This window comes from Martes martes, assembly GCF_963455335.1.
Source record: "Martes martes genome assembly, chromosome: 13".
Lineage (NCBI taxonomy): Eukaryota > Metazoa > Chordata > Mammalia > Carnivora > Mustelidae > Martes > Martes martes.
The window spans coordinates 714,271-1,002,628 of NC_137901.1; the positions used below are offsets into that span (position 1 = coordinate 714,271).

Below are 288,358 nucleotides of genomic sequence, written 5' to 3' on the forward strand. Positions count from 1 at the left end.
TCCTCTGCTGTCCCCAAACCAAAAATCAGCCTAAGACCGACCACAGGCGCCAGCTGGCACGGAGGCATTTCTTAGCTTCCAGCACCACCTTCTGGAATCTTCTGAAATTACACCCAGTGGCAGCACCAGGCGCCAGTTTCCTCTGTCTGGGGACAGGGGGATGTGGATTAGAGCCACATCTGACTCGCCGGCCTAGAGCACGTGGGAGCACAGGGCTCCCTTCCCAGATGGTGATGAACCTTGGCAGCAGCCACAGACGCTCCCTAAGGACACAAACGCGTGCCACGTGTCCTTCCCAATGGGTCACACCACACCCCCGCCTGGTGCTTGGTGGGGCAGGGACAGAGGGACCCAGAGACCTGAAGGCCAAATGCCTGAGTTCTGGGGCCTGGGACAGAGCAGACACCACTGGGAGATGGGGGCATCTGCCACCCTTGCGGGCGAGGCCGCAGGACGGAGCCCCTCGGCCCAGGGCGGGTGTGGGAGGAAAGGGGAGCTGCGCTGTCCTGCAGCTTCTCTGAGAGCCAAGAGTGACTCCAAGACAAAAGCTTTAGGGAGAGAAGCTGCAGGAAAGCCCCAGCACGTGGGGACCCGCCCGGAGGTGACCACAGCAGGAGGCCTCCCGGGACACAGGGCGACCAGGGACCTTTCCCATCAAAGGCCCCGGTCCTGGGATGGAGGGCGCTCCAGGCCCGACCCGCCGGCTTCCGTCTGCTCAGGCGTCTCCATGCTGGAACGGGGGCTGGCGCTGGCAGGAACAGAGCCTGACTGTTCCCCTGGTCAGGGTAGGGGAGGCAACACGGTGACCCTCAGGTCCTCACCCACAGTCTGGGGAGGGTAGCAAGCAGGTGTTTTGTGCACGTCAGATCCCAGTTAACTCCAAGAAGGAGCGTCCTGCTCTCCGAGGCCTTAAACTTTCTCCCGCCTCAGTTTCTCCACCCTCCCTCGCGGTCTGTCCAATGTTTCCAGAGGCATCAGGTGACCATTGCTGTCTTGGGATGTGGACAAGGCCAGCCCCCCTCCGAGGACTTGAGGGCCTCTTTAGAGAACTGGATGGAGGACAGGATGTGACAGCTGTGGTCTGCCTACGCCCGAGCAGCCCTAAACTCAGGGTCTCTTTCTCCCCACGAAGACCGGAGTAGGGCCAGTGCCCACCTGCTGGCCACCCAGGACAGAACCTGGCTGTCCTGGATGGAAGTCTGGGAGGGAGAGGGCAGGGCCCTGGTCGGCTCTGGGCCGTGCAGGTGACCTACCTGGTCACAGCTCCTGGCTGTGGGTGCATCTCAGGTGGGCATGTGCTGGGGTCGAGAGAGATGACCCGGTCCCTGGGTCAGGAGGCCATGAACTCTGGAGAACAAGGTGGGCCTTCAGCGGGTTTTCCAGGCTCTGAGCTGGAGGAATGTCGGGGAAGGGGCGGCGCCTGGTGGGGTCCAGCCCCTTGGACTGTGATTGCGGCGTCCAGGGGCGATGTGGTGACAGCGAGCGACGCAGGCGGAACTGCAGGTCTGGGGACCCAGATGACGGGGGAGCAGCCCCTGACCTGTGTCCCCGGATGGCAGAACCTTTCCGGGGCTTCACGGTGTTGTGGGGGGAGGGGGACAGAAGGGCCCACAGCCCGTCCCTTGCCGGGGTCCCCTGCCTGAGGTCCCCGAGCCTCTGCGGTCCCACCCTCGTACCCGCCCCGCCGTCCACGTGTCCCTCCTCCCACCTGTCCCCCCGCGCACGCGCCGCCCCGGCCCGCGTCCCGGTGCGTCCGGCGGGTCCCTCGGGGTCCCCTCGGGGTCGCAGGCTCGGCGCGCCCGCGCGTCCCTCCGTCCACCCCCGACGGCCGAGCGCCGCCTGCCGCCCGCGCCGGTCTCCGCCCCGCCGCCGCCCCCCGCCCGCGACGCAGCGCGCGCCACACCCGCCGGGGCCGCCGACCAGCGCTCGCGAGCCGGGCTGCGGGGCGGGCGCGGGGACCGTCGCCTCGAGGGCCGCTGGCGGGCCCCGCCGAGTCCGTCCTCAAGCGCGGTCGCGTGTCCTCCCGACGCTCCCCGGCTGCTCGTCTCTCGGGGTCGCCGACCACGTGTTGCCGCGGGCCTCGCGGCGCGTCTTACAACGACCGGCCCTTCGCTCGGGGACACGCTGCCCGCCGGCCGGGCCGCACCCGCGGGGCTTCGGCGCCAGGACCCCGCGTGCCGCCGTCCCTCCCGCCGCTGCGCGCGCATCCACCGTGCGGGGGGCGGGGCCTCGGGACGTGGGGGGGGGGAGGGCCACAGCGCCACCTGGCGGGCGGCGGGCTCGGGACGTGGCGGGGGGAGGGCCACAGCGCCACCTGGCGGGCGGCGGGCTCGGGACGTGGCGGGGGGAGGGCCACAGCGCCACCTGGCGGGCGGCGGGCTCGGGACGTGGCGGGGGGAGGGCCACAGCGCCACCCGGCGGGCGTCAGGTGCACAGGCCCGTGGGACGCGCGGAGGCCTCCGCGCGCACCGCACCGCACGCGGCCCGATGACCCTGCACGGGTTGCGCGGCCCGGGGACGGGGGGCGCGCGTCGTCCTGCGGAGGCCGAGCTGCGGGACCGCGGCCCCCGCCTCAGCGGACGGGGAGGACGTCCCGGCACGCTCCGGGGCAGCGCGGGCGCTGACGCGGGCCACGACGCCGTGTCCGACCAGCGACCCCGGGGTGCGCCCCGCGTGCCCGACCCGGCCGAGCCGGCTCACGGGGCTCACGGAGGGCGTGCGGCGCGCGAGCTCGCGGGCCCGTGTCACCTGCGCGGACGGGGACGGGACCCCCCGGGGCAGGGGGGCTCTGCGCGCCGCTCGGGCTGCGAGTCGGGGAAGCCCCGCGCCGGCGCCCCGGAGCGCGTTCCGGGGAGGGACCCGCGCCGCTTCCACGGAGACGCAGGTGGTTCGACAGGAACGTTCCATTGTGAGAAACAGACAGACAGACGGCGGCTGTGCGCCCCGCACGGCCTGTCCCCGCGCCCCCCGTCCCCCCCGCCCCCCGTCCCCCCCGCGCCCCGCAGGCCCCGCAGGCCCCGCGCCGGCCGCTAGGACGAGAGCTTGGAGTAGCGCGGCGGGGACAGCTTGCGCTTCAGGTGCTTGAGGACGTAGAGCGGCAGGCAGCTGACCACGGTGACGGCCGACACCTTCCACACGAAGGTCGCGGTGGTGATGAAGGCGACGTCTGCGGGAGACACGGGAGCGCGCGTGAGACGCGGCCTCGAGCCCCCCCGCGCCCGCATCCCCCCCGCGCCTCCCGCGGTCCCGCCCGCACCCGCCGACCAGGCGTGGCGGTTCGCCCCGCGGAGTAGAGACCCGGGAGTCCGACGCGGCGCAGGGACCCCGAGCGCCCGCACGGTCACGCAGCGCTGGGCCGCTCGCTCGGGGAGGCGACGCCACACCGGTGACCCGTGGGACCCGCCTGGCCAGCTGCGTGAGCGGGGAGGGCCGTCAGAGGGGAAGCCACCACCGGCCACTCCCGGCCCGAGGGCTCGGCTCACCCTCACGGAACAAAGCGCGGCGCCTGAATGCCGCGGGAAGACGCGCGTGCGGGAGCCGACCCCGGAGCTGGTTCGCCCACGGCAGCTGCCCCTCAGGCGCCCGGCGGGAGGGTCCCCTGGGGGAGTCACGGCTGTTACACACGCGGTGAGCCCAGGGCGCTCCTGCCCACAGCCGAGGGCTTAGGGTCTGGATTTCACCACCCTGGGAAACTCCCGCAGTGTGTCTCGGGGACTCAACCACTAAGGACACGGAGGCAGACACGCGGCAGGGAGGGCGCACGGCGCCCTTGGCGACACACAGAGGCCCGGGCACCGGCCCTCACCAGGCACGCTGTGCCCCGGGGGGAAAGCCCACGGGGGCCGCGTGCTTGGGCCACGAAGAGTCAGCAAGGAACAGAGGCGGCTGCTCACGTCCGCGGCGAGTCTCCAGCACCCTCCTGCGTCACCCCTGCCTGTGAGAGGCGGCCGCGCGGACCGGAGGAAAAAGTTTTGCTTTTACGGTGGGGCTGCGCTTACTTCTCTGCCATGTATAACGTTCCAGTTATGACAAAGGAGGAAACACACAGTTCCTGCAGTTGAAACTTGCCCAAACACGTGCATTTTGCGACCTGCAGTTCTGCCGTGAAGGAGACGCTTTCCTGGTACAGCTGCGGGGCGTTACCACCCGTGTTCGCCCACACGAGCTCACCGGGCACGTCGCGTGACCACGGGTCACAGAAGCGCAAGGCTCTTCTCTTTCCCTCCTGGTGAAGACGAACCGCCCCAGAGACCGCCGGTGCGTGTTCGGCTACTCGGTAACAGAAAACCCGTGTCGACTGTTGGACGGTTAAGGGTTAACGCTTTGGCCTTCAGACGGATTTTCCCGCAGCCCCAAACCAACTGTGACACAGAAGCATCTACCGCAGCAACACTCTGATGAGGCCACCGACCGGGGAGGGCCCCCAGCACCTGGAGTGGGCAAGTCAGAGCAGAACCCTCGCCCAGGGTGGGACCCGCTCCAAAGAGGCCGCTGAACGTGGAGAACTTCCCGAAGCCTCCCGGCCTCCTGCAGAGGAACCCAGGACGTCCTTGCCCAGTAGGACAGCCCACTCCGGAGGGCCGAGGGCACCGCTGCCGACACAGCCGCCTTCTGCTCAGCTTTCCTCCTTCGAGGACGCTTCCGCAAGCGGCGTTCAGTCTGTGTCCGCACCACGTCCTCTCCCCGCAGCCCCTCGGGCCCGCTGGAGGCTCTCTCCTGCTCTGCCGAGTACACTGCCCTCTGCCCCTGGGGTACCTCCCCCTGCCCCCGGATGCCTCCACCAGACGCACTCCTGTGCCTGAGACCCAGCCCCCAACGAGGCTGTGCCGCCGGCTTCTCCCTGGAGCTTCCCGGATTTTGTCTTCGCCCCTGAGGGCGTCCGGAGCCTCTGATGAAGCTGGGTCTTAGCGTGAGTCGGTCACTGTCCCCTGCGGGCGCTTTTCCCTGCAGACACGCAGACTTCAGATCTGCGTTTGTCCTGTGCACTCTCTTTCTGGGACCCCGCGGTGGCCAAAGGGCAGGCCTCCTGGAGGAACCTGGAATCTCCCTGGTTCTCACCCCTCCACCTGACCCTTTGCCTCTCTGGTCATCTCGTGGAGGGCCCTTGGCTTAATTTTCGACTCCTGCTACATATGTCTTTGCTAGCATGCTTCTCCCAGAGGGTTCCTCCCACCCTCTGGGCCCCGGCACGCAGCTCCTCCGTCTCGCTCGCCTGAGGTTTCACGTCTCCCTCCCCGGGTTTGTTGCTGTCTTCCCAGCTGTTGGCTCTCCGCGCACCGGGAGCCACGATGCAGCTGGGCGAGAACCTCTGTCGGGTGCGTCATTTCTTCAGCGGCCTCGGCCTGAGCACACGCCTGTCAGGCCCACCGACGAGCCTCGTGGCACAGCAGGCCGGGCAGGGGATGGGAGCTTAACACTCAGAGTGTGAATTTACAGGAAGTGCTTGTTTGTACGGACAGTGGTCTGATGAGCGACTGTCTGGAGCGGACCCGGGCTCCCGGGAGGCACGGACTTCAGCAAGTCGTGGAGGTTGGGACCTCTGCACTGGTCCCACAGGGTGACAAAGGCCCATGACTAAGCAGCCTCACACAGTGACAGCGAGCACTGTAGCTGTCACTACGGTCATTGACGGGACCACCAGGGGCACGGTGCTATTCTGACTTTTCTGAAAATCCTCTGGGAAATTTCACCTCAGATCAGGAAAGCACCCCAAGCCGTGTTTGTTTCATGCGGCGTGGACGTGGTGACCGTTTCCGCCCTACGGGGGCTTGGGCCAGCTCTGGGAGCCTTGGAGCACCTGGCGGTGACGACCAGTAGGACGAACGTTGCTGTCGGGCTCGTCTGACAATGTTCCTTCTCTTCTCAGTGCCCTAATCCTAAAAACCCTAAAAAGATTGTCTGTGCTCCCGTGGGCCACATGGATCAACGCTGGGACAGCGAATGGTGTGACTAACACACTCTGGCTGGAAAGGCTTGGGGCAGGGGCAGGGAGCAGCTGGCTGAGCGGAGCGCAGACCAGAGCCAGCGGGGATGCTGGGCCAGAGTGGGCTGCATGGGGCTTCTGTGCGCAGCGAGCTCCTCCCGCGGCCAGTGGGCCCCAGGTTTGAAGGAGCGTGGGCAGGTCACATGAGCTTGCAGATAAGGGCGAGTCTGGCCCACTTCCCCTCCACTCTGTACAAGAGGGTGACACGGACGAGCTTGGTGGCAACCACAGCCACAGTCTGAGTGTGGCCCGGCAGCCACGTGTCGGAACAGGTTCTGTGAAGCCCCTCTGTCAAGGTCACCGGACTGGTGATAGTGGAGCTGGGATGTGCACACAGTGCCCCTGCCACGGTGTGCATGATGCTTCTGACACACTGAAGGGCTGCTGGGGCGGAGGCCACCGGGTGCTGTCCCGTGGCCTCCGCGTCCAAAGGCCTCGACTCCGTCTGGGGAGCTTGTCAATTAGGAAAAGGACAAATAACAGCTCTTGTGGAAGGAATTTCTGGAAACAACCATCTTCAATACAAACTTTTGAAAAGCCAAGATGGTGACAATCTGAATTTTGTAAAAATTTTTTTGTAAAAAAAAAAAAAAGTTTTTTATCTTTCTGTAAAAACAAGCTTTTTGTCTAGCGAAGCCTTCCAATGTGGGTTTTATTGTGGTTTGCAATTTAAGACAGTGTATCAGGAAGTAACAAAAAGGGACGTGCCTGGGTGGCTCAGTGGGTTAAAGCCTCTGCCTTCGGCTCAGGTCATGATCTCAGGGTCATGGGATCGAGTCCCGAAATGGGCTCTCTGCTCAACAGGGACCCTGCTTCCTCCTCTCTCTCTGCCTGCCTCTCTGCCTACTGTGATCTCTCTGTCAAATAAATAAATAAAATCTTTAAAAAAAATAGCAAAAAAATGTATAAAAATGAGTAACAGACAAGAAGGATTCCCATGGCAACTTACCAAAATACTCGTTTAAGAAAGCGAGGGAGGCCACGTAGCAGCCCAGGCTGAGGACCTCGGCCACCACCATCAGCCAGTGCCACGTCCTGACGGTCAGGGCCACCATGAGCAGCTCGGTGAGGATGAGGGCCGTGAAGGAGATGGCCACCACGTGCACAAACTCTGACTCGAACAGGAGCAGAGCCCCGTACATGAGGATGCCGCCTGCAACACACAAGCACGGGGACCCGGGGCTGTCAGAGGGCGGGACCCGGCGTCGTGCCAGCCAGCTGCGCCAACAAGACAGACCGCGCGAGCCGACATGCATCACACTCGGAAATGCAGGATCACCATACCCCCCACTCTGTGTGGACTAACGATTTATTTAAACTCTGGATTATGAATAAAAGAAGATGTGACACCAAAGAGAGGCTTAGGAACTTTTTAGTACTTGGAGGAAAGACCAGGCCGTCTTCAATCAGCATAACTGTGTTTTCGATGTGACCTATCTAATCGGCTAATCCACCTTCAGCGACCTCCCGTTTATCTGGAACGCTCACCAGAGTGGCTACTGACTTCTGTTTACATAAGTGAGGTTTCTCACGGTCTGGACATCACTCCGTGAAAGGAGAGCACTTGGTGGGACATGACGTGGTACATGGTTGGTAAAATGTCTCCAGATTAACGTTTAATTAAAAACGTGCACCAGTAACCCACCTCCCGTTACCCTGCACCGTGAAGGGCCTGGCCGGCCGGCTGCTACACCACCGGTTCCCGGGGCAAACACTGCGGTGTTCGGCATCGACAAAACTCGAAGCCTCTGCACTTCAGCCGAGCGGGGAAAACGCCACCATCGGCAGGAGACAAGAAACCCTCCATCCGGCCCGTCTTACCTTGGTAAACACTGACCAACACCCAGACGAGGAAGGTCTTGAAGGACAAGGATCTTCCCTAGGGTAAACAGTGGAGTAGCTTAGTTAGCAGAGCGGGACAACACGCGCGACTCACAGGTTTCCAAACGGCTGGTTACGAGTACCTTCTAGAAGACCCCCAGGCCCCAAGCCCATGAACTGGCCCAAGACTTGCTTTCCCGCCTGTGCGCCACGTGCACCTGGCCCAGAGCAGCGGGGCCCCTGCTCACGATCTGCCGACCTTTGGGCCACAGCCACGAGCTCCCCGGCTCCCCAGAGCGCGATGCATGTCAGCGAATGCTGGAAGGCACCAGGGGCAGAGACTTTCTTTGTCGCAGGAACGACTCCCTCCACGTCCTTAGTCCTCGGGAACAAGCACTCCTCTGTTTACCCCGTAGCTTCTCCAGGTGAGAAAGGACGGTCTCTCTCAGCTGGGGCTGGAGTTTGCCAGCCCGCAGATCCCTTCTGGAGAAGATGCCATGTCAGTCAGTCCACGAGGGACACACAGTGGCTTTCAGGCGACAGCCTTCACTTTTACAACCGTGACGAGGCCGCTCGGGATGTGTCCGTGATGGAAGAACTCGGCCTGCGTTCCCTCCGCACCCGAGAGAGAGACGCGCCATCTGCCAGCCACACTGGCCTGCTAGTGCTCAGGGCTGGGCCACGGCAGTGCTTGTCAGGTGGGCCGGGGGCATGAAGGGCGCCGGACCCGTGTGGTCACACCCCTGCATTAACCCTCTCGTGCAGTGTAGCGTCTCCATCATATAGGGCAGACGCGGTCGCCATTTACACATGACGAAGTGCAAACGGTTCGAGGCTTCCCATGAGTCGGCGCTGTGGGTTAGCTGTGCTGGGCAGCGGACAGGTGACCCTCGACATGGGTTTGAACTGTGCGGGTCTGCTAATGTGCATTTTAAAAAAATATGGTATTTTAATATTTAATATTTTAATAAATATGGTACTGTAAATGTATGTTTTTCCTTGTAATTTTCTTAACTCTTTTTCCTCCAGCCTGCTTTATGGTAAGAACACAGTACAGAACGCGTGTAACGCAATCCGTGTTTCCTGGGGTGGGTGAGGCTTCCGGTCACCAAGAGGCCGCTAGTCCCTGGGTGTTTGGGGAGTCAAAAGTGATATGCAGATGTCTGTGCAGGGGGTGGGTGCCCCTCACCCCAGAGTGTTCAAGGGTCAGCAGCAAATGACCAGAGTCCGAAGCTCTGCCCGTGACCTGGGGCCTCAGAGGCACGTCAGAAAGCGCTGCCAAATGCCACCGAGGAGGGACAAGCCGTTATGCAACAGATGCTCCGGGGCGCCTGCCACAGGGACCCGCAGAGCATTCGCGATCTGAGCCACGCCCACCTAGACTTGAGTGACGACTTCTCAAAAGGGACACAGGCCACAAGGCAGGTGTGGCCACTCCACCACCTTCCTGGGAAATACTGGCTCAGACCTAACAGGTGTCCCTGAGAGTGGTGCTGGGTTTCAAAACGGCGGGAGGTTTCAGGGGCAACACATGTACATCTCCGTGCGTATGTGCCAAACGCATTTCTCTGCCTGGATACCAGCAGGTGTTTGGTCTTGGATAAAACTCATACAATTAGGTATGTGGCTAATTTTGTTTGAATATTTTAAAAGGGAATTTAATTTTCTGATATAAACATGAAAGGTTTCCTCTGCAGTTAGACTTGCTGACATCTCTTCACTATTTCAAGTGATATGACCATCAGTTTACGTAGCGAAAGGTACAGAAGGGGGCTCTTTGCTCTCCCGCATCAGGAACCGCAAACTTCCCCCACGGGGCCTGTGCAAGCCGGCACACCCCTGTGCACGCAGGCCAAAGCTCGGGACCCAAGCAGACCACAGGTTAACCAGGCAGAGCACTACAGAATGGGCACAAAAGCGGTCAATAAAATGACCGAGACGTGATGTGAACTGTGCACAGCCCACGAGCTCCTGGATGTGGTGCTTCTCAGGGCCCCAGACCTCAGCGTGCACAGACGCGGTGAGCGGCTCACTGTACTTGGTGGCACAGATATGCATGAACACTGGCCACTGACGGCAGACCCAGCCCCGCGTGCAGGGGCTCTCCTGGGCCCACACGCCTCTCCTCCTGTGTTAGCGGAGGAAGAACTGCCTGTCTCCGGCTGCTGGCAACTCCCCTGGCAGAAGCTCTGTCTGGAAACTGCGCAGACACCGCTCAGGGTCCGGCCGGCCTGGGTCTGAGTCCTGCTCGGGGCGCCCCAGGGCACACGCTAAGCCTCTGAGAGTGGTCTCGTCCTCCGTGAACGGAAGTGATAACAGCACATACTCGTGTGATAAAATGAAATAAGCAAAAAGTCAGAAACCTAGAGAACGTTCAGTACTTTAGGGTTAGATCTTAGCGATCCAAAAGTACGTTTCTATGACGTACCAACCGAACTGTAAAAATAAAATCAAGCCGATCTTGGGAAAGGTTAATCCCTCCGCGGGTCATGCGAACAACTCACTAATCTACCTTGGTCTGAGACACGCGGGGCACAAGCGGCCGCATGCGTCGGTACAGCCGCCTCCCGCGGCCGCTCCACCCCCGACGACCCCGACCCCAGGCCACTGCCCAACCGTCATCTGGGCCCAAAGCTCCGCCTTTCCCAGGGTGCCAGGCAAACGGAATCATATGAGCTTCCGAGTTGGGCGTTTTGTGTAGCAAAATGCATTTAAGATTCCCCCGTGTGGCTGGACACTGGGCCGTGTGGCTGCGGTGATCGGCAACCCTGGCCTAGCGGCCACGAACATTTCCTTACAGGATTCTGTGTGCGCACGAGTTTTCACGTCTCTTGGGTAAATGCTGGGTCATGTGCTCAGTGCATTTAACTTCACCAGAACTGCCGGACGGTGCCCCGGCTGGCCATGCCACACCGTGTGCCCGTCAGTGGGGAGCCGCCACGCGCGGGACCCTGCCTTCCCCTGGTTCCCACCCGCCGTCCCCGCCTGAGACACGGTGGTGAGCAGAGCGTCTCCGGGCGCTCACTGGCCACGTGCACGTCGTGATCCGCGCCGTGCCGCCCCTTCAGGGCTTTTCCCGGTTCGATCATGGGGTTGTTTTCTTCCTGAGTTGCGAGGTTCTTTGTACTTTCTGGATACAAGGCCTCTGTCGGGAGTGTGACCTGCCAGGACTTCCAGCGAGGATCTTGCCTCTTGACTTGCTCAGCAGTGCCACCCACAGACCAAAAGTCTTGGATTATGATAAAGCCCAGCCTAGCAACGTTCCCCTTTCTGAATCATGCGTCCGAGCCGTATCTAAATAGGCCTGCCCCAAGGTCACGCACGTGTTCTTCTGCATTTTATTCCACAAGGCGAACAGCCGTACATTTCCTGTCGGGTCTAGGACTCATTCTGAGTGTGCTTCCCCAAAACTGTGAGGGTGGCTGGAGGCTCCCTTCTGTGGGCAGCTCTGACGGCGTCTGCTCTCCCTTCACACTTGTCAAAGATCTGCTGTGACACCGGAGGCTCCTGCCCTGGGCTCTCTGTCGACCCCACTGGTCCAGGTGTCTGTCCTCTGCCGAGAATCCCTCGTCTTGGGTAGAGCGAGTCTTCCCAACTTGTTCCTCTTTTTAAAAACGGTCTTGGTAAAAAAAAATAAAATAAAAAAATAAAAAATAAAAAAAAATAAAAAAAATAAAAACGGTCTTGGTAATTCTAGTTCCCCTGCCTTTGCATGTAAACTTTGGAATCTGTCAGCTGTTGGGTACACGGAGTCTTTCGGTTACATTCTTTTGCACCTTTCAAAGTCCCTCTCGACAGTGTCCCACAGCACACACGTCCGGCACACGGTTCGTCAAACCGACTTTGCTTCTCTATTGCCACGGCTGTTCAAAACCATTTTTCAGACCTCAACTGTTCACTGCTGGCACACAGAATCAGAAAGAAGAGAGATTTTTTCCTTGAATCCTACCACCTTGCCAAACTTACTAGTCCAGAATTCTTGGGGCTTTTCCACAGAGATGATTATGTCATCTGCAAACAGGTCCTCCCCTAATTTCTGTCTTTTATTTCTTTTTCGTGCCTTATCACTGTTATTTCTAAAATTATATTAAGAATACAAATATACATTCCCAAGCTAAAACCATTTGAGAATATTCAACGGGAAGTAAAAAAACAGTGAAGTAACCCTAACAGTGTGTCGGATGGTGTCAAGGATTCGGATGACAGACTGCAGGACACCACCTGCTCGATTCTCCTCACAACCATCTCCGCGGCCACCCAAGCCCTCCGAAGTTAGGAGGTTACCTTCGTGAACATACAACGTGCTGCTCGCGGAACCACAGCTGTAAGTCTGAGATATTAGGACCAGGTGGGCCGGCTCAGGTGAGCGTGGGTGACCCTGGATCTCAGGATCGCATGGCCTTTCTCGAGGGGCCACGGACTGGGGTAAATAGAGTCATCCGTGGCGTTGGGAGAGGGGTGGGTACACAGGGTCCCTGTCTCACTGGCAACATCAGAAAATTGCGAGGGGCTACTCATCGTGAGTGACGTGTGAGCGTTCGAAGCAGAATCTGACCTTTAAAAGAGGAACAGCAGAAATGGTCCCAGACACGTCACTTTCTGCAAGGGTGAAGCGACAGGGCTTCAGGAAGGGGAGGGGAGGGCAACGCTGCTTCTCTGCCGGACGGCCCGCGGAGCCACTACTGAGCAGAGCGCGGACTCCAGGCTGGGCTCAGGCTCTCCCGAGAGAGCTGGGAGCAAACATCTGTATTCCGGATTGGCCAGGCCCGTTAGAGGATGTGAGTCAGATCTGTAAGCCTGGGCTCTGACTCACATCTCAGAATAAAAGGAAGGCTATCCAGTAAGCGTGAAAAGTGGGATCTTCTTTCAAAGCCTGGTACCTTCCCCTCTGTTCTGCTCGGGACACGTACGCTGAAGGTATGTCGGGAGTTTGCTGCGTGCGACCCCGGCCTTCTGTTCAGAACAGGCTGGACGCAGCCCTGCCTGCGGCCTGTTTCGTGCTGCTGCTTGTCATGTCATTCACCCTGAATTTACTTTTTCTTTCCAGACTGACTGTGGGCTTCCTGGGCCAGGAGTGACGTCTTGCTGGCACCTCCAGCAGCCGCAGACCCAGCACGTGCTACACGGACAGGCAGTCGGGCCTCCCGTGTCACCGCCAAGTGTTCAGAAGTAACGGAAAGCTTCTAAATCTCTCTCTGGCTTCAGTAAGAAAATATAACTAAATTGTATCGAGTTAGGTGGTTAAGTACTTTGGCGCCACTTCGTTTTCGAAGGATTTGAAGTGGATCAGATTTTGAACGAAGTGTTTACTCTAGAAACACAAGAGGGATGGATTTTGGATCTTGAAGAAAAGGCGCCTTTTCTTCAAGAAAGATCACGAGCAGCTGAACTCCTGTCCCAGGCACGGAGGAACGGCGTCTGGGCTTGAGTGCCCCGAGAGGCTCCCAACGGGTCGCCGCCACAAAGACGGGATCTCCCGCTCAGTCAGCGCTGAACACTCCTTCCTGACACACTCGTGCTTTCTGTGTCACCTCGTGGGGACGTCTGCGGATTCATGGCTACCTGGGACCCCGTGGAGATGTTCTCGCTCCCAGAGCAACGGAGGTGCCGATGGCCGGACTTCTGGCCGACAGGGACCGTCAGGCCTCCGACAGTGGGTGTTCACCTCACGTCCCACCGACAGGACTGCTCCGACATTGACCCTCTGGTGATGGCGCCCCGGTTGACCCGCAGTGACCGTGAGCAGCAGAGACACTGGCCACCTATGATTCTAGGGAACTCCTCTGGTTTTGTTTATACGTGAAGAGCTGGTTTCCACCTTACGTCTGTGAGGCAGCATTTACGTGAACATTTCTGGAGTTTATGGAAATAAGGAAACCCGTAATCTACCAGAATTATAATTTCTCATAAAAGCTTCCTATAGTTTTTAGATCTTTGATCCTGTTCTGTTTTACTGAATGATAATGTCTCACCATTTTAGGACATTAAACCACAGAGTTTTCCTTTTACTTGTAACATTCACAGTGTTATCATCAGGACACTAATGCTATATATATACACATTTGGAAATACGTCTTATATATACATTTCATTATGAAATAAAATACGGTGTTGTCGAACAAGGGCTGACATTTTATTTTACACTGCGTTGCTAAACTAGCTTTATTTCCGTCCTCACTGTAAAAGCTACGTGAGCACTTCATGTTTTCCGAGAATCTTTAAGTATCAATTCCATCCGGTTCTTGTAACACCATGAAGCCTGACGATCAATGTGGCTTGGGCAGGCACAGGACGCGGTTCTGAGTGGTGGGCGGTTCTGGTTCTTTCTCCCCACGGCTAGGGTTTTAAAGATCCGAGTCAGTAATTTCAGGTTAACATTTATGAACTCAGATTTGATTTGGGGTGAGTGGGTTTTGTTCTCAGTGCTGCTTCAGGAAAACTCCAAAGGCACCACGGCTCGTCCTCGGAGGGCTGGGGTGTCCCGTGGAGCTCGTCTTCCACGCTAGAGAAAGAGGGTTTCATAAGAAGTGTGGCCAGCCGGACGCTTCCTTCAGGAACGCCTGCATCTGGACGTAGCTCTGCGCCAGAGAAAGGGATCTTCAGCAGGTTCAGGGGGCACACGTTCCCCAACAGCATCCCTGTTACCTCAGCCCTGGGTCCCAGTGACAGACTCTCCACCTGTCCTCAGACGTGATTCTGAATGCACGGCGGAGGGAGGCTCGGGCAGGCACAGGACTCCCAACCGGCGACTGAGTTCAACGTGCTGGGACGCTGCCGCGGTGGACACAAGCCCGTTCTGCCCCAGGGGACGCCGCTGTCAGCAAGTGTCCCTCACGGGGCACTCGTCTGCCACAGGGCGAGCCAGTCACCATGGGTTCAAACACGGTTGAGCACCTTTAAACTTTCAGTTGTAGGACGACATCAGAGCTTTCCCGCAGACATTCGAGAAAACAATTGTTTCCCTTTTTAAAGCTGAACTCAAAAGGAACGCGCCAAAAATAACGACGTAAAAACCATCTGAAGGACAGACGTTACTTAAGACCTGTCTGGCAGCGGCTTCACGACGGGCGCTTCTCCTCCCAACACCAGCAGTGGGTCTGCTGGTCCCCGGCCCCACGCGGGTACCTTGGTGAGGTCCTTGTAGAGCTCCGGGTAGAGCATGGCCATCTCCGGCTCCACATCCTGGTCCAGCACCAGCGAGAACACCGGGAACATAGTGTAGAGAGTCGCGTACCTGGAACCGAGACAGGGCGGTCAGCGGGGAGCACGCGCGACCGAAACACCTCTGTCGTCAGAGGCCAAGTCCCGACACTCGGCCGCAAACTCAGATTCTATCCCAGTGCTCAGCGTGCGGTGTGGGGACTCCATCTGGGAGCCACACGCGCTCACAGGAACCCACTTTCTTAACGACACTTTCTATGTTGAGGTCACTGTGGACCCACAGGCGGGGCACAAGGAGAGCGAGCCCGGGGGCCCTTCCCCGGTTCACCCCTGCAGCCCAGTCTCACTGCTGCCACGCGAGGGACCCCCGACGCCCGCCCTCCTCCCGCTGCCTCCGTAAGTCCCCTGGCGCGGCTATGCGCGTGCCTTTCCAGCCAGCCCGGCTCCCAGGACGCTGACCCGGGCGCCGTGGCAGCCACGCTCACTCCTGCGGGCCGCTGGCCAGCACTCCCCGTCGGGCCGTGCCCCCCTCCGGCCGGCTCGCTCACTCAAGGGCATCGGGGTTATTCGTGGTGTTTGGTTCTCACGGAGCGCAGCTATGAACGCTCGCTGCACGGGTGTTTTCGAAAGTTTCCATTCATTTTAACAGGAGGGCCACCTGGGGTCATTAGCCCAAGGGTCTAATTGTGGAGGAACAGGGGCTGTGCCGCCCGGCCTGGCCGGGCGCGTGCAGGCCCCCCGCTTCTCTGCACCCACCCACCCGTCTCCCTGACGGCTACTGACGGGGACCATCTGTGCAGGCGCTCACAAGCCAACTACAAGCTCTGGGTCAAGCGTCTGCCCGAGCCGTCTGTCTGCAAACCGGACGGCTCTCTTCCTGCCGGAACTTGAGCGCCCGGATGTGCGGTGGCGTGCGTGTGCCCGTCGTTCCTGAAGGAAGAGCTCGGTGCAGGTGGTCATCTCGGTCCGCGCTGCTCCCTCCCACCTGGTCCTGGTGAGGACCCCGTGGTCCCTGGGGCCACTCCTCCCCCGCTCCCTGTCTTCTGAGTCTCTGGGTGACGTGTCTTGGTGTGGCTGTCTCTGCACTCACCCCTCTGGGAAGTTTTCAGCCGTTCTTTCTCCTCCAGCCCAGCACCCCCGTCCTCCCTCCGGAGCCCCAGGGACACGAGGCTGCGGCCCCCGAGGCTCTGCTGGTCTCTGGGCTCTCAGGGTGCTCCCGGGGCGCCGTCCCGCGTCCCGCCCTCAGTGGGCCTCCGCTCTGCTGTGGGCCGGGTCCGTGGCCTGTGCTGGGCTTGGCGGTCAGTTTCCATCCGGTTCTGCTCTCTATTTCCTACTTCCAGGCGGACGGGGTTCATCTTCCTCTCTGTTCTGACTGCTCCGCTGCTCGTTAAAGTACATCTCCACTGCGGCTTCGACTCCCGTGTCACACAACCCCAACACCTCTGGCATCTCGGGGCCGGCGTCCATTGCCTTCCTGACTCACTCGGAGCGCTTCCTGGTTCTCGGCGGAGCAAGTGACTGTCTGTTGAAACTTGACATTTGGGCGCCACGTAGAACACGGGGTCTCCTGGCGCTGCTCTGGTGGGAAGGGGGTGCTGTGTCCTCCCCCAGGTTGGGGACAAGTCTAGGTTCCTCCCTGTGTGACACCCAATGAGGCCACTTGTTATCGCTGGGTATGTGTGTGGGGTCTCGGCTCCGCACTTTGCAGGGAGGTGGGGGGTGCTGTGGCGTTGGCGGGGGCGGAGTGGCTGCCGTCTGAACGCGGTGTGTCAGGCAGGCCAGAGCACACGCGTGTTCTGCCTGACACCCGCGGGAGCTTGGCTGTGCTCAGGAAGGGCACCTACACCGTCTTTCCTGAAGCAGGACTGGATTTCTTCTAAATGACATGTGCACCTGTGACAAAGCTCTGCTGCCCGGAAGGTACCCAGGGGGAGACCCAGGTGGGGAGATCTGCGTGTGAGCAGCATGTCCTCGAACGGGCTTCTACGGTCACTGGTCCAGGTGGCGCTGCCCCGTCCAGGGCCGTGGGTCACGAAGGGCACACCGTGTCAGGGAGGGCATTTCGGCCTGCCTCCTATCGCTGCGTGCCCGCGGAGGCCACCGGGGGCCGAAATCCATGCGCTTCAGAGCGGTCGGCCCTGCATGAGGTTAAACGGGCTCAAGACCGGAACTTTCTCCAGATTTGTTTTTTTTCTTTTTTAAGGTTTTTTTTATTTATTTGACCGGGAAAGAGAGAGAGCACGACCAGGGGAACAGCAGCAGAGGGAGAAGCAGGCCCCCCGCCGAGCAGGGAGCCCGACGCGGGGCTCGATCCCAGGACCCCGGGACCATGACCTGAGCCGAAGGCAGTTGCTTCACTGACTGAGTCACCCAGGCGTCCGCTTTCTTCCAAATTTTTAACTTTGTCAATCTTCTCAGAGCTCCCACCCACTTAGAATGTGGAGGCTGAAAGCACCGGAGAGTCCGGCAGAGCCCGGCTGATGGGCACAAGGCAGGTGACCCCCTCCAGCACCCGTGGACGCAGCCAGTCCCACGAGCGCGGCCAGCCGTCACATGAGTGAGCCCCGCAGCCAGCTGAGGGCGGCCTGTCCCTGGGGATGATGCTGAGCACGTGCCGCGCTGGCAGATGACAGGCAAAGAAGGGGTTTGGTGCAACAAGGTGGGACAGGTTCTTGACCCGGCGTCTCGTGGAGTCGTCCACTTGCTGACCCGCACGGTGAGCCTCTCACAGGTGCTGTGACACACAGGGTTCCCTAGGACTCGGCCAAGGAGTACTTCCTGGAGGGGAGGCCACAGTGCGTGGCCGGACTGTGGCGGGAGCACCCACGCTGCCTCGCCCGCGTCAGCGGCCCCTCCGAGCCGACGCGATGGAGGAGGGTGGACGCCTGCAGCATGAGGGGGGCCGTCTGCGGCCCTGCAGGCTCCAGGGCCAGACGTTCCGTCTCAGGACGTGCCTCCCGTCTCGTCTTTCCTAAAAGCATCGCTTCCCTTCCCAGCCACATTTGACGGCTGTTTTCTAGGTGAGGACAAAACTGATTTTATCGTTTCCTGTTGAAGAAGTTTCACATAAAAACCTCTCTCCTCCACTCCCACCAAATTTGGCGTATTAACGCTTAAGAAAATTATGGCTGCCTCCGGTGACGGATGCGCAGAAAAACCCCGAATGAAGCCAACGCAGACCGGCGCTTCGAAAGCACTTGGGGCTCCTGCTGACGAGGGAAGGATCCCGTCAGGCCCGCGGCCGCAGCCTCACTGGCCCGGGCTCTGCCGTCTGAGGAGGCGTCACCACCGCCCCCAAGTTTTCCTCTGAGTGCTTCAAGTCCGTAGCTCTAAAACGTGGAGGGAAGTGGGGACGGTCACACGTCTCTCCGGCTGCCGGGGAAGCCGCGCGCCAGGCGGACTCCAGACGCAGCAAGGTCCTGAGTCACCCCACGCTCCCCGCAGGCCGTCCCCGGGAGGCGCACCACGAAGACCAAGGCAACGGGAAACGGTAGAGCGTGGCTGGAGCTACTGGCGTCCTCACGGTCTCCCCCGGTCGGTGCTAGAGCCACTGGAGAGTTGGCGGCTGCGCGGCACAGCGCCGGGCGCCCTGGACGCCAGAGCCACAGCCAGGATGGGAGCCCCCCCCCGCCCAGGCCCGGTCCATCGGGGCCTCAGGCCGAAATGCAGAGCTGGCGCTGTGGCCTGCAGGAAGGTGAGGGTCCGGCTCCCTGGGAGAGGGCCGCCCAGGTGAGGGTAAGAGCCCCCGGCCAAGGAGGCAGCCAGGGAGAAGGCGCAGCGCCCGGGGAAAGGGCAGGCCGTCACCTCAGCTGGCACGTGCAAGTGGTACAGTCAGGGCCGGCCCAGCAGAGCGTGGGGAGAGCAGCCCAGGCTCCCCGGTGGACGAAGCCTCAGGAGCGGCAGGAAGCATCTGCCATCGGCTCCGCCCTGCGACGCTGGCGACTTGCGGCCCCAACGTGTTTGGCAGAGCCTGACAGGCCCCGCCTAATGCGCCCAGTCTCTTTCAAATTATCAGGGGCCTTGGGGTTCGGGGAGCCGTCCGATGAGATGCGTTCAGGAAGTGTAGTACTTCGAATACCGCCTCGGGGCAGAAGAGCTCGTGTGCCTGTTCTCCGCAGCCCTGGAAGGCGGCTAAATGCTGCGGGAAGGCCGGCCTGTCTGAGGCCAGCCTCAGGAGTCCTCTCAGCGGCCCTGTGGCCTCCGGCACATTCCCAGGCTCCCTGGGCAACTCCTTCCTCGCCTGTGACATGGCAGTGTGGGGTGCCCGTTCCCCATGATGCCATGCGGAGGGGGTCAGTGCTCTGAACCATCAGGGAGTGCTGGGGTGACCTGCTGCTGCCTTCTGAGTTCGAACGCGTATGGGGAATGCATGGGCTGTGGGGGTGTTGGGTTCCGCGGAGCAGGTGCGGGGGCGTCGGGAGGCACCACGTGCACTTTACTGCCACAGTGGTTTTATGTCCTGGCGGAAGTCCAAGGGCTGAGGGGAAGAGCAGCTCTAAACTCATTCCTTGTTAGCGGAACAGCGGCGGCCACAACTGCACGCATGGGGCAATCTCCGACCTACCCTCCCCGACCGCCGAGTGGGGACCCTGAAGAAGAGAGCTCTTTACCACTGGGGAGACAGCCGGAGTGCGCTCGGGCATGTCGTGTCCTGTCCCGGCACCCCGTGCCTGCGCGTCTGCTATTGAGCGGTCACTGGTCACGACCCGGGCACACCCCCCGAGTCCCAGCCTCCCGGATCCCAGCCTGCAAAGGGGCCGCCACGGCACCTGGGCGTCCCCCAGGGACACAGACGTTCTCCAGACCAAGCAACAGCAGATGGCAAGGGGCCCAGCTCCTGACACGGCTTTTTACTCTCAACACTGACCAAGCGCGGTGACTCAGACACACTCTAGCAGGGGTTCGACGATGAGAAGTCCTCCCCGACCGAAGCTGGGCAGGGGTGTGCGGGCCGCCCCACTTACCCCACCATGAGGAATCCTTGGTACAGAGGCACGGACGCGAAGTAGAAGACAGAGGAGAACACGGCCTTTGGGAGAGGAGAGCACCGGTCAGGCCCACACTCGCCCGCGTGGCGGCCCCACCCACCCCGGCGCCGGGCCCCGCGCACCTGCATCGTGGAGATGATGAGGCCCCTGTGCATGACGAACTGGCCGAGCGCGGCCGAGCGCTTGTAGCTGCTGCGCCCGTGCACCATGAGCAGCCGGCCGATGTGCTTGAACTGCGTGATGGAGAAGTCCGCAGCCAGGGAGGCCTGTCTGCCCTCCTGGAACGAGCACAGCGCCTTCCTGAAGCCCGGCGCACGAGGAGCAGGCGCCCCCAGAGGCACCTGCAGGACTCAGCCTCCACCTGCTGAAGCTGGGCGCTGTCCCTACGACCTCGGAGGGGACGGGCTGACGGGGCGTGTCCGGCAGCCGCAGGCAGCTCTGCGGGACGGCAGGACCGCCTCGGCAGGACAGACCTGAGGCAGAGAGCTGAACGTGGCACCTGCCTCCAAGACTGCCTTGGGGTCCCGCAAACAGCCGCTGGCCACAGGGGGAGCACGAGGCAGGCAAGGGGAGAGCTGTCAAGGCTGCTACCGGACACTGCAGGGCACCAGGAGGCACAGTGGCCGAGGGGAAGAGACTGGAATCAGGCTCACTTCCACACAAGGCAGAGCCCAACCACAGCGCACAGCTGGGTGGGGACAGACGTGCGAACGTGAGTGAGACGCTGCCGGTGCCAGGACGGCAAGAGGGGTTTGCAGGAGGGTTGGCGACACCTGGGCTGAGCCTGGCAGGGAGGGGCCAGCAGAGCACTGGTCTCGGGCCTCCCTAAGAATAGCGAGGACGTGGGGACGTGGGGGGCTGGGCGTTGGTGGCCCCTGCTTCCTACCTGCACTTCCTAAGGGTCTGATGGGGCAGCTGATCGGCCTGTGACCCGAGTGTGTGGCTCGGGGCCAGCAGGAAGCACACGGACGACACGGTGACTGAAGGGCACACGTACCTTCCCTTCGATGCCAATGCCGCAGTCTGCCATCTGGATCATGCTCACGTCATTTCCTCCATCACCTGGGAGCACGGAAATGGGAATGACACAAACTCGGAGGCCCATCCCGGTCCCTTTTCCACCAGGAGAGACGGTCTCCGCACACCCGGCTCCACCCGCCACTCCACAACACACCGAGCTGCCGCGGCTCTCCAGACGCCCGTCTCTCTCGGCGCGCCCGCTGCCGGGCCGGGCACTCACCGATGGCGCACGTGCGTCTTCCCGCGTGCTGCTGCAGCAGCTTCACGATGTGGGCTTTCTGTGTGGGCGAGCAGCGGCAGCACACCACGGCCGGGCACTGGCAGGCCAGCTCCACGAGCTCGTGCTCGTAGAACTTGAGGCAGACCTGGGGGACAGAGCCTCGTGAGCACGGCTGCCCGCCATGGCCTGTGGGGCGCGGAGCAAACACGGGGGAGACACAACAGCCTCGTGCCAATGTGCGGGGTACATGCTGCCCGCGCCCTCCACCCCAGCTCTCAGCCACCCCACCTGGCCGGGGACCCAGAGCTCGCAGGGACACAGAGGCGGCACGGGTGAGGAGGGAGGAGAGGCCAGTGTGGCGGCCCCTCTGGAAGGAGTGGGGTGCCTGCACAGACAACTGTCCGTGTGGATGGGCAGCCTGTGGTGGTCAGGGTGCAGGTGGGGACCCCGCGTCTCACCCGGAGCGCCACTGCGGACCAGCGCAGCTCCGCACGGGGCTGGCGAGCGCCGCCTCGCCTGTGTGATTGAGGTGGGGGCCCCACCACGGAAAGCCTCCGCTTCGTCTGTCTCTTTTTGGGTGATCTCAGCCCCACCTCTGCTAACTGAGATCTTTTTCTCATCTTTAATATAAAATACTCCGTTTCCATCCTGAATCTTCAACTTCGTCAGCAAAATAAAACCCCCAAAGTTGCCTTAGACCGTGGGGCCCCCCTCTGTGTGGGACGTCCTGTCAGAGATCTGGGTCGAGACCTCCCGGCACCAGCCAGCACTGACAGCCGGCAGGGGACGGGGGCTGTGATCCTAGGACGGCCGGTGCGCCTGCGCCTGGTCTGCACTGACGCTGCCCCGGACCACACAGGGCCCCTCAGGGGCTGCAGCCACTCCTTCCCTGGGGCGAGGACCGCAAAGGGCCGCGCGCCCGGGCACTGGCGGCCACGTCCATCTCTCTTCTCTTGCTCTCTCGTGGCAGCAGCTTGCGGCCACCTGCCCAACCCCCTGGGACCTCACGGCCCCGTTCCTGCAGGATGTGCTCACACCAGCCGGATCTCCCTCACTGTGCCACGTTCCCTTTGCCCCGGCTTTCGTGCTCACGTTGTGACACCAACGGCCTGCACACACGTCCCGCTTGCCACCTGGGCCGTCCGCAGAGCCCAGCCGACGAGGGAGCGAGGGGAGCGCCAGGTCGTCTTCGAGACACAAAGCCACTGCTCCCAGCCAACCGCTTTGCCCTCACTTACAATTCAAGTCAATTCAGAAACTTCGTTCATAAGACAGGATAAACACAGCCCACACCCGCAAGCTCTGGTTTAGAGCCACATCCTCGGATCGATCACAAACAGCTCCTTCGGCGGGCAGACCTGTGGACGCCAGCGTGCGTCTTGGTCTCCCACCCTGCCGAGAACCCGGGTCACCCACGGTGGCCCGTGAAAGACACACGTGCGTGTGCGCAGCCGATGGAGGCCAATGCATCCCAGCCGACCTCCGGAGGGAGCAGAGCGCCCGGGAGCTGCAGCCAGACGCCCCGCGCCAAGGGCCGAGGAGAGGCTTCATGCACTTTGCTCCCTGAAACCCAGGATGGCGCACTCCGTCCCGACAGCAGGTACTTGGCAGATGAAGAAGCAGGGACAGAGCGTACTACTGAGATGATGGACAGAGGCATCGAAACCCAGACCCAGAAACAGAAGACCGTGCCTTTGGGGAGCAGGTGCCGGGGAGGGAGGGGCAGGCGGGAGGGCCCTCTACCATCAGGCTGCCTATGCTGACCGACTCTGATCTCTGGTGGGGACCAAAGCAGCAAGAAGGTTCAGTTAGAAACACACACTCATAAAAGATGGTGGACAGAACTCAAGTAGCGACTTTTGCTCCTTCCCAAATCACACTACAACAGCTGTGACGAGGGATTTTCCAAGAAGGCGCGAGGTCTAAGGGGGTCCGAGGGGAGGACGGAGGCACACGTCTGGGCGCTGGAAAGCAGAGGCACATGCGATGAATGGCTCCGCAGCTGGGAAAGCCTCTGAAGCCGACAGCGGCAAAGCAGGGGCTCCGGGTGACGCCCGGCAGCTCCAGCACCCACGCCCCGGGCAGAGGGTCCAGGAAGCATCTGCCCACGGCCAGGCCCACGGAGCCACCCCCAGTGAGGCCGCGGGTTGCTCCAGCTTCTGCCCCCGCAGAGACAGGCTCTGCCTCTCTGACAGGCTCTGCGGAGACCAGCCTCGCCTCCAGGGACACAGACGGACAGAAAGACAGACAGGTGCTTGGTCCGAGACCAGCCTCACCTCAAGGGAGTCTCCAGATATGACCAGAGCACAATCATGCTTCCGTCGAAAGGCGTTAAGCTCCAAGTGGGCCTCTCCCCGATTGGTTACCTCCACAAAAAGAAGAAAAGCACCCAAATTACAGTGTGGTCTAAATCAGAGGCACAAACAGCCCTTTTTTTATGACTCAATGAAATCTTTAGACACATTTAAAATGAAATAGTGCTTCACACAGGCAGTCCAGTCCTGTAACAAAAGTGTCTTTGGAATTTCTCCTACGGCACTGGGAGTAAATACCTGCTCACTTAACACCAACTGTTTTCCAATGTGTGACAGCTGCAGGCAGGACACTTACACTGGAAAGTGCTTAAAGCCCTACAGGTACTGGGACATAAAGGGACAGAGGTGGGCCATCAGGAGACAGGGCACAGGGGACCCAGGGGCTAACAGCACTGCCGTGAGGGAGACACCCAGCTGCCCGCGGGGTATTCCCCAGAGACATGGTGATGCTCGCTGGGGGGGAGTGTCTGGCACTTTCACGGGGGGCCGTGTGCTGGGAGCGGTGACCGTCAGCACAGGGACACAGTTCGTCAGACACTTCCGTGCACCCACCGCCGAGCCCAGGCCGGCCACGCAGCGGTGCCGAGCTCAGGCCCAGGCTTCGTGTGAACTGCCCCCTTCTGTCCCCACTGCGTGATGCACAATGTTCTTATGAAATGCTTCTGCCGTCTCTGCCACGGGTCTCTACTTTCTCTGTCACTTTAAGCAAACAAAGCATTCGAAGGATTAAAAAATCTAAAAGTAAAATCAAGTCATAATCTTGAAATATCGTTAGTTTTGGAATGAAAGCATTTCAGAAAGCACCATACTGGTTTCTGACACTCTTTCTGCGGAGACTTTTATGGGGCATAAAAGAAATGCTACATTGCAGGACAGCGGCGTGAGCTTCGTGTGGTCCGCGTGGTCCGAGTTAATCTCAGACGCCTCTTGAGGTAGGCAGGCTCTACTGTGGAAATTTCAATTTGTGCAGCTGTAACACTGAAACGTCGACAAACATTGATCTAAAGTCTTATCCGAGTCATTAATAATTTAATTGCGAAGAGTCATCTGCAGGGCCTAATCTGCCGTTCTGATGCTTTGAAATAAATGACATTTACATGTAAATTATATTGAAATCAGTTTCTGTAGGTGCGAGGGCCTCATTCAGAGCAGAGGGAGACGGACCGTGTCTGCTCACCACCATCAATCAAGACCTGGGAGACTGAAGCTCAGTCTGAATTACAAACATTAGTCGAAACTAATACAGTAAAAACAGAAACTTCAGACCACTTTTACTAATTTTCTTTGAGCTAATGAGACAACATTTCATTTGAAAATGACAGATTAAAAACACATTCCTACTAATGGCTATAACTAATACAAAAAGGTGATTTTTTATCAACACACTTTGTAAATGGAGCAGAAAGTGACAGCAGAACGTCTATTCTACAATAGGTACTTGGTTAATAAATAAATCCAATAGTACGACAGAATTCAGACCTTGTTTCACTCCTTCAAAATGTAGCTTTTTCATCCCAGGCAACATGGGCAGCTAAAAGAAACCTATTTGCAATGTTTTTATAAAATCAGTAAGAAAATTACAATATTACAATATTTCTCTTCTTTAGTAATTATCTGTACTCAATGTTTACAGGCGCCCTCTCACCAAACCAACGAGTTTTGATTGAGAGATAAAACAGTTAAAATTCCAAGTGCTTTAGACATATACTCACTGGTCTGAAAATGTGAATGTCTTGTGTTCTAGACACCAAGTGTGAGCTTTTGGCGATGCACGTTGCGGTCTCGAGCTTATCGCCCGTCAGCATCCATATCTAGGAGGCAAGATGGAGAACTCTTAGAAGTGTCCGTTCTCGAACACACTGCACACCCACGCTCGCGGCTCTACTGTTCACACCTGCCACACCACAGAAGCCACCCAGTGTCCACGCACGCACGGACGGACAAGGACATGGCGTGCGTGCAGTGGAACCGTGCCTGGCCTTGAGAAGGGGAATATCCCGGCACCCGCTAAGACATGGATGGGCCCGGAGGATGCTGAGCTCAGTGAAGGGCATCAGCCCACCCGGGCAAAGGCTGTGGGGCTGCAGCGGGCGGAGGGCTGTCGGGGAGTCGCACCACAGAGACAGAAGCCAGATGGTGGGCGCCAGGGCCAGGGGAGTGCAGGGGAGCTTGTGTTTCACGGGGACCGAGGTTCGGAGTTACACGTTCCGGAGAAAGGCGGTAGGGACGGCTGCACGGTGGTGGGAATTACTTTGTGGTGATGAGCTGTGCACTTAAAGATGCTTAAGATGATAAATGCTACGTTATGTACATTTTACCACTATCCAAGTCTCTGTTGACTTAGCGAAAACAAGTCGGAGCTAAGTGATGTCAGACAGAGCAGCTGAGATGTGGAGCCACATGAACGATGGGGGTTTAGGAACCTCAGCCTGAGGCTACTGAGACACCTGTATACACCCAAGGGCAAGGCTCCCAGAGCCCTGTGCACCACACCGGCGGCCCAGAAGACGCCACGTGGTCACAGGCTTACAGAGCGAGGGGCGCCCCAGAGATCCTTATTCCAACCTGGTAATTTTTCAGCTGGAAACTAAGGTTCAAAAAGGGGAAACAGTTAAGCAAAAAATTGTCTTTATGAAATACAACATGGGAAATACCACTATTTTTACTTTTAAAAAATGACATAAGCACGTATTACGTATATAAGCCAATCCCTGGACCACAAAGAGAACAAAAGCAGACATTTAAGGTGTGACAGGACGGTTCACACAAATATTTCATGTAACAGCAAAGCCTTACAGTGACCTCTCATCGACGCCTGACTTGCTCAGACGTTTAGTGTGTCATATACACACGTGCAGTTCTGCACACAGGAAACCTCAGGGCATACCGCTTTCCTGCTGAGGTATCATCTGCTTGTGGCTCTTCTCAGTGCTGGGAGACTTGTGCTTTCCCTCTGTTTCACACATCTATGTTCACCTTATTGAGCCTGGCTCAAAGGTTAGGACGCGACGTTCAGACAAAGTTGGGAGGGACCCCTGGGTGGCTCAGTGGGTTAAGCCTCTGCCTTCGGCTCGGGTCATGATCCCAGGGTCCTGGGATCGAGCCCTGAGTCGGGCTCTCTGCTCGGCGGGGAGCCTGCTTCCTCCTCTCTCTCTGCCTGCCTCTCTGCCTACTTGGGATCTCTGTCTGTCAAATAAATAAGTAAAATCTTAAAAAAAAAAAGACAAAGTTGGGAATAATTCACACGAGACAGTAAGAGCTGCTGCCCCTGGTGAAGCTGTGTGTGGCTCAGGCGTGGTCACCTACAGACCTGCCGCCTGGAATCACAAGCTCACCTTCCGTGCAGGGACGCGAGGGACCTCTCTTCAGATGGGGACGCAAAGGAAGAAGGGTGGGACCCCACACACTCGTGCAGGTTAGCAAACAACCAACAAAAACACGCACACCGTACACACCAGGGCGCTGGCTGCTCAAGCACACGGGGCGGGGGGGCAGAGGGACGCGGGGCGCACGAAACGTCACCATGAACGAGCAGCGGCCCCGGGCACGGCAGGCGGTCATATCCCTCCTCACCCGAACGCTGGCGGCGCAGCACAGTCCGGGGGACAGTGTCTCAAAGCCTAGGCGTGAACGGCTCTCTGGTGATTCCGAAGCCGGATGGGCCTCCTGACGGGCCCCTCCGCCCTGGACGGATGGGGCCCCCTCTCCCCGCCAGGCCCCCGCAGGGCACACTCGCTGCGTGTGTTCTGGCTGCGCCGCGGGCAGCTCCCCCTCCAACGCCGTCCTTCCTTCCTGTCTCACTAGTCTAGCCATTCGCTATTTTTTCCTCTCGAAAAAAGTCGAGCCGTGTTATTCCCCTTCTCCAACCCGAGGCCCCAGTCCTCAGGGCGACCTGGGAATACATTTTCTCTCCCGTTCTGTAAGTGAACCCTGGGCTCCGCCGGCACGCAGGTCGGACAGCAGTTCCCTGAAAGCGAAAACTTACACCACCACGTGCCTGGGGGCAGGGGGGCGCTGGCCGGCGCGCACGGTACCTTGATACCCGCGTTGCGCAGCATCTCCAGGGTGGGCCGCACGTCCGCCTGCAGCCGGTCCTCCACGCCCGTGAGGCACAGCAGCTCCATCTCCCGCTCCAGGCTCTCCACCGCCGCCGCCACCTTCAGAGCCCGGTCGTGGGGGCTCAGCTTGGCCTGGCTGTAGCGGCTCTGCGCAGAGACGGAGCGCGGGTCACGCCGCGGACGCGTCCCCGGGAGCCCGGCCGTGCGGGGGACACGCCCCTCCCCCAGCCCCCGGGGTGCGCGGCCACACCCGAGGGCCTGCCGGGCAACGCCCGAGGGCCGAGGGGCTGCGAGACCGGCTCACCTCGAAGTCCTGGTACTGCTCCTCCGTCAGCACCCGCTTGGCGACCACGAGGGTGCGAAGCCCTTCCCGGGCCATGTTCCCGCACTGGAAAAGGAGATGCAGGTCACACGCAGACCCCAGTTGCTGGCCGCGATGCGGACGGGCACTTACGGCCTCCGCCAAATCTGCTCTGTGGTTAGGGCCAGTCCCCTGCTAGGGAACCCTGCACGTCTCGTGTCCGTCACTGCGCCTGCGCACCTGGGCTACCCGGCCTCTCGGTGGCCTCCGCCCGCCAACCCCTGGTGGGGCTCACCTCGCAGGTGTGTCCTATGAGCCCAGCCGCACTGCGAGGACGGCTTTGCGACCCTCATCTCCGCGGGCGGGCTGTGGTCACCGGGTAGCCCTCAGACAAGCACGCTTCTTTCCCACATTAGACGAGACTGTTCCAAAACGGCATCACGAGCGAGGTCTACACCAGGCCGCCACAGCGGCACGGGGAGTGGGGAAGCTCGGTGCCGGGGCTTGAGAAGCAAGGTCTGGAAGTGGGAGAGCCCCACGTGGCAGTGCTGTGGGGGGAGGGGAGCCGCGGTCTCACGTGGGAGCGCAGTGGGGGGGGAGGTGGGAGAGGAGTGGTCTCACGTGGGAGTGCAGTGGGGGGAGGGCAAGACACCAAGGGTTCTGGGGCTTCGCGCTGGGGTCTGGAAAAGGGCCCACAGCGAGGCCACAGGCCCAGGCTTGCGCTATTGAACGAGACAGAAACGCACTCACAGGTGCGCAGAGAGGTATCAGCTCCAGGCACAGAGAATGCACCAAAGTAACATTATTTTCCATCCATTAGAGGAAACACTGGGCAGTTTAAGGTGATGACCGGGGGAGAACAGGCTGATTCTGGGCCACTGATGGGATCGGTGCCAAGCTGTTGGCAGACAACAGGTTGGTGCCCTGCCCTGCCCTCACAGAGGCTCGCCTGCGCCCCCCACGCGGGACGGGGCCCAGAGACGCTGACACGGCCTGCACGCGTGCGGGTGGGCACCGAGGAGCGACACCCGAGGCTGTGCACCCAGCGGCCCACGCAGCCGGCAGAGACCGAGGCGGTGGGTGCAGCAGGAGCGGATGCCGCCTCGTGGGAGCTGTGAGTCCCCCCGCCTACAGGGACTGCGCCGTCTCCCTTGGGCTGCACGGATGGGACGCTGCCCCGCAGCACAAAGCCTGCCGAGGCCCTCAAAACGGTGGCTTGGAAAGGTGTGAGCACCGCCTCTGTGGGCCGGGAGCACCCTGTGGGGCCGGCCGCTGTCTCACCCCGAGGATGAGCCCTGTCCTGGACCGGCGGGCAGAGGCCAGGGGTCCCGGGCTGGTCACCGGCCTCGACTCTGAGGTGAGCGAACACGGCAGCATCCCTGGCGCCACACCCCGAGGCCCCTGCAGGAAGAGCAGGGGGCAACGGAGAGAAAGCGGCCCGGGGAGGAGAGGCTGAGCGCGGCCGGCGGGGACGGGCGCACAGACGGGAAGTCCGATGACTAGGTGCCGCCCGAGCTGCGCCCAAGCTGTAGACGTCAACACCAGTGTTTCAGAACATGGTTTCCGCAAAAAAGAAAGTTTAAAAAACAATGTGAGCGCTGAGCTATACCATTCCCTGAAGCCATGGTGTCCACACATCCCGAACACTACCACCAACCAGCCACGGCTCGCCCAGGCCACTGCGGCTCCCGAGAGTCCCTTCCTCTCTTCCTGGTTGACTTAAATTTCAGACTCCGAGGAACAAGTTTAAATGGTGCAAAGCTCCCGAGTGCAGCACGGGAGCCCGCACAGGCGCCGGACGGAGAGCGCCACAGTGGTCGGCTCTGGGTGTGGGAGGCTCTCAGGGCCGCGGCGGAGGCTCCAGCCTGGCCCACGGCCCCGGGGCGCAGGTGTCCAGAGCACTTTCAGCCAACACCAAGGGGTTCCGACAACAGCCAGAGCCGCGGTCTCCCACTTGCACCTAAAGATACATGCGTGACACTGGCGTCAGGCACTCAGGCACACCGTCCGGCGCCAGCGAGCTGCTCTCCGTTAGTGGAAGGGAGGGGGGGCTACTAGGAAGCTCGCACGCAGCGCGGCCCCGCCGTGATGCCAGTGCCCGGCGCTGTTGCCAAGCCACAGGCAGAGTCATGGCCACGAGGGAGCCTAATATTTGCTGGAGTGCCCCACCTCCCACGCACTGAGAACGAGGCAGGAGTGGGAACCCCACATCCCCAGGGACGAGCACACACTCGTGGGCCAACAGTCCAGACGCGACTTCGCACACGCGCTCGTGCCCAGACGCCCTCCCCCACCGTTCCCGGGGGCAGAGGCTGGCGGTCCCACACGGCTGCGCTCCCGGTGGGGCGCTCGTGTCTAACCGAGCCCGTCTACCGCAGCTGCCCGTAGAACGTTAAAATTGGCGAAGCGAGGACAAACGATTCCGACTTTCCGAGATCCTCTCTGATCCATCTGGCTATGAGGTCTGAAGCACGCAGACCGCCGCAGCTCCCGCCTCCCAGCAGAGCGCGAGTCCCTGTGCCCGTCACACCTTCCCCGACCCCCAGTTCTGACCCGTGTCACACACCTGCACGTGGAGGAAGGAGGCCACGTACCTGACACTTGCCGTGGCCGGGACCTGGCCACCCCACGTCTGTGCACAGTGAGGGTTTCTACAAAACTGGCCCTCGCTGGGCCGGGCTGAGGAAAGTGTTGGTGGCACGCGTCTGACTTGTTCAGTATGTGGAGAACAGAAGCTCACGGCCAAGAATCCAACGTGCGGAGCCTGCCTGAGACAGAGGCACTCAGGGCACGCTTAGGCTCCCAAAACACGCTGCTGTTTTTGTGTTTGTGTTTGTTTTAAATAAGGTGAAGGTTTTCAGAAGATAATGGTTATTACAACAAAGACGTGGGTAGAGGATCAAGAGATTTATGTAAGGGAAGGAAATGTAACATTGGGAGAATGCATGCACAAAGGAGTTTTAATAAAGTTATCTTTGTGTAAAACAACCTGACATTATCTGTCTGTGGCAAGGCATTTATTGATGTGACCTCATAAAGCTAAATAAATTAAACAAGTATTTTATAATTAATTGTACATCATTATGACCGAAAGTAATTTTTATGGCATTTTACTAGGTCTTCAGGGAATTTAATTTATTCATGTGCCTGATTAAATCCAAGTGCCTGAAGGAGCTATTGATTCGTATCTCCAATACTGCCATGGACGCGGGGGTGCGGCTGCCACACTGACCGACCATGCCCGGGCCACGGCGGGGTGACCCGTGGACACCGACGCTGACACACACCCCGGATCAGTCTCCCTCTGAACTCAAGCTTTTCTGTTCACACAGAAACGTGGACAATAAAATAATCTCACGAGGCTGCACATGAATTCTCTCTCTCTAGAGAGAATCTGACGAAATGTAGGGCTGATCATGTATCTTCTTTTCTATTTTTAAAGTGAATCCTACATATAAATTAGAATGACATTAAAATCCTTATCAAAATCTTGCCAATAACATAGATTGCAAAATAAATATATTAAAATGTAACTCTGGCTGTATATGCAACATTACCTCAGAATTTTTAGTGAATGACTAGTCATGCTATGTTTTCATCAATACAGACAAGATAGTATCGATAAGGACCTACTTGCACACCGACACGCAGTTACACCACAACCCAGAAGCAGTAGCTGTTTATACAGAAAGTAGGCTGTTTACGATTAAACAGTACTCCCGTCTTTCTACTTTATGAAACGGAGAGGAACCGGAACCACTTAAAATAACACTGCGGAAAAGTGATACTGTCTGTGGTTTAAGAGGCGGTGTCCGGATTTCTGCCGGTTATGGTGGTGCACGCACTTGCTGCACGGCGGGAAGCAGTGTGCGGGGCGGGGGGGGGGGGCGCTACTTACCTCCTCCTCCAGCCAGTCGTTGTACTGCACGATGGAGGACATGGCCACGTCAGCCCCCTTCATGTAGAAGGTGATTTCCGCAGTGGACTCATCCTGGGACAGAAGGAAACACAGGCAGGTTTAGGCCACGCTGCTCCCGGGCAGTAACGGCCGCGTGCACAGGAACGCGCTAGGGAAAGCGGTTCTCCCTGAACCTATGCTATGCAGGGTGACGCCACCCCTAGATGTTCAGGCAAACAAGACCGAGAACATAAACCAGATCTCGAGGTCCTGTGCTGAGGCTGCAGCAACAGAGCCTGTCCATGGAGGTGACACCTCAGGCCGCGAGGGCAAGGTTAATTCTCTCAAACTTTCACTGCTGACTGAACGTGCTTTCCTTGGTTAGCCACCTCCTGAGATAGGTTTTGGTATCTGCTAAATTTAAGAAATGCATGTCAGCAACTTTATGGTCCTAAATCCTCCTCCAGCAAAGCTCCCCGGCACGCTGCTGCTGTCGGAAGCGCAACAGACGGCTTGAGCCGCTTTCCAGAACGAGCCGCGAACACCTCTTCCTTGCTCTGCCTTCGCCCTCTCCGGAGAGTCACCTCAACTCACTGCCGCCGGAGCCTCACTAGCTTCCCAGCACCAATTCCTAGATTTTATATCAAGAACAAGCAAGTGGCACAGACGGTCGAAAGAGCGGGGACGAGCCGCGCGCCGGCCCGCGGGAGCACGAGCAGCCAGGCTACCCGCACGATGACGCCCATGCGCTTGCTCTCCGACGTGAACGGGAACATCTGCAGGACGCGGAAGCTCAGGAGCCGGCCGCCGGGGCTCCGCAGCTGCACGGAGGCCAGGTCTCTGCTGACCAGGGTGAGGCCGACGCTCTCCGTCCACTGCACCAGGGCCACCTGGGGGAGACCGGGGACACGTGAGGCCGCATGAGCAGAAGGCGGTGCTCCCCCCGCCCCCCTGCCCAGCTCCTCCCGGGGCCCAGTGTGGGGCTCCCCGTGACACCAGGGTCTCTCCCTGGCCGAGCGCCGCACCCTTGGTGGAGATCTCAGTCCTTGCCTACGTGTCCAGCAGGTCCCCTAGGGCTGGAGAAAGCAAACGCTTCGGGAGCATCGTGGGGTCTGTCTGGTGAGCAGAACGTTACTGCTGAGCCCCAGTGTCCAGTGCCAAGTCACGTGAGGACAGGCCGCGAGGAGGCTCGGCTCTCTGGCTTCGGGGCGGGACCGCTCAAGTCAACCCCCACCCCGGCTCCCCATCTGTAGGGCAGTGGCAGCCAGGCCACCTCTCAGGACACCAGCACGCGAACGCTACCGGGACACTCAGTACGTCTGGGTCGAGGTTAGGGCTCTACCCTTCATCCTTTTCACAGATGCCACCTGAGATGTCCCTTGGGCAGACCAGGATCACTTTTAAAGTGGGGCTTTCTAGGTAGTTCCCGTGGCTGGAACTACTGGCAGGTTCTAGCACAACGGTCAAACTGAGGGTGACAAGATGCTTGCTGTTTTTAATGCTTCCAACTTGACCAGGGCCGTGCTGCGGAGGCTGGGGCGTCTGAAGCTAAGGTAGGAAAAACGGAAGCGAAACACTTTCGGGTCTGGGGACCGTGGGTGCTCTGGAACACAGCCGAGGGCCTTACTCTGCACCATTCTGGGCCCTGCCGGCAAAAACGACCTCGGGACGGCAGAAACGGCCACGCTGCGCGGGGCTGGCTATGAAGGGATTTCCAGCAGACCACTCGGGCTCCTTTACTGGGATGCCTTTATTTCCCCAATCGTGAGCATCTTGTAAAGGAACCAAACAGACACGTACGACTGCGGGTCTAGGATCATAAAGACATATTTATACAGCTTACAACTTCGTTTTATTTTATAAATAAATAACTCAACACATCAGAATTCACCTGGCAGAAACTTCTCACCTAAAAAGTTTGCATAGGGAGTTAACCCACAGTAAGGGGAATAGAATAATTCCAGAAAAGCAGAACTGAGTAACTATCCTGGATTTTTGGTCACTTCAGAGTCAAAGTCAGAAATGCAGTCCTATAAAAAAGGCATAAAGGGATCAAAGCCCCTTTTTCCCGCTGGCTCCTCCCCTCAAGGCCAGTCCCGTCCCCAAAGGGCAGACCGACGGTGGCCCGTCGTGGACGAGCTGCCCGATGGTGCCGCAGTCCTCCAGAGCCGGGTGCGTAAGGGGAGGCCTCCTACCGGACTTGTCCAGCCCCGTGGCCCACGCTTGGCCTCCCGCCCGTCGCGGGGCACCAGTCTGCCTGCCGAGGCAAGACCAGCTATGTGCAGCGTGCAAACTCCTGCTCCCCATTTTCCCTTTGTAGATGTTTCGTTTCAATTAGTAAAATCATACTATCAGCTGACTTATAAATTCACGACAGCAGATGTCATATACCACATTACAACTAGTGAGCTCGAATGGCGTGGAATGCTCATCCTGCTGGGAGCAACACCGTGCAACCAGCTGGGGTGTCTCAGAGACTGCCGTCTGCATGCCCTGGGCCAGCCCCGCCCACGAGGGCATCTGCACAGACACCCCGGGTCAGGGTCATCCCCATCTCCAGCCACTCCCCCAAGCTGTGACTCCTGCCTCCACCACCTGGGAAGGCTTTGCGGATGGTCTGAGGTGCCACATCCCGGCTCCCTCCCACTCTGCCCCTCACGCGCCTGAGCTTTCCGCTGCGGTACTCACTACAACCCACACACACGCCCAGGGGTCTGCTTACATGTCACCTTCCACACCGGAACCCGCTGAGGTTCTAGAACCTTCATGCCTGAGGCCCCCGAGGTCTACTGGGCTCACTGCAGTGTTTTCGGAGGCAGCACAAAACATTTCTTCGAGAAGAGAGAACTCCTAATCTCTCCCCTGGAATGGCTTCAGAATGGAGGCTGACAGGTCCCTAAACCAGGCGTGGGGGCGCAGATGGCACTGTCCTGAGCACCTGTGCCCGGCGGCACTGTCCTGGTGCCCAGCGTCGTCGGGTCTGAGCAGCGTCTCTCTCCCCCTCAAGTTACCAGTCCACCTGCCGGCCAGTTCTTCCTCCACGAAACGCTGACAGACGCACGAAGCCTCACCGTTCCTGCCGTTTGATACGGCCGACACCTCTTCTCGGCAGTGCGGTCCGGATCTCTTGCCAATGTTTAAGATGCCGGGGGGGGGGGGGTCTCTCGTTGCCCGGTTCTGAGAAGTCCTCACGTCTTATGGTTCCCACCCGGTGGCCAGGTATGTATTTCACAAACATTCTATAGCTCTGTGGCTTGCCCTCGTCTTAATGGTGTCTTCTGAAGAATGTGATTTTTACCAAGTCCAATGCAACGACTTCTTCTTTTACAAACTCCGCTGTGTGTGTCCCATGAAATCACTGACTCAAGCCTACAGATTTTTTCTTTTTTTTTTTAAGATTTTAGACAGAGATCACAAGTAGGCAGAGAGGCAGGCAAGAGAGAGGAGGAAGCAGGCTTCCCACTGAGCAGAGAGTCTGATGCGGGGCTCGATCCCAGGACCCTGAGATCATGACCTGAGCCGAAGGCAGAGGCTCTAACCCACTGAGCCACCCAGGTGCCCCCAGATTTTTTTCTTCTAGAAATTTTATACTTTCAGGTTTTCTATACATCTGTGACCAATCTGAGTTAATTTTAAAAAACAACTATTTATTTGAGAGAGACAGCATGAGGGGGAAGGAGAGGAGGAAGCAGCCTTCCCGCTGAGAAGGGAGCCTGACACGGGAATCAATCCCAGGACCCCGGGATCACGGCTGGAACCGAAGGCAGACGCTCAAGTGACTGGGCCCCCCAGGCGTCTCTTGAGTTAAGTTTTGTACATGGGGAGAGGTACCGGTTGAGGGTTTGTGTACGACGGTCCCGTCGCTCTGGCATCGCCCCCGCTGCACTGCACCCCCTGGGCATCGTCGCAGAAGTCAGCTGGCACCTTCCAGTTGTGAGCACGACTCGCCTCACGCACAGGCCCTCTTCGACTCTCCGTCACGGGCTTGGTGCCGACGGCAGACCCATTCTGCGTGTGTTGGTTCACGCTATCCTTAAGTACTTTATGCGCTTTGGTGTGTAAGGGCCTACTTGAGCAGAGGGAGCCATTTCGTTGCAGTGAACTTAGACTGACCCCGCCCCTCCCAGAGGAACTTCCTTGCAAAGCCCAGATACGAGGACGGGTCGGCCAGGTGAAGATGTCCCATCAGTGGGGCGCGCACACATCTACTAGGGTAAGTTGAAATTCAATTGGCTGCCCGTGTGTCACCGAGCAGTTTTGTGTGTGTGTGGCAGACCTAGCATGACTGTGCAGTTTTCTCTGTGTATTGCAATCTCATGGGCCACCGGTGGAGAGCCCGGCTAAAGGGCCTCTATAAAGGTTAGTTTGCGAGGGGAGTAGGGGGAGTGGTGGGAGCAGTAGGAGGAGTTAGTCAGGGAGAGCCGTTAGGAGAGCCGTCCTGGGGTAGTCCTCGGAGCGTCGTCATGGTCGGCGGGAGCGTCGTGGTTGTCGTCCTGTTCGTCAGTCGTTGGCAGTGGCGCCGCGATGAACGGCCTCACCGCCAACAGCCTCACCGCCGCCAGTGGCCCCGCCACCCCGAGCCGGGGCCCCGACGCCAGCGGCCTCGTTGGGGCGGCCTTGCCAGAGCAGCCTCATTCCGGGGAGTGGCCCTGTCCGGGGAGCGGCCTCGTCCAGAGCGGCCTCGTTCAGAGCGTCCTCACCGGAGCAGCCTCCTTCCGGGGAATGGCCTCATCTGGGGAGTGGCCTCGTCCAGAGCGGCCTTGTCTGGAGTGGCCTTGTCGGGGTCGTCATCATCGTCTCTTCGTAAGAGACGGCCCCTACCAGTCAGTTTGATTCTTGATGCTTGGCGTGAAATAAAGCTTTGCTTGACCTTCGCTTTGTATCAGTCTCGCTCCTTTGATCACGGACCCTAACATGGTGCACTGTACATGGTACACTGAAACATCTCAATTTGCTCCCTGTTAGTGTATAAACATATACCTAATTTTTGTACATGTATGATGTGCAATCTTGGTAAATCTACTTCTTAAACATTACCACTCTTTTTAGTAGCACCTTTGGGATTTTCTACGGGGATAATCATATCCTTCACCAAAAAAAAAAGACAGTTTTCTTCCTCTCTGCCTTGTATCTCCCTTTTTCTGTGTTAGTGCCCGGCTAGTTCTGCGTGGGAAGAGAGGGCACCCCGGCCTGCTCCAAACATGAGAAGCAACTTACCACTGTTTCCTAGGGCGCACCGTGTTAGCGGCAGGGTTTCTCACAGACATCCTTGTTAGACTGCACACATGCTTTTACCCCGAGTTTACAGAGAGATTTTATCAGGAACAGACGCTGGATTTTTGCCAAGTGCTTTTTCCCCCAAAGCTCCTGGAATGATCACATGGATTTTCCCCTGTGGTCCATGGATCCATTCCACCGACTGACAGACGACTGTCGAACCAACCTTGCATTCCTGGGGTAAGCTTCATCTGATCAGGAAGTGTTATCCTTCTCGGATCCTGGTGGGCTTTATCCGGCCTCCCTCTGGGGGATTTCTGCGCCTACACTCACAACCAGTATAAATAACACTAAGTGACTGGTTTGTGCCTCTCTCATGATGCCTTTGTCTGATGCTGGCGTCAGTTTAACACCAGACAAGTGTTTCCTTCCCTACTGTATTTTGGAAGAGTTTATATAGAATTGGTATTATTTCCCTTAAATGTTTGGTTGAACACCTGGGCCTGGATGTGGGAAGGTGTGCAACTGCCAATCCTAGTTCTTGATGACATATGAGGCCTGAGACCACTTTGGGTATTGTGCTGACTGTGAGAGAGCGGGGGTAAATCCCCAGTGTGTGCACAACATCCAGCCCTGCTCTCCTGCGAGCGGTAATGGAGGCCTGACAGGAGTGAGGGGTTCCAAGGCTCAAGACCATGGACTCCTGGCACAGTGCTCTTCAAAGCAGGTTCTCCCATGCTGGTAAAACGCAGATCTGTAGAGTAGTTAATGCAAACATGTGTACCTGCTTAACTTATTAAACAATGTACACTGCAACTTTCACAGTTAGTGAAGTTAACTGTTTTCAAAACAGACCAATCAGGAATAATATAAGGAACGGGTAAAGGATGTTTAATCTTGCAGAGGTCGTTTCAGTAGGTTTCAAAGGAATCTAGACCCTGGAGGGTTTAAAACTCCGCAGATGTTTGCAAAGGGGGGCCAGGACTCACAATTACCTACAGTCGATGAGGACACCTCTCTCAGAAGCTGGTAAGAGACTGAGTGTAGGTAAAGCACTGGTAACAGTACTTTGAAGCACAGCTTTAAAATTAGCTGTTTTTTCCTCCCACATGACACAGTTCTACTTAAGTTCATGATTAAATATTTTCATTGCTGTTGCTATATGAATGGGGCATTGTCTTCAGTATAGCAGGTTGTGGCAGATTATTAGAAAAACATGGGTCTGTGTGTTTTTACTGGGGTCTCCCGGATGACGCTTCTTCGGTTGCCGAGATACACAGTCACGTCGTGCTGACCTGCTGATCTTACTTCCTTGTAGCAACTATCATGACTGTTTCCTGACATACTGTCTGGATAGAATGTCCAGGACAGTGTGAAATGGCACTGGTGTCAGCAGACATCTTGCTTTAGTCTTCACTTGGGAACAATCTAGAGTTTATCTGGTGTGATGGTGAGTACTGACTTACGACTGGTATCATGAATTCTGCTAAGGATGGACTTCTCTATTTTGCATTGACTATTACTGGATGTGGAGAGGGGCCTCCTTAGTTTGTTTTGATCAGGAATGGGTACTGAATCGTAAATTAAATACCTTTTTGGAGGCACTCACTAATGGAAGTGAGACTATCCCCTGATATCCGACTCCTCTGGAGCCGTGCTAATGTCTTTCCCAGCACCGCTCTTTTATTCCTGGGAAAAATGCTACCTGGCCATGGTCTTCCAACACACTGTAGGTCTGTGGGACAACAGGATTTCTGTGTCTACGTTCATAAGATCAACTGTAAGTCTCTTTCTTACTGTGTGTATGTTTATGTTATCTTGATCAGATTTTAGAATTTAGGATTAAGTTGGGTTCATGAACTGATTTAGAAACCTTTGGAATATTGTCCTTGATCCAGAAAAGTTTTGTGTTGGATTAATTTTGCACTTAGTTTGTACTCACTGGTTTGTATTATTTATACTAGTTACTATTTTTGCTAATGATTTCTGAATTTATTGTTTTCTCAATCATTACCATTTGATCTCCTTTTCTTTCTCCTACTTTCCTCTGGTTTTACTTTATCCTTTTGAATTTTTAGTTGCTACGAGCTCACTTGTTCTGTCTCTTCTTACCGGTGGGCACAGTCTCTGGTCTGTCTGCTAAGTGCTCCCCGGGTACGTCCTCTGAGGGGAATGCAGCTTCGTCTGCCACCCAGGCCACAGTGCCGGCTGTGCCTGGAGGCTGGAGTGTGAGCACAGTTGTTCAGTGTTTGCAGGACACTGCTTTGGATCTCTGGCCTCTCCTGACCAGGGCTTCTCTTTGGTTGTATTCTCTGTACTAAAAGGACACACATACAAAGCTGCTGAGGGCTGGGGAGACATGGTCAGGTCTTTGACTCAGAATTTACGTCAGGAACAGGAACTCATGGCCGCCTGCCTTCCCCGTCAGCGAGGCCCTCTCGGTCGGGTAGAAGGCCAGAGGTGCCCCTCTTCTTGGTCCCGGGGATGCGGTCCATGATGGCGCAGGCCATCCAGCACCCTGGTCCTGTATCCATGGCCCACAGAACACGAAACTGTCCCGGCACTCAGGTATGGGCTCTTTAGTAAGGAAGTTTCCAGTGCTACTGCTTGACTTGATCTGTTTCGATGGTTTTGTCAGTACTGACAATGTGGGGAAAGTGGTTTAACAAACCCTCCCCGTGTGCTGCCGTGTTCCTCCAGAAGCTGCTGCTTCTAACAGGACACAATCCTGCGAGATCTGTGATAACTCCAAACTTAAAGGGTTAATATATTTCAAATGACGACTTCCGTGACTACTGAGCTTTTAGAAATTTCTAATACTGTAACTACTGACAATACCACAGAGGTAAAATTAATTAAAATGTGAATACAAAAAGTACATTTAGGAGGGAGGCTGGGCTACGTCTCATCCACAAGCTACTCAGGGACACACAGTCTTCGTCATGCTCACAATTCTCCCTGCTAAGGAACCGGTGTCCCCAGGGGTCCTTCCACAGGACAGAAAACACGAGGGAAGATCTTAACGTTCGTCTTTCTCTACGATTTCATTATCCAGAAACTTCTGTGCTTTACTGAAAAGCTTGGGAGAACTTTCTTTCATCATATTAGCAATCAAACACACACACCCGCCAGCTACACTCCAGGGATGCCTTTCTTCCCGCGCACGCGATCGACCGTAACCTGACCATGGACTTAGCGTACCTTCGTGCGGTATCACCACACTGCTCTGACCCGCCAGTGCTACGAACACGAACGCAGTCCGATCACCCGGAAAAGCTGCCAACCGGCAGTCACGGCCGGTCGCGAACGTGGTGCACTGCTCCTGGGAGGGGCCGGCCCCCACACGCGAACGTGGTGCACTGCTCCTGGGAGGGGCCGGCCCCCACACGCGCCGACACAACGCCGGTCAGCCCCACGACGCTGGGCACGCACACACGCAGATGCGCAACTGGTGTACACCGCGTGCGTGAGAGCCCGCTTCGGTGAGTCCAGAAGCCAAAGCGCATTGAGCGTGAGCTACTCTTCCAGGTCTAAATAACTCACTTGGGGTCTGGCGGCAACGTTAGCTCATTCTTGCAAGTAAGTGTCCAGCTGGGGAGTGGCGACTGCGCCTGACAGTACCATGGGACACAGAAGGTCCGCCGCACCGCGGGGAAGTGCACTGCCACAAACAGCCGGTTGTCAGAAGGAAGCAGGCGTTACACATCTTGGCCAATCAGTCTTTCTGGGCCCAAAGAAGCCAGAGGTCTTCAGGTTTGTGTCACCACGTGCCCTGATCACTGGAGTCGGCGACGGCGAGCACCAAAGCTCCGCCTCCGGAGCGCGCGTCCACTCTGATGGCTCACGACATTCGGGGGCTTGCACAGGACACACACAGCTGAAGGGGGACGGGTCGTAATTGCACCCAGGAATCTCCAGGGAACGTCTAATGTTTACTAAGCTGCAGTGTGCTGTGCTGTGGCTGGAAGAGACAAAGCGACAGGCAAGCGAGAGCCTCTACTCTCTCAAGAGAAAGTGAAACGATCACTCATCATAAGAAACAGGGCCAGGGCGTCAGCGGGCTCCACTGGGCTCCAGTGGGGAACGCGAGATGAGTCGCTGACGCGCGAACGTTACCACCACTGGCTGCTCCTTAAAGGATCACCGGTGTCCCACGATGACAAGTCCCGGCCAGTTTAACGACCGTACCTCGCAGACCTCTCAGAGCCTTTAAGGGTTGACCATCAACTCCCCAGAATTTCCTTATGCGTATGAACATCCGTTTGTGCACATCTGCAGGTAAGGCAAGAGACCCTTCCTGTCTTCAGGGAGGCCACCTGCGTGGTGAAGAGCGGCCGCCGCGCGAGCGGGGCTCAAGCGAGAACGTTCTCCTTCAGTCACGCTCTCGCTAAAGCCGAAAGGACACGAGAGCCATAAACGCGCAGGGACGATGTGAGCAGGGCGGGATGCAGGATGCACAAAACCAGGGACGTCTCCGAAATGATAATGTTGCTTATTAACCACACGTGTTGTGAGAGGTCAAAGCTGAGGTCAAACAGAAAACATCAATTGAGCCGTTTCCCGGAATAAAGCTCCAGGGTACAATATTCTAAGCACTTTGTTCAATAAAAAACGCTTTTAAAACGGGGCTTTGGTGATTGGGAAGCATCGCCATCATCCGTCAACCTAACTGCGGCAAAGTTCAATAAGCTAAATAATGAACCATTTAGATGATTTTCCTCGGGCCTGAGGGATTTGCAAACATTGCATCGACAGAGCTCTTAAAAAATTATGACGGACTCTATTTTCTTCATTTTCAGATTTAAAATACATGTTAGGGATGGTTTTAAGGTTATTTAAATGGGCTGCTACTTTCAATCATTGTCCAATCTCCAAAGTAGAAAGAAATTTTAAACAAGGAAAAAATTCAATGCTAAGACGGGCAGTTTCTACCTGAGCCCAGTAACCTTGGAATCGATGAGATCCCGCTCTATTGTGAATACCTAACTTAAGACTTAAAAAGTGTTATGAGTTATATAAATACCTAAAGATGAAAAATCCCATGTATTTTCAATAAAACTCGTATTTACTTTCGGCAGGTAATAAGGTAAATATGTAAATAGTATTTTTACAATTTCCAGTAAGATTTTTCTTGAGAAACACCTGTGGTCTCAGTTTCCCATCTTTCAGACTGGGAAATAGTTTTCAATGTACAGTCGTATGCGATTTCGGAGAACTTCTAGACTGTTCCATCGCGCAATGTGTTCAACCCCTTCTTCATGTGGAACGGAGCGCGGCCCACGTCCATAGAGGGCTGTGGCCAGGGCCCACGCCGGCTCGCGAAGACGGCAGTTTAGAGATCAGCCGGCTTAGCTCTTCCTCGTAGCAGTTTCGCCCACACTTCCTATTACCAGATAAAAAGATGTGCCGCACACACGCTTCCAAAAGCCGTGCGGACTTTGGGCACAACAGGTGTCTCCGAGTTTATGGGTCAACACGACCTCCAGCGTGCACCCGTGGCGCTAACAACGTCCCGTCCGCCGGCCAGCGGACTCCAGATCAAGCGTGCCGAGGAGAGCTGGAGAGATGGCGGGGCTGGGCCTCCGCACGCGCCCCGCGCCCTCGTCCCTGGGACGAGCCGGGTGATGTGAGCCCGCGACAGGAGCTCACCACCACAAGGTCATCAGGCACCGGAAGGGGGGAGAGACCTTTTACTACGAGACACCACCTGGCTATGGACTCCAGGGCTCTACGTCCTGCCGGAGCGTCAAGGCCTGATATTCCCAGGAATCTGGGTTCTAGGTAATTACCGTGAGGAGCTCCCTCCTTTCTGCCCACGGCAGCACCGTCCCAGCACCTCCCTGCAGCCTGGGCCTCGGGGGACTGGCTGAGACCTGCACACCCGCGGTGGGAGGGGCCCACACACCTGCAGGGGGAGGTGCAGCATGGCTGAGACCCGCACACCCGTGCGGGGCAGCTGCAGGAGGACGAGAGAAACCACGAGGGATCCCCATGTGAGCAAGCATCGAGGGGAGGCCGGGAGCCAGCGCGACTGATCTCAGCTTTCCATGTTTAAAGAAAAACTGCACTTTCATCTTCTTGGCTGTTTTTTACCACCTCTACGCTCTTACATGAGTAGTGACATGGCCTAATTTCTCTAAAGTAACTTGTTTTGGTTACGGTGAGATGATTTCCTGACTAAATAATCAAGTGCCTATGTACATCTTCAAAAATAAATTTGGTTTTCAAATAACAGAGGGTGCACAGAGCTTCGTCAAATGCTGTGAGTCTGCTGGCGCATTTCGGTTGCTTGTCATCATGAGGTCAGAACAAGGTAAGCGGGTCACACGTCTCTGTCTCCACTGCGTGGCCTGCAGTGGGGGCCCTGCGGAGGGACCGCACCCCCCAGCACGCCCCCAGAGCTCCCCCTGTTCTGCCGGTGCTCGCCGCACACCCTGGCAGGCGCCCCGTGGTTCTCATCTATGGGTGCCACTTGGTGCATTTCCAGAAGGGAGAAGCACTGTTCCCACACCAGGCCCAGCAAGCGGTGCTTCTGGAACCAAGCATTAGGTACAGAAAACGGCAGATACACAAGACAGACAAGAAAATAGAACTGTCAGTCCCCCTGCTGTGCGGACAGGATGAGAGGTGCCAGCGTGTCCCCCGTGGCTCCCAGAAGACCGCAGACACAGACTGAGGGCGCCTCTGGGAACGAAACCTGTCACGATCGTCACAAGGAGCTTTCAAGGAGCAGGGAGGTCCTGCACGACAGGTGTGCCTGGCCGCAGGGAAGCGGGACATGAGCCCTGGCAACCCACAGCCGTGACACGCGTCTACACAGTCCTCCCGGCCCTGAGGCCTGAGCAGGCTCCAGCTACTACTCACAGGACGCCTCTCCTAACACTGGAAACTCACAGGTTTACCTTCTGAGCTCTTACTCAGTATCACCCAGCACGGCAGTGATGCTCCTGCCAGCGCCCCAGACTCTGCAGTGCATGCGACACCCCAGCCCCTCAGCGCTCCTGGCTTCACGCCGCGGTTGCCAGCAGCGGTGCGAGGCCCCAGCCCTCGGGCCTCCCGCACGTGGACATCCCAGGGGAAAGTGGCACCTGGGTCCCTTGCCGTGATGTCATGAGAGCGGAGCGACCTTGCCCTTCTGAAGTAGTCCTGTTGACGAGAACCACCGGGCTCCTCTCTTTAATAAAACGCTAATCTGTGACTGAGGGCACTCTTGGGGATTATGGGATCCAATTCCACGAGGAGTTAAAGAAGCTTGTTTGCTTCTGTTGCTTCCACGGCTGTCGGTCTGATTAGAGAATCAGCTCAGTAACCTTGACTACGAGCGAATGCGCGAGAAAACCGTATTTAAAATACACTGCCTGAACAGAAGCCGGACAAATTAACAATGGCTTTTATCAAAAATCAAAAAATGGGGGCGCCTGGGCAGCTCAGGCGGTTAAGCATTTGCCTTCAGCTCGGGTTATGATCCCAAGGGCCTGGAATCAAGTCCCTGCTCAGCGGAGAGCCTGTTTCTCCCTCCCTTTCTGCCTCTCCCCCTGCTTGTGTGCGTACGCTCTCTGAAAAAAATAAATAAAATCTTCAAAAAAATTAAAAAAATATAAATAAGAGTAAAAAAACATAAGATCAGAAATGACTAACCTGCCACATTTAAGATTTTACTGTTTTTGTCTTCTGTAGATATTTGAAATGATTTATGTCCCAATTCTCTCTCTCTCTCTTTTTTAAAAGATTTTATTTATTTGACAGAGAGCACAAGTAGGCAGAGAGGCAGGCGGGGGGCGGGGGGGGAAGCAGGCTCCCCGCGGAGCCGAGAGCCCGATGCGGGGCTCGATCCCAGGACCCCGAGACCATGACCCGAGCCAAAGGCAGAGGCTTAACCCACCGAGCCACCCAGGTGCCCCCCAACTCTCTTTTGAAATAAATATGCTGTAGCTAAATTCTGGCAAAAACCCCAAACAAACCAACCCGTAAATTTAACATGCGAGCGTCACGATTCACGTGGAGCTAAGAAGATGGGGTGGTGAGGGACAGCGCGGGCTCCAGCAGCTTCATTAAGATCTGACTTGGTCAGAAATCCGTTCATGAAACCGCTCAAGCTCTGATTTTTCTCCTCTGCTTCCCAGTAACTCACTCTCGGACCTTCTGGGATACGCGGACACAGCAGGCCCAAATGCACGGATCCCAAAGAGCCGCTGAGGCCTTCTGGGCTGGAGCTCAGGCACCATCCGAAGCGGTAACAAAGCTCCCCTCACACCCCCCCTCCCAGAAGGAAATCTCGTGCCTCGGTCGCAGTTTGGTTTCTGAGATTCTCTGAAAGGCCCCGACTGACCTCGTCAGGGCTGGCGGCCTGGTAGGTGCGGTTCCCGTCGCTGAAGTCCTGGTCCGCCTCTGCGTCCTCGGCCTCCGTGGGCGCGCCGGCTCGAGGCTCGTACACGGGGGTCACATTGTGGCACAGAGCGATGGCCTTCACGGCTTCGTGGACTCGGCTGCTGACACTTTTCCTCACCTTGGGAGCGGCAGATTGGGCTTTTCTGGGTGGCGTCGCGCTGCCGGTGTGTCCGCCGGCCGGAGGCTGCGTCTGAGGAAATACGGGACGCACAGAAGGGACAACACGGCTGCTACTGGGCTTACGAGCACGTGTGATTTTTACGAGCGCGTCCACGAGGCGGGAGACGGGCAGCTCTCCCGGCACTGCTGCTCACACCCGTGGCCTTGTCGCGCTAGCGCTGCCCCGCCGCCTGCTCATGGACGCCTGCCGGGCGTCCCCTCCCCGAACCGGCCGCTGCAGTCCTGACAGTCGCAGTGCTCTCCTCTACCCCCGCTGAGCCCTCGAGGAGCCCTGCCTGTCCTCCCGGGAAGGACGCGCCAGAGCCGCACACTCCCCCCGCCTCCGGGCTGCGCTGAAGTGGACGCAGCTGAGGGCAGGAAAGCACCTGGAGCGTCCCTGCAGCGAGGGAGTCCCGCCGGGGCGGCCTCCGAGTCAGAGCCCAGCTCTGGGCAGAACCGTGAGCGCCGCATGCCGGGGCGAGCCGGACCCCACAGCCGGTCTCAACATCCCGCACTGCCCGCGTCTGTCCGGCCGCCACCCCCGCGCCCCAGAGGGCCAGACGCTCCTCGGCTCCCTTGTTCCCGAGCAGGCAAGGTTCTCGCTTCTGGACGGGGCGTGCGGGGCCCCCGAGCCGTGACTGGCGGCGGCCGGGTGACAGCGCTGTCTCACGGTGGCTCTGACGGAGGGCCCGTCGCCGCGGTCCCCGGCCGGCACGGCCGCCTGTGCTCGCCTCCCCTTACGGCGGCGCGCGGCGTGGCTGGCGCCACAGAGGGCTTCGGTCAGGGTTACCGGCGGCTGTGTGACTTAATTTCGCACACGTGCCGTTACAGAGACGCCCTCCATCCCCAAACGCCTCCGGTGTGCACATAGAATCAGATTTGGGAGATCTGTGTTACACTGCAGAGGACCTGGTAGACGATTATCTTAATAAAAGGACAGAATCCCAGGAATAAAATCAATCTTCCAAAAAGTACTATCTAACCAGCCAACCATAAATAGTTTAGGAAAAAAAGATTTTTAAAACACCTCCTCCATGGAAACAAGGATCAACTATTTGCTGTTTTTATACAGTGACTCATCCTTTCCGCTTTTAATTTTTCTAGTAAAATAGCTTATTGGGAACTATTAAAATATTCATGGTAATGTAAATTTATTTCTGTAAAAACAGATTTTACCTGGGACTGTTTCGACCTAGACCTAGATTACCAGAAGAAGGGAAGTCTTAGTCCTTCTCCTTTTGAGATTTTCCTTCTGTTGACAAACGCTCTAGGTCACAGAGTACTCTGTGCCGGACTGAGTGACATCCGACCTAAGAAAGGGCTTGGTTTTAAGTGTGCGTGTGCACGTACGTGTGCCTGTGTACGCGAGCGTCACGTACGATAAACACATCCATTAGATATTTTTCATTTGACAGCGTCTTGGAAAGTAAAGTATAGGCCGTTCTGGGAAACATTCCAGAAGAGAAGGTCCGCACGAGCTGAGCGCGAGGCAGACTACACTGAATGTGGTCAGAGCAGAAACTGCTCAGGGGGGCGCCTGGGTGGCTCAGTGGGTTAAAGCCTCCGCCTTCGGCTCAGGTCATGATCCCAGGGTCCTGGGATCGAGCCCCGCATCGGGCTCTCCGCTCCGTGGAGAGCTTGCTTCCTCCTCTCTCTCTGCCTGCCTCTCTGCCTACTTGTGATCTGTCAAATAAATAAATAAAATCTTTAAAAAAAAAAAAAAAAAAGAAACTGCTCAGGGCATGTGTGGCTCAGCCCCGGCTATGAAAGTCAAGTCAGAAGGACGACGGTGAATATGCAGCGCTATGGCCTCAGTGGGCACCGCCGCCAGACGCCCACGGGAGCCTGTCCCCAGGGGGCGGGCAAGCTGCGCGTCCGTGCCTGATCTACGCTAGCCTGTTACGACCGGGGTGACCAAGCCCCACAACAGGCCAGCAGAGAGGCAGAGAAGCAGCCTGGGAAAGTGACAGCTGGCCCTCGATTCAAACCACAGCCTTGTGCACGAGCACCTCAGAGGCCCTGGGGTTGCGAGGTTTGGTTACATAATTGGTGAATTCAGGTGAGTGCAACGCGGACGCTCCCTGGGAATAGGCTACGGGACCTGCGTGGCCTCAGGTGAACTCTGCCGAATGGCCTGCATCTGCCGGCCCCGCGTCCCGTCACCGGGGGCACACACGGTGCCGTGGGCCCCATGTCAGGACTGTCCCGGGCCACAGATGCACTTGCAGAGCACACGGCCGACAAAGCCTCCAGCGAACACTGTGGCTGCGAGGCCGTGTATCTCCCGCAGCCTCAGAGAGCTGCCGACGTACTTGCAGATGAAACAGTGGACATTTGCGTTTCACTTCACCATGATAACGGAGAAGCAGAAGGGCTACGGGGGCATCAGGGCCGCTGTGCACAGACAGCTGCTGAGGCAGAATGACAGGGACACTACGGCTCACGACACTGTGTGTCTACTTCCGTTTATCGAAGAGGCAAAAAAATATGAGAAAGTCTTACTAGTTCTGAAGAAACACAGAGGGACTGGTAAGAAACACCTGTGATGCGGTATTCTACTTAACAGTCTTAAAAATACTTCCTGTACCCAGTGATTTTTCCCACTATTTCACTAAGAAAATTATTTAATATGAATAAATGGTTTAAGGTCATTATACTTTTTCTATTATTTTACAGTATAGAAATACTTACTTAAAATTGGTCCAAAAACTGTCTCCCGATTCATAAATAAGAACTGAGTGTTTTAGGACAAAGACGTTGGCCGATTTCCAGATTAGCGCATGCAACAAGCTCAGGCCGGCTCGCCGAGCCTGGCACCCCTGCAGGCGGCCCCCGGGGCGCGCCAACGGGCTCACCTGTGAGTATGGGTTCCTGAGGTGGCTTTGGATCTCGTCCATCGTGTCCGCTCCGTAAGACACGGTCCCCAAGTGCAGCCGCTTAAACACCATCTCGTTCTGGGTGAGGGTTCCTGCGGCAAAGACCAGGCCACAGAGGAAGGTCATCAGCGGGACCAGGACTCCCCGTGGTGTACACGGACACGCACGGGCCGACGCTCTCAGACCCGAGCGCCCCTCGGCAGTGGGAACGCTCTGCTCTGTAATTCCGGCCGCTAGGAATGTCCTTCCCTGTGGAGGACAAGCATCCCGCCCAGATCCCTCCGGACAAGCGGGCGATCCCGTGGAGGGCCCTGGCTCCCCGAGGGGAGGGCGGCTCTGCCTTTCACTTCAGATGTGCTGTTCGCTGCGAGTATCACTTGTGCCTGTTCTGAGACAGGCGTGAAACTGGGAAACAGAGTCACCATCTTTGTCATTACAGTCTAGGACACTGCCTGAGAAAGACATCAATTAGTCCCAAATTAGTACGTCTACCAGTTTTTAAAAAACCCAATTTTGAAAAATTACTTTCATTGGACAAAAATGGAAGCATCGAACCCTTAGCCCGTGTGCATCACGTGCAGCCACGGGAAGGTCAGAGAGCAGGAGGGCACTTCCTCGTTCCCTGGGCTCCCACGGCGGGGCTGCCCGGTGGGGGGCTCCCTCCTGGGGACGGCCGGGCCGCGGGGGCCAGGCACACGGCGCGTGAGCACGGGGAAGGCCTCCACGCCCGCGTGTGTGGAAGGCGGGACGGGGAGGAGCACGCACAGGTCCACTTTATGAGGGGTCCTGGGTCGGCCAAACACAGTGAAGCAGCACCACGAAGGGCAGGGAGAGGCTGACGTTATTTCAAAACCGGTGAATTATCATTAAAAGTGACGCACAGACTCACGATGTCACACACCTTCATGACCCCGAAAGCCGCAAACACTGTGATGTGTATCACTTGACGCGACAACACACGAGGAACTTTGTTTACCGCGTCCTCGAGGAGTAAAGCCCGTGGGGGCCGCCGTGAACACCTGCGCGTCTGCGGGTCGGGGGCGGGAATGAAACGTGCGCTCGGCCGGTGACCCGGGGCTCTGCCGGACTCACCTCACAGCGGACAGAAGGGCCGCCGGACTGACCCAGTCCCCACGTGGGCAGGGACCGGCACGTGCGCAGCCGGTCGGCAGCTGAGCCTTCCACCCGGCCACGAGACGCCCGTAAATATCAACGAGCTTTTGTTTTCCTCGGTGCACACGGCGCGGGAGACCTCGTGCGAAGTGTCGTCACATCTACGGCGACTCCACACACATTAGTGTCCAGAACAGAACAGCGCACCGGCCTCGGAGCCCTGCCACGACGCCGGGGCTACTCCGGCAGGACGGGAACCCGTCTTTCATGATGCTGCTCCGGAGACTCTAACCTTCTCACAAGAACGGGCACGGTACACACGCCAGGTCTCATGAATCTCAGAGAGCAGCCCTTCTCAGGGATGCTTCTCAGTTTTATAAATTTTGTTTTTTGCAGAATTCTATTTAGCCCTTTTAGTACCTCAATTAAATGGCCCCTAAGTTTCCTGAAATCAAAACTATGTAAGAAGTATAATTTCAAAGGGTTTTCTGGTTATGTCATCCTCATGAAGTAAAGCAGAATTAATTAAAATACTAGGTTATATTAAAGAATGTAATTAAAAATAATTCAACCGGGGCCCCTGGGTGGCTCAGTGGGTTAAGCCTCTGCCATCGGCTCAGGTCATGGTCTCAGGGTCCTGGGATTGAGCACTGCATCAGGCTCTCTGCTCGGTGGGGAGCCTGCTTCTCCCTCTCTCTCTCTCTCTGCCTGCTGGTGATCTCTGTCTGTCAAATAATAAATAAAATCTTTAAAAAAATAATTCAACCTCCAAATAAAGTAAGGAAGATCTAGAAATTATTTACATCAAAGATTTGAAATAAACATGGTAGTTCTGATATCATCAAAAGATACTATATGTTAATTCCTGTTAGAACAAGCACCAAGCTCACCTGTTAAGTGTGCCCAAATGAACAGTTCCCTGAAAAATCATTTAACATATTATTATGATAAAAAAAAATTTACTTCTCAGATTCACATAATTAAAGAACTTCCTGTAGACACTTTTTCCTCTGACACACACCAAACCTGCAGCTTCTAATTTACGGTGGGCTGTGGTAATGGGGCAGTTTATAAATATCACTACAATTAATAACAATACTTCTTTCAACCTTTCTATTACCAATAATTTTACACCTGTGTCAAAAATAAGAATACTACAGCTGCACAGTTCCCACCAAGAATAAACTATTATCTCCTCCGTGTAAAGCACGGAATGCGAGTGACAGAGGACCCCAAGGAAAGGGCCCCCGCCCCACTCGCCAGCTCCCACTGCGGGACGGTGGGCACAGCACCGGGTGTGCGCCCAGCTCGCGTCACGGTGTCACGGCGCTGCTGCCGTGCCTGGATGGATGCCTCGCGCATTTCTCTTCTGGGAAACCGAGGATGACCGACGCGCACTGTCCGTTTCAGGTGCACACGGCAGCGGTCTGCTATTGGTAGGTTACAGCGCGCTCCCCGGGACAAGTGCCTGCCGCGTGCCGCCCACGCGTCACTGCAGTATGACCGGCCACACTCCCCACGCTGGGCTTGGCACCCCAGGACTCACTTCCTTTATAACCGGAGGTTCGCAGCTCTGCATCCCGTTGCGTCTCGCCTTCCCCGACCCTCCCCCCGGCAAGCACCGACTCGTTCTCTGTCTGCATATGTATTTCCCGTGTTTGGTGGTCATTTAGATTCCACGACTTTTTCTCGGACTCATTTCACCAAGCATCATGCCCTCCGGGTCCTTCCTTGTCACCAACGGCAAGATTCCGTCTTGCCGGCCGAGCAGCGCGTGTCTATCAGCTCTCCCGCACGCTCTCCTCCCCGGATGCCGGCTGGCGTTGCTTCCACATCTTGGCGACTGTAGACGCAGCTGCTGTGAACGCAGGGGTGGCGCGGACCTTCGTGCCCGAGTGTTCGTTTTCTTCGGATAAACACCCAGAAGTGCAAGTGCTGGGTCACGGGGTGACTCCACTTCTAGCGTCTCGAGGACCCTCCGCGCTGCTCCCCACAGCGACAGCACCCGTCTGTGCTCCCACCTGCGGTGCACGAGGCTGCCCCTTTCTCTGCGCCCTCGCCAACACCTGCCGCTCCCGTGCTGGTGAACAAGCCACTGGGACCAGTGTGAGGAGACGCGCCACGCCACCGTAGTTCGATTTGCATTTCTCTCAGGATCAACGACGCCGAGCATCTTTTCACGCGTTTGTAGGTGATCTAACAGGTCTTGTTTGGAAAAATGTCTTTTCAGATCCTCCGCCGATTTTTAAATTGGGGACGTTTTAATTGTTTGATACTAAGTTGTGTAAGTCCTTCCCATGCTTTTGGATGTTAACCCCTCACAGGACGGATGGTTTGAAAGCATCGTCTCCCATCCGATAGGCCGCTTCTTCGTTTTGTTGGTGGGTTCCCCTGCTGCGCAGAGGCGTTTTGGTCTCATGAAATCCCATCTGTTTGGTTTAGCTTTTCTGCCCCTCCCAGGGGAGACAGATCCAAATAGACGTTGCTAAGGCCAATATCAAAGAGTTTTCGTCTTGAACTTCTACGGTTTCTGTCTTCAGTTCCCTGTTCATCTTGTGTGGTGTGAGACAAAGGTCCATTCATTCCTCTGCACGCAGCTGTCCTATGCTCCCAGCACCAAGTACTGAGGAGACGGTCTACTCTTGCCCCCTGTCCTACATGAGCTGCCCATTTATGTGCGAGGTTTTCTCCTGGGCTCTCGATTCTGTCCCGCTGGTCTGTGGGCTTGCTGTGCTGGGGCCATAGTTAGGGTTCTCTGGCTTTGCAGACCTTCTAGGGTCCAAGGCATCACCCTTCCCAGAGCCTGTAGCACCCAGCTCTGCCCACTCTTCCTCCGGAAGCGTTGTTCTACCCCGTGGACGCACAGGCTCAGCCTCCCCTTCTGCCCCGTGGCCCGCCCGCCTCCTGACCAGCAGTACCTGTCCCTGCAGGAGTGCCACCCGATGGCCTGACGGGCATGGCCGCCCCCCTGCTGTGAAACACCCGAGCAAGGCTGGCAGGGGCGTCCACAGGTGCACAGTCAGAGGTGGGTGACGGGGGCTGCCCCACACGCCGCCCCCCATCATCCTCCCTACCCTTTCTTCACTTCCTGTCTCCCACCAACCTTTAGACGTCCCCAAGCCAGCCGCACAAGTGTGACACGGGGCTTTCCTGCTGCTGCGTGGACCCTGGGGACCTCACGGCTCGTCCTGACTTGTAAGCCTTGAGAATGGCTTTGACCTCCTGACTGGAGCCACCTTCCCAGAATAAGGAGCCTTCGTTCTCCTCCCTCCCTCCAACACCGTCAGCAACTCCCACCATCGACATGAAGCGTCGCGTCCGCGGATGGCAAGGAGGTCTCCTCCCCACCCTCGCGGGCGCCCTCCTGCCATGTCAGCCGCACGGCTCCTGCGGCCACGTGGCCTGAGACACACTGTCAACTCTCACATTCCCAGCCTTTCTAATAAACTTGGAATTCATTCACGCATGTGACAAAAAGCTCCTTCAAAGGCATCACTATGTGTTGGGTTTTTGAGGCCGATGGGCCCGGGTGCAAGGCCTGTCACCCGCGACGAGGAACCTCCTGCCGCACGAGTTGGTGAACGTGGGTGCAACCACGCGGCTGGTGCAGATACGGCAAAGAACACACACGATCGTGCACCAAGCGCCGGAGGCACAAAGAGGAACAAGAGTCCCTTTCCTCAGGAGCCACTTATACTGCTGGTGGGAATGCAAGTCGGTGCAGCCACTTTGGAGAACAGTGTGGAGATTCCTCAAGAAATTAGAAACAGAGCTTCCCTACGACCCTGCCATTGCACTACTGAATGTTTACCCCAAAGATCCAGATGCAGTGAAAAGAAGGGCCATCTGTATCCCACTGTTCATAGCAGCAATGGCCACGGTCGCCAAACTGTGGAAAGAACCAAGATGCCCTTCAACGGACGAATGGATTAAGGAAGATGTGGTCCATATACACTATGGAGTATGATGCCTCCATCAGAAAGGATGAAAACCCAACTTTTGTATCAACATGGACGGGACTGGAGGAGATGATGCTGAGTGAAATAAGTCAAGCAGAGAGAGTCAAGTATCATATGGTTTCACTGACTTGTGGAGCATAAGGAATAACATGGAGGAGATCGGGTGAAGGAGAGAAGTGAGTTGGGGGAAATCGGAGGGGGAGATGAACCATGAGAGACTGTGGACTCTGAGAAACCATCTGAGGGTTTTGGAGGGGACGGGGGTGGGGGGTTGGGAGAGCCTGGTGGTGGGTATTAAGGAGGGCACGTACTGCATGGAGCACTGGGTGTGGTGCATAAACAATGAATTCTGGGGGCGCCTGGTGGCTCACTGGGTTAAAGCCTCTGCCTTCGGCTCAGGTCATGATCCCAGGGTCCTGGGATCGAGCCCCGCATCGGGCTCTCTGCTCAGCGGGAGCCTGCTTCCCCTTCTCTCTCTGCCTGCCTCTCTGCCTACTTGTGATCTCTCTGTCAAATAAATAAATAAAAATCCTTAAAAAAAAAACCCAAAAAACAATGAATTCTGTAACACTGAAAAAATAAAGTAAAGTTATAAAAAGAAATCCCAATGCCCAAGTCACAGCCCCTCATCCCCTGAACCAGAGTGCCGGGGAGAACGCCCCGGCTCTGCAACACTGGTTCCAAGCAATGTGCGGAGGGCGGGGAAGGGAAGGACCAGCTTCGGAGCATTAACGGGAACGTAAACCCGCTGTGACTGGACCAGGGCCAAGATGCCACACAGACCGAGCTCACTGAGGGCTGCTTGACCTCGCTCCTTCCAAACGCATTTCCACGATCACGTCAACCGTGCCGTGTGTATGAGAACCACGTTTCCTTCACGCGTGGTGTCTGTACCGCTTTCCCACTCCCCACTCGTCACAGAAAAAGGAAACACACGATTGCTGCTGCTCCGAAGAAGGCAACACAACACCGCGGTCCAACAAGCAAGTCCACGTGACGCAACGTGCGAGAAAGCCGTCCCGAGCCACGGCCAGCCTGTCCGGGCGAAGACGTGGGTGCGCCGAACTCACAAAACCCAGACAGCATGCGGACGGGGGCGAACGCACGCTTGCCATGAAGCCACCCAGTCGGCGCGACGTAGGAATGTAAAAGGGCGTCGGAGCAAACTCTGACGAGGAGACCCACGTCCCTCAGCTGCACCAGTGTTGCATGCAGCGGACCACCGAGCCCCCGAGGGAACCTGCTGGGTCACCTTCCCGACGACAAACGAACAAGCATGTGCGCCGGGCACTCCTCTGTGCTTCACGCACACGCAGACCCTGTCAGGCCGTCGACCTCCGCTGCCCAACTGCGAGACTGGAGGTAACTCTAAGGTTCATGGGCTCCCATACGGCATCAAGTACAGCCCCGAGTGATGGTGTCATTTCACCAAAATACGCCTCGGCACCTGATTCAGCTGCTGGATGTGGCTGCCCGCGTGCCTCTGGGCTCTGCACACACTCCGTGCCCTGGCAGGGCCGCCTCTTCCCGTGCTGGCGGTCAGGGCCCACGCCCACGAACCCAGCACGGCCGGAGGGTGGCGTCAGGCCCGTGGGAGAGGGCTCACTTCGGCGAGGGCTGCTCCCGCACTCCTGGGGACCAACACTGGCGTCCCCAAATGCAATACTCCATGCGGACGGCAAGTATTTTCCAAAACCAAAGGCACATCGGGACCACTGCTCCGTTCACAACCTCTAGACACCGAATCCGGGGCTGTGGGCTGACGGCTGCTCTGACGCGCTGCTTCGGCTCCTTGTCCTCCGTCAGCCTGGTGACGGCGTCTGGAGTTCTGAGATGAAAACTCCACCTCCGCCATTCGTTTGCTTCCTGCTGCTGTCGGAGAACTCGCCACAGTGGCGAGTTCCACGGGAGGCCACAGAGCTACCGCAGACACACGCAGGCACACGCTAACACGGTAAATATACTGCCGCATTTAAAAATTTGGTTGAAAATAATTGAAAGTAACTTAAATCCAGACCCTAACTACTCTTTCAGGTTATGCTTACATTTATCTACTTTTTATTATTTGGAGTTTTGTTTATAAAGCTTTATACTGAGGTAGATACCTCAAAGTTCTTCATTCTGGTGCTTAATGGAGCCAAAGAGAATGAAACAGAAAACACACTTAGAGGGGCTTCTGAAAACTCAGCAGTTTAAAAAAAATGATCATTTTAGGTCCTACATTTAGGTCTGTGATCCATCTGGAGCCAGTTTTCATGTGTGGCGTGAGGTAGGGTCCCCCTTCGTTCTTCTGCACGTGGACATCCTGCTCTCACTGCGTCCGTTGAAGAGGCTGGTCCTCCCCCAGTGAGTACAGTGGCCCCTTGCAGGAAACCAGTCGGCTGTGCTCGGCTTTAGTTCCTCCCAGCACACCGTCTTGGCGCCCTTGTTGGGTGCCTTGTCTGAGGGTACAGATATGGACCGACGTCTGGACTCTGAAGGCCACCCCCTCGATCTCGAGGTCTGTCCTCACACCAGCACCATCCTGTCTTGATTCCTGCGGCCTGGCCACAGGTTGTGGGATGAGGAACTACGGGGTCCTCCCATTTGGTCCTTTCCCAGGATTATTTACTCCACTCTGGGGCCCTTCTGCGTTTCCACAGGAATTTTAGGATCAGGGAAGAAGGCTGCTGGGATGTGGTGAGGGAGTGTGTAGAGTCTCACGGCCATCTTAACATTATTAATACTGACTTGATTTTTTGGTGCCGTCGTAAACGGAATTATGTTTACAACTCTACTTTTGGATAGTCTGTTACTAGCGTTTAGGAAATACAACTCATTTTGGTATACTCATCTTGCATCTTAAACCTTTCTAAATTCACTTATTGATTCCAACCCATCTCTAGAGGACTCCTCAGGATGTTCCGTATAAAGACCGTGTCGCACACAACTCGATTTACTCCCCTTTAGTGCGGACGCCTCCTCTTCTTCTTGCCTACCCACCCTGGCTGGAACCTTGCTCACAGCAGCGCGTTCCTCACAGAGAAAAGGCAGAAACCACATCAATGTTCTTCAACGGAGAGACGGATAAATGAAACGTGGTCTATCCGCACATGGGAGTATCACCCACAGTAGAAGGCAGCGAAGTACTGAGACCCGTGACGATGCAGGCGAACCCAGAAGTGTCCGCTGAGTGAACGAAGCCAGACACAGAAGGCCACACGGCATGTGCTTCCTCTCATGGGAGAAGTTAGCACAGGAGAACCTACGGAGGCACGAGGTTGACCAGGGCCCAGCAAGGGCAGGGAAGCAAGGCGGCCGCTGCTGTGCACCAGGTGGCTTTGGGAGGGAGCTCCGACCGCACGGACGGCGCTGCGGCGGCTGTGCCCAACGCTGGCACCTGCCCAGGTGGCCTGCCGTCCGCGTCAAGCGCTGTGCCTGGTACCATCGTCCTAGTTGCTGAACATCACGTTTTAAGGAGGTTGTAACAGACATGTTCGAACAAATGACGACTATTTCATCAAATAAACAGTGAAATTTCCAGCTCTCTTCTTGCGCACTTGCATCTGGCCGGGTTAAAGATACTGAAGCACCCGTGGGGACACGCCTTTACGCAGGGGCGCGTATCACATCTTAAGACACCAGGATGATTCCTGGGAGCATCTTCTAAGTTTCAACGGTGTCCCTATTTCAGCAGACCCTACAGAACGCTGAGCAGGAAAGTCAGGGCCAGTTTGAGACTCTCCACGCCGCTTGTACAGCTGGGACGTCTAAGGTTAAACCAGTTACTGAAAGAGTCAGTAATGCAAAATTATTTTTCAAGCCTTAAACAATTTTCATGATTTCAAGCAGTTGACAGGTTATACAATTTTTGTCATCTTAATGCAACAACCGTTAGTATGTCCCAAGTCGGAAGCTTCGTGAAGGGGATGGGCTGACGCGGGCAGGCAGACGCCACCAGAAGGCTTCCTAGCGACCTGGCCACTCGAACGCGCCAGGGACAGACAGGAAAGGTCTTTGGACAAGAGGCGTGTTTGTGATTCCTGCAGAAAGAAAATGCCGCGGCTCCTTAACAAAGCAGCGTGCTCTGGAGCACAGTGAGCAAAGCAGGCAGAGAGGAGCTCAGTCTCCGACGAGAAACTCCCGCAGGTGCCCCTCTCAGGGCGGCGACGGAAGAGCCACAGGCAGCCAGAGGCAGTGGCGCTGGAGATGCGGCGGCCACGCTTTCCGATGCACCATTCCCGGCAGGCGGCCCGGCAGCCGCCCCTGCACTGTAGGAGCCTGGGCGCAGAGGCTGCCGGGACGCGAAGGGAACTCCACCTGCGGCTGACCGCAGACTCCCGTGCGGGTTCCAGGTGGGGACCTTCCCCAGGTGAGGGTCACGTGGGACCAACGGTGCCCCGAACACAAAGCCACTGGGGCTTTACAGGGAAGGAATGAGGAACGGAAACACAACTTCTAGCACGCCGCGGAGCGTGCTAGGAGCCTCCCGAGTGTGTGCCGTCACGCAGTTTGGAGTCCCGTGTTCCACGTGCTGTAAATGAGGCTTTCTCAGAAGGCGGCGATTCCCAGTACGACGGGCGTCTGTTCGACCACTGCCTGCGTCAAGTGTCTCCGCCGGTGTGAACGGCCCAGCACACGCTAAGCGCGTGCCCCGGTCAAGCGCCGCACCAACCCGACCCTGCGAGCGTGTCCGCACCCAAGGCCCCGCCGCCGTGCTCAGGCAGGAGTGGCTGCGCCCACCCCACGCACAAGACCCCAGAGCCCGCCGCAGCTCGCCCCGGGAGAGATGCGCCGCCGTGGACACAGCACATCCCGGTGCAGAGGGGGCGGCCTCAGAGGCCGTCGTGACGCGGGAGCAAATGGCCCGGCAGAGCCCGGGAACGGGCAGGACAGTCAGTGTGCGCCCTGAACACCCTGCTGCTTCGGGGTGTGGTCTGGCGCGCTCTGTTCTGCGGGAGCGTAAACGTCCCCGACAAAGGAATGCGCGGCTCCCGTTACAGGCTGCGGAGTTCAGTTTTAAAATTCATGAGTTCCCCGCAGCACGGCTCTCCAAGCACGTCGTTGTCACGGGCAGCCCATGCGAGCAGCAGGCTCCCCCGCCGACCCGGGACGGACGGTCTGTCCCCGCACGCCGCCGCGGCGCGTCCACGGTCCTGGTCGCCGTCCACCGCTCCGGGCCCCCGCAGCTAACAGATGTCCGCTCTTGTCGGGGGAACGACTCACGCGCTGCTGGTCACACACGTGTCACTACCACGACGTCATTAATTTCAGGTCTTCCCGGAAACCTGCACCCAACAAACCCGATCACACCACACTGCTCTCTTGCGCACGAAAAGGGAACTCCACGCCGGCACGGACACGTCATCTTCTCTTCTGCTGCGGCAAACGCGAGGCAGCGTGACGGACGCTTCCCGCCAGAGAGCGCACTGGCGGGGCACAGCCCGGTCACCATCCCGCCGAGGGCCGCCTCACGGTTCTCCCCACCCGACGGCTCACTCCTAACTGCTTCAGCAGGCGGTGTCCGCCGCCGGTCTTCTGCCCCGAGTTCTCTCCCGTCCTCCCCACCCCCCACCCCCGGGCACACCCTCCGCGATGTGGAGCCCACCACGGAGACGGCCGAACCCTGACCAACCGTGGAGGGGACCCTGGGGGACAGCAGAGGACCCGGATTCTTCACGTGACAAAAATAAGGAACAAAGGCGAGCACAGTTAGCACAGTTCCTGGGATACGACGCTTCCCAGTGCGCCCCGGATCCGTGGCTGCACCGGGCCCCTCCCGGTGGAGGGCAGGTGAGCGCGAGCGTGGCCATCACGGCCTACTGTGCAGCACCGGCCACGCGGGCCTCCTAGGACCACCCATGGCCGCTCGGGGGTTTGGGGGTTTGCCCGAGGCCACACGCTGTTCCGAGGTGGGGGCTCAGCCCAGGCATGCTGGCGGCCTCCACCTGACTGTGCGAGAAGCTGGTTCTCAGAGAGTCGTTGGCACTGAGTCCTCCTATGTGCTTGCAGTGACGTGACAACTACACAACTCGTCCTTGACATCCTTCACCTGCGACTCGGTCGCTGTGGCCTTTACAAGCTGCCCTGGCAACACCCCTCCAGAACTCTCCTCGGGAGGCGGCAGCTGACCCGAAGACGGTGCCCGCCGCCGCACAGCCCCAGGCCGAGGACACACAGGGCTGCCATGGCGTGGGGCGCACCGGGCGCGCTTGGGAAGCGTCGTTTACCTTGTGATTTTACTGAGAAAGGTTCCGGAAAAGTTCTAGACCAAAAATTTTTAAAAATACTAAAAACATTGAAGACTCCACGTGGCTCCAACACTAGAAGCGGTGACAGGAGGTCCCTCCAACGACCTCTGGCACAAAAAGGCCTTTTGGAAAATGAAATGCGTAAGATTTTCTCTCACTCATGTATCTTATATTAATTTTCTGTAATTCTTTTCAAATCTCAGAAACCCAGATTATTTTTGCCTTGTCAGAACAGCAGAGTGAGACATGGGGAAAATGGGCTTTACTTTATGCCTCTGGGTAAAACCACTCACCCTCAGCCCGGATGGAACTCAGAATTCAGAGAAACGCGGAGGAGTTAGAAAATGATCCCATCACCACTGAAAGTGCAAAATGCAAAGTCAGCATTCTCAGGAGAAATAACGTCACGCGTCCTCCCTCCCTCACCGGCATCGCACACCGAGAGACACGGGGACAGGAGACAGACCTCCTGTCCTCATGGGCACTGTGCACTCGGTGATGAACAGCTCCTGTTCGTAAACTGACGTGAGAGCAGGCGTCACACGGGCGTGTTACGTGCAGACTTCGGTGGCCGTCTGGCGGCCGTCTGGTGCAGACAGGACGGCCGGCGGTGCCTGCTTGCAGACAAGCGCGCCGCGCAGCCCGGACGGGGGCAGGAAGGCAGCCCAGGCCTCCGAGGCGAGACGGCCCCAGACACTTTGGCTCCACATCAAACTGTGCGTCGTCACGGACCATTCCACGACTGACGTGTGGGACTGATAATCGCGTTTCTGATGTTGCGTTCAGTCGGGTCGCACTGTCTGAGACGATGCCGTGAACGTCCGTGTGTTGGCCTCCCGCTCGGATGCGCACGTGTCTCCTTGGGGACGGGAGCCGGGGAGGGGGTCCCCGTGGGCGGCGGCTGCCGAGGCTCGTCTGCCGGCGCGGAGCAGTGGCCGCCGGGGAACACGGCCAACGACGGGGCCGACAAGGTCGTGCGCCTCAGACAGGCCGGACCTGTCCACGCGGGGTGCCGCACGGAGATGCCATCCCGTCACTCAGCGAAGCCGCAGGTCCTCAAACTGGAAGACGCGTGTTCACACAGCCTCACACACGTTCCGCGTGCACTTACGTCCGACGACTACACATTTCGCTGCGATTCTAAGCGGCCTCTTTGGACGCAAGTGCCCGCACTGCTGCCGCTGGGTGGAAACGCGGTTTAATCCTGCCCCTGACTTCAGAGGCGTGACCGAGCCCCTGTAACCCGGGCCTCTCCTCAGGGCTCCTCTGGGCTTCGGAGCGAACGCGCACACTCGCGCGGTCCCGGGCGCGGCGGGCTTGCTCGTGCCGCGCGCGCTCCAGGCGCGCCCCCGCTCCTCGTCGCCGGCTGCTGGCACCCACGGTCCGGGCTGCCGAGCGCGGGGCCAGCGCGGCTGGGCTCCCGCGGCCGGTGGGCAGCCCGGCGGCCTCCAGTGCCGCCCTCCCCAGACCCGCGAGAGCTGTGAGTGCCCCGATTCTCCAGGACTCTCTTCTCTGGGGTCACCTGAGGAACTGTCTGGAGTTTGGGTTTGCTTCGCTCCGGCTTCTCCACAGAACAATCCCACCTGTCCCCAGAAATAACCCGCCTCTGTGGAGGCACTTCTGCTTGTCGTCCGCGCTGTCAGACGGTTTCTCTCCAAATCTTTTCCTGTCGGCTCAGTGAGGCTGGGAAAGGAGAGGCCTGAAGGCATTTTCACAGTCTGCCTTCCTGGTCCGAGCCCCCCGCTAATTTCAGACTGCTCCCGGCTCACAAGCATCACCTCACCACCTCGTGGGGACACGGACAGTCCCCAACGTGCCACAGTGACCAACCCCGACCACAACCAAGTGCCGCTGGGGTGCCCGGCTGGCTCAGTGGAGCGCGTGACACCTGGTCTCGGGGTTGTGGGTCCAAACCCCACATCGGCAATCGAGATTACTTCAATGAAAATTTAAAAACTCACTTTAAATTAAAACACAAAACAAAACAAAACAAAACGCTACCAGAAACTGGATACTGACTAAACTGTAGTACATCACTTCATCGTGACGGCAGGCTCTGGGCAAACCCGTATCTTCGTGCGGGGCCCGTGCTCGGTCCCTCCGGTGGCTTACGTCCTCTCTCACGCTTCTGTCAGGTCCGATCATCCTCACCCGCGTGCTTCCCTCCCCTCACGTCTATGCCCACGTCTCACACGCGCTCGTGCCACCGGGAGTGGGGCCTCTGCCCTTCGGGCTGCTCGACACACAGGGAGCTGCCCTGTTGCTCTGACCCGGGACCTGCCGCTTGGCCGGCTCTGACTTTCGGCAGGTGATTCCCTTGGTTCGCTCTTCGTCTGCGAATACGCGCCCCTTCTCTCGGGCGCAGAGCTTGTCGCGAATTCTTGTCGTGCTGCAACGGCCAGAGTGAGACGCGTGAAGCGAGTGTCGTCGGATCCCTGTTTCCTGACTGTGGTGACACTTTTCTAGCACTTCATTAAAAATAATGTTGAACTGCACGGAGACCTATCTCCTCCCGTCACACAAACTCTCACCACGCATCACCAGGAAGTGTTCTTCAAGGCGCATCGGCTCACCTGAGAGGGAGCACACGTGAGAAAGGGACAAGCAGAGCTAGACCCTTGCTGAGCGGACACGGGGCTCGACCTCACGACCCTGCGATCACGACCTGAGCTGAAATCAAGCATCGACACTCAACGGACTGAGCCACCCCGGTGCCCAAGAATCACCAGGCATTTAAGCCGTAGATGAAGAAATCAGGGAGGCTCTAGCCTGTTGCTAGGACGTTCACTGGTTCGGTTTACGTTTTATTCAGAATGTTACGGATTGACAAGGATTCACTGATGAAACAAATGAAAAATGAAATAAGGACAAACAAAATTTGGGGCATGGACCTGACGGTGGGGAGCCAGTGAGGCTCTCGAAGCGAGCGTTACTGTGCAACACCAAACGCACACACGTCTCGCTCCACCCCTGCACCGGCTCAGAGGCCTCGTCCTGTAACACACAGGCAAGCGGCGTTTGCTCTCAGGAGCCGCAGCTAATCCAACAAGGAGGCGGCAGCAGAGAATTAAAATGTACACGTGCGTCGTTTACAGCTGTAAGAACCGAACATCTTGCTAATTGTGATGATACCGCGCTTATCCAACGGTGAAGGTTAGTTGTGTGCCAGTGTCAGCAGAGTCAGGAGAACCGTAATCTGAATGACTTCACTGTGTCGCGCCACACGCGCGTACACGCACACACACACGCACGCACGCACGTGTCCCGGGGTGGCCTGCACTGGATGCTGGCGAGTGCACACAAAGGCAGCGCGAGGCAGCCGCAGTACCTGTTTTATCCGTGAGCAAGTACACCAGGCGCCCCAGCTCCTCGGGGATGGTGCTGGTCCGCACGACCGTGCCAGGGATGCTCTCGTCCTTCATGATCATCCAGCCGTACGCGGCTTTGCCCATGTCCAAGTTCACACGCAAACTGTCGAAGAAAACCCATCAGAGTCGTTAGTGGGGCCCAAATCCACGCGACACGTTTGTGCTCAAGCTTTCCCTACACACGTTGTTATCTTTAGCCTCATGTGAACTAAGTAGGAAATACTAGATTTCAGACTTTAAAATAAATGGATTTGTTGACACTTAAGCCAACAAACCTTCTAGGCCCCACACCATGTTTGTAAGCGATGGTATGCAGGCACCTCCCGGTCCCCCAGTGGAGCACGCGGAGGCAAACGCCGGAGGAGAAGGGGGCTGTGCGGAAGTGCCCCCGTTCACACAGGACAGATGGTGCGTGCGTGAGGGCATCAGGTGGCGTCCCACTCGGAACAGGTACTTGGAATGCATCCTGACCTTCCTCTGCTCATTTCATGAGAACAGGCCACGTCCCTGCAACGATGACATGCTGGGAAGAGGACTGGGCCCCTCAGAACGCCAGGCTTCCGAGACAGGGCAGGGACCTCCCTGAGGCCCCAGTCGGTGGCGTGGCCCGAGCAGGGTTGCACTGGGGCAGAGTGGCAGGGGGTGGGATCAGAGTCGGCGGAGGCAGAGCGTGGTGCAGAGCCCGGTTTCACCACTGGAGCGACACACGACACTGTACAAGGGGCTCCTCTGCGGCCCCCGCGGCACTGGCTGCCTGCCCTGCTCCCACCTTCGTACGTAAGAGCTCCAGCTTGCCTCTCGCTCACAGTCAGACCTAAGGCCATGCAGACATGCTTCCAATTCTAGAAAAAAGGTCTGTGGCGGATTCGATTTTCTCAAGAGGACAGCAGATGTGCTCTGTGGGTCACCTGCCCGACGGGGGGGAGCTGCTGACGGTCAACCGTTTTGACCGAAATGGCAATTCGTATGGGTCTGCCCACTAGGAAACGCGCCCTGGAGAGGTTACGTGGATGACTCCGAGTCAGCGGGGAGAGTCGAGTCTGCAGGCAAGTCCGAGGAAGTCAACTAGTCAGAGTGAGCTCCCACCTTAGAAACCCTCAGAGCTCTGCTGCTAGAAAGAAGAGTTCTAACCGGCAAGTACACGGACCTTGTAAACCAGCACCTCGCCGCGTCTTGGCTCCTTACTGTCCCGCTCCAGCCGGCCGCCACGCCATCAGGGAGGACAGACGCTGCGGGACGGCACCGCGCGCCAACACAGCGGCTGCTCGGCCTGGCCCCAGGACGGCTGGGCCACCGGGCGCAGTGGAGCGGGCTGGCTGCGAAGCCTGGGGCGAGCACGAGCACGGGGCACCCGGCTTGTGTGTGTGCAACCGCGGCACGGCACGCTCTCTCTGTGGGGCTGCAGCGAGGCACCCGGAGCGGCCGCGCGCTGAGAAGCCGGAGGCGTGTGGGTCTGCGGGAGGGAAAACAGCATCTCCCTAGACTCGTCCGTGACTCGGGCACCGGTGGCCAGGCAGACCCCCCGAAGCAGGGCAGGGAAGGGAGAGGCTCCATGGGCAGGCGCGGAGGCAGGCGGGCTGGGGGGTGCAGGGCGGGCTGGCGCTCCCTGTGGGGCCGGCGCGGTTGGCTCTGCAGGCTCGGAGGCCAACGCTGAGGAGGAACAGGACTCTTTCCTGTGGACTCTGGCCACGTTATTTCGGAAAACGTCGGCCCGCCTCTGCTACCCCAGGCACAAGGACGCCCCGGTCGGGGGCGCGCAGGACGTCTTCCCGAGGTCGCGGGGTGCCGCTGGGCCTGGGGTGGACTGGACGTCCAAGGAGCGCCGCCGGGCTCTCCCGAGGGCCTCTCTCTCCAACAGCGCGGGCACAGCTCAGGAAACCGCTGCTTCTGTCACCCAGCTGCGAGAACTTGTTTCACGAACTACTGGGTCACCAATAAACGCCAGTGGAGTATGTTCGGCGGACGGCACCTACCCTCAAGGCTGGTGAACAAGAGAATGCGGATAACCTTCAAGGAAAAACACAGTACAGGCGAGCTCTGTTTTTATAGCGAAAACGATCAAGGAAAACGTGTCTTGGACTGAGACTAATGCCACACGGGAAGCAGAAGCCTAGGTTTACACGCGTCCTGTATTTCGGTCAAGTGTTCGTACAACTTGCTTTTCAATGTTAAGAATCTCTAGAAGCTCAAACGTCAAGCAGTAAACTGACAGAGTCATTATAATTATCACCACTTTCGAGTAATGCTCTTACAGAATTTTAAAACTTAGACTTCTGGTCGACGAGTAAAGTACTTCACGGTAACATGACTTACGAACAAAACAACATCAGGCCTGCCATTTCGAGAATTACAGACGTGGTTTATACGGTAATGGAAACCGGTTATCTTCAGCTCACTTTGTTGCTAACCGACCAGCGACGGTTTTGTTACCAAGAGATCCATCCCGAATCAAGTGGAAAAGCTGTCTGCCATTTCAGACCGTCAAGTGCACAAGAAGGCGATCGCGACCCGCACTGTCCCACGAGGAAACCAAACCGGAGCCCCCGGACCCTGCGGACGGTCCAGAGAGTCGAGAAGGCGTGCCACAGCCGAGCGCGAGGCTGGCCGGGCAGCAGGCGCCTCACACGGGCTCGCTCCTGACCGAACAGTCCTGCCAGGCCTCCCCTCGCTGCAGGGAGATGTGTGGGGGAGGGGGGGAACCGGACGAACGTGAGGCTGTGATGGGGCAGGACCCCCATCGGGCCGTGTGCCGCCTGCCGCACGTTGACTGTCCCATAGGGGCTGCGGGGGGTGGCGCTTGGGCCCTGGCCGGGCCAGGCCCAGGCCTGCGGCACTCCTCGGGGACACGGCCACCCGAAAGGGCCTGCGCACACTCTGCCTGCCTGATGCTTGTGCTTGGGTCTTAATATGAGCAAAAGTCATTTTAATGAGAAGTTCTACAAAAGTAATCGAAACTTTTTCCGGTAAACCATCATCTATGGGAAATGGCACAGATGCCGTTTTATCTGAATTTCCCCCAGAGTTTTCCTTCTGTGACATCCTGAACCTCTCTTGTGGGGTGCAGAGCCTGACGTGGGGCCTGAACCTATGGCCCCGTGATCAAGACCCCAGCTGAGACAGCGAGTTGGACGCCCACTGAGTAAGCCATCCGGGCGCCCGTCCACCTCTTTCTGACACTCTGTGGATGGCAAGGGATGGCACCCAGGTCCTTGCCGGCTGAACTCCCAACGCTGTGCATGCAGAGGGCGACCATCTCTCTGCGAGGAGCTCGGACCTCCGCCCCGGGCTTCACACCGTGGTCTACAGACGACCTTCCCTCAGACTCGGCACAAACCCCTCTAAAGGAGTGTACGATGGTGGGTAACATTCCCACCTCCCCCTCTTCCGGTGCCAAACCAAATCCAACAAACACGTGTGCTATTCCTTGAGGAGGAGGAGACTCCGCATCGCAGCGGTGGATGGCGGCACCGCCCCTCACCTGAGCCGGGACCGCAGAGACACTCCAAGTTCGCTTCCCTCCCATTTCCTGTATCTCAGTAGCCGGCTCCCGACTCCCCAGTTCTCCGATCCCCCTTTCTAGGCTCCCTTGGGAAGCAGCATGGCTAACTGCATTTTAGAGGGTAAGGGTAGGTATGAGTTACACTGATCCTTCAACTCCAAAGTTACTAGTTCTATGATCTTGGACAAATGGCACAGTGGATCCCTCTGAGCCTCAGTCACGGCACCTGTAAAGTGCCAACGACTGGCAAGGTCACCGCGGGGACTGGCACTAGTGCGTAAGGGCAGGTTCCTGAATCATGTCACCGGAGCGGTTGATCCCTGGTCTCAACAGTCAGAGAAGGTTTTACACAAGAGATGGGCCCTGAGCTAAAACGGAGTGGACAGGGGTGCACCACTCGGGGAAGGCAGGTCATCAGCGAGGCCCCAGAGCTCAGCCAGTACAGACGGTCCGTCAGTGGAAGGCAGGGACATACACACCAAATACACCGAGAGTCCGTGGGAACTGCGACCCCCAGTGCACACAAAGACACACAGAACGGACAGCCCTGGGTCCTAAGAAACAGAAAATCTGCTACAGTATGAGCATAGTTGAAACCGGTATATGCAAAATTCTAGGTCACGTTATTAAGTCTCTGAATGGGCATGGGAGACCAGAGATCTGAAATAAAGTAGAAGTGAAGTTCCAGACCAACCGAAGCCAAGAAATCGCAGTGCAACACGGAGCCTCAGCCGCTGGGCAGGGGCCAGCGGGATGTCACGGGGCACGCCAGGGCCTGGGGCTCCCCAGAGGGCTCTGAGAACATGTCCTTGCTCCGAGCCGCACTCAGGGAGACCAGGGCACACCCAGAACGGTCCTCAGGGAAACCCACCTTCTCGCCTTCCATTCGGGGTGATGTCAGCCCAACCCCTCAGCATCCCCCCAATCAAGTATGAACCACAGGGTATCGGGGTGTGGCAACAAGGAAACTCAGGACCTCCCCCGTCAGACTTGTTTAGGCGTTTCCCTGCGGGGGTGGGGGGGGTGAACACGTGAAATACTGCACACGCGGGAGCGAGAGGACCGTGCGTGCGTGTGCGTGCATGTGCACTGACAGGCAAAACATTCCGTGTGTCAACAGTATAAAAACATTTGTGCGGCAGTGAGGTCACATATTTTCTGTGAATGCGTGAGAGGGATAAATACTCCTAGTAAAGGACCAGCCCTCCTCTGGTTTACAAGTAAGTACTAATCATATGCAATTTGCTATACCTTAAAATTGAACATCTCCAGTAGCCTAAGAATAAAGGAACGGCAAAGACACGTAAGATGCCAAATCAAGCACATAGTAGTTGTGTCAAAATATTAATAAGAAAGTGAACTGGGCAAAAACAGACCAGATGAAAAGGCTGAAGGCAGAAAATCAGATGCTTTTCAAGGCTAGAAAAGCTCAGCTCAGCTCTCCCCCCAGAGGGGACAGTGACCGCGACCACAGTGCAAGTGGGGCAGAGGAGAGGAGGGCTGGAAGGAGGCGTCCCCCAGTGCCCTCACAACAGTGCCCCTGCAGACCCACCCCCCACTCCGAGGACGGGCCAGGGCGCTGGGCCTCACGGATCCAGGCTACGCACCGTGAGGCAGTGCTGGGTGCTGGGAGCATCAGGCACTCTCAGGGGTTCTGAACTGGTTCACATAGAGTGTGTGATTACAGAGCATGAGCCCGAGGCCTCCAACACCGTCCGTGGGAGCCGGTGAGGAAGACGTGGCCGAAAAGACACGTAAGCAGAGTGGGCGGCGGGGGGACGACCGCGGAGGGCCCTGGCCTTCCTGCTGGAGCCACACCCAACGGGTTGCTGGGCTCATTTGCTTTGCACCTGTTTGACACATGAGCAAATTCCCCCTTTAACTTATGCGTCGGTTAAGAACTGCATCTGTAGATCCTTCATGAACAAGTACTACAGTCTGAGTGAAAGGTAAATGACATCAACATATCTGCAAACACGGAAGAGCTGCTCATTCTTATGCGGAAAGACGACACAAACTGCAACAAGATGAATGAAACGAGGGCCAGAAGGACAAGGGCCTGAAGAGGGACTCCGGCTGCTGGGGCCGTGGGTGCAACTCTACCCCCCGAGGGAACAGAAGAGACCGCCCGAGGCCACAGCAAGCATGAGGCGTCCTCAAGGCAAGAAGGCCAGCTCGCAGCCCCGGGCTCTAGAGCCCGAAGCCTCCACCTCCGGCACACACCAGCTCTCACGGGAAACGGTGAGGACAGTGTTCGGCTTTCTTGTAGCTTCTGACTCTGAAGTCGTTTTTAGACGCACAGAAGTAGCAAAACCAGGGGGGTTCCTGGGTGCTCCCCCAGTGGCGACACCTTTGGCCTGAGACACTCTCTCCCGGCAGAGCTGATGTTACGGCACGATTACGTCACACGCCTCGGCCACATTTTACACATACTCTTCTGCTTTCTGTGTTCCAAGGACAGGTTCGTGTCACGCCCTGTCACCATCACATTCAGACAGTTCCAAGAGGCTTGCACGCTCCTCAGGTTAACCCCCAACGGCAGCAGCTGCCCAAACCCCGAACCCTGGCAACCGCTGAATTGTCCATCATTATAATTTTCTAAGTTCAAGAATGTCCTATAAATGCCCAAGTTGTTCTATGTATCAAAACTTTATTCCTTTCTATTACCAGATAGTATTTATCGTACAGACAGACCACAGTTTATCTACATCATGTTATTTTAACGTCACCTACCGCACCCCCCCCCCAAGTTTGCCATTGCTATAGTTGTACACTGTTGTTAAAAGAAAGTCTGCTGCATTCTCAAGAATAAAGTTTATCACATTTGGGACCTGAAAATTTTACCTACCCTTGGAGAGTCCTGCTAACAAAGCTAATTAGAAAGTTTCATCCCAATCTATCTTTCTTTATGCAAAGCTGCAAGAAAGTTCTGTGATCTTGGGTAATGGCAGGTTATCCTATCTGAACTAATGCTCCCACTGAAAACAACAAGAAATACTGTATAAAATATTTTTCATATTTCTTAAAAGAAAGAACTGACTGGATAGTGAGGAATTTCCGGGTTGAACCTTCACCGGGTTCCACAAAGGTGAAGAAGTGCCAGTCAGCAGGCTCACTTTTCTCTCAACAGGCTGCGCGGAGGGGCAAGAGCAAAGACCGGACCATCAGCAGGTGGAGGCCCAACACGAGGCCCTTCTCGCCACGGGAGGCAGGGCTGTGAGGGGCTACGCCGTCACCCTGAGGGGGAAGCTGGAAAGCAAAGTACCTGCGTGCGCAGCTGGCAGCAGGCTCACGTGTTTCAGTGACTGTGACTCTCCGGTCTGGAGGAAGATGTTCTGAGGCACGTGGTACCATTACATTGCAGAGGCAAGTGTACGGTTTCCAGAAAAACAAAGCTCTCGTCTTTGACCTCACATTACTCCTATAATTAGCTTTTCAAATATAATTACCAAAGAAAATTCCCACAAATAAACCGAAAACAAAACAACAACAAACAGCACAGTGCTCAGGGAAACAGTGTACTCGTGTGACAGCCAGAGGGAAAAACAAGAGAAAAGGACTGACAAAAGCAGCAGATCCCACGCGAGACTGACACAGACTGTAAAACAAGGAAACATACAGAAAACTAGAAAGATATTTGCAAGGAACAGGCAAACACAAAGATGAATAAATCAATGTGATAAAGATAGCAAACAGAATTTCCTGGACCAAAAAGTATCAGTAACAGAAATTAAGAACTCCACTGGTTTGACAGCGGCCTAGACACGGCGGAAGATGAGATCAGCAACTTGGAAGGCGGGTCGCCGGAGAAGATACAGAGTGGGGGATGAGGACAGAAGGCGGAGAATAGGGAAGAAAAGGAGAAACAGAGTGGGTTAGGACGCCGAACAAATCTCACACTCATGTCCTCAAAAGAGAGGGGACAGAGCAGTATATAAGGAGACAACAACCCTGTTTTCTGGGATAGGAAAGGAGTGATTCACAGACTTGAGCAATGCACCAAATCCTAAGCATTATACGAAAAGCAGCTTCTATCCCCACACAGTGCGTCTGAGCAAAGAGCCCCAACAAGGAGTAGGTCGGAAAGCCACTGCAGGGTGGAGGGCACCAAGGAGCAGAGGCCCACAGATGCCTGCCGGTGGAGGCTGCAGCCAGAAGGCAACATGGGGCATGTGGGTGGAATGGTTTCACGAAGGAAAGCCTAACAGAAGTCTAGAGCGTCCCCAACAAAGCCAGAGTAAACAAAACAATACATTTCTGACAGAAGGAAAGTCACTCTTCATGAAAGGCCTGAGGTGTAAGAAGAAATGAAGAAATACACGATACACTGAAATGCACAGGGAATGTGCGAAACAACAGGATCTTTGGGACTTCAGAACGACTCGGATTAAAGGACATGACAAAAATGGCACAAGGTCAGAGGGGTGCAAGGAGGTAAACATTATCCTGAGACAATGTGTCAGGAACTGACTCCCTGTGGGTCTGAGAGAGAATAATGCTCTCAGGTCACAGGCTAACTACAGGAAGAACAAATACAGCTTAAAACCTTCCAAACTAGTGGAGAGAAAGTGGAATTATAAAAAATTGTAAGTAAAATGGTGAGACAGGAGGAAAATACAGAATAGGTAAGTCGTACTAAAAAAAACAAAATAAGATGGTAGATTTAAACCAGAAATACAACAGAATCACAATTAACTGCATAGGCAGCGTTTGTCAGAGTAGGTAAAAATTAAACGTAAGAGACACGCATACACACACACAGTGGGAAAGTGCAAAATGGAGCAAGACAAGCCAAGCACATTACACCCAGCAGGCATGCTACATGAGCATAACACAAAGTAGAATTTAACGCAAAAAGCTTTCCCAGAGGGGCGCCTGGGTGGCTCAGTGGGTTAAGGGTCCGACTCTTTCAGCTCTGGTCTCGTCAGAGGGTTATGGGGTCAAGTCCCACATCAGGCTCCGTGCTCAGGTGGAATCTGCTTGAGGATTCTCTCCCTCTGCCCCTCCCCCATTCTCTCTCTTCAATAACTCTTTAAGTAAAAAAGCTTTAGCAGAGATAAACTCACTTGATGATGAGAAAATGCTTAACTCAGCAAAAATACATAACAGTTTAAATCTGTATACATCTGATACCAAAGCCACAAAATATATAATTCCGGCAACAGAACTCCAGGGAGAACAGATTCCCAACACCAATGAGAGATTTCCACACGACACTTAGCAAGTGTGAGAGAAGGGAGAAAAGCTAGGTAGGGTGCAGAGAAACTAAAACACAAGATTAACAATCTCGGCCTAACAGATGTGCCCACATTCCAGCAATCTAGCACCCAGGTTAAGTCAACGAGACGTCCAGCCCTACAACGCATCTCAGCTAAGTCCATGCATCTGAAATGAAGGTATATTCTTTGAAACGACATAAAAAACCAAGTATGAACACCGATAATTAAAAAATGCAAATACACTTGCAATAACCACCGGTCAAAGAAGAAATCACAGTGGAAGCTAAAAGATATTCTGTACCTGACAGTAACAAAAACACCACTACAGAAACGTCTGGAATGTAGCCAAAGCAGTATTTCCGTGCGAATTTATAGCCTCAATGACATATATTCAGAATGGGGAAAAAAGGCTGAAAATTCTAGTAAGAGTTGGGCAAGGTTTCTATGGAGAAATTTTGTTAAACTTCAAGATACTGCAAGAGACCTGAAAAATTAAGAGAGATATTTTGGGGTGCCAGGGTGGCTCAGTTGGTTGAGCAGATGACTCATGATTTTGGCTCAGGTCATGACCTCAGGGTCATGGGATTGAGCCCTGTGTTGGGCTCCACGCTGAGCAGGGAGTCTGCTTAAGTATTCTCTCCCTCTGCACCACCCCCTCTTGCTCCCTCCCTCTCTCCCTCTAAAATAAATAAATCTTTTAAAAAAGATTTTATTTATTTATTTGACAGACAGAGATCACAAGTAGGCAGAGAGGCAGGTGGTGGGGGGGCGGGGAAGCAGGTTCCCCGCTGAGCAGGCAGCCCGATGTGGGACTCGATCCCAGGACCCTGGGATCATGACTCAAGCCAAAGGCAGAGACTCTAACCCACTGAGCCATCCAGGCGCCCGTAAAATAAATAAATCTTAAAAAAAAAAGGTGAGACATGCTAGATTCATGGCCTGGAAAATCTAATATTAAATGCAAACGGCCAGCGAGAACAAGGGCACTCCTGAAGAACACGACGAGGAAAGGCCCTGTTCTAGAAACCACTAACTCAGGACAAAGGGGTGAGAGTTCCAGCAGTTTGTTCTTTGCTCAGGAATAGACAACCCCCCAAGGGAACAGCACAGGAGACCCAAAGCAGCCTGTGCATGTCTGAGTCCTAGTGTACAACAGAGGAGCTCTAGGTCATTAGGGAACAGTCCTTCCGACATGGGATGCTGAGACAACTGGTGTGGAAAACAGTGATGCCTGAAGATCCTGCTTCATACTATTAAAAAAACCCATCACTTCCAGCGGTCAAGGACAACCCTGCTATGCTTTTAGAAGCTAATGCAGGAGGATAGCTCCATTGTCCGGAGAGTAGCTCCGAATGGCTTCCTAAACAACATATGGACAGTGACAACCAAGAGCAAAAAAGACTTAAAATCTGACTATGCAAGATTAATACTTTCTTATAACTGCACCAATTGTAAAAGTTCAAGCTACAGGTTGAGAAAGACTATCTATACAATGTGGGCCTGAGAAGAACACCCGTATCCTATGAACACCTACAAACTGCCCGGTAGGGCAGACTCCTCCAGGTCAGGAGAGCTGGGGACAGTCTTCTGTGACTGGCTGCTCCGTGCTCTGGGCCTGCACACCTGCGGCCGCTGGAATCTTCCTTTTCCCTGGTGGGCAGTACCAGCCTGCAGCTGGGCAGCTCTGTGAGCCCACCTCCTGCCTGTCGGATCTGGGGAGTCCGATGGGCTTCCCTCACTGTATCCTGTCTCTGTTCCTTCCAGCCCGAGCTGGCGGTGCTTCTGCTGAAACAGACTCTCAAAACCTCTGTGCGTCTCCTGTGCATGGCATGGGGATCCACACCCCCTGACAAAAGGCTCCACACAGATTTCCCTCGGATAACCCCATCCACTCCAGGCTCTGGCCGAGACGGGTGAGTCCATGAGTCACAACCGTAACCTCTTCAACAAAAAGCTGTCCAGGCACACCCTTGGCCCTCTTTCCTGTGCACGCTTTCCAAACCGTGCATTTTCGAGTGCGCGTATCTTTTGCAATCTGGACAGGCTGCAAATTTCTGCCGCCGCTGACTGGTTTCCTAGGTTGGAAACACTCTTTCCCCAGGCACTCCCCAAGCTGCTAAATGGAGAAGGAAGCCCTACTGCGAGAGTTAGCTTCTAGGTTCTGAAGCAAATTCTATACCCACATCATCTGACATTCTCAACACTCCGTTCTTACCGCGCAGTGCTCCGAGCACTGGGTACTCAGTCCTTCCGGCAGCTAAGTGGCAGAAGGGGGCCCCCACCAACTGCACGACTTTACACAAGATGGGCCCACGTGTTTCTCAGAAGGGACAGAGTCCTCACCGTCAGCACCTTTCTAGCACCATCACCCACGCATGGCCCATGAGGGTAGAAGGCCCCCGACCCGGCACCGACGGGACAGTTTTCTGAAGCTTCAGCTAGAACGTGACACCGCCCCTGAAAGCGTGTGGGGAGAAGAGCTGCGGGGCCGACACGCAGCTGCAAGCGCCTGGCCTGAGGGGCTCTGACTGGGCCCTGAGCAACTGTGATGGGGCGGGTTTTGTCATGAGTGACACAAACAATGCAGGGAACATGTATCCATTTCCATTACAAGACTTAAACCCTGTAATATTTTCCTTAAAAGACAAAGTAAAATATCAGGTGACTCAAAACTATTTTGTCAAGAAAAATTTCTAAGAGACAGCCTCAGTTTGTTAAATTTGAAAAGCCTTTTTATCAACCAATGAAACCAACCAACCAACCAGAAACAGACTCACCGACAGAGAACAAATGGGTGGTTACCACAGGAAAGGGGGCGGGGGACGGGTGAGCCAGGTGAAGGGGATTAACCAGTACAAGCCTCCAGTTAAAAAATAAGGGAGTCACGGGATGAAATGTAGAGCACCGGGAGCCTAGTCGGTAATAGTAATAGTGACCGTACGGTCACCAACTTACTGCAGGGAGCGTTGGGTAAGGTACACAGCTGTCCAATTGCTACACTGGACACCGGAAACTAATGTAACACTGTGTATCAACTGTATTTCCATTAAAAACACGGGTTAGGTCACTGGAAGAAAAAGCATTTAACCTTCCAAAATTGTGCACTTTGCAAAAAAGGAAATTTTTTAAATCTATCCTTTATTAAACTGAAAAGCATATTTACCAAATACTAGAATGTATTGTTAATCATATTTTAAGGAAACTTTGCAAAAAGAAAACAAACTTGGTTGAACTGCATGTAAACATGAATTCTGTACATCAGCATGCAATGCTTTTCCCATTCTACAGTTTTCATTTCTTCTGCTGAATTTGTCTGCTTGTGTCCTCAAACTGTGGAAACGATGCAAGGTCTCATGCTGAAGCAGGCGTGAGACATTCTGGAGCTAGACAGAGGTGGAGGTACAATTCTGTCTAGTAAGTCTCTCCACACTTGACTGAACACGTAAATAAAAAACTGTTGACTGGAAAACCAGAACAAGACAGATCTGCAGAAACAGTATGTTCCTCATTTTGTAAACAAACTTTTAAGAAGTCTGTACAGGCTAAATAAAAAAAGGTCTATGTGTAAATATTGGCATAGTTACATATACATAAATATGCACATTAATATTTATAAGTCTGTATATGTACACATTTCTGAAAAGCCTTATAGTCTTTACCAACAGTAAAATTGCAGAAAATACATATTTCTTTCCCTTGTTATTAGGTATTATCTAATTTTTTACTACAAATATATGTATACAACTGAAATACAAAAAAAAATGAAAATCAGTATCGGCTTAAAATTGCTTATAATGGGGGCATCTGTGTGGCTCAGTGGGTTAAGCCTCTGCCTTCATCTTGGGTCATGATCTCAGGGTCCTGGGATCAAGCCCCACGCCAGGAGCTCTGCTCAGCAGGGAGCCTGCTTCCTCCTCTCTCTCTGCCTGTCTCTCTGCCTACTTGTGATCTCTCTCTCTCTGTCAAATTATAGAAGAAAAAAAATCTTTAAAAATGCTTATAATGTATTATATCTCATAACCATAATTCATTTTTCTTGTTAATTTGATAAAAGGGAAAGTGTCAAGTCTTTTATACTGTCATGCTGAAGAAATTGGAGAGTCCATAGGAATAAAATATTTCATTGAAAAATACAAATAAAATTTCAGTGGTTTTCAATGGTTTCCAACAGTTAAATACAGAAGTGCCCTAGAGAAAAGGAACAGCGCCCCACTAGGCCTTTTGCACTGTATGACAGTCTCGAAAGGCACAACATAAAAACATGTTAAAATGGGCAAAAGCAACAGAAATGAAGAGAAACAAGATTAATGAAAGCAAAAAACCCCAAACTAAACCAAACCAAAACAAATTACTAAGAAAATACGTGTTTGCTCTGTGGCTATGGGAGTAGCAGACTTTCGCTGGCACTTGAAGGAGGAGGGCAGAAGAGTGTGCTAACAAGTTAACACGTGTGGCGCCAGTCACTATGGACACAGCCAGGCAAGGAGGGGCTCCCACGGGCAGTGGGGTCCACATGGGACAGTGTGGTTCCTGTTAGGCAGTGGTGTTCACACTGGGCAGGGAAGTTGGTTTACACCGGGCAGTGGGCTTGGTTCACACCGGGCAGGGGGCTTGGTTCACACCGGGCAGCGGGGTTGGGTTACACCGGGCAGCGGGGTTGGGTCACACCGGGCAGGGAGTTGGTTCACATGGGCAGCGGGGTTGGTTCACACCGGGCGAGGGGGCTGGTTCACACCAGGCAGGGGGGTTCGGTTCATGCCGGGCAGGGGGGTTGGTTCGGGCAGGGAGGGTTGGTTCACAGCAGGAAGGGGGGTTGGTTCACATTAGGTAGGGGGGCTGGTTCACACCAGGTAGGGGAGTGGTTCACACCAGGCAAGGGGGTAGTTCACACCGGGCGGGGGGGTTGGATCACACTGGGCGGGAGGGTTGGTTCACATTGGGCAGGGGGTTGGTTCACACTGGGCAGGGGGCTGTGTCACACCGGGCAGGGGCGCTCCCACTGGGCAGGAGGGTTGGTTGACACCACACAGGGGGCCCCCTGAGCTCACACCTTCCAGCACTAAGTGCTGCTGGTGCCTAGTGGGCTGTGTGTGGGGTGCTAGGCACGTGGCCCACTTTCCTGTGGGGAACTGCAGACAGAGTCCTTGCAGGCCCAGATTCGAGTCGGGAGGCTCCGCGGGGGAGCTGTGACACTCATTCAACACAGGAATGACATCAAGGTCCTTGATCTAGGGAGCAACAAAGTCAAGCCAAATCAGTAGACAAAATCTGCAGAAATGGGTGGTTGCGTGGGTGCTGAGGGTAAGGGAAGGAAGGCTTCCATGCTACTTCTGGGACACAGGCCCATGGGTGTACCACGTCTGCAGTGAACTCTGTGTTGTATTTACTGTAAAAGAGCGGGAGCACGAGCGACGCAGACTTATCACATTTGCAAACTGACTTTCCTTTGGGGCCATACTTTCCACATCCTTGCACTGAGAACGTGGTGCGTGTCGTGCACCAGGCCGGCCCTGCCGGGGTGGCAGGAAACCGAGCAGAGGCACTCTGTGCCAGGTTCCACGCACGCATCTGGCCTACAACTGCATCCATGTCCCCGCAGGACGCCAGGCGACATGCTCGGTGCAGGTCGGGTTGTGGCGGGGGGGACTGTGACTAGGCCTTCGGGCCGATACCGACCAGGACAGTCTCAGCCGAAAGGGTCAGTTCTGGGATGACTCATCAATAGCTCTAGTCTGCCCATTTCCACTTACCCAGTGAGTTTCTGGGGACAAAGATGTGTCACCAGAGCCCCCTGCTGGCACTCACTACGTGTCAATGGGATGACGATGACGCTGCACGACAGCTCGGCAGATTGTGTGCACACTCGCAGCTGCTCAGAACAGGGCAGGACCTCCGGAGCGGGTCCCTTCAGAAAGGGTGAGGGGAGCCCTCGGGCACGCCGTGCTCTGTTCTCAGCCCTGAGCCCGACGAGGCCCCTGTCCTCACGGAGCGGGTGAGCACAGAACCGCAGACAAGCAAGAGCAAAGAGCAGTGACCCGTGGGGACGGCAGCAGAATTAAAACAGGCTGATGGGACACCACATGGCCGGCCGGGGCCTCCCTGAGCACAGGGGCAGCCCTCCCCGGCCGAGAAGGGCCAAGCCCAGCGTGTGGTGTGGCGGTGGAGGGGGGACGCCGGGCTGGCGAGGCGGGCCGGCCACGGGCTGCACGCCGGGTGCTGTCATGGGCAGGGCGCCCGGGGACACGCTACAGCTCCGCTTCGGCGATGTCCGTAAGTGAGAACATCGCCTTCAGACAAACTTGTGGAGGAAGCTGGTCTGTAAAGACGCCTTCTCTTCAGACCGTTTCCAGCCCTGGGAGGAGAGCCCTAGCCTGTCTGCCTCTGTTCTGCGTCGCAGAAGACGCTGCATCCCGCTTCCCGCCTCCCACAGGGTTTATCGGGCTCTAACTGCCCACTCACGCCGAAGTCTCCAGCCGTACACATGAAGCATCTTCGAAAAGGTATTTGTGGAAATATTTTAGAGTGGACTCACATCTATCTGTACTGCAAATGTTAGCAGTTAAACTCAATGGACACCTAACATTAATCATTCATGTCCCGATGTCACGTAGGACGGGTTATCCTTCTGAGAAATCGTTTGTGGTAAAGACCGCCTTGCTCCTACGTTATCTCACTCGACAGACGCACCGGCCGGCTTCTGCCACCTGCCGTAGTGACACGTGTGGATCCAGTGGTCCGATCGTACTGGAAACAAAGTCTATCAGTGGTAAACAAAACCGTTCATGGTTTATCCAGAAACACCTCCCAATTCTTGAATATATTACCAAAACACTCACACAAGGAAAAAGCATCAGATGTCTAGATTACGCTAACAAAATGGATTTTGCCCCCCACGGTGTCTTCTACGGAAGCGCGCCTCATCGCCGTCACCGGCGCCCTCGGCTGCTCCCTCCGCGGCTGAGCGGGGTCTTCCTGCTCGCCGACAAAATAAATCCCAGTAAGTCATACTCAGCGAAACCGGCTCTTTGTTTTACCTTAATTCTTACACGTACCTGATGGGAATGATGTAGGAGAAGAGGAGGAGGAACCGAAACAGGTTGCGGTACCACGGGCCCACAAATCCTTGTAAGGTTACCATGACGACGGAGAGAGCGACTAGAGCCCCAAACAGTGCTTTGGTCAGCTGGTTGAGTTCAAGGTCCAGCAACCCAACCTGAAAGGGACACACAGAATTAGGGCATAACCATAACGTCCGCAGTGTTACAAACTGGGATACATGACAGTAACGAACGACATCCTCAAACTTCTCTGGTGCTGACCTTATCTACAACGAAACACACATTGGCATTAACTCTACTCTTCTCCGGAAAAGCTTCTTAGAGATTTAAGCAGAATTTCTGAAAGGGAGTCACGATCCACAGGGCATTTCCAGAAAGGATGTACTGAGACAACTGGGTATCCAACCAAAACACACCCAGATCCTTTCTGAAGATGAAAATGCCATGACAACAGACGGGCAGACTGGGACCGCGGGTGAGGGCGGCGCGAAGGGCGCCAGACTCGCTCAGTCTGCGGAGAGGGACGCGTCTGTCCCTCTGCATGTGCTTCGCGCTGACATCAAGTGCATCCCGTGTAACGGTTTTATGTTCAGACGGAGGCTCCCAGGAACAGGACAGTGTCCGTCATCCTCATCCGCCAGGAGCGTCTCTGAAAAAAACCTTCTCTGAATTAAGCAGAAAAGCAACAGACCAGGTATCAGCTTGAGTGAATGCCTTTTGAGTGTGCAGACATCCTACTCTTCAGGTTCTCCCAGTGAGGTCCACAACCCCAAATTCGTTCTGTGGACCGCGTCTTAGCTGAGCAGAATGTGAGGGGAAGCTACGTCCACGGGAATGAACTCCTTTTGGGGCGCATTCTGTGCAGGATCTGGGAAACGGTAAGTAGTGTTCATTCCTCAAGCCACAAGTGCACAACTCTGATCTCGAGCTCCGGCGGTCTGTGCACCGTCCCCCCGGCCGAGGCGCCTGGTTGGAGGACCACACTGTGTTCGAGCAGGTGGGCGGACGCAGGGTCTCGGGCTTTGCAAAAAAGGCTTCAGAACCACACAGGGGGAGAGCTGGGGTCACACAGCAAGGACACTTCCTCAGGAATCAAAATGTAAGCTCATCTGAATGCCGGCTCTGCCACCTGACAGTGCGACCGGGGCAAACCGCACACCTGTGTTCTCATCTGTAAAATGGGGTTGGAGACACACCCTGTAACAAGACTTAGGGGGTGAAGACAAGGCACAGCCCCGGGCACACGGGAAGCCCACACGCGTGTGTTCCTGTTCTCGTTCTCTGAGTTAGAAACACTGCGATCCGAGTCCGCACTTCCCACGTCTGTGGCCTTGGCTCTACCCTGGCTACTCTTGCTCTCCTCACCCCCGAGCTGGGGCTCCCCACCGGCTCACCAGGTGGGCTCCTGGTGATTGCCCACCCGGCCTCCTCCTCACACAGGGGATCCTGACAGGTGACCGAGTCTCCTAGCTCCGTCCGCTCGCCACCGTCTCAGATCCTCCCCAATCTCACACAAACCGCGAAAGACCGTCATTTAAAAAGAAAGCGACTGCCCTAACTTTGATAAAATAAATGATACTATAATTCTCAAACTAAAACATTTGAGGATTACTGAGCTAATTAATTAGCAAATTGGTTTATTTTTTCATACTTCTGAAGATCCCTAATTTGGGCCAAAACAAAGTTAAGCTCTCCCCACGTCTCAGTCTTCAGTCTGCGTCTGGTTGGGATTAGCACCTGCCACAGACCTGCATGAGAACATTCGAATCTGCGTCAGAAAAACACCGAACGTGGTCAGGAAGTCCAGGCGAGCGTAGCTACGACGAAGTCCACTCATTAAATCAACAGAAAGGTCTGCTGAGCTTTCTGCCAGCAGAAATGGGCCCGCAGAGCTTCTAGCTGCAAGAAACAGCTAGTCCAGTAGGAAAAGTCAGACGAACACCAGTGACCGAATCACAGGACACACAGCCTTGCCTGTCCAGCTGCTGCCGGACGCCACTCTGTGGCCTTGAAGAACAGCCTAGAAACACAGGAACCGCAGAAGTAACCCGACGCCTGCCCAGAGCGTTGGGTTCAGCCTGCCCACCCACCAGGACAGTGCAGGGTCTGCGTCCGGGTCGACCCTCGGGAATCCCGCCGTAGGCCTTGGCTCCGCCTCCACCCCACAGGCCCCGCCCCCTCCCGTGCCCCGTCCCCACCCTGGGAAGAAAGTGCCAGGTCCGTGGACTGTGGTGCGGTCCAAGCTGAGGCTGTGTCCGGGACCCATGCTCAAGTCTGCACATGGCTGCAGGTGCCCTCCGCCCTGCACAAGCGGTCACCTCTGGGCCAGGGGTCACCTCGCGGCCCTCCACCTGCAGCGCTCGCCCCCTCCCCAGAGGGCAGGCAGGCTGCACAGGAGCCCTTGTGGGCTTCTGGAAACTTCCAGCAGGCCCGCCCGGTAAGGGCTGCTCTTCCCTTGAGAACCGGGCTGCAGAAGGGCCCGCACGGATTTAACAACTGCATTTAAAGAGCCGCCCAACGAGGACAAATACCTTGCAATTTCCGCTACTTCAACTCCTACATAGTTTATGCTTGAATTATTGAGAAAAATAGGTTTTTGGATTAGAATGAAGAAAAATTAAGCTGCGGAAGTAGAGCATGTTTCAAAGCCCAGACCCTTCTGCTGTGACAAAGGAGGCCTGAGTGTCAGGCCTCGCGGAGGGTCAGATGAAGTCATTACTCATTCAGTCAGGGAAAAAAGACTCAATTACCTCAACCCAAAGATGCTATCAATGAATGCAAAGTGCATATTTTACTCTATTCATCCAAATCCCATTAAAAAGTGAAAGGAATGATTTAATCTAGCCTTGCAGAGTTGGTCTTTTTTCTGTAATAAAATAAAGAATCACTGTCTTGCAAAACGCATAACCGCTGCCTCACACTCTCCCTGCACCCCAGCAGTGAAAGGCTGTAAAAGCTGCGGCAAAAAACAGAAACGGACACAAAGTTTCCTTTGGAAAAATGCCACATACGGGACCGACAGGAAAAGCAGCCCACGGCACGCTGCTACGCAGACAACGCCAAGGGTTCCCACCTTCCTGCCCCACCGAGACGCTTGGGCTCACGCGCCTGACTCGCGAGCAGCTCAGCCCTGAGGCCCGCCCGGCACGGTCCTCTCCCAAGCCCTCAGACCCAAAGGGAAGCTTCGTCACTTTGAACTGAGTAGAATACAACTCTGCAGTCTCTCAGGTGCTGCTGGTTGAAGGACGGTTCTTCTTCCTGGAAAATCACTGCAACCCAGCTACTGTATACAGCACGATCTAAATTCCCTTTTTTTCTTTTGTCAATTCTAACAAAGTCCACTTTTAGTTAATAGTTAATATTTTCATACTCATTTCTCTAAAACACACTTACAAAATTTCTTCAACTCGCTTAAAATGCAATCTGGACTCTTAAAAATAGTCGTCAGTATAAAAACTAGTTAACTTACACACACTTACAGGTTTTGTAAAGAAGGCGGCTGCTTCACTTTTGATGTGATTCTCTTCCTTCTTTAAAAGAATTTCTTGAAACACCTGAGTGGGCCAAATACCTTTGCTAGGATTGTAAAACCTTTCCACCCATAAAATATATTATTAATCACTTGAAGTAATTATGACTGCATAAGAAAAGGTAAATTAAGTACACTAGCAAGCAATTTTCAACATTTATTGTAATTTCCTATATTAGTAAAGCAAATTTTCTTCTACTTGTCATAATATTTGTTTTATTTGAAACAACCGTGATAACAAAATTAAATACGCTACTGGAAATTTTAATCTCCAAGGGAAAATTTGTGCATAATGTCTAAGACACCACAATGGTTCTGCAAAGGGGCTGTTCTAGGATAATGAACACAATAATTGCCTGTATAATCTAAAATGCTACTAATGGCAACGATCACAAATCCATTTAGCTCCTCTTTAATTTATGTACCAAGTTTTAAATAGCTAATGGTTCTCAGTAAAATAATGGTTTATACCAACAATAAAGGGTAAATACGGTATTCTCCTGCTTAATCAAGAAAAGATCAGTCAGGTTTTTGTAAATGGACGAATGAGAGCCCGCCTTATCTCCGAGACACAGCGCCATCCCATCCATCTCCCAGTTAAACCCCTATCGTGCCACCAAGTCCACCCCAAACTGGAACAAAGGTCTCGTGCTACACAAACTTAGTGAGACAAAAGCACAATGGGCCCTGGCACCCGCAAAAAGTGCTGACCATATGGTATTACCCCGGATTAGCACAAAGTGAACATCAAAATGCTCTCCCCATTCTTTTAGAACTCACATTTAGCTTACCTGTTACACCGAGGTATTTTAGAGTAGCAGAACGGTCAGACGGGAAATGTTAAAAAGCCAATTCAAACTCTTGCAAAAAGCTAACTAGTATTTTATTTTGTCCGATATTAACCCTGTACACGGGTCACATTCTGAAACACAGAAAAGCCTCCAATCTCAAAGTCTAACAGCTGATTTACCCAAGACGGCCCGACGCAGGCGGAAGTACAGCGACACACATGAGAGACCACTTAGGGGAAAAATAATGTTGGCGCTGTTTATCGTTCAGCAGCCGAACGCCTCCTGGACCAGCCCACTGGCTCCTTATCGTTCAGAATTCGGATCCTGGCTAGAAAACTGAGACGGGGTGACACTTTAACCAAACTGAAATTCTTATTATAAAAAGCACAATCCTTTTAAACATCTTTGAAACAAATCAGCCCTATATTTCCCACTTTCTGTAGACTTTCAAGAAATAAGAAAAAAACAGGTCATCTTCAGACCTTCATTTGTATTTACGTATCTCAAATAACTGAAACGCATATACTAACTCGAACTCCTAAATCTTACAGCAGTAACTTTTCCCATTTTGGAGTTTAAATTAAAAGTATTAGTTTCTACAAAGTGCTATATGGCCACCCACTTCTTCCCTCCAGTCTGCTTCTTTGCTCATCTTTGGACGTGAACTACTAAGCCTTGAGTGTCTGCTGCACACACAGGCCGGCTGCACACGCACGTGCAGATAGGCCAGCCACACGTGCACACAGGCCAGCCGCACATGCACACAGGCCGGCTGCACACGCATGCGCAGACAGGCTGGCCACACGTGCACAAAGGCCGGCTGCACACGCACATGCACACAGGCCGGCTACATAAGCACATGCAGACAGGCCGGCCACACGTGCACACAGGCCAGCCGCACACGCACACAGGCTGGCTTCACACGCACGCGCAGACAGGCCGGCCACATGTGCACACAGGCCGGCTGCACACGCATGCGCAGACAGGCCGGCCACACGTGCACACAGGCCGGCTGCACACGCACATGCACACAGGCCGGCTGCATACGCACGTGCAGACAGGCCGGCCACACGTGCACACAGGCCAGCCGCACACGCACACAGGCCGGCTGCACACGCACGCGCAGACAGGCCGGCCACACGTGCACAAAGGCCGGCTGCACACGCACACAGGCCGGCTGCACACGCACGCGCAGACAGGCCGGCCACACGTGCACACAGGCCGGCCGCACACCGCAGACGTGTCTGAGCTATTACTGCTCATCGCCTCAGTGATCTGCAAAATAAGCCGCGTCTCTCCGAGCCATTTTAGTCTATTGGCTCAGTAATCTGTGCTTTTAAAAGCTCCCTAAGTAAGGACCAGTACAACAATTCTTAATGTTACAATATGTCGGGGCGCCTGGGTGGCTCAGTGGGTTGAAGCCTCTGCCTTCGGCTCAGGTCATGATCCCAGGGTCCTGGGATCGAGCCCCACATCGGGCTCTCTGCTCAGCAGGGAGCCTGCTTCCTCCTCTCTCTCTGCCTACTTGTGATCTCTGTCTGTCAAATAAATAAATAAAATCTTAAAAAAAAATGTTACAATATGTCACCTTAATTTTTAAAAATCGAAATGTATATTTACACAATACACATTTTAAAGTTTGTTGTTGGAGAATATCTCATATCCTACATCTCTGTCTGCCCACAAATTCTGCCCGACTCCTCTATACTCAGCCACTAAGGTTTCTGCCCGTGCTTCCTACCCAGTTATTACGTAAGGTGGTTTTCCGTGAATGTTGAACAATTAAAGAGAAAATGGGGTTATTATTTTTTACATGAACAAAAAAGTGCTTGTGGGTGGATGAGCTATTCAGCAAGAAGTGAAGCCACTTTGCACATCGATAGGAGGAACTTGGAGCGTGGACAGGATTCAAGGCGCACCCTCAGTGCGCCGGGCTTGTGCAAGCCGGGGATGGTGTAGGTACACTGTCAGACCACATGTCAGCTGGCCGACAGTCAACGTGTCCGTCAAAGTGAAATGGTCCTAAAATCTGCAGACACGCCCCTGCTACGTCTGAAGGGGCCTGAGCGCCCAGTGAAGCTGTTTGGTCCAACTGCTGGCCCTGCGGATCACGGGAGAAACGTCAATACTGGCTTTTGCGTTTCCGATACGACACATGTCCTCTCAACAGGGTACTTTTTACAGCTGACAAAAATGCCAGAAAACTGCAGACTGTCTATGAACATCTGTATACACACATGCGTGCACCTCGGATTTGTTTTGTAACATGTGGGCTTGCTGTGCGCTCCTGAAGGACACTGCGGCCGCGCTGCCGACTGTCTGACAGCGCCGCCTGTCACATGAGAACCTTCACTAAAGTATAACCAGTATATCAGAAATCATCAAATTTAAAGCAATACAGTGGCTTAAAGGTAAGTGTTAAATTTAATTTTTAACATTACAAAGTATTTCATATACTCCTGTAGGCAACTTGGGACACATCAACGACATATTTAAAACAAAAGTGAGTCTGTACAAACAAGCAAAACAGCCCGGGAACGGTCTGGATGTTGCATGTGTACTCGATGCACGAGCTATATTAACGTCCAGCACTGAGTATTAAGAAAACCTCAATTTACTAATGTACAGTGCTCTTAATCTTATTTCACAACAGTCCAAGTCATTTATTTGAAAATCAGGGACATAAGACTAACATGCACAGGCCAGGGCTTCCCGGAATATACCCCATGTGTGCTGCCATCACGTTTCGTGTTACTATCTGCTGCTGTTTTTACACTAAGACTCCCAGCTGGGAGAGACCCCAAAAGCAAAGGGATGACATGTTGCCGTGGAGCCGGCAGAGGGCGCTCGTGTTTGATGCTTTTTTTCCTGAATCCTGAAAGCCTGCTTTTTGCGTGCCGAACTTCGATCTCTCGTTCAACCAATTCAGCTTACGAAAGGCATGTTATGCACATAGATTTTTTTTTTTTTTTTTGCCAAAAAGGATTACCCTAAACATCTATTTTTGCCATGCAGAATTCAAGACAGAATTGACAGAATTACAGGAGGGGAATTTCCTGAACGGAAATGCACTGTCCCGGGAGGAGATCAGGCATCCGGAATGCGTCCAGAATGCTGCGGTAATCGGCACAGGACCGCGGCACCACGGCTTCTGAGGATTTGCATCTGTTACACAAACTCAGTTGATAAAACGGCAACAACAGCTTACAGTGATGGGTTCAAGACCCTGCACATAGTTCCCTTAGTTCTGGGCTAACAGTGTAGGAAGCTATCCATGTGAAATGGTTTTGCCAAGACCACTCACCAATTTAATGACTTCTCTAGCCTAAGCTATCCACTGACACCGGAAACCTTAACATTCAACATCATTCACGGGGCTGGAATTCCAGGTCACGCATTTGGATTTCAGTGTCATTGAATGAGCAGCTGATTTTGGTAATTATATACTTAACAGATATCCTACAAATAGCATTAACTTACTCTCAAATCCTTACTATCTACAAACACAATTCCCAAGAGTTTGGGGTCTAGCAATGTTGTCATTGTGTTTAAAAGACAAAGCCTAGAGGGATGTGGGAGGAGGGACAGAACCCAGGTCACAGGTACAAGTGGCACCTCGCGCCCAGGGGCTTGGCCCACGGTAACACCGGACACTCTTGGGATTTCTTTGTTCCCTAGCAACGCGAAAATCAGATTTTTCTAATAATAACTCTAAATGGTACTGATACTTTTACAGAAAGGCTTTTATTAGGTGTCTCAAGAGCCGAAGGGGAAACCGTGCTTCCCGCAGCGGGGGTTGGGGGGCCGCGCCGGCCTGTCCCGCCACCTCTCGCCACCGGCCTGCACGGGCGAGGCCGGACCGGCCAGCACAGTCTTCTTCCGGGAGACCCGTGCGTGTGTGCGTTTTACTTCCTCCTCAGTGTGTCCAGTCCCGTTTTAAATACCTTGCGTGTGTGTTTCAGAAACACCCTGAAACACACCCTTGATTGCCCAGATCGTGCTCGTACACCAGGGCCGGCTGGGAAGCCGTGCCACGCCGCTGAGGACGCGGTCACACCCGCTCGAACAGCTGCGCCCCCCCGAATGCATGTTAAGGAAATCACCCCCACCCCCAGCAGTCAGGACCGCCAGGGCGGCTGCGTCCTCCAACTGCCGAGCACCATGACCGCTTCCCCTCCGGAAACCCTCTGAACGCTTCGTGAGGACCTAGAAAATCATCCTGTGACCCCGTCCTGATACCCAGGAGCTGAGGGGTTGGAGGACGTACTCTGGCGAGCAGCCGGAACTGCTGGGCTACAGGGGACAGGAAAAGGCTGGGGGGGCGGGTACGGGCCGCAGCGAGGACAGGCGTCCACGGGATGCACGGGCCGAAGGCGGGCGCGGCCGGAGCAGCCGCCGGCCCTGGGACCTGCCTGGCACGGTGCCACGAGAGCTGCTTTTTGTTCCTTTTTTAAAAGCAACTGTATACAACGGGGTGGGGGGTACGGCCTTTCCACCTGGTTGTCTTCCCCTTATGAACTGTTGGTTAAGGAAATGGTTCAAGTTTTACTAGTAAATGAGGTCATTAATTTTCAATGAAACCATAATTTGCAACCCGAGATCCTCTCTCGTAAGAGGTCACGATCCAGAGGAGCCTGTAGCTGCTCGGTGATTAGCCTCAAAACGCTCCGTCTAAACGCCTGCTCCCGTCACCGGCAAACACACGCAGGGGTGGTTTGTGCGGGGAGTTCTCCGCCTTCGTCAACAGTTTCCACAGAAGTGCTGGACCCCAGAGAGCTTTCATCAGGGACTGGAGTCCGACCTGAGCGCAGCCTGTGGAGCCACCAGGTCGAGTCCCACACCCCGGCGTGGGGGGAGGACGGTGAGCGGGAAAAGGACGCGGGGCCGCCCTAGCGGGGCGTCTCCCTTAGCAGGGCTCCGCGCGTGAGCCCCTGCCAGCAGCCCCGCGGGGACCCGCGGGGACCCGCGCGACACGGCCGGCCGCCACGTCACACGAAGGCTGCAATGGCGTCTGTCTCCCCTCCACGTTTCGTAGATGACTGTAAATATGCAGGAATTTATGGACCATTTAAGGTCTCTGCCCCAATCTCCAAACATCCGGCACCTATCGTTACATAAACCACTCAACAGTGCTTTTAAATCAAGAGTCGTTAACTGGCTTGACAAGACCTACGACGGAGATATTTACTGGACTGCAAGCCAGGAGCTCGGTTCACAGAGCTAGTGAAGCGCCCTGGCAATGAGACGCACGACCCGATCGTACCCCTGTCAAGCACAGCGGAGACCCGCAACACACCTGAGACCAGGGTCTCAACCGTCGCGGGATGACACTGTCGTGAACTCGGGGACTCGTTCTGCCCCTGCTCTGTGCACCCCCGTGGTCAGCATCAGCAGCAAATGACCCCCTTGTATGGCCAACGAAGAATGAGAGAGAGAGAGAGAGAGAGAGACACCGACGGAGAGTGGCCGGTCGGTCTAACATCTGACTTTGTCAGTCCGCAGTTATGATTTACATTCTGGTTTTGCGAGAAAAAAGGGAATTTAGCAGATTTGCTAAAAATTTTAAATGACAAACTGGAAGTAGCTGAAGAAACTTTCCATCTCCTTTACCTCCTTTATTATGAAAACCGCGTAAGAGCTTCATCAGTGGTATCTTGGCAAAATGTAACACTATTTTAAACATCTAAAATTTTTGCGTTACTTTAGGTCTTCAAAGACATTTTATGAACCATTTCATACTTAATGGCTTGTAAGCAATCCCAGGAGTTAGGAATTGTGTGAAAAGTTGCCCAGATTGACAGATAAAGTGAAAAGGTCTGTATTAATTTCCAAATAAAGAAATGCATGGCGCGCTATCTCACGATGATTACACTCTAAAGTACCAATTAGAACGCGTCAGAAACCAGAGCAAGTTGACACTCTACAATAAAGCAAATAATTTCCAGTTGGAGGGGCAGAAAATGTTAATATGCAATGTTCAAGACTACAAGAATCTTTGTAAAAGGAAGTAGCTAATAAGGTTTAATGATGCATGTCAGGAAGCCACAGTATGTAGGGAAACACAGCTGGCTTCATTTTGTAAACTATCTGATATACACATCTTTCTAGTTCACGATTATCAGCTGTGCCAGTGCCACGGGGGACAGTTTAGCCTTCAAATCAGGGCATTCTTCTTGTTCTCTAAATTACAAGTAAAATACATTAATATAATATGGTGCTAGAGGCGAGTGCCCTCACTAAAGTTTACCCGCTCACAGAAGAGGAGTTAGCGAAGTCTTCCGTGAAATGTCGTGGAACCATCTTACCAGCCTGAACAGGCGACGAAGTGCTAGAACCCTTCAAACAAATCATAAAACAGACACAATGCCGGGATTTCGTCGATTAATTACCTTCCTCAAACGCTCACCATCATTCATACCTTGTGCACGAAAACACAGACGAACCCGCACATGTACTGAGAAGCGCCACAGCCCGCGGCTGTGCTCCCCTTCCAGGGGTGCACGTGTGTGTGCGGGGAGGACCCCACTCCGAAAGGCCACATGCGTCCTGCTCACACACACTCAGCTCTGGGGGACGGCAACGTGCAGGTGACAGCAATTAGCAGCAGATGACAGCAGCACTCTGAATGTGTTCCAGATGGCAGCCAGGGTCACTGAAGCCAGCAAGCCTTCCACGAGGAAACCCCGTGTTAGGCAACTATCAAACGTCAACGCTCTTAGACACAAATTAATTATTCAGCCCCCAGAAGACAACTGCTCGGTCACAACGCTAATATCAAAATGCTGTTAAAGCACTCGGAGCCACTTATTTTAAATGTAATTACACATATTAGCTGCTAAAAACAAGCATGCCACGTAATGACGAAAAGGTTGCCCTAAACTAAGAGAGCTAAAATTCTAGTAATTAGTGAATTGTCTTATGGCAGAATGTACTCACCAGGTTCTCCGTCTGGATGAGGGTTGTTTATGGCAGAAGCTGGGAACGGCCACGGCCAAGGGGGTCTGCAGGAGAGCCCCCCGGACCTCAGCGGCCCACGGAAAAGACACGTGACACAGCCGGAAGAGGGTAAGGGGCTCCTCAGCGGTCTGAGAAGAGTCTCAGAATCCCGGAGGTGGTCTACCAGGCCTTGGTGCTCAAAAATAAAGTCTTACGACGGAGCAGCCAGGCCGGACGTGAGGAGACAAGTGGCAGTAGGATTTCCGAGTGGCTGTGCCATCTCGACTGGGGGACGGAGCCACCGTGAGCTGGTTTAACACTGGAGTTTGTCTCGCCATGTTCTACGTGAAAAAAAGATGCAGGCAAAAATGCTCCAGGCAAACAAAACATAAATGCATACGTAACTGGTTTACTTTAATGAGAGTAATTCCACACTAATCGTTAACATAAAATAGTTTCATTTCCAGTCTGATTAATTTCTGACTTCCATGACCTCGCCATTTCCCACCCAACCTGGCTGCACCGGGTGCAGCTGCGTGACTCCTGCTGTGGATCTTCGTCGCTCCATCACAGGTCAGCACACCTGGCCGACCTCCCAGGCGCTTCGGTCTCCTCCTCCGGTCTGGCTTCCTGGGCCAGACATGGCCCAACTGTGGATGCTTCCTGGGCCCACTCATGTGCACTACAAGTGACCTCATCTTCATCCCCTCTGGTTACGCTTCCCACTGACGACACACACTTCTAGCAGTGTGTCCATAAAATAAAGCCTGGTCAAATCTTGATTATCAATACTTTTCTTTACCGTTTTTATTTAAATGTGGTAAAACTTGCTGACATGGCACCACCTACTTTGGGGAAAGTATAGACTAAAGAAAATGAGGAACCAAAACCACCACCAAGGAAGTAAGAGTCAACAAAGCGAGTCTTTTAACCAGCAGCGAAGTAACCGAAGGACAAATACTACACCCACCCCGTGCCTGCCGGTCCTACCTCAAGTTTTCCCTCCCACGCCCTAGTGGGTCCTACCGAGCTCCAAGCAGGGACGGGTGGGGTGTGTGGAGCCCCAAGGGTCGGGCAGGAAGGTGTCCCCCAAGAGCCAGGGTGGGGGCACGTGGAAATGCAGGCCCGAAGGATCCTCAGAGACGCACTCCACACCCCCGTGTCCTTCAGCATCTCTCAGAGCTGTGACACTTAACTGCTGATTAACCGTCCTCACGAAACGATGCTCTCAAGAAAACAGTAAGGTGAGACGCATATTCCTCCTAAAGGATAATCATCTAACTTACACGAGAGCATTCAGGCCCCAGAAGAAGCTGCCGTGAGATGCTGAAGTGTGGTTTGGGCATCAGATCTCTCTTAAACAATGACCCACCGCAGGTAAGCTAATTTTTCTTCAATTTCCTTTCAAAATAAGTATGACAAGATGGTAGGAAATGGCACCATAATGACTAGAATTTAAACGAATTAATTCTTCCCAGACTATTTTAAGTACCTATAATACCCGGCAGCACACCCCATCTTCCCATCCGCCTGTCACCGCGACAATAGGCCCCAGGCGGGCTTCGGCGCACGCGCCTTCCCAGAGCTCAGGGGCTCGTGCTTCATCCTGGGCCCCGCTCCCCGAGAACGGTCCGTGTGCACGGGGGTGCGTGCACAGTCTGCGAGAAGGGCTGTGATGTCACGTGGCCTGAGTGCAAATTCACCGTCTTTGTTTCCTCTCCAGATGCGCAACCGGTAACTGGCTGCGGGCAGCGGTGACGCGGGGAGCACCGGCAGGCACGCGGGCACAGTGCTGCCTCTCAAGCAGGCCGGCTCCGCACAACCAGGTGGCTGGCCCCACGTGCCTCCCAGCGTGGCCGTCAGAAGCTCTTCCCAGGAGAGGTACGTCTGGGCCCGCCGGGGTCTCTGGCGGAAAGGCACCCTGTCCCCTCAGGGCCCTCTGCACGGACGAGTTGGGCTGCCTGCCCGGGACCCCTTCCTGGAACCTCTGTAGCCTGGCCCGCAGCTGGTACGTGGGACTTGCTCACTGAAGTCAACCGCCCTCATTCCTGTTCTTGCTAACGTCACGACAAAGCATTTACTTCTCCTCTGATCCACTTGTTTCAGATCCAAGCAAAAACGCTGTCACGGAAAAGCCAGCTTGGGTGCTGCAGACCTTTCCCCCTCTTGAAATCCAATCATCAGGACAGCGTCCTCCACCAGGTCCTGTGGGCCGCTGGCCCCTCACCCTCTGGTCACACACGTCACCGTCTGAACAGCAGAGGGACAGGAAGGCAGGCGAACCGCAGAGCCCGTCCGCCAAGCTCGTGCGGAGGCAGGGGCAGAAGAGCGGCTCAGGCCCGGCCAAGACGGTCGGGGCCGCTGTGCCCACGCTACTAAGGAACTCGTACCGGCCCGGCCTAGTCTGTGAGTCCGCGGGGCCGCAGGAAGGCCTGGACTTGGCCCAGCATCCTCAGGGCGGCCGCCCCACCCTCCGTCCACACGTGGCCGTGTGTTGAGTCCGAGTAAAACTGGCGGCACCGACCTGTCCGGGTCCTCCTGCACGCTGGGCTCGCACGGCAGCGGCGCAAACGGACAGAAAACTGCCCAGGGTTTCTGTGCGCCTCTGAGCCACACATCAGGGACCCACCATCTCCCTGCCTCACAGACATAGGAAGTGGCTTCCCCAAGGCCCCAAGGTGGCCCCAGCACAGTCTTGGGCTACAAGTCACCAGGCTTCTCATTAAAAAACTATCAGCCAAACATCGAAACAAAATGTTTTTGAGGGGTGGGGCAGAAGAAGAGAGAGGATGTTAAACATGCCAGTGTGGAGCCTGACCCAGGGCTCCGTCCCACAACCCCGAGATCATGACCTGAGCCAAAATCAAGAGGCAGTCGCTTATCTGACTGAGTCCCCCAGGCGCCCCAAGACAGAGTAAATTTTTGAAACAACAATGCTCAACATGGGACTGGGACCTGTAATTAAAATGCAACGTATGCATTTAGTATTTTTAATGGGAAACCGATTTGGGAATAAAAGCCTTCACTGCAACTACGTACGCATGGTTTTTACAATGTGCAGTCAGCCGCTGTGCGGCACGCCGTACGTTCTGGACGTAGCGTTCGATGACTCATCGTCACGTGGAACACCCAGTGCTCCTCGCAACACGTACCCTCCTCAGTGCAGCTGTACCCTTACGCGGCAGTAAGGAGAAAGTGACATTTTAAGAAGATAACAACTGAAACAGCATCAACAAACTCTAACTACCTAAAACAAACAAAAAAAATCGAACAAAAGGTGTATGGAACTCTACAGAGAAAACTCATAAAACATTATTGAGAAAATTAATTCATACCTGAAGAAACAAAGAGGGATACACAATATTCACCCAAGCTCTGTGGACAGTGAATGCAGCCCCAATCCCACTCCCCACAGCAACGGGAGGTGACCGCCCGGAAACCGGAACCGAGCATGCGTCCGCTGCATGCGCACGTGGGACCAAAGCCGCGTTGCCGCGAAGGCAGGATGGACCTTCAGCGTGCTTGGGCCGCGGACGTCCACATGGGGAAAAACTGGAAACCGTCGCATCTTCACAGGAAACATGAAACCTCGTTCCAGACTTACAGAAATATGAGGAAGGTAACACAGAAACTTCTGGAAGAGAGTATCTTCATGACCTACGGCACAGAAAGATTTCTTAAACCACAAAAAGAAAAAATAATTGGATCATGTCACAATTAAGAATTGGTATTTATCAAGACACCACAAAGAGCACGAGGAGGCAGAGAGCGTGGGAGGAAGTCGTGCCCTGACAGGCCGCACGCTCACAGCGGCAATGTGTACAGGGAACTGCTACGAGAGAGAGAGAGGAGGACGACCCGCCCACGGGAAAGACAGTTAAGGACGCCCACACGTAATTCTCAAACTGCGACGCCTGGGCAGACGATAAACCCACAAAGGAAGCTCAACCTCGCCAGTCGTCAGGGAAATGGAAACAGGGGCGCCGTGGGGCACCAACACACACCACCAGAACGCTGAAACTGGGGAAAATGGACAATGCAGGTGTGCACGAGGTCCCAGAGGAACTTGAACTCCCACCACCGGGAGGAATGAAAATGGGTGCGCTCGCCGTGGAAGACTAGAATCTCATGAGATGAGTGTAGTCGCGCCTTGGGCCCAGCAACCGCACTCCTCAGGCAGCCGCCCAAGAGAAGCGTATCTGTGCGCACCCGGACACACGCACACCAGCGTCGTAACGGCCGGCACCTGGCGGGAAACCAAAGGTCCCCCAAACGCAGAAGGCCGCGTCACACGATTAGGGTTTATGCGCGTCGTGGACTCGGGCACAGAGGCGGCTGCGAGCACAGCACTGGGGCCCGCTTCACACGTGAGCAGGTCGGCGCCACCGAAGCCAGACCTAGAAGAGTGTCTCTCCTGCAGCCGCCATTCTGCGTGAGCGTCAAAATCCAACAAAAATATGTCGGTTAGATAGGGGAGGACAGTGGCCATTTGCGGGGAGGACAGGGCAGGGGACGGAGGCTTCAGGAGTGCGGGTCAAGTTCCACTTCCTGCCCAAGTAATGGACTAGGAGTGCGCGTTCACTTCGTGAGGACGGGCTGGCGGACTACTGGGCACGCGCTAACAGAAATTAAAACAGAAAATCAAGACACTAAAACAGAAATTAAGTATCATTCCTTTTGTCAAACAAAACTCAGGTACTGAGGAAAACCTTCATGCTGAAGCCGACACTGCCCCAGCGTGAGACGAAGGGCTGGTACCAGACACGTGGACGGAGACTCCTCCAGAGGAAAAGGAAATAGGTGTGAACTGGATCGAGCGCCTTGAAGGAGACGAAGGAAAGAGCGTTTCCGAAAACCGCAGAAGCGGAGTTTGCATCTCGTGAAGCAACACGCACAGCCGTCCACGGCGCCCCACACGCCCACAGGAGTCCACCTGGCCCAGCCGAGGGAGGCCCCCACCCGCAACTCCAACCCAGCAGGGCCAGGACAGAGCCCGCACGCCGGCTGCAAGGGCGCTGCTGCAGAGGTGTGGCGGCGCACGGTGCACACGCAAAGGCACGCGCACACGCACACAGCCCTTCCCGCTGGTAGAGCTGGTCTTCTGGGAGGGGGACCGGGACGGAGGCAGAGGACAGAGGGCTTGCACACTCTAAATGTCGAAACCGTGTGACCGGGTTAAACACAGAGCTATCTCCTCCCTGCCGGGCTCTGGAAGAGTCCAGCCGACCCACCAGCGGGGCTGCCTCTCCCCTCAGGCTGGTCAGAACATTCCGGGAGCTTGCTGTCTGCCACCCGCCTCGGCCGGGAGTGAGCTGCTGCCCCGGGCGCAGCCTGCCCTGGCGGACCATGGTCTGCACCTTCTCCAGGCCGGTGCCCTCACTCTCTCGGCTCCATCAGGGTTCCCTCCTCCGTCAGCTTGCAGTCTCAACGGGGCACACATGCCTGTAGACTTTGTGGCATCGGCCTGGCTTCTTGTTTGAGCTTTGGGATCTGTGGTTTGGTGTCTGTCACCGAGGCCAGCTCCAGCCACGCATCTGCTCTGTCTTCTCTGGCTGCTGTCCCCATAACAGGCACCTCACACCTTCTGAGACTGCCCCTCGCTTCCCGGAGGCTCTGCTCAAGGCTTCGGTTCCCTCTGTCGTTCTTTATTCTTTCCCTTCTCATCTGCGAAGTTTCCTCCGCCGTGGCTCACGCCCGTGGGGCGCAGCCCAGTGAGCAGCTCGTGGCCCTTCTGCGTTTGCAGCGACCCTTCTGGTCCCAGAGCACGTCCCCCACCCCAGCAGTCACATCTGCTCTGCCACATCAGCTTTTCTGACCAGAGCCGGGAACATGCTGACCACGCGGCCGTCGCACCCCACCACTCCCTCGGGGACCAGCGCCCTCCGCCAGTCCGGGTCTCAAGTCAGCTGTTTCTTCACACTGTCTCCCCAGCTGTCAGCACGTCTCACGTCTGTTCAAAGCAGGGCCTGACGCACTGGGCAACATGAACGGACGGGGGGCCTCCTGTGCAGGAGCTCGAGGTGCCTGAGGGGGCACAAGGCCAGACAGGCTTTTCACGGTCTACAGTCAGACTCTGCTACGGCGGGCACACTCCTGCCCTGCAGAGTGGGTGGGGATCTGCAGGTCAAAGCCCCCGCAAGGGAGCACCCAGGACAGCAGCACCCAGGTCCCAGCCTCAGACAGCCCCCGCTCACCCTCCAGAATCCATCAGCAGGACTCAATCTGTCCAGTGCATGGCTCCAGCTCAGGACAGCTCCGCCTGTCTCTCACGTTCTGGGTGACAGTCGTCGATTCTGTAGGCTCGCCTCCTTTCTGCTGTAGGACCGAGCGCTGACTTCCAAGGCTGACACTGGATGGGGCCCACTGCGCTTCCCCCTTCTGGCTAGATGCAGTGATGGGGCTGAGGTCGCACAAGCCAGGAGAAACCCAAGTCCCCAGTCACCCCAAGGAGACCACTCCGCAGGCAGGAAGGACGCTCAGAGCTGTTCTCCAAGCCACTGTGACGTCCGGGCCCGTTTGTTATGGCACATTAGCCTGCCTGGACTCCCAGCTCATACGTCCCTGACAGCAGAACCCAACATCCCTCTCTCTGCTTCTGGAAGCATCTTTGCTGGAGAAAGTCACAAAGCAATTCAAGATCATCCTTCTAGAAATGGCATCTCCAGCCTCTACTAGGGACTAAGCAATATGGGTCAGTCTCTACTTGCTTTGCAATGGCTTGCTCTCCCAGCCTTCTCTACTCCAAATTTCCAAGGTTTTTCTGAAGGCCAGAGGGCTCTCCCCTGACTTTACTCTGACAAGCACGTTTCCTACTTCATCCAGAGCACGGAGCCAAGTGGTGTTTCATGACCAACCATCTCTGAACCAACCTGTACTGACCAGGGCTCCTGCTCTCCTTCTCCTGTCCCATGAAATGGGATGTCCCTCATCCATTTCAAGGACACCCTCCTCTCTGCCGAAGACCCTCCTGTGTCCTTTGGGATTTTCTTCTACTGATTTTGTCTCTCTGAAATCTCCCGTCTCTTCCTTGCTATGAGCATGGCCGAGAACCACAGCCACATTATGTCCTGGAAAAATGCCCAGCCTGACGATACTTATCACCTCATCCCCCTCCCTCCCTGCTCATCCTGGAGGTCACTGGAGCCCAGCAAAGTCAGAGCCATGTGGATGCTCTAGCCTGTCACACTTGACATTGGTGATCACTCCCTCTGGCTTCAAACTCTTCTCTCTGTGATTCAACTCATACCTTTGCTCCTTTTTTTGTGGGTTCTATTCCTCCGACCACACTAATTCTTGGAGGACCACAGGTGTCATCCTTGGCCAAAGCCTACTCAGTTTCCATGAGAACAGTATCTACACCCACAATCCCAGCTAACAGTCAACTCTCTACCCAAACCAGGAGGGACAGCATCCTACTTAGCCACACCTAGAATTCTCTCCTGCAAGTATCAAAAGTCCTCAAATTGCCAACATCTGGGAAGTTTAGAGCAGTGGGTATCATCTGTATAGAACGTAGGCTGAGATGTGCAAAGCTTAATTTTATTTTCCTAAGATAAATCCTGAATATTCAATCTAACAGAATACAATCTGGTCACATCCTAAGATCATAATTAGTGTTTCAGATTTAAATCAAACTGCATTCTGGCCTTTGCCACTCTGTCTCCCCACCCCTACATCTAAGATCCAGGATGGGGGAAAGGGGGCCTAGTGGCACCTGAGGGTGGGGAAGCCCATGCCCCGGCCCGCTACGTGCACGGCAGGGGCTCCGGGGGCTGAAGTCCCAGGGTCGCTGGTCAGCACCACCGAAGTCATTTGCGTGCTCTTCCCCCCCCGTCGGCCCCCTCCTGGCGGCACGGGAGCTTCTGAGACCGGCCGGCCCAACTCCGAAGCCGCAGCACCCGAGGGAAGGGCTCACCTGGGCAGTACCTGCGTGGGGCCGTGGCAGCTCCTGGTCCCACAGCTGGGCTACCGGGGGTCTGCTCCACGACGCAGGACCTCCACACCCGCGTCTCCCCCTGCTGCTCCTCCCACTCCTCTCCTGCGGCTCAGGGCAGGCTGCGGCGGGGGTCTGCAGAGGGACGGTCTGGCTGCGCCGGCCGCTCGCCCACAGGCTCCACCTTGGCTTCTGCAGGACGTGGCTTCCTGAATCTCAAGGGCACACAGCTCTTTCAAGTCGAGTCTCAGGTTTAAGACCATCACATTTGTTTTAATTAAAAATTCAAGAGCTCAGCATGAAGCTACATATTTTTTCTTTCCATTAACATTTTAGAAATTCCTCGTTTCCTCGCACCTCTGACCGCATTCTGAGCATTTATGAGGTGTCAGGCCACGGACTGTAAACAGAATACACGGGAGCATCCCCTCAATGTCGTGCTGTAGAGACAACACTGAGCTGTCTGAAACGGTCTCTCCAGACCTCGTGTGCAGTCCGTCTTGCGTTTTGAACCAGTCCTCCACCGCGGTCAGAGCGATCCACCACGTACACCTCCCTGCACTTAGCCCACTTTCCTCTGGCCCTGGGACGTGGGTCAAGCACTCCACGGTGGCATGGGAGGCCCCATGGGACCGAGGCCTTGGCTGTTTCTTCAGGGTCTGCTCTTGCCGCCCCCTTCCATAACCACACACGACAGGAGGGACGAATCACCTCCGGTCCGGGACCTACGCACCCGGCGTCTCTGCTCGCCCCATCCAGGCCACACACCTCCCTCCCAGCCCCAGGTACGTTAAGGTCAGTTTCCAGTGCTTCCAGGCACTAGAGAGCTAGTGAGGCTCTAAAGGACAAGTCCACTTGAAAATGGTCTGTTAATGCGCCTCCCACTGAGCAGATGACGAGCTCCTCCAGGGACAGATGTTTATGTCCCCAAGGTTTTCCTGTGCCTTAAAAAGCACCTGCACAAAACCAGTGTCCACGGATGGATGAAGGAGCAAGTTACCAGACTCCCAGGTAATTCTGAGGAGAGCAGTGAGGCACTAAACAGAAAACACAGAATTTATACTCAGTTTCTCAGTATGAAACGTATACGGTGAATTGCTATCGAAAGGCTGTAAAGGGGGCGCCTGGGTGGCTCGGCTGGTTAAGTGTCCGACTCCTGATTTCAGCTCAGGTCCTGATCGTAGGGCCGAGAGACGGAGCTCCTCGCCGGGCTCTGCGCTGAGCGTGCCGCCCACACGGACTCTCCTTCGCTCTCTGCCCCGACCCCACAAGAAGGGAAAAAAGCTTATAAACAGAAACAACTTCATGTTAATTAATAACAGCAGCAAATAACTCGACCTGTGTCCAACAAACAAGCTAACCGAGAAGTTCAGATCGGACGACAAACAGCCGCGGGCTGGACACGTGGAAGAGGTTCCCGCCGCCCTAGGGTAACAGAAGGCCAGATGAACACCTACCACTTTACTCTGAAAAGCAGCGCCGCAGCATTAACAAAATAAAGGACTGAACATTTTTGTACTTGTTGAACAACTTACATTGATTTCAAGGGGAAATGATTAAATCGCTCGTTTGTCCTTAAAGCTCATGCATGAACGGTCTCTCCTAAGCAGAGTGGAGCTCACTCCCAGGGCCAGGCCCGGCGCGCCCTCTTCTCCGCAGTGTGCTATTTCAGCACTAAACCAGAATCAGAACGCACAAGCTGCAACCCAGCATGTTACACATCCTTCAAAGTGACTTAAAATGTGTAGTAAATGGAACTGTGCAATCACATGGATACTTTAAAATGTCCAAGAGCCCATTTATTTATTTACTGGGGTGGGTTAACTAGCAATCACAAATGTCTTTAGAAGAGTTAATGATTCTTTTTTTAATTTTATTTATTTATTTGACAGAGATATCACAAGTAGGCAGGGAGGCAGGCAGAGACAGAAGGGGGAAGCAGGCTCGCCACTGAGCAGAGAACTGATGTGGGGCTCGATCCCAGGACTCTGGGATCATGACCTGAGCTGGAGGCAGAGGCTTTAACCCACTGAGCCACCGAGGCACCCCAAGAGTTAATGATTCTTGAGGCAGAAAGCCAAGGCTCGACAACAGATCTCGAAGAATGATGACTAATTAAAGAATGTGAGGAAACTTCTCCGTCTGATTTTCTTCCAGAATCCAGCGTACAATCCATAGTCACCCGACCTGACTGCTAAGAAGGCACAGGGAGCACAGTCCCCCGCGACCGAGCCGCTGCAATGCCACCCGCGTTTATCTGAAGTACGGAACGAATGCATCATCTCAGCCCGAAATTAAAACTTGGAAGCAGTCGTTTTTCTTTATATTGTTTGGAATTAAAAACATATTAAATTGGTCCATTATGAAAATCCTGTTTTCTATGTTGTGTGTTTCAGACCATGTCTGTGTCTTAAGGCTATGAAACAATTTTTGTAATTGTAATAAAAAAACAAATTATTGACTTTAACTTAAGAAGACTGTTGCTTGAATGACTAAATATTCAACCAAAACAAAATAAATCCTTCTCTAAATCGTATCCTACACAAGCCACTCATTTCCGCAGGTTAACGCCCTTGATGCAGTCGGGTCACATCTGTCTCCTTTCTTCCCGTGCGTACGTCTGTCTGTGGTAGCAGGAGGGGGTCCAGCTCGCCGCTCGGCCAACCACTGGCTCTCCGGAGCGCGGCGTGGGCCGGCAGCCTTCCCGCAAGGATGGGGAGTGGGTACTCCTTGTCTCGTGAGCATCGGTACCAACGGCAGAGTCCGCAGGCCTCCTGCTCTGCGGCTGGAAGACACCCGTCTGAGTTCCAGGCCTCGCTTCCTGACTCTGTTCGTGACCTCTGAAGTCACTTAATTTGGAATATTTTTTAAAAAATCCTTACTGTCAGCACAGCAACTCAGAGCTAGAACAAGTCACTACTTCCTGAGCTGTGCTCTCTGTAAAATGCAGGGAGAGAGACAGAAGATGAATGTATCCATAATGACCTCCCTCTTTTGGTTAGAATCTCTTTCAGGACAGTGTTTATTCCGAATCCCAAGCAGTTGTAGATGCGAAAAGCCGTTCCCACTAAATCCGCTCTGCTTGTGGAGGAAGGAGCAGACGGAGAGAGGGGAGGACGCGGGCTCCACCAGTCTCTTTGCCCGGCGTCCCACAGACAGCCATGCGGGGAGCCCGAGTCCACACGGAGAATCGGGCCTCGGCACCTGTGTCTGCCCAGAGCTCTCCAGAGGGGACGCTCCCCAGCAGGAACACGGGTCACACTCTGGCAGAGCGGCCTGTGACCACAGATGTGAGACCGATAAAACACCCTGCTCACCAGAGAAACATCGTATTTAACACTCAAACATACTGAGCAGTTTCAGATCTCGCTTCCTCGTAAATCAATTAAAGACAAACGCTATTCTACACTCACCTAAAGGCTCTTTCAGGGCGAGGCTTTAAGTATTTAAGACGTCTTTCACCGGCTCTCTCAACAACCGACTACTTTTCAATCGGCATTTACTGAATGCTTCGTGCATCCGTCTTGACTCGCTGTAAGCTCCGGCTGAGGTCTACGAAGCGATCAACGGCGGTCAGAGCCTCACCGAAGTGAAACAGAAACAGAACTGGAGGATGAGTGCCCGAACGCGTCCCTGTCCCTTCTCGACACAGTGCGCACGCCGGTGGCCGGGACGGGGCCCGCAGCGAGCCCCTCGAGCAAGGACACAGGCAAGCATGGCCGCGCCCAGATGCGGGAGCCCGACAGGAGCAGAGGTGCAGCCGGCAAGTGCGGGGCCGATCAGAGAAGTAAACGTGCCAAGGGCAACAGTAACCATGTTTCTCACCGCAGAGGAGGAGAACGAGGCCAGCAAGTGTGTCGGAACTCACAGTGTTCAATCTAAGTAAATAAAATTAGGCTTAACGGTGTGCGTCTGAGCACACATGCGTCCATCTGTCTGTCTTTTGTCATGCTTCCATCTGTCTCCTTACTCCGTCCAATGCGTGGGCCTGGATACAGCACGTCTCAACAGCAGTGAGCACACCCAGGTCCCCTCTGACTTCCAAATACCATTCTCTGATCCCAGGGCTGGTCCCAGGGCAGGGGCAAAGAAAGCACAACATGAATCTGGAACATCTTTTTGTAGCAGAAAGAAAAAACAGTACTTTTACTTATTTATTTATTTTCATTTTTAAAATTTAAGTTTGATTCAGTTACTATATACTGTATTATTAGCTTCAGGAGTAGAGGTGACTCATCAGTCGCCTACAACACCCAGTGCTCCTTCCATCACGTGCCCTTAATGCCCGCCCCTAGTCACCCCAGTCACCCTCAGTTTGTTCTCTATAGTTAAGAGTTGCTTATGATTTGTGTGGTTTTGTCTTGTTTTATTTTTTCTTCCCTTCCCCTAGGATTGTTTTATTTCTAAATTCCACAGAATGAAATCCTATGATAACTGTCTTTCTCTAATTGACTTATTTTGCTTAGCATAATTCCCTCTTGGTTCCATCTACATCATTGCAAATGGCAAGATTTCATTTTTGATGAAAAATTGTAGTATTTTGTGTAGAAAAATGTGTAGTATTCCACTGTACATCTACACACCGCATCTTCTTTACCTGTTCATTTGTCGATGGACATCTGGGCTCCTTCCATAGCTCGGCTCTTGTGGACAGTGCAGGAGAGCTCCGCTTTCTCCACATCCTCGCCAACATCTATCATTTCCTGACTGGTTAATTTTAGCCATTCTGACTGGTGTGAGGTGGGATCTCCTTGTGGTTTTGATTTGTATTTCCCTGATGCCGCGTGATGTACAACATTTTTCCATGTGTCTGTTGGCCATCTGGATGTCTGCTTTGCAGAAATGTCTGTTCACATCTTCTGCCCATTTCTTGACTGGATTCTTTTGTTTTGGGGTGTTGCGTTTGACAAGTTCCTTACAGATCTTGGATACAGACCCGTTATCCGGTAAGATATCTGCAAACATCTTCTCCCATTCCGGAGGCTGCATTTTAGTTTTGCTGACTTTGCTGTGCAGAAGCTTTTTATCTTAACGAACTCCCAATAGTTCACTTCTGCCTCTGTTTCCCTTGCCTTGGGAGACGTGTGTAGCAAGAAGCTGCTGCAGACAAGGTCAGAGGTCGCTGCCTGTGTTCTCTTCTAAGACTGTGATGGACTCCTGTCTCACATCTAGGTCTTTCATCCATTTTGAGTCTATTTTTGTGTGCGGTGTAAGAGAACGGTCCAGTTTCGTTCTTTTTTTTTCTTTTTAAAGATTTTATTTATTTATTTGACAGACAGAGATCACAAGTAGGCAGAGAAGCAGGCAAAGAGGGGTGGGGGAAGCAGGCTGCCCGCTGAGCAGAGAGCCCGATGCGGAGCTCGATCCCAGGACCCTGGGATCATGACCCGAGCCGAAGGCAGAGGCTTTAACCTACTGAGCCACCCAGGCGCCCCCCAGTTTCATTCTTGTGCATGTGGCTGCCCAATTTTCCCAATATCTCTAAACGATGGCTTTATAACAATGGGGCACAGACACGGGGCTGAACGCGCTCCCACAGGCCACAGGGACAATATGAGCATCAATCACGGACGTAACAGGCGGACGGTAACGCCAGGAGCAAACCGAACAGCACAGTCACACGAAGACAGTGCAGCAAGTGCTGAGTGTTGTATCTGGAGACAACAAGTGCTGCACAAATGCGCCCCCCACCCTGTACCCCCTAGTCCCTCACCCCCCGCGTACTGCCAGACACTCTACCACCCAAGACAGCATCTCCAGTCTCCAGTGTTTAACACAGGGGGGCCCCGTCCCCCCCCGAGACACCACGTAACTTTCAGGCCAATCGTCCCGATGCCCTTCTTTGCGGCCGAGGAAGCTGTGCCGCGCTGATCGTGTCTGAGCAGCCCGGGCTGCAGGAAGAGAACAAGGCGCAGCTTCTGCCTCTGGGGAGTTGAAGATGTGTCAAAGAGGCAGACACGTACACAGCAGTTACCCACGTTCACGCCTTTGTTCAACCAGCTGGCTAAGCGTGTGCACCAGGCAGGGCCCCCGAAATACAGGTGTGACCAATCGCTGTGGCCACGAAGGTTCCCTGAGGCAGCGGACAGGCGAGTCACACGGGAACTCGTTCCGTCTCTCCTTGGAGCTCAGGGCTCATGCCGGGAGCTCTGAGGCTGCCCGAGAAGGCTAAGCGAGCGGGGCCACTGAAGCCTGGCGAACACAGAAGCGAAGGGGAGCCTCTGGGCTAGGCAGCGAGCAGGTGGGGGGCAGGGGGCTCGGAGCCCTCAAGAAAGGCCAGAGGCCAGGGCCTCCTGGCTACAGCAGAGGTGCCGGTGTTTGCCCTGCAAGAAACAGGGGCCCCTGGGATGGCTTTGGGCAGGAAACTAAGCTCAACCGATCTGCACTCTGGAAGCACGCGTGCATCTGGGTGTGATGCTGAGCGCAAACAGGACAGCAGCTATCTGAGCTGTGTGGGTGAGGTGGCAGCAGCGCCTCCCAACAGGAGGTGGGGGGAGAGGGCTGGCCAGCTGCGTGGGAGCAGGGGGCGGGGAGGCCGGGGGGCACGGGGGCAAGGGAAGAGGACGACGAGAGCCTAGCGCTCCAGCCACCAGCACACTGGGGTGCCAGCCGCTCCCACGGCGTGCACACTCACACACAGACATCTTCAACTCAGCTGAATTTTTATGACTCATCTCCTGCTAGGGGACCCACAATGGAAACAGCGACTGGCAGCTTAGACAATAACTATTTTCAAAATTCTACCCACACTGCTGTGTATCTGTATAAAATAAATCTTTTTTATTTATTTATTTTTTTTTTTTTGAGAGAGAGAGTGGGAGGGGCAGAGGGAGAAGCAGACTCTTCGCCGAGCAGGGACACTGATGCGGGGCTTGATCCCAGCACCCTGGGATCATGACCTGAGCCGAAAGCAGACGCTTAACCGACTGAGCCACCCAGATGCCCCTTTTTAATTTTTAATTTTATTTTTTATTTATTTTTAAAAAATGGATCATTTAAAATCTCTAAATTATCAGGGTGGAAATTTTTACAAATTCTGCACGCCAAACAATTCCTCTTCTCTACCTGTTTTTGAAAGTAAAAATTTTATGAACTGCATGTGCTTCAAAAACTAAGATTCATAATCAGAAAGTAGTATAATAGTTCTGTCTGTTAATAATGTCTTGGTTGCTTAAAAACTGAGAAGTGTTAATGGGGCAAAAAAGCCAGTTAATGCAGGTGCCCAGGGTGACAGGAAGCCTCTCTGTAGCACCTTCGGCATCTTGCTGTCACTGTCGGTCTGTCATTGACCGGCACGCCCTCCTGTGCCAGGAATAAGAACACGGGACACTGGTCTTGCGAAGAGCCCTCACGCTCAAACCAGCCGACCGACAGCCCCCGCCGGCCCGCTGCACTGACGAGCCGAGCGTCAGTTATGAAGCGGCATCAGTCACTAGGGTGGGAGCGCTGACAACACATGAAACACCCAGCACCCCAAAGGCCCTGTGCGTCCTGGTCACCCCGCACCCCAAGGCCTCGCCCCCACCCCCTGCCTGGGGCAGCACTCCTCCCATGACGTCACCCCCTCCCAGCACTTAAAAACATCAAACGGTTAGGTATTTCAACTAATACTCACTAAAGCTTTGCCGCTAGAAGACTCTGTTCTCTGGAGGACGGGACTAATCTTTACAGAGGTTATCTGGGCCTCACCTGAAACTTTTCCTCCTGCCTCTTGAAAATACTATTTAGAAATACGCTGGCATGCTGACTTCAAGTTAAGAAAAAGGAATGCCTGATGTGTAACTTACCCTGCAGAACTGTGTGTGTCCTGTGCTCAAAAATGTCATTCTGACTCAAGGCCTCAAGAAAGTTACGGTTTTGACGGTCTTACACAGCTCAAAAAACAAGCCTTTCGGAGCTGCTTACTGTGGGTGACGGCCCCTCAGCAAGAAATCCCAGGCAGTCAACAGTTCCTCACAGTGGGAGAGCTCACACACACACACATAAGATATATTTTAAAGTTTTACAAAAGGTAATTATTAGCTGACACTGTTAATTACATAGGAGAAAAGAAAGCCATTTAATTTCATGTTAAATTTATCATACACATGTTTTAGTTAATGCAGTTTTAAAAAAGAAACTTTGGTACAGTTGCTACTCTAATGTTGACAAATCAAACTTAAAAACGGTAGCATTCAGAATATGTTTTCAGATGTATGAGAAAACAATTAAGTTGAAACCAGATGTTTTAAGATTTGCTTCTGAGGAATATTTTTTAAAAAAACTGTCACTTAGAAAAAATAACTGTGGAAGGGAACAAAATGATCAGCTCCTTAAGAAAACCATCTAATCATTCAGCACACGTGGTGGGTGATACGCCCGAGGCCTGACACTGCCATGGTGGCCAGCATGGGGCCGGCTCTCCACACCCCAGCCATAGCCCCTAGGAAAGCACCGCACACTGCCTGCCAAGTGCTGGCTAGTCGATGTCCCCCCGCCCCGCCCTAGTCCTGGACCAGCTTCTCTCTCTAAGGAGGAAGAGACACGGGGGAGGCGGGGGTGACCAGGCTGCACAGCAGACCCTCCCAAGACACAGTAAGGAGACCAGTGACCTTCCCTTCTAGCTGCCCCGGCTTGCAATTTTCTCCCAGGAAAGTCTGCTTCTGAACCCATACCATACACACAACCTATTTCCAATCCACAATGGCCACGGGAGGCCCCTGTGTGCATAGTCCCACCACGGGTCTGTACCACTCAGACCCATCACCACCCTCCTAGGAAGAAGATACCAACTCTGGGAATCTCGAAAGAACAGAAAAATCTCACTATCCCCCTCTCCTGTCCCCACTCACACCATCATCACCCACACTCCACCTTCCTCCAATGCCCGGCCGGGTTTTAAAACTGGTCTCGCTCCTTACTCTCGTCCTACTAGATATTCCAGATCCTGTCCCTCATCCGTCCAGAAGGGCTTCCACCAAAAAAGGCTTCGGGATAATCTGGTGATGGGAAGTACTCAGTGCTGTGAGCTCACACGAAGTCAGATGCAGACATCACGGTCAGCAAGGCATCCCACACTCTTCCACAAATTTCTAACAGTTCTCATGGCCTCAGAGTAAAGAAACAAGGATTTCAAAAAAACAAAGACAATTATGAAAATATTTATTTGCTCCTTGAATAAATTATACTTTTCATTTTTAGAAGATTTATTTACTGACTTAGAGAGAAAGGGCACGAGGGAGGGAGCGGGGGGAGGGGAGAGAGAATCCCAAGCAGATTCCCCGCTGACTTGGGGCTCGATCCCAGGATCCTGAGATCACAAGCTGAGCCGAAATCGAGAGTCGGACACTGAACCAGCTGAGCCATCCAGGGGCCCCTGCACTGGTCTGCTAAGACTGTGATTATAAAGAACTTAACGTGGCCTCGATCTCACCAAGTAAGCAACAAGTAATTCACAAGCCCTCCTCACCAGAACTTTATGTAGCACTAAGTGCTTTAATATACAAAGTAATTATTTTAAAAAATAAATATCCTCATGCTCCTGTTTAGAACACTTGCTTTATAATCAAATTCATATTTAAAAGGAACTTAGGGACTAAATCCAGGTTTTCTGGTGTAGCTATCCGCTGCACACTCTGATAGAGCATTACGTCCCAGGTGTTATCGTGAGGGCTGCTTTCTAACCACTTAGCATTTTGCCTCTTTATTGCTTTCCTGAAATCATAAGTCTACTTACATTCACACTGCTGGTGAAGACACAACTTTCAATTGTGAACGGCTGTAATGCGGAAGGGCACGGTCACAGCAGTGCAGCCAAGGTAGGCGTGTGCTTGCCATAACCCCGAGAGCCGCCCCGGGTCCCGCCGGCACGCCGCCGCCCCACTACGCTACTGGGCGCTTGTTCCTCTCGTTGAGCTTTTCTCGATGAGGCTTTCAAACACTGTGATTTGTTACTATTACTAACAGTCATCCCAACCCGGCATTCCCGCAGCCTCGCTGCCTATGGAGATGGACCGCGCTGCTGTACCCCACAGCACAGGCACTTGCACGGGGTACACGGTCACATTTCTAAACACATATTTAAACCCAAAGATATCTTATTTCTCAACAAGGCAACTATTAGAAAAATTAAAAATTGCACACAACCACAAGAAAAAAGAGAACTAAGTTATTCTTCCGTAACATCTTAATAAAAGTCAACGCAACTTTTAAAATATTAATAATTTGTCCTTTTTAAAATAAGAAATCTGTTCTCCCACACAGCCTGGATAGTTCACCCCGCAAAACACAGCAGAGCTGATTCTATTTTGTTCTGTTATCTGAAAATGCCTTTACAACAATTCAGAGGACAAGAAGTAGCTCTAATTCACATAATGGCACATATCACCTGTCTGTCAGTGAGACGTTTGAAAGCATCTTTTTATTAGAAACACAAATCAATATGCCCAAGGGATTACAATAACTGCTTGAAGGCGTCTGTATTACCATTTCATCCTTGATGCTCTCGCTCTGAGCAACTTATTATTATGAATGGCATGAAAATGGCAGCCTGTCACAATTGATTTTTCTTAACCTCCTGTAAGAATTTTTCCCTCTTAAATGTAATCAAGTATCATCTTATTAAATATATCTCAAGCTAGGTTTTATAAAACAGTCCATTACTCAAGCTGTATTCCTTATAATTTAAACTTTCACCAAATATTATTATAAAAGTAACTGCTTAGTAATAAGAACTTTTGGTTTGTTCGAAGTTTAAGATAGAAATTTCAGACTGGGTAGACCCCGTGTCCCTGCCTCGTGCCTGTCGGGACGCTGGAGGCGCGCATTCTCGTCCTGAAAAAGAGCCTCGGGAACCGGTCTGCGTCTCAGACTCTCCTCCGCTGAACTACATCGTGGAATTCGGGATTAACCCCATGACAGGAAAAAACGTGGGACATCTCAGAGAGTATTCTGATAAAGCCTTGCAAATAAGCTTAAAGCTGTACGTTCTGATTCTACAAAATGATCACCTTAGATTCCAAGGCCCGCTCTGGAAGCCGGAGTTCGCGTGGGGGCATCACTGGCCGGTCAGCGACCCCGGCTGCAGTGGAGTCCAGCTGCCTGTGAAGGCTCTTCCGTCTCAGCCCGTCGTGGCCATGACGGAGGCGGCGGCTCTCAGTTATCAGTATGTGTCCCAGCCCTCTGTTTCCGACTCAGGAGGTCAGCCCCTGCGCAGGCGGTGGTGACGCGGATGCCGCCAGCCCCAGGCTACTCAGCGGGGCCACGAGACGAGGCTGTGCGGACAGAGAGCGTTGCAGAGGGAGACGGGTGGCAAAGGCAGCGGCTACAGAGACTGCCTCCATCTGTTTAAAATGCTGGTGACAAGTGGGGGCGTCTGTGGCCGCAGAAGATGAGACGCGCCATCATACTTTTCGCCTCACTTTTCCTTTTAATGTTTACTTTCTGACAAGCAGGAATAGAAGAACAAAACAGACAAAATGAAGACAAAAGGAGAAATGCCCAAATTAAGGCTTGGGAAATGAGGTGGGCAGAATGACAAGTTTAAAAACAGGTTTCACGAAGCAACCAGCACAACTGCTTAAATGGCGCGCGTCCCTTTACTCAGCCCCGGGAGGGTGTCTGAAGGGTGCAGGTGCCGGTGAACACCTCCGGCCTCCAGGGGAAGTCACACATCCCCCAACCCGCAGGGACGGCTGGAGTTTTCCCAGGCGGGAGACAGGGGCCCCACGGGCGGGCCGTGACGTCCAGCAGCGCCACCTGTGACCACCTGCAGGCGGCTGTGGCCGTGACCGCGGGAAGGTCCCGCGGCCCACCTGCCCCACCACCTGTCACTCTGGCACAACCACTTCTCTGTCCACGTCTCTGCTTCCGCTCTGGGGCTCCTGAACATCGGCCGGAGAAAGCCCCACGCCCCCGACGGGCTCTGCTACGAACCGAAGAATCCGGCAGCAGTTGGGGCCTTCACACAGCTCGAGAACTGAGGAGGTGAACTCTTGGGCAAACCCGCTCCGGCTCCCGCCCGCCGCACTGTGCGGCCCTGTCCCGGAGTGACGGTCGTCATTCGCTTCTCCCCCGCTGCTCAGCGCTGCTCCTCCCGGAGTGCTCCCGTCCCGGAGGCTCGCAGACGTGGCACAGATGAGCACGACCCTCCTCCCCACGCTCCAGGGAAGGCGGGCCACGGACGCGCTACGGAGCGAGAGACGCCGGCTGGCGGGCGGAGGACTGTCCGCACGCGTCCGGAGCCACGGGGCCGCGCGCTGCTGCACGCGGCAGCTCTTCGGCGCTGACAACGGAATCTTCTCTCCAGGGATCCGAAGTGGCCGCGGGATGCCCCTAAGACTCATCCTTCCACAGACGACAGCTTCTCCTTTATAAACTAAGGCCTTTCTTGCTTTATGGAAAGCATGAAATTTTATCATTTTCTCATCAGGAACAAACAATACCAGTTAGACCCTCTTGCCTGCAGCCCCGCGGCTGCCCTGGCGCGCTGCGCTCCCTCCCGAGCCGCGTGGGCCTCCCCCTTGGCCCCGGTCGTCACAGAGCTCCCCCACCTGCTTCTGCGTCTGACCCCCCACAACAATTACAGACAATGATGCCCCTGTCGCTCAATCCACGCGTCTCTCTTCATTCCTCTCCCCAGCGACCTCCGCAGCACCGGCGCGCTGCGGGCCTCCACCCGGGCTACGAGCGCCTTCCCGCCTCCGCCTCCGCCGCTTCGGCCCCGCTGCCCGCACTGGGGAGGGCTCTACGACGCTCCTCTTTTGTTTTGGCTCTTACTGTACATAAAAGCCCTGGGAACTCTCATCGGTGACCACGACGGGGTACCAGTGGCCCTAAGTCATTAAATAATCCCCTCGCCCTCCTTCCGCACTGGGGCTCAGCCTGCACCTTTCCGAGTCCCTCAGCTTCCGTGAGGCCATTCCTTGCTCTGGCCAAGGAAAGGTGGCCTGAGCCATTCGGTATGTAACCCGCCCGCCTGCGTCTTCGTACCCAGAGGTCCTGGAAGCACGTGTCCAGCAGGGCTCCCTGAGGGACCATGATGCGCAGCACACCCGCCGACCCGTCAGACACGTACGGAGGAGAAAAGCAGTCTCTGTCGTAGTAAAGCCACTGCGGTTTTTAGGGCAATTTGTACCACAGCATGACTTAAAAGAGGACTCGTTCACAAATACAGATTTCCAGTCCCGATTCCTCGGCTGTCGTGAACTCCACAGCGACACGTCCCCCCAGCACCGTGTCCGTCGCTGCCCTACACACACCACAGAACAGAGTCTGAGGAACGGTGAGCTTCCCTAAAGAAGGCAAACTCGGGGAAATGATCTGCTTTCCCTCTGCAATGCCTCCTTTTTGTGTCCAGTGGTCTTCTCTGAAGTCCAAAGGTTCGCTGGTTTGGTCACCTACTGCAGGACACGGAGATGTCGTCCTCACGCGATGTCTGACGGCGGGAACCGCCTTCTGTCCTCTTGTCCCTCTTTCGGGATTCGAACGTCACATAATCTTCTCACTCAACATACACCAGTACTTCCCTAGACACACTACACCTGTGGCTTTTTGGCCACTGTAGCACGCTTATAATGTTTCCCGAATTTTTTTCTTACGAATCTGGCACTTGATACTTGGGAAGATTTAATAAGGTATGCAGACTTAGAGATTTTATTCTTCTCCTGGAAGCATTCCTGAATTTAAAGAAGTGGCTCTCCCTGTCCCACAGCGCTTCCGCAGAGAAGCCAGCCCCCCCCGCGACAAGCACAGCCCCCTGCGCCACAACGTCCCCGGCTCCAGAACCAGACGCCGCCGTTCCCTCCAGGCGCAGTGGTGCAGATTCACAAAGTCACAGACCAAGTACTTCACGCAGCAACTGCCATGCGTCACGCTCTGCCTGGGCCTCAGCTGTCACTGTCACAAGGAGTCCCACCTGGCAGGGGAAGTCTGACGGCAGCATCAGGATGCGGGGCGGGGTGCCCGCACGGCTAGACGCACGCTGAGTGTTTCGGGGCACTCACTCTCAAGGCACACTTCGTGGTACAGGAAGACAGTAATGCTGGGTAACAGGTGCCGAGCAGTAAGACGCAGAAGCCAGCCATTTGCCCAGCGTCACAGAGCTGGGTGGCAGCACTGCCCAGACTCTGGCCACGCAGCAAAGCCCCAGGCCGGAGTTCTTCACCACCGGTACACACTGCGGAAAGGTCGCCCAGCTGTGTCCACGCCCCCAAGGGGAAGAGCACGGTAGCCAAAACCCAAAGCGTGTACGCATCGGGGAGGTGCGGACACAGACGATGGGAGGGGGCAGAAAGGAAGCTGTCCTGAAGCGTAAGGCGGGAGGAGATAGGAGCTGTGTTCCACGACAGGGTAACTTTGAAGATTTTAAAATTTAATATTTAAATTTACCCTCCCGGTCATCCTAAAAGTAAAATGACTAGGAATGATTAAGAAACAAAACATACCCTACGACCTGTATGTGCATCAGTAGAACATTCTAGTTTTGCTTAGAAAAGAAAAAAAATCGCTGTACTTTACAGAACACATACCAACAAATATGCATGTAACTCTGTCAATAATTTGTTTAATAATTTATTTTTAAATACATCTAACTCTACTGGAAAGTAATAACCTGCAGCACATTCGGTCTCCTCGGACGAGCCCAGGCATCGTTTTCCCTTTTATCACAGGCAGAACTTATACTGAAGAAACGGTCTTTCACTTGAGTAAACGTGTCACACACAGACATCTGGAGTCCAAGGAACACCTCTTCATCAGCCCCGCTGGGAGGAGCCGCACGCCCTGGCGGGGGTAAGGACGCCCTCCAGACAGGACGCGCCCCAGAGCGCCTCTGCGGCGCTACAAATGTGCAGGCACTCAAAGGGTCAGGGCCACTTTCCCGATGCCGGGAGGGCTAACTGGTTTTTGAAACAGTATTTAGCTGGAAAAAATGGAATGCATCTTGTCTTTAAAAATATCTTTTCAAAGATTTACTTCATTTCTTCCGCTCGGCAATGAAACCTCCTACAAAAGACAACTTTTTCTATTAGTTACTCACGAAGCAAGGCCTGAATGCGCGCAAGTGCTTTTTCTCTTCTACTTAGATGCAGCTCAGATTACATTTCAAATAAAGAGTAAAATGCACAGTTAAAAAGACTTCTCATAAAGTGGACATCAGCACACTCTGTGACTTGACCGTACAAAATGTATTAACCAAGTAACAGCAACAGAGAATTCAAACTGACTATGTAACTTGCATACACATGCTGCCTGCATAAACAAAGATTTCAGGAGTGTAACAGAAATATGATCAATTTAGGAATTTAATCAAGCAGTCTTTAAAACGAAAATCTGTTTTCAACATGCTTATGAAATGAAAATAACTTAAATGAAACAAGTTCAACAATGTCACACCATCAAATACTGCTAAATATTAATATAGATTCTTTTTTTTAAACGAGCCATCAACATAAAAAAAGAGTAAAAATTGTAAAATAAGTAAACTGAAAAGAAGAGACCACAACTAACTATCAAATTGTGGGCAAATGGTATATCCAACAAAGAAACTTAAGAGACATAGAAACTTTGATTGACCAAGAAAAGATACTTCTGGAAGTTCTTCAGTATGAGCACGCTATCACATTAAATACAGAGAATTCAGACCCGAGACCACCAGCAGTTTTCAAAGTCTGGTTTAGATTATGAACAGGCTCTTCAGAACTGCACGTACTTTCTTACTGAAAGGGAAAATCGGTCATTAAAGCAGCTGCCCCTTCATCTAGCCTACCTTATTTTTTGGATTGGATGTGTTCATTACACTCCGAGTCTCTTTTCCAGTATAAATGACAACACCTATTACAGTACCTGCGAAAACACGAGAGCGGTGCTTACAGAGATGCCTCAAAGGGTGAGCACAGAGAGAACACTTCCTCATCAACTGTCTTGATGGAGAATATTATTCACTACTCACTTTTACATAAATTTATCTCATAGCACATTTAATTTAGCTCGCTCAGGAAAGTAATAACTTTCAAAATAAACTCAGGAACTCAAATGATTTCTTCAGCTGTACAAATTTCCCTATGTACAACGTCAGGAAATGGACTGACAATCTTCTCACCGCCCGGAGAAAGGCTGGCACCGCTCGCTGGTCCTCGCGTGCAGCCCCGCAGTAAGTGCAGGGACGCTGCGTCCTCAAGTCCTCAGACGCACGCCGGGACCTTCAGAGCAACCCTGCCCCTGCGGAGCCACCGTCCCCGAGCGACACAGTCCAGCACTGCCGGGTCTGCGAGCCTCTGCTGACATTTCAGCTCGTATACGATTAAAATAATGAGGGACAGTTACATCAATAATATCTGATGCTGAATTTAGATGTTACGAGCCTTTCTAACTCCTGTCTCCTAAAGTCTGGTTTTGTAAGTGTGTATGTGTCTCAGACTTCAGGTAAAAGGTGAAAACACCTGCAACAACCCTTGGGTTATGAAGGCTCAGAGGCACTCACCTCTGTGATGTCAAATTAGCAACCACAGAAGTCTGTTCTAAACTGTAGCTATGCATAATGTATACTCCTAGTTTCCATAAATTCTGATGAGAAATGATTAAAGATGATCATGTCCATAAACTCCCAAAGACCAACACCACTGCAGAATTCACTGTAACAGTTCTCCAAAAACTCTCTGATGACACATTAGTGCAATGTGTGCAATTCAGTGCGTCCTGAATCAGGACCCATGGAATGAAGGCAATCCTAGCGATCTCTTGCATTTATATGAACAGATAGCTGCAAATTATATGCATTAGATAATGAACAGTTTCACCCGTGGAATGTTCAGGAAGACAGGGAGGTGCTAGAGGGCTGCTCAGCGGTCACCCTGCAGAGGTGACACATGTTTCTTTCAAAATAAGCATCTCCTTTCTTCTCCCCTTGTTCATCGTGTGCGGCTGGCAGAGCTGTGAGGTTGAACTTCCTGAGCCTCTTGGGAGCAGAGCAGCCCCTCCAGCCTGGAAGGTGGCCCAAACTGCGCGGACGCTACCCTTCTAGAGCACTGTCCAAACAAACCCGCAGACGGTGGGTCCGCCCCGGGTGTTCAGGAAGGCACGGACCATGCAGTGACCTCACCCTGGAGAGGACCCCCACGACAAACATAGCAGCAGTTCTCGTGCCGCTGAAACAATACGGAAGCTCTGACTGCGTCACAGTTTTCTTCCTATTTTACCAATTACACTTAACTTAAACAGAATATACAAGTGTCTCGTGTTAAATAAGCTTACTAATGTCAAAAAAGTACAAAAAAAGAACAAGATAAACTACAAAATTATTTTTAATGTTAGCAGAACAAAGAGTCTCAGAAAAGACTTAAAACGTGATCAGGCTAGAAAACACTGTCCTAAAATCCAGACAAACTATTAGCAGCGTTGATTCTAGGTTGGCATTACAGTTGGAAGTACCCAACATGCAATGTGAGACTTGACCAGACCAACAACACGTCGTGCGCTCAGACATTCGCAGATACGGCCATCCGTCCCGCACGCCGAGTACAGCCCCGGGAAGCGCATCTAACCGAGTTCCTCCTGTCGTTTTCCTCGTATGACCCACTGACGTCCGGTAAAGGCGCCCATCTGTATTGTGGGATCATCCCATTCTCACTACAAAGGGGTACTCGGTGTACTCAGAACAGTGCGTTTCGTTCGGAGTCCGTCACGTTTCTCGAGCACTAGGCCGGCCGGCCAGTGCGGAGCGCCCGCCTTACTCTCCGTTTGTTCTGACTCAGGGACGAGCACGGGCGGCAAGGCTGGGCAAGGCTGGGCACCCCGTCTGGAAGGCGAACAGACGGCCGAGGGCTTCCCTGTCCGCTTTCGAAACGAGACCTGAGAGCGAACAACCGAGCACATTCGTCCGGAAGTCGGACAGAGCCAACGCGCCAGAGACAGACCGACCGACCTGAGAGCTCTCCACCAACCGAAGTATTTCCTGACTGTCACGCACGCACCCGCCGGCTCCTGGGCAGAAACAGCAAGTGCTCTCCTTGGGCCCGACCCGACGAAGCCCCAGGCTCGGCTGGAACGCGAGCGCACCACGGCCCCGCAAACACTGTGGACTCGCCTCAGCACAGTGACTCAGAGAGACTGCGCCGGGGACCCAGACGGACACTGCGACCTGCACCAGCTCTGGGCTCTGCCCGCCGCGCCCTGCACCCTCTTCGGGCGGGGCTGCCCGCCCCTGCGCTTCCCACCGCGCCTGCGCCACCTGCCGCCGAGCGCTCAGGGTCGGGCCCCTCGGGGGCTGCGGTGGGACACAGGCTCTCCTGCTTTCCCACGGCCCGTCCAGCGCCCCCTCTGCAGCGGGAGCCTCACAAACCAGGCACACTACAGCAACGGGGGGGTTTCAAAGTTTCTGAGCCGTCACGAGGACTAGTCTCACGAAACGCCAAACATCAGCGAGGAGACGAGACAACAACACGAGAACCAAGAAGAACGTGTCTCCCCCAGTGTTTTCAACATTAAATTATTTCATCCAACGGCCTTATGGAAGCGTCCAAGTGTTCACTCCCATCTTCCTTCTTTATCACAAGCAGCACCAGCCCTGGACCCGTCTACGCACAGGCCCTCACTCTAGAGGGGTCAGCCCGGACCCTCGTCGGCACACGCGCCCAGCAGCCTTGCTGTGGGGGATCCACCGCCGTCGGCACACGCGCCCCCGCTCTAGAGGGGGTCACTGCCGTGGGCACCCGCGCCCAGCAGCCCTGCTCCAGAGGAACAACTCTGCTTCCCGGCTCTTGGCAGTTTAAGATCACAACGCTCTCCTGCCACTGACCCTGCTCTCGGAAGAGTGGCGCTCACACACCAACAAGGGGACGAAGATGGAGGCACCACAAGCAGCTGTGTCTGTCCCTCTTCGGGGACCCCTGGTGCCTGGTCCTCTGTAGTGCTAACATGAGCCCTCGTTCCCACGCACTCAGAACCCCAGGACGAGGGAGGAAGGCCCAAGTTCACTTTACCTAGGAGGCAACCTGAATTCAGTGGACACATATCATTTAAAAAATAAGATTTTAAAAAATTCTGGTCTTTCTTTCTCAACTCTCAAATCACGTATAAAGAAGATATGAGCCCTTAAGTAACTCCTAGAAACCCAAGGTCTTTCAAACATTGCTTGGGCATAGCACTTTGATAATATGCAGAATCTAGCAACTGCTCACACTATTAAGGTTTTTAAATAAAGGTAGGTATGTGTTAAAATATTTAAAATTAATGAAAACAGCTTGCATTTTTAAAATGTCCAAACACAAATTAAAATTAGAAGTGTCTTATTTAAATTTTTTTGAACGGATGGTTTTGGAGCAGTAGAAATCCGTTCTTGGAACACAGGCCCAGTGGGCTAATTGAATTCTACGCACGAGGGAGTCAGAAACAGTCGTCAGCGTGGCGAGCATATGTGACACCTAGATTCGTGTCTGCTCTGCCCATGTATGCAACTAGGAGCTACCACGCGTCAAGGTCACCCCGAGAGTGGAGGACAGGAGAGGAGTGGGGCGTACGGGGAATTATCAGGGGCAATCACGGAAGCCTTCTGCTCGGGGGCTTCTGTCTCTGCGAGGAGAGAGGCCACAGATCGATAGCACTGGGGATCCGTAGCAACATTCTAATACACAGGGAGCCAAAAGATCACAAATAAAACATTTTTGAAAAAGCATCTTCATTATGATGGAAACAAAATAGAATACAGCTGTAGACACGGAAAATGTGAAATCTGTGACCAAGTATCAGCTTATTTACAGTATGTTTTAAATATTTTCCTATAAACTATGAAATACTAAAGGCTGAAGGGTGACAGCCATTGAGGACGGCCCCCTGGATGAAATCCTGATCCTGCGACAGCCTGGCCGTGTGGCTGTGTGAAAACGGGGCCGGCACAGGGAGGCTACCGGCGGCAGCACCACGCGGGCCTGTGACACAGCTGTCAGCGAGGTCAGCACAGGACAGCAGCAAGGAGGAAGCACCCGAAGAGACTCTGAGACTTCTCCTGGCAGCAGTGCCCTGTCCACAGTGACCCCTCAGGCATGGCGAGTGTCTCTTTCCTGGGGTCTACACAGCGCGAGACCTGGCCTGCTCCCTCTGACTCTCTCCTTGGTGTGCTCTCCTTACTTTTCTTTCTCTTTCGTTTGAGAAATTTTAAAAATCATCAGTACAAAAACCACGAAATGCCTCAATTTCTATTAGAATTGTCCTATTTGCCATCAAGCTTTTTCTTAAACATAGAAAACATTAGTATAAAACTAGGTTCCCTCACATCCTCTAGTCCCTAAGAGGTACACACGCAGACCCCTACAGGGGTCTGGTTTACACGCTGCTGTGCACACAGGCCCACGGCCCCTGTGCGCCCAGCACTGCCCTGCCCTGCCCTTCCGGGGCCCGAGGCCCTGGCACCAGCCTCCCCCGCCTACAGCGGCAAGGCCCTCAACACAGCTGCCGGTGAGCTCCCAAATCCTCCCTGAGCCTCTCCACCCCCTCCGTGGAGCACCTGCTTGCTCCTCCCGTGAGCTCTGGCCGGGTAAGGATTTTGGCTTCTTTGCTTTGGCGGCACCTGGGATTCCCCGTGGCGCTCAGCAGAGGGTAAAGCACTGGCCTCCCTTCATGAAGCCGTCCCTCCGCTGAGCACCCAGGCCTGGGCATTCGCCAGCACCTAGCCTGCGGAGGGATCAGAAGAGCAACCGAGCTCCGAGACAGGAAGGCTGTGGGTGTTGGGCCACAGACTGAGAAGACAGACAGCCCTACCCTGAACGTCCCCCAGCCTTCCAACCCCCACCAGCACCCCCCAGGCTCCCCGCGGCTAAGATTCTCCCCTGGTTACCGGTACTAAGTCAACCACTTTCTGAAAAGCTGACCATCATTTAGATTTCAATATCTCCCAGAGAATCTACTTCCCAAAATGTGTCTTTAGGTCACCATCCCTGTTCAGACACTAGAAATACTCCAACATCCGCCAGTGTCATTTGGAAGAAAATTAAGAAGCTTTACTCTGGTCTCCAAAGGCCCAACATGAAATACCTCCCAAAGCCCCCATCTCATCGGATACTTCTCTCCCCGACAGACAAACCCAGCTCAGTGACCTCTTCCAAACACTCCTGGGTGACCGAGGAGTGGGAAGATCCCCCAAGGACCACCATTCCCCCCCACAACTGCACTGCGCCACCTCCGAGTGAGGGGCCTGAGAAATCCGCCAGAAATCAGAACCCGGAGGAAGCCCCCGAGCTGCCCTGGGTGTTGCTCCTGGTCACACAGCCCATAGCCCACAGCCCCACACAGCCCACAGCCACACACCACACACAGCCCACAGCCCACAGCCCACAGCCCACAGCCCACAGCCCACAGCCACACACAGCCCACAGCCCACAGCCCACAGCCCATAGCCCGAGCTCGCCCAGGACTCAGCCCTCAGGGTAAGGGCCCTGGTAACGCAGGGCGGGATTTTCAGACACCATGCGCACGGGCTCTCCACCGCACAGAGCACCCAGATGTGAGAGCTGGCGCTAGTGAGAGAACGCGTCTCGTACCTGATGCGACAATGGTGCTCGCCCACAGTGTGTTCTCTATGCTGAGACTCTCATGGACGGGTGGGTCACAGTCTTCCTGTTCACAGGGAGAGAAGGGGAAAATGGCAAGTTAGCAACTTTTTTCACTTCGGGTACGTGAGGTGATAGAACAAGTGTACGAGCTGCATTCAGCGGGTGAGCAGGGAAGCTGCACTGCGGAATAAAGGTGAAAAACAAGGGAATTTAGACTGAGGATCCTGGGAAGAGGGCATTGCAGGGAGCACCAGGAATCTCTCCCCACCCGGGCAACGACCACACGGGCAGACTGTCTGATAGGACTCTTTGGGGACCGTGGGGTCTGCCGACGCCTGCAACTGTCCAGGGGAAGTCGTCAGTTTGGGTCTCTCCTAGCTCTTGGCACGGTCGCAGCCACCCAGCCACGCCGCAGGCAGCTGTGCACGTATTTCTGGAACAGCCTGCAGACGCCAGGTGGGCAAGGACCCGTCCTCCCAGTAGCAGGGTCTACGCTCTGATCACTGACGGCGGCTTCCCATCACACAGGTGCCGACGCCGAGCCTGGCGGCCGTCGCTGTCACCCCTCCAGCTCCAGCTCTAGTGACGCCAAGGGCATTGAAAGGGCAAGGGCCCCCTTGGCCCCCTTTTGGGAGCCACACATTAGGACATTCAGAAACAGCTGCATAGGTGGGAATTAGGAAGGGACTGTGCGTGCCCAAGGAAAGGCTCAGACAAGACCCGAGGAGACATTAAATGTACACCTCAGACTGATAACCCGGCACAAAGACAGCCTATAATAATAAAAAAATCAACCAATCAATATAATGACTAAAACCCCAGCCAACCCTGAAAAAGAGAGAGAACTGACTTCCAGAGTCACCACATTATTATACTAAAAGAGAAAAAAAAAGTGTTCAATAATAATGAAGCATTAAGAAAAAACACCCCAAAAATATTAGAGGAAAATTATAAATCAACAGAAATCACCCCTGAAAAAGACCTGATGTCAGATACACTAGACAAAGACATTCAAAGGAAAGTATTAAGGATGTTTAAAGGAATGAAGATGTGGAGAATGTCAAGAAAACAATATGTGAACAAAACATAAACATGAATAAGGAGATAGAAAACCTAAACAGAAACCAGAAGAAAGTCAAGAGCTGAAAATTATGATAACTGAAGTGAAAATTTCCCTAAAGAGATTCAAGACAGATCTAACCGTGCAGAAGAATCAGCAAACCTGAGCAGAGCAAGGAGACGACCGAGTCTGAGAAACAGAATGGAAACAGGTGGAGGAAAATTAACAGGGTCTGAGGGAGCACAAGACGGCAGGGCACTAACCAATGTATGTATTGTGGGAGTCACAGAAAGGGAAGCCAGAGTGAAAAGGGCAGAGAGATGTGAAGAAGTAATGGATGAAAACACCCCAAATCTGATGAAAGACACACATGTAAACAGTGAAGAAGCTCAACCAAATCCAAGAAGATGGGCTCAGAGACCCACAGAGAAGACACGTAATACAAGTTTTAAAAGACAAAGACAAGGGCGCCTGGGTGTTCAGTGGGTTAAGCCTCTCCCTTTGGCTCAGGTCACGATCCCAGGGTCCTGGGATCGAGCCCCACATCGGGCTCTCTGCTTGGCAGGGAGCCTGCTTCCTCCTCTCTCTCTGCCTGTCTCTCTGTCTACTGTGATCTCTGTCAAAAAAAAAAAAAAAAATATATATATATATATATATATATATATATATATATAAAAAGACAAAAACAAGGGTGCTGGGGTGGCTCAGTCAGTCAGGCGTCTGGACTCTTGTTTCAGTTCAGGTCATGATCTCAGGGTTGTAAGACTGACCCCTGCGCTGGGCCCCACACTCAGTGCGGGGTCTGCCTGATAATCTCTTATTCTCCCTCCACCCCTCCCCATCATGTGCTCTCTAAAATAAATAAATCTTTTAAAAAAATAAAAGACAAAACACAAAAAGAGACTCTTGAAAGCAGTAGGAAAGCAGCAAACCATCCCATACGAGGGACCCCCAATAAGGTTATACGCAAATGTTTCATTAGTAATACTGGCGGCCAGCAGGCCGTGTGCTGATATATTCAAAACTCTCAAAAACAAACAAACAAACACCCATGTCAGCCAAGAAATTCTATAGCCAGCAGAACTGTCCTTCCAAACTCAGGGTAAAATCAGGACATCCCCAGACAGACAAAAGCTAAGAGGGTATGTGACCTCTAGACCTTTCCTCCGAGAACTGCTCAAGGCAGTCCTGCAGGTGAAAGAGGACACAGTGACTCAAAACCACGCGGGGAACAAAGACCTCAAGGACCGTCAGTACACACACAACTATAAAGCAAGTCCACTGGAACAGCAGTTCGTGACCACACTTTTTGTTCTCTCCATGACGTAAAAGATGAATACAAAAACCCTAGTCTTGTTGTAATTTTGGTAGCTCCAAATCTTGTTTTCTACATTATTTAGGAGGCTGGTGTATTTAAAAGAACTATTCGTTTACATTTTTAGGCACAGAATGTATGAAGATGTAACTGTGTGACATCAGCAAACAAAAGGGGTGGGACAGAGGTGTAAAGGAGCAGAGCCTTTGTATGTTACTAATCTTAAGTTGGTATAAATTCACATTAGAGTGTTATATCTTTAGAATGTTAAAGTAAGTCCCATGGTAACCACAAAGAAAACAACTAAAGAATATAACAAAAGGAAATGAGAAATTTAAACATTTCTCTACAAAAACCAACAAAAACACAATAGAAGATGCTAATGTAGGAAATGAGGGACCAAAAAACCCCCCAAAAAACAAAAAATTAAAAGGCACATAGAAAAGACAGAACAATGACAGAAGTTAAGTCCCTTCTTTTCAGTAGTTACTTAAATATCAATGGATTAAGCTCAACAATCAAAAGACAAAGACTGACACAATGGACGAAAACACATGATCCAACTGCATACTGTCTACATGCTGAGACCCTCTGTAGACCCAAACACACAGAGAGCTTGCAAGTCCATGAGAATCGTAAGCAAAAGTGAGCAGGTGTGACTACACTAATATCAGACAAATGAAATGTTAAACCAAAAAAGGTTACAAAAGACATTATATATTAATTAAATGTTCAGTAAGGCAGGAAGACGTGATTATAAACAAATGTGTACCTAATGAAAATCTATAAAAATATATGAAGCAAAAACTGACAGAATTTAAGGGAGAAATAGCTCAATAGTAATAGAGAGAGACCTTAACATTCCACTCACAACTACGGTAGAACAACCAGACGTAAGTAAGTAAATAGAAAACTAAGCAAAATGAGCCAACTAGATTTAACAGATATACAGAACATTCCACCCAAAAACAGATAGACATTCTTCTCAAGTGCACATGGGACATTTCCCATGACAGACCTTATGTTACAAATAAAACCCCAACAGATCATCATACAAAACATCTACTCCAACCACAATGAGATAAAGTTAGAAATCATTAACAGAGAATTCTCAAAATTGTGGAAATTCAACAACACTTTAAAACAACCAATGGATTATGAAGACATCACAAAGGAAATTAAAAGATGCTTAGAGACAAATGATAATGAAAGCACAACTTACAAAAACTTGTGAGGTGCAACATAAGTGGTGCTAAGGGGGAAATTTATAGCTATAAATGCTTAGATTAAAAGAGTAAGGATGGGCGCTAGAGCGGCTCAGTCATTAGAAGGCTGCCTTCGGCTCAGGTCATGACCCAGGGTCCTGGGAGCGAGCCCTGCATCGGGCTCCCTGCTCAGCGGGGAGCCTGCTTCCCCCTCTGCCCCTCCTCCTGCTTGTGTTCCCTCTCTCACTGTGTCTCTCTCTGTCAAATAAATAAATAAAATCTTAAAAAAAAAAAAAAAAAAAGAGGAAACCGATGACCGAACTTTACAACTATGGAACTAGAACAAGGAGAATAAACTAAAGCTAAAGCTGAAGGAAGGAAAAAATAAAGACTAGAGCAAAGACAAATGAAATAAAGAACAGAAAAACAATTTTAAAAGTGAATGAAATCAAAAGTTCATTCTTTGAAAACATCAATAAAATTGGTAAACCTTTAGCTAGTTGGACTAAGGAAAAAAAATAAAAGACTCAAATTACTAAATTCAGAAACCGAAGTGGGAAAATTATTACAGTTAACAGAAATAAAAAGGATTAAAAGAGCATACATTAGTACCCATGCAGCAAAAAATTGGATGAATGGATGAATTGCTAGAAACACAAAACCTACTAAGGCTATTCATGAAGAAACAGAAAATCTGAATAGATCTGTGTATTTAGTTAAGAGATTGAAATCAATATTAAAAATCTGACAAGAGAAAAGCCCTGGATCCAATGACTTCACTGGTGAAATCTACCAAAAATGTAAAGAAAGACTAACGTCAGTCCTTCTAAAACTATTCCAAAAAATTGAAAAGAGAAGGGACATCTCCTAACTCACTCTATAAACCCAGCACAACCCTGATACCAAAGCCAGACAAAGACATGACAAGAGAAATAAAGGTCAACATCCCTTCTGATCACTGGTGCAAAACTCTTATAATACTAGCAAACCCAATTCAGCAAAATATGAAAAGGATTACACACTATGACCAAGCAGAATGCAAGGTTAGTTCAACATGTAAGCCATCAATGTCATACATTACATTAACAGGATGAAGAAAAAAACCCCACGTGACCATTTCAACTGCTGCAGAAAAAGCAAATATTCAATATGCTTTTGTGATTAAAAATTAATAAATGAAGCATTCAACGAACTAGGAGAAGAAGGGAACCACACCAGTGTAATAAAAGTCAAACAGGAAAGGCCACCGGGAACAGCATACCAGATGGCGAAAGACTGAAAGCATTTCATTTTGGGTCAGGACACAGTACTGGAAGTTCCAGCTAGAGCAACTATGCAAGAAAAAGAAGTAAAAGCCATGTTACTGGGAAGGAGTAAGTAAAATCGCTTGTTTGCAGGTTATCGTCTTGTATGCAGGAAACACTAAAGATTCCACAGACCTCCCACACACAGTAGAACTGCTTGGCCTACGAATGAATGCAGCAAAGCGGCAGGAAACGCAGTCAATGCACAAAAACCAGCTGTGTTTCAGCGGCGCCCGAGCGGCGTAGTTAAGAGTCAGCAGTTGAGTGTCCAGCTCTTGGTTTCAGCTCAGGTCATGACCTCAGGGTGGTGGGAACGAGCCCAGTGTCTGGCCCTGGGCTCAGTGTGGAGTCTGCTTGAGACTCTCCCTCTCCCTGTGCACCCTCCACTAAAATAAATAAATAAATCTTAAAAAAAAAAATCAGTTGCATTTCTGTACACTACCAATGACGATCTGAAAAGGAAATTATAAGAACAATTCCATGTAGCTTCAAAAATAATAAAATATTTAAGAATTAACTTGAAAGACTTGTACAATAAAAACTGCAAAACTGCCTAAAGTAAAGATACAAATAAATGGAAACACATCCCATGTTCATGGATTGGAAGACTTAATGTTGTTAAAATGTCAAGACTGCGCAGAGTGATCTACAGATTCAATGCAATCCGTTATCAAAATCCCAATGACATTTTCTACAGAAACAGAAAAACCTCCTAAAATTCATATGGGATCCCAAGGAATCCAAACATCCAAAACAACCCTGGAGGGTGAGAAGGACAAAACTGGAAGAATCGTACTTCCTCATGTTAAAACTTACTATAAATCTACAGGAAGCAGAACGGCGTGGTGCTGGGATAAAGACAAAGGTAACAGACCGGCGGACCAAAACAAAAAGCCCAGAAACAAACACTTGCACGTACGGTGAAATATTTTTGATGAGGGTGCCAAGACCTTACAGTAGGGAAAAGAGTCTTTCAACAAATGATGCTGGGAAAACTGGATATCCACATGCGAAACGATGAAGTGAGCCTTCCCTAATAACACACATAAAAGTAACTCAAGGGGCGCCTGGGGGGCTCAGCTGGTTAACTGACTGCCTTCGGCTCGGGTCATGAGTCCTGGGATCGAGTCCCGCATCTGGCCCCCTGCTCGGCAGGAAGTCTGCTTCTCCCTCTGAACCTCCCCCTCCTCATTGTCACTCTCTCTTTCTCTCAAAATAAGTAAATAAAATAAATAAATAACTCAAAATGAATCGAAGACCTAAATGTAAGACTTAAAACAACAAAACCCTTAGAAGAAAACATAGGACAAAGCTTCATGACATCAGATTTGGCAGTGATTTCTTGTATATGTTGGATACGATTCCAAAGGCAGAGTAGCAAGAGAAAGAACAAACAAACTGAACTTCCTGAAAATTTTAAATTGTGTGCATCAAAAGACACTATCCAGAGTAAAAAGACAACCCAGAGAATGGGAGAAAATGTCTACAAATCGTGACCTGACAACGGATTAACATTCAGAACATGAAGAGAACCCCTGAAAGTCACCACCACCACAAAAAACGTTCAAAAATGGGAAAAAGACTTGGAACAGACATTTCTCCAAAGAAATACAAATGGCCAAAAAAGACATGAAAAGATACTCAGTATCACTCATCGTCGGGGAGCTGCACGTGAGAACCACGAGGCCCCGCCGCACACTCAGGAAGACGGCAACGGTCGGGAACACAGGGCACGGAGCACGCGGGGAAATGGGGCCCCTGCGCGTTGTTGGTGGGAACGTAAAATGGTGCAGCCGCTGTGGAAAACGGTAGGGCGGGTCCTCACGACACTGAAAACGGAGTCACAATTTGATCCGTAAATTCTACTTCTGGGTACAGACCCCCCAAACGGAAAGGGGTCTCGAACAGATAGCTGCACAGCTGTGTTCGCAGCAGAATGATTCCCGACAGCTACCGCATGGAGGTGACCCGGGGTCCACGGACGGATGACTGGAGGGCAGCGGTGGCCTCGGCATCTCATGGAGTCTTAGTGACCCACGACGGGTGCGGCAGCACAGCGGCCCCCGAGGACACGGTGCCGAGGAAAACGAGCCGGTCCCCATCAGACAAACACCGCGTGATTCTAGTTACGTGAGGTACTCAGCCGAAACGATCGCAGAGATGGGAAGGAGAATGGTGCTTGCCAAGGTCTACAAGGAGCAGGTAAGGGGGACTGAGTTTCAGTTTTATGAGATGAAAACAGTATGGAGCTGGATGGGGGGATTCCTGCACAACATAATGTAATGTATTTACTGCCACTGCACTATACATTTAAAAATGTTTAAGATGGTAAATTTAATGTTATGTGTATTTTACCATAACAAAATGAAAAAAATTATAAAGCATACGGCAATACTTTAAAAAATGAAATTATGAGTGGAAAGAATGCCTTTAATCAATTCATTTTTAAGATATTTACCTTTAATATAAATAAAATAATTTTAAATGTGCATTAAACCACTCTATGTTCTAGTTTTTTCAGGTAGCAAACTAAAATTATGTCTTTCAATATGTAACTTAATAACACCACAGCACTCCCAGAAAAGTATGAAATATTATCACAGTTAAATTATAAATTAACCCATCAACCTCTATCTAGTGGCTATCACAGAATATCCTCTCCTCACCTTTTGCTAAGGACAAGGGTTTTGCGTTAATACATAATAACACATTATTATGTATTGCATTGCGTTGTTATGTATTACATTATGTAATTATATTGTGTTACATTATAATACATATGTATTACATTATGTATTACATTATGTTAATATGTTAATACATATCTATCTCTACAAAGGCAACACTTGTATTTAATTTTTCTTTAAAATTATTATTACACTAGATATTTTTCATCCAAAAAAAAGCTCACGGAGAAGCTGTAGGTTACGAACTACTGTGTACAGATCTCAGGCACGGCCACACGTCGCTATCACAACAGCAGTAACCGCACACTCTGGCTTCCTCTTTACAGCTTAATGTGTGCATTTAAACATTAAAATACATCAAATCTGGGAACCTTCCGCCTTGAAGTCATGTTCTATGCAGCATTCTTGACATTTTGGTTATGGAGTGTTTCTAGAGTAAGAGCTCCACAAGCCCAGAGCCCTGCTCCTGGAGCAGGACAGATCTCAGGCGTCGTGGCGCACTGGCCGCGCGTCTGTCACGCACCAAACACTCCGCTGTCCTGAGTGGCGTGCGTCTCTCTCCTATGATGACCTCCCCACAGAAAGTTGTATTTTAAGATCAAAGAGAAATAAAAGTATCTTGAGAAAGAGGAAAGAAACCCCCCAATTTTTTTTAAAGATTTTATTTATTTATTTGACAGACAGAGATCACAAGTAGGCAGAGAGGCAGGCAGAGAGAGAAGGGAGGAAGCAGGCTCCCTGCCAAGCAGAGAGCCCGATGTGGGACTCGATCCCAGGACGCTGGGATCATGACCTGAGCCGAAGGCAGCGGCTTTAACCCACTGAGCCACCCAGGCGCCCCCCAAAAATTTTTTTTAAAGGTTTTATTTATTTATTTGAGAGAGAGACAGCGAGAGAGAGCATGAGCGAGGAGAAGGTCAGAGGGGGAAGCAGACTCCCCGTGGAGCCGGGAGCCCGATGCGGGACTCGATCCCAGGCCTCCGGGATCATGACCTGAGCTGAAGGCAGTCGCTTAACCCACTGAGCCAGCCAGGTGCCTTTATCAAACCATTTTGAAATGATATAAATTCTGGCCATTTTTGCTAATTACTTGGAAAACACTTGCTAGATATTTTGTTCTCTGACTTATCTGTGAGGCACAACATCTAAACCAATCCTAACAAGTTTCCAAAATATTTCCACTGGTATTGCAAATACTGATCAGGTGAAACGCTGTAATTTACACGGAATTCAAAGAAAGGGCTTGGCACACAGCTGCCTAGTGCACAGGAGAGAGCAGGAGCAGCCGCTGCTCAGCCTCGTGATTCCAAGCACTGGACGGCCAGCAGGTACCCGCCAGGGCCACAACCCAGCTGCGCACGAGGCCGTCAGAGCACCCTGGAAAGAAGCTGTCACTCAACAGATGAGACGGGCTTCGTCCATCTGGAGACCGCGACGCCATTCAGTGTTCAAAACTCAGGTGGGTGCTGTTTCTTAGAAGTCAACTCATTTTAAGAATAGAGAAAGGTATTTAATGTAACTTGCCTCAGGTAGATCCCGTGGGAAGAGGGGAGCTCACCGTACTCCTTCCAACATGTACTCGACACCTAGCAGAGCCCACAGCCTACCTTAGAAACTGGCGCCACGAGGAGAGCTGAGACTGCCTCTCGCTGCAGTCGTCCCTGGCCTAGTGCCAGAGCCCAAGAGGGACACACCCGGTGACACGCAGCGCGCCACCAGCACGCACGTGGGCGGGCAGAAGTGCAACGGTTTCAAAGAACGGAAAAGAAAAGGAGGTCCTCCACGTGCGGCTCCTCAGCTGGGTCTGACAGTCCGGCAGCGCCACAGGCGGCCTTCGACGAGAGGGGTCTGTGGACGGATGGCGCCCACGCGTACAGCCGAAGCTCTGCTGCCGGACACACACTCGCGCTTTCTTGTTCATCCTGCAGCCCCCCAGGTGACTGCGTCCACTACAGCCTGTCCAGTAAAGTATGTTATACGCCGTGCTGCACGGAGCTGGAAGCACCTACTGATAATTACACAATGGCACCGATATACAAAATACAAAGGAAAAATATTTATTTAGTTAATAAAAAAAAAAAAGGTTCACGCTATCCCCATGAAAATGTGTTTCCGGGAAACAGTGTGAAGGGAAGAGTGAAAACAGTAACATCCGTGCTTCCATCAGGAGGGTAAGACTATCACTAGCCACGCTATTTTACACAGCTTCACTCCAGCGGTGATCACACCCTTGTGAATTGTAAAGCACCCCGGCGTCAGATCAAGGGCCCGCACAGCGGCTGACGCGCCATCGTCCGTCTTCAGCGCACGGAAGGTAGCTCCAGCACCGCGCCCCGGGGACTCCAGGACCGCTCCCTGATTTGTCCACGGGAAAATGCCAGGCCAGAGAGCTGTCATTTGGTTCCTTTCTTTATAAAGAAAAGCAAAGAGGTAACAATTGCCTGAGGAATAAATAATCCAAGAAAACAGAGTTTTCCCTTTGACTTTTATGATTTTATAGAACAAAGCATCAACCTTCAAGAGAGAACAATGTGGCCTCTATGCATCAACTGTTTTGTACTTGTTTATTTATACCTGAACGGAAAAGTCTAACTTCTGATCCACGGAGCGATGGTCTTAGAATCCAACTCTGACCGACACCACTGGACAGAGGACAAGCCGTGCAGACTCACTCCTACTTCCCAGACACAGTCCACATGGCTTATCTTCCAGGTGTCTGTTGATCTAGGAGTTAGAGCCACAACCCAGCAAATGGAGTATATAATTTGGATAAAAACCTGCCCGTTGCTGACTCACGTGCTTTATTATTTAAAGTATGAAACAAATACAACGATTCTCTACCATGAACTCTGACTTATTTTCATGTACTGTGGCGATGTCCACGCTCTTCTCCCTGCCCCAGACTGTGAGCTATGTGACTATGTGACTATGTGACTGCGGTGCCGACCCAGACCTTCTGAGCGCCTAGCACAGGGCAGGCACCCGTGACTGCCGAGTAACTGACTAAGTCAGAGTAGAAACACAAGTAGAAACGCCCCTTATCTTTGCCTCCGCAGGAAGCCGGCCGTCGGCCGCACTCGAAGCCTCTGACGCAGCCCTTCAGGCCAGCCTAGACACAGTGGCCCATCAAGTGACCACAAAAGTGCAAATGAGTATGATCTTACGAGTTTGAAACTCTTCCGAGGGGTCCCTACATACAGACATTTCAACATGATTAAAGCATGCATATCCTTTAGTGTAACATTTTCCCACAAAAATAAAGCATTAAAAAATACACGTGGGGCAGCTGGGTGGCGCAGTCCAGTAGGCATCTGACTCCTAACTTTGGCTCAGGTCATGATCTCAGGGCCATGAGAGTGAGCCCGCGTCTTGCTCTGCATTCAGCGGGGAGTCTCCTTGAGATTCTTTCCGTCCCCTTCTGCTTCCCCCCCACCACCCCCTCTCTCATTCTCTAAAATAAATAAATAAAATAAATAAAATCTTTTAAAGTACATAAATACACACATATTATAAGGCTTTCTAAACTGCAAATAAAAGGTTCAATACAATTTCATTTCAGAAATTTAAGTTGGCTCTCCCATTACTCTTCTACCACTATTTAATCCTGTCAACCCATTTTGTCTATTTCTGGCACAATTATGTGTTGAAAGAACACAGGATGCAGTTTCCTTTCAATTCTGTAATAACAATGATGGACTTTAAACATTATACTTTTTCTAATATCAAGAAAATTATTGTAAAAGATAGCTCTTTACCAATCTCAGATAGTACAGAATAAAGACTGGGCAGACAGGAAATAAATTATCTCTAAGTAACTTTGTCTCTGGGTTTCCTTCTCCTTAATGTGACACAGTCTGCACAGATGACATCTGCTTCGGGGAGGGAGAAAGCAAAACCATGTGAAGCTCTTTTCTCAACAGTGCACCCCTCTTAGCACACAAGAGAGCTATGTTTTTTAGAAAGGGAGTATTTTGATCGGAGAAGACCTGAAACAATAATGAATGAGCTATGGTCTGCAGAAGAAATGACAGCAAAAAGCGCCTATGAAGAACATTAAACAGGAAGGCGATGTTAAAGGCCTAGGAACGTGGCTAATATTTCAAAGCTGGCGAGTTTTCAACTCTAAACTTCAGGGAGAACTGCCGGGTCCTGAGTAATAAGCAAATCAATTCTATCAATAATAATAATAATAATAATATGAGTCATTTGTCTTACCCGGAACGTCGTACAGTGAGCAGCCGAGGTGACGCTGACATTATGAGGTGAGCAGAAGCAGACGTTATTCACAACGTGCGTAATTAGACTCTGCCCAGGCAACAAAGTACATAATACGTGTACCGGCACAGGACAACTGAATTAATCTACTCTGATTCTTACTGAATTACTTAGGCTGATATACAACGTGTATTCTCTCTCTCTCGTAGCTCATACTCTAGAAGAGGAACATACGCAGATGTCACTTCTTCATTTATTTTTGTTTCTTTAAAGATTTTATTTATTTATTTGACAGACAGAGATCACAAGTAGGTAGAGAGGCAGGCAGAGAGAGGGGGAAGCAGGCTCCCTGCTGAGCAGAGAGCCCGACTCGGGGCTCGACCCCAGGACCCTGAGATCATGACCCGAGCCGAAGGCAGAGGCTTCACCTGCGGAGCCCCCAGGCCCCTGGCGTCACTCCTCCAGATGCTCACTCGACATCCCGTAGCTGAACTGATGAATCCCACTTTCTAGTAACTTAGCATGGTTTTTCCTTTCCTTCGGGTTTGAAAGACGTACACAAAAATAAAGCTTTTTCTCCGTAAGCAATCCAGAGCTCACTATGAACATATTTAAAAGGAGTGAAATAAAATCCTGTTAGGAAGAGCAAACAGAGGCCACACGAGGCCGGGCGGCGGGCCTGCACCCATCAAGAATGCACAGTAATTCACACGAGGCAAACGTAACCGCCGCAAACTCCAGAGCCTCGACCGGGTCCAAACCCTGAGACGAACTCCCGGACCCTCTCGCGGCTCTGGAGCCGACTGTGCCGCGGCGCTGCTCGGCCTCCCTTACGACACCAGAGCGCGCCGTCTTCCCTCTCTCCCATGTGTGCGGCGTGCAGGAGCTCCGGGCGGCCGAGCTACCCCCACACCTGGCCACGCGGTCTGGGGAGGCAGTGGGGACGGGAGCATATGCAGGCGACTGCCTTCACCCCAAGCAAACCAGAGGTCTAGAGGACTCTTGTACGTACCCCAGTATTACAGTCTCTCTTCTAAGCTGGAAACCCTGAAATGGCTGCTTCTTCCGACAAGACCTTCAGGACGGAGCCGGGCTACCCTTCCCCCGCACTTGCACGCTCGCTCACACACAGTCGCACGCACTCGGCCACACACACAAGTCTCGCATCGTCCCGTGCTCGGTCACGCACTGTGTGAACTGGGCTTTGCAGCCTGGCTGTGTTCAGCCACACTCCTGCTCCCTCGCACTGACTCAGTGGGACGCCACACACACACGCAGACGTTTCCAACTCTTAGCAGGTGATAAGCAAGAGAAACCTGCGAAACAGAACGGAAGAAAGAAAGTACTATTCTAAAACACTAATAGTGGCTAAGTTAGTAACTTTTTTTTTTTTAAGACTTTATCCATTTATTTGACAGAGAAACAAGAGAGGGCACAAGCAGGCAGAGCAGGCAGAGAGAGAGGGAGACGCAGGCTCCCTGCTGAGCAGGGAGCCCGAGGCGGGGCTCGATCCCAGGACCCTGGGATCATGACTGGAGCAGAAGGCAGATGCTTCACTGACTGAGCCACCCAGGCACCCCCTAAGTTAATAACTCCTGACTAATCTTACTAAGGAAGCCCTTTGGTAAGGCTTTTTCTCAAATATACTAAATGGTCTTTAATTAGAAGATGCTCTTTTTCATAAATATTTTTACACAAACACACAGACCCTGGGTTTTCTCCAGAACTCATTATACACTGCCTCATCTCCCTCATGGAAACCGAATCCATGAGCACCTTGAACGTACTGTAACTGAAGCACCCGTAACAATAAAGTCACAAAGCAGTGACTGACGACCACCTCCTCTACAGGCACCTCGTTTCACTGCCCCATAAGGTGCTCACGATCCGGCACTAGCAAGCGCTCTCTCAAACGATGACAACTGCTCGCTAATCCCGGCCCGTGAGCAAGAGGGAAATGGAGCAGACAACCCGACAGGAATCTGCAGGACCTAAAAGCAAACTACAGTCGCACACTAAAACGCTTTAAGCATCATAAAGCATTTGTAACATCAGTATACGCCGTTACAGTCAAGTTACTGACCGGGGAGTCATCGGGGAGAAGGGATGTCAAGCTGTAGCGGAACACGACCACCGTGCCAAGAACGGCACGAAGCACGTGCGTGTACGTGAGCAGACGCGCAGCCGCCCGGGCAGCCCAGATCAGGAGACGACACGGCCGGGACAGTGTACTCACTACCACCCCGACTCACACCGGACTTGCGTGGGTACTTCCCCTTATTGACTCCTAAGACTTTCAGGGAGACGGACCGTTTCCGGAGCATACTGAACGAAAACACGGTACCGAGTGTGCCCCACAGAGACCGAGGGTGGGAAACATTCTCTAGGCTTTCCCTTTTCAGTTCAAAGCTTCTGTTCTCATTTATTCAAATTTAAGGCTTATTGTTTTTAACTTATGCACACAATGAATATATTTGTATTTAACAAAAGATTTAACTTACCCTAGTAAATGTGCCTTCAAAACTATGAATATCCAGTTGTGGCTTCTGAGCATAAACGTAAGCACTGATTGAAAAAAGGTCCTGGAATAGAGAACATCAGAATTAATTACATGATAAGTGGACAAAACTACTTGGAAATTTTTTAGTCACCAGCTAGTATCTCTCGTGTAGTATTTACCGAAAGCGACGGTTGGTCATCCTGCATCTTGTGCGCCAGCACTATGTTCACTGTGTGCACTACGTTCACTATGTTAGGATGGAAGGTAACTAAGGAAAACGATGTGAAGCTCGACAGGTGTGGCAATGTCCCCTGGCTCTGACAGACTGCTGCGGGACGACAGGTGTGTGCCAAGCTCTCGGGAGATGCTCCAAAATGCCACACTGCCTGGGGCTGCCCCAGAGTCCAAGTTTAAAGGTGGGGGTACACCTCATGGAGTTTTGTCATACTGTGTATGACAGGAGTATTTGGAAGTTACATGGATACCCAAGAACTCAGTGGGATTTAAGTCATCCTCACAATTCTACTTAAGTTCTATAAAGCAATTTAGCAAATTCCTAAATTTATCTGCGTGTTTTTTCTTCTAACCACAGCGACTGTATATGCTATAAACAATCAACTTCCTTAAAGCCATGAACATACTGCATTTCTCCCATGCCTGAACCACATCCCCACGATCTAGTTTATGAAATTGTATGGGACGGCTTTAACCATTCACACTTCACAGCAACTTTCCCAGAACTAGCTTTGAAGTAGAAAAAAAGTGGTTTAGGTCACCCCATTCACAGGCAACAGATAAACGCTTAAATAGTAAGTCCCCAGAGATGACATTTAAACACCTTATTTTAAGACAATTTATAAAAGTACATCTGCTGATTTAGAAATTTTAGGTTTTTTTAACATTGTAATTTTACTTTTTCAGTGTTCTAGAATTCACTGTTTATGCACCACACGCAGTGCTCCACGCAATCCGTGCCCTCCTTAATACCCACCACCAGGCTCTCCCAACCCTCCACCCCCCTCCCCTCCAAAACCCTCAGTTTGCTTCTCAGAGTCCACAGTCTCTCATGGTTCGTCTCCCCCTCCGATTTCCCCCAACTCACTTCACCTCTCCATCTCCCCACGTCCTCCGTGTTATTCCTTACGCTCCACAAGTAAGTGAGACCATATGATAACTGACTCTCTCTGCTTGACTTATTTCACTCAACATGAAAATGTGTTGATAACAAATTTTAATTCTTTAATGGTGCATGATTATTTTTACCAGGAGATCACAAAGAATTTATAATACTCAAAAGTTCCTCATCTGTGTGGCCTTTAACGGCACCAACACCCACACGGGATTCTGACTGCGCTGCCCGCCGGGCAGCCCATGGGTGAGTGACTTCCCATTTCTTCTGGGTGGTGATCCCACACGCCTGATGCGACCAGCGTGTAACCAACATTAGGAGACTCCAAAGCACACAGGTAGAAAGCCCGTCTGAGTTCACACAGGGAGGCGGCTGGAGAGTGTCCGACTAAACCTGACACAGTCTAAATATGTTCCCGTGTTTTCCAAACTGATGCATGTGGACATGAATGATGCTCTAAGCGGGTGAGTCACATCCATGAACGGAGATTACTCATACCGGAGCCTTGCAGAGTAAACTATCAGAGGTCTTCAGTTCTTGATATTTCAGTTGTTTTCTAAAAAATATATGCTTAATTGGCTCTCAGAAAGCTGGGCAAGTAGAGCGTTATACAGAAGTTTAAGAAATCTGTCCTTACAAAGGCCTGAAATTTAAACAAGACCCACACCAACAAGGAGTAAAGAACTGCAGCCGGTCCCCACCATGTTCCTCGCCGGGGCCACGGCCGCCCCTCCCCCACACCCCGCGCTCCTCGCCGGTCCCCATGGCCGGCCTCCCCCACCAGGAGCCCTACGCCGCAGGGCCCTAGCCTCTGCGCTGCCCGCATTTCCAGTTTCTCTGATGGAAGATGAGGACTCCCTTCCATTTCCCTGGTAATCTACGCGGTAACAACAGGCATCCGAAATACGCCTGAAAACAACTGCAGATGCTCTACTGGAAAGGGAAAAGAGACTTCTCTAAGATAAGGAAAATTCTGTCATACAAATGCAGGTTGGACGCGACAATCTAGTGACTACTGAGAAAAACTAGTGGAGAAGGAGAAACCTAGCCACTCAGACATGAACTTGTCAGATGCAAGCTCACTGCACAGCAAGGTAACAGCTGTGGACGGCAGGCCAAGCTGGTGTCGGAACAGAGTGGGCTTCCCAGCGTGTCACGAGAGACAGGCGCCCCCCTCCCCCCATCTCCACCGTGCCCACAGGCCCTCCTTGGAGCAGGGCTGATGCCGCGCCTGCAGCTCGGCGCTCACCGCACGGCCTGGAAGGCACAGCACTTGGAACCCTGGACTCACGGGCCCCCAGTGCGTGCGCTGCACTCTAAGCTGGGCCCGACGCGGCCGGCCAGGGCTGTTGCAATCATGGCACGATTAGCGCCAAGCTGATGCAGGAACAGGTTCACAAACGGAGCTGGGACCGGCAACAGGTGCAAGAATTCAGACCCCCTGGAGAGACATTAAGCATTAAAACAACTGGTTGCTGGCTGGGTCCCCTGGGTTACCCAAGCCGCCCACAATCAAGGGCCCACGCTCTGCCGGGCGCTATGAAATCAAGATGCTCTGGGTACCAACACGAGAGCCCTGTCCAACGCTGCAACAGGAAGGAGGCCCGCGCCATCCTGGTGACCCCGCCGCAGCCCCATCTGTCTCGGGAGCGCCTGGCTGTCATTAACCTGCGGCTGGCAGTCCCGATCGGCTGCCATCTGGGACAGCGGACCACATTCCTGAACCTCACCTGCCCCGTGTGTGCGCCTTACGGTGAGGCAGAGTGATTCCTAGGTGCTGCTGCTCCAGAAGGTAAATCATCTCCTCCGGGCCACTCCCCAGAGAAATGATGGGGACAGAGCGGAGGTGGGCACATGAAGCTGTTTTGAAACGGGTCAAAGATTCAGATCTCCCCCTGACCAATTCCTAAACATGATGGTCTTTGGCATTAACTTGTATAAAAACGTTTTCCTGTACGGGAGCCTGGCTGACTTAGTCTCTTAATTGTCTGGCTCTTGACTTCAGCTCCGGTCACGCTCTCGGGGTCATGAGATCAAGCCCTGCACTCAGCTCCGTGACATTCTCTCTTTCCTTCTCCGTCTGCCCCTCTCCCCCCAGTCCACGCACACATTATCCTTCTCTAAAGAAAAAAAATAATTTCCTATAAAAAATGCTGCGTGCTTCTTTTTTAAGGAAGACTTATCTGAGAGAGAGACAAAGAGAGTGAGAGAGAACGAGCAGGGGAAGGCAGGCAGAGAGAGAAGCCCAAGCAGATGCCCCCGTCAAGCGTGAAGCCCAGCGAGGGGCTCGATCTCATGACCCTGCAGTCCCCCGACCCCTCAATCTCTTGACCTGAGCCGGAACCAAGTGTCAGACACGCAACTGACTGAGCCATCCAGGCATCCTAAATGCTTTGTGCTTCTTGGATAAAACCCTTTGAGCTGAAAGTCTGGGCAGACGACGTGAGGACTCCTGGGGGCACAACACTGGGGAGGAGCAGAGGAAGGAGGTCACCTCTGCTTCTCACAACTGCTGGCAGGCTCTCCAGTCTAGCAGAAAACCCTCCTGCTGCCAGTGATCGGCATTTGAGACTCAAAAGGGCACATCCGGCAGCTTGGACGGCTCACTTGGACTTGTGGTGAACGGCTGATAGTGCTGTTTTCACGGCCAGGGTCTCTACAGGCCATGCCTGGCAGCAGGCGTGCAGACTGGTCTCACCGGCTGAGTGAGGTCCCAGAACAGCAAAGCCGCTAGCACTTCTCCTCTAAAGACACTTGGGCAAAGCAGTGGGCTGTGCAGACGTAGGAGCACGGACTTGAGAAAGGCCTGCTCACAAGCAAGGCTGGCCCTTGGGTGGGGTCTAGAGATGTGGATGTCAGGAGCATTCCCACCATTCCCAGATAAGAAAGACCGCCGGTGCCTGACCGATTTACTCAAGCAGAGTGCTTTACACTGAACACCTGCTTCCTTCTGGGAGTCTGGCATCTTCGAGTGCACCGGACACAGGAATGCCCCCGTGGCCTCTCCTGCCCTTCCGCAGTAGGAACCATCTCGCTTGTGTTCTTGTAACGGCTGCCGGGGGTATGCAGTGTGTCCTGTGGGAGTCCACCAGGATGGGCTCCAGAGCCGTGCCCCCTGCTTCCTCCAGAACCACCCCAGGGCCTTCACTGGGCTATCTGTGTCCCGCATCCCGTCGCTGGAGTAAACCATGGTCATGAGGAGAACTATGTGCTAAGTCCTGGTCGGGGGAGTCCTCCTAGGGAATCATTAAAACTGGGGGTGGTCTTAAAGGTCCCCCAAAACAGAGACTTTATCATTTTTATAGTCCTCATTTTCAGCTTTTGTTATTTGTTTCGTTTGGGTTTTGCCTCAGAACGAATGTTTTAGCATGGCTACCACCTTTAGAAAATCCCAGACTTGAAGGCATGAAGAAGACCCAGAGGCCCAAGATGGGAGTAACCACAGCAGCTAAAGAGCAGCAGGGGAGGTAGAGACCTGAGGCGGGAGAGTGCCTCAGAGGAGCCCGGGACTCTGATCCTCTCACCCCGACCCCACACGACCCACGTGCAGGGCGGGTTTCCAGCACCGCAGCTGATGGACGTGAACAAGGACCCCAACTGCACGGAAGACAGAGCTTGGACTTCAACTTCAGCCCAGTGAACTGCCAAGGAGAACAAAACCAAACACAGAACAGTATTCTTCAGAAGAACATAAGCCTATCCAGAGTGTCTACAATGTATCATTAGAAATGTTGAGGACACCCTCCAAACTTCCAGACACACGAAGACATAAGAACACAAGATCCAGATTCAGGAAAAAATTCAATCAGGAAAGACTAAATCTGAGATGACCAGATATCAGAATTAAGAGATGAGAATTTCAAAGCAATTTTAATATCTCAAAGAATTAAAGGAAAAATTCTCCTAAAGAATATATAATGGAAAACCACAGCGCAGAAAAATAAAAATATATTTAAGGAAAAAGAACCAAATGGAAATTATAGAATTAAAAAATACAGTATTTGAAATAAATTTATTTTTATTTAACTTATTTATTTTATTTATTTAAACTTAACAGCAGATTGGAGATAACAGGACAGAGTCAGTGAACTTGAAGAAAGACCAAGAGCTAATGAGTCTGAAGGCACAAAGAGAAAAAGATTTAGGAAAGGATACAGCTGCACGCCACTGACAGGGTATCAAGAGATCTAACGTGCTTACAATTGGGTTGCTGGAAGGAGTGGAGAGAGAATGGGGAAGGAAAACTATTTGAAAAAATAATGACTAAAAATATGCAAAATATGCTGATAGCCCAGACAGATGCAAGAAGCCCTGAAAATCCCTGGACAGGTGAATACAATTTAAAAGAAAGAAAGAAAGCCTAAAGTCCCACTGCTAAAAAACCAAAGAGAAATTCCAAACATACCCAGAGAAAAATATATATTACACACAGGGGACAATGATCGAAACAACACTGATTTCTCATTAGAAATTAACGGAACCAGGAGACAGTGAAACAAAATATTTAGAGTGCTTTGGGGGGGCGGGGAATCTGTCTTTCAAGAATTCAATTTTCAGCAAAAATACCCTTCACAAAAACAGCAGAAATAAAGATATTTTGAGATAAATAAGAACAAGAATTCACTATTAGCAGACATACACCACAAGAAATGTTAACATAAACTCTTGAGGCCAAAGGGAAATATTATCCAGTACAAATTCAGTCTTTAGAAGGGAATGGTGAGGCACAAAAATAATACATAGCAAAAGAAAAACAAAAATGCCGTTTTTCCACCCAATTTTTCCTTAAAATACAGACAAAACATCGGAATGGGTCATACACAGATACGCTGCACGTAAAACGCCCGCGAGCGCACAGAAGCGAAGGCGAAGGCAGGACGGGCGGGCGCAGCAAACGGACCCGTCCCGCAACAAGGTTCTTACGTTCTCCGGCAAGCGACACAATTCTAACTTTCCACAACACACTTTCAGTTAAGCACGTATTAGGGTCTCTGGCAACTGCCAAAGAAGCGCAGAGACGTCTGGCTGAGAAGCCAACAGATGAAGCAAACAGTCCGTCCGTCTTCCAGACCCGTTGCACGCTGTTATTTCGGCAACTGCGTCTTCTACGAGCTTGCCTTTCCGCGTGATCTTTCTTCATAGCTTCTGTTTGGACTGTAATATCCCCTCAGATTTCGTAAAATATATTAGAGATTTGTGTTTCCTCTCTTCTACTCCTGGACACCCCAATTCACCCAGCCTTGTCTGATCTCCTCTGCTCGTGGGAGCCTGGAACGGCGGGCTGTAGGTCATGCTCAATCACTTAAATAGTCCTTGCCAGAAAACAAGCAACGGTCTAAAAACGATACAGCTTCCTTCATTTCTAGAAAACAACTCTTTTGCCGTTTACACTGCATTTATTTCCTACTTTACTGTAGCCGAGTGCGGAGCACACAAATCTTCAAGTGGCTTAGACTCACGAACGTGGTGGCTGTACCAACCCCAGAGGGAGCCTTCTGCTCTGCGGGCAGCAAATCCTCCAGGAGAGCTAACTGCGAAGTCTGCGTGCGCACCACCCGGGAGGAAGTACCTGACGAAATCAAAGAAAGTCACCAGAAAACTAACGGAAGAGATGGTGTGGCACAGACACTTCCTACCGTCCTTCCCAACTCCTGCTAAAGACAGGACTCCCAGGCCTTCGATGGGCATCCGGCCCCCGCCCAACAACGCAGCCCTCAGCATCCTCTCCAGCCAGCTCCGGCCGTGTGGGGCGGAAGACGACGAGAAGTGCTATGGCAGGAGGGGAGCAGTCACGGGGGACACAGGGGAGAGTCACCTAACAATGATGCCACAGCTGCCCTCTCAGCCTTAGACCACCCAACTCTGGGCTGTCGAGTGAGGGGGAAAAAACTTCTCTCCTAATTTGTGGTGCATGGGTTCAGGAAACAGAAACCACTCCGGATCTCAGGAATGGAAAGGGATTTAACATATGGAGTGAGGTCCTTCCAAAATTACAGGAAGGGATTAGACTCATGACAGAACCTCCAAAAATGACTCTCAGAACATAACCAAAACGGTCCTCCATGGGAAATGCCTTTGAACAACTGAGTTCAAGACACATCCACTGAGTCTGACTCCAGGGCGCACAGACCACTGACCCCACGGCACCTGCCACTTCTGCCCATGACAGGGAGGGTGGGCCCTGCCAGCAGACAGCGTCAACAGGGCAGGAGACCTCGTCCCCATTCCTGCCCTAGACATTCTTCGGAGTCTGTTTGACGTGGGAACGCTCATTCACACACCTTCTTCAGGGCCTGGAAAACACAGACTGATGAATTTTCAACTTTCTAGAGAACAGAGACGCTGTACTGGATAGAGCGTGGACATAGCAGCTTGCCACCACGGGTCTGCTACTGCCGTTGAGAGAGTATACGTGAACTAATAAAAAGTTATTTTCAAGTTAATTAAGTCAGGCTGGTTTGCACAAGGAAAAGCACATTGTGTAATGACTGTGGGCTTCGGGAAAACCGCAAGAATGTTTAATAAGCAGCCAAGCGACCCCTGGGATGAGGCAGGTCTGAGAACCCTGCGTCGCTGGAATGTTACCCCACTGGAGTATTTTTAAACAAATGAAGCTCTCGCGTGACAGACTACCTTTCGATACACGGACATAAAGAACAACTCTGGCAACAACCCTCATTTCTACATGCACATGAACATTCAGAGGAATGCGTTTCATCTAGTGTATTAGACATCAAATGACTGAGTAATGGCACAATAATGAGAATGTCATTCGAAGCTTTTCACGATAATTTAAAAATCATTCTGAAGTTTTCAATAATGTAGGAAAGCCTCTGCTATTAGGTCAAGGGCAACATTTGTTCGCATTACTTAAAGGTCATTAAAATACATCCTTAATCATAACATGTGGTTCATTACAAATAAAATTGCCTTTCGTTCAATAAAACTAATTAAATGTAAATGGTATTGTTTACTGCTATATGGATCTTTTGAAATAAATCAGCAAGTCATGATTTATTGTGACCTCATTGTTGTTAATAAATTTGCCTGATCACAAAAGCCAGAGGCACATTTCCCGAATATCTATGGGCGCCCGCAAAGCCTTCTAGCCGCCTGCGCAGCACTGACAAGCCCAGCCCGCCGCCACGGCTCGCGGCACAGTCACTGTCAAGTAGCTTGCTCCAGTTTAACTGGTCACATCATCAGACCAGGGACTACAACGAAATCGGAGAGAGCATTCTTGGTGGTATCCTTGGTTCTTTAGGAAAAGCGTGAAGGTCCGCAGGCTGACTCCTCAGCATCACGATGCTCGGTTGATGATGCGCACACCAGGAAGGACACCGAATGTCCCCAAACCACTGCCTCCGAGACAGAGAAGTCTGCATGAGTGACAGGGGACGAGTAAACTCTTCGATGAAAAACCAAACTGCCATGCCTGAATCCATAAAGAAATCAGAGCTCTTTTTCCTACGAAATCTATACATATGTGCCAAAGTATATGAAGCTACAAATTTAATTTAATGAACCAGAAATTCACTTAAACTTCCTTTTTTTCTAGAATATACTGCTTATTGGTTTTATGTTCATACCAAAACCGAAAATGTGGTTTCACATACTAGCTCCTTTACCTAAATGGTAACTCACACGATCAAAGTACACCAATCATAACATTCAAAAATTAGCATTACGTGAAGTATATACTGTACCTTTGTAACTGTTTTTGAAGTTGATACACATCCGTCACTAATAAAGATGAAGAAAAGATCCTTATAATATTGAACATAATAAAATGTCACTTCCTGTGGACCACAGCGAAGAGGACACCCGACGGTCCAGACGGTACGGTGGGATACTAACTACGCTTCTAAGACGTAACTTACCACAGGAAGCTGCGCAGCTTTCAAGTGCACAACTGGGTGCACCTGCACACCTGCACCTGAGGACAGCGGCCCGCTGCGGGACACAGCCACCCGCTCCCCTGCAGGGCGCCCGGCCCTGGCCTCCACTGCAGGACGGACGGGCGTTCCGAGTTCTGCATGACCGTCGTGACCTCGGGGGCGCTGACTCGTCCGTGAGCTTGGGCTTTTCTTTCAGACACATTCGTTCACGCTCCCTTCCGCACTCATGCAAACTAAAGCTGCTACAAATGATCGCCTAGCGCCAGCCTTCCCACCTGTCCCGCCTGTGACTCGGGACTCCTTGCCAAGGAGACTCAGACAGAAAGACTCGGGCTGGGGCCCCCAACTGTGCACGAGAGCAAAGAGAAACCCTCCCCAGCCCGTGATGACTCACCGGACACCTCTCAACCCTAGAGGGTTCCCTGAGGATGATGCTTCCTGAGCCGGAAGAAGAAGAGCAGGACACAAGGGAGACGCACGCAACTGTGAAATAGCAGGACCGACCCCTGGGTCGGCTCAAACCCCGCCAGGAAGCCAAGAGGCAGGAACGTGTCACGATGAGCGCGAACCCCTCCTCACAGACGTATGAGAACCGCAGGCCGGACGTCCTCAGTGGCGCGGTGACAGCACAGCCTGACTTTGCCCCGAGAAGAAAGAGCAAAGCGGACAGAAAGCATGGGCGGTCCGAGTGCATCTTGGGAAGAGTGGGAAAAGGAGGGGCCGGAGGGCGCACGCGCGGGCTCCGCCACTGTCAGGCCCGTGTCACGTGACGGGAGACAGGAGGAGCCACTCGCCACACACCTGGGTAGGAAACGTGAGTTCTGGCCAGGCAGAGTGCAACCAGAGAGCCCAACCTTGAACCGACCTCAGAGATGACACAGCATGGGGGACAGGTCAAGCCCAACCAGCCAGTTACAGGTACCTTTGAACAACCAAGAATTTCCAAGGTTGTGCCAGAAAGATCAAGCCCTTGTACTGGGGTTACACCAGCATCACAATAAAGGGGGCTCCAGGCCCTCCCCAGTAAAGTTTAAGCACAAATCAAGTTTATTCACAAGCTGCTAAACTAAGAAAATCAATGGTTTTGAAAAAAGAGAAAAATACAAACACGTAGAATATTGAGCATTCCATAAAAAAATTACCATCCGTGCAAAGAAGCAGGAAATTGTGACCTGTAACAGGAGAATGATTAAAAACTTAAAAACTGGGCGCCAGGGGGCACAGTCAGTTAAGCATCCGATTCTTGGTTTCAGCTCAGGCCGTGATCTCAGGGTCTTAAGACTGAGTTGCATGTGGGGCTCTGCGCTCAGTGGGGGTCTGCTTGCTTCCTCTCCTTCTGCCGACCCACACCCCGCCCACACGCGCATACTCACTCTCTCTCAAATAAATAAATCTTGAAACAAAAACAAAAACTAGAAACATACCAAGAAATAACAGAGACAGTGGAATTAACAGATGAAGAATAAGTATTATAAAATGCTGGAAGACTTAATGTTTAAATGAACACTGAAAAAAAATATTTAATTTAATTAAAAAAAAGATTTAAATGAAAGTATGAACACATCAGGAAGGAAAGGAAGGTAGCTAAACAGTAACGAAAATGAGAGAACTACACAGAGCTCCCAGATATTAAAAATATAGTATTTAGAATAAAAAATTTGCTGAATGGTCTTAATAGAAGACTAGATACTTCAGAAGACAAAATCAGTGAATTCAAAAACAGAGCAAACAGAAAGGACCAAATCAAGTCACAGAAAGTGAAGAGCAAGGGAGCTCCACGACCAGCGGAAGCGACGCGCGGCATCACACACCTATTGCTGATGTCCCAGACGGAGGGCTTCAGCAGAAAGGCACGAAAAATAAAGGCTAGAAGTTTCTGAAGTGGAGAAGAAAAAAACAAGAAACTCCAGATCAGAAAAGTCCAACAAACCTTAAGCAAGACAAATCAAGACACATACACCAATTCCTGAGGAAGTCATCACACACACACACAAATCTTAAAAATGCCTAGGGAAAGAGACAGATATAGAGGAGACAACACACAGTGTAAGGCAAAGAAAGCAAGGGCCGCTCTGAGACGGCGACAGACAAGGAAAACTGCCAGAAAAAACTTTAAAAACCTCTTCCAAAAATGAAGGTGAAATTAAGACCTTTTTCAAGCAAAAACTTTCACAGTTAATCTAGCAGACTTCTTTTACAAGACATATTGAAAGAAGTTCTTTGATTTAAAGGAAAAATTAACTGAAAGTTAGATCCACATTCAGGAAAGAAGACTCCGAAACTGTGTAATGTGTAATGTAAATGGATAGAAGTGGAAAAGAGGGTTTTTATTTTTTTTAATACCTTCTTAACATGCTTGACAACTCTTTTCTGTAAGATGTATTTATTTATTTTTAGTCGGGGAAGGGCAAAGGGAGAGGAAGACAGAATGTCAAGCAGACTCCCCACTGAGCAGAGAGTCCAACTCGGGGCTCGCTCGCTCTCACGACCCTGAGATCATGACCGGAGCTGAAATCAAGAGTCAGATGCTTAACCGACTGCACCACCCCAGTGCCCCACATGTTTGACTACTTTAAAGAAAAAAATATATATATTCTACAGTGTGGCTTACAACATGTATAAGTAAAATATATGATACAATGACACAACTGAGGAGGAGGACGTAGAAGTCTAACTGTGCAAGTTTCTTATATTATATACAAAATGGTATAATACCCTTTGGAGAAAGGTAACAGTAAGTTAGTAACACATACTGGAAAACGCAGAACAACCACTCCAAAACAGAACCAACGGTTAGAGCCAATAATAGTAATTAAAAATCTAAAATAATACCTAAAGATGGAAAAAAGGAACAAAGAGATAAGTAGAAAATAAGCAGCAAGATAACTGCCTTTAACTCAACCATTATTAATAATCATGGTAGATGTACTCATTAAAAATGCAACAATCGTCAGAGTAAGTGGAAAACAGTATCTACTTGTTATGCTAACAGGAAACCCACTTCACACATAAAGAAACTGACACAGTAAACATACAAGCACGGAAAAAGGCCGTGCAAACACCAATCAAAAGAAAGCTGGAGTCACTATATTACCATAAAGTAGAGGTCACAACCAAGAACACCCCACAAATACTGAGCAAAGTTCGGCTCATCAACAGGGTAGGAGAATTCTGAGTGTGCATGGACTGAAGACGGGTGCTCCGACGTACACAGGACGACTGACAGAACCCAGGGGAGAAAGAGTGTATCTTCCAACTCTCCCTTCATTAATTAAGAGAACAGATGGTAGAAAGCAACTAAAAATATACAACACTTAAACAGCATTTTCCACCAACTCGACCTAACGAACACTCAGAGGCTACCCACAGAACAGCCGAACACGCTCTGGAAACAGGCCAGAGCCTCCTCAACTGCGGCTTTGTTAAAAGAAGATGTGAGCTGCCTTAGGAGGTTCTCGGTGTTGTGACAGATGGTTGACAGTGCCGGAATCTGGTCAGTACTGTTCTCGCTAATGCCACCTCTTGCCTGTTCCCCAGGAACAAAGGGGCACTGGGTGAAGACCACGCAAGGTGCCTGACAGTGTCCGCTTCCTTCTCTCTCGGTCACAAGACACAGTAACATTCTCCCTCCTCCTCATCGAAGAGGGTTCTCTATTGTCCCAAGAACAGCAGAGCAGACGTGCCAGTTTTCAAAAGGAGGCTAATTTCGTCTCGTTCCACAGTCTGCCAAAACTAATGGAAACCAGCCTGCAACCGAGTCAAGTCGGTTAGCAAAAACACGCGCTTGTGGACTCATTTAATCCTGCCAAAAATTCTCAATCTTAAAGATTACTCAATTGCAAGGTTTAAAAGTAAAAACCAGGAGGGAAAGGAAAGCAAGAGAAAAGAAAAGAGGACCAAAGCGTCAGGCCAACAGGAACACTGCAAACCACACCTAGAACAGGTCACGTGCCAAGACACCACAGAAATTATTCTGCCGTAATTTTCAATGACCCTTTGTTAGCAGTAAAAGAAGCATTTTTAAAAATCAGTGCATTCAAGTCAGCTGCCTGGGAACGAGCTCCACCAACGAGACGATGTTGAAATTCCGAGCGTGCTCACCCCTAGGGCCGGCAGCCTCTGCGTGCAGCTCACCGCCACCTTCGGCTTCCAGTCGGTCTCACCGTCTAGCTGATCAGTTCGAATAAAGCACGAACCTTGGAAGGAGACAAGAAGATTCCAGAGTTACAGGTGCCTGAAGCCCACAAGTGTGCGGCATAGGGGACGACAGCAACATGTCCAGAAATCTGCAGAAACAAAAATCCTCAAAAGTCTTTATATATTTGATTCACAAACAAGTGTGCTGAGAAGATACAGGTCACTAACTAGTCACTTACCTGATATGCGGTGTCCTTGCCTCCGGACGCTTAACATTAATAAGTGCTTTATTTTAGAAAAACTACTTTGATCATTTCTAACTTTAATTCATGTTTTAGTAATAAAATAATAATACACAAAAATAGCCACGAGTGCACCATAACTCTGCTGATAAATCATCTGATGCGCCACCATAAAATGTGTGTTCAGTAAGAAAAGCCCAGCGAAAGTGCCAAAACACAGGTAAGATCTACTGTCATATGAACCTATCAAATTCTAAACATGAATAAATATGAAGCACCGAAACTCCACTCACCCTTTGACCACACTATCACACCATTTCTCAGAACCTATCCTAAGACAGAACAGCCAAGACGCGAAGTGACACACATACAAGATGATCCTGTACCATTATTTGTCGGAACAAAAGGCTGAGAGCAGATCGTGTGAGAATCAATGAAGAAAAGGGGAGCACGAGGAGCCACACAAGAAAGACAGGATGGAGGACAGAGCACAGACAGGAGACAGGGAGCGAGACAGGGAGGGAGAGAGGAGGGAGGGGAATAAAGGAAAGGGTGGGAGAGAGAGAAAGGGAAATGAGAAACGCCTTAATTTTTATAGTTAACGATCTGCAGGGTGTACATCGGTAAGTGAGGGAAGCAAAATGCCGTGCCGGGAGGACCACCGTCTGCTGAAGAGCCAGGCCAGGCACAGGGGGTGGGGGGGAATGCGTGGATGTGGCCACGGGGATGACCTCTGCAGAGGGACTGCTCCCTCTGAAATCACACATGCTTTACGTACTTGAAAGAGCCAATTACATCAAACTTCTAAAAAGCAATTGCTAAAAACAAGCATATAAAACAAAGTATTAGTTTCATCACCAAATGAATTCAAGGACCTTAATAAAATTGTCACAGAAAGCCCCACAAGCATCTGTACGTCTTGGTGACGCAGGACAAGTACCCCATAAACGACTGCGAGACCCGAGAGTATCTTGCGTGTCCCACCCGACACCACCCCCCCAGCCTAACACTGCTCTCACTTGCACTCCTTCCTCTGGTCTGGAGTTATCCCCCAAATGTACATGCTCAAGACACCACAGCTGAGCCTTGTCCACTCTGGGTACACATTCATGTCACTTTTCACCGGCAGGCCCCTCCTGGCCTCCCTGGTCTGCCTGTCATTGACTGCACACTCACGATCCAGGCCAACCGTCTCCCCTTCCCCTTACGGGACCCGTAACCCTGGCTCCTGCATCCAGAGCCCAGTTCATACTCCAAAGACCCGCAGCACTGCTGCCCAGCTGCCGCCCGGAGGCACCATGTCCAGGCTCTGCTCTGCCTGGATACCAGCAGCCTTTGTGCTCAGGGCCCACATCCGTGACCGCAGTGCCGGCTAAAGGAAGTGGGAGAGTCCGTCCTCCCTTTTCAGCGTTTAGCGAGAATAAAACGTCAGGAGAGGCCTCTGTTCTTTGGATTTGGTCTGGTCGCCTGCTGAAAGTTCCTGTAAGAAAGCACTGATTCCTTTTGTGATTTATCCACATTTCAAGACAACGAGTTGCCCTCTGCCATCCTTAGGAGAAAACCAATTAGGGCTGTGTGCGCGCGTGCATGCTCACATGTGCGTGTGTGTGTGTGTGTGTGCACGCGCGCCACGTGAGCTGCATGAGTGAGAAGCTTCACCGCAATGCCACTACTGTCACTACCGAGTCTCAAGCTGACCCACTGTCGGGGGTGGGGATCTGACTTCCACAGTGACCACATTATAAAGGTTAAAACATCCAGTGTTCACCAGAAATCAGTACGCACACAGAGAAACAGGGCAGTGTCACCATATACTTATAAATGGGAAAAAAAGGGGCGCCCGGGTGCTCAGCTGGTTAAGCATCTGCCTTCACTAAGGTCCCGATCGATCCCAAGGTCTTGGGATCAAGTCCCACACTGGGCTCCCTGCTCAGCAAGGAGTCTGCTGCTTCTCCCTCTCTCTCTACCCCTCACCCCTGCTTATGACCTCTCTCATACACACACCCTCTCTCAAATAAATAAAATCTTTAAATAAATAAAATAAAGAACAAAAAATATAAACAGACGCTGTCTCTGGAGAATACGTGATGTCGGATCTCCCAGACAGAGACTAGTCTAAAAGATGCTCAGAAGCTGAAGAAAGATGTAAGGAAAGTCAAGAAAACAAATTATGAGCAAAATGGAATCAATAGAGAAAAAACAGAAAAAAGAAGAAATCCAAGAACGGACCAGTATAGTAATCGCAATGAACACCTCCCTGGGGGAAGCCACGGGCAGAAGGAAGAACCAGCAAACCCGAAGACAGGACAGAAACGGTCCAGCCTGAGGGCGAGGGAGCAAAGGCACAGAAAGGCCGCGGCTGAGACAGAAGGGCCGCGGGCCTCCCCCCCTGTGCCGGCACGCGCCGTGGGAGCCCCCGCGGGCCTGGAGCCGAGGGCGCGGAGAGACCGCCTGGAGAAGCGCTGACCGCAAACATCCCAGCCGTGGTGAGAGATGTGCCCGTCAGCATCTAAGGAGCCCAGAAAAAAGTCAGAGGAAGTCAGAGAGACCCACTCGGAGACGCGCCACACCCAGACTTTCAAGCAGCAAGAGACAAGAGCGTCCTCGCGTCCAAGGGAGGACGCCCAGTAAGATTATCTGCAGACTTTTCTTCAGAAACTTCGGTTTCCGCGAAGGTGCACCAATACCGTCAGAGCTGTTAGAAGAAAAACCGGTCAGCAGAGAACCCTCTCTCCAGCAAAACCGTGCTGCAAAGTGACAGAGAAACCAAGACGTGGCCAGACAGACAAAGAGGTGGCCGTCGGGGGCCCACTGGGCCTCTCCTACAGGAGCTACTCCCGGGAGTCTGACGGACGCAAGGGAAGGACAGGAGACAGTCCTGGGAAGCCTCGCACGGAGGAAGGTCTCAGGGAAGGCTAACACGTGGCCGGTTCCAACAGCCAGTGTCACCGCGGCAAACGTCTGTCCCGGCAATTTTGATTTCCTACGTGATTTAAGAGACAAAGAGACTGCAAGAAAAACATTGCTCTAAAAGCTGGAATTACTGGAACTTTGGTTGGAACTCTACACCTTGTCTTCTACGTAATTTAAAAGGCTAATGCACGTAAGATGATTATCAGCGTGTGTTCTTTGGACACGTAATGGATAAACACGTGACTCTGTGCTATACGCCACGGAGGGGCTGAAAGGAGTGGAAAGGAGCAGAGTTCGCCTGTTACCGAACTTAAGAGGACACAAATTCAAATTCAAAGTAGAGAGCTCCAACGTAGGATGCTGACCCTAGACCCCACGGTAACCACAGAGAAAAACAGCTACAGAGTAGACACAAAAGGAAATGAGAGAGAAATTTAAACATTTCACTACAAAATATTACTGAGACAGAAAACAGTACAGGAAATGAGGATGAAAAAGAGCTCGGAGGCACACGGCAAACAAGCTCACAGCGGGAGAAGTTCTTTCTGATCCTCACTTGCACATGTACACGCACTCAACTCTCCAGTCAAAACCAGAGACGGCAGAGTAAGTGACAACACATGACTCGACCGTGCGCTGCCCAATCCCTTCAGATCCAAGACACAAAGAGGTGGAAAGCGGAGCGATGGCGACTCCATGGGAAGCAGTAGGACATACCCCCTGGGAAGCAGCAGGGCAAGTCATCAAAACACTAGACACAGAATGACCCGGTGAGGCAGCAGTTCCACTTCTGGGTACAAACCCGCTAAGAACTGAAAGCAGGATCTCAAAAAGATACGTGTGCTCCCGCACCCCAGATGCTCCCGACAGCGTGACTCACGACAGCCGAACATGAGAGAAACACGGTGCCCGTCGATGGATGAATGGATTAAAAAACCCAGCTGTGCCCATCTGCAGATGCGGTATCGTGGAGCCTCCAGAGGAGAGAAATCATGCGATATGCTACCGCACGGAGGAAGCTTGAGGACACTACGCCGAGGGAAGCGAGCCCGTCACGAAAAGAAAAACACTGTAGGATTCCATTTAGGTGAGGCTCGTAGAGGCGTCATAGTCAGAAAGACAGACAGTAGAAGGATGGTTGCCACTGGCTGAGAGGAGAGAATGAGGAGTTGTTTTTAATGGTATAGAGTTTCTGCTCTACAAGATGAAAACAGTTACCAGGATAGATAATGGGGTAGCTGCATAATGATGTGAGTGTATTTAATAAAATACCTCTAAACTGTTTGTTTATTTAGAATTTTATTTATCTATTTGACAGAGAGAGACACAGTGTGAGAGGGCACACAAGCAGGGGGAGTGGGAGAGGGAGAAGCAGGCTTCCCGCAGAGCAGGGAGTGCGACACAGGACTCGATCCCAGGACCCCAGGATCATGACCCAAGCCTAAGGCAGTTGCCCAACGACTGAGGCACCCAGGTGCCCCTAAACTGTATATTTAAATATGGTTAAGATGGGGCGCCTGGGTGGCCAGTCGGTTAAGCATCTACCTTCAGCTGAGGTCATGATCTCAGGGTCTGGGGATCAAGCCCCTCGTGGGGCTCCCTGCTCAGCAGGGGGTCTGCTTCTCCCTTTGCCCCCTCCCAGCTCGTGCTTGCATTCACACATTCTCTCTTGCAAAAGTAAATAAAAAGTCTTTTAAAAAAAATGGTTAAGATGGTGCAATACTATGACTTATGAGAAATAGGTATTTGGTCATTCGGATGAGTCAGATAACCGAATCCACATTTCTCCTAAGTATGTGGTCTTCATCCACAGTTCCTGGCTCCCCAAACCCTCCAAACTTCCCAAGTGCTGAGAGTGATAAAGGTGACTTTTGTTAATGAAGGTGACTTTTGGAACCCCCTCACTCAAGGGCGGGGCTGCTACCAGGAGGTCCAACCATAGGATCAGAGGGTTGGAACTTTCCGCCCCACGCCTGACCTCTGGGGAGGGGAAGGGGCCTGGACGTTCAGTCAGCCAATGGCCAATGATTTAATCCGTCGTGGCCATGCAAAGAAGCCTCCATAAAACCCAATAGGACTGGGTTCGGAAGCTTCCGGGCTGGAGAACTCCCGGAGACTGGGACGAGCGGCTGTCAGGAGAGGGTGTGAAAACGCCACACCGCCCCCCACCCCCCGCCCCGGGACCTGTCCCCGGGCGCCTCTCTGTCTGGCTGCTGACTCCCACCCTTCAACCTGCAGGTCACCGTGAGCCCTTCCCTGCGTTCTGTGAGCCGCGGCAGCAGATTCAGGAGGAGGTCACTGGAACGGCCAGTCTGCAGCCGGTCAGTCAGAAGCACAAGTCCCAGCCGGGGACTGCCAAAGAGCGTCTGAATTCGGGGGCAGAAGGCCGTCTTAGAGGACTGAGTCCTTAACCTGTGGGATCGGATGCTGTGTCCAAGGTAGACACTGTCAGGACTGAGTTGAATTCTCAGACACCCTGCTGGTATCCCGAGGACTGCTTAGCCTTGAACGTGTGGGAATCTCTCTCTCTACCCCACGCAGGAACTGCGTCCCGGAACCCTAAAAGAAGTAACGAATTTTATACTATGTGTATTTTAACATAGTAACAAAAAAGATACATTTAAAAATTAAAACCATTTGCCAGCCTTGAAAACAGAAAGACTGACCCGTAGAGCTGTGGTAACAAAGGCCGCGTGGCTCTGGGGCCGGAGTGCGCACATCACTGGGGCAGAACCGAGCCGGGGACCGAGCCCCCATTAACGCAGTCAGCCGCAACGGGGCAAAAGTCGTCCGTTCAGGAAACGGTGCTGCAAGAACTCAACACGCACACCCGACACCTGCATTCAGACCAGACCAGACCTTGCGTCCTTCTCGAATATGGACTCAAAGTGCGCCTCAATGTCAAATACCATCTGTAAGTGTCCCGGCCGAGGACACGGGAGAAAACCCAGGTGGACCTACTATAGTGTGGTGACCGCTGTTCGGATACGACACCAAAGGTATGATCCAAGAGAGAAATACGCGATGCGCTGGCCTCCGCTGAAACTCCAAACTCCTGTCCTGCAAAAGACAGCGCGGAGAGGGGAGAAGGTGAGCCTCAGAGCCGTGGGAGCGCACTCACGGCACAGTGGCCGGCGGCTGCGGTTCCGCACGCACGAGCTCTCACGTCTCAAGAGTAAGAAACAACCTGACCGAAAAATGGGCCAAAGACCGGAACAAAGACGACACAGGGATGGCAAATCAGCCCATGAAAAGGGGCTCCTCACGTGGCGCCGTCGGGGAAACTAGACGCCACCGCACCCCGACGAGAAGGGCCGCGTCGGAGCAGTGACAGGCCTGGGGCTGACGGGGACGCGGGCAGGGGCGCGGGACTCGCCGTCGCCACGGGTTGGGGGGCACACGGGGCCACCGCTGCGGGAGGCGGCCTGGCAGGGTCCCTCCAAGCCGAGCACAGGCGGGCTGCGTGATACAGACCGCGCGCCTGGCCTCTACCCAAAGGAGCGCGAACTTGAGTCAACCCGGAGACCCGCACGCGGTCCCCGGCCGCTGTCCGCACTGCCTAACCCCGGAGTGGCCAGGACGACCGCCCACAGGCGTGTGGATAACCCGCGGCGCAGCCAGACGGCAGAGGACTGCTCGGCGCCGGAGGGAAACGAGCTGCCAGACCACGAACGACCCGGAGAAACACCTGCCGTGGCCGCGCACGGGAAGCCGAGCCGACTCAGCATGCGGGAAGGCACAGCTGCGGCGAACACGCGACGGGCCGTGTGCGCTGAGGGATGAGCCGAGAGCAGGACTTCACGCAATCATCCTGAAGGCAAACACTCTGCAAGACACCGCGATGGCCGACGCGCGTCTGTCTACGTTCGTCCAAGCCCAGGAGCGCACCCTGCCCGGAGGCAGCCCCCGGGAGCCGTGGACGCCGGCACCAGTGGTGCGCCGCGCCGGGCCTCTCAACGGGACCAAACACGCCACGCCGCGAGGGCCGGCCGGGGGACGGGGCAAGCAAGACGCGTGAGCACGGGTGCAGGTGGAAAATCGCTGGACCTCCCTCTCACCTTTTTGAAAACCCGTAAGTGCTCTGAAAAGTCTGAAAATATATTTTACAAATGCATTCGGATTAATGCAGAAATATATCAATCAAAATATTATCAAGTTGATTCTTTAATGGGTCCATTATAAATGTATTTTTTCTTCCTTATGATTTTTTAATCACATGTTCTTCTCTCCAGCCTACTTTGTCATGAGAACACAGCATGTAACACACAGAGCGTCTAAGATGTGGAAACGAGCTCTATGGTATCAGCAAGCGTCCCGCCACCAGCAGGCTGTTCAGCAGTTAAGTTCTGGCGGAGTCCGAACGCACACGTGCATTTCCAACTGCACGGGGAGCGGGGTGGGGGCAAGCAGCCCTGGCCCCGGGCTGTTCAAGGGCCAAAGGCACAAACGTGGGACCCCTGCAAGGAAGAGAGGAAGGCAGCAGGTGACGGGTCTGCGCTACAGAAACCCACATTTCAGCTGGCAGCATAGCTGCGGGGACGGAGACTCCCCTGACCGGTGCCGTTCTCATACTCCTACCTCAGGGCTCCCTGCCGCTGCCCATCAGTCAGCCCGATCCGTCAACTTCCCGGACACGCTACGACCGGTAGATGCGGCGCGGCGGCCACGCGGCTCTGGAGAACAGCTGGCCGCATGCACGGTCGCTGGCCAGCGCTCACGCTATGACAGTTACCCGCCGACTGCACTTCCTCTCCACTCCAGCAGCTAACTTCATCAATAATTTATCTCATGGCCCTTCCCCTTTTATCCAGAAGACAGCAAAATAGAAACGTTAAGTAAAAGGTTTTTACGATATTTTAAACTAGTTACTTATTAATATTGATGGCATAACTTTCAGTGTTCTGGGTGAAATGGGTTTTAACTCTAAAGGAAGATACAACAATCGTAAGGTTACTGGTAGAGTGAAAGTGGTAAACAGCCTTACAGAAGAGCCTATGGTGGCTCACAGGCTGTAGTCACCCAGTAGAGAGAAGTAAAGACTCCTAATGTGGAGGCTTCTAAGTTGCTTACATGCGGAAGACATCACTGGATGATGCTGGTTGAGTTTTCCGATATTTAATAGAACCTGTTAAAAATCACTTATCCGGAGCGCCTGGGTGGCTCATTGGGTTAAAGCTTCTGCCTTCGGCTCAGGTCATGATCCCAGGGTCCTGGGATCGAGCCCCGCATCGGGCTCTCTGCTCAGCGGGGAGCCTGCTTCCCTTCCTCTCTCTCTTCCTGCCTCTCTGTCTACTTGTGATCTCTGTCAAATAAATGAATAAAATCTTAAAAAAAAAAAAAAATCACTTATCCAAGGGCACCTGGGTGACTCTTTTTCCTTAAAGATTTTACTTATATATTTGAGAGACAGAGAGAGAGAATGAGAGGGGAGGGGTCAGAGGGAGAAGCAGATGCCCTGCCGAGCAGGGAGCTCGATGTGGGACTTGATTCAGGGACTCCAGGATCATCACCTGAGCCGAAGGCACTTGCATCACCAACGGAGCCACCCAGGCGCCCCAACCATCTGACTCTTGTTTCAGCTTGGGTCATGATCTCAGGGTGAGGACACTAAGCCCAACATCAGGCTCCGTGCTTGGCACGGAGTCTGTTTAGGATCCTCTCTCCGTATCTCCCCTTCTCGCGTTTTCTCTCACTCCAAAAAAGAAAAAAATCACTTACCCATATATAAAGTAGTTGAAATAATATAAACAATAATTATCGAACAGTTAAATTGTTAAAATATTTTAAAATGGTTAAAATAAACTATTAGATATTAAATAAACTATTAAGATATGTATAATTAAAACAACAAAAATAGGGGCACCTGGGTGGCTCAGTGGGTTAAGGCCTCTGCCTTCAGCTCGGGTCGTGATCCCAGGGTCCTGGGATCAAGTCCCACATCGGTCGGGCTCTCTGCTCAGCAGCGAGCCTGCTTGCCTTCCTCTCTCTCTGCCTGCCTCTCTGCCTACCTGTGATCTTTGTCTGTCAAATTAAATAAAAAATCTTTAAAAAAAAATAATAAAGCTGGGTAGCGGTGGAGGCTATAAATACTGAGATACTCTGGAGAGTTACGGACACCCTCCAAACTGGAAACACAGACTGGATGCCAATCCCGCAGCGAGCGCGGCAGTGCCGACTTGCTCCGTAACTCCCAGGGCACGGCGGGGCTCCCCCGACATGGGTCTACACGCAGCTGCTCTTCCGTGCACGCTCAAACCCACACAACACCCACTGCACCGAGAACACTCTTCCCGGGACCCATGGTCCTACGGACCGCAGTTTAAGTGTTCCATCTCATAATCAGAGACGGAAATGAACAAAATCAGCAGTAAAGCAAGTTTTAGGAGACACACGTAGTCCAGGGCTGACAAGCACCCAGACTCACAATTCTAGAACAGAACCCACACTCAATCGTTTGGGGCCACCCAATGTCCTATTCTAGAAACGAGACGGAGCGGTTTCTGTGAAAGTCAGAGGGACAGGGGTTCAGATGGAAACGGAAAGCAGCTACGATCTACAGTTAAGGGAAAGACCCGCAGCACCCAGGATAGTCTCTTTAAGGAAGCAGTGTACTACCTCTGTGAGCGTAACTGTCTTTTCTGCCATGACTGGGATCCCTCTGAACCTTAGGGGCCAAAGGACCACAATTACAGAGACCACCGGGTGGTGGGGAGGAGGAGGGATGTGCCAGGGAGAGGAACTCAGGGATGTGGAATTTAATACAAGTACACTTCTTCGGGGCCTGGCTCATTTAGAAAATACCTTCCAAAGATCGTTATGGGGAGAAAATAAGAAGTGAATAGTATCTATTTTCTTGATTAGAAACTGCTCCACATCCACCCCTCAAAAATATATATGGAGACATATGTGCATAATAAAAAGTCATTCTCTCTGAACAAGGAGGCTACTAATATTTACTGAGCATCTACTAAGGCCCAGTCCTGGCCTATATATATATATATATATATATATATATATATATATATATATTTGAGGTCCTGTTAGACAGTCGGTAGGGAAACATGACCCCATTTCTTTTTTTTTTAAGATTTTTTTTTATTTATTGGGGAGAGAGAGAGAGAGCATGAGAGGACAGAGGTCAGTGGGAGAAGCAGACTTCCTGCCGAACAGGGAGCCTGATGTGGGACTCGATCCCAGGACTCCAGGATCACGACCTGAGCTAAGGGCAGTCACTTAACCAACTGAGCCATCCAGGCGCCCTCTTGACCCCATTTTAAGCTTAGAGGTGCACTGGCCCAAGGTCTCACTGGGATGGGCAGGACGAATGGCCCAACGCCACCAGGTGGCCCATCTGACCTCACACCCCTCTGCTGTACAAGCATATGAGATTCACAACAGCCGATTAGTGAACACTCTGAACTCTGTCCTCGAACATCAAAAACGGTATCTGAGTGCTGGCTGCTGTTCAGACACGTGTTTGTTTCTCAGTGACTCAGCTGACCTAATTCTGTGACGCCCACTTACCCTGTAGCATGTACCCCCACGTCCCTGACTGGGTTTGTATTCCTGGCTTTCTAGGGACTGCTCCTGGTCCCACCAACTTCCTGCTGGTCAAAAGCGGTGTCTGAGCTCACGAAGTCCGACTTCCGCCTTCTCTGCTGGACACGTGTGGTTCGGAGGCCATTCTCCCCAGCTGAGAAGTTCGTTCGTGATTCTGCCCCTAATTCAGTCAGGCATGGGCCAGCGACTTGCAGGTTGTCTCTGTCCACTCCTGGGACCACAGCCAGGTGCTGGCACAAGGGCGATCTTTTAGACCAACAGGGAGGCATGTGATTCTACTTTTACGCTCAGCTTCGCAGGAACTACTGCTGGAGTGAGCAGCACATCCAGAGCCTGTGCTCGGGGCCCCTGGGACAAGCAGGGCTTCGGCTCTGCTGACGGATGTGTGTCCTGGAGAACCTTCTCAGGACCACCCCACTCTACTCCCGAGCAGAGCAGACCAGCACGCAGTGCGGAATACGGTCCCGTGCGACTCCTCCTGGCTGACTCTTCCCTGGTTCCAGCGGTGAGGTTTCTTGCTGGGCTGCCGTGTCCTTTCTTGGTGTACATTGCGGACCCTCCCTTTGCATGACTGGCCATCAAGCTCTCCACTGTTTCCACCACCACCCTTACCCGTGAGCGTCAGCAAGGTCTGCGGAAGTCTGGGAAAGATCTGGGCCAAGGCACGGGAGAATGGAATGGGACGGCAGCCAGCTTCATCTGGAGTGGCACCTTGCTTGCTTGTCCGTGGGCGCCGGGGTGAGGGGAGGGGTTGTGGTAGCCCCTCCAGGCATCTGTCCGGCAAGCTAGCTGGTGGGGGAAACGAGCTGGGGCTCCATTACTCCCAGCTTGTCAAAACCGGGCAAAGCTCCTGCTCTGAGTGGGAGCTGGTGAGCAGAAGGGAGGCCCGGTCCCCCGGGGCCTGGGGAAATGAGCGGCGAGCGGACACCCCTTGCAGGGTGACGCCCCGGCCTCAGTCTGGCAGTAGCAGGGAGATGGGGCCAGCCCCTGACTTCTTGGCTGCGCTGGCTCGCGTAGAAGCTTCTTCCCCGTGGAGTCAAGTGCCACAGAATCCATCTGTTCCCACCCAGAAGATCCCTGAAGAATGTTAAAACAATTACTCTCAAAAGAAAGTAACTGAACACTTAGGGATTCTCTTCATTGACAACAAGAAAGTCCTCTAGTGTTTTTCAACCAGGAGAGATCTTGCACCCCGGAGGGCACTTGGAAGCTTGTGGGGACACAGTTTTCAAACCTGGGCAGGGAAGGGGCTGCTGCTGGTATCTAGTGGCCCGAGGCAGCAGTGCTCAGCCCCCAGCGCCTCAGACAGACCGCCCCGTGAAGAAAGACGGGCCCCCAGCGTCAGCAGGCTCCAGGAGAGGCTCCTGTTCCGGGGCACGGCAGGAAGAGCCAGTCTTGGGCTGGACACTAGCCCTGACCTCACTAGGCAATGCTCCCTGTCCGGTTGCCTCACTGCGCTCAAGTTGTCATCTGCACGGCGCGGGGAGGGGGACCGGACTGACCGGAGAGTCATGTTGTAAAATAGAGAGGAAAATCCACTGCAGCCAGCCACGAGCGCCGTGCGCCAGGAACTCACTGAGCTACTTCTTTCTCAAGTCTGGGGAACTAGTGAAGGTAGACGTGTCAGGATGCACCTTCCCAGAGCCCAGTCCAGGACTCCCCTCACCCAATGTCCTAACACTAAAACGGGTCTGTGCCAGTCTACATCCGTGCTAGCCGCATTCTCCCCGCAACCCTCTGGAGGAACGGTTTTCCTACACGCACCACGAGCCTTTTCTTGCTCTCCTACTACTTTTTCCACCAGCCAATGCACTTCCAACTCATCACGGTTCAGGTTCTGAAACGTGTCCCTGAGAGCCCTGCACCAAGGATGCCTCCAACCCTGGCAGCTGCGCTGTGCCGTGGGCACTGGTGCCGCCAGCGCGATTCTAGGCGCCTCCCAGAGCCCCGCGAGACCACTCTGAGTCATCTACCGTATGGAGGGAAGACGTACTCAGGAGACCTCTGTCTGATTCCAGACAGAGGTCTCTGAGAGACATCTCTCAATACGTAAATACACTCTGTTGTACGTTACTTGTCGGAAGACCTACCATAAGGAGATTATTTTACACACTGCTTTCACTAACAAGGAGTACAAGAAAACTTGCAGTGGATGTTATTTTACAGTCGAACAGTTTTTCAAAGTTGATTTTACTCCTCTTAAATGCCTGCATGTTTATGTATGTGCGTGTGTGGGCCTGTGCGTGTTCTGATACAGAAGCAACCACACAGGGACCGGATTCTAGATTCTGTCTGACACGTACTTTGAGACGTCAGCGCCAGCAGCTCTGCTCTAGTCCTGCTTTCTAACACAGAAACCAGGAAGACGGGAGAACCTCTGGAGTCTCTTACACTGCAAACATCCCACGTTTCTCAGTGAAAGCAATGCCGGGTTCTGGAAGCTCACTCAGCACTGGAAGCAACACAGCTGTCTTTAAAGAGGACACGCTTCGCTCTGCTGTTTTAAAAATGCACGGGCGACTTACCCTAGAGCACAGCTAGCACCGCTAACCTTGCAGTAACTGATCAGATTTAGAAAGAGCATGAACTGTGGCAAGAGCAGAAGTGCGGCCAAAGTACCGACCTGCTGACGTCTAACGGCACACGCCAGCCACACTGGAGGCCAGCGAAGGCTCGGCGAAACTGAATTATTAAATCGTCTGCTTATATCCCGTTACAGACTTCTTATGAATACTTGATTTTATTTTGTATAATTGACAAGAGCTGACAGGAAAGGACAGGTTTAATGACAATCAAATTAAGATCCACTAGGCCACGTGCCACACAGGAGAGCTGCGTCAAGTGGTGCTGAAGTGACGGATGGGACACGGCGTGGTTGAGCGCCGGAGCCTGTCACACGCCGTGACGAGCTCTCCTGTAGTATTAGCAGACCGTCCGCAACAGCGCACGAGTCCAATAGCTCTGGGAGAGACGGGGACAGTACAGGCCCAGCAAAAGAAAAATAGACATTGACTTTGCATATGTAATACCGGATCGTTCGCCATTAAACTTGATTCCTAAATCATTTATATGACTTAATGACCCTGCATGAAATTTTTAAGCTGCTGGGAAGACGAATAGCACCAGAGAGAGAATGCGGATGAGTACAGTGTCATTTACCTACCCCTGCCCCACTAACAGGTGACAGCTGAGCCATTGTACTATGTCCCAAACACTTCAACTATAATGTCATCACTTAGGAGGCAAGTGAAAAAGATATTGGCATTTATAAGTGATTGATGAAAATCAGTTCTAAAGCATTAATTTCTCTTAATACCACTAAAAGGACTGTGTGCATTCAGGAGATATTTGATCGGAATTAAGGAACCGATGAAGCAACTGATTAACTGGAACCAAAGCCCCCGTCCCCGGATCCGTCGACTTCATCCGCACTCTGGACAATCGGATGCTGACCCCGCAGAAGGCCCTGTGTTCACACACAGCCAATGTGGCGCCACAGAGCCTCTCCGAGCTGCAAATGTCCAAGCTCGGACACACCACAGAGATTTAAGACTCTTATACTGGCTAGAGTTTGAAGATTTTTATTTATCTTTTATTTTTATTTTTTGAAGATTTTATTTATTTCTTTGGCCAAGAGAGGGAACACAAGCAGGGGGAGCAGGAGAGGGAGAAGCAGGCTCCCTGCGGAGCAGAGAGCCCAATGTGGGGCTCAATCCCAGGACCCAGGGATCATGACCTGAGCTGAAGGCAGAGGCTTAAGGACAGAGCCACACAGGTGTCCCAAGATTTTTATTTTAACAGACAATGCGCTATCAGATTCTTCTGAACTGAAACTGAAAAGTAATAAAATAATATCAATAGTGTCAGTTGATATACAAAAAATTCTAAATATGTGTACTTTTGAAAAAGAGACAATTAAAAATTTTAAAATAATCACTTAAGGTTGCAGAAACAGAATTTCCAAAGCTAAGAATTCCCAATTTAAAGCAATACTATGACACACATTTTATCCAGCTGGGAAGTTATTTGGTAAATTTTAGAAAAAGAGGGAAAACAGCATGAAATAGCAATCTGACATTTTAGTATCTGTGTATCTACAATCAGTGATGACTTGAACAATTTAAATTTGATAGAAAAAAATAATAAAACTGAGAAATGTAACAGAACTGTAAGCTCAGGGGCACCTGGGTGGCTCAGTCAGTTAAGTGTCTGCCTTCGGCTCAGGTCATGACCCCACAGTCCTGGGATCGAGTCCCGAGTCAGGCTCCCTGCTTGGTAGGAAGCCTGCTTTTCCCTCTCCCTCTGCTGCTCCCCCTGCTTGTGTGCTCTGTCAAATAAATAAAATCTTAAAAACAAACAAACAAACAAGAAACTGTAAGCTTGAACAGACTACAGTAAGGTCCTAAGTCAGATCCAATAATATGCATACATGCCGCTATATACACTTTTTTGGGGAACAGTAATTCTTAATATTCTCAAAGGGAGGGGCGCCTGGGTGGCTCAGTCAGTTAAGCATCTGCCTTGGCTCAGGTATGGTCCCAAGGTCCTGGCATCAAGTCCGCCATCAGGATCCTTGCTCAGCGGGGAGCCTGCTTCTCCCTCTCCATTATCCCCACCCCGGCTTGTGCTCTCTCTCTGTCAAATAAATTAAAATCTTTTCAAAGAATTTAAAAAAAAGATTCTCGAAGAGATCTAGGACCTCCAAAATATTAAGTATCGTTACACTACAAACACGTCCCTATAACATGAAAGCCAAGGGAAAACTAGAGGGAAAGAAAATGTTTTTTTAAAATGTCATCAGTTTAGATATAATGTTATTTATCCAAAGCTAATATAATACAGAGTATCTCATTTGCCTAATGCTCTAATATTCTATCTCTGTGCTGCTGCTGTAAGTTACTCAGAGGCTGAGAACTAAAACTGCTGTTAGTCACATGACCTTCAACAAGGCCTTTGTAAGTTGTTCAGCCCTCAGACTCCTCTAGAAAATGGAGAATTCTCATCTTCCAGTTTTAAAGTGCTGGATTTCCTTCATCTTTTGTCTTCTAATAAAACCTTATTTCCTTTAAGTTAATTATCTGAAAACCATTTCCGTATTTAGGATAATATTCTTTTTTTTTTTTTTTAAGATTTTATTTATTTATTTGACAGACAGAGATCACAAGTAGGTGGAGAGGCAGGCAGACGGGGAGGGGAAGCAGGCTCCCTGCTGAGCAGAGAGCCTGATGCGGGCCTTGATCCCAGGACCCTGAGATCATGAGCTGAGCTGAAGGCAGAGGCTTTAACCCACTGAGCCACCCAGGTGCCCCTAGGATAATATTCTTAATCTCATATATATTTCTACCAGTCATTAAAAGGGCAAGTAGGGGGCACGTGGGTGGCTCAGTGCGTTAAAGCCTCTGCCTTCAGCTCAGGTCATGGTCCCGGGGTCCTGGGATCGAGCCCCGCATTGGGCTTTCTGCTCAGCGGGGAGCCTGCTTCCCCCCCCCCGCCCCCGCCTCTCTACTTGTGATCTCTCTGTCAAATAAATAAATAAAATCTTCAAAAAAAAAAAAAAACCTTGTGGAAATACTAGAAAAGTTGGTAGGTATTGTAAAATTATGGGGCGCCTGGGTGGCTCATTGGGTTAAGCCACTGCCTTCGGCTCAGGTCATGATCTCAGGGTCCTGGGATCGAGTCCTGCATCGGGCTCTCTGCTCAGCGGGGAGCCTGCTTCCCTCTCTCTCTCTGCCTGCCTCTCTGCCTACTTGTGATCTCTCTCTGTCAAATAAATAAATAAAATTTTTAAAAAAAGGGCAAGTAATACAAAAGCATATCGCAAACACAAACATGTTGGCTGTTCATTCTACTGAATTCCTGTAGAAACAAAGACAAACATCATCAATGAGTGGGTGATGTAAACAGAGACGGAAATGTAAAACTCTCTGAAAATCCATTTCTCCATAACTATAAGAGAGAGAACATCAGTAAAAATAATCAAAAGCAACTTTTTCAGAACTCTGGAGAATAATCAAACACTTTCAACAATCCCAGATGCATTTATTCGAGAAACACGGCTAAACCGAGCTGAGCGTGAGCCACGCAGTGCTCTGACTTCTCCTGCTCCCAAATCCTCTTCTCCCTACTCCTCAGTTCCACAGCAGCTAAGAAAACGGATATTCCAGCAACCACTGATTGGGACAATCAGGCCTGGAGTTTCCCAAATCCAGGCGCAGAGAACCGTAATCACCTGACCAAGTACGGCTTTGCCTGAATTTGACCTGACCCAGAGCCCGTTTATTTTAACAGTGTTTTCTTTGGACTGTTTGTCAAAAAACAATCAGTGGTAATTGTTTATCACCACAGCTACCTCAGCTGGTGGTAAAACTGTGGTGAACAAAAAAGTTAAAAGAAAACCTGGAAAATGAGAAGACTTGAAGGAGACTCGGAAAAATTCTAACACATTCCTGGGAGTCGGAAAGCCGCCTGCCCCTGCAGAGCTGCACACATGCCCAGGAAAACCTGAAAGGCCTTAATCTCTCCTGCCTGGGCGGCCGTGAAGCGCTACACAAGCAAGAAATGAAAGCAAGAGCTGGAGCTGCGCCGCCGGCCGCAGCACCGCCGGACGGGAACACGAGCCACCCCGGAGACCTGCCGCTGGGACGGGAACACGAGCCACCCCCGGAGACCCGCGCTCCCGGTTTGGGACTCAAATGCTCCTCTCCGAGTCAGCTGCAAGGGAAGAGGAGGGAGCTCTGTCCCACAGTCAGTCAAGAACCCGTGCGGGAAAGCGCGGTCTTCGACAGTCGGCTTCGAAGATCACCCTCGTCCCGGACGCGGCGCCAGCGCCGGGAAGGAAAGAGTCCACGGCTGCGAGAGAGGTGCCGACCGGGCCGGAGGCGGTCAGCTGGCCTCTCCTGGCCAGACCTCAGGGCACAGCCCCCCTCCCTGGACAGGAAAGGGAGTCCACTGTGTTTCTGAGAAGAAAGCGAAACGGACTGAAGAGGAGCTCTCCAGTCCACTCCGGAGACGGACAAAACTGCCCACTGAGGAACACGCCACCGAGCAGGTGGACCAGGTGGACTTGACTATTCGGGGTAGCTGGACTCTTCCTCTCCTGCTAATGCAGCCTCGTCTGACCATGTAAATAACCGTTAACTACAGCTGATGAAAAAACATTTTCTTTCTCAGGATGACCCTTTCTAAAAATGCTGTTTACACGTGGAGAAAAACTAAATTAACAGCTCTAGTGCCCGGACGGCTCAGCCGGAAGAGCAACTCCTCATCTCAGAGTCATGAGTTCGAGCCCCATACTGGGTGTAGAGATTATTTAAAAATGAAAATTAATTAATTAATTAACAACTTTAAACTTTGACTTTGTCCTTTCTAGAGTTTTCACTGTACTATAGGTAATAATACATATGCTGAATTTCCAATAAAAAATAACATGCTGAGCTTTCCATAAAAATATTATCCATTTATTCAACAGAGTCAGAAACACAAGACAAAAGGAACTCGGGCATTGCCTGATAAACCTCTCCATTATTTTAGACATTAAGAAAATGTGTGACCATGTGTCTACGTCATATAATTAAGAATTGGCCAAAGCAGACTAGATTTTGGATTTCCTGATTTCTAACACACAGCTCTTCTCCTAGATATGAGACTTCTGTCTCATTTCCCCTTTCCAAACCTTCTTCTTACTGGGGAGAGCCCAGGTCATATAAATATCATTTACCCCGTGAAGCCCACTTCAAGTCACCTACACACACTGTCTGTGTGACTTACACCATCTGTATAGTCAGAGCATTACTGTCAGTGGCTGTATATCCACACATAAGTTGACCATGACCTCTCTGAAGGGAACAACTCAGTCTCGCTCCCTCTGTGTCCCAACGGACAGACAAGTTGCGGCTGCCACACAGTAATAGTAAATAAACTTTCACTGAATTAATAAAACGGCAAATACAGAATAGCAATCAAATTTCAAACAACATCATCATTTAATCACTTAGATAGCAATATAGCTTTCAATAAAAGCACTCATTTGATTTAAAGGTTGTGATAGGATTATATTTTTTAAAACAAACATATACGGTAAAGATCATATTAAATATCATAGTTAAATGTGATTTAGAATTAATTCAATGTATTATCATTCAAAGAAAACTTTTTATAACAATAAATTTAACTTTTACCTTTCAAAGCAAAAATTAAACTAAAATACTAAATGACCAGCAACTGAAATACAAATAAAAATACCTGCTTTTTCTGATGTCCTAAGAAATACCATGTCCGACGGAATTCTTTGATTCTGCAGAAAGTAATATAAAACACTAATTACCTATATGCAAATTCATAAAGTAATACCATTCCATTACAAAGTAGAAATAGCTAGTAAAAACTAAAAAAAAAGTTTTAATTAAAATTTATACTGAAGCAATTAACAATAATTTGTATAATCTGTAAAATTAATTTAAATTAATTTTTTAGTTGGACTTTTTTATGATTCTTTCCCCTATTAACAAACCGTGAAAACAGCATTTGTGATGACTTAAAAACTGCTCCATTTCTGAAAAATGTTAAATATTGGCTTGTCTGTGGCCTCTCTGTTAACTAAACTCATACATACAATATAGCAGGTTTTGCCCTATAAAAAATTATGTCCTCCCTAGTAGAGTAAATAACCCTGGAAAGTGAGAATAGGATTCTTCCAAAGCCTAACACAAAACAGAACACATCATAAATAAAACACTTACTGAATGTTGACTAAATGAATAAATGTACAACTGAGCAAACAAACCAAAAAAACCCTACAAATCTGTGAGACAGTCTCTCGTAAGGCAGAAAAGGACAAAACCTCAAAGGTACTTATAGCATATAAACTTATATAAGTATTCGCTATTCATACATTTAACCATTACTAATGATTTTGTCAACTGGAAAAGCTGTATCAAACTAAAGAAAAAATATACAGTAAGAACACTTCACACAATTTCATAAAGTATGCGTACAGTTTTAAGACCTCAGTAAAGATTTACCCACACACGATAAAGAAATGGATTACTTGTCAGTAAGCAAGTAATACAAACATACGTCATTAAAGGTAAAAACGAGATGTTGTGGAATAAAGCTACCTCTTTCTAACATGAATGAAGAAGGGTCAATTATTAAGATCTAAAGAACTCTTTGGTCAAAAAAGAAATCCCAGGGGTGCCTGGGTGGCTCAGTGGGTTAAGCCTCTGCCTTCAGCTCAGGTCATGATCTCAGGGTCCTGGGATTGAGCCCACATTGGGCTCTCTGCTCAGCAGGGAGCCTGCTTCCCCCTTTCTCTCTGCCTCTCTGCCTACTTGCGATCTCTGTCTGCCAAATAAATAAATAAAATCTTAAAAAAAAAAAAAAAGAAATTCCAATGGAAATTAGAAAATGCTTTTAACGAATGATAACAAAAACTCAATTTCATGCAGCGAAGTGTGTGAAACCATTCTGCCAAAGCCAAAGGAAAATGTTGAGGAAAATGTATATAGTTAAATGCATACAATATATAAAGGAAGCAAAAACACAAGGTAAATATCCACTTGAAAGCAGAGGGGAAAAGCCAATGAACCCCAAAGAAAGTACAAGGATGTAAGCAGATGTAAAAAAAAATTGGGGCGCCTGGGTGGCTCAGTTGGTTAAGCCACTGCCTTCAGCTCTGGTTATGATCCTGGAGTCCCAGCATCGAGTCCTGCATCAGGCTCCCTGCTCGACAGGCAGTCTGCTTCTCCCTCTGACCCTCCCCCTTCTCATACTCTCTCTTTCTCTCTCTCTCAAATAAATAAATAAAATCTTAAAAAAAAAATTAATGACCCCGAAAACAAGTACATAAACACAAGTAATAAACAGCAATAAAGTATTTTTAGATACGCTCGTTCCAGCAATAAGAAAACTGAGATTAGACTATAACTAATAAAAGGAAGTCGAGTTCTCTAAACGAAAACCAACAAACATTACTGAAAGACGTTACGTAAAACCAAAACACACGGAACACATCATTTTCCAAAATCAGAATGCAAAGATGTCACATGCCTATCAATTGATCTGTATTTTTAACACAAACCCAATCAAAATCTTAACATGTATTTTGGGAGGAACTGACTAGGTATTCCTAATATTTAGAGGGAAATGTAAGGGCCAAGCATAAACCAGACAGATGTGAGAAACACGGAAGGTTGAGTCTATAATGTAACAAAACCGAAATGTTAAACCAGAGCAATTAAGACAAGATGGTACTCTACTAAAATAGGTAATTATACCAATGTGAACACAGAGACTCCAGAAGGGAGGCCATACAAAAATGGACACCAGATTAATGAGGAAGGGTGCTAGTGCAGAGCAATGAGGAAATTGCGGTCTTTGCAATAAACAGTACCAAGAAACTCGGATATCTACATGAGATGACAGGAGGCAATCAATACTATCAATCAAACATGAGAATCGGGGCACCGGGGTGGCTCAGGGGTTAAGCCTCTGCCTTCAGCTCAGGTCATGATTCCAGGGTCCTGGGATCGAGCCCCGAGTCGGGCTCTCTGCTCAGTAGGAAGCCTGCTTCCTCCTCTCTCTCTCTGCCTGCCTCTCTGCCTACTTGTGATCTCTGTCTGTCAAATAAATAAATAAAATCTTTAAAAAAAAAAACCAAACATGAGAATCTGTTCCAAAGAAATTCTGCTTCTAAATGTCAAAGTCAAAACTAAAAGCCCTAAAAGATACTATAGAATATTTTCATCACTTTTTGGTAGGGAAGGATTTCTTCCCCACCAAACCTAACAAGACTCCTCCCTCTCCACAAACAAAAACTTAAAAAACAAAACAAAAATCCCCAACTAACCATAAATGAAAAGACTAATAAGGTAGACTTCATCAAAATTAACAATCTCTCTTCAACATAGCACACCAGGGAGGAAAAACTACTCGTAACATTTAACTAATAGGAAATTCCCGGGCAGAGTACATAAAGGCCGATAGACTGTTTTTTGTTTTTTGTTTTTTTTTTAAGATTTTATTTATTTGAAAGAGAGAGAATGAGAGTGAGTGAGCATGAGGGGGGAAGGTCAGAGGGAGCAGAAGCAGACCCCTTGCTGAGCAGAGAGCCCGATGTGGGACTCAACCCTGTGACTCCAGGATCATGACTTGAACTGAAGGCGGTCGCCCAACCAACGAAGCCACCCAAGTGCCCTCTGTTGCTTATTCTTAACAGTAATTTTATTTGTAAGTAGTTTATTCCTTCTAATGCTATTGTAATAGAATTTTTTTTCTTAATTTCACTTTCAGACCATTACTCTTTATTCCCTTCCCGTTTCATCCTGTGGAGCACTCCTCTAGTTTGTCTAAACTAGGTACCTCCAATCACTGGGTGCTTTTTATTTTCCCCCCAGACAGCGAGCCACACCGCGGCAGACACCTGTGCTTCCTTAACATGATACACCCCGGGGTGGTGTGCAACTGCCTCTCGGTTCCCACCATTCAGGATATCTGGCTGGTGTCTGACACAGGGCTAGTACGAGTAGCGCAGGCAATTAGCACTCCCATTCAGGCTTTTGTGTAAACTTGTATTAATATTTTTTGTGATAAAAGATCCAAGAGTTCCACTGCTGGGTCATACAGTAACTGCATTTTTAATTTTTCAGGAGACGATCTAATGATCTTCCAGAGTAAGTGTCACCGTTGATGCTCCCACTAGAAACACATGAGCGACCCACCTCCCTCACATCAGTGCCAGCACGTGGCACTGTCACCAGTCTTCACTGAGGCCCCTCTGCTCCTCGTGCACCGGCCGTCACGCTTCAGTCTGCGTTCACGGAGCACTAATGGCACGGAACATCTTCTCATGTGTTTATTCTCCGTCTGTGATCTTCTTTGGAGAAATGTCTCTTATATCTTCCGTTCATTTTCTTCTTTTTTTTTTTTTTAAGATTTTATTTATTATTTATTTGACAGAGAGAGATCCCAGTAGACAGAGGCAGGGAGAGGCAGAGAGAGAGAGAGAGAGGGAAGCAGGCTCCCTGCCGAGCAGAGAGCCTGATGCGGGACTTGATCCCAGGACTCTGAGATCATGACCTGAGCCGAAGGCAGCGGCTTAACCCACTGAGCCACCCAGGCGCCCTCTTCCATTCATTTTCTAATTTGATTTTTCCTCACTGTTGTGTTTGTACATATTCCAGATATAAAAATCTTTGTCCACTATATGGTTTACAGCCCGTGTTCTCATCGTATCTTTCATAAGCACAAATCTTTTTTCTTTTAATGAGATGCAATTATCAGGTTTTTTTCTTTTGCGCATTGTGCTTTTGGTGCTTAAGAACTATTTTCCTGCCCTAGATTCTGATTATTTTCTCCTACATTTTTTTCTAAGTTTTAAACTTTCACAATCTTCACTTAAATCCATGACCTATTTTTTTCTTAAATTTTGTTAGTTAACATATAGTGCAATGCTGGCTTCAGGAGCAGAATTCGGCTATTCATCACTTACACTCAACACACAGTGCTCATCACAAGTGCCTCCTTAATGCCCAGCCCCCACCTAGCCCATCCCCCACCCACCTCCCTCCATGGACCTTTAGTTTGTTCTTTATTGTTAAGAGTCACTTATGGTGGGCGCCCAGGTGGCTCAGTCAGTAAAGTGTCTGCCTTTGGCTCAGGTCACAATCCCAGGGTCCTAGGACTGAGCCCTACCTCGGGCTCCTTGCTCAGCAGGGAGTCTGCTTCTCCCTCTCCCTCTGTCCTCCTCGTGCTCACTCCTAATAAATAAACAAATAAAATCTTTAAAAAAAAAAGTCACTTATGGCCTGTTTCCCTGTCTCCTTTCCCTCCTTCCCCCGTTCCCATATAGTCATCTGTTTCTTCAACGCCACATGAGATCACCTGGTGTTTTTTTGTCCGAGAGCCTAGATGTCCGTGGTCTGGTGAATAACCACACAGGGTGTGTTTGTGTGTTTGTGTGCGCGCGCACACAGAGGAATGTTACTCAGCCATCAAGAAGAATGAAATCTTGCCATCTGCAACAACGTGGATGGAGCCAGAGGGTATCGTGCCATGTGCAATAAGTCAGAGAAAAACTCCATCATCCATTCTGATTTAACATCTATACAAAGCGTACATTTAAATTGGGTTCACGTTCTTAACCCATGGATGTCCGCTAGCTCCAGGCTCATTTGCTGAAAAGCGAGCCTTTCTCCATTTTAACTGCTTTTGCACTTTGTCAAAAATCACTTGAGCATCTGGGTGGTGTCTATTTCTGGGTTCTCCGCAATGTTCCACTGATTTCTGTTTCTACCCCTCTTACACACTGTGTTGATAAACATAGCAAGGTAGTGTGCCTTAACATCAGGAAGTGATCCTTCTCACTTCTCTCTCCTTGTCAAGGCTGTTTTAACCATTTTAGCTTTGACAAATTAGTTTTAGAATAAGCTTATTTTGTCTAAAAAAATGAAAACAAAAAACAAAACCTCGCTGAGATTTTAATGTTAATTGTAGTAAACCTATATTCAGTTTTAGGAAAACTGGAATTTTCCAATCCAAGACCAGAGTGTCTTCGATTACTTTCATGAACCCACTGTTATCTTCAGCACACCTAAGATTTGGTTTTCATAGTAGTGACTGCAGGAGGACTTCATTTCTAATTTCCGTTTCCACATGCTGGAAACGGGATTGGTATCTAAGTGGTGTCTTACAATTTGCCCCTTCGCTGAACCTACTCCTTACCGTTAGTTCCAGGGTTTTCATCGGTTCCTTGGGGTTGTCTATACACACAATCATGTTGTCTGCAAATGGGGACACTTTTATTTCTTCCTTTCCAATCCGAATTCCTTTAATTTCCTTTACTTGCCTTATTCTATGTAGCTGGTAATGTTAGCTAAGTACGAGTGGTAACAGCAGACACAACAGGCATCCCTGACTGACTCCCAATCTGAAAGGAGAGGCATTCAGAATCTCACCATTTAGTATGATGTTGGCTGTGTTTTTACAGATGCCTTTTAAATGTAATTAAGGTAACTACCACCTACTCCAAACGGTGGAGAATTTTTATTGAGAATGGGTGTCGGATGTAGTCACACGTGGACACGATCACATAATTTTCTTTTAACCTGTCCGGAGTGGGTTACACGGGGCGACGTCAGCTGGACTGGCCTTAAGCATCTGGAATAAGCTCCACTTCATGACGCAGGATTTCCTCTGTGAATTGCTGATATCAACCAGCCATTATTTTCTTAAAGAATTTTCGTGTCTGTATTCACAAGGGGTATTTGTTTTCTCTTGTGCTTTCTCTTGTGCTGGTATGAGGATGGCGACGGGACTCCTAACACAAGCTGCACAGCGTTCCCTCCTCCACTATTTCCTGGAAACTGCTGTATAAAAATGATGCTAAGTCTTCTTTAAAAGTCTCAAAAGAATTCTTCAATAAAAACATCTGGACCTAGATATTTCCTTCTTGGAGACTTTAAATTGCGAATTCCATTTCCTTACTGTTTGTAGACCCATTCCTATGATGCGTTTCATTCTGACCGAGTGTGGATGGTTTGTGGTGTGGGAAGGATGGATCCGCCTCGTCGAAGCTGGCGTGTCGCCTGGAGGGAAGCTACTGCGGGCGTTGACTGGGGGCATCACTCTGCAGTGACCCTTTCAATGGCTCCGGACCAGCAGTAACGTCCCCTCTGTCATTCCTGAGGTGGGTGGTTGCTTTTGCTCTCACTGGTTTACTATCTCGTCTTCCTATTTTCAGTTATCGTTGATCTCCCGGGATATTTATTTCCTTCCTTCTGCGCGCATTGGTTTAGTTCTGGTCGTCTTCCAGTTTCCTGAGCTAGGAAGTCAGACTACTAACTTGAGATCTTTACTTCTTGGGAATGCTGGCACTAACTACTACGGAACTCCCTGTCCGCACTGCTGTACGTGTATCCCTTGTACTCTAGTTTCATTTCCATGCAGTTCTATTTTGTCTTCTAGATACTTATTCCATAACTAGAGTATACTGCTTGCTTTTCACATATTTTAGAGTTCTCCTGTTGTTGTGCTGTTATTAATTTCTAGTTTGACTCAACTGTGATGAAACAACCCAGTGTAAAATTCAAATTGTTTTCAAATTTTTGAGGTTTGTTTTATGGCTACGCTTTATCTTGGTGCATGTTCTATGGACACTTGAAATAAATGTGTGCTCTCCCCTGTTTGGGAGGGTGGTCTGTACACGTCGGTCAGCTCTTGCTGGCTGATTCAGGGCGGATCTTCTGTGCCGCTGTTGATTTCCTGCCCAGCACTTCTACCCAATGCTCAGAGACGGGGTGAAGTTTTCATTTGTTGTTGTGGATTTGTCTATTTCTTTCGTTCAGCTCCAAGACTTTTTGATTTCGTGAATTTTGTGATTCCATTACCCGGTGAGTGCAAATTTACGGTTATTTTGTCTTCCTGATGTGTAACCCTAATTATCATTATGAGATGTGCCTCTTTCTCTCTAGTCATTTTCTTTACTCTGAGCCCTGTGTCTCTGGATATTAATACAGGTCCTCCTACTTCTGATCAATTCTTTGTGGTGTAACTTTTCCATCCTGTTACTTTCTTTCATCCTACCTGTGTCACTGGATTTAAATTGCCTAGGAAGGGCTGGGTCTCGCTTCCTTATCCGCTCTGCCCACCTCAGGGTTGGTACATCTAGACTGTTCATCGTGAAAGTCATTAGAGTCTACATGACACATCAGAGTCTAGGTCTGCATTTTATTATTTGTTTTCTGTTGGTTGCCTGTGGTATTCATTCTTCCGTTTCACACTTCCTGCTTTCTTGCAAGTCACCTGAACCCTTTCCAGGACTCCATCTTAGTACCTCAGACTGTATTTCTCTGCATTTTTTGTAGTGTTTGTTCTGGGTATTAAAATATACGTGGTAATACTTACTCATTAAATGGCTTAAAATATTTATTAAATTGGGGCGCCTGGGTGGCTCAGTGGGTTAAAGCCTCTGCCTTCAGCTCAGGTCATGATCCCAGGGTCCTGGGATCGAGCCCCGCATCGGGCTCTCTGCTTAGCAGGGAGCCTGCTTCCTCCTCTCTCTGCCTGCCTCTCTGCCTACTTGTGATCTCTGTCTGTCAAATAAATAAATAAAAATCTTTAAAAATATATATATATATATTTATTAAATTGCATTACCTCAAAAAAACAGGATAAAGAAAATGTCTTTCGAATTCAGCTGTTAAAAAAGATTTTCAGGCTGAGAAATGATGGAGGACTCTCCCGCGTCACATACGATCCTGCTCTGCACGTGTCCGCGGGATCCTCCTCAGACACCGGACTTCAGAGCCGATGTCAGGACCCAGACAATCGGTGACCTGGGCAACCTTCAACTTCTTAGTCTCCTGTTCCAAACAGTCACCCTACTTGACACATTCCTCAAGTAATAATATTTAAGTTGACATGTTTGTTTAAAATTTTAGGTATGTTTTCGGAGGGTTCTCTGTTAAGCCAGGAAACAATCTTCGGTTTTCCTTCCTCACCCTGTGCGTGCGATCTAATCTTGACCCTGCGCGGTTCTACTCTACCATGTTCCAAGTGCACGTCAAAGAGCTGCTTCTCCATGGGAGAGCGTGAGGGTGGACAACGAGGAGTTTAAACCCAGATCCATCTAACATGAAGCCCACATTCCGCTCTCTCCCACTGTCCCAGGCCGCTGCCTCCTGTGAGCTGTACGGCACCTCAACACCCACAATACCGGTCTGAATTTGGTCAGCACATTGTAAATGCCCCCACAGTGGCGATCAGTACACTAATTTCAATTTCACAGTCAGATACAGAATTAGAAGGGCTACTCTCCAACATAAGGTCCGCCATGGAAATATCCAAACATTAATTTCTGAGGAGGAGTATGGTCAAGCAACAGAGAAACTGCTTTTCTGGTTAGTGTTAAGTGTTTCCAGGATCCTTAGTTAAAACGGAAAAGGCCAAAGCCATTTGCTACTGTATCTCTGCTCTTTCATTATGATGGTTATGTCAGTCAGTAACTCGTTTCACTACAAAACCCACAAAATTGGTTCAACAAATATTAATCCACTACTAAAAATATATCACTTTATATAATAATTACTAGATATTATATCTCAGATTCCTAAATATTTATGTTTCTTAGGTAACCAAAATATGTGGAAAATTTTTATATGAAAATGAGTGTAAAACTGGAAATATAAAAAAACTAAAGCAGGGACACCTGGGTGGCTCAGTTGGTTAAGCGGCTTCGGCTCAGGTCGTGATTTCAGGGTCCTGGGATCAAGTCCCACATCGGGCTCCTTGCTCGGCAGGAAGCCTGCTTCTACCTCTGCCTCTGCCTGCCTCTCTGTCTGCCTGTGCTCGCTCTCTTACGATCTCTCTCTCTCTGACAAATAAATAAATAAAATCTTTCCAAAAAACAAACAAACAAAAACTAAAGCAGGTACAGGGGCCGCCCCTATCTTTTAGTGTCCAACAACATTCCCTAAAGGTTAGTGAAAATATTTCAGAAGTCCTTCCTCTAGCTCTGCTACCAAATCTGTCAGCGTCAGTGCCGGGCAGGGACTGCACACACGCTCGTACACGGCACTGATCCCGTGTGGGAGGCCTATTCACACTGCGCTACCCAAGGAGCACAGAAGCGACAGACAGACACACAGCTACACCACGTTCAAGTAAAACATTTATGTGGCAGTCTGCAAGGGCCCATGGGACTCAGCGACCTCTCACAGGTGGACAGCACACCTGCGAGGCCAGAGGGAAGCGCAAGGGAATGCCCAGACATGGGTCTAGAAGTCTTTCTTTCACATCCATCTATAGGACTGGAGAGAGGAGCTCTTAAAACATGGCCAAGAAGGGCTCCTGTGTGACTCAGTAAAGATGGGAGGACTGAAGGGCACAGCACTCTGTCAACCCGGGCAGCAAAGGGAAGGAGAGGGTACGTAAGCAGGAGAGCAAAGGAAATGAGACGGAAGAGTGAGAAGGCCAAACAGCACTCCCTGATCCACAACAAGAGACTCTGTCCAGTCTTCAAACCCCACCATCAACACCAGAACGCCTCTTCCAAGGGAAGTAAGAGGAGATGGGTGTCACCGCTGACACCAGGTCCCGGCCCGCGAGTCCATGCTGCCGGCACTCCCACCTTCTCCTGGCGGGCCACTGGGACCTGCCGTGGGGAGTGCCCCTGCCCCCCTACCGTGGACGGGAATGAGGGACGCCTCCAGCTAAAAGCTCGTGGAACTGAGGCCCTGAACCTGCCGACAGCCCGAGTGAGCTGGAGGTGAGGGCCACCGGCCGACCACAGCCCTGAGAGGGAGCCGCAGCGAGGACCCACACCAATCTACGGCCCGATTCCTGATCAGAGAAGCTGGGAGGCGCTACCCAGTGGGGTCTGACTCCACGCGGCTCGGTGGTCTCTCTGGTCAACACGACCGTCCAGAAACACTCAGAGATGGACACGTGAGGGCACTCCCGAGCATATACAATCACCGCGGAACAGACACCGCCTGAAAAGCTAACCACGGATCAAAAGCTCCTAACTTAGTGTCCACATCACCGAAGGCTGTAACATGAGCTGCAAATCATTATGTTCAATTTTGTCCCATTTTATAAAATCACACACACATACCCAAAACATTCTCAGCATACAGATTACTGTAGCAACACAAAGCCCACTTCAGTCTTGAGGAGAAAGACCCTGTACCAAATATCTCCACGGGGCAGCTCAGGCTGGCTACCTGGCTTGTGTCCGAGATGGCACCGAGGGCTCAAACTATTCTTCTAAGAGGACTATTACAACTCCTCAAACAAGAGTTGTTTTTTTTTTTTTTTAAGTTGTTCTAGAGCCTTAAAAACAGAAAAAAAGGAAAAAAGAGAAAGAAAAACCAGAGGCTGTCCATCATGCCATTTCCCAGGGTGGTCAGTGCGTGCAGAAGCTCTCCCACCACAGCAGGCAGCCCACCCAGGCACCCCCCAGGGCACCCAGTAACATCCAAGTCGGACACTGAGGGGTTTTCTTTTTGGCCTTTTCCTACAATGACCTAATAAGCTTTTTCTAATAGTCTCTTACTTCCACGGACCTTTCCTTCTTGAAGTTTCTACATCCCAAGAATAATACCCAATTACTATGTATAGCGTATCTGTGCAATAAAGAGATAAAGGTCTTAGGAAATGAAACATATTCTAATATTCTAAATAGGTTCTAGCTAATTATAATTCTTTAGTCAAATGAAATTATTCTGAAAATGCAATATTACGCAGTTAACACATCTTATTTTAGATAAAATACAATTTCACCTGCACACACTGAGATGTACTAAAGTAAAACAGACTACAGAAAAATCTAGATTTTTCTTCATATTATATCTTATACAAAGAAGTTAAGATTTAAAATAACTGTCTCAAACAATTTCCTTTGGATTCAAAGTTACTGCAATCAAGCTAAATGTTAATCACTGACATAGACAGGTCTAAAATATATTAAAAATGCATCAACCTTTTCCACTATGATGAGGTCTCCAACTTGTATGTCTGAACTCTTAACTTGCACTTTACCTTAAAAAAAAAAGAAGAAGTATAATCAACTCGAGGAAGCAGTAACACACCAGAGTTAAAGTTTCAATTGACGTTTAAGTGACACTTAAATAACTTTCGGGGATGGTGGGGGGAACACCAGGAATTGATCTGTACTTAAACTTTCAAAATAAATTTATTTCACATACACACAGTCACTAAAAATTAACCCCCCTTAGTCAGCTCCCAAATACAAACAGTAAACTGAACCCCAGTAAAAGACATGGGGTCTGGGGGAGGGCTCCAACCAGAAGGTTCTTCCAAATCTGCCATTCTTTCAGGTGTGGTCCAGCAATGACGATCAGAAACGGCACTTAAAGACGATGTAATGAGTGAATAACATGAAGACGTAAAACCCTTGCATTAACGCTGTGAACGGCACCGACTGACACATAACTGACAGAAGTAAAGGACATGACACACAAGTCACCGCGTGCTGGCAGCTTTGCAGATGGCTCATACTGGTAACTGATGCGGGCAGGGCCGAAAGCTTCATGGAGAAGTGACTCTCCCACACGAAACAGTGGTAAATTCTTAGATTATCTACATAGTACCTATATATCTATATATTATCTATAATATCTAGTACAATAATCATCTATAAAACTAAACAGATAAACGCTATATAACGTTAACAGCATACAGGTGGATGAACTGTGATACACGTAATTTGAGACCCCATCCTACATAAGTAACAAAACTTACTTAAGTTCTCTCTCTCCCTGGGACTCCGGGCCCTGCCCCGTCCCCACAAATCTCCCTTTTAGAACTGGCAACAGCCTTGTGGATCTCTTTTTACCTTTTTGTGGCTCTTTTAACATGGGAAAAGACTATGTCTTTACATTCAATTTACTCTGAAAGCTAACAGAACAAAAGGTTAAGTTCACATCACATTATCAGTGAGCAAAGCTACTCACTGATCTCACACTCGCTGAGTATTACTCTGCAGATTCCTGTCTTATCACTTAATTTTATTTTCTCTCCTGCTACCCAATCCACTTTTCCTTCCTTCTGCTTTTCTGTACTCTCTGTAATGGACCCATTCAAAAAGGAGAGGCAGAGACTTACTTACAATGACATGTTTCAGGAAGACAGGTGACGGTAAAACACAGTGCAGAAAGGTCTCATGCTAAGAATATGAACAAAACAGGAGAAGGCTACCGCGTTAAATCAGTATGGCAATCTGCCTCATACGCCTGCTCAAAGTACACATTTCTAAATTGTGAAGAATTGGTCAAACTGCTTAATGGCTCTTGGTTCTCTAACAATTTGAATTCATCTGTGTGGGGGACTCCTTGTACTTCCTTTACAGCCGTGGTCACACGAACTCACCGACTTCTCTTCCTTCACGAGCAGTCCGGGCATTAGACAGAGAAGCTGTAGGAACACTAGCTGCTTCCCGGGCATCTTCCCCACCTCCCGCCCCCAGTGACAGCCCAGCACCATGACCCTCTGCCCAATGTGAACAGCTCATACCCACATGAACGGACTGATTACTGGCCACCCTTTGTGAACTGAGCTGACAGCTGACCTTAGTAACATAACTACTATCAGAGCTGGGGGACTGGTTCGCGCCCCCTGCCCCCAGCTCCTTAGGCCTATTTCTACAGCCAAGAGTTATTTATTTATTTGTTTGTTTATTTATTTTTTAAATTCTTTAAATTAACATATAATGTATTATTAGCCCCAGGGGTACAGGCCTGTGAATCGCCAGGTTTACACACTTCACAGCACTCACCACAGCACATGGTGCAACCACCAGAAAACAGCATGGACGTTCCTCAAAAAGTTGAAAATAGGGCTACCTTACGACCCAGGCATTCACACTACTGGGTATTTACCCAAAAGATACAAACGTAGGGATCCGAAGGGGCACGTGCACCCGAATGTTTATAGCAGCAATGTCCACAAGAGCCAAACTATGGAAAGAGCCTAGATGTCCATCGACAGATGAATGGATAAAGCAGATGTGGTCTATATACACAATGGAATACTATGCAGCCATCAAAAGAAATGAAATCTTGCCATTTTTGACGACGTGGATGGAACCAGAGGGTATTATGCTGAGTGAAATCAGTCAGTCGGAGAAAGACAACCATCATATGATCTCCCTGATATGAAGAAGTTGAGATGCAACGTGGGGGGTCTGGGGGGTAGGAAAGGAATAAATGAAACAAGATGGGATCGGGAGGGAGACAAACCATAAGAGTCTCTTATCTCACAAAACAAACTGAGGGTTGCTGGGGTGAGGGGGGTCAGGAGAGGGTGGTTGGGTTATGGACATTGGGGGACTGTTAACGAAAGAAAATCCCTAGATTTTACACGTCAGAGCACAAAGAAAAGACAGAACTGCCACCTGCTATCACAACCCAAAAGAGCCATCAACAACGCAGTGTTTTTGAAATGGGCGTTTAAAACTTAGTAATTTCAGAGCTATACTTGAAAGAAGCAAGTTCTAAATACAGTAACAATGTATAGGCCAGTACTTAGACCTAAGGACAGTTGTTCTTAAAAACACTGTATTCGATTTATCTCGAGTATAAGCTCTGGCCTTTCCTTTCTGATGAAATGGTTAACAGTGAATGTTACCAAGTAAGGTTACGAGCCATCTTCCCCTCTCTCCCAACTACTGCCATGAAACCTTTCCCTTAAGCCCTCCTCCCGGCAACAGTGTTCCTGCCTCCTACGTGCAGCAGCTTTCGTGTGTCTCACAGAAGCAAAGCATCCCTCCGGCTTGTGGCATGAACCAAGTTTCACGTGCTCCTTTGAAAGATCACGAACTAACTCAAAAGGACTACTTATTCTTACTCCAAAGCTTCTTAAACATAGACCTGCCCACCAATCCCAGTGCTACTCATTTTTTACCTGAATAAAGATAATATTCTACAAACTGGCCTCCATTACTATCAACTCCCTAATTCAATATGGACTGCAAACGAATTGGCTGGCCAAACTAAGGAGTAGGTTTATCTCCATCCAAAAAATCTCCATTATTTGACAATTACTTAGAAGATAATTCAGATTTATATCAGTATACACACGTTTCTCACGACTCATCTCAAATTAATTTTCTGGGTTTCAAACGGTCTACATGTGCTTTCAGTATGGTGTCCTACAACTCTCTGGGGCCCAAGCTCTCTGCACTTGCTGTTTCTTTTGACTGGGAGCCCTCCCTTCACCGTTCTCCTTAGTTCCAAGCAAACAGAGCCTCCCAAAGCCTTCAGGGCCCCACATGAGCACCAGCGGTATGCACGGGCACCTCTCTACAATGAGCTTATCTGTGACGAACAAACACCACTGCAGCTACTAAGCCCAGACCCTGTGACAGCTTCAAAGCATAACTGAAACATACTCTATGACATTTAGTTTGTTTTTCGCAAATGCATCAAACAAACTGACCCCATTTCAAACAAGAGATGCTTATGACCAACCTATTCTTACTCAGCTGAACGGGTCCAATGTCATCATGGACTAACGGGAAAGCAGCTAGATAAGCCACCCTGAACTAGGCACAGACAATGGATGACAACGTATTAACTACTTCTTTTCCAACAAAACACACACAGGTAATGAGTGGGAAATAAGTACGCAGCTTTTTTTTTTTTTTAAGATTTTATTTATTTATTTGACAGACAAAAATCACAACTAGGCAGAGCAGCAGGCTGAGAGGAGGAAGTGGGCTCTCTCCTGAGCAGAGAGCCTGATGCGGAGCTCAATCCCAGGACCCCGGGATTATGATCCAAGCCGAAGGCAGAGGATTTAACCCACTGAGCCACCCAGGCACCCCAATTAAGCAGCTTTTTAAAAAAGGAACTGATCACATGTAAGTGCACCCTAGGAGGCCACCAGCAGATGACATATGCAGTTTCCCGAGCGGACCGCTGCACACACCAGCAGGCTGCTCGGCTGGTCTCTGCTGTTCGGGTGGGACCAGCAAGCCCGGCTGTCGGGTAGAAGCCTAATTTAATGTGGATTATGAAGCAAAGTGGGTAGCTGGGAAATGCAATTAATACACTTATTTACATATATAGGTAAACCATATTTTAAAAGAGACCCATGCTCTGAAAAGAAATACTACTGAGAGAAATTTTAAGACTTAAATAAAGGGAAAGATCTACCTCATTCATGGGTCAGAAGGTTTAGTATTAGTAAGATGTTAATTCTATAGGTTCAATGCAATCCCAATCAAAATCCCAAGCAGACACTTCTACAGAAAATGACAAGCTAATTGTAAAAGTCGTATCAAAATACACAGGACCTAGACCAGACCCTGAAAATGAGAAACAAGTTGAAAGGAAAACACTACCTGATTTTGAGAATTATTATAAAGAAACAGTAATTAAAAAAGAATGGTATTAGCATAAAGAGAGAAACAGGTAAGTGGAGCAGAAAAGTCCAGAACTAAACCAACACATAGAAGACCACTGATTTTCTTCTAAAAGATTTTATTTAATTATTTGAGAGACAGAGAGAGAGCACAAGCAGGGGGAGCCGCAGAGGGAGAGGGAGAAGCAGGGAACCCGATGCGGGACTCGATCCCAGGACCCTGAGATCATGACCTGAGTTGAAGGAAGATGCTTAACTGACTGAGCCACCCAGGAGCCCAAAAGACAACTGATTTTTGACAAACTGTAACGTAACGCCATGTGAAAAAGATCGCTCTTCCGGAACATGGTGCCAGACGCATCTGGATATCCACCTGCCAAAGAAGTACTTACATGCACACCTGGTACTGGTACAAAACTTCACTCAAAATGGATATACACGCAAACCCTCAAACCAAAGAACTTCTAGAAGAAGAAACATAGGAGAAACATAGCAGAAAATCTCTGGGAACACAAACTGGGCCAAGAGCTCTTCGGTGGGAAAGCCAGAGCACAATCCCAAAGGAAAACACTGACCAATGAGACCTCATCCGCTGGAACATCAGAGGGGCTGGGAACTCGCCACGGTGCGGGACCAAGGAACCAGCGGCGGACCCAGAGCTGCAGTCAGGTGCAGGAGGCAAAGACGGAAGGGCGCCCTGCACGGGGGAAGCGGCCCCAGGCCGCGGCCGGAAAACCACCGGCAGGTGACGTGTCTGCCGAGGAAGAACGCGCTCTGCGGTAGAGGCCGAAGGCCCTGGAGGAACCCGAGGGCCAGAGACACGGCGGAAAAGGCAAGGGTACGGATACAAACAGACGGAGAATCGGGACCACGACGGGCAGCTGTGCAGCCCGACGCTGTCCCCGGGAAGGGACGGAAACGAAGACAGGCCTGAGAGACGCGTCCTGGAGCACCCAGGCCACGACTCCGCTCAGGCTGGGAAGCCCGTTCTGACTTCTGCGGAAGGCGGGCGGGGGATGGAGGCACACGCTCTCCCTGCCCCGACAAAGGCCGGGCACAGAAGTGGGAACGAAGCGGGCAAGGCCCTGCGGGCAGCAACCCTGCCCCGCAGGGAGCCGTCGGAGCGTGGAGAGGGAGGTCGGAGGGAGGTCGGAGGGGGGTCGGAGGGAGGTCAGAGGGAGGTCGGAGGTCAGAGGTCGGTCGGAGGGGGGTCGGAGGGAGGATGGAGGGAGGTCGGAGGGGGGTCGGAGGGAGGATGGAGGGAGGTCGGAGGGGGGTAGGAGAGAGGATGGAGGGAGGTCGGAGGGGGGTCGGAGGGAGGATGGAGGGAGGTCGGACGGGGGTCGGAGGGAGGATGGAGGGAGGTCGGAGGGGGGTAGGAGAGAGGATGGAGGGAGGTCGGAGGGGGGTCGGAGGGAGGATGGAGGGAGGTCGGACGGGGGTCGGAGGGAGGATGGAGGGAGGTCGGAGGGGGGTCGGAGGGGGGTCGGAGGGAGGTCGGAGGGAGGATGGAGGGAGGTCGGAGGGAGGTCGGAGGGAGGATGGAGGGAGGTCGGAGGGGGGTCGGAGGGGGGTCGGAGGGAGGTCGGAGGGAGGATGGAGGAAGGTCGGAGGGAGGATGGAGGGAGGTCGGAGGAAGGTCGGAGGGAGGATGGAGGGAGGTCGGAGGAAGGTCGGAGGGAGGATGGAGGGAGGTCGGAGGGGGGTTGGAGGGGGGTCGGAGGGAGGATGGAGGGAGGTCGGAGGGGGGTCGGAGAGAGGATGGAGGGAGGTCGGAGGGAGGATGGAGGGAGGTCAGAGGGAGGTCGGAGGTCGGAGGTCGGTCGGAGGGGGGTCGGAGAGAGGATGGAGGGAGGTCGGAGGGGGGTCGGAGGGAGGATGGAGGGAGGTCGGAGGGGGGTCGGAGGGAGGATGGAGGGAGGTCGGAGGGGGATCGGAGGGAGGTCGGAGGGGGGTCGGAGGGAGGATGGAGGGAGGTCGGAGGGGGGTCGGAGAGAGGATGGAGGGAGGTCAGAGGGGGGTCGGAGGGAGGATGGAGGGAGGTCGGAGGGGGGTCGGAGGGAGGATGGAGGGGGATCGGAGGGAGGTCGGAGGGGGGTCGGAGGGAGGTCGGAGGGGGGTCGGAGGGAGGATGGAGGGAGGTCGGACGGGGGTCGGAGGGGGGTCGGAGGGAGGATGGAGGGAGGTCGGAGGGAGGTCGGAGGGAGGATGGAGGGAGGTCGGAGGGAGGATGGAGGGAGGTCGGAGGGGGGTCGGAGGGAGGATGGAGGGAGGTCGGAGGGGGGTCGGAGGGAGGATGGAGGGAGGTCGGAGGGGGGTCGGAGGGAGGATGGAGGGAGGTCGGAGAGGGGTCGGAGGGAGGATGGAGGGAGGTCGGAGGGGGGTCGGAGGGGGGTCGGAGGGGGGTCGGAGGGAGGATGGAGGGAGGTCGGAGGGAGGATGGAGGGAGGTCGGAGGGGGGTCGGAGGGAGGATGGAGGGAGGTCGAGGGGGGTCGGAGGGAGGATGGAGGGAGGTCGGAGGGGGGTCGGAGGGAGGATGGAGGGAGGTCGGAGGGGGGTCGGAGGGAGGATGGAGGGAGGTCGGAGGGAGGATGGAGGGAGGTCGGAGGGGGGTCGGAGGGGGGTCGGAGGGAGGTCGGAGGGAGGATGGAGGGAGGTCGGAGGGAGGATGGAGGGAGGTCGGAGGGGGGTCGGAGGGAGGATGGAGGGAGGTCGGAGGGGGGTCGGAGAGAGGATGGAGGGAGGTCGGAGGGAGGATGGAGGGAGGTCGGAGGGGGGTCGGAGGGAGGATGGAGGGAGGTCGGAGGGGGGTCGGAGAGAGGATGGAGGGAGGTCAGAGGGGGGTCGGAGGGGGGTCGGAGGGAGGATGGAGGGAGGTCGGAGGGAGGATGGAGGGAGGTCGGAGGGGGGTCGGAGGGAGGATGGAGGGAGGTCGGAGGGAGGTCGGAGGGGGATCGGAGGGAGGTCGGAGGGGGGTCGGAGGGAGGATGGAGGGAGGTCGGAGGGGGGTCGGAGAGAGGATGGAGGGAGGTCAGAGGGGGGTCGGAGGGAGGATGGAGGGAGGTCGGAGGGAGGTCGGAGGGGGATCGGAGGGAGGTCGGAGGGGGATCGGAGGGAGGTCGGAGCGAGGTCGGAGGGGGATCAGAGGGGGGTCGGAGGCCGGTCGGAGCAAGGTCGGAGGCAGCGGGGCGCGGACCGTCGTCACCGCGGCCTGGGAAACAAGGGGCCGCTGCAGTTTCGGGGTGAGGCTCGCAGGGCGGCTCGCGGGAGGTCACGCACGTTGACTCTTACACGTTCACCAGCGGCCGCCGGAGCGGTCTGGGGAGCGTCTCCGGCGGTCAAACAGGTAGGACGCCCGCGTCGGACGCGGGTCTTGGATGTGATTCCGCCGGCGGAGCAGAGGCCGAGGCCGCTTCGGAAGGGGCGAGGCACCAGCAAACGCCGCGGAGGACAAGACCAGGTTGGATCCCCGAAAAGCGCAGCGACGTTGAACAGAAAAGATCACAAAAATGGGTCCGACAAGGCAAGACCGTCTGTCACAGGATAAAACCCTCAGGGAAACAGGCCGAACCGGCTCGGTCCGAACATCGCGCAGACCGCGGAGGAGCGGCGGCCCCGCAAGGGTGCGCGGGGGCGCGCGGGGGCGGGCGGGGGCGGGCGGGGGCAGGCGGGGCGCGGGGGGCAGGCGGGGCGCGGGGGGCAGGCGGGGCGCGGGGGCGCCGCCCCTCACCCCGCAGCCGACTGACGAGACCGGGCTTCAGACCTCCCCGCCGGACCCGGACGCCCGCGCTCCTGCTCACCCACCGGCCGAGCTCCCGCCGCGCGCCCCCGCGCCCGTGACTGGCGAGAAGCCAGCGAGTAGCGGCGGCCGGAGGGGCGCCCGTCGCGGGGTCACGGGGGCGGCCCGCGCAGGCTCCCGCACACTGGCCGTCGCCGCCCCCCGCGAGGACGCCGCGCTCCACCCCCCCGCACGCGGCCCGTCCCCAGACGATTTTATTTATTTTATAAGATTTTATTTTATTTGGCAGAGAGTGAGACAAGGAGAGAGGGAACACAAGCAGGGGGAGTGGGAGAGGGAGAAGCAGGCTTCCCTCTGAGCAGGGAGCCTGACGTGGGGCTCAACCCCAGGACCCTGGGATCCTGACCTGAGCCGAAGGCAGACGCTTAACATCTGGGCCACCCAGGTACCCCCAGAAAATATTCTTCACAAGAAAACAAATTTCAAAGTAAAGTCAATGAGCATTTACATGCATTTTTTTATATCCCAGATTTTACTTATCCGTCATTTGCCTCAGAATAACCAGCCACAAAGCAAAGCACCACAGCCGAGAGAACACTGGTTTGACATGGGAGCAGCCTGGGTTTCAATATAAGCTCTACCAGAACCGCAGCGGCTCAGGGCAAGTCACATGGCGTGAGCTTCAGGTCCCGCATCTGTAAGGTGGTGGAAACACCAACCTACCTTGAATGGTGGTCATGCAAACGAGCAAGTTACCTGACCCTCACAAGGAAGTCAGAGGAAAGCAGGATCATCACCACCATCTACACGGAAAATGTCCTTTCGAAGATCTACCAGTGATGGCCAATCTTGTCTAGACAGGCCAATCTGCATTCATATAGGAAATAAACCCACTGACAATTATTTTTAAAGTATTCTGATTTGTAGTGTCACAGAAGTGTAAAAGACATATTAGTATGCCTTCTTCAACATTTTTTACTATTTTTAGGTGACAATGACAAACATAAAATTAGCCACTCTAATTTTATTTAAAGTGACTAATACAGCAGCATTGAATTCATTCACAATGTTGTGCAACCCACTCTATCAAGTTCTAAAACATTTTCCATCACCACAGAAGGACACATCAGACCCACTAAGCAGCTGCCCCCACCACTGCCTCCACGTGCCCAGGCCGTGGCAAGCACAGCCGGCTTTCCAGCTCCATTCATCCACCTGTTCTGAAACTTTGTGTAAATGACATCACACCGTCCATGAGCCTTTGTGTCTGACTTCTTTCACAGTGTGCAGTATTTCCAAGGTTCGCCTATGTTTAGCAGTATTCATTAATTTTTACGGTTGGCTAACATTCCAGTGTTCAAAAACACCACGATTTGTTTGCCATTCACCCCCTGGTGGACATGCGGCGATTATAAATAGTGCTGCGTGAATGTGGGTGGGTGCACACCTGCCTGAATCCCTATTTTTGATCCTGAAGGCATTTGGGAATGTCTCAATTCCTCTTTCGTTTGTGAATGATAGGTTTAGGGACATCCAATTCTTGGTGCACTGTTTTTGTCTTTTCCCACCTTAATAATGCCACCCCACATCCTTCTGATGTCCAGGGTTTCTGACTCAAGAGCCCTCCCTTGTGCATGACAAGCTGCTTCTCTCTTGCTGCTTCTGGAATACTCTCCTAGTCCTTGGGCTTCGACAGTTTGATTGTCACGTGTCTCGGTGCAGGTTTCCTCGCATTTATCTTTCTAGGGAGTCCGTGATTTTCCTGAACGTGTAGAGTCAGGTCTTTCCTCGGGTTTGGGGAGTTAATGGCCACTGGTCCCTACAACATTCTCCCCACCCTTTCTCCCTTCCTCGCCTTTCAAGATGCCCACTGTGTGCACATTAGTGCACTTGCACGACCCACAAGTCCCTCAGGGCCAGCGTATTTTCCCTCATTCTTCCACCTGCTTCTAAGATTGGATAATGCCACTTGAGATGATCTAGTTATCATGAAATTACCTAGATTCAAGGTCACTGATCCCTTCTGCCTGCTCAACTCTGCTACTGAAACGCTCCAGTGAGTTTTTCATATAATTTATTATACTTTTCAGCACCGAATTTTTGCTTTTTGCTTCCTTTTTATAATTTCTATACCTTTATGATATTCCGTACGTTAATACATCGTTTTTCCTGATTCTTTCAGCATTTTCCATTGTTTCCTTTAGGTCCTTGGACATATTTAAGGCAACTAATCTAGACTTTGATAAGCCCAGGATCTGGGCTTCCGTGGGGACAGTTTCTGTTCATTTCCTCTGTGACTGGGCCACATGGTTTCTCTGCATGTTCTGTAATTTCTTATGGAAACCCATACTTTCACTATTGTAATCTGGTAACTCTGAAATCAGTCATTTCCCCCTCTTCTGGGTGTGTTTTGTTGTTCTGTATACTCTATAGCCATGCAAGCACTGTGACTCTTCTAGACTCGCTTTGTCAAGCGAGTATTCTTTGTCATGTGTGGTCTGAGAAGTCTTTCAGCCAGCACTTTGGAAAGGACTTCCTTGCATGAGGAGGAGACAAGACTAAGAAAGAAAGGGAGGCATTGTGGGGAGGAAGAAGGAAAGAGCAAGGGAGTGAGAAATGAAGGACAGAGGCGAGAGGAGAAAGTGGGACGGGCCTCCCCCCGTCGCCGCAGACTGCCTCTGTGCCGGGGCCTCCGACCCAGAGCCGGGCAGCCCACACCTCAGCCTGAGGTCTCACCTCTGCTTGCACGGAGCCTAGAGACCGGCCAGATGCAAAACACTTTACTGGGGTCTTTTCTGAGTGTGATCCAGCACTGGCATTGGATGGGGCTTTCAAAACTCCCCAGCAATCACAGGCAATTTTACAGGCCCTAATTGTCCAAAGAAATCCCCTCTCCACCTTCTTCCGCTTGGCATCCGACACTCTATCCTGTGTGCTGACTATCATCGCTGGCCCCAAGCCCCTGCTGCCTTTCCTTAGCCTGACAGAGGCTTGAGAAATGCCTACTGGTTTTTGGTTCCTCTGCCCTGAGTGACATTCAAGTTAGATGAAAGGAAGACAAGCGTCCCGAGTCAGTCCTTCATGTGTCCCTGACAGGCGGGATAGCACAATTCTCCACGAGAAGCTCTGCTGTGGTCCCTTCAGAGCCCAGGTCCAGAGTCCCCAGTCAAGAATGTGGGCTGGTCCTGACTTCTCCACATGTCTGTGGGAGAAAGGAACCCCTCCTCTGCCACTTTTGCAGACATCACCAGGCCACTTAGCTCTGAACGATACAATTACCCCACAAAAACACATCTCTACACAGCCCAAATATCACAATTAAAAACAATGTAAAAAATAAGCCAGCAACTATACTATATTCTAAAAAAGACAGACCAAGATTACACCTAATTTACCCGGCCATTCTGGGGACTGTTTTTTCCAAACTCAAGCTTACCTCTTTTCTACAACATACCAACCCTCTACCATGCCACTACTTTCAGCAAAGCTTCTTCATAATTACTCATTCAATTAACCCACAAAAGAACAGCCTTCTTAGTAAACGGTGCTCGGACAACTAGACACTCACGGGCAAGGGAAGGCGGACCATGGCACACCACACACGAAACATGCAGTGAAAGTGGGCCACACATCTGAGTGTCAAAGCGAAAACTATGAAATCCCCGGAAGAAAATACAGAAGTAAATCCTTGTGATCTTGGGTTGGCAAACTGTTTCTTACCTACAATGCCAACAGCACAAGCAACGAAAGGAAACACAGACGAGTCAAACAGCAGCAGCATGAAAACTTCTGTACCTGAGACGACATCGAGAGCAAGAAAACCCACACACAGAATGAGACAAAATATTTCCAAACCATACACTGACAAGAGACTGAAATCCAGATTACATAAAGAAACTCGTAACTCAGTAATTAAAAAATAACCCAGTTAGAACAGTAAGCAGAGAATCAGAACGAACATCTCTCCAGAAGAGACACACAAACACCGAACCAGCACACGGAACGAAGCTCCACACCACCAGCTCGGGGACGCGCACACCAAACCACAGTGAGCTACCACTGCGCACCCACCGGGAGGCCACGACAGAGCAGACGGCCAGTAACGGTGCCGGTGCCGCCGAGGACACTAGAAGCCGGAAGCGCCGCGCGCTGCCGGCGAGCGCAGAACGGTGTAGCCGGTCAGGACGACAGCCCGGCAGCTTATCAAACACACGGTCACCATGCAAGCCAGCCATTTCACTTCTGGGTGTGTTTACAAAAGAAACAACACGATGCGCACAGAAAACAGTCGCATACAGACAGTCGCCGCAGCATGACTGACAAGGGCCTCGAGGGGAAACAATCAAAGGTCCACCTGCAGATGAAGGGGCGGACGCAACACGGAACACCGGAGTGGAACACCGTTGGCAACAAACAGAAACAAAGCCTGAGAGGTGCCACCACAGCAACGAGCCTTGAACACAGGACGCCAAGCGAGAGAAGCCCGTGACAAAAGCCCACGTACTGCATGATTCCACGTCTGTGACCTGCTCCTAAGAGGCAAATCCATGGAGACAGAAAGCAGACGGGTTGGAGGGGGAGGGTTGCCTAGGGCTGGATCAGGGTCAGAAGGGGCAGGAACGGAATGACGGCTAATATATTCAGCGTTTCTTTCCAGAATGTTAAAGATGTTCAAAAATTAGACAGTGGTAATAGTTTTATAACTCTGTGAACCTACCAAAACCCACTGAACTGTATACTTCAAATGGATAAACTTTATGTTATATGAAATATATCCCAGTAAGCTATAGAAAAATTTTTTGGAGAACTATTTCAAATAAATAAATTCAGTGTACAAATGTCCACATGCAAACAGAAGATACAAACTCCACTCTAAACCTCATTTCTTTAAACAGGCTTCAAAGTTATTGTGAACACTTGTCAAGCTTTTGGTGCCCTCCTTCATTGTCCTTCACTGACGCGATGACTGCCATTGTGTCACTTTCTGATCGTAATGTCTACCTACAATGGCTTCTCCCACTCTCTTCCTAATACATCGCTCTTTTCCACTGGGACTGAGAGACCAAAGAAACAAGCTCTTTAAAAACACAGAATCGGGGCGCCTGGGTGGCTCAGTGGGTTAAGCCTCTGCCTTCGGCTCAGGTCGTGATCTCAGGGTCCTGGGATCGAGCCCCGCATCGGGCTCTCTGCTCAGCGGGGAGCCTGCTTCCCCCTCTCTCTCTGCCTGCCTCTCTGCCTACTTGTGATCTCTGTCCGTCAAATAAACAAATAAAATCTTTAAAAAAAAAAACCAAAAACAAAACACAGAATCAGGCAAGGGTTAAAGCCCTGAATGAAGGTAAGGAGAAATGGGCACAAAGCCGTCACCACTCTGGACCACGGCATTTTCTGCAGGCGCTCCGAGTCCCTTCACTCTAGGCCGCAGTACCAGATGTCTGGCGACCTTCATGACTGTGTTTAAAATATAATCTGCAAACAGATTTCAGGCAAGGTGATACTGGGCTTCATAGAAAATGTGCATACACCAGCTGGGTTTCACATGTGTCTAAGTACCTTGAAGTCTCAGGCATTATATTATTTAAAAAATTAATTAGATACCATACGTAACCACATGGTGCTATTTTCAGTCAGAGAATTAAGACTTTTTTTTCATTTATGTTAACTCTAAAATGATTACAGTTAGCAAATAATAAAATAGATCAAAAGACTCTTGCTAACCTCTTATTGTAAGTTTGCTGTACAGCTGTGAATTTACTTCTTTGTCTCGCTGGAAGCGCCGAAATTCATCAATTGCTTCCCTCATGATAGTAACGGCCAAAACAAATCCCTACAAAACAAAATAAAATACGGCATTTGAGAAAACTGGCTTTAACCAAAAAGTCGGGGGAATATTCTTTCACGGAGCAGGTCCACTTTACCCCCCGCAATTCATGTTACTTCTAAAACATACACGAAAACAAAGAAAAAAGACAAAAAGTAATAATGAAAAACTGTAAGAGAAATATAATACATCATAGTAAAAGATTAACAATTCTCCCTATCCCCCCCAAATTTTTAAAATTCATGTCATAACATGTCCTTTAATCTAAACATCAGAAAATACTTAGTAAACCAAAGAAAAAGAAATTAACAATCTTAAAGACAAACAAACAAACAAACAGGAATTAACATTTGGAACGCTTGAGCCTTTAAACATGTAATTACCAAAGGCTGACATAAAGTCTCGAAACTTCTGCCCGTGAACCTCTTTCGGTGGAGAAAGCATGAAGGACTGTGGTGCAATGCCAGCGCCACAGCTTCGTCCCCCCTTGCAGGAGCACGGGCACCGCCACCGGGCTTGTCGTGCCCCATTTTGTAAGCTAAAACCTCAACAGACCAACTTGAAGCTACATTAAATGCAACTGTGATGTGCTTTGTGACCTGTTGTGAACTCTGTTACACCCCGACACGTCTTTTTTAGAGGTTACACGTGTGCTTTCCGACACGTGGCCTGACTCTTCTCTGGCCACAGGCTCTTGAGAAGGCTGTGCGTTACTGACGCGCACTCCCAGGCTGCTCTCTGAATGACACAACACTGGACAACCACCCTGCGAGGACAAGAGTCTGTCACTCCAGGGCTGTGTGTCACCAACAGGCCACACCAGGTGAGCCCTCGCGTTTACTGAAAGGCCGTTCCCCCTGCTATGCTCAGAGCTGAGTCCTCACCACCTTCTCACTGTAGAAATTCCCATCACTCCAACGACAGAGGAACCCCACAACTGACACTGGTCACCCCCATCCCCTCCAGGCCGCAACGCCTGGCAACCACTAGTCCAGCTTTCTGTCTCTATGGATCTGCCTCTTCTGGGTGATGTGGCCCATGTAGCACTTTGGGGAACTGCCAAACCACCTTCCAACGTGGTTATACCCCTTAACGTGAGCTTACTGACCACACACATCTTTATGTGTAACTGTGCGTTCAGATCCCACACCCACTGGTTAACTGTGTCGTTTGCCTTCCACTGTGAAGCTGTAAGAGCTCTGTGTGTTATTCTGGAAACAAGTAATATCTCATTAGACAATGGGATTAGCAAATGTGAGATTACAAATATTTTCCCCCACTCTAGCTTATCATTTTACTTTCCTCCTGGTATCCTCTGATGCCCGAAAGTTTTTAATTTAATTTAATTTAATTTAACATAATTAATTTATTTACGTTTTTCTTTAGTCACTTGGGCTTTTGCTGTCCAAGATCACAAAAATCTGCCTCTGTGTTTTCTTCCAGGAGCCGTACAGTTCTAGCTCTTCCACTGAGGTCTGTGGTCCACTGGGACTGGTTTTCTGGGTATGACCTGAGCAAGGGCACAACTTTATTCCAACTTCAGTCTTTCACATCTGGCTGTTCAGTGGCCCCAGCATCATTTGCTGAGTGCACTGAACAGTCCACTGGACGGCCTCTTAGCACCTCACCATCTGCCAGTTTAGGAAGGTTATTTCTGGATTCTGTGCTGTATTCCTTGGTCCTTTCATCGATCCTTCTGCCAGTCCCACACCTTCTTGATTACCGCGGCTTTGAAACGTGGAAGCAGGAGTCCTCTGATGCGGATCTTCTCTTCTGGGTTGCCTGGCTACTCTGGGTCTCTTGCATTTCCATATGAATTTTAGAATCAGCGTGTCAATTTCTGCCAAAAAGCCAAGACGAATATTGACAGAGACTGTACTGAATCTGCAGATCGATGTGGAGAGCGCTGCCGCTGTAACAATCGTGTCTTTCAACCCCTGAACATGGGATGACTTTTATTTATTTAGATCTTCGTTTTTTTTTTAATGTGTTATTAGTTTCCAACATGCAACCCTGAATTTTTAGCTAAATCTATTCCTTTTTTTTTCTTTCTGATGCTATTATAAATGGAACTGCTGTCCTAATTTCATTTTCAGATGATCACTGCTGGTATATAGAAGTACACAGGTTTTTGTGTATCTATCGTGTACCCTACGACTTTACCATCTCATTTATTAGTTCCAGCATTTCTGTGTACACGGACACCCCAGATTTCCCGACATACGAGACTGTGCCGCTGTGAACACACCCAGATTTCCTTCTTTCCTTTGTATCTAAATGTCGTTTAGTTCAGGTAAGACAAGGAAAAAAATAGGAAAATCCAAAGTAGGAGACACCAAAATACTTTTTAAACAAATTTAGTGTTATCAAACGCCTTAAAACTTACACACACTTTAACCAAACAGTTTCACTTCTGGAAACTTATCCTAAAAAAACAAAACAAACAAAAACAAAAACACAAGGATCCTACCAGCATCAAATATAAAAATCTGGAAATAGTCTGAATGTCTACAAGTAGGAAATTCATGGTGTACTCTTTGTTGAAATACTGTTTTTCCTTAATTCAAAGATGTGGTTAGTGTCAGGTGGGAAGACACCACCACTTTAAAAACATAAACTCTAAGTCACGACACGGTTCCAGTAACATGAAAAGTGTGCATCCACCAAACCAAGAAATACAGTTCTACACAGCCATTCTCACGCAGGAGAATGTCTACTGTTACAGACCGTGTTCACAGTGTATGCGTGATTTCTTCCGATTCTATTGGTGACGGCCCCGCCCCGAGAGAGAGGAGACGTTCCTCACAGACTGGAACGGCACTGTTAACGCAGTGGCTCTGCATCCGGCAGACGCAGCATCAACACCTGGAATGTTCTCTGTGCTACCAACTTGCTCGAGCCCTGCCTGAAACGTGTACTTTCACCCCAGACCGGTACATGTTGCCTACACGCTCCAGGTCACCCTAACTTTCGCCCTGGAAACCTAGGGCTTGACGACAGCACAAGTAAATTCTCCGTTCATTAAGCAATTACAAACCACAGAACGTAGTCGTTCCTAGGGCTTCCAAGAACTCAGCAAGTGAAAGTAAGCTCTTGTTTTTAAAGCAGTAACATTAGAGAAGATCACCAAAGAGGGGCAGGTCCCTGCTCCTGAAAGAGGAGTCAAGCGCACGTCAAGGAAACAGAGCCCTCGTCACAGGACTGCGCACGCTGCTCTAGGCCACGGCTCGAATCGGAGGTTCACCTGAAGGCACGGCCGATGTGCAGGACCAGCAGCGACCAAGAGGTGTCGCTCCCACACCACCACGGGCGTCTCCGGCACACCTATCCCCTGAAAGGCCCCAAGCCAGGCTCCAGCACAAAGCAGAGGCAGAGAAAGGCGTAGATGATGGGAAAGGCGCAGCCGACGCCAGCCCACCGTTTCCTCCTTAACCACTGCCGTGTTCCGCGCGTGGCCTCCACCTGCAGAGTGTAGACCAACCGGGTCGTAGCTGGGTTGGAGCAGACCGGAGGCCTACGGATGTGGACAAGGAAGCGGTCCCGCAGGAGCAGCTGGACCTTCCCACGGCCTCAGCACCGACCCGGTCCACGGTGGAAGCTGCAGAGGCGCCACCTCGAAAAGCCAAAAGCAAACACAAGAGGGTGACGGTATTTCACAGTGAAACAACAGTGTCTGTGCATCAGCCCATCAGTCACAATGCATGATGGGAACTTGTCACACGGCCAGTCCACGGACCGGGACGAAATCTTATACCACAAAGTGGAATTCTTTTTTCCTACTTCTCCAGATGGCCCAGGAGTCATGCGGAGTAAGTGCCAACACAAGACGTATTTTTATAAAAACAGAAAAAAATTCCATCGATATTTTACAGAATCAGTTAGTAACCTTGAGGGATTATTACATGGCAGCAACTTTGCTATGTCTTTTCGATGAGTTACTTCTTAAATGCCACAAAACCTTATGAGGTGTGCACCGTCACCTCTAGTTCACAGACAGGGAAACTGAGGCACCAGCAGCACATGCACATCCTTTTGCAAAGGTCACAGTAAACGTGCAGCTCATGTGACGTGTGTTTGTCTCCGGACAGTAGGAGGCAGGAGTCCAGGGAACCGATGTGGCTTCTCCTTTCCCTACTCCGTCCACACCTCCGACGTGCAGAGACACTCCGAAGAAAGAGTGGACAGAAGGAAGGATCAAAAATCAGAGTGCTTGCAGACTGGCCACCTGCGCAGCCTGTCCGGCCTTCCACGAGCGAAACGGCGGAACAGGCCTCGGTGGAAAATCAGTACTAACCACCGCCGCCTCCATCCGAGAACCGCGTGCGCGGGGAGCGCCATTCCACCTGATTAACTCTGATGGAAGCATTACAATCCACTCTCTCACTCTGATTACACCAGCTTCCCCTCAAAGAGCTGCTGTGAAAGCTGAAAGATGCGGAAGGGAATCTTCCCTCCGACACGGGGATGCAACAAAGCCACTTGTTTTCAGTTTGCTCTTCTGTTCCGCGGCAAAATATAACAGAAATTAGATCGGACTGGAGCTGGTAAATAACATCGCCCGGAGAACTTGATAAAGAAAGATGATTAAACCATCGCTGTTCTCAGAAATACCTCTGAGTTGGAGAGCAGAGCAAACGTGAAGTGCCTTGTTTAAAATCAGCGGATGCCAAACCTAAGAGTTCAGAACCGCCCGCGCGCTAGGCTTCCCTGCCAGGTTTCTGGCAAAAAGGAATCTGGAAATGCTAACTACTTCCTTTCTCTGAGCATCCTGAGAAGGCAGGCAGAGAAGAGACATCAAAACACGGAGTGTGTGCCTAAGGACCACGTGCTAGTGCAGGCCTTCGACAGGATACGGCCGGACACAGCAGTCAAGGGAGCAAGGAATCGGGAGCTAGGAGAACCCTGCTGAAGCATACCTCCTTTATTTAAAAAAAAAATACACACACACACACACACACACACACACACAAATATACACACATATCTGACTTTTCAGTGTAAGAAAAAATTTTCTGAGGTGAGTTTGGATCAAGGAATCAATACACCTCAGCCTGCCTCTTGGGAGTCAAAGATGAACCTAATGTACACATCAGCTTTTTAAGATTTTTGCTACATCAGAGGTTAAGACGTACATGAGCAGCGCAACCACAGACACTAGCAAACCTTCATTACTGATTATCCGACGAAAGGCACGGACTGTGCTGCCGACAAACCAAAGAACAGAACCAGGTTTCATAAAGCAGGCCACTGCTGAGGCCCAGCGGCACGAGAGCAGGGACACGAGGGCCCGGCCAGCCGCGTCACAAGCAAAATGAAGCATTACTCAAATGGGAAAAATGGGCTTTTCACCCTTCTTTGGGGCCCCTGACACCCAAGTGCAGCAGGGTAAGGGCGTCCCTTCCGTGAGCACGGCGCTAGGGGCTGACCGAGGCACTTCCGGAAGTATGACAGTTAATCCTCACACACCAACAAGAGAAGGACAAGGCACTTCCAACGCCTCCAGCTGACAATCAAGTCAGAGGACGGAAACGTCACTCGCAAGCAGAGGACAGGCGCCGATGCTGGCACGCACACTCTCACTCCAGCCGTGGCCGACACAGGCGACTCTGTGAATGGCTGAACCGAAACTCCTCATCAGGAATCCATCTACAACTAACACTTTCCTTGGTCAAAAGCTACTTAAATCGCAGTTAATAGGAAAAGATGCAGAAGAAAAGCAGAAATGAATACATTTCACTTTAGATGTTTAAGATCCTGTGTTCCGAGACAATCACTGCTAAAGTGAATTTCAACCCGAGATGGGAGTGATGCCGAAGGGGTCCAGGGCAACCAGGTGAAGCGGGGGTAGGAAAGGGGGGCCAGAAATAAACACCCGACACTCCAAGTACAGCCGTGTTTATGGGATGAGCAAGAGTTTTCCCTACGCTCCATCTGTAACGCTGCGCTGCTTTTCCTGGAACCTGGGAGAGGTGAGGAGTGGCCTGTCAAGGCGACTTCCAGGATGCACAAAGCCTATGGGGTCTCCAGCTCAGGTGCACGGGGAACAGCGTACCATCACACTGACCATGACAGCAAAGTCTGTAACTGTAAAAAAATGAGCAGAAACGTCAAAGTCTCCTTTTCTGGAAGACGGACATACTCGGTCAGTGGAACACTTCAGAGAAGGAAAAGTGAACGAACTAGATCATATGTGTCATCACGGATCCGTTATATAAATCAATGTTCTTTTTTTTTTAAGATTTTATTTATTTATTCGACAGACAGAGATCACAAGTAGGCAGAGAGGCAGGCAGAGAGAGAGGAGGAAGCAGGTTCCCCACTGAGCAGAGAGCCCGACGCGGGGCTCGATCCCAGGACCCTGGGATCATGACCTGAGCCGAAGGCAGAGGATTTAACCCACTGAGCCACCCAGGCGCCCCTATAAATCAACGTTAAGCCAAAAAAGCATGATGCAAAAGGACATATACAGTAAGATAACCTTTATATAAATTTTTACAGCATGTAAACACTGGATTTTATTCCAGTGACACAAACATAAACAGCACAATTATTAATAGAGACGTAACAGCTGAGTCTCAAATGCAGAATAGGGGCTGCCCGCAGCGGGAGGAAAGGAGCGAGGAAGAAAGAAACCAGTCCCCTCTGTCCTCTCTCCACAGCCGCCTGGCCTGAGGCTACTGTGACAACAGGGCTGAACTTCCTGAGCTGCGCAACACCTGCAGAGGCGGACAGCTCTCCACCACTCAGAAGGAAACGGGAGTGCCCGCTGACCTCCCCTCCATCGCAGCCCCTGTGTCCCCACGCTCCAGCCGTACCGCAGCCCCCGGGCTCCCCCTGCCTGCACATCTCTCCCCTGTTGCACGCACGGCCCAGCCACTCTGTCGTCCGGATAGTATTTGGGTGCCGCCACTCCGAGCGGCCTTCCTTGACCACCTGTTTCAATACGCCCGATGTCTCCCAACCTTGCTAATCTAATGAGTGGAGAGGTATTTGTTCACTCAGAGACTGTGTATTTGTACGACACAGTCACTTTCTGCACTCAAACCCACGCTATTCGGAATCCATGTGGACGCGACAGGAGAGGCTGCTTCAACTGAGCCTCTCGGCGAGGTTCCTGTCCCCTGGCGGCCCTCCCTGGCGCATCTAAGACCATTCCTGGGTGGCGGCAGGGCTGCACCAAGCAGAAGGGATGAGCTCGGGAGCCCGCTGACCACATCTCCAGTTCCGAAGGGAGCGCTTAGGTGGGGATGTGGGCACTGCTCTGCCCTTCCACTCACTATGTTTTCTTGGCTGGATGATGCTGGTAATCTGCCCAAAAGGAAGCAGTGCATCTTTCCAGGTGAGAGGAGGAGAGAAGGCCCGCACTTTGTCTGTATAAGCTGAAAATTATTGGCAAACAGCATCAAACCATTAAAACAGCAGTTATGTCTGAGGTTGAAATACTTGAAGCTGAGGGTCAGCCGCCTTTCACAAACTTTTACACCCTGAGCTGTCAACCCGAAACCGCCTGGACTTCATCGGTGAGCTACTTCAGCCAAACAGTAAGAACTGCCCGTCCGTCAGGACGCCAAGAGCGACTGAACAGACACCGAAAGCACCGTCTGCATGGGAGAGAGCTGGCTGGAGAGACGGACCTGGTGTCGCAGGGCACGTCTAGGATGCCCCATGGAAACCAGCCCTCACGCCCAGCAGCAAAGGCGCCTAGTGGCCTCTGGGCCAAGACCCAAGGGCAGCGCGCGGCCGTGACACTCCGGCGAGGCTGTAAACCCCCTCGCGGCAGGGCTCTGCACGATCCCGCAGCAGAAGTGCGATGAGAAACAGCAGCAAGACCTCGTGTCCTGAGACCGGCCGGTTTATCTTGCAACCATCTGCACTCTTAAAACCAGATACTAAATCGTTAATAATTTAACTTAATTTCAAAAATCTGTTCTTTTACCAGAGGAGCCCAGTAGGTGTAGAGGTAGCCTATTTTCAGTGCTGGTACGAACTGGGAGCAGGATACTACCAGAAAATAGAGATTCAAGAAAAACTTGAATTGTTCATATAAAACCTAAAAAGGAAAAGAAAAAAATTAACACAATCTCTCAAAGGAAAACCTGTAATACTTCAATTAATTAAATCAGCACAGTATCTAACTACATTTGCACCAAACAGTGACAACCAGCCCTGAGTGACAGTAAATTTAGTTTAACTCTGACACCAGCTTTCCAATAACTGAATCCCATGTTTATTAGGCCTACTCAAAGTTATATTTAAAATAAATCGAAAAAAAGACAACTAGAATTTCCAATTATGTTAACAGCATCCTCTACAAGTTTCTATTTTCTTGTATACAATTCTGAGTTTTGCACACTCCTCTGTAAATCTTTGTAGGTCAAAGCAAATAAGATAGCAAAACCTTCCCAATGTTACTAAGTCAATAAATATCTGTATTTATATACACAAAAATTGTATATCTTGATAACTCAGAAAATTTTATAATGGGAAAATCATATTAACGCTGCATTTATGGAAAGGTAAAAAATGTGATAGCCATGTCTCTGAACATGAACATCTGGGTAGCTTTAAAATAAGTGAGTGAACAGGCAAAACGTACACATTATGACTTCATAAAAACTGCCTTAATCTCCTCTATTTACTTTTCTCGAAGCATAAGAAATGACGACACGTAAAAGCGCGTGAACTGCAGACCAACTCAGGAAGACGCGACCTATACCCTTTACAACCTCTTGGCAGATGATCTGCAATAATATTTTCAAATACAAAATAAGTATCATTCAATAAAATTTAGGAAAGCAAATCCTGAAACTTTGTTTTTGTTTTTTAATTCAAACAGAGTTATCTTTAAGGAAGAAAACTCAAGATCTAGTATATTAATAGACTTCTACTTACAAATTCTCAAATTATTAAATTTAAATTGAAAATCAAAATGGAACAAAACTCATGTTTATAGACGGGAATAATTCAAATAGTGCACCATAATTGCAATTAAACTTACAACCTTGCAATGTCCAAATCAAAATCTCCCTGGATGCCATTTCATCAGCAACTTGGAAGGCGCAGGAATTTTAACAAGAGCAGAGCAATGGGTTAAGTACTCACGGTTGACTTAGAGTCTGGAACCACAGTTTTTAACATAATGAAGTTTTCCACATCATCATACAGTTATTTTTGCAACTCAAAAATCAGCTGCATTGATGACACGTTTATATTCATAATCATATTCAATTGCTGTCTAAAAATGTTTTGTGTCATTTCATAAATTAATCTCAGCAGGAGAGAAAGCTCTTTTTCCTCAGTGATTTCTTTAAAATCTCAGTTAGCATAAATTATATCTATTAGCAATTCAAAAATTGCCATTTGTGCTAAAAATGGCATAGAATTCCTACTGTGCAATTATCAGATGTTTCTAAAATACTACGTTTTAAATGAAAAGCCCAATTTAAGAGGCAATCTAAGGATGAATTCGCACGGTAAGAGTCACACCGCCGCACCAACAGGTACCCTCAGGACGCGGACTGTCCTGGTGGCTGCGGGGGTTCGCTCTGGTCAGAGTGGGGCTGCACTGTGGGGCTGCACACCACTGTAATCAATAGTCTATTGTCTACTGAATGAACTTTGTGACCTTTAGGAAAATGCACAATGCTTCGCCGATCTGCGAGTATTTAAAATTTAAAGAAAACAGTCGCTTCATTCGATAAAGATGAGAATATTTATCTGCCTGAAAGACAGCTTACATTTTATTGTCCTGACAAAAGAGCTGTCTTTTCGTGATGGAGCCAGCAGTTCTGTGTGTTTTAATAAAGAGTAAATTAAATACGAAGCATTCGCCAACTATTAGATGGTTGGGGGAGGGTGGTGAGGGGCAATCAATGCCCAATATAAAATCAGCACGATTATTTAAATTAAAACATGAAAAATAAAACAGCCCTTATTTCACATTACCAAGAGATTTTCTTGCAAAAGGGCATCAGAGCAGATAGCTAGAATGTGTCAAAAACCTTGATATAGAAATATAACCAGAACCAGCTTCCTTCTGCCTTTAGGAAGATGAATAAATTGGTCTATAAAAATAGGAAATAATGTTAAAAAAAAAAACAACAACAAATTATTCAATCATTCTAAATACAAACTCAGCTTTGTATCTTAAGCCAAAAATATCACTGGCAACAAAAAAAGTAACAAAATATTTAAACTTCATTATTTATACTTAGCATAATACCTAATTAAAGATAACTAATGATATAACAATATAACATAGCCTGAAATTTATAATGTGAAGTAGAAAATACATCTATAAATGCTTACAGATACTTTGTTACTGAGTCATAGTTGTGTAAAAAATTATTTTACTTTGATCACGAAGTTCCTTGGCAGGCTTTAAACTTAACATTCCAACTCACCTCCACACAAAACTTACGACTTATTTTCTGATAATTTAATTTAGGCTTACTTGATTATTTCTACAGTAATATAAATATGTTTATCTAGGACCAAAGTCAAACTATAAATTTTCTTTCACTGAACTCCACAATGCACCCACTAGAAGTGTGCATGAATTATTTAACAACTATCTGAAACATGGACAGTTCAGAAGCGAAAGGTCACTGATTTGTAGGTGACACAATTAATAGGGAAAAAAATATTAAAAAAAAGATCAGTGAAAAAAAAAGAAGCTAGCAATCTCTTATATGAAACCCATTCATAAGAATGTAATAGTCTTACCCCAGGTATAAAGGTAAATATATTGTATTTCTGATTTCTTATAGAATTTCTGGGATGCTTTTCTTCACACTTTTCAGGATGCCCGAGCCACACCGTGCGAGCTCTCAGTTCTCTCTTTCTTTGACAAATATTTATCAGCCAATCACAGCAACTGCATGAAACAAAAGACACTCATTATGTATCCTTGTTTAAATTTTTTAAATTAATTCTACATATTTAGAGCCAATACTGGCTGTTTCTGTATTTACTAAATACTGACAGCACATCTAAAGCTAACCTGTAAAGTCTGTCTTAAATAGGTTATACTGATATAAATCTGACATAAAACACTGAAAGAGACTTGTATGAGTGCATAATGACTTCTAGAACCTCAGGGAAATGGTCCTCCCTGTTTAGAGCTTCTTACTGACAAAACCATCAACATTCTGAAGCAGTCAGTGCTCTTCTATGGGGAGAAAAGGAGATCCGTGTTGCCTGCAATTCTCAATACACCACTAAGTGATCCAACGGTAAAGGTCCTCAGACATCAAGTCAGCCAGGATGTGAACCCTCTCTTTGAGGCAGTCACTTTTTTCCTCTCTTAAAGATGACTATTTTAGTAGTGGGTTAAGCCTCTGCCTTCAGCTCCGGTCATGATCCCAGCGGGATCGGGCTCTCTGCACAGCAGGGAGCCTGCTTCCTCCTCTCTCTCTGCCTGCTTCTCTGCCCACTTGTGATCTCTGTCTCTCTCTGTCAAATAAATAAATAAAATCTTAAAAAAATAAAAATAAAATAAATAAAATTAAGACTTGGGCTCAATTCCATACTAAGAAGGACACTGGTGTGTGCTGGGATGGGCTCGTGTGAATACAGACGCAGCCGCACTTGGGCACAAACACCTTCGTCTGTGTAATACTGCACGTCTTCACGTGCAATCTGTCCGTGCGCCAACTGTGTCAGGGCTCAAACACTCCCACGTCCTGGACATCCAAACCATTATTTTTGGATACAGAGAATAAACTTTCCTTCAAATACTTAAGAAAGGTGGCAAAAAGGTGTCAAAATCATCTGAACTAAGTATCAAACAATGCTGAACTTAAATGTCCGCATTAACAATCTGGCTTCACTCAAATCTCCGAACCGCAGAGAAGACCTAGAAGGGCTTACTCCGGGCGCCGCCGGGGCTGGAGCCGCAGGCCGGGAGCCGCAGGCGGAGACTGTCCACCTCACTCTCCGAACGGCCGCCGTGAACCTGCGCGACCGTGTCGGTCTCCGGAGGTGTGATTCTGGGGGGCACCGGGCACACGGGACTTCCATCGTGAAGTCACTGGGCGTCTTGCACGGCGGGGGCGCTGGCCCTCTACGCCCATCACAGGGACGTCCGTCTTCAGAGTCCCCCTACGCCGCGGTGTCACTCGCGGTGGCGTCCCCCAGCCTGAAACCGGTCTGTCTGTCCTGATCGTCTGCCAGGTTCTTGGCCGCGCAGGGGATCTTCAGTCCGGGGCCAGCAGCCAACCTCCGAGCCGGCCGCCTCCGGGGGTGCGAGTCCCCGCGCACCGGCCAGCAGCGCCGCGCCCCGAGCAGCCCCTCGCGGTGGCCGTCGTAGGGGCCGGGGCGCGGCCGAGCAGCCCCGCCGCCCGCCCTCGGAGCACCGGCAGCTCACACGTGAAGGACGCGCGCGTCCAGGTCGCCAGCGGGGACAACCCAGGGCATTATCAGAGCCGGGTGACCGCCGGGGTAGCGCTCCCGCCTCCGGTGCCCCTTGTGGCGGGGGATATCTCAGTAAAATATCAGGGATGCGTGACCATGCTCACGCCTGAACGGAACCAAAACGAAGGCTTCGAACAGACCAGGACACACTTCAAATTCCCATGACTTCCCGCCTGCCCGTCGCGCGCACCGCGAGCCCGCACCGCCCCACCGGGCGGCGTGCGCTCCTGCGCGCGGCCCCTGTCCGCCCCCGCGCCGGCCCTCGGGGCTCCGCCCCCGCCCCCGCCCCCGGCACAGCAGCCCGCGCACCCAGGGGCTCCGTCCCTCGCTCTTCCCGGCAGCCGCTCCGCTCACACACGACGACGCGCTCCCCGGTTCGGCGCCACCGGACACGCGGCCGCGCGCCGGGAGCGGCTCTTCCCTCGCCTCTGGGCTCCACCGGGACGACCCCTGCAAGGCCGCCGCAGCGATGCGAGCCTCGCCCGTTTCACACCGGAGAACAAGGAGGCCAGAACCGTGCGTGACTCCTCGGAGATGCGACGCCGGGCCGGTGGCAGAGCGGACAGCAGAGCCTGAGTCCGCCCGGCCCGTCGGCCCAGGGCTCAGGGCGCCCCGCGGCGGGTTGGGTCCCGTGGGCACAGGGCAGACGCGAGCCGAGCGCCGAGGAGCTGGGACCCGCCTCCACCGGGACGCCCACAAGTCTGAACGTGGGCTTCCCCGCCAGAGAGCACGCGGGACAGGAGTGCGCACTCTGGAGCCCCGGGCACGACGGTCCTCAGAGGAAGCCCTCCGGGGCCCTGCTGTCACTGCACGGCCGCCCTCGGTCCCTCTCAAGCGTCTCCAAGCTCACAACGCTCACTCGGGCGCACAAGCGTACAAGTGCCTGTGCTGCCCGATGGAGCGTCCCCCGGCCGCACGTGACCATTTTAATATGAATTTACACGAAGTGAAATAAACAGGCCAGTCCCTCCGTCACATCAGCCACATTTCAACAGATCAACAGCCACCGTGGCCATCGGCTACCACAGTGGACATCACAGATCTAGAGCATTCTCATCGTCACAGGGAGGGTCAGTGGGCAGGGCTGGGCCGCATGGAGCCCAGGGCAGTGGGTACAGCACAGGAGACACAAGCCTGCAGCGCTGCTGCAGCAAACACCCTCCAGCGACGTATGCAAGTTTGAGTTCTTATTCTGAAACATTTAACTGCCTAATGCAACAGTTTAATGTACAAAAGTCAGACAGAGCTAAGACAAAACAGAAGGCAGGCAAAATTAAGTGTGTGAAAAATAAATATAAAATGTAGGAAATGCAGATTTTACCAACTCTATGGCAAAAGGCTCCATAAATGCACAACCACTCTGGGCGTCCCAGGAACACCGCAGACAACCCTCATCCACACCGCCGGGGGCGGGCCTGAAACTAGCGACCCGCTAAGTTCCAAAGCCTTCCCCTCTATAAACTCTAAATTAAATACCAAGGGCTAAAAACACACAACTCAACGGTTAATTTTTTTCTCGATAACTCTGTAGAGAGAGGAAAAAAAAAAACAACAAGATTCCTAGACATCCGAGATGTAACTATTTCCAACACTTCGCTACAAAGAACTACCAAGGAGCGAGTGTTACTACTCATTACTTCCTTATGCAAGCACAGGAGCGAGTCGACCCGCTGTTTCACAAAATGCAATGAACACAGGGCTTGAGGGTGTACAAGCCTGGAGCACCACCAGAATCGCCACTGGATGGTGCGGGCCGGACACAGGGCCCGAAAGGAAGACAGGTGTCTTGAATGCCAAGAGTAAAGGACATAAACACCAAACATTTAAAACAAACAAAACAAAACCTGTAACCCAAAAGAGTGAGTTTTACAGAGCTACAGAGCTAAGCAGGAAAATAAAACTACGGGCCATTTTTGAGTAAAACATACTGGTAAACACTGGTCCTGAGCAGGCGAACGTGAAAGCAGAGCAGAGAGTAACCAGGTGCCGCAGCAGCTCAGCACTCCAGGCAGGCGGAGCGTCTTCTACATGCGGGTCACCCAGGGGACACCCCCCATCCCAACACCCGAGTCGAAGCAACGCTAAATCCAATACTGAACAAAGTATATCCTGCCTTCCCACACGGCAGGATTAGAAGATTTCACAAATGCTTCTATAATCAAAGTGATACTCTATACTGAATAAAGTCTCTTTAATATACCAAGATCCTGTCTCCTAAAACTTCAGCCATAGTTATACAACTCCCAAAGTTTAGAAAGCCTTCCTCGAAGAGCGACCCAACTTAGACACTCGGGATATCCAACAGGTGCCCACGTCACCCAGAGCAGCACAGCCCAGCGTCTCCTTAAAACATCAACGTCTCCCTATGCTCTGTGCCGCCAACGTGCCGCAGGTTCCCAGAAAGCGTAGAGACCACAGAGAACAGGAGTCATCCCGGCGTTGGACATCCACCCCCCCGACCCACCCATGCACCCCCTGCTCCTATGAACACGGCCTCGGCGGGTCCACTTTCCCAAGGGACAGAGTGACCGTTGGTAAGGAGTGAAATACGAGGCTCATGAGAAAGACCTCGCCCCCAGCCCCGGAGAGCCGGCGCACCGGCGTGCATCACCGGGACTCACGGGAACGACAAAGTTCTGGAGGGCAGATGATGAAAAGTTTTTTCAATGCGTCAGAGCTGGAATTTTTACCAATAAAAATGAAAAAGCAGTTTTTAAGCCATGAAGAAATTAAAGCCTACTCAGTTGCTCAAATTAGGAAGAATAATTATAAAATAAGCCTTAGTAGTCTGCAAATAGAAATACACGGAAATATTTACAACTCAGTATTGTTATTTGCTACCTACCTTTATTGCAATATTCACCCACATTTCCCCCTGCAATTAAACTAAGTAATTTTATGTATCTTCTACTTGTTGATCCAACATCTAATGTTATAGTAAACACTGAATTTTATAACGTCTAACGTTTAGGGAATAAAAAAGTAGAAAATACTCAAAAATGAAAATTTATAAGAAATTAAGAAAATAAAACTAATCTAAGCTGTTAAATGTACAAAGTTGTTGTGTTTTTAGGTGCAGTTTTTAATTTAAACAATTCCTCAGTACGGCAGATATCACCGACCAGGGAGAGCATGACAGTATCTTGGATCATCTCTCGTTCCGTATGGCAAAAAAGACACATGTTAGCGTCACACAGAGTGATTAGAACGTGCCAACATGGTTCAGTTAGCTTTTTCTACATGATCATCACTTATGGAGATAGACTTTTTATACACATTTATTATATTTTATTGCTTAATCTCCTCAAAACGATGTTTTTGCTAACATCTGCATTTGCAAATATATTCTTAACGTTTTTCTTAAAAAATATATATATATATATTAGAAACAAAATCCAAAATTTGGCTATGTTCCATTTAGTAAAAACAAAGTGCTGTAAAAGACCAAAAAGAATTAATTCAGGAACAGGGGCGCCTGCTTGGCCCAGCTGGAAGAGCATGTGACTCTTGATCCCAGGGTTGTGAGTTCAAGACTCATACTGGGTGTAGAGATCGTCTAAATAAATAAAACTTCTAAAGAAGCTAATTCAGCGATGTATTCAACACCGTGAAAAGACTCCACACACTGGAGGTCCATAGTTCTTTGCACTATTTGGCAGCAGGCTAAGTACCACTCCCACAGTGCATAAGGCCGCTCTGGAGTCCACACCATTACCACCAAAACTGGCCGCGTCCTCACGGTCTGTGCCGGTCAGTGCCCGCTCCCACGCCCTCCGTGTTTTCAGGACGTCTGACGGCTCTTCTCTCACTCGTTCAGTGGTCCTGCACGCACACGAGATGTGAGTTCTCGGACTTCTCAACTCCAGCAAGCCTCGTGCCCGGGTTCCCCTTAGGATGGCGAGAACGGCCTTTATCCTCTAAAAGACACCGGTCAGCATCAGCCTTATTTAGGGGCGCCTGGGGGGCTCAGTCATGAAGTGTCTGCCTTCAGCTCAGGTCATGATCCCAGAGTCCTGGGACTGAGCCCCGCATCCGGCTCCCTGCTCAGCGGGGGGCCTGCTTCTCCCTCTGCCTCTGCCTGCTGCTGCCCCTGCTGTGCTCTCTGTCAAATAAATAAATAAAATCTTGGAAGAAAAAGGAAAAAAGGACTGGTCTTACTTGGAGCACAATATCCTCACCCTAGCACTCGTCCCCGTCCACAGAGCAAAGAGCTAGGCCTTTCGAGTGTCCAATCAGACCTTGGCTCGGTTTCTGGCTCGACCCTAAGCAGCACCAGAGGGGCCCCTCCAGCTCCGGGCGGGGACAGCGGTGAGAGCGGGCGCCCAGCGGCTGACGACGGCGCGCGCCACGGAGGAGGACGGCGGTGCCGGGCCGCCCGCCCCGCGCCCCGCGCCGCGCACTCGCGGAGAGCACACGGCTGGGAGCCGCCGCGGAGATCGATGCGTCCGGACCCCGGCTCCGCCCAGAGTCCTGTGCCGCGAGCTCTCCTTGGCTCACAGCCCTGGCCACCCCGCGCCGCAGCCCCCACAGCCACGCTTCCGCGGCCGGGCCTGCGACAGCCCAGGCGTTCTCCCTGACAGACAGTCGTAACATCACGCCGCAGCCAATACAAATGCATGACTATTGATTTTCCTTTGTTGCTTATTGAGCTCTCTACCAAAGCGTGACCAATCTCCCCCTGTCTTCCGTCATGTGAATCCCAGTCACCTCCCCACTCAAATGACCCCATGTTCCCAATTAAGGATAAAAGTCGTCTCTCCACCAATACTTCAGTCTTCCACCCCTCCCCTCCCCTCTGCCTGAAAGGATGGGTGCTAGTCTTCCTTCCCCAAACCGTCTTGTCTCCCAAACTGTCCCTGTCCTTTACTTTTCAAAGACTTAACCACAAGTCCCTTGACATTTTCAGAAACATCACCCTTCTGTATGGCTGCCATTATCACGACGACGACAGGACTCTGAAACCTCCATCTCCAGGCCCTGCTTCTGAATCTGACAGCACTGTCTGTACTACACCAACCCAACCCAAGATAGATTTTAATTAAGAAAACAGTCAATAGTTTTAGATGAGCAATCTACTGGAAAACAAAAACAAACAAACAAACACCAAAACAAAACCCAAAAAACCCACCGGAAGCTCACATCATACTTAATGGTGAAATACTGGAACCTTTCCGGGACTAGGAACAAGATGCAAGAGGGGAGACTCACCCCTGCTATTCCATGGCAGAGTCTATGTGCCAGACAGACCCCCAGGGCAGAAAAGAAGAAAATAAAAAGCATATAGGTTATAAAAGAAAGAAATACAACTGTCTCTGTATGCAGATAACATGACAGTCCGTGTAAAAAAATTTTTTTTAAATATTTTATTTATTTATTTGACAGAGATCACAAGTAGGCAGAGAGGCAGGTGGGGGGCAGGGGGGGGAAGCAGGCTCCCCGCGGAGCAGAGAGCCCGATGCGGGGCTTGATCCCAGGACCCTGGGATCATGACCTGAGCTGAAGGCAGAGGCTTAACCCACTGAGCCACCCAGGCGCCCCTGTCCGTGTAGAAATTACACGGGATCTACGAAAACACTCTTAGCACTAACAGTAAGGTCAGCAAGGTTGTAAGATAAAAGACAAACATACAAAATCCATCTCTAGTTCTATACACCAGAATGAACAGGTGGAAACCAAAATTTAAAATACCAGTTACATGGGGCGCCTGGGTGGCTCAGTGTGTTAAAGCCTCTGCCTTCGGCTCAGGTCATGATCCCAGGGTCCTGGGATCAAGCCCCGCATCGGGCTCTCTGCTCCGCAGGGAGCCTGCTTCCTCTTCTCTCTGTGCCTGCTTCTCTGCCTATTTGTGATCTCTGTCAAATAAATAAATAAAATCTTTTTAAAAAATAAAAAATAAAATAAAATACCAGTTAAAAATACCAAGAAGGAAAAAAAAAAAAAGGAAAAATACTTAGGAATAAATCTAACATATATGAGACTTGTGTGCTAAAAACGACAAAATGCTAATAAAAAGGTCAAAGTTCTCAATAAATGGACAGAAGTAAACTGTGATCTAAATGACTTAACACAGTAAACATTTCAATTCTCCCAAGTTAATATACAGGTGAAACATAATTCCTATCAAAATCCCTGAAAGGATTTTCCACATTGGGCTAAATTATTCTAACACGTCTATGGAAAGGCCAAGTACCCAGAATAGTCAAGAGAGTCTTGAAAAAGGATAAGATACAAGGAACCGACCCATGCCATCTGAAGACGGAGACACTTGCCGAGGAAGCCACAGCCCGCCAAGTAAGACGGCCACCCTCGCCAGTCCTGCGGACGATGCAGACAAGCTGAGGCCACCGCGAGCCGCCACTACACACATACTCTAACAACCAAAACGAAAAACAATGACAAGGTTGACATCTCTCCTTCCCTGCTGGTGGGAATGTGGGATGGCGCAACCACTCTGGGCAACAGCTCTGCGCTTGTGTAAAAAACTAAACATCCGCTTATCATGCAGCCCGGCAACTACGCTCCTACACATCTACCCCAGAGAAAAGAAAACTTACGTCTACACACAAAAAACCCGCACGTGATGATGATTCACAGCGGCTTTACTCAGAACATCCGAAAACCTGAGACCATGTAAACGCCCTGCAGTGGGCGAGTGGTGAAACATCCACTCATCGGGGAGCAATCCATCAGCACACACACTTGAATGCATGTCGTGGGTGCTGTGTCGGCTGAAACAGGCCAATCTCCAAAAATCACAAATTGAATGGTTCCACTTTATAGAACCAGAGAACGGATTAGTGGTTGCCAGAGGCTAGGACCTGGGGCAGGAGAGAGAACACGACTAGAGAAAGCAGCAGACAGGAGGCACGTGCGCTGCCGAGACGCTTGTCTCTTTACGGCAGTCGTGGTTACACAGACCCAGACGTGTAGCTAAAATGTGGTGAACTATACAGTCCACACCAGCACCAACTTTCTGGTTTGACACAACACCACAGTTACTTCGGATGCAACCCTGGGGGGGGGGCGCCTGGATGGATCAGTGGGGTTAGCGTCTGCCTTCGGCTCAGGTCATGATCTCAGGGTCCTAGGATCGAGCCCCGTGCGGGGCTGGCTGCCTGCTCAGTGGGGACCCTGCTTCCCCCCCGCCGCTCCTCCCACCTCAGGCTCACTCTTTCTCTCTCAAATAAATGAATAAAATCTTGAAAAAAAAAAAAAAAGACACAGCCACTTGGGGGGGAACTGGGTGAAGGATAAGTGAGATCCCCCCATACTATCTCTGTGACTTCCTGTGAAGCTGTCATTATTGCAAAAGGTATTTTTTAAAGATTTTATTTATTTGACAGACAGAGATCACAAGCACACAGAGAGGCAGGCAGAGAGAGGGGGAGAAGCAGGCTCCCTGCTGAGCAGAGAGCCCAATGCAGGACCCCGGGATTACAACCTGAGCCAAAGGCAGGTGCTTAACCGACTGAGCCCCCCAGGCACTCCAGAAAAGTTTTTTTATTTTAATAAAACAAAGTAAAAGTATGAAAACTATATACCATGCAAACACCAATCAAAGAAAGCTGCTACAGAGAGAGAGAAATCAAGAAACAAAGTGCAACAGAACACACTGAGGGTCGTGGGAGGGAAGGGGGTGAGGGTGTGGGTGAGACCAGGGACGCAGACGAAGCGGGGCACTTGTGAGGGGCACCGGCCGCTGCACGCAAGGCTGGATCACTCCCTGTGCTGCACACCCGAAGCGTGTGTTAACGGACTGAAGTTAAAATAAAGCAAGCTGGTATCCGTCATCGAAGTTGGACATTATGAACCCGCACAGAAGAAATACTATCAGAGACAAAGACCAATCCAATTACAAACAGTAAGTCGGTGACCCTACACTTGCATCGTCAATAACACACCCTAAAATATATAAAGCAAAACCGACACAATTTGAAGCAGGAGATCCATCCTCGATGACGCTGTGAACTCGGCAGGTTTCTCAGTCACTGACAGTAACTTTAAATATGAACACAGACGATTCAGTCACAACTACGAACAAATACAACTCACTAACATACAGAGCAACCAGTCAACAAAAAAGCATAAATTATTTCCAAATACACACAGAAAACGAACACTGCCCATCTACGATGAACCATAAAGCAAGTCTCAACATGTTACAGAGCCTGAAAGAAAAAAAACTGTAAGTACGTTCTCAGGCCACAGTGGACTTAAGATTACAGTAGATCATGCAGAGCCTGGGTGGCTCAGTCCATGAAGCGTGTGACTTCAGCGCAGGTCATGACCTCAGGGTTCTGAGACCCAGCCCGGATCCTGTCTCCCAGCTCCGCGACGACTCCGCTTCTCCGGCTCCCGCTGCCCCTCCCCCACTGCTTGTGCTCTCTCTCTTGCTCTCACTTTCTCTCTCAAATAAATAAAGTCTTTAAAAAAAAAAGTTAAGTCGATTACAAAAAGATAATTAGGAAAATTCCTGACTGTTTGGAAATTAAGCAGCATGGTTCTAAATTGAACATCAACTAAAGCAGAAAAGACAATGTAAATCAGAACATATTTTGCACTAAATGATAATGAAAATACCATGTGTCAAATCTGAAATGCATCTATTTTTATTTTTTATTTAATTTTTTAAAAAAGATTATTTATTTATTTATTTGTTAGAGAGAGAGAGAGAGAGCGCGAGCGCACAGGCAGACAGAGTGGCAGGCAGAGGGAGAAGCAGGCTCCCTGCCGAGCAAGGAGCCGGATGTGGGACTCGATCCCAGGACGCTGGGATCATGACCTGAGCCGAAGGCAGCCGCTTAACCAACTGAGCCACCCAGGCGTCCCGTGAAATGCATCTATTTTTAAAAAAGAAAAAAGTACAATGCTGGTGATCTGAGAATCCGTCTTAGGAAGCCAGAACAGTAAGTTAAACTCAAAAGGATGAAAAAAATTAAGGGCAGACCAGATTTCAATGACACAGGAAGGAGACACCCTGAGGAGGACACTGTTACCCTCACAGTGGCCCACAGAGAATGTTTAATGTGAATCTAATGGTGAGGAGACCTCAGACAAACCAATATTTGAAATGTTCTACGAAACACCTGTTGTGTAGTCCTCATAAACATCAATGGAATAAAAGACAAAGAAATGGCAAAGACAAAAGACAAAAAGCAGCTCCAGATTCCTGGAGACAGAACAGGCAGGCCAGCTAAACGCCACGGCACCTAGAGAGGAAGGGCGCTCCGCGGGCAGGATCAGAACAGGAGACAGCTGTGCCAGATGCTATCTCCTGCCCATGACAACTGCCCAGAGGCCACATATGAAAACAGCCTCTTCCTAAGAGACATGCGCCGAGCTACAAAGATCAGAGAGCAGGGAAGTAACAAGCAGCTTCGTCTGAAGTCACTCCGAAAGGAACTGAGATTTAAGGGAACGGTAAGGAAATGTGGCAAAAGATTAAACATTAGTGATCTTAGGCAAAGGGCAGAGAGGAATGCTTGCAATTTTTCTATAAGTTTGGATTTATTTCAAGATAAAAGTGAATTTATTTCGTCAAACTATCACTCTTTGCAGATGATAGGATACTCTATGTGGAAAACCCAAAAGACTCCACTTCAAATCTGCTAGAACTTGTACAGGAATTCAGTCAAGTGTCAGGATATAAAATCAATGCACAGAAATCAGTTGCATTTCTTTACACCAAGACAGAAGAAAGAGAAATTAAGGAGTCAACCCCATTTACAATTGCACCCAAAACCATAAGATACCTAGGAAGAAACCTAACCAAAGAGGCAAAGAATCTATTCTCAGAAAACTAAAGTACTCATGAAAGAAATTGAGGAAGACACAAAGAAATGGAAAAACGTTCCATGCTCATGGATTGGAAGAACAAATATTGTGAAAATGTCTATGCTACCTAAAGCAATCTATACGTTTAATACAATCCCTATCAAAATCCCATCAATTTTTTTCAAAGAAATGGAGCAAATAATCCTAAAATTTATATGGAACCAGAAAAAACCTTGAATAGCCAGAGGAACGTTGAAAAAGAAAGCCAAAGCTGGTGGCATCACAATCCCAGACCTCAAGCTCTATTACAAAGCTGTCATCATCAAGACAGTATGGTACTGGCACAAAAACAGACACACGGATCAGTGGAACAGAATAGAGAACCCAGACATGGACACTCAACTCTATGGTCAACTAATCTTCGACAAAGCAGGAAAGAATGTCCAATGGAATAAAGACAGTCTCTTCAACAAATGGTGTTGGGAAAACTGGGCAGCCACATGCAGAAAAATGAAACTGGACCATTTCCTTACACCACACACGAAAACAGACCCAAAATGGATGAAGGACCTCAATGTGAAAAAGGAATCCATCAAAATCCTTGAGGAGAACACAGGCAGCAACCTCTTTAACCTCAGCCGCAGCAACTTCTTCCTAGGAACATCGCCGAAGGCAATGGAAGCACGGGCAAAAATGAACTATTGGGATTTCATCATAATCAAAAGCTTCTGCACAGCAAAGGAAACAGTCAACAAAACCAAAAGACAACTGACAGAATGGGAGAACATATTTGCAAACGACGTATCAGATAAAGGACTACTATCCAAAATCTATAAAGAACTTATCAAACTCAACACCCAAAAAAGAAATAATTCAATCAAGAAATGTGCAGAGGACATGAACAGACATTTCTGCAAAGAAGACATCTAGATGGCCAACAGACACATGAAAAAGGGCTCGACATCACTGGGGCATCAAGGAAATACAAATCAAAACCACAATGAGATCCCACCTCACACTGGTCAGAATGTCTAAAATGAGCAAGTCAGGAAACGACAGATGCTGGCGAGGATGCGGAGAGAGGGGAACCCTCCTACACCGTTGGTGGGAATGCAAGCTGGTGCAACCACTCTGGAAAACAGCATGGAGGTTCCTAAGAAAGTTGAAAATAGAGCTACCCTATGACCCAGCAATCGCACTACTGTGTATTTACCCTAAAGATACAAACGTAGTGCTCCGAAGGGGCACGTGTACCTGAATGTTTATAGCAGCAATGTCCACAAGAGCCAAACTATGGAAAGAGCCTAGATGTCCATCAACAGATGAAGGGATAAAGAAGATGTGGTATATATATGTATGTGTATATATATATATACACAGACACAATGGAAATACTATGGAGCCATCAAAAGAAATGAAATCTTGCCATTTGCGACGACGTGGATGGAACTAGAGGGTATTATGCTTAGCGAAATAAGGCAGTCGGAGAAAGACAACTCTCATATGATCTCCCTGATATGAGGAAGTTGAGATGCAATGTGGGGGGTTTGGGCGGGGGAGGAAAGGAATAAACAAAACAAGATGGGATAGGGAGGGAGACAAACCATAAGAGACTCTTAATCTCACAAAACACCTGAGGGTTGCCGGGAGAGGGTGGCTGGGTTATGGACATTGGGGAAGGTATGTGATATGGTGAGTGCTGTGAAGTGTGTAACCTGGTGATCACAGACCTGTACACCTGGGGCTAATAATACATTACATGTTAATAAAAAACAATTAAGAAAAAAAGAATTGATTCTTTTTCAAAAGAATTGAAAATTTCAAAGTAAAAAAAAAGTGAATTTATTTCAAGGTTGGATTTATTTCATGATAAAAGTTTAAAATTTCAAAAGCAAAGACAACACTAGAAGTTTGGCTCTTTGAAGAAAACTGGTAACCTCCTATCAAGATTAATAGGAAAAAGGAAGACAGAGATGATCAGGAATAAAAAAAAAATGTGACAACTGTCCAGAGCCTTATACACCTTACATTACAGAAATTTATATATTTTAAAGTAGATAAACCCCTTGAAAAGCAGAAAGCATCACAACTGACACAAGAAAAACAAAACAAAACAATTCTGCACAGCCCTGCACCGTTTAAGAAATGAAGTCTAGAACTGTTAAATATTCCCAAAGAATACTCTCGGAATACTGGCTATTTAACCCAGAAAATGTTTTTTGAAAAAACTATACCATTCATTAAAAATTAGTAACACAAGTCAGTGACTTCTAAAACCTTATTTAGCCATGAAATTCCTTCTTCATGTGAAAACCTTACAATACACTGGAAAGATAAAGTCAGACACTAACTGGAAGTTGAGAGGGGTGATAAGCCTACGCACGTCTTGCCCGGCTAACTTCCTGAGTCTGCGAAGCCGAGCTCTCGGAGGGACCCCTCAGAGTCCTTGGGAGTCCACGGGCCACTGTTTGAACACCACCACATGAGCCGACCCCGAAATCAAAACATGAGCCGACCCCGAAATCAAATCAGTTGTAAAAACATCTTTTTGGGGAACCTGGGTGGCTCAGTGGGTTAAAGCCTCTGCTTTTGGCTCGGGTCATGATCCCGGGGTGCTGGGATCGAGTCCCGCGTCGGGCTCTCTGCTCGACGGGGAGCCTGCTTCCTCTTCTCTCTCTGCCTGCCTCTCTGCCTACTTGTGATCTCTGTCTGTCAAATAAATAAATAAAAAATCTTTAAGAAAAAAAAAATCTTTTTGCAAACTTCTAAAGGGCTACTGAGGATGATAAATACAACACCTTTCTACAATTATTATACTCCTTTTATGGGCAAAGGGATATAAATTCATGATGGTAAGAAAGGCACTGACGACACACTTAACACAGCAGAAAGACTATAAAAGCTGTAATTTATTTGACACACCCCACTCAAGTTATGCTGGCTTCCGTCAGCGGAAATCTCGCCCTGTCTGTCCCCGGGGCTGGAGGACAGTCAGTGGGCACAGGGTGTGGTTTCACAGACCAGACTCCAAAGCCCAGGACGAGCACAGCTGAAGTTTATCTCAGCCACCAGTGAACTTGTTTAAAATACGAGCGGTTCTTATCTTTGTTTCTTCCTGGTTAAATTAAATGAAGAATATTCTTCCAAGTCTAAGCATTCAAGCTGAATGACACACGGAGCCCCGGTGTTATTAAACTGCATTACACACACCCGTATCTGCCTTTCTGGATGAGAGTAGGATTACAGACGGGAGAGAACAGAGAACCGTTCACAAATGCCAACACAGTGACCAGAATTAACTCTACCATGCATTCACGATAAAACCAATCTTTCTCTGTCTTCTAAACATTTAAATTTCTCATTAAAAAAGTGAACTTGAGGAGTGTCGCTAAGTCAGTTAAGCATCTGCCTTTGGCTCAGGTCATGATCCCAAGGTTCTGGATTCAAGTCTTGCATGGGGCTCCTTGCTCGGCAGGGAGACTGCTTCTCCCTCTGCCTGCGGCTCCCCTGCTTATGCAGTTCCGCGCTCGCGCTCTCTCTCTCTCTCTCTGACAAACAAATAAAATCTTCAAAAAAAAAAAAAAATGAACTTGGCTTTCCTTTTCTGATTAGCACTATTTGCTTTTAACTAATGTTCAACACTCTCTATGGTGTCATCTCATCAGAGCATCTTCTTTACTTTGATATAAGAATAAGTATGTTAGAAGCGGAGCTTATAAATACCTTAACTGTGGACCTGACAGCACAGGAAATTAGGCAGCAAGAGATCACAAACCTGGTGCAGAGGAACTTCCATCCTCCACAGACAAACCACTCTAGTCCTCTTTTCCTTCGTGTGATCCTAGCTCGTGGTAATGTGTGGTAATCGCTTTCGTCATTCTCGAAGCCTTCTTCAGACATCATTAGTGGCATTTCATCCAAATGGGCGGACTCATCTTCCAGCTGGTACCTGGTCAGAGGTAAGAACAGAGTGCTGAGACAGGCCAAGTGGTCTTCTGTCACAGGTAAGGGGATTATTTAAGACAAGAGTTGGCCTAATTCTACTAATCACACTTGTGTTTTCTCTTCAAACTGAGCTGTCTATAGGGGAGGCAAGCCGTTACAAATAAGGGATGCTACTTTCCCTTACAAAAAACGTACTTAGCCAGGGTAAACACGAAAGGTACGGGCTGCCTGAAGCAGCAGACGTGACCATGTGAGGGGAGCCCTCCACGAAGCCGTCGGTGTGACCCGTCAGCTCAAGAGCACCACCCACTGATGGTGTTCAATTCAGGAGTATTAAAAAAAAAAAAAAAAGAATCATCTGAAATATTAGGAAAAATGTATACTTCCAGGTCATTTCTAAACACTCTGCTACAGACTGAGGTGATGTACAATTTGCCCAACTTTACATTCATCAACCAAAGTCGTGGAAGTGACTTGTGAACTACGGAGGTGTCTCATGCTTAAAGGTGGGAACACGGTGAGTCCCTTGGTTTGTTGTCAGATTTGATACAGGTAGCAAGGGTGCTATGTCCCACTTACACTTACCCTCTGTTATTCCCTTTTCTAAACTTTCCATTCAATGAAATAATTTCCTCCACAACCAGCGTCCCTTTTAGAGTTCAATAATCCTCTTGTGATTCAAAAAACAAGCAGCCTACTCTATCAAAAACCCATGTATCTTTCCTCCATCGTGGACATATTTACATTTTAAAAATAAAAGCTTAACTTGAGAACCAAAAATTCATCAGAAAATATAATGGAGAGCCCACAATGCCATCTTATTTGATTTTACATCAAGCCTCCTCGGTAGGTATTAGCTCAATCGTAAACATAAGATAGCAGACCTCTCTGTCCCTGGGAGAGGATGGCAGTCACTGAAACTGAAATTCCTCCTCATACCCTCTGAAGGCCACTGACTTACAGAAGACAAATAAAACCAACCAAGCCCAAGACTACAGCATCAATGAGCACCAGACAATACGACAACCTATTTAAAGACAACAGCAAACCTGAAACAGGATAAAGTCAAAGAAAATCACAAAAAACACACTGTACTCAAAATACTTAAAGACAAACGCAAATTCTTGGAAGCAGCCAGAGGAAAACAACTCATTACAAACAGAAGCACATTGATTCAAACGCCCATGGGCTTCTCACGGAGAGAGATGAGGCGAGAGGAGGGGAACTCCATGTCTAAGTGCTGAGACGGGGAAAAAAGGTTCAACCCAGAATTCTAAATCCAGCAAAAAGATCCTCCAGGAATGAAAGCAAAACAAAAACATTTTCGGATGAAAGATAAAACTTGCAGGATGTGTTACCAGCAGACCTCATACAAAAGAATGCTAAAGAAAGGTTCAAGATGAAGAAAAATGATAACACTGGGAAACTTGGAATTTCGGGAATGAAGAACACAAAATTCTTTAAAATGTGTATGATAACCGAAAGCAAAAGCTGGACATTGTCTGGTGAAGTTTTCAGTACAGGAAGATGGGAATGGATATGGCAGTCATCCTGCAAGGAGCAGGCAATTCTACAGTTTACATTAAGTGTAAGACAGGAACAGTGAGAAGTTGGCTGCATACACTGCAGTCCTTAGAGCGGAGCTTCTCAACAGTGGTACCATTAACATTCTGGGTCACAGAATTCTGTTGACGGAGCTGTCCTGTGCATCGTGGAATGTTCGACAGCCACCCGGGTCGCTACACATTTGACACCAGTAGCAGCATCCCCCCAGGCGTGACAATAAAAATGTGTCCAGATGTTGTCAAATGTCACCTAGAAGACAAAAATCACTACCTACAAAAAAATAAAAATACTTGAAATGTAATGGCATATAATGTTAAAAGATTAAAAGTAAAAATATGGAAAAAGATACAATACAAATGCTCTTTCAAAGGAAGAAAAGTAATATATGACAAAAATAGATGAATATATATATGTAAGTATATGTATGAGTATATATATAAGTAATATATGACAAAAAAGACATAAAAAAAGTACAACGGAAGAAATGCCCAGGATAAAGGACGTCACATAATGATAAACGATCAAATCACCGACAAGCTCGGGCAGTCATCAACGGGCAGGCACCTCTCACCAGTTTTGAAAAAAACAAAGTACAGAACACGTAAGTGAAAGGAGGACTGCCTGGAGACTTCATAACTGCCCTCTCAGTAACTGACAGAACAGCGTGTCAGGAAGGACACAAAGATGTGGTCGACACGACCGGCCCACCCGCCCCGGCCGCCGCCGACACAGCACTGCACCCGGCACGCCAGAATGTCCGCACCAAACGCGCAGTGAACACACCTTCCCGGGCCGCATCCTGGGCCATAACGTGAACTAACAAATCCAAAAGAACTGAAATTAGACAAAGTATGTTCTCTCAATACAAAGGAATTTCTTCCAAAAGTCACTAACAGAAAGGGGTGTCTGGGGGGCTCAGGCAGTTAAGGGGCAGCTTTCAGCTCACGTCATGGTCTCAGGGTCCTGGGATCCAGTCCTGCATCTGGCTCTTTGCTCGGCGGGGAGTCTGCTGCTCCCCCCGCCCCTCCGCCTCACTCATGCTTGCACTCTCTGTCTCTCTCAATCTCCTCTGAAGTAAATAAAATCTTTAAAAAAAAAAAAAAAAAAACAAGACAGGGATGTCTAGATGGCTCAGTTGGTCAAGCGTCTGCCTTCAGCTCAGGTCGTCTTAATTCCAGGGTCCTGGGATCGAGCTCTCTGCTCTGTGGGGAGTCTGTTTCTCTGCTGCTCTCTCCCTGCTCATTCATTCTTTCTCTCAATCTCTCTGTCTCTGAAATAAATAAATAACATCTCTAAAGATAAATGGATTGGTGGTGGGCATTAAGGAGGGCACGGACTGCACGGAGCACTGGGTCTTACACACAAACAACGAATCATGGAACACTGCATCAGACTCTAAGGATGTACTGTACGGCGACTAACAAAACATAATAAAAACATGAAATGAAAAATGAAAATAAATTTAAAAAATAAATAAAGCAAATAAAACAAATCAGAAACAGAAAGATATCTGGAAAATCCACTAAGACCTGGCAGGCAGGGCAGGGGGGGCACAAAAGCACCATTTGGGAACAGAACAGTCCCGGTGCTGGAGAACCACCCACTGATTACTCACAGCGGCCAACAGAAACGCACGATGTGGAAGATCGGCGGCTTCAGCTACATTCACACTCAGAACCAGTCGCCACAGGACCACAGGACTACCTGACGCCCGCCTGCTGCTGTGATACAGTACGCAGCAGGCCCAGCACTCCTGCCAGCACACGCACACGCACACACTGACTGTACATACTCAATCCCAGAGCAGTGGTTCTCAAAGTGCAGTCCCCAGACCAGCAGCATCACCTGTGAATGTGACAGAAATAGAATTCTCGGAGCCACCCCAAGAAACAAGAAACTTCTGGAACTAGCCCACAATTGGTGTCAAGAGCCGTTGCACTCCGCTGTTTGGGAAGCACCGCTCTGGGGCTGATTTTCATGTGACGGGACACGCACAAAATAAAGAACACTTCAGCCAAGCCCACACGTGGGACGTGCTACAAACCACCGGCCCGGACACTTCAAAAACGCCATGTCACCAGGAGAAAGAAAACCACCACGGGGTCACCTGGGTGGCTCAGTGGCTAAAGCCTCTGCCTTCGGCTCAGGTCATGATCTCAGGGTCCTGGGACCGAGCCCTGCATCGGGCTCTCTGCTCAGCAGGGAGCCTGCTTCCCCTCCACCCCCCTCTGCCTGCCTCTCTGCCTACTTGTGATCCCTGTCAAATAAATAAAATCTTTAAAAAAAAAGAAAGAAAGAAAGAAAGAAAACCACCACAAAGAGTTCTCCAAATGAAAACTAACTAAAAAGATAAAACCAAATGAAACAGTTGCACCTTGATTAAACCTTGAGTGAACCAAAAATCTGTAAAAGACATTTTTGAAAATGTCCTAGAACGTCACGTTGGTCATAGCTGTACTTACCCTGGGGATAAACCAAACTCCACTAAATTCTGAACTTTAAAATGGTGAAGGATTTGTTGTGTATTTTGCCACAATTTGAGAAAAAAAGACTGCCGTGACAACAGAAGACATCTGAATAGAGCGGTAGATGCCACGTCAGGAGTCGCTGTTCATGCTCTTGGCCAGAACGACAGTGTCGTGGCTGGAGAACCCTGCTTCCCGTGGGAAGACCCTTGCCAAAGGTCTTACCAGGCAAGCACTGAAGAATGGGTTGGCACAGGGAGAAAGCCAATGAGGCCTGACATCACCAGCTGCTGAATCTACGTAAATTGCAAGAACATTCTTTTGATTCCTCCATATGTTTGAAATACCTCATACTGGACAAGTGGGGAAAATGTATCCACGCGAAAAAAATTGAAGACCCACAGTGGTGCTGTGAATCCAGCTTTCTCCGTCTTTTTTCCTGCCATTGTGTCCAAGACTGGTCGTCATCTGGACACTGTCGTCTGCGCCATCATTAAGATCTTCCTCCTCCAGATGGCCTGTGACGCTCACAACCAACATTTCGAAAATGAAAGCCTAAGAAGGATGACAATGGTGATACTCGAGACAATCAGGAGTATCCAACAACAGAAGTATTTCCATTCCGCTCTAGAATGTTACTGAAACGTACCCCCTACAGGACGTAACGAGCTCGCAATGTCTATGAGGGACACACACAAGGCGGAGAGCATAAACACGCTGTGTGTGTGCGGATGCGGTTCTCTTTTTGGTGGTCCTTCAGGAGTCTGTGGGCCTGCGTGTGAGCGTGTGGGCATGTGTGCGCGTGTGTGGGCGTGTGCGATGCCGGTGCCAAGCAGCCCTGTGCTCACCAGGATTCTGTGAAAACGTTGGAAGGCAAGACTCCAGAAGCCACTACTTTCTTGAAACTTCATTCTTGAAACGGGTACCTCGTGGCCAAGAATCCCAACACGAGTGGCACTCGGGGATGGAACAGATGTCCTTGGACAGTAAGGCCAATGCCGACCTGCACCCTAAGCTGCTTTCACCGTCTGTGTAACGTGTGGTAACTAAAAATCCAGCAAGGGGCTCACGGGGTTACAGGTCACTGAGTCGTCTGCCACTATGGGAAGACATTTATAACTTCCCACTAAATAATGTTTCCGTGGAAATATCTGTGCACAGAACTTTCTCCATATTTTTATATGAAAGCCTTCCAAGAATCACAGCACCGTAACTGTTATATAACGTTGTATGCTCTAAAACACTTGAAGCATCATTGCCAACTGCAAATTTAAACTCGGCCACGCAAGTGCTGTGAACAACACCAAAAGCAAGTCTACCTCACCCTCACCAGATGGGAGTAAACGCAGGTAACCCTTCGCTTGTAAGGGGAGGAAGACGGCATCTTGGCGTCCCGGGCACTTCTATCTGCTGTCACAGCAGCGTCCTGTGCTACCACCACGAACTGTGGCCAAGGCTGCTCCCATGCCTTGCAGAAATCTCAGTGGAGCCGGGCATACATGGGACATGTGCCCGGGGAGCACCCCCAGAACCAGGACCCTCTCCCGTGGCTCACACTCAGCAGCCCTGTGACACCAGCCTCCTCACAGGTGAACCTTCACTGGCCAAGAACTCAACGTACCTCTTCAGCAAACATCAACAGGACTGTGACTGCTCTCATCAGCCATGTGGGCCCCAGTGCTCTGCCCTCACTTATTTTTGCCCACAAGCCCTATTACTCTCAGTGAGCCCCTCTACCAAACACGAAGTCTTGCCGGGAGGTCCACGTGACCCACAACAGACGCGGCCGGATGATTTATGCAAGAGCCATCTCTTCCACGCTGATTTGTAAGACCTCTTAAATGTCTTAGGGGTGTTTGGGGGGCAAGGAAACAGGACTTTAACCTACAACCACATGGAACTCGACCCCCTGCGGGGACCTACAGAGGAGACCAGCATGCCGACACCCGGACTGCAGCCCCGGGAGACCGTGTGGCTCCGACCGGCAGAACTGGGAAGTAATACACTTGTTTTAAGCCACTAGATGGATGATAATTTTACAACAGCAACAGGACACTAACACAACTGCCTACCTGGTCTTCCTTTCTTCGTATTCTGAGTCAATTTACAATCCTGCTTCCCGCTCCCGAGCTCTCCTCTTTCCCCTCTCCTGTGAAATAGGCCACGGGTAAGACAGGCGGGTCAGCAGAAGACAGCGGCGTTCTGCTCACACGGGACAGTGTGTGCTGACAGCCCGCGCCCAGACTCTCCCGGGCGCCCCGGTGCTTCATGCGGTGCCAATTACACACCAAGGGGAAGCGACAGTCGGCACGTGACAGGTCCAGGAACCACCTGCCCTCACACCGTAACGCGGTGAATAAGGCTGCGCAGACGGTGGGCGGGCGCTTAGCAAACACGAACCACCCAACACTTCTCCTCCTCCCAAGATAATTTCATATGAAAAATAAAAACCACGAGGCCTCGGAAAATACGGGAGTACAGAGAGTCCATCAGGCTGAGGACCCCAAGGAAGATCACCTCTCGTCAGCCTTACAGAAAGCGGAACAGAGGCTCTGCAAGCCACCTGGCCGTGGTGGGTACAGGGACCCCGTCAACTCTTCGCTGAGCACCAACACGTGCGTGCCCACACGGAAGACACGACGGTCCGAAACAGACCCGGTCCGCGCCTCACGGGGCTCAGACTCATTCACTGGTAAACTGAAAATGATGGCAGTGGCAACTGGCAAGAGAGGCCCCTCGCCCTTGCAGGGTGCCGCTGGAGTCCAGGCTGTGGGGGCTGCGTCCAGGAGGAGGGGAGGGTGTGCGCGCAAGACCCGCCGGAGGAGGGCAGGAGGGCAGCGCCCGGCTCAGGAAGGACTGCCAGCCGCCCAGGCCAAGCCGCAGCTGTCCACGGGAAGTCTGGATCCAGAGTCGGGACACAGAAGGTGGCAGGATTCGAGATCGCGCACACAGCCAGTAACTCCTACAAGGAGAGCGACTAGAGGTCCACGCCGCTGCGTCCTGCAACCAGGACGCCCAAGACAGCAGTGTGTTCTGAAAGATGAGACACAGAGACACACACATGTAAAAAGGAGAAGGAAATGTTTCCCATAAAAATGGAAGATTAAATACATGATCTACTTTCAATACCAAAAATGCTGCTTTTTCTTAGGGCCCAAACCTACCGAACAGAAAACAAGAGATTATGACAAAATGTAGGAAGCTGGAAAGCAGAGGGACAGATGGTCAATAAAGAGATCCGAGACCCGAGACAAACAGAAGTCTCGGCACCGCAGCGGGAAGCAGGAGACCCTCCAGACCCCGGCGGGCAGGTCAGGCGTCTCGTGGACCTCGGCAGTGGGTGTGCAGGACCGAAGGCTACTGAGGAAATATCTGGGTGCTCAGATGACCCATCCCCCCAGAGATCAAGGGACAGCAAGCCCCTGGGCGAGGGAGGGCAGGAGAGAAAGCAGAGGGCGAGGCGAAGGGAGGGCGCGTGAGCCAGCCTGGCCCCCTTTCCCGCCGGCCCGGGAGGAAGTCTGCGCTGAAGGGAGGAAGGAGGACAGAAGCCCGCGGCCAGCGTTGGCTGCAACCGTCAGGCAAGAACCGAAGCACCTCACATACGTTCATTTAATTCCTAGTTGGGGAAAATTTTACTATAAGAAAGAAAAATAACGAAAATCTCCAAGACAAATACGGTCTGTCCCCGTGACGTGACATCACTCAGTTTAAAAAGAGGAGGGACCGTGACGGGTGCTGAGGCCGGAGGCGTGAGGACGTGGCGCGCAGCCGAGTGAGCCAGACACGGGGAGACAGACCCTGAAGGGCTTCGCTTCCACCAGGGGACGACAGTCAACTCCACGGACACTGAGGTACAGAGAGGCTACGTACGGGGACTGGGAGTGGGGCTGGCGAAGCGCTTCACGAGTGCAGAGCTCGGGCTGGGGAAGAGGCCGGAGGCCTGCGGGCGGGCCGAGGGGACAGCGGCACAAGGGCAGGACAGCGCTCACCGCCACTGCACCGCTCACTCGGGGAGACGCGGCTAAGACAGTAAATTTTATGTGTGTCTGGTAGAATTTTCTTACAGAGGAACAATTTCTGTAAATATTGCTGATATCCGGCTTCCCAGCAGCCACGTAACCCCCGGAAGACGGCGATTTCCTCATCTTTATCCACATCTCCAACATTCCAAGCTGGTTTCTACCCCGACGGTCTGCCTGAACACACCACAAGGACCCTTCCCAGATCAGGCCCTGCGGTCCGTGGGGTTACCCTGGAAAAGCCAGATCTGCGCCACCAGGCACGTTCAGGCAAGAGTCTGATCCCTTGGGGAGCCCAAACCCCGAAGGAGAAAGAAGTCCTGAAGGCCTCCTGCCCTGGGAGGCCCGGAGAAGGGGGGCTGCGGCCCCGGGCGCCCTCCAGGGGCCTGGATTCCGCATGGTCCCAGAAGAAAAGTCTAGAGCCAATGACAAACTGGGGGACACATTACAGCCCAGACATAAAACCATTCCTCGTAAATAAAATGTAAACAAGCGAACACTCTGAATGACAGATGAGCAAAGACAGTTCATAAACGAGACAGACAGCTGGCTGCGGAGATCACGTGCGGCCGCCCGGGAACCCCCACCCTTTCCACACACCCCTGGGGGATGCTCGGGGCTGGTGCCGTCCGGAGCGCCGCGGCAGCCCCGGGAGGACGGACGGCACAAGCGCAGGCGGGCGGGCTCCCCTGCACAGGGAGGACTGCCGGGAAGCCCGTCGTAAAGGCGGCGGCAGGTCCAGAAGGAAGCGGAGGCGCGGCGGGAGGCGTGAGCACGAGCGGAGTCGAGCACGGGGGCCGCGCGAGGCCTGGAAGGCGCCGCAGAAGGCCCGGGACCGGAGAGAACGCTGGGCAGCCGGAGCGGCCGGGGCCGGGAGGCCGGCGGGGGCCGGCGGGAGGAGCCTCACTTCAACTCTCGCGGGAAGGGGAAGTCAGCCGAAGGTTTTAACGCTAGGAACAATTTTTGTTTGCAAAAGAACTTCTAAAACACGCAAATTAAAACAACTGAAAGAAAGAATTCTTAGCACTCCGTATGCTTCATGACCAGTCCTGGATAACGAGGCACTCTCCATGGCTGGTAAGAGCGTGAACAACTTTTCTGGAGGACAGTTTGTGACAATGCATCAAAGGCCCTCTTTTTTGTAATGTGAATAAATTTAAAGCACGGGCTCTAATTATCCTATGACAACATGAACATCTGAAAACATGAAAAATGTATACAAGACTGATCTACAAAGACGACCGTTACTGTGCTGTGCCGCTTAAAAGCCCACCCAAGGGGCGCCTGGGGGGCTCAGTGGGTCAAGCCTCTGCCTTCGGCTCAGGTCATGATCTCAGGGTCCTGGGATCGAGCCCCGCATCGGGCTCTCTGCTCAGCGGGGAGTCCGCTTCCCCCTCTCTCTCTGCCTGCCTCTCTGCCTACTTGTGATCTCTGCAAATCAATAAATAAAAATCTTTAAAAAAAAAGTCCACCCAAAAAGCACGGAAGACTTTAGTATCAGTGACTAGACCTGGTCACACGTGTCTGACAACCACACTATCGCTGATAGTAGTAAGTGGAGGGACAGTCACTTCAAGGAGCCAGGAGAGGCAGCACCTGTCACCACCCCCACCAGCCCCAAGGGCCGCCTCACTCCAGTCACCATCCACAAGACCACACAACATCCCCACAACAAGAGAACCATCATCTTAGAGACTCAGGCAAAAGCTCCTCTCATCCGTGAGGTAGCAGGCCTAAAACTGAGTTAATAGGTTTCCTCAGAAAAATTCCTTTTTTCTTATTCTCTGCATCAGCTCATTTCTTTTAAAATCGTCAACTAGAAAACGAATATGTATACAAAATGCAATTAAAATTCAAAGTGCTACTTAAATATATTATAATATAGTGTATGGAATGAGATTTTCACTCTTTTTCATTAAGTTCTTTGAGCGATTGTGTTGCATTTTAGCAAAAGTCACAATCTTATCAAGTTTAACGCTAGAAAAGTAGTACAAAGAGTCTGAAAGATAATGAACATAACCAACATCATGTTTAGTAACCTCCACTTCAGAGATGGAGCCTTTGAACTGGCAAGCAATTTATTCCATTTCCAAAGCAATTTTCCTATTGTATTGAAAATTTTACCTCAGTATTTAAAAACAATAAGATGATGAATAATGGATTTTTTCAGAGACAGGATAAGCAGAAAATCTTAAGTGTCTTTGTTGCCTAGTGTCATACACACTTAATTGGTTTGTCACTCAAGAAAAATCAACGTTTCCAGCAATTAAGTATAATTCTGGAAACATATTTTTAAAACGAGTAAAAACAATGTGAACAAAGACGACAGAACAGATGATACCAAACCCAAGAGTACTGCCACACTAAGAAATGGAGACAGCTCTCTTAGTTGCTGCCAAAGGTTTAGAAAAATTGGGAACTTTCAACAAAACACTCAAGTACTAGAAGGTGCATAATTTACATGTATCTAAGTAAAAGTGAAAGTAGGTCAATACAATAACTAGCTTAAACTCACATTAAGTATCGAACAGCCTTATTGTTTCCATTTTGAGGAGAAGCATTTCTGAGAAGCCAACTGATAGTAAAGGGAGAAACCATTTAAAATATGCCTAGTGCTTAAGCCTTCTTTAAGAAAAATAAACACTGCCCCCTTTGCCTGCATGTTAATAAAGTAGAGAAACAAAGAAACAAAGTGTTATAAAGAAATGTGTATGTTTCCTTCACCAAACACAGCTTCCAAGTTCAAGTGTGTCACTGATGAGTCATTAACAAGCAGCAAAACCATACCCTGGGAAGTTGGGACTCTTCCCTTCCAACAACAGCAGAGGAGATAAACAGCAGAATAGCTGTTGAAAAATGAACAAAAGAGCATTGCCTGAAAAGCACACCTTGACCTTAGCAATGAACACAAGCAAGAAAGGCAAGGGCCAGTCAGTGCTCGTGCCCAGAGACGCCCGCCACCCGCGTGAACTATGTACGTGGTAACCTCGGAGCCACTGACTCCTCTTCCGCGGCGTTCCCTCACAAGCCTCAATGCCAATCTCCTCCCATAAGAAATTACACCAACACTACACATAAACTGAAACAAGCTTCTAAATTAGAGTTAATGGTACAATATCTAATATTATGTAAATGCCAATCCAGAAATTAAAAGCTAAGTGGTCAGTTAGCGCAGGACACGTAATCCAGTTTCCTTAAACTGTGATGTTCATAATCACCAAATCTATCTTCGTGCTAATACTGTCAGTTGTAGAAGATGAAGTGAAACCTACCTGTTCTGGCAGGTTTAAAGAATTTCACAAGCTCGAGTGAACTACAGATCCTTAAAAGAATGTCTCCGGCTCCAAGGAGTCCTGGGTCTGAGCACTTGAATAAATGCTACCTTAAGACTCATTCAGGAGGGGCGCCCGGGTGGCTCAGTTGGTTCAGCGTCTGCCTTCAGCTCAGGTCACGGTCCCAGGATCCTGGGATGGAGCCCCACACTGGGCACCCTGCTCAGCAGGAGTCTGCTTCTCCCTCTCCCTCTGCCATTTCCCCAGCTTATGTGCCCGCTCTCTCTCTCTCAAATAAATAAACAAAATCTTAAAGAAAAACAAAAAAGGAAGAGCCATTGGTACTTGAAAAAACCTTTTCAGTTGTGAATCATCACAGAAAAACAGAAGTTTGATCTTTTACAACTAGCAAGGTATTTTTTAGATCATCATCATACTTGTACAATTTTTAAGATTCAGAGAAAATTGTGTATAGACACCCAGAATGAGAAAACTAGCATTAAAAAATTTGTGTTGCCTCTATCAAGAAACACACTAATATTTTAGAGATAATCAGACACTAGCCATCTGTTCTCAGCATGTATCTCTTCTCAAACACTAAAGTTTAACTATTGTAACACTGCAAATGGCTCTAGGCAGGGCCAAAACCTACAATGCAACGTGAAGCAAAGAAAGGGAACTAACAGACACAGATAAACAAAATGATGTCCAGCGTCAGTCATTCTTCTTTCCACTGTGAAGATGATCTCAATGACAGAGGCACCATTTAAGAGACAGAAATGGAAAATCAAATTAACAAATACCTTACTCTTACCCAGCTATACATAATACAAGAAAAAAATCAATGCCTCGCATTTGTTTATAGAAAATGATCTTATACAGTAATTACACTCTCACTGAACTATTAAATACTATGCATGGGACATAGCGTTTCATTCACCTAATAACTTCCGAAAAAAAAACCTACAAAAAACCAACCCCCCCCCCAAAGAAATCAAGAACATCCTCATGTATCAACGACACTCAAATCCTATCTAATTCGTCCCCTTGAAATTTTCAAGTAAAACCCAATGATGAAAAATTTTATACAAGTTGTAACTATTTATGATCACTATATTTTAACCACATGTGTCCTAAACTGGTATGATTATAATGAACTGAAAGTAATTTCACTCCAAGGAAAACCTGAGAACCTTTAAAATACATTACAATTCCTTATACGTTATGAACACAAAATGACATTTTTACATGGTCAAAAAAGGTCTTTTAAAACTTACAAAGCAAGAAAAGCCCCTATCAAAGCTGTTTTCCTAACAACTAATTAGCTTTCCATTGCCAATGTGGAGGAAAAAGACCTCATACTATAAACTTTGGCTCTTGGAAATGTAAGACTGCATTTGCACTTTTTATTTTTTTAATCTATTTTTTAGCTGTATTCTAACTTATAGCACACATTTCCCAAAACAGAAATACTAGAAAAGCCGTAATATTGATACAAAACTTTAATCTATTCACTTTACAGTTCTGAAGTATGAAATGAGAGATTTTCTTATATATCAAGTTAAAAGTACTCTTAAAACCAGCTTTGCTAAGGACATCTTACTGCCATAAGCATACCTACAGAGATGAGGGGAGGTGACCAGAAGTGGGGCACAGGGCCAGGCCTCTCTCAGAGGCAAAGCAAACCCTGAGACACCCAGCACCTGTGGGGGCGGCTGCGCTCACCGGTGAGTGCACTAGAACACCGCATTTTACACTCTACATGGGAGACTCGTACCCAAACAACTTGCTAGTGAATGAAAAAATAAATAAGAAGACTGACTTTAAAATAAAAAGAGTAAAGACAAAACCAGAACAAAAGTAAATGACTCCTTCCTGCCAGTTCCAGGGCAAGACTCCCTCCCCCAACCTGCACCCGCCGTAAGCGCACCTGTAACCCTGAAGAGGACATGGGGAAAGGTGAGGAGGAGGAGGCAGACCAGGAGAGACCTCAGACCCCAGAGGGCACACAACAGTGATGTCCCAATGTGCTCCTTCGGCCTCCTTCATCCCAAACTGTGTACTAGAGAGTCAGCAGCCTGAAAAGCGGGGGCACAAACCATAGAGCCCCTGAGAACAGCCCGGTCCCTCCTGCCATCCCTACCACTGTCATGGGAACCTAGAGATGAAGGCCCCAGGCCACACTGGAGGAGGCCACAGGCTGCAACAAAGAGGCACTCCTCCCTCCCCTAGGAGACTAGGGGACAACAGCAGAGCCCCATGGGCACTGCAGACCCATGTCCCCCCAGCGGGAAAGGGGCACCCTCCTCTCCCAGGTGCCAAAGGGAACCTAGCTTTCACCCCATCTGCCAGTAACAAAGCTGCACCACCTCATCCCACTTCCCCACCCCCCAGTCCCAAGCGGGGTCAGAGGAAGCCTGATAAAACAGAGAAGATCTGAAGAAAGTCCAGAGCCTATAGCATAATATCCAAAATGTCCAGGGTACAATAAAAAAACATTCATTATACCAAAAGCCAGGAAAATCTCAGCTTCTGAAGGAAAGATAATCAACAGATGCCAACATGGAAGGGACGCATATCTGATAAGGATTCTAAAACACCCACATAAAGATGTGTCCGTGGGCCATTACAAACATACTTGAAGCAAATGACAACAAACAGCTATTTCAGCAAAGAAAGCTAATAGGAAGAAGAATCTGAAGGAAATTCTAAAACTAAAAAATACAATAATGGAGATTTGAAAACTTAACGCATAGGGTCCAGGGGCAGAAAAGAAGAAACAAAGGAAAAATCAATGAACTTGAAGAGTGAACAACAGAAATCACCCAATCTTGAGGGAAAATGGACTTAAAACAAATGAGGAGAAACTCAGGACCCTCCGAGACACAAGAAGAGATCACACAAGGTGTCTCCAGAGAGGGCATTAGAAGAGATGAAAGAGAGTGGGGCTCAAAAAGTCTTTAGACAAATGATAGCTGAAAACTTCTAACTTGACAAAAGATATCAAACTTGTAGATGCAAGAGCCTACATGAACCCCAGACAGTATAAACCCAAAGAAATCCATGCCAAGACCCATAATACTCAAACTACCAAACTAAAGACAAGAAAAAAAAAACTTGGAAGTAGTGAGAAATGACACCTGACCCACGGGAAAAGAAAACAATCCAATGACATCAGATTTCTCATCAGAAGTCACGGAGACCAGAAAGATGTAACGTAACATTTTCCAAGCGCTAAAATAGAAAAAGGACAGTCCAGCCCAAGTTGTATCGTATCTGGTGAAATTACCCTTCAGGAATGAAGGCAAAACAAGGCCTCCTAAGATGAAAGAAAACTAAGGGAATTTGCTTTCAGCAGACCAACACGAAAAGCGTAGCAAGAAATTCTTAGAACAGAAATAATACAGTAAGAAATTCAGGAACTTCAGGAAAGAAGAGAACATAAATAGTGAAAACATGGGTCCATATAATAGGCATTTTTTCTCCTTTTGAGTTTTCTAGATTACGTCTGAGAGACAGCAAAAATTAACACGGGCTGATGCGTAACTGTAGTCACAGATAAGGGAAATATTTACGTACTTTTCCATATGAAGTAAAATATTTATGTAATCATACAAGACACTTACTTTACCTATAGGGGCGAGTAAAGGGATGTAAAGAGGTACAGATTCTTCACTTTACTTACACTGATAAAACAACACCACCAGAACACTGCGATGAGTCACATACGTATAATGTAATACTAGAACTAGCAGTAAATAGCATCTATACAAAGAGATACAGCGGAAAAACACCGTAGGTAAATCAAAATGGAATTCTGAAGATGCTCAAGTAACCCACAGAAAAACAGGAAGAAGAAAACAAAGAAACAACACAGCAATCAGAAAGGAAAATGACAGATATAAGCCCTAACTTGTCAATCATCACACAGAATGTGAATGTTCTAAATCCATCAGTCCTAAGACAGAGACAGGCGCAGTAGATACAAAACGTAACCGACCATATGCTGACTCCAAGGAACTCCCCTCACACACAAGTAGGTTGAAAGTAGAAGGATGGAAAATTATATGCCAGGCAAACATTAATCAGAAGAAAGCACGAGTAGCTAAATTAATGTCAGAAAAAGTAAAGCCCAGAGCAAAAATACTACTAGAGACAGATGGGAAATAGATAATAGTAAGAGCTTTGGTCCGTCAAAACAGAGCAAGCCCAAATACGTTTGCACCAAATGACAGACGGGCAAACCAGTAAAGTAAAAGTGGATAAAATCAAGAGGAAACACAGACAAATGCACAATTACAGTTAGAGACATCAACCACCAGCCCTCCACAACCAGGAGAACAACTAGACGGTGAACCAGCCGAGATAACCCACACGATCTAATCAACATTTCAGCACATTTCACCCAAGGACAGCACAATCCATTTTCTTTTGGGCCCTGAAATTCTTACCAATATGCCATATGCTTGGTCACAAAACAAACCACCAAAATTAAATGAAGTAACACGAAGCATGTTCTTTAACCACAAAGAAATCTTGCTAGAAATTAGTGACAGCAAACAATAGCAAGTTTTCCATACACACTCCTAAGTAACCCATGAGACAAAGGGGAAGTCTCAAAGTAAAACAAAATGCCAAAAATTTGTGGGACACATATAAATCGGTGCCAAGAGGAAAATTTACAGCACAAAACGCTTACGTTAAAAAAGGAGGAAAAGTCTCTAATCAATAATCTAAACTCCCACCATAAGAAACATGAATAAAAAGAGAAAAGTAAACCTAAATAGCAAACAAAAAGGAGGAAAAAATAAAGCACAGAAATTAATAAAACCGAAAACAAAACTACAGAAAAAATAAGAAAAATAAAAGATGGTTCCTTGAAAAAAAAAAAAAAAATCAATCCTCTAGTAAGACTAAGCGACAAAACAGTGAAGGCACAAACCACCACCATCTGAATGAAACAACATCAAAAAGGTAGTGAGAGACTACCACGAACTCTACACACATAAATGCAGCAACTCTCCTGAAAAGGACCAATTCCTCCACTGGCACAATCACAACTCACCCAAAATGAAACAGCTCATTTGAATAGCCTAGTTAACTATTAAAGAAACTGAGTTTTTAAACTGAAACACCCAAAAAAGAAATCTCTAGGTCCACATGGTTTCACTGGAAAATCCTACCAAACATTTAGAGACGTTAACAGCAACCCTATCTGGTGTCTTCCAGAAAGCAGGAGAGACGGGAACACTTTCCAAGTCATCGCACGAGGCCAGGTATGGGGGTAAAATCTGAGTCACTGCCCTTCTATTCATGGAAGAGAACCATATAGTCAAGTGCAGCCCTGCTCTGAGGGGAACTGGGGTCTGCAGGAGCCAGCAGGGGCATCTAATTCCATCCTGGGTGGGGCTGAGGTAATGGAAGGTTTCAAAAGAAAAGCAATTTTAGATGCTGACAGAGCCACTGAAATACGGAGATTTTAAATGCCAGAAGAAACAGCCTGAAGAATCCAAAATAAGTGCCTCTAGGGTGAGATGCTACGGCGAGGAGAGAGCAATGAGCAGAGCAGAGCCACAGTGTCTTCTCATAAGCCTTTTACCCTATGTTACTATGATCAGATACAAGCAAACGTCACAAAATAACGTAAAAGCACAACTTCCAGTCCAGATCCAACTTGCCCTGCTCCTCTTACCCGAGTCCAACCATAAGCTTGGAAACAAAGTAAGAGCCAAGGAAAGGAGAGCCCTGGAAGGTGGTGAGGCAGCAGTTAAGAGGAAGAGGGTTGGGCTGGCTTGGGACCAAGGACCAGAAAAATTACACAGTAGGAGGACGTCCTACGTGCCCTCACTCAACAGAAGGAAGGAGACAGGCCTGGCATTCCCCAACTCCCAACCTAGCAAGAAAAGGCAGCCCAGAAGGATCATTCCTCCCCTGGAGGGTGCAAGCGTCCACCACCACCAGCGAGAGAGATCAACACGTGCTGGGGGAAATGGCATCCTTCCCCATGGACCGAAGACTCCACTGTGCCATCACGGGACCCTGGTGCATCTGGGCAGCACCAATCAGAGGAACCCTGCCGCAAAAAGAGGTTAGAAGCCTCAGAGAGCGGCTGTGTCTCCATGAGCCTGAGATGCCCCTCTCTCACCAGGAGGAAACCAGGCAGCACCAGCAAGCACAGCCCCAAGCTAACCGTGTCTATTCAGGGCCTGAACTCCCCTCCTCTGCCACCAGAGCCCAGAGCAGCAGGAGGAACCAGCAAGAGGAATCGGAATGGCCACAGTGGGGCTGAGACTCCTCCCCTAACCAGACACACGCAGCAGGCAGCAGGCACGTGCACAGCGGGCACAACCACAGCCACCACCCACCCAACAGAGCGTCTTCATCACGTGCACTGACCATTCCTCCTCTTACCAAGAGACACTGGCCTCGTCCTCTCAGCAGCAGAAGCAGAGATGAAGGAGAGTTCCTGTACACCGCAGAAACCGGCACACCAAAAACCGGAGCACAAAATTAAACTGTCATGGGACTCACAGCCCACAGATGGAGGCCAGGACCTACAGGCTAACCCTAAACACGGTGCTCAGCTGCTGAATTAAGAGCTACAACGAGAACCCACATTCTCCACATGGAAGAGACAAAACGTCCAGGATAAAATAAAAAATCATCAGTCCTACCCAGAACAGAAGATTCACAGTGTGAGTTTGGAAAAGATGATCAACAGACACCAAAACTCAGATTAACTCCGATACTGGAATTACGTAACGATCGTTTTAAGCAGCAAACGTAAACGTGCTTCAACAGCCAATTACAAATCCTCTGAAAACAAAGAGAAATTACACAACTGACAATAATGAAAATGATCCGCTGCTGCGTGAGACCCACAGAAGACTGCAGATGACAAAGGGCAGAACTAGGGAATCTGACAACAAAGCAGGACAATTCACACAATCTTAAGAAGGCAAAAGAAACGGGGGTGGGGGGGAGCCTGCGGGAATTATGGAATACTAACAAAAGAGCCAACGTCTGCGCCACCCCAGCACCAGCAGGAGAGAGAGAAGACAGTGGGAACCAGAGTCCGGGAAGCACCTCCCTAACTTCGGTGAAACAAAACCGAACAGACTGAAAACTTACCAAATTCCAACCGAGATAAACCGAAAGAAATCCACAGCAAGACCCACAATTAAATTTGTAAACATGGAAGACAAATGCCACCTTGAAAGCTGTCAGAGAAAGATGGCACATGACCCGCGGGGAAACACCGACGGCAGAGGCGTGAGCGCCGCAGCAGGAACCAGGGGGCTGGGTGGGCGGCACCCGGGCTTCAAGGCTCTTACCAGAGACCTGTCAACCCGGAATTCTGTATCCAACACATCCACCCTGCAGGAATGAAGAGGAAATGAAAACGTTCTAAGGTGGAAGAAATTCCAAGGCTACAGAAAGCGCTTCTAATAAGAAGGAATGGAGAAAACAAGAGTCGCGGAGCCCCCGGAGAGAGCAGCGGCGCGCGAGCACCGGCCCGTCCGCCAGACCGTCCGCGGAAGCGCGAGCTGGGTACGGCGCACGCGGGCTGCAGCACCGGCGGGAAGACGGCAACGCGAGCCGGACGCCAGCCGGTGTCCGCGCCGCGCTCCACGACGAAGACCGCACCGCGGCGCGCGGGGGTCGGCCCCGGCACGCCCCTGCGACGGAGACGCGCTCCGGAGAGACGCGAAGACCCCGCCGCAAACGCGGCCCGCGGATCCAGACAGTGAGGACGACTGAGAAGCGGAAGCGAAAACGCGAACAAGAGCGCGCGCTAACGTAGCACCAACCAACTTCAACACAGGTCCGGGACCGGCAGGCGCCCCCGCGAGACCCGCGTGCGACAGACCCACGACGAGCGCGAGGCAGCCGGAGGCGAGCGGAGGCGAACAGCGGCCGTGTCAGAGCGCGGAGGACGAGCGGACCGAGAGCGCGGGGCAGCGAAGGCCGCGACCCCCCAGAGGACACGGGGATCCTGGACACGCGCCCGGCACGCGCCGCAGCGGTGGCGCGAACCTACCGTGCGACGAGGGGCGGCTTCCCAGGAACGCTGTCCCCAACGCGCCCCCGAACTACCGACACACGCGCCGCCACGGGTGACACGACGGAGGAAAGGGACGCGGCCGTCCGGGCCGAGCACGACGCGCAGGCCCCGCAGCAGGTTCCCCGGCAGCCCGTCGCCGCCCGCTAGAACGACGGCGCTCGAAACCGGGCTCAGGTCGCCGGGGTCGGACCGCGGGCAGGCAAGCGAGCCGAGGTCCGTCCCGCGTCGGGGCTACAGCTTCTCCCGCAGCGCCGGGCAGGGGCCGCGGTGACCGGAGGGCTGGACCCGGCGACGGCTGGACACCGACCACGCGGGTGCTGGGCCGCACCGCGTGCAGCGTCGGGGGCGCCGTCGGCTCCCGGACCTCGGGCGGCGAGTCGAGCCCCGCCTGGGGCGCCACGCTCAGCGGGGAGTCGGCCTGAGGCCCGCGGCCGCGCCCGCACGCGCGCTCTCCCGCGCGGGTCAGAGAAGTCCGGTGCCTCCGCGGGTCCTCGCGGCGGCACGTCGGGTCCGCGCAGGCCGGCGTGGCGTCTTCCTCTAAGTCTGTTCCCCGCAACCTCCCTCCGCTTCGGCGGGAAGCACGTCGGGCGCGAGCGGGGGCCCCGCCGCACCGGCCCGCGAGGCACGTCGGGTCAGCGCGCACGCCCCGCCGGCCCCGGGGGCCCCTCGCTCCGCGGCAGCCGCGCCTCCCCGCCCGCTCCGTGTCCGCGGCCGCGCGCTCACGGCCCCCGGGACCGGCGCGGGGCCCGGGCGGCAGCGGGGTCTGCGGGGTGCGCGCCGCCCGGCCGGCCCGACGGAGCGCCGCAGCGGCCCCCGCAGTCCAGGCCGCGGGCGAGTGCGGGCGCCCCCCGCCCGGCCCGACGCGGCGCCCGCAGCGGCTCCCCGCGAGGGCAGGCCGGCGTCGGGAGCGCTGCCGCGGCCTGCGGGCGGGGACGGACGCGCCGGCGGGGCTGCGGGGCCCCGGGGGCAGGGACGCCGCGGGCGGAGGGACGGGGGCGCGTCCTCACCTGCTGGGCCGCTCGGCCCCGGGCCCAGGCCCCGCCGCGCTGTAGTAGGCCGCGCGCCTTCGGTTGGCCGCGGCCGCCGCGCCGCGCACGGGGTACAGAGGGATCTGGTCCGCCATGTTCCGGCCGCCCCGCCCCGCCCCGCCCTGCCCTCTCCGCTCCGCTCCGCTCCGACCCGGCTGAGGCGCCGCCGCGCGTCCCGGCCCGCCCCCCGCGCGTCGGGGCTCCACGGCGTCACGCGCGGCGCAGCTTGATGACGACAGCGGGCGGCGAAGGTAGGGCGCGGAAGGCGGCGGCGTGACGAGGCTCCGTGCGCGGGCCCGGTGACGTTCCCGCGCGGCGCGGGCGCGAGCGCTCCGAGGCTCCGCCCCCTCGCGCGCCTGGGCCGGGTGGCGTCACGGCGCGGCGTGCGCGCGCGCGGAGGGGCTGTGTCCCGGCGGCGGCGTGCGCGTGCGCGTTCGGCGGAAGCCGGCCCTTCCCGGGCGCGCGGGGCCGTGCGGGGCCGCGCCCGCCGCCGTGTCAGCTGCCCCGCGCCTGCGCACGGACGCTCGCGGGAGGGGCCTCCGAGGAGCCGCCGGCGTCCGGCCCGCAGCGCCCCCGCCCCGCGCCCGCACGGCCGCCCGCCCGGAAACCCGCCTCCCGCTGACCCCCGCGACGGGCGCGTCCGTCTGGTCCGCGGGCAGCGGCGGGGCGCGGCGGCGGGGCCGGGGGACGTGCGCGCGGGGCCGGGGGACGTGCGCGCGCAGCCGGCCTCGAGCGCGCGCCGGGGCTCCCCTGGACCCCCGCCCGCCCGGGTCTGCGGCCCCCGCTCCGGCTCCGAGACGCCCGGTGTGCGGGCCCCCGGCCGGCCGGCGCTCGCGTCCTCGGCGCTGCCCGGAGGACTGCTCGGAGGCGCCTGCAGCGCGGGGTCGCCGCTCCGGACGGCGCGCGCCCTTGTCCCGGGTCCCCCCCGCAGGAGCACCCGGGTCCCCCCCGCGCCGCCCGCCCCCCCCGCAGGAGCACCCGGGTCCCCCCCGCGCCGCCCGCCCTCCCGGGGCGCCCCCACCTGCTTCCCGGCCCCCTTGGGGCGACCGAGTGTCCGCCAGCCCCAGACCCGCGGGGACGGGGCGCTCGCGGGCCCGACGCGCGCCGCGCTCCCCCTTCGCCGCCGGCGGAACCCGCCCTGACCCACGCCCTTCCCCCTGCGGCGAGGGGCCGCGACCTCGGAAGGCTCCCGGGGCGAGCCGAGAGCTTCGCGAGTTGCGTCCCGGGGGCCGCTTTCTGAGGCGCCGCAAGGCTGTGCCGCGGGGGTCGTTGGGTTCCGGGCGCGTCGGGGGTTCCCCGCGGGCCGCGCCCGCCGCTCCGTGTCTTACACTTCCCCGAGGGGAGGAAGATGGGTCCGTGTCGGTGCCTCACGGCTGAGCGCTGCGTTTCTCCGGGTGTCTCGGAATGTCGGTCCGCAGGCGGCGGGCGGGACGCGCTGCCCCCCCTAGTCCGTCGCGCTGCCGTGGCCTCCCTGCGGCCCCGCGCCGGGTCCCACGTGGCCCGTCCAGGCTTCCGGTACCAGGGACGGCCCGGCAGGTGCGGGGTCGGCACCGGGATCCCTCCTGGGTCTGCAGGTGGGTCTGTGCCCTCGAACTCCTCAGCCCCCACCCTGTTCAGGGCGCGGGGCAGCCACCGGCGACAGGATTTCCTCAGTGGCTGGTTTTCTTTAGCTTCCCAGCCGACTCCGTGCACGACAGCCTCACCCGTGCCCCGGGGCGAGCCCATTGCCCACTCCCACCACCAGCCTCCTGCCTCGGACCCAGCCGAGGGCACCCACTCTCACCTCTCTTTCTGGTCCTGTCGCTTTGGTGTTTCCAAGCCCTGCTGTGTCTTTTGTTCTCTATTTTCATAGTTTATAAATCCATTATGACTATGTGTTTGAAGCAGTGTGTGCAACATAAACTTCCAGATTCTAGACTCCTCTTGACTAAATATTTTCGTGTATTACTTTCCCAATGTAAAAACTTACTTACTGGGACGCCTGGGTGGCTCAGACGGTTGAGCGTCTGCCTTCGGCTCAGGGCACGATCCCAGGGTCCTGGGGTCGAGCTGCCTGTCGAGCTCCCTGCTCAGTGGGGAGCCTGCTTCTCCTCTTGCTTGTGCTCTCTCTCTAATAAATAAATCTTTAAAAAAAATAAATGAAAAAGATAAAAACATTTTAAAAACTTATTTATTAAAAAGAAGTTAATATTCTTAAGTAATTGCTCCAACTTTCTGGTTCCAATTTGTTACTTTTGCTGCTTTTTATGTGGTTTGGAAGAGGCCACTTTGTGGAGACCACAATCAAAGGACACAGGGACCTCCTATTTGCAGGAGGAACGTGTGGCCATTCTTTCTCTCACACAGACTCTGCTGTCTGTGACTTGGGCCACCGTGGGACACGTGCAGGATGTCAGCTGAAGTTCTGGGCGGATCCTGGCAGGAGCTCGGTGGCCCGCTGTGCTTTTCAGCTGGAGAGCTCAGCTGAGGGACTGTTTACAGATGTGTGGGTCGGAATAAAGAAGCCAAAGGAGTTCACGGGGCTCCTGCTGACAGGTAGACGGAAAACCACGAGCACCTCCGGGCTCCGAGGGACGGGAAGGGGAAGAGGACCACCGGAAGCAGGCTGAGCCCGGGAGCCAGACCACCCCCGGCCCCAACCCCCACCCGGACGCACGGAGGCTACAGAGCTGCGGTCAGCACCCTGCTCACCTGTAGAATCTACCTGGCGCCTGTTTGTTTAGCGATAACCACACTGTTTTACCCACAGATTACCTATGGGGGCTTCCCAGCTGCCGCAGTGGAGTTGAGGAGGACTTACAAAGGGCGCATGACCACAAAGCCCGTGTGGCCCTTTACAGGGAAGGCTTGCCAACCCGTTACAGGGGTGCACAGCCTTGCTAATACCTGGGGACGGGAGAGGGCATGCCAGGACAGCACAGGTATGGAATGTTCCTAGGGGGACAGCACTTCCCTAGAGCAGTCCCTGAAGGAAGGCGTAATTACAAGTTAATGGAGGGGTGGAGTGACGGAGAATACTCGATGGATCTTCAGGAAGGCTTGGAAGGACTTAAAAAAAAAAGAACGGGTAGGGAAACAGCGAACAAATCAGACGACAGAGTTCCACCGTTTGTGCGCACGGAACGCAAGCAGACCCAGGACGCCAAGGAGGAGTCACGTCGTCAGACCGGACGACAAACCAAATCCAAATATATGCCTGAGGTCTAACAGGCCTCCCACGGAGAAGCAGAAAGTGGCAGGGACAGACAATCTAGACCACACGGTCACTGGCCACGGTCACGCGTCTGTGAGCGTCCCTCACCTTGGCAGACGCGGACCCCGAGACACAGCATCGGTACGCAGCTGCCCTGGGTCACAGCCAGAGCTCGAACCCAGGCTCCAAAGGCCGTGTGTAGCCTCTAGACCAGAGTTGCCAGGTGAGCTTCGGGAAGAGAATGCTGACCGCCCGAGCTTGGACATACGGCGGAAGCAGGCCGGCGTGTCATTTCTTCTCATGCAAGGGCACAGGCCACCCGAAGTGCTGTTTAGTAGAGTCCCCAGCTTTGTGAGATGACTTGCTAGTGTGAAGGATTTTGCTGGTAGAGAAGCAAATAGTTTCTGTCCAGAAGGAAACAGAACATCACGGGGCATAGTGTATTGTCCTCAGGATATCAACCACTTTTGTGTCTAACTCAGCACCTGAGCCTAACATCTGTGATTTCTAGGTCCTGAAAAACTCTCTGAGGCCGCCTTAAGGTCTTACTCATTGTATTTTCCTCCACGATCTTCCTCTTGACTCATACGTTTGTAAAATTTTGGCACAAACACATGTATCCACATGAGACTTACTTGACCTCTTCAAAAATTACGCTTTAGCTCTTCCTGTTCCCCACCGGGGGATCTAAATGAAATCTAGGATTTCACTTAAATGAAAAGGAAAACCACACGTGGGACCATCACGTCCACAAGCTCTGCCTCCACGCTCATGGGGGGGACAATAGAGAAGGACTGAGCCAGGCTAGAAGCCAGACCCCTGTGTTCTCCAGAGGTAGATAGGCCGTCAGATGCTTGGCAGAGAAATGAGAAGATTGTCCGCCGGCCCCGGGAGCAAAAGAAATCTGGAGAAAGGCCTAAAGGTGCAGGAGTACAAGTGAAGAGAAAAATAACTGCTCTGATGCTGGAAACTTTGGCTTTGGGATCCAGGAGCACACCGATCTGGGGGCAAATGTGACCCAGGCATTGGTAGGTGCAGCCTGGAGTCCTGCGTGGTGCTGCGTGTGCCCGTTTCCGCAACACAGGCGGGAAGCCAGGACCCGCAGCACCACGGGGGCCAAACACAGACTCAGCAAAGAGGAGGCCACGTGCTGGTCCCAGCGGGTGTATGATGGGATCAACCGCCCTGGCAGATAAGTTCCCATTTCTACCCAGAAGGCCAATAAAAACTTCTCAGTAAAGTGTTTTTTGAAAAAGGATACTTGAGTAAAAAGAAAGATTTTCAAATGTCGAAGAAGAGCTTCATTATTTTTTAAGTGGTTGACAGTGGGTATCAATCATATCATGGAATTTAAATGTCATTCAGTACATTTTAAAAAGTGATGTCACAGGCACCGGGGTGGCTCAGTCCACTGAGCGTCTGACTCTTGATTCCAGCTCGGGTCGTGGTCTCGGGGTCATGGGATGGAGCCCCGCATCCGGCTCTGCTCGGTGCAGAGCCTGCTTGAGCTTCTCTCTCCCCTCAGCTCTTCCCCTGCTCATCGTGCTCTCTACATAAACAACTAAACAAAAAAACCCTTCTACAAAAAGGGGATGTCACAGTTCCATTTTTAAATCTAAATGGAACAAGCTAAAAATGCCTCATTTCTAACTATTCCCAGTTACAGTGTAACCATTCCTAGTTAGAGGGAACACGTTCAGCTCTCCGCACAATCCGAGCGAAGGCACCCATCCTTTCCCAAAGTTGTTTTAGGGGGGTCACTGGGCACAAAAGTTTGAAGACTGCTGTCACAAGGCACAATAGTTTTAGAAAAAGTGCCATGAAAGATGAGTCTTGTGAAACGCGGTCTTTGAGTGCATCACGAGGGGCCCTTTTTAGCGCTCGTTATGTCCTACTGATACTTTCTTTGTTTTGTTCTCCAGGGCTCTGCCCCACGCGTGTCCTCTTCTCGCAGCAGCTGTGGCGTAAAGGCATGAAGCTTTCGGCAGGTACCTTCACTCCCACCCTCTCTACCCCGCGTCCAAATTCACAACACCCCAACACAGAGTGAGGTATGAGACTTCCAACACCACGTGTCACCCCTTGAAAAGCTAACTACCCTCGTGACGTGTGAAGCCTGGATCTGTCATAAAGGGAGGAAAATGTAACTATAACACAATGAGGTTTTCATTCATCTTACCACGCGATGCACTCACGTTAATTACAGCAAGCTCTTCATTTAAAAAACTGTATTTTGTGCAGAATTCGTTCCAGCGTTTCATTTGCTGAAAGAAGAATTTTGAGTCAACCACAAAATGTGTGCACGTGAGCACGTGTGCCAGTGTGTGAATGGGTGTGTGCACACACGGCACTCCCAGGGCATGCACGACTCCAGCCGTGCCCTGGCAGCCCACGCCCTGCCGCAGAGCTCTGTCTTGTACAGGATCCGCTGCAGTACGTGGGGACAGATGTGTCTAGAAGAGTCCTGGTTTTCTTTAAACCACGCATTCAATTACTATTCTAATGAACCGTAGACATTTCAACTATTCCATCAAAATGGGAAAAATGTAATGAATAGCTTCTCACAGAGAGATTCAAAGGAGCACCTAAGAAATAAATGGACCCCAAGTGAATGCTTCAGAGTCCCGTTAGGGTCACTTGGGGTTGAGGGCCCATTCAACTGTCCTGTATCAACAGCTGTGTGCGCAACAAGGCCTGTCCACCTGGAATTTTAACACTGGTGAACCTCTTCTAGACACAATACCATAGTCTCGACACACATGGGAACTCCAGAAGAAACACATTCTTGTCTGGACATCTCCTTGTTGTCTCTACCATGTCAGGCACATGAAGCTAATTCCTTAAATTTTTTTTTTTAAGATTTTATTTATTTGTTTGACAGACAGAGATCACAGTAGGCAGAGAGGCAGGCAGAGAGAGAGAGGAAGAAGCAGGCTCCCCGCTGAGCAGAGAGCCTGATGCGGGGCTCGATCCCAGGACCCTGGGATCATGACCTGAGCTGAAGGCAGAGGCTTTAACCCACTGAGCCACTCAGGTGCCCCATAATTCCTTAAATTCTTAACGAGAAGTTACCCATACAGAGTACGCTTATCGCAAACTGGGCAGCCCACCAGTATTGTGTAGAATATTTTCTTTTTTAATTTATTTTCAACAAAATGTTTTTGTCACTGCAGTAGAGTGAACACACAATGTTCCGTTAGTTTCCGATGTGCAGCACAGTGGTTCAACACCCCTATACATGACTTACCTTTTACGTGAAATGCTAATTACAATGTTATTATTGATGGCACCGCCTTTGCTGTGCTTTTCATCCCCGTGACTTATTTGACCCCTGGAAGTTTGCACTCTCGATCCCCCTCCGCCATCACCCCTGCCGGCGGCCCTGCTTTGTTCTCTGTGTCCTGCTGCAGGCTCGCCTCGTCTGGCCGAGGGAACGTGTCAGGCCCCCACTTTGTGCTGAAAGCCCGCTGCCTCGCACAGCGGGCCTGGCGGGAACATTACCCGATGGGCGATGAGAGCTGTTTGGGGATGAGTGTCCCGGTCTGACAGACCCCATCCGCGTTCTCAGAGCTGGCTTTGTACTGGGCAACTGGCCATGGTTTTCAAGGTTCAGGCTTGGACAAGCCTTCCCCCTGGCCGTGGCTGGTCTGGTCTGGGGGATCCCCCTCTGGCCCCCCTGAATCCCGGGGTCAGCACTGCACTTCTCGGGCCCCCTGTCATTTTTCCACCTGGCCTTGACCGCGACCACAGGGGCTGGAGAAGGTCAAGGCACCCCCCCACCCCTTGGCTCAGTGTGGGCACAAGGGTGTCTCTCGGCAAATACTGTTGGAATGAATGGCCGTCCCATCTCATTGCAGGATACCGTGCCCACGGTCCTACAGGCTACTCATTCCCCCTCCTCCTGTGATGCCTCTGCCACTCTCTAGCCATTGTCACACGGAAGCAGGTGCCATCTCTCTGCCTCTCCTGGGACACTCCAGCATGTGAGCTGGTGTGTGCGGGTCCTGAGGACACACCAAAGGCTGTGTTTCTCACCCTTCCTAGCTGAATCTCCGAGTCCCAGGGACCTCCGATCTCCTAAGATGTCACGCATCTTTGAAAGTGGATCTGTGACTTTGGTGAAGACGAGGGGTGCTATACGAGATGCCCCCAAGTCAGAACTAAAGGCGTCTCTCATCCGTAGCTTCCTGCTCTGCACTCCAAACTCCCTGATCGCGCGGGAGAGGAGAGGAGAGGTAGTAATTATTTATAATAACTTTATTAGGTATAATTTGCATCGACCCTCTGAAAGCATCACACGCGCTTCCGAGAGCTGCGTCGTAAATGCAAGCGCCCGTCCTTGACCCTGCCCGTCCTCCCTGTGCACAGCAGTATCCCTTTCTTCCTGGGAAGGACAGGTACAATTTGTCACCACACAAATTATACATACTTGCTGTTGACATTCTTTTATCAGATAAATTACTTGTACTTATTATGCTGAAGGCGGTTTCCATGAAATTTTCACATTATGAAAGTCTGAGTTTAGGCTGACACAGAGCATGCCGGCTGTCTTTCGACCACGGGCACAGAGATGCACATTCTGACAGCACGTGTCTATGCCTCTTCTCTGGGATGAAAGCTGACATTTTTGGCACCTGGCGATGCGGCTCTGAGCCTCCACTTGGCCGTCATTGCATGTGGTGGCATGGGGGGGACCTGAACACAGACGCCCTCTGGAAGGGCAGGAAGCGATGTCCAGGTGTCTCGCCCAGCAGTGTCTTACTCATGAGAAGCTTTGCGAAACACGCTGCTGACATTACGAACCTGCCTGGGAAGGTCCTACTCTCCATGACAAAGAAACGCAAAATTCGACCCCCAAAAGCACTTATTACTGTTTTTCTTTTAAAAGGGAGAAGGATACAACTTTAAATATTTTTCAAAGATTATTTATTTGAGAAAGAGAGAGAGAGAGCGCGCTCGAGTGGGGGGGCAGAGGGAGAGTCTGCAGCAGACTCCCCGCTGAGCGTGGAGCCCAGCGCAGGGCTGCGTCCTACGACCCCGAGATCATGACCTGACCCAAAACCACGAGTCCGATGCCTAACTGACTGTGCCACCTAGGCGCCCCTAAAGCGTTTTTTAAAAACGGAAAGTCTTCTTCCCTCACCAGAATAATTCGTGCTCTGACAGAAGGGTGAAGAGGAGACAGCGCAGGCTCCGTGCTGGCGTCCCCACCTCGCGGTGTCGCTGGCGTTGGCCACCTGCTGACCGGCCTCCTGAAGCCTGGCCTCCTCACCTGCTCAGTGGGGACAGAGGCGCCTGCCTCCATGCTGTCGGGACAAGTTACTGCAGCCCACGTGGTAAGCACTTAGATTAGTGCCTGGTACAAAGGCAGTAATTTTAGGGTGGGGCTATCATCTTTTTATAATTATCAAAAAGCAAAAAAGTCTCCCCTCACCCAAAACGGCCCCTGGGAAATGGGGCATTGGCCTCATGTGCAGGTATTAGGACCAAGGGGAGTCTGCTTTGGCTCAGCCAACCGCAGGGCGGGAGCTCTGTGAAAACGCAAAGAACACGCTTCACTCTCCCTCCCTGAGACGAAACGCTGGGCGGGCGATGGCACCCCCTGGACCAGCCCTCCGGAGGGACCCGGGTGCTCTGTGCTCTGCAGGATGACAGACACACGAACGAAGCAGAGGACAGTAGGACGGCCCCCACCGTTAGGATGTGTTTAATTCACTGGTTTATTTGGTGCCTTAATCTGGAATCAACAGACTTCGCGATGTTTTCAGTGAGATGGTATAAGTAATTTCTTTTTTAAAAAACTTTTTCAAATTGGATGAGTGACGAGTCGGTCTATTTCTTTCTCCCTGGATCAGAAGTAGGATGTGGAGGGGTTGGGTCTGGAGAGAGAACGGCCGGGAAGAGCCGCAGAAGTGTTACGGGAGGTCTCAAGGATTCACGCAGACGATACATTGTGGCGATCGCGCTGGAGAACAGAGAGCCCACAGGGCGATCCACGGGAACTGTTACATTTGTTGTTACACTGGAGGAATTCAGTGGGCTTGACAGGTGAGGGGACAAGCACATCTGCACACCTCAAAGATTGCTGATTAAGTTAAAAACAAATGAAAATTATGAACTGGTCAGAAAACATGACTTTCTTTTGGAAAACGTGATTTTCTTGATTTTTTTTCTGCAAGATTGGTTAAACTTGCCTGGACTTTATTCTGCATGTAATACAAGAGACAGGGTGTCTTTGAAATGAGACCATTGCAGAAGTCCCAAGGAGGGCAGCCCTTTACAGGTTCCCGTGCGGTAGAGCCATGACCCTGACATGTGCACGGGCAAGCGTGCGTGCTACATCAAGTCATGCGCCGGCCTCTGGAAGAGGGGTGCTTGGGTCGCGTCAGGTACAGCTCAGAAATCACAGAGCCCAACGGAGCCTCCAACACCGTGGATGAGCGAGGCAGTGACCCCTACGTCATCACTCGGTTTGTGACAGTGGCCTGACCAGGCAGTCGGGAAGCATCACGTGGGCCCAGAAATGCTCGAGACACAAGAGCCACCTCTGTTTGGTCACCTGGACAAGGTCTCATGGGGCTTCTTTTTCGTAGGGATAGCGAAGGAAGTTATAGTAGAAAAGATTCTTATTATGGGCATGGGGTTAATCACACTGAAAGGGAATCTTTCTCAGACCATGTGTTGCATGATTCCACTTCTGTGAAACGTCCAGAACCCGTGCCTCTCTGGAGACAGCGAGATTAGTGTTTGCCTGGGGCTGGGGGTGGGGAGGGCGAGTGGTGGGTTGCTAACAGGCACTGGTCCCGTTGGGGGCTGCAGAGAAGCTTCTAAACTGAGCTCGTGCTGATGGCCCATGAGTGCACAAAAGCTGCTGGACATACATTGTGCGTGCTGGGTTCTTGGGAATAGAATTTACGCCTCAGTGAGGATGTGAAGCGAAATTTCCTTCTGTCTGACGTCAGCAGGGCTCTGATTTACTGCGATGCCGTCATTTGCTGGGCTGTCCAGGCCATGAGTTTGGTGTTTGGTCCAATTTCCGGGGCGGTTTGTTTACAGCTAAGCACGTTTGTACAGGTGAAATGAGATGCATATATTAATTGTGCACGAGAATTCATAGAGCTAGTCACTGCTCTTCAGTGTCACGATGCCACGGGCTGGCAGATGGACGCAGAAGCCCGGGCATGGTGGCAGTACGGGAACGAGGGGCTGGCCACACAGCGCTGTGGTCGGACGCGAGGCCCATCCTACCCGGACATAATCCGAAGGCGGGTATGTGGCCAAAGGGCTGCCACGTGGGAATGACCGGGAACCTGTGGGGCCAGGACAAAGACAAAGACACTCGGAGAGAGCTTCCAGGCCTGATAGAGGCAGAGTCCACGAGCACCAGAGTGGCCGACCAGCCATGGGCTCACCTCTCCCTCCCCTGCACAAGACAAGTAAAATCTCTTCAATTACCATCATGGAAAAGGTGTGTGGTTTAGACTTTTCTTGGCTTTTAAAAGGAATTGCTTCTTTAAAAATTCCAACTGGAAGAATTGTTTGCATGACAAGTTCATGCCCCATGGTATCTGTGCCCTCTCCCCGCGCCTCGGCCTCCTCCTCCTCGCAGCCCTTCTTCCCCCAGACGCGGCAGTCTCCCCAGGCCCTCCCGACCAGGCTCCCTCCGCGGAGTCCCTGCTCCTCACCAGGCCGGACGGGCCACGGGCATGCAGCCCACACAGACTGTGATTCGAACTACTTCACGCGGTGAGCAGCAGGCTCCAGCGATCCACGCAAACCTGGTCATACTCTGTCCGGCCCTGTTGTGCACCAGAGCGTGGACGTGTGGGGGCCGGGGCAGAGGTGGGGGCTGCTGCTGGGCGTGGGCGCGGTGCTCAGCTTTTGGCCACTCCCATGGTGTACCTGACCCTCCCGCAACCAGCCCCTTGGTCCTCAAGCCCGGTTCCCAGTGGTCCTGGCACCCAGCACGCTCCGCTCCAGGGTCTTCTGTGTCCCTTTCCCAATGCCATCACCTTCATGACAGTCTCATGCTATGGGCAGAAGTCCGTGTCCCCCCAAACTCACGAGTTCAAACTTCTCCCCCAAAGTGATGGTGTGAGGAAGCGGGGCCTTTGGGACATGGTCAGGTCCTCAGGGCGCTTGCGGATGGGATTAGTGCCCTTGTAAGAGGCCCTAGAGAGCCCCCTTGTCCTGGTCAGTCACACGAGGACACCTCAGGAAGACATGTAGGGAGGACGTGGGCTCTCCACACTGGGACTCCGCCAGCCCCCAGCCTGTGGTGACCGGCGGCTGCCACCTATGGCCGGCAGGTAGAAGCCGTTCCCCGGCGCCCGCACACCCGCAGGATGCCTCTCACACCGCTGTCAGCTTTGCGTTTCGCTGTGCACACAGTTGTCTCACTGTCCCATGCATCTCATTCTGCCTGTTCTCTCTGGCGACACCGAGTGCCTAAAAAGTACCTGTGGCACTGAATCGTGACGCCGCCTCTTGCTCCTCGCTCCGAGCAGCCCGGCTCTCTGCACCGCAGGAACGCAGCCGGGCCGGCCCTGTCCTGTCTTCACTGTCACTGTTCACATGAGCACTGGCCTCTCCTATCAAGCCCCCACGCTGGTTTTCAGTGTGTCTCCCTATCGTGGTGTCAGAGTCACCCTAATTCTGTTTTGGTAGTCAAATGGAATAAACCAAATGATTAAACCTTCTCCTTTGGTATGTCCAGAGAGTCTAAAATTAGCAAGTTGTTATAATGGGCACTTTTCAGATATGTCTGATGCGTCTGTAAAAATTAGGATGGGCCTCGGGGCGCCTGGGTGGCTCAGTGGGTTAAAGCCTCTGCCTTCGGCTCAGGTCATGATCTCAGGGTCCTGGGATCGAGCCCCGCAGAGGGCTCTCTGCTCAGCGGGGAGCCTGCTTCCTCCTCTCTCTCTACTTGTGATCTCTGTCTGTCAAATAAATAAATAAAATCTTAAAAAAAAAAATTAGGATGGGCCTTAGCAGTACCATCCCAGGGACCAAGCACCCCAAAGGGGCAGCCTGCGGACTCAGCCTCGCAGCCTGAGAGGCGCGGCCCATCTGAAGACTTTCCTCCAGACGCGAGCGCCACTGTCCCGCCATCCCCGGGGCCCAGCCTCAGCAGTTTCGGCTCAGCCCAGTGGCCCAGGGCCAGACCCTCCCAGATACTGCCCAAGGCCAGACAATGCTCCCTCCGTCCTCTCCCCTCCAGAGAAGACGCTCCTGCGACGCCAACCTTCCCAACATTGTGCCTTTGTTTTGTGAAAATGCACTGGACAGATGTTTACTATTATGAATGTCATCACATTTGCCACTTTTGTTAATAACTCTCAGCTCTTCCTACTGAAAATTTTAGGAAAGAATTTTGACGGTGGAAACGTAACACCCAACAGAGAGTGTGACACATTTATTTTCAGGTGTATTTTAAGGCACGGTGATGCCTTCATTAAATTTAGGTGTGAAAATAGCTCAGTGTCCCAGAATTAATGCCCTGCAGCGGGTCACCTGGGTCTCGATCTCTTGTCTCCCACTTACCTGCCCACACCCGTGAGCAGGTTTTAAACTCTGAGTATGTTTCTGTACCAGAAGAATGGGAATGGATGGAGTCCCAACTTGGGCGATGTATTTGAGGACTAAGTGGGAGAACGCGCAGTGTCCGCACGGTGCAGACACGCTGCGAGCATGCGGCCATGACAGCCTCCCCGCGTCCGCTCAGCCTGGCCGTGGGCACCTCTTCAAGGCCACCGCTGCTGGTTTCTTTTGCCCAGATGTTTGTGGGCCGAGCACCAGGCCGCGCATCAGCTCCGTCTTGCAAGACACAGAGATGCGAGACAGGGCATCAGAGTGACGTGACGATCCCGAGCCTCTGCTGACGTCGCACGTGATCCCTGGGACCTCTGCAGCATCCAGTCTTGGTAGAGTGCACGCCAAGCCTTCTCCTCCTCTTCCCTTTATACGGGGCTGGTCATACCCTTTCGTTGTTGTGTTCCGTTACTTCAAGCTTGCTAATGCTTGACACTCCAGAGCTCCCTCCTAAAACAACAACAACAAAACACTCAAAATAAAAAAACCTCATTAAAGTATATTAATACTCATGAATTAAGAAAAACAAAAGGAGAAATTGCCCAGAACAAATTCCGATCACCCTTTGATTCTGTCCACTGACACGTATAAATGGCTGCTCCATTAGAGCCGTGTGGACCCGGAGGAGGTGGGCGCGCCCAGCCTCAGCTCTGCCCCCATCCAGGTGAGCGGCCCCCCTTGGCCTCGGGCAGCGCGCTCACCAGTCCTCTGTCGGAAGCTGGATGATTGCCGGATATACCAATTGGCACCCAGATGATTTTTCAGTGCGATACACAGACACATCATCACATGCTGACGGCTCTTTCCTTCCCCAAAGAGAAGACGGTGTGAAAAGGTGGAGATTCAACAAGATCAAATCACAGGCTGCGTTCGCGGCTTTCTGTACGAGGCCGCGTGCGTCAGGGTTGGCCAGAGAGTGAAAATGCAAGATGTTCACGTTGCTACGCAGGCTCGCACGCATGAACGCAAACTCCGATGGACAGAACCACTATTGTTAGACATATTTCAAGGGGCTTTTAAACGTCACCTATGGACATAAATGCAGTTGTCTTGTGTAAAGGTAACATTTTTCCCCTTCAGCATTTTGTCCTCAAAAACTAGAGGTGTCGGGAGGACGCCTGAGGATGCCTGTTAGACCCGGACACTCTTATTTTGCTTCATTTGCTGGCCAGCCCTGTGGGACCCAGGGACATATTTTGCATTCCTGTGGTCGTGTCCGCACCTCACGATGGAAACCTTAGGGACCAACGACCTTCCTTGTGGTCATGGGACCTTGGGGAGCATCTCGGCCCTCAAAACCTGTGTCACAGGAGGTCCCACGTGAACAGTGTTGGGACAATAGGTGGCAACCCCACGTTTTCAAAACTCATGTCAGAAGGCAAGACAAGACCACGGGCCCAGGGTGATGCGCTCCTAATCCTCGTGTGTATCTGTTTGTGTGTGTACAATGTAGACACATCAGGAAAGGAAGGAAGGAAGTACACGAAAATGTTAGCAAAAACAAAACAAAACAAAAAAACAGTCCAGTCATGGGGCTGGGGTGTTTCCCCTTATTTATTTATTCATATTCACCACATTCTCCACAGTGAACATGAATTATTCCAGTTTCAAAAATTGGAGGGGTAATCTCTTTAAAATGAAATTTCATTGTGGGAACATTTTTATTTATTTTTAAAGATTTTATTTATTTACTTAAGAGAGAGAGAGAGAGCGCGCGAGCAGGGGTTGGGCAGGCCGAGGGAGAAGCAGGCTTCCCGCTGAGCAGGGAGCCCGACGGGGGATTCGATCCCGGGACCCTGGGATCATGACCGCCGGTGACCGTGGCGGGCAGCCAGAGCCCCCAGCAGGTGCCAACGGCGGCCAGCGCAGACTGGGACTTCTCCCCGCCGTGCACAGGGGAGGCGGTCCGTCCACCTGTGCTGCGGGCGCGGCGCCAGGCACAGCAGCCAAGCTCTAGGTCCAAATAAGGTCCAGACACTCACGACATGACGCGAAGCCGTCCCGGCTGCCATCGAAAATCACGCGTCCTACCAAGAACCAGGGAGGTCTCCGGCAGAACGAACATCCACTGGGAGACAGCAGAGGGGGACGCCGGGAAGCCGCAGCTAGAGAATCGGCCCCGTCGGAACCGCAGACAGAAACGGAGAGAGAAGCAGAGACAGAAGCGGAGGAAAGAGAAGGTGCCTTGGGGCCGCACGCTCGCCACCGAGGGGGGGCGGGGGGAACGAGGGACAGGGCCGGCTGAGAAACGCTCCAAGAGCAGTAGCTGCAAATTGTCCAGATGTGGACAAAGCAACAAAAACCCAAATTCACACCCAGACTGGTCATAGACTTGTGAAAGTTAAAGACGAAGAGGGGCGCCTGGGGGGCTCCGTCGTTGAAGCGTCTGCCTTCGTGAAGTGAAGTGCTCTCTCAAGTGGGCACCTCTACAATTTCCTTCTAGGAGGGCCCCAGTCAAGCTATGCAGCTAGAGACGAAGGTGGAGGGGCTCGCCAAGACACGGTGTAACCAGTGCTCCGTGGTCACTGGGGTCATCTGTTGATTTGGGGTCGCCCCCTCCCTTGGCATCACTCCCACTCCCAGCTCTGGCTCAAGGACTGACGTAGGGAGCCTTCCCACGATGTCTTGATGAGGTGAGGACTCCCCAGAGCTCCTTTAATGCCTTTTCCCACGGTTGTCTGAGCCTAGTGTAAGGGAAACCGGCCGCCATCTGTATTGGAAGGGGGGGTGCCCCGGCAGGGAGGGGGAGATGGACAGGCTGAGTCTGAGTCCACAGTTACTTACATGGAACCCAGTCATCTCTGCATAGCCCAAGTTATCGATGGACAGTGGAATTTGAGCCACGCAGAGGGCCATGGTGTCCTTGGTGACCCTGAATATGTACTGACAAGTTCCCAAACATGACCAACACCTTGCTCTGAGGTGGCTTTCCCCCGTCCGCTCATGAACATCTGGGTGTGCCGCAGGGAGTTTATGCAAGCATGGGAACGGCCGTGCAGGGCTGTCCGCTGAATTTGGGTTTAAAACTGGCAGGTGGGCAGTAGCCAAAGAAACGGCGACTCGCTCTGCAGAAAGCCGGCGGAGTTCACGATGCGGCCGCGGGCAGAGCCCTGCCGCGCTCCCGCTTTCCTCTAACCCCCGACAGCCCTTTCGCTCCGACTACAGCAAGACGGCAGCACGCACGTCGGCCTGTTGCTTTTCTGCCGCAGAAATGAATACAGAGTGGCTTTCCCCGGACAGCGTGGGCATGCGTCAGCCTTCGGACTGTCGCCGCGTCCGGCAGCCTCGCAAGGCCGTGGTACGTGCGGCGCCACCGACGTCTCCGCCCCGCGATGACCGCGGCCCGCGGGTCGATCCCCCGCACCGCTCTGGCTTGGCAGCGCGGGTGCCGTGGTCGTCGGAGGAAGAGGGTCCGTGGCTCTGCAGACGCAGATCTGCTCCCGAGCGCCGGCCTCGCAGGCCACCGCGCTCTGCTGGCCGGAGCCGCGTGCGCTTTACGGGGAGCCTCCGCGCCGGTGTTCCGGGAAGGGCTGTCTTCTCCTCTGACGGGTGCATCGTGATGTGCACATTCGGCGTCCCCCAGTACTCCTGCACAGTGGCCGGATGGCGGGTGAAGGCTGCGACTTCAGCTGGCGGCTTTGTCAGAGACAGAGACGCTGCGGAGTGCACGTAAGGCGGAATTACGTTTCGTGACCGTCGTTCCTAGAAACAGGCATCACTCTATCTAAGGAGAAAGCTTTCACGACAGGTATGTATTTAAAGCACAAGTAAGAGTCGTGGGGGGTGGGCAGTACGCAGAGGCAAGCAGTCCTATCCTGTGGGTGCCGGGATCCTGAAACCTTCCCGGGAGGGTGGGTTGAAGGGTCACTGTTGGGGGAGTCTGAATGCACTTGTCACCCAGTAGGGGAGTCGGCTGGAGGTGCTCGTCTGGCTGACCACCGCTCGTGGAGGTTCGCTCCCAGGGGACGTGGAGGCGGGCCACGGGTTTACCCGGGGCCGCGAGGAACCGCTGTGGGTGGGTTTCTCGTTGAACCGGCTGGCTCCCGGGGCTGGTGGAGACCCAGCCCGCGTGCGGCCTGTAGGGACAGAGGGACTGCTAGGAGAACCAGACAGGGCCCAGAAAAGAGGTGCCGAGGACGTGCCGGCTCTGTCTTTGTGTCACTGTGGCCGTCTGGCGTCAGGAGCCCCTCGGTGCCTCTGGCTTCTGTTCGTGCAGGAAAGGGCTTGTGACCTGCGGCCACCCCTCCCCCATACATCCGCGTGCTTGTGTCTGCGTGTCGTTTCTGTATTTCTGGAGACGCCCACTAGCTTCCCTCATGACCCATGATGGGGGACGAGACTCCGCTCAGTTCATTTTTTAAAATTAGTTTAAATAAAGATTTATTTTAGAGGAGTTTTAGATTTATAGAAAAATTGCAAAGAGAGTTCAGACCATCCTCAATACACCCCACAGCTAGTTTCTGTTATTAACATTTTACACTGGAATGGTGTATTTGATACAATTACGGGACAATGTCACTACATGGTTGTACCCTCAAGTGCGTACTTTCATCACCTCCCTAGTTTTTCCTGCTGTAGGACCCAGTTACTGCGCGTTGTTAAACAGGTGGTCCCGTTCCCTTCGTTGCCGGGCTCCTAGTACCAGCAGCTTAAGGTCATGTCAGTCTTTTCAAATAAGGACCCAGTGATATGGATCTGTGATTAGAAAAGTCAGGCTAGACCAGGATCCTGTGAGGCACTGACACTCCAGGACTCATGTCGCTGTGTGTCCTTCTCTCCTCATTCCTCGGGGACGGCAAGCTCCAGAAGCCGGAAGGGTGTTTCCTTCCTTCTCACGCAGGATCCCCGACAGTGCCCGGCAAAGGACGACCCTGTCAGCCATTGTGTTTGGCCTGGAGAATCCTCCATGCCAGCTCCTTTACCAAGGAGCCTCCGCCCCTGTTCCCGGAGGAGAAAAGCACAACCTTCAGATCTGGCCCAGCCCTACAGCACACTGGCCTATGCACACCAGACCTCCGCGCTGGTGTCTTGGGGGAGCGGTGGCGAGGCCGGGTGCTGGGGGCACACCGGGGGCCCTGGCCAGCTCGCGCTTCCCGGGGCACGCGGCATGCCGGTGTTGGCAGAGCCTGAGAACTTGGCGTAAATACACTGGCTTTTCCTGGAAGCTCGTGTTGATTAGTACAGACAGATAACTGCCTGGTTGTTTAACTTGGTGGGGACCGTGGAGACCCTGGGTGGGGTGGGCGACCACATCGAGAAACGGAGTCAGGCTGAAGGAAGGCCTGAGGCACACGGAGGCGGTGGCAGGTTCCTGGTGACGCGGAGATGGGGATGGGCAGGACCGCGAAGGCCCTGGGGACGGGCGCCGGCCCTCTGCTGGGAGGCGGCATTGTGGACGCCGCTGATGAGGCAAACTGTTTATTTCTTAGGACTTACCCAGTCCCCATAACTCACAAAACAACAGCTCTTTGGGCAGAAATTTTTCTTAGTAATGGGAATGAGAGCAATAGGGAGAAACATGCTCTAAACAGTGACACTATTGGAAATGCTTCCTTGCTTCATGCGGCTGTCGGATTTCATTTCTTTTTCTTACAAACCAAATTGATTCAGCATAAAAAGTCATCTACTTGGAAAGAGCCTTCCATCACCGCCGTTCTGAGAAGCTGAATTAGCGGCCGACAGTGGTGATCGACGCCTTCAGGACCACTGTCATAGCGGTGTCAGCTGTTACCCCGCCATTGCGGGCCGCGGTGCTCCTCTCCCTTCTACGCTACGTGTCAGGACAGGACATCCAAGGAGGAAGATGGGTCTGAAGACCACATTTGGCTTCTGGGGCAGGAACAGGAGTCCCAAGTCCGGGCATTTATTCTGATTTTTAGATAAGAGCCGGGTCCTATGCCTTTCCACCTAATGAGAGTCAGAGTTTATACGTAAAAAGGACTTGACAGCGTATGTTCACTTAAATACCCATTTTTAACAAATGGTTGCATTTTCTTAAGCCGAAGGCTTTTGTGGGGTTGAATTCCTGCGGAAAGACAGTCCTTAATGGCTTCCCTCCATCCCTGCCCAGCCCATGAGGGCGGCACCAAGGGCTCTTTGTTCAAAACCACCTTTTCATGATGTCGGCACAGTGACCGGCAGGAGAAGATGAGGACGGTGTCTCCCTTGGAGGCAGTGGCAGGCTGGCTTCCGGCTTTGGGGGGTGGCAACAGTGCCTCCCACGGGGAGGAGACCGGCCCTCCCTGCCTGTTAGCAAAGGATCGGGGGCCTCCACTCAGGGTCCCCTCCTGTGACCAGCTCTGTGTTCTGGTGCCACCCTCCGGCCCCCCAGGGTGAAATGCTGAGAGTCTGGAAGGTAGCAAACGGTCCTTCATCTGGACTCGGGGGCCTGGCCTCTCCTCCCAGCGCCCTGAGCCAGCCGGGCAGCTCGTGAGCTGGGAGGACAGTAGGCACTCATGCTTCAGGCTGGCGACAGGACCTGCCTCCATAGGTACAAACGCCAACCACTCAACTTGCAGAATATCCCCATACTGTTTATCACCTGTGTGATGACTGTTACCGGGATGGTCCAAAGGCACAGAGGTTCTCCAGAGCCGTTTAAGCACAGAAGGGAGTGCGCTCGCCCACCCTCCACCTGCTGGCATCTCACGGGCAGGCTGGGTCTGGAGGGTTAGAGGGGATACAAATGTAAATAAAGGGGCACGAAGGTTTCAGGTCTGGGGGACAGGAACGGAGGAATGTCTGCGGCCTCTCCGAGGGGCTGTGATGCGTGGCCGCGACGAGCCTGGACGCTCCCCTGGCAGGCCCCTGCAGCCAGCTATGCCTGGTGAGGTGCCAGGAGCGGCTCCCCGGCCCTGGGCGGTGCCTGCGCTGTTTCCAGGTCATGAAGGCCGGGCCCCTCCCGGTTTGCACCAAAGTGCGGGGGGCACCTGGCGACTGCTCCACCTCTCACTCGGGTTTCCGGCGGATCCCGTGCTCTGGGGGGAAGCACCAATGTCAGGGAGAACCTTGACGTTCAGCTCTTCAAAACCTGCTCCGGCTTGGCACCTGCGTCCGGCACTAAAAGGCAACAATGAAACCAAGCACGGAAGCAGACAAAACACAAGCGTGAGATGAGCACGTGCTTTTTAACCCGCAGCTGCAGGAGGGATGTGGGCGATGCCTGTGGGAAGTGATAGAGGCTGACCTCCGAGCGTGGGTGCCCTCCCAGGCGGCCTCAGCCAAGAGACCGCGCCGTCAGGGCCGAGGCAGCTTCCAGACTCTTCCGCCCAGGTTCACAGCTGTGGGCGGGAGGCGTTCTCGCAGAACTTGGGAATTACACTCGTCTGTACCACGCAGGAGGAAGGAGGAAGTGAAGCAGCCGAGCTACTGACTTACCAAGAACTCAAGCCCGAACGCCCGGGGCAGGGGTGCACACCCCAAAGTCTACGGAGCAGGTGGGTCCGTGAGTGGGCCAGGTGTGCAAACACTGTTAAAGGGAAGCCCCGGTCGCACGGGAGGATGGCAGATGGGGTGCTTGTGGCCTCAGGGCGCATGGGGAATGGCTGGGTGGAACGCGGATGTTCTCCGAGATCTTGGCTCCAGGAGAGCTGTTCTCCAGCTCTGGACGACGGGGCTGTGTGCACAAGCAGGCCCGGTATCTCCAGGCACGGCTATTTTATACAAGCTAGAAATCCGGACTTGGGGGTAAAATTCCACGATGAACCCAGTTAAAAGCAATGCTGAAACACGGTGGTTGGAACAAGGGCACGTTTGCTTGCTGAACCCCACCCATGTAGCCGGACCGAGACAGGGAACACCGGTTACTCCACCATGAGCTCGCCTTGAGTAAATAAGGTCACAGGTGTAGTTGGGTCAGACGAGGTTGTGTGGCTTAGTGTGGACCCTAACGTGTAAGGAGAGGGAAATCTGGAGACACACGGGGGGAGGACCACCATGCACAGACAAAGGCAGAGGTCGGTGACACTTCTGCAAACTAAGGACCGCCAGCAGCACCAGAAGCTGGACCCTGCCGACATCTGGACTTGGGGAGCCGGGCTCCTCGTACTTGGAGAGGGTAAGCGCCCATTCTCTCAGGCTCACTCTAGGACTTCGCTCCAGCAGCCTCAGGAGCCAGTGTGAAGGGAGGTGGGCCTAGACAACAGAGCACAGTCAGGTAGTACCAGGAGGAGAGAGCCTGGCAGGAACAAGGCGGCATCTAGGGCGTAGCAGTCGGCAAACCACGGCGGGGGACAGCAGAGTGGCAGCTGAGTGATAGTGGGGAGCTCGGGGCTTCCCAGACGTGGTTCTGTGGTCCACATCTGGGATACATGCATACTGCGCTGCTTTCTTTGAGATTCAGGATGGTCATCAGCTTTCTTAAGGCTCTGAGAAGTCCTGCAGCAAAGCAAACCAGCTTAAATCTTTCCACCAAGTGTTTTCCAAGATGATTTGCTCCCAGGCCACACCCTTGCTCAGTGCAGCAGTTTCTACTCTGCCGACGCGCTGTTTACAGACACTGAGGAAATCATTTGGGGGAGCAGACATTGAAGCCGGAGGGCTTTTCACCGGATGTTGTAACTACCGGCCAAAACAAACTGAAAATTAATTGGCCAACATTACAATTCCAAGTTAGTCAAGGATTGCTTTGGGAAATACCATTTTCTTTTTTCTTCCTTTCAAGATCTTATTTATTTATTTATTTATTTATTTATTTATTTTAGAGAGAGAGCACATGCGAGTGTGAGTGGGGAGAGGGGCAGAGGGACCGGGAGAAAAGCAGGTGCCCTGTTGAGCGCAGAGCCCGATGTGGGGCTCAGTCTCACAACTGAGATCAGGACCTGAGCAGAAACCAAGTGTCGGTCACTCAAGCAACTGCACCACCAGGCGCCCAAAAGAAATACCGTTTTCTTGATGTTACCCTAGAATTAAAGGAATATCCAATACAAAAGTATCCAGGCCACTTTTGGACCCATGTAAATCCAGTTACAGTGTAGACTGAAACCCGGCGTGAGTCGGGAAGTTTCAGTACTAAGACAAAGCCTTGAACAAGGTTCTTCTCAGAGCAGCCTTGGCGTTGAATGTGCCGCAAGCAGGCACTGGGACAGCTCAGGGTTCTCGTGACCAACAGGGTTCTCATACGCGCTCGTGTCTTCAAGGACCCAAGACGTGACGGCCCGAGTCGTGTGAATAGTGGTAACTGAGTGTTGACAGCACGCTCGGCTCGCAGAGTTCCTGCTCAGCTAGGTGTCTGAAGTGGTCTTTGAACAAAATAACCCCTGACTTGGTAGTCCTGTCACATGGCCCATTCCAGGAGAGACCCTCTGAGACAAGTCGGGTCCGGAAAACTTTGTCCTGGAGCTTCTTTGAATCACTGTGTCCAGTGCAAAACTCCTGGTTTGTGTGCACAGGACTGTGTGCGTTCCTCCCTGTGCAAACCGCTCCTCCCCAGCCCAGCCGCAGGCCCTACAGCCCAGGGAGACTCACCTCATCTCTGCCGGGCAGCTGCAACCCTGTCCGTTTTCTTCGGGATTTGAAACAAGTTTTCCCGTTATGAAGAAGGTTTTGTTTCTGCCATTATTTCTAGTATCTAGAACATGCCGAAATGCTTTCATCACGCTAATGTTTACAAAACTCATTATGACCGATTATACCCATTCTGCCGGAGAAAAAGACTTCTGGGTCTCTGTGTAAGTGAAATCTAGATTTATTGCACCAAAGGAAAGAAAGCCGTAGGTCGAAAATCCCATGTGTACACGCTTCAGCACATACATTCTCTCATAATTCACAAAAAGCTACTGTTTCTCTTAGACCGTGAAAAATACAAAAAGTAGTGTTTGCCCAGACAGTTGTTCGATTTGGGGTTCTGCCTTGTGTAGTTAAGGTGCTTGATCAATGAAATGTCTCCTTCTGAGCTTTGTTTATAATTCTTAAAAAAAAAAAAAAAAGATTTTATTTATTTATTTGACAGAGAGAGGGAGAGAACCGTGCTGAGCAGGGAGCCTGATGTGGGGCTCGATCCCAGGACCCTGGGATCATGACCTGAGCCAAAGGCAGACACTTAAGTGACTAAGCCCCCAGGCACCTCTTATTTACAATTCTTTGGTCACTGAATTACATGTAATTTCAGAAGTTAGATGGTCACTCATTAGGATGGAATGCTTGCCTGTTCGTATTAAATGCAGCCTTCCCAGAATCTGATTTCGCCAGACCTACAAAATTACAGTTCTGATGGTTTTATCTACTTAAAGATTAAATATTTTTGTAGGCTTGAACTACTGTAAATAACAATCCTCTCTTTTATTTTAGCTTCCTCAGGTCTGATTTATTTCTGACTCTTGTACTAGCTCTGGTTGGACAAGTATAGCTTGCCATTTCTTTGGTATAGTTAGACCCGCTCTCCTTAATTTCTCATAGAAATTACAAATAATCTTCCAAAAACCCCAGGAACATATCTTGGTGTTTACTCTTAAACGTGTCTCACCCTAAAAATTGTTGCATTTCATCATTTCACTGCCAAGCGGCTGGTGACCCACGTATCTTCATCGTGCGAAACCCACGTTATGAGACTCCTCCACCGTTACATCAGAAGTGCGTGCACTCCGGGAACGGTTCCTGTAACTGAAACTTCATTAGGTTTGTTCCAATATATTTAAATTCACATGGGAATCACTCTTTTCAATATCTAATAAAGCTTCCATCTCAGGAACGGCAAGAAGTTTAATTATTGTACGAATAATTCCAGTATAAAGAAATGTACGTCTTCGTTTAAAACTAAACCCCAAGGGGCGCCTGGGTGGCTCAGTGGGTTAAAGCCTCTGCCTTCGGCTCAGGTCATGATCTCAGGGCTCTGGAATCGAGCCCTGCATCGGGCTCTCTGCTCAGCGGGGAGCTTGCTTCCCCCCCACCTCCCGCCTGCCTCTCTGCCTACGTGTGATCTGTCTGTCAAATAAATAAATAAAATCTTTAAAAAAATATTTAAAAAAAGAAAACTTAACCCCAAATATAAAATTTTGAAAGAATAAATACAAGGGATGTAACACGGTAAATGAGCGATCAGGAGTTGGTAATAGCGCTTGCTAGTGCTTACCAAGGACCTACTACCTGCCAAGCACCGGCCCAAACTCTTTACATGCAAGTGAATTCATGGAACTTCCAACGGGCCTGCGAAGCAGGTGCTGGGATGACGCCCATTTTCCAGAGGAGACGACTGAGGCACATGGCTTCATCAGTGTGCCAGCTAGTACATGCTAGGGCCCAAATCTGAATCTTGGCAGACTTTGGGTTTTCTGCCTTAGCCTTGACTCCTTATTAAGTAACCCAAAGACTCACAAGAAGAGAAAGCAGAGAGAAAGAGAGAGCTCTATGAAGATAGCCGTGTTTGTCAAACGTTTTGACCATGACCATGCCACATAAACGTCTCGTCTACGTGCACGTGCATACAAAGTAGGACTCACTGGTTCAACTTGCCTGCAGCCTTTTTCTATTTTCTATTTCTATTTTCTATTCTACTTTCCTTCACTGAAAAAATGCTGGTTTAGAGCCACTAAATTGATTTCATGACCCACAAATGGGTTATGACTCACACTTTGAAAACTATCACTATCACTAACACAATGAACACAGGGCCATTTAAAGAGGAGAGACACCTGTACAAATTCGGAATTCTCGTTCTGAAAGTGAGGGGCAAAAACTTCAGAATCCGTTATTCTAGCATTAAGGTCCATATAAACCAATGGCATGGGTTAAACCTCGAGTCTGAAAAATTCTACCATGTTAACAAAATTCTTATGTTAAATATTTTGAGGGCAACAAATATTCAAAACACCACAATTTAGGATTTATAATTATTTCTCATCATTGTCAATATAAATGGCAAACAACTTAGTTTTGATGCATCTGTGTTACGTTTCAGAACGTTTTTAGGCAGTGGGGATAAAATCCTTTACTGATAATGTTTCGGCGAAAGACAAGATAGTCCCGCATGATCTGTGCAAGAAGGAAATGGTGTGCCAGAGTACTTAGCTTACCCCTCACACGCCACGATGTGAGGTCACACGGTGGAAGTCTCACCCCTCACACGCCACGACGTGAGGTCACCCGGTGGAAGTCTCACCCCTCACACGCCACGACGTGAGGTCACACGGTGGAAGTCTAAATTGCGAGGTGAAGCGCAAGCTCCGCTGACGGACGGGCATGATGGTTCCGAGGGCAGCAGATGAAGTACGTGGAGGCGAACGGTGTTTAACCAGCTGACGGGGGTATCGGATGGAGTTGTTGGTGAGTGTAGCAAGAATAAAGGTCACTTGTATGGTTCAAGTGTGTGACTAGTTCAGCCCTCAAAGCAAGACTTTTGGAGTCAACTACATAAATGTGGCTCCGGGCACAGAGCAGTGTGCAATGATGACTGTACATTCAAACGACTTAAACCCAAGATCAGATTCAAGGTTCTAATAACTACTAGGTTATAAGCTCTTTGAACCATGAACACTTTAAAAAATATTGCATTTACCTCAACATTTAATTTTAGGTTTAAATGAAAATATTTCAGGACCCCACAGTACATGAAAATATTATATGTAAATGCCTAGAATTCACATATTCTTGACAGCTGAGTCCAGTGATGGTTACAAAGTATCTAGACTTTGGCTCAGAAAAGCAGGTGCTGGAACAGACCATCAATTACAGTAAGAATAATACACTATGATTATAATGGAAGCGAGATACAATGTAACTTTAATGAATGGAAACACACCATCTACTTTGGCTGTTTATTCATTTCAGGACCAAAACAGCTCCTGAAATTTCTGAGTTTCTAATTTAGAAAATCTTAAATAGGGAGAGAACTGTTTGGACAAGCCTGGCTAACAGTTTTCAAAAACTCATTAGTCCTGTAAAATTTCAATTTATCCTCTCAAATTTGCAAGGCTCCTAGCGCACTTACCAATAATACCCTTTTCTTTTCAAGTTATCCTCACCTCCGTCTGCAGTCCCCCACATCATTAAGCCGAGCAGAGATGTGACCGCAGGGACACGGCTCAGCGTTCCCCGTCGGCAAGCACGACCGGAGCGTGAGAAAGCGGTGGATGCGCCCGGTTTCTCCGGCATGTTTGCTTTCTTCTCGGTTTACCCACGGCTTCTTTAAAGTTCTGAGAGTATTTCTGCATATGCAACACTGATTTCAGGCCATCAACACGTTTTGTTAGACACGGACCACGTGCAGGCTCTGGGCTTGCCCTGGGAAGGTGAGAGCCCGAGTGAAGGAGGGCTGCTCTGGCGACGACAAGATTAATCCCACGGTCCCTGGCCTTCCGTGGGGTTGTCAACGTGCAGGGCCTGCCTTCTGTGCCCCTCAGTGCCACACAGCTCTGGCTGTCCAGAGCCGGGCTGCGTCACTAGCAGTGGGTACCATACAGTGGACACGGAGGAGAGTGAGGGCGAGGGACCCACTGCAGGTGGCCACTGCAATGGTTCCGCTCGGTGGCCAGATGATGTGTGGGGGTGGGGGGTGTGCATGGACTTTGTTACACCTCTAGCCAGAGGCCTGCTTCTATCTGCTTTCACCGTGTCAGAGCTCAGGGCTGGTTGAGCCTCATCTCCAATTTTTAGATCCATGGGTCCCATGGGCACTACGCCCCACACCTGCTGTGCCCACTCTCAGCAGAAGTTGCTAGGGAGTAGATCATCCACCGGGCCTGCATCCACGGGGCCCGGACTGGTGCAGGGCCCCTGCCGGCTCCCCTCCAGTGCTTTCAGAAGGCAGCCCCATCAGAGCCCTGATCCTTGCTCTGCTCGCAGATGGTGGCCCCTCTTTGGGAGGGATGGGTCTCGAGGCCATGAGTGAGCCACCCTGGGAAGGGCCGGGGAAGGCGTTCTGGATAGAGGGAGCTGCCTAGTAACAGTGGTTATCATGCTGGGGGTGCTGTGGACCTTAGCCCGGGGAAGCACAGTGAGGTGGTACCCTAAGCCCTGTGCACCAACCCTGGAATTAAGACCTGGAGAGCACGGGTCATGGCCACAGTCAGAGCTGAGTGTTGGCACAGGTCTCTCTGGTCTGAAAGCTCATTCTCGACAGGACGGCACCGCATCCTGCATACCCCCCGGGTAGCCCAGAGTGTGCGGCAGGCAGAACGGAGGCCCTCTGGAAGATTCCACCAGCAGGTGTCAGTGAGAAACCATCAGGGGCAGCTGGTCTTGGCTGTCTCTCATACACACCTACTTTCTTAGCCTCTTCCAGCACTGGGGGGGCGAAGGGGGGGGCATGTGACGCAGTGCCGGTCCGAGAAAGGACGGCAGAAGTCTGCCAGGTGCTCTTTGTAAACAAACTTTCACTTTCCTGGTAAAGAGATGGGTGGTTGACTTCAGGCCACGTGTCCTCTCCTCTTCTTTCGTCTGACTGGAGCATGAATGCAATCCTGGGACCGCAGCAGCTACTCTGGGCTCACGAGGGAGCAGCATGAGGACAAAACAACATACTAGCGCCCCTGGCGACCATCGAATCAGCCCCAGCAGCTATCAAACCCTGGACAAAAATAACCCTCCGTTTAAGTCATTAGACGGAGTTTCTGTTATTTGCAACCAACTGCAAACTTAACTGCAGGAGAAGGGCCTGGGGAAAGGGAAGGGCGTCCCACCGGGAGCCTCCGGCCGTGTCGAAGCTGAGCGTCTCCTGCTCACAGCAGCGCGTTCGATCCTGTCCTTGAGTGGTCCCCAAGGCTTCCCGTGTCCTCTCTGTGCTTAGCGCTGTTCCGAGTCCAGCCGCGGCGCATCCTGCTAGACATGCAGAGTCCCAGGCCCCACCCCGGAGCTGTGGAACGGGAACCTGCCTTGTAACCAGAGTTCCAGGTGGTCTGGATGAACGTCACTGTCGTGCGGAGCCCTGGTGTGTCCGGAGCGCTCGACACCACAGCCCCTGCTTCGCCTGGTCTGGAGGGAGGCCAGCCGAGCTTGGAAATGAGAGCATCTCTGCGAGGGACTCCGGGGAGTGGCCAGGGCTGCAAACCCTGCTCTGGTTCCTACGCCAGAGAACACAAATCACCCTGGACCCCCAAACCTCAAACCCGACCCCGAGCTTCTGCGGTGCGCCTGGGCGTCTGCGGAGGAAGCGGCCCGGGTGGGTCTGATGCACGCAGCCGCGGGACCGGCGGCGGCTCGACGGGAGACCCACTGCGCAGGGGGAGGGAGGTGTGCGTGGTAGAGGTGAGGCGACCCGAGCCTCCCGTGGTCTCAGCACAGGGATATGCCTGGCTAAGCAAGGTTTCCCGAGGGCAGCTCTTGCCTTTCAGTGAAATTTCTACTCTTTCCAAGAGTACAGGAACCATCTATCATCTACTCATCCATCCATCTGTCCGTCTGTCCATCCATGCATCCTGTCACCCATCCATCCATCCGTCATCCCCCATCACCCATCGATCATCTATCTATCCGTCTACCTATCTATCATCCACCCATCATCCCTCTCTCATCTACCCACCAACTACCATTTATCACCTACCGCCCATCACTGGCCCATCTATCTATCTACGCATCTGTCACCCAATCATCTAGTCAACGAAGTCAGGAATGTCAGAGAGAGGTTGAACGAAAGTCTTTGCTTTGATCGCTCTTACATGTCCCTGGGACAGACCTCTGTTGTTTGAGCCTCTCTCTCCCCACTACGGGGACGCGTGCTGACCAGTAACAGAGCTAACTAGTCTGGCCCATCAGTGGGTGGACAGTCCAGATTCAACAGTCCTGTTACAGATTTTCTGCACCTTGGAAAAAATGCAGGCACTGACAGTGCAGACTGCCTGCTGGTGACACGGCTGATCTCGGCGCTCGGAGCAGGAACTGACACGCAGTGCACTTAAAATAAAAGTGTGATGTAACTGGGGAAAGCAGTGTTGCTACTCACCTCCTCAAACACATCCACGCCCCTCAGGGCCTCGGGTACGTCATGGGCAGAGCAGACAGTGACCGTGGGCTGAGGTATAGGAGACACCCTGTCTCCAGCCGAGCTCAAAGGGAAGGACCACGGGGACAGTTTGGCCCTCGGACACCCCGAGACACCCTAGAACACCCCAGACAGCTGGTGCCCCTCACGATCAGTGCTCTGTGGCCAGGAGACGGCGAACTGCCTTTGGGCCCTGAGCCCACGTACCAGCCTGAGGCACGGCCTCCATCCTGGACCCTTCTGGCAGCCCCCAGGCTCAGACAGACCTCACCTCAGGGCCTGGTTGAGGGTCAGATGGGCCTGTGGGGACAAGGTCAACTGTCTTTGTGTCTACTTGTGTGACACCATTCCGCTGCTCCTGGGAGGGCTAGGTGTGCCCTCCACCTGCTGGGATGACCGTCCATGGGGCCCTGGGGCTGCATGTGGGCGCGGGCAAGCCAGTCCGGGCCCAGTGCACCTTCGGGCAGTGGATGGGCTGAGACGTCCAGTGTGCTCAGAGCCGCCTTCCCCAGGACCCCCGTGTCCCGAGATCCTGAACCCCGCTGCTCTGGCCACATCTGTGCTCCCTCCAGAGCTGTGCCCAGGGAGGGGCTGGCAGACACCCTAAAGGCCCACATGAGTGGTCTCCCACGCGGGCTCTCTGGCCTCACAGCCTGGATTAGATACTCAGCCCTGGGGACGCAAGGGCTGCCCTCGGCTCTCCCGCCTCCAGGAGGCCCAACCCTATCCACGCCTGCGAAGACACGCTGTTTTCAAGAACCGACGCCAAAGGGTTTGGTGGGCAGTTACCTGAGGAAGAATGGTTTAAAAGCCCACCCGCGTCTTTCGGCTGTCCCGGAGTCATAGCTCGGCCTCTGCAGCCAGTCGGGGGGAGGCGACAGAGAGCAGGAGCGAAGCCGCCAACCAAGTGGGGTGTGGGGGAGGGGTGGGGGGGGTTACGCGGACCCCGCACCCCTCACCCATAGCTTTAGGCACTCAGATGCTGGAGAGCTCGTTTTATACATTTTAGTTTTCATTTGGAAAAACTTTTTATGTCTGGAAAGATGGGAATGTTTTAAGATGGTTTTCACATTTCTAAAGGGAACTAACCCGAACTTAAATATCAAAGGTTCCAGTAGGTGCAGGGAAGGGTAGTGAGCTGTCAGCAGCTCAGAGCAAAGCCCGCGGGGAGGCCCGTCGCTGGGGACACGGGCGGCTCCCGCAGCTTGTGCAGCTGGTCCTCATGCGGAGGTGCACGACGACTGGCCAGACTCACATTAGTGAGTCAAACATTCCAGAATTACCTCTAAACCATGAGCCGTTCTGCTAATGGAGTTCCAACACGTCAAGGGCAAAGCTCCAATCTCTTTAATTACAAAAGTAGAGAGAATACAAATGATTGCAATTGAATGTGCAATTTTTAAATGCATGTGGAATATTGGATATTTTCTCATCTAACAATCAAGCTAGCCTTGCAAACATGTGCCAACTGTCTTATCTGTGCCTACGAAGTTTAGAAAAACTAGCATTTCCTTACCTCAGGGAGTACGCATTAATAAAATAATTAATGCAGCATTATTTTCTGCTCAAGAAGCTTTCCTTGTTATTCTGGACAAACAGATATTCACGGAGCAGAATTAATCACACCTCCGCAGAAAGTTCTTTGAGGAGTCACTCTCTCAAGCACACAGAGCTTATCGACAACGTAGACGTTTCTCTGACATTGAAGCAAAGATCAAAACAATTTCAATGAGTTCTTCGCACTGACTGCGGAAAGATACAGACTGGGGTTTAAGGATGTTTGTTAGAGTGAGAGCCTTATCCAGAACCAGGCAGATCTCATACTGTTTCTAAAACCGAGTATCTAATTCAGGACCCGGGGACTGTGGGGCGCAGAGCTCGGCCTGAGGGACCAGCCTTACGAGAACCCGATGAGGACCGTGGCTTCCAACATGCTGTCCGAGGTAGGTCCTGCCCGGCACACCAGGCCACCGGGTGCCAGGATCCAGGCCGGAACAGACAGCAAAGACCCAGAGGCCCCGCCCCGGCAGACACGTTCTGGATGAGAGAGGGCAGCCTGAGCGAGGGTACGTCTGGAGGGTCCCTCCCCAGGCGAGCCGTGATCGGGGACAGAGGACTTGCGGCAGCCACCAACTTCAGCAGCGCGCCCAGCTTCTCCAGGTCCCGTAAGAGGTCCTGAGACCGTGGAAAATACGCCTGGCGTTTTCCTGAGGAAAAACAATCATTTACAGATATTCATGGAGGAAGTTCGTTTTCCCAGATTGCTGTAGCTCGCAACGGAGAGCGCGGGCAGCGGTTGCGGGATCGGGGACTCGGGGCGGTGGGTGACTTCATCCGGCTCGCGTCGCCGTTGCTCGTTTCCCAGGCTGGTGGCTTCCAGGCCACACTCTCTCGCGAGCGGCCAAGAGCGCAGCCAGGGACGACGGAGCTGCTGTCGGGGGAGCTCGGACGGGGCTCCGCGCGCCTCCCGCGCGTCTGCGGACCGTGCGCACCGCCGGGCGGCCGGGTCCCCCGAGACGTGCCTTCATGCCGCCTGCTTCTTCGGAGGGTCCGTGAAATCTCTTCAAGCCCCAAAGAAGGAACCTCGGGGCCAGCGGATTCTCTTCTCGTGGCCCCGGACCCAGCCCTTCGAGGGGCCCCCGGGGAGGAGCTCACCCTGCTGCGGCGGCCCCGACGGCAGCGCCCCCCGCCCGCGCCCACGAGAAACCCGAGCACAGACCGGCGAGGCGCGAGCGGGACACGCTGGGTCTCGGCGCTCGCCGCCCCAGAGGACTCCCTGCGGGAAAGCGCGGCGGCTCCCGGCTGACCGGCTAGGGCAAGCGGACTTAAAATTCAAAATCTGATTTATCTTTAAAGTATTTAAACGCATGGAGAGGTTTCTACACCTTTCCCCCTCGTGGATCCCTATAGCTTTTGCCCTCCGAAGTGTGGAAAACAGTTTGTGAAGCTGTGGGCTCTTCGGCGGCGGCCGTGATCCGGGGAGGGCGTGTCCGCTGTCTTCTGGGTGGTTCTAGGTCAGGACAGGAGCTGCTCTTAGATTGTCCTTCCTACAGCAAATAGCATGATATGTTCTGCATATAAAAAAAGTCTAGTTGTAAAATAAATGTAAGACTTTTGTCTTGGATATTACATCCCTTATTGTAAAAAGCTATTAAAATTCAGGCGTCCTTTAAGTTGAGCTAGAAAGGAAACGAAGTGCCTCGAGCACCAGGATGGCCGCTGAGGGAAAGGACCCCCACGTTCATCTATAAACTCCAGTTTAGGGGCCATTCTAGAATCTAAAAATATGTGTATCATACCAACCTAGAAGGCATTTGGGGCTTTATAAAATCCGCGTGTTCTCAAATAACCTCATTTGGAAGAGATGAAAGCAGACATGTATTTCCACCTTTGAGTCGCTCAGAGTGACTCATCTGGAGGCGGGAGGCCGGCTCCTCTCCAGGGCAGGGCTCCGAGCCGCAGGCTTCCTCTTGGGGACGCCAGGGGCTCTGGCTGGGGACAGCATCGCAGGCTAGCAGCCCTGCCCTTGCCATCCTCATTATCTCCCCCGGGTTAGTCCAGGGCTCGGGGAAACACTGAATTCACTCAGAAGTGGGGGACTTAGAGGCAGAGCCGTCCAGATACAGTCTGCTGCACTTCCGAAGCCAGGCCAGAACACGCGGACACACTAATAAGTTGGGTAATAAATTAGGGCAGGAAAACCCCGGTTCATGGTTCATGTCCTCTAATATCTTACTGAAAAGAACAGTAAGAAATAACCATCGCGCTTTAAATGGCATCCTCCTCTCAATATGTATACACGTGCATGTGCGTGTGCGTGCGTGCGGTCGTGACGAGGGACTGTACGTGTGCCTTGGGTGCTGCACACAGGATGGGAAGCGCAGCATTTTGAAAAGACTCTTTTCTGATAGAAAATGCCGTAAGCATAAGGTTCACAGAACTTCCTTTATTTTACCTTAATTATAGTTTCATTTTAAAAAGACCCAATAAACTCAGATTTAGAATAAGCAGAGACACTAACACATTTTTTCATGGTCCAAAAATGATTCCACAGATTTTCCTTAGCGAAGTCATTTTTAATAGAATTTTCTTATTTATATTCTTAGGTAATCATTTGTATTTTCTCTGTATAAATACTGTCAATTTGTCTCATGAATTTTAGGAGGAAAAAGGAAGGTATACATTAGTGCATTAGTGGTAGGTCTTTCAAAATAGCAAACAGACCACACACACACACACACACACACACACACACACACCCCACCCTGGGCTGGCCCAGATGGCGCAGGGCACGCCCACACCCCGAGCCTGGACCCTGGGGACAGAAGTGTGGGCCGAGCAGCAGGAGACTCTCCCTGGCGGGTGCACGTGACACTTCTCCCTCCGTGAAGGGTGCTGAACACCAGGGGTTCCCAGTAGCTGGGAAAAGAAGCGAGAACATAATTTTTTCCCTCGTTGTGTCTAGAATATTCCGTAGATCGAATTTAACGTAGCTGAAAAGTCAGCCAACAGACCCGCACGTCCAAACGCATCACGGCCCGTTTCCCTGCGAGGCACCGTCAGAAGCCCTTCCAAAGGCACACTCCGGTCCTGCGCCTTCCCCAGCCGCCGGCAATTAGCGAATGAGCGCGGGATTCGAGCACAACAGGCTGAGCCCTGAGGCCCACGGGTGGGGTGGCAGGCGAGGCTGGGGGCTCCACGCGTGGGACGTTATCCCTGAGCCACCAGCACTCATGCGAGGACAGAGGCGAGGGGTCCGGGCTTCCGTGATATCAGACAAGATAAATCCAGCCCCATGGAGGGTTGGGCTGGAAACGCTTGCGCCACCGGGAGGCAAAGGACCGGCCTGTCGCCACCCGTGGCCTTGTGTGGCTCCAGTCGGGGCAGCAGCGGCTGCCAACTCAGAGCGGCGGCAGGCAGGGGGACTGCCGCCTTCCTGCGCCCACGCGGAGAATATGACACCGTGCAGAGTTTGAGAACAATTGCTTTTCAGCCCTTCAGCGATACTTTTTAATTAGTTTTAAATGTGAATGGTTCCTGTAATGAACTTAGAATAGAAATATACTTAGATAAATAATTTTTAGGGACTGTTGGCATTGATGGTTCTCTGATGCACAGTCTGAGCACTCGAGAGTTGACGTCAGGAAGTAAATATCCGGGCTTGTTAAGCGGCAACAGCCTTAGATTTTTACACTGGAAATGCTTTTGAAATACGTAGATCTCCTTTTTCCCGCGTTTTAATTTATATTATTTCAAATGGTAAGGGCCTGTATTTCCTTATCATTTTAAGAAAAAGACGAACTTACGGTCTTATTGAGCCCACTCGTGTTTGCTAATTTCCATCCTAGCCCTGAAACCAACACGGTTTAGCCCCTAAGGTTTAGGATCTGTGCTGGAAGGCTGGCCCCGGCAGGTAGCTCGCCCCACACTCCCCAGGCAAAAATCAATGTGGCTTCTAGGTGTCTGTAGCTATCGGAAAAAAGGAATGGGTTGGATGAATACTGAAATCCAGGAGTTACCCCATTTTTTGAAGTTTTAAGTCCTATAAAGCGTTACTGGTGAAGTAAAGAGATCCTCCCTCTGGGAGAGGGGACAGAGGTGCGGGCAGCCCCTCTCTGACCACGTCCCACCTGGAACCAACTTGATGCTCAGCGATTTATCTCAAGTGATCCCAAGAGCCGATACGTTCATTTAACGTTGACGATGGGAAAGCGATTCAGAGTGGTCATTTTTGGGCACAGCAGGCAGTCTCTAACGAGGAGGCAATTTCTACATCTTCGTCCATCACAGATGTAAAAAAAAAATCCACAATTAGGAGGCTGCATTTTTATTTTAGGAAAAAAGTGAAAAATAAAAATTTCAAGACCAATCAAGATACATTTAGATATTGCTTACGTCGAAGCTGTCAACCCTTATTGACTTTCCCCGGAGAAACACCACAGACAGGACATCCACCATCAACGACCAGAACCTCAAATTCCACGGTTTCCACTCGAATAATCAAGGAACGCAATTCAGAAGTCATGTTACATCCTGCATTTTATTCATTTCCGTATGACAAAAATAGTAACCTAGTCTAAGACATCCATTTCCATCAGTAGATGTGTCGAGCCACAGATTTGTCATAAAAAATATTGGATCTCGGTAAGAACGCCGGCTGGCTCGGGGGCCCCAGCCCTACATGGTGCTGCAGTAGAAAAATAGTGTCTCTCTTCACCACGCAGGGAGGGACGGCCTGGTCCTGAATACAGAAGGGGGCATGCCTCGCCGGCCCTTCACGAGCCATCTTATTTACAACACTTTACATTTCTTTTTTTAAGTTATATACACATCCTTCCGGGAGAAGAGAGAACACTACATGGTACCAAATACTAACAACAAAAAAAATCACACCAAAAAGGACACATAAATAATAAAGACATTCCACTGCCGCCGCCCAGCAGCACCCATGGGCTTGGTGCTTGGCTCCAACAGCAGGAGATGGAGAGGCTGGCGGAGTGAGGAGCCTTCAGGACTGGTTTGCTCCAGAATACCACGTGGCCTCGCTGCGGCTGTAGTGGCGTGGGAAAGATCATCCCGTGTTCCTGTCCTAGCCAAGAAGACATCGCTGTCCAGCTCCCGCTTCAGGGCACACACGTGGAACCGAGTCTCTGGACGCCACGGTCGGAGGAGGCGAGCCGTCCCAGACGCCAGCAGGCCTGCACCGCACAAAATGAGGTAGCGCACACACCCCTGCCCGCGGGCCACCCCGCCCGCAGTCCCCAGCTCGGGCCGAGCCATCTAAACAAGGTCAGCAGCTCCAGACCGTATTTTGCACGATCAGACGACATTGTGCTTCGTTTTCATCTGAGAAGATAATAAATAAATCAGAAAATGTCCCGGTGGTGACGGATTCTACCGCCGCTCTTCCTCTGTAGCTAACTGTACATGAGAACCAGGGCCTGGAGGCGAGTCCCGCCTGCACGAGCGAGAGCCGGGCGGTCACCTCACACCAGACCCCCCCACCGTCTCCGGCCCCGCCACCGACTCCGGGCCCCGCCACCGACTCCGGGCCCCGCCTGCTGCTGGCTCACGGTCCTTGGGTTAATTCATCAGACTCGTGTTAGGGGCGGTCAGGTTTTACATGGGCTTTGTAGAAAAGTTAAATAAATCATTTTAATTTAAGAAATGGCGGGCCCTCGTTTATTGAGGAACAGACAAGTCTTGGTGGCTTTTCTGTGTAAGTGGTAAGGATTTCTCATAGTGTTTGACCTTAAGACAAAACAAGAAACTGTGACAGTTTTTTTTTCATTTTCCTTAAACCAAAGTACTATTTATAAAATACTTTACATCTTTTTAAGTTCTCAAATTATAGACAAACCTCCCTAATACAAAATCCTAAAAGTGCAATAGTATAAATTAAGAGTTTGCAACCACAGTATACAAACATTACCTTTTTATTGTACAACTTTGATAACGTGAAGCATGTCCTCACAACCACTTATAATGTTGTGAATAATTTACGGTGACATTTTGTCTGTAACTTGTTCCCAATCGCTGGGCTACAGACCACACTAGGGAACAATTGTCCACATAGCAGCTACAAACATTTAAATTAAAAAAAAAAAAAAGAACAAAAGAACAAAAAAGAACAACCAAAAAAAAAGGCTTGTCACTGACGGGTACTTGCACACGAAAGCATGCGGTCTTTCCCAGGGGGACTTCACAATTTGCCTGCATTGAAAAAACTCACTTATTTATAGTAAAACAAATTCTGCTTTAAAAGAAAAAAATCACACAGCCAGATGTATTCTGCGGTACAAAAGCTTCCTCTAAAGGTGGGGCTGCATTATCTGTTACCCGCATAATCTTAACATTATAAATACTACAGACAAAGGGACGGCCAGAAGACGGCGCTGGGAGAACCCGACCACATCCTCAACAGTCTAAAAGCCAAGTTCAAGTTTCTAACTAACTCGAACAAAACCTTCAAGGGAGTGTCCCTGGGACACGCAGGGGACCCCCCTTCCCCTCGCGGGGGTTATCAGGTTTTGGGAGGAACGAGTGGATGTGGTGTGAGCCCTTTCCGCTCCCAAGGCGGTCCTACAGGACCCCCCTTTTTGATCTCGATTTACGGAACAGCGGGCAGAGTCCCCAGAGCAGTCAGGCTCGCGTGGGAAGAGTACAAGCGTCCAGGACAGCCTTCCAGCAGCCGCACAGGGAACGTGTCTTCTGCTACGGGGACCATTTTCAGGGGAACCGGGGCCCAAGGCCGCGCAGCCTGATGGCCGCCCTTGACGGTGTGCGCGCGGGACGGAGCCGACCACGGCTAGTTAATACCGATCTCCTTGTTATCCTCGATGAACCTCGTGAACGGACGGCTGGCTCCTGCTTCGGAACTGGCTTTGTCCAAACCCACGATGGGCGGACTGCCGCCGCTGCGCACTTTGTCCATCCCGGCGGCCAGAGAACCCAAGGGGGGGAGGGCGCTTCCCCCGAGACTTACGGGGAGCTGGGGAATGCCCCCATTCTGGATGACGGAGATCTCGTTGTTCTTCATGGCGAGACCATTGGTGATGGCTGCAGCATACTGGTTCCAAAAACTCGGGTCAACGTTCATCGCTCGCGCTGCCAGATCCTTCTGGAACATTTCTGAGAACTTCAGGGCGTCGCCCCCCAGCAGAGCCATGGGGTTTTCCACGGACAGGCGGCGGCCGCGCCTCGCGGGGGCGTTGTTCCACATGTGCGTGCCCATGTGCACCTGCGCGAGAGACAGGGAGACACAAGGCACAGGTGAGCCGGCCCAGCTCTGGAGGCGGGGGTGCGTCTGTCTCCACGCGGCCCCCGTGCCGTCGGAAACCCAGCACCGCCGTGTCGGAATCGGTTTCGTTCCCGTTCTCAGCGTCTTATGTTTAGACATGCAATAGCTCTCCTCACACGAGAAGCAAAATCAGTCACTATCTTCATGCACGTTTCTCTCACTTGATGACCTTGACACAGTAAGGTTCCCCCACAGGGTGGAAAGCCCACAGGCCACGGGGGGTTGGGAGGGGGTGCAAAGCTCAGAGGGAACAGAGCATTTTGCCCCTTCTGCCTCTGCTCTGCTCCACGGGACGGCCGTGTACTTGAACTCCCAGCTTTGCTGGGCCCCATGGTCGCTCTCCCCCTGACACGGAAGCGGCCCCTGGGGCACGTGTAGCCGGCTCCTGTCCTACAGGAAGGAGCAGCCACAGGCTTCGAGCCGTTCCCTGTCTTGGAAGAGTGCACCGAGACCCGGGCAGGCGTGTGACGGGGACAGACGGGGGCAAGAGTGCTCCTTGAGCGTGTCGTGCACGCCCCACCTTCTGGGGAGAATGGACAGTGTGGTTGTCATCTTAGGAATCCTACACTGGCCCTCGCGCCGGGAAGCTCCTCACCAGATGCCCGCCGGCCTGTGCTGGCCACCACGTGGGCAAAGGCAGAACCAAGTTCTGGCCCCGGCCCAGGATGCACAGCATTTGTATCTCGTGCGAGTGTTTAAAAAGCCCAGCTTATCTCGTTGTCCCGGTTCCTCCGGATTCAAGACGGCACTGGGCTCTGCGACCGGCCGCCCGGGAGCAGAGCCTGCACGGTCAGCCCCCAACAGGTGGCACAAGCCCCCCACGGGGAGGCCCGGCCCGCTCGGGCAGGTGAGCCCGTTGCTACCGCCACACAGCACGTGCTCCCCGGTAAGCAGGTGCACACATGACACGGTGGGTGGGCACCTGGCGTGTCCACCCCCGGCCACGACCCCAGACTCCTTGGGCCTTACCTTGAGGTTGCCCTTGGTGGTGAAGGCCCTCCCGCAGATGGTGCAGCCGAACGGCTTCTCTCCGGTGTGTGTGCGCTCATGGATCTGCAGGGCGCTGGCCGAGGAGAAGGTCTTCCCACACGACTGACAGTTGTGCTGCTTGGGGGTGCGCCGCGGCGGGGGGGCCAGCATGGGCGCGAGGCCAGGGCTCATCACCGCCTGGGGCCCCGGGGGCGCCTGGACCGCGGACGGCAGCGGCGCGCCCTCGCCCAGCGGGATGGCTTTGCTGTGCCCGTTCACTTCCATTTTGATCAGGGCGGGCGCGGGGCCGGCGACCAGGCTAGGAGTGCTTTGGCCGGGACCTAGGGCAAAGTCGGGGTCACAGAACTGAGAACGCGGCTCGCTCAACGTGTGCGTCAGTAAGTGCTGTTTTAAATTACCCGCAGTGGAGCACCCGCGCCCGCAGACCGCGCAGAGGAACGGGCGCTCCTTGGTGTGGCTGCGGTGGTGGATCTCCAACGCGCTCCTGCACGCGAAGGGCTTGCCACAGACGCGACACACGGTGCCCGCACACTTACCCCGTTCTCTGCTCAGGAACAGCAGGCTAAAGGGGGCCTCCTCCTTGATGGCCGGCCGGCCGGGCGGGGCCGCCGTGAGGTCCAGCGCACCTCCGTTTTCGGGGGCGGGGGGCGGGCTGTCCGGCCTCTCGGTCTTTAGTGGCACCTCCTGGGGCTCCTCCTGGGCGCTGAGGCCCGGGGACTTGGAGGGCAAGCTCTCGCTGTTGCTGTTCATGGGCGACAGGGCGCGTGTGGAGGACGAGGACTCGGACAGGGCCGGGCTGCCCGCGCTCCGGCTCTCCAGGTCGCCCACGGCCGACGACGAGTCGTTGCTCAGGCGGTCGCTGTCCCCGGACCCGTTCTCCAGGGACTTCAGGGCAGTCAGCTGCGGGCAGCTCATGACCGAGTCCATCATCTTCATCTGGTTCTCCAAGGCGGCGATGCTGGAGATGACGGAGGGTGGCGAGGGCGGGCAGGACCCCGCGTAGGACAGCAGCGGCTTGGGCGGGTCGCCGGCGGGCTCCCGCAGCTCGGCGTCGTCCTCCATGGAGTTCTCGTCCGCGTCGTCGTCGTAGCCGCTGAGGGCCTCCGCGGCCTTGTCGTCGTAGGGGAGCTCGGCGTCCATGGCGTCCTGGATGCCCTCGGGCAGTGGCGTGTTGGGGATCTGCCCCCCCATGTGCATGCGGATGTGCTGCTGCAGGACCACCGCGTTGGTGAACTTCTTCTGACAGATGGGGCACGAGTGCTGCACACGCAGGGGTGGCTTGGCCCGGTGCACCCCGAAGTGCGTCTTCAGGTTGCCCTTGGTGGTAAAGGCGCGCCCGCAGATCTTGCACTTGAAGGGCCTCTCCCCCGTGTGCGTCCGGTAGTGCATCTTGAGGGCGCTCTGGCAGCTCAGGACGCGGTGGCAGATGACGCACTGGTTGGGGTCCGTCATCTTCTTGTCGATGTTCTCCACCAGCTGCTGCAGCTTGGACGTCTCGGACGTCTGCATGGAGTCCAGCAGGCCCCCGAAGGGGAACTTGGCCTTGAACTGGTCCGAGCCAGCCGGAAGGACGGGGCTGCACAGGCCCGTGGAGGCGCTGCCGTCTGTCAGGGCGGCCGCCGCGGACGTGGCCGAGACCTGCCCGCTCCCGGGGGCCTCCACTGGCCTGGGGTTCGCGCAGGGGAGGCTCATGGGCTCGGTTTTGGTCAGAGAAGAGCCACCGAGCCCCGGCTGGGGGGACTCGGCTGCCCCCGGGACGCCTGACTCAGAGCTGTTGAGGCCGGGGGACAGGGAGGTGCACTCGCTAGATGCAGGCGAGGGCCGCTGCGGGGAGCGGCTCGCGGGGGTGAGGCTGGGGGAGTCTGCGTAGCCGCCGACCCCAGGGATGGTGGGCGGGAGCTGCAGCCCGACCGACGTGGGCACCGTGGGCAACACGGGTTTGCTGTCCAGCCAGGTGGTCACTGGCTTCTCCGGAGGCAGCGACATCCCGTAGGGGATGCCGGAGCACGTGGGCACGTTGTCCAGGTACTCCGGGACAGGGTAGGGGTTCATCTGGATGTGGGGGTACTTCTCCTTGTGCCTTTGAAAGTGGACCTTGAGGTTGCCCTTGGTGGAGAAGCGGTTCCCGCAGACGTTGCACTTGAAGGGCCGCTCGCCGGTGTGGGAGCGCAGGTGGATCTGCAGGGCGCTGTCGCTGCCAAACACCTTCGCACAGAATCGGCACTTGTGCTTGAAGAAGGGGTCCTCGGCGCTGGCCTTGGGCTCGAACACCGACACGTTCGGGGGCTTGCCCTTGCGGTGCTTCAGGAGGGCCGACAGCGGGTCCAGCGCGTTGGCGGTGGCCGCGATGCTGACCAGCGGGTTGGGGAAGATGACGCTGCTGGCGGAGGTCTGAGGTAGAAGTGGGTTTGGCAGGCTGGGGGCTGAGCTGAGGAGGGGCCCCGGCCCCAGGGCGGGGGGCGTCGAGGCGTTCTGCGGCTGGGAGCTGCTGCTGGGGGGGCCGGCCACCAAGGCTGGGACGGTGGAGGCCGGGGCCGTGCCGGAGGACGCCGGCCCGCTCGCCTCGGCGGGGACGGAGGGGCCCCCACCGGGGACGTGCGGGGCGCTTGCCCCGGAGGCCGGCTGGGACAGGTGCTGGGGGCCCTCGTAGGCAGCCGGGGGGGCAGCGGGGCCAGGAGCCGTGGGCGCGGGGGGGGCCCCGGCCGAGAGCTGCAGGGCCGAGTGGGTGGCCAGCCCCTGCAGCTGGCTGGAGGCCGGCACCGGGGCGCCCGGGGCCGCCGTGGCCGCCCCGGGGTTCAGGGGCGGCCGCGGGGGCTGGCGGTTCATCATGGCCACCTGGGTGCGGATCTGCTCGATGAGCTGCAGCTGCTGAATCTGCTGCTGCTGCAGGGCCACGAGCTGCTCCAGGATCATGGGGATGGCCACCGCCGCGACCCCGCCGCCGGACCCCGCGCCGCCCGCGGCCCTCGCGTTCTGGGAGAACTGCGCCACGGCCACCTTGGTGCTCAGGAGGGTCTCCAGGGTCACGTTGGTGTTTGGCATGCCGTAGGCGGCCACGGGAGCCGGCTCAGGGATCCGAGGTAGAGGCGGCTTCCCCGCGTGCGAGGGGCCCGGGGCCTGGAAGCTCTCGTCCCCCGCGGGCTCGGCCTCCATGGGCTCCTCCTCCTTCTCCGGGGCCCGCGGCTCACCGCCTTCGCCGCCGTCCGCGGGCGCCGGCTCCTCGGCCGCCTCGCTCTCCGTCCTGTCGCTGGGAGAGCTGGCCGGGGAAGGTTCTGGAAAGTGCTCGGACGGCGGGGCCGGCTCATCGTCGCCCACGATCAGCACCGGCGGGTTCTTCGTGCAGCTCTTCTTGTGGTCCAGGAAGTCGGTCCACTTGAAGAACTCCGCGCAGCACTTCTCGCACACGCTCGTCTCCTCGCTCCCGCTTCTGCCCTCGCTCCCGCTGTCCCCATCGTCGGCCCCGTCCCCGGGGACGGCTACAAAAACCAAGAGATTACGTCAGCCGGAGGCTCCTGAGACAACCACCTCCATTTCAAAATTTCGCACATAAGTAAAATCAATATTTTTTATTTTGTACAAATTACCCCACTTCAACGTTCCTGACGTCCCAGAGTGTGTATTCTATGACTCTTTCTAGCTGGCTAATCATTTTCTCAGCACAATCCATCAAATTATGAGGCTCTATCAATTGTGGATACGGCTTCCTAATGAAATTCCATAGAAGCCATTGATTTCCAATATTTTCATACAATCTGCAGCCACCCTGTCTGTTGGGCACAAAGGCAGCTTTCGACGGGCTCATTAGGATTCCCCCTACCATCGGGCTTCCTCATTTCCAGCAAAATTAGAGATGCCTTTGCCAGTTCACTTAACATCGCTAAACTAATCTGTAACCTTTCAAACTCACGTCAGCACCTGACAGGGGAGCCGGCCGCCGTGACTCTCGCAGGGTTGGACCGCGAGATTTATTGTCTTTGCACGGCGCAGAGACATTACGCATTTAATGTAATTCTATAGAACCTTCCAGATCAATGGGCATTTATTTCACGTATGAAACCTCATCTAAATACTTTCATCTGTAAATGTAACAAAGAGAATATAAGCGCTTCTTAACGTCCCTGCTCAGAAAAATCATCTCCCTGACTCCTAGTTCGATCAACCAATCCATCCTGAATGTTCTCAGCTAGCCCTTTGACTCTCCTCACGGACAGGGCACGTTTCTACATTTTAGGATCTGCGAAATGAATATCATCAATATAGTCTGGGCCGAAAATTAATCATGTTTAATACAATTAATTGGCTCTGTCAGATGCAATATTTCTTGGCGAAATGAACCAAAATTATATGTTGTTGTGATTAGCCAATACAGTTCGGCAGTTTGTTAACAAACTAGAAATTATATATTTAAAGTTCATTTATGTTGACATGTTTAACATGAGAATGTTGTAGTCAGACACACTTTTGTACCTATTTTCATCTATTCTCATAGAAAGACTTGGCAAATTATATGCTTGTGCCGTAGTGGAAAACCCTCTAATTGGTTACACATGTTTAATTACCGTTGTAGGCAGCTACTTCCTGACTTCCCGTACCCTCTTGTGCCGAATAACAACCATGTTTAATGAACAATTCTAATTCACACCTGATCAAATAAATGGCCATCCAGGAGCGAGGCATCAGCACACGGGCACATTCCTACCTCCTATTTTTTGGGAGCTGGGATGAAAGGTAATGCCTGGTAATTACTCCGGCTCGATGTGCTGCCGTACGTATTCCTGACTCGTAACTGCTTTTCGTCAACTTACAGAAGGAGTGACGGCAACAAATCAGTTTGAACAGAGACAAATGACAGCTGCAAATCAGCTTTTTGTTATCCTGCACAGTTGAGTGTGAGAACAAAACACCCTCAAGTTTGTGTCCCCACAAATAATTTGCTGTTGTAACATCAACAAATATATTTGCTAAAAAAGTCTCCATATTTCTTCTTTTTTGGGGGGCGGTTTGGAAAAAGAACAACTTGGCACCGGTTTTAGTAGAAAAATCTGATTTTTAAAAAATGAACTGCAAAATCTCTTAGTCCCTCTACTGGGAAAGAAAATAAAAATATTTTTCGAGGCTAGTCAGCTGCTCTCCACGAGGCCATTATTTCCAGGTAATTTATACGTGCCTTTAAAAAAATTATTAGCAGTGTTCAATTAGCATTTTCTTAACTGGCTAAACCCTCTGAAGGGGGAAAGAAGTTAGAGCTTGCGGCCCATAAAGACGCGCTAGACTCTTAAACTAAATTCAGTGCCGAAGATCAGACTGCACGAAGTCTCATTACTGTATAAGGGAGGAATGTAATAGGTGTCTATAATGAGGTTGAATATAGCTGGAAGCAAAGACACAGCTGATTTATACCGCAGATAGGAACATTAACAAAATAAATACTTGCAGTACTTAACTTTGCTCAATGTATGCAAAATCTAATTTTAAACATGCTAAGGTTATAGAACAGGACAAACAGCCCCCCCCCCAAAACAGCAACCAAAAAAACCCACCCCTAAAATCTTCAGGTAAACAGCTTCTGATATAGCAAGTAATCAAGTTGGAATCAATGTTACACTATATCATAACTATTCTAACTAAACAGAACAAAGTATTTCTTAAGTTCTTTTCCAATGTTTAAAGAAACAATATTAAAGCCTTGCCTTCATCTTCTATAGATTTTTATTTTAATACTTTTCAAAGAGAAAAATACCAAGAAATTAAATATTGCTAATTTGTTGAACTATCTTCTACCTTTAACTCCTCAGAGATAAGATGTGTCGTCACAGGCCACGCTGAAGCATTCGCATGGTGGAAACATTTAAAATTTCATGCAATTAAACCCTGTGTGGATCTCATTCAAAGACTGCTTTTTCTTTATGTGGATTATGTGTTAGGGACGATTCACTGAATAAACGCTTACAATAAGGCTGACTGAAAGTGCATTCGGTGCTTGAAAAATTAACTTAATTGTAAATAAATGATACCTTACAAACGAACATTTCCCAGATATGCTGTGTAACAAATATGTGAAACACAGAAATACTATTTTTTTTTCACCATGTTTTTCTCGGAGCTTAAGTGACCCAAACAAACCTCTATTTACTTTCAAGATAACTTTTGACGTTTCCACTGGTTTTTCGTGCGCTAGGACTTTTCGGGTTCGCATCCAAATTCGTGCAAGCTGGGAGGCGTCCTCCCAGGTACTTTCCTTCTCCCACGAGCGGGTCTGCAAACACACAGCTACTCCTCACCTGCAGAAACTGAGCACTGAGCTTCTCAGCCCTTCCTGCCCAATAATGAGCCATTCTGTTTAATGCAGTTATAAATGATAATTACCTAAGCATAATGAAGATACTCTTGTCAAAGCAGAGTACCCTTCCACTTATATTCCTTTAAAATTGAAGCAGGAAAGCAAACCTGCAGAGGAAATTGTGTAAAAATGGCATTCTGGCCACTGGACCTGTTAACAGTTCGTTTATGTTAATGAACCTGACAAGACAATCGTTGGATCTTATTATAAGCAAAGTTTCATAATAAATTTGCCTTTTAAAGCTAAAGCATAGTTTAAAAACTACAATGAATGAAGGAAAAAATTCTTCACATACAATTTAGATTTCTTACTTGGGGCAAATAATTTAGAATCACCACTTTTTCTTTTGTTTAATTAGGATCTGTGCAAACCCAGTCGCACTCACTTGCAAAGATCATTCACCACCAGGCAAGGTAAGAGTATTTCACTATCAAACGTGCAGGTGATTCGCATCCCACGAAAGAGAGAACCGCACATTTCACGAGATGGTCTTAAAAACAATGCATATGAATAAAACCCCTAATATTTCATTATGGAATCGTAATTCTGGTTGCGTGTTTTGAGAATGGCCTTGAACAACAAGCACGACTTCACCTGACTCGCCTGGGAGGAAATAACCCAGATGAGTCCCTCTTCCCAGGGGCCGAGCTCCTAGAAGGAGGACGACTGCGGGACGTCCAGAGGGAGAACAGGGACTTCTGAGGTGCTCAGAACAGGGGGGACATGAAGAAAGTTGTTCTAACTGGCTGTGACAGCGCCTCTCGTTACCACGATTCAGTGAGTACGTGCTGAAATAGCAGCGCCCGTGTTGTTGGTTTTTTTCTTCTTTTTTAAAAACTGCTTTCTATGACAGGGAAGTCCATCCTGGAAAACTCTGAATGCAGTTCCGAGAACTTCTAAGGCCCTTTAGTCCCGCGTTGTTTGACCACATTTCTCCGGATGCACATGCTTGTGGCATCCTTTAGTGAAATTTACATTTTTCAAACTGGCCTTTGTAGTTAGAAGTTATCACATCCATTAGTTAACGTGGCTCACAGTTTTCATCTCAAGGTAAAACGACGTCAGTCGGTGAGCCAAGGTAAGAGGACAACCCCACAAGGGAGAGGGATTTATTTCTAGAGCAGTGGTGGGAAATTCTTTCTGTCTTAAGGGAGGGGCTGGAAAACAAGCATTAGAATCATTATCATTATTGTCTAGGTAATTTATTTTCTGTGTCCTGACCGTTCAAGGACAGGACGGAGAGACCTGGGGTTGTAAACAGGCCAGGGATGAGGCAGGAATTAACAGGGCCCGGCGTCACCAGCACGAGCCAGGGGCCTGCCCAGCACCTTGCCCGCGGCGGCTGTTCACAGGCACGTCTGGGGGACGCCCCCCGCCCCCGCCCCACGGCCAGCGCCCTGCAGATCGGAGCCCCCTGCGGGTCCACGTGAGGAGGAGTGGCTCGGGGAGGACCTCTCCTTGGCTCGTGTCCTCCGTGGCCCAGCCGGGCTTCCAGCCGGGCGCTGCTGTGCGGAGCTGAATTGTTCTCCTGAACGCGGTCAGGAGGAGGGAAGAGACGCTGGGAGATAAAGCTGCTTCAGTTCGCGAGAGGAAACGTGTAATTAGTTCACGGCGGCCCCACACCTGCCATTTCTCCTGAAGGCTTTCAGGCCTTCTCTCACTCCCCCCAAACTCTGGAGCAGGTTCCACGGAAGGAAAACGGGCCCCACGGCCTTCCGGAGAAAGCCTCTAACAAAAGGATACCTTCGAGGGCAGTCTTCAAAATGGATTTCTTTTTCTTCTCCCTAATAAAACACACAGAGAACGTCTACGAAAAACCTTTCTGTTCTTAGGAACAAATCCCTCAGTGTGAGAGGAGCCCCCCGGACGGTTTCCTTTTTCTCTGTTTTAATTCCTGGTCTGTTACATAACGAGCAGGGATCATGTTTTCGCTGGCAACGCACCGCACCGTCTCCAAGAATGACGTGGCGGAGGACAGGAGGGATATTCACGCGCGGGGCGATCTGTCTAAGGCCACAGAGAAAGGCACTGTTGGAATGCGTTTGAGAACATCAGAGACATAAGGGCTCCCCTAAACATTTCCAGCTCCAGCTCGTTTTCAATTTCCTCTCTTGAGGAGGCCGGTGCCGGCGGAAGGACGCGAAGCGATTCCACACGCAGGAGATGGTTTTACCCTTCTGCGGAGCAGCCCCAATGCCCACGGTGACTCCCCTACACTTTTGCTACCTATTTGTTAATTCTCTGCAATGAATAAAAGGAGAAGTGAGACTTGCTCCATATGGGAAAAGGGATGTTAACTTTCCACTTTAACTAGTGACTATAAAATGCCACGTGGGTCTGGGGGAAGGAAAAGGTGCCTGGTGCTTGGCCTTTACCGTCCCTTCAAAATCTAGGGAGCATTTTTCAAATCGTCCTAAATTGTGCGGAGACACTTATTTTCTTGCAAATTAATTCTTTTTAACTCCTTATGATAGCTCTGAATCCCATAAAGAAAGATGAATTATCACACACTGAACCCAAGCTGTGAAACAGGAGGGGACAAATAGAGACCCCTACTGTGTTTAACAATGTAGAAGAAATTCCAGACGCAATAGAAAAATTTTGTCCTCTCCCCAGACCTCCAGGCCTGTGCGCGCGGCGGCGAACAGTGGAGGGCACTCTTGCTATGCGGAACGCCCGCACTGACCCGCACTCGGCTTCCGTCGGCTCAGCGGCCCACATCTCAAATTTGTTAAGTAACGACCACCTGTGGCACAGTCACCAAATGTCTTCTGCTGAGAGCAGTGGCGGTTTCTACTCTGCGTGCTGAAGCACCGGGGAGGGAAAAGCGCGGCTTCCTGCACGGACACATGCAGATGGAAAGCAGCCACGACACCCACGGGTGTGAACTCTGCCTCGACGCCGCCTCGCATAAGATGTTTGGTACGCGCAGCTCCTACGTTTGGATGCCGTGTGGCAGGCACACCCGGGAGGAACGCACACGCATCGCCATCCCCGCCTCCACACACAGAAGCACCCCGAAACAGGTTGGCCATGCCAACCGGTCCCACCCAGATTTGGGGAGCGGGAAACAAGGCCTGTACGGGGCCGGTCTGGCTTAAGATGAGGACGGGCTGGAGTCCCATTGGCCACACGCTGGCCCCCAACGCGCCTCCTCGAAGGTGCCTGCGCTCCAACCCTCGCTCCCGCCAGCCAGTTTTCAAATTCACTTCACGTAAAGATACACAAATAAGCACGGCCATTTACACGTCCAAACACACCTGGGCCCGAACAGCCCAGAGAAGCGGAAGTGCACCGTGTCCAGCGGCAAGGCTCTGCCGAGCTGCAGCCGCCTCGCTCGTGGGCTCCGGGCATGGAATCATCTCCGTTATTTCTCAGCGCCTGTCCGCGAAGTTTACGCACATGCACAGAATCATCTGGCCGGAGCCGCTGCCCGGGCTGCCCGAGCACGGATGGGAGCCCACAGCGGGGCTGCCCATCTGTGCTGGGGAGCGGTCACTCTTGGAGGGAGGACCGGGGAGGCCGGGAACACAGACCAACGGCCGCGGCACCTGCGGGGTTAATTTAACAGTTCACGATATAAGAGCTGCACAAAGGCACCCCGTTCTCTCTTCTTGAAGAACTGCAAACACTTATGCTGAACGAGATGGGCATCAGATACGCCGCGCAGCTCGGAGCCGACTCGGGTCTCCCGTTAACAGATTCAGTGTTAACACTTAATAGAACAGTGTTGAGTCGTGTTGCCAAGGTCAACAGCACAGATGCACTAATTGTATTATGAGCTTGACATCTAGTGGCCACCCCTGGCAGGGCAAAGCAGGCAAAGGTTAAATCAGCTAAGGCCTGTCACGGCGCCTCTAACGACCCACCTTCAGGGAGAGCCAGGCGGAGGCTCCCTCGCTCTGCAGCCCTACCTTCCAGGCCTCGGGCCGGGCTCGGCAGGCCGGCCGGATGCTTTCTGGCAACACAGGGGCCAGGGAGCCGCATGGCCGGCCTGGCCCGACCCGGGCTGACCGGAAAAGACAGGCCCATGGACGACAGGAGGTGGACACCAGGCTGGTGCCCGGCAGGTCTCTGGTGGACGTTTCTGCCGCCGCGAGAGGGTCCCCTTTAATTAACAAACAAATCAATCTTAATCTCTCACGTAAATAGAGCCCATTACGTTATTTCATTATTTCAATTAATATTTTACACTTTCGGTAATGTGACTTGACCTATTTGTTTGCATGGAAATCACACTGACAGTTAACTGCATTTTAAAGCATGAAAGTGTTCAAATTACAAGAGAAAAATCTAAGGTTAGGGCTGCTTTTTTAAATATATAAGTTTATTTAAAGTACTAGGAAAACCATTTTACATAGATTTGACTTCTGATTTCGGATGGACTGGGAAACAACTTCGCGCAGGCTGTCCTTACAGACCTGTCCCAGGCGCAGCAGAGTCAGACCTTGTCTCCAGGGGACGAAGTCAGATACTGCCGTCTTATTCTGGCGACTAGTCAAGAAATCATGTAGGAAAATAAAAACTAACAAAACAAAACAAAACACCCTTCCTGTTATAAATGTTATGCACAAAGTATCCCCTTGAAACAATTCTGCAACATTAAAAGTGCAGAACGTCATGACCAGTGAAGACTTGTTTCCCTTGGAAAAAAAAAAAAAACCACACAAAACCACCAACACAAAAACACACCAAAACACCCGGTGTCGATTCTCACACTTAAGAATGCTAAATTCCAGCCGATGTCCAGCACACACAGCGGACACCCTGGCTGCATCCTGGCTGCGTTCCCTCCCAGTGTTCTCAGAGCTACCTTGAGATGAATGGGAAGGCCTCTTAGAGATTGCGGTTGAAAATGAAATCTGACCCACTTTTGCCAGCATCTTGTGTACAAAAAATAATCAGCTTGCTAAGTAATTCCTGCTGTTGGTACATGCCTTCTTCTTTTTCTGGCTCTGAACAGATCTAAAAATATTGGATTATGCATGTGTTGTGGAAGTTTAAAATGTACATAAACCCCAACTGCTACAGAATCGGTCCTTCTCTGTAAGGTGGGAATTGGCGTGCTTCTTGGCGCCCACCAACTGATGCGTCTTTAAACAGGTTACGTTTTTAAAATGTTATTTTCAAAATAAATATTTGTAAGTTTGTCTCCCCCCCCACCCCGCCCCAGCCCCCCTTAGTTACTTTTCACCTTTCATGTTTCAGAGAAAACAACCTGCCTACCAATGGTAGAAAGTGGCTTCTGTATTGTTTGCTTTTGGAATGCTGAATTGTAAATGTGTGTAGTGTGGGCTGGGGCGGGGGGGGGGTGGTTACTCAAGGCAAACCATGCACATACAGATAAAAGAAAAAAGATCTCTTCACCGAGGGCTGGTGGTCTTCTTTCCCTTAATTTAAACACAGTCTGTGCAGACCACTGGTAAATTCTTAAATCACATGCTTACCACATTTAAAAGGATTTTTAAGATAGCCATACAACTGTAAGTTGGCAGAAAATAAAAACACACTTTGAAACAATTAGTGCTAACAAACAAAATACAGGATGGCAAATTGTTTTAAGTTATAGTATCTTTTTGTTCTTCCTTATTCTTTGTAATGACAATAAAATACATCTTTATTAAGTTGTATTTTATACAACAAAGGGCAGTAATAGCACTTTTTAAAAGTTCTTAGTAGGAGTACAAGTGCTGTTCTGTCAGAAGTTTTAATTAATTTTTCTTAGAACAAAAATACTCAGATGGCTCAAAAAATTTCATTATCCCGTGGCGTGCATTTAACTGAATTCTAAAGCTGCATCACATTTATTTCTAAATTTT

At 51.6% G+C, this 288,358-nt stretch overlaps 2 protein-coding genes across 5 annotated transcripts in view; both read right to left on the reverse strand.

Moving 5' to 3' along the window:
• Positions 1–2,886: 2,886 nt before the first annotated feature.
• Positions 2,887–237,898, reverse strand: ATP9B (ATPase phospholipid transporting 9B (putative)). 3 transcript variants are annotated; one of them, XM_080821146.1, is made up of 29 exons: positions 237,695–237,898; positions 217,131–217,304; positions 201,893–202,043; positions 199,104–199,217; positions 191,065–191,173; positions 177,204–177,262; positions 165,968–166,019; positions 146,976–147,070; positions 133,849–133,929; positions 119,550–119,625; positions 113,786–113,862; positions 78,846–79,006; positions 63,036–63,178; positions 48,385–48,497; positions 45,312–45,560; positions 32,494–32,655; positions 31,766–31,858; positions 27,871–27,954; positions 27,543–27,713; positions 25,221–25,319; positions 23,470–23,559; positions 21,194–21,338; positions 20,951–21,015; positions 20,076–20,228; positions 19,930–19,994; positions 14,930–15,038; positions 7,805–7,862; positions 6,933–7,136; positions 2,887–3,166 (listed from the first exon to the last, which is right to left on the reverse strand). In XM_080821146.1, the coding sequence occupies exons 1-29, from the start codon at positions 237,808–237,810 to the stop codon at positions 3,030–3,032; spliced, it is 3,405 nt and encodes a 1,134-aa protein (XP_080677272.1). In that variant the 5' UTR covers positions 237,811–237,898; the 3' UTR covers positions 2,887–3,029. The 3 variants fall into 3 exon arrangements, with proteins under 3 accessions (XP_080677272.1, XP_080677271.1, XP_080677273.1); XM_080821145.1 differs by having other exon boundaries at positions 20,076–20,231; XM_080821147.1 differs by lacking the exons at positions 165,968–166,019; positions 177,204–177,262 and having other exon boundaries at positions 20,076–20,231; positions 237,695–237,852.
• A 36,819-nt stretch (positions 237,899–274,717) lies between these two features.
• The window catches only part of SALL3 (spalt like transcription factor 3), a gene marked incomplete at both ends in the record, with an annotated part of 16,582 nt that continues 2,941 nt past the window's right edge, over positions 274,718–288,358 (reverse strand). Inside the window, 3 exons of one of the 2 annotated variants that reach the window (XM_080820974.1) lie at positions 274,718–275,149; positions 276,179–276,519; positions 276,736–279,675. In XM_080820974.1, coding sequence (XP_080677100.1) covers positions 274,718–275,149; positions 276,179–276,519; positions 276,736–279,675 — 3,713 coding nt within the window. Of the gene's footprint in view, positions 275,150–276,178; positions 279,676–288,358 lie in introns of both variants that reach the window. The other variant, XM_080820973.1, reaches the window with a different exon arrangement.

Coding starts and splice junctions, on each gene's coding strand:
- ATP9B (XM_080821145.1), bottom strand. CDS start 237,810: ATGGCGGACCAGATCCCTCTGTACCCCGTGCGCGGCGCGGCGGCCGCG. Junction 48,498..63,035: donor CTTGCTCACGGATAAAACAG/GTACTGCGGCTG, acceptor TCTTTGCCGCAG/GAACCCTCACCCAGAACGAG. Junction 20,232..20,950: donor GCATTGGCATCGAAGGGAAG/GTACGTGTGCCC, acceptor TGCTCGTTCCAG/GAGGGCAGACAGGCCTCCCT.